General features: G+C 38.5%; 20 protein-coding genes across 31 annotated transcripts; 10 read left to right on the top strand and 10 right to left on the bottom strand.

Annotated features, from left to right (window-relative positions):
* Positions 1 to 38,834: 38,834 nt before the first annotated feature.
* LOC123319387 (zinc finger and SCAN domain-containing protein 20-like) lies at positions 38,835 to 91,858 on the top strand. Of its 5 annotated transcripts, none has more exons than XM_044906313.1 (7): positions 38,835 to 39,034; positions 71,952 to 72,719; positions 74,387 to 74,473; positions 84,700 to 84,998; positions 85,174 to 85,514; positions 86,386 to 90,275; positions 91,340 to 91,858. In XM_044906313.1, exons 2-6 carry the CDS (start codon positions 71,967 to 71,969, stop codon positions 86,826 to 86,828), a joined length of 1,923 nt encoding a protein of 640 aa, XP_044762248.1. In that variant the 5' UTR covers positions 38,835 to 39,034; positions 71,952 to 71,966; the 3' UTR covers positions 86,829 to 90,275; positions 91,340 to 91,858. The 5 variants fall into 5 exon arrangements, with proteins under 5 accessions (XP_044762248.1, XP_044762247.1, XP_044762245.1 ...); XM_044906312.1 differs by having other exon boundaries at positions 71,949 to 72,719; XM_044906310.1 differs by lacking the exon at positions 38,835 to 39,034 and adding an exon at positions 62,736 to 63,251.
* Positions 91,859 to 92,304: 446 nt separating this feature from the next.
* LOC123319315 (opsin, ultraviolet-sensitive-like) lies at positions 92,305 to 96,151 on the bottom strand. 2 transcript variants are annotated; one of them, XM_044906214.1, is made up of 3 exons: positions 96,085 to 96,151; positions 94,630 to 94,760; positions 92,305 to 93,472 (listed from the first exon to the last, which is right to left on the bottom strand). In XM_044906214.1, the coding sequence occupies exons 1-3, from the start codon at positions 96,117 to 96,119 to the stop codon at positions 92,445 to 92,447; spliced, it is 1,194 nt and encodes a 397-aa protein (XP_044762149.1). In that variant the 5' UTR covers positions 96,120 to 96,151; the 3' UTR covers positions 92,305 to 92,444. The 2 variants fall into 2 exon arrangements, with proteins under 2 accessions (XP_044762149.1, XP_044762148.1); XM_044906213.1 differs by lacking the exon at positions 96,085 to 96,151 and adding an exon at positions 95,253 to 96,009.
* Positions 96,152 to 96,262: 111 nt separating this feature from the next.
* On the top strand, positions 96,263 to 96,894 carry LOC123319317 (V-type proton ATPase subunit e-like). The gene is made up of 4 exons (XM_044906217.1): positions 96,263 to 96,420; positions 96,475 to 96,522; positions 96,577 to 96,664; positions 96,755 to 96,894. Exons 1-4 carry the CDS (start codon positions 96,263 to 96,265, stop codon positions 96,773 to 96,775), a joined length of 315 nt encoding a protein of 104 aa, XP_044762152.1. The 3' UTR covers positions 96,776 to 96,894.
* Positions 96,895 to 97,319: 425 nt separating this feature from the next.
* On the top strand, positions 97,320 to 98,718 carry LOC123319316 (trypsin 3A1-like). Of its 2 annotated transcripts, none has more exons than XM_044906216.1 (4): positions 97,320 to 97,460; positions 97,587 to 97,810; positions 97,873 to 98,199; positions 98,486 to 98,718. In XM_044906216.1, the coding sequence occupies exons 1-4, from the start codon at positions 97,421 to 97,423 to the stop codon at positions 98,630 to 98,632; spliced, it is 738 nt and encodes a 245-aa protein (XP_044762151.1). In that variant the 5' UTR covers positions 97,320 to 97,420; the 3' UTR covers positions 98,633 to 98,718. The 2 variants fall into 2 exon arrangements, with proteins under 2 accessions (XP_044762151.1, XP_044762150.1); XM_044906215.1 differs by having other exon boundaries at positions 97,406 to 97,460; positions 97,575 to 97,810.
* A 369-nt stretch (positions 98,719 to 99,087) lies between these two features.
* LOC123319086 (protein obstructor-E-like) lies at positions 99,088 to 102,609 on the bottom strand. Its single transcript, XM_044905935.1, has 5 exons — positions 102,066 to 102,609; positions 100,093 to 100,296; positions 99,812 to 100,018; positions 99,487 to 99,700; positions 99,088 to 99,379 (listed from the first exon to the last, which is right to left on the bottom strand). Exons 1-5 carry the CDS (start codon positions 102,106 to 102,108, stop codon positions 99,328 to 99,330), a joined length of 720 nt encoding a protein of 239 aa, XP_044761870.1. The 5' UTR covers positions 102,109 to 102,609; the 3' UTR covers positions 99,088 to 99,327.
* A 521-nt stretch (positions 102,610 to 103,130) lies between these two features.
* LOC123319085 (protein obstructor-E-like) lies at positions 103,131 to 107,443 on the bottom strand. Its single transcript, XM_044905934.1, has 5 exons — positions 107,287 to 107,443; positions 104,594 to 104,791; positions 104,327 to 104,530; positions 104,054 to 104,267; positions 103,131 to 103,526 (listed from the first exon to the last, which is right to left on the bottom strand). The coding sequence occupies exons 1-5, from the start codon at positions 107,327 to 107,329 to the stop codon at positions 103,463 to 103,465; spliced, it is 723 nt and encodes a 240-aa protein (XP_044761869.1). The 5' UTR covers positions 107,330 to 107,443; the 3' UTR covers positions 103,131 to 103,462.
* A 3,498-nt stretch (positions 107,444 to 110,941) lies between these two features.
* On the bottom strand, positions 110,942 to 113,800 carry LOC123319084 (protein obstructor-E). Its single transcript, XM_044905933.1, has 5 exons — positions 113,642 to 113,800; positions 112,063 to 112,320; positions 111,772 to 111,972; positions 111,320 to 111,515; positions 110,942 to 111,158 (listed from the first exon to the last, which is right to left on the bottom strand). Exons 1-5 carry the CDS (start codon positions 113,682 to 113,684, stop codon positions 110,999 to 111,001), a joined length of 858 nt encoding a protein of 285 aa, XP_044761868.1. The 5' UTR covers positions 113,685 to 113,800; the 3' UTR covers positions 110,942 to 110,998.
* Positions 113,801 to 128,902: 15,102 nt separating this feature from the next.
* On the top strand, positions 128,903 to 172,276 carry LOC123318625 (ras-related and estrogen-regulated growth inhibitor-like protein). Its single transcript, XM_044905298.1, has 5 exons — positions 128,903 to 129,280; positions 143,809 to 143,865; positions 171,280 to 171,356; positions 171,517 to 171,698; positions 171,853 to 172,276. Exons 1-5 carry the CDS (start codon positions 129,214 to 129,216, stop codon positions 172,109 to 172,111), a joined length of 642 nt encoding a protein of 213 aa, XP_044761233.1. The 5' UTR covers positions 128,903 to 129,213; the 3' UTR covers positions 172,112 to 172,276.
* A 6,934-nt stretch (positions 172,277 to 179,210) lies between these two features.
* On the top strand, positions 179,211 to 194,957 carry LOC123318624. 2 transcript variants are annotated; one of them, XM_044905296.1, is made up of 5 exons: positions 179,211 to 179,421; positions 190,018 to 190,377; positions 191,693 to 191,832; positions 192,082 to 192,296; positions 192,401 to 194,957. In XM_044905296.1, exons 2-5 carry the CDS (start codon positions 190,018 to 190,020, stop codon positions 194,407 to 194,409), a joined length of 2,724 nt encoding a protein of 907 aa, XP_044761231.1. In that variant the 5' UTR covers positions 179,211 to 179,421; the 3' UTR covers positions 194,410 to 194,957. The 2 variants fall into 2 exon arrangements, with proteins under 2 accessions (XP_044761231.1, XP_044761232.1); XM_044905297.1 differs by lacking the exon at positions 179,211 to 179,421 and adding an exon at positions 179,531 to 179,670.
* Positions 194,958 to 197,333: 2,376 nt separating this feature from the next.
* Positions 197,334 to 199,925, top strand: LOC123319350 (GTP cyclohydrolase 1-like). The gene is made up of 4 exons (XM_044906266.1): positions 197,334 to 197,489; positions 198,775 to 198,975; positions 199,054 to 199,336; positions 199,408 to 199,925. The coding sequence occupies exons 1-4, from the start codon at positions 197,438 to 197,440 to the stop codon at positions 199,532 to 199,534; spliced, it is 663 nt and encodes a 220-aa protein (XP_044762201.1). The 5' UTR covers positions 197,334 to 197,437; the 3' UTR covers positions 199,535 to 199,925.
* Positions 199,926 to 205,038: 5,113 nt separating this feature from the next.
* Positions 205,039 to 207,213, bottom strand: LOC123318873 (innexin inx2). The gene has a single exon (XM_044905639.1). It carries the CDS (start codon positions 207,048 to 207,050, stop codon positions 205,971 to 205,973), a length of 1,080 nt encoding a protein of 359 aa, XP_044761574.1. The 5' UTR covers positions 207,051 to 207,213; the 3' UTR covers positions 205,039 to 205,970.
* A 5,486-nt stretch (positions 207,214 to 212,699) lies between these two features.
* On the top strand, positions 212,700 to 214,139 carry LOC123318710 (peroxisomal membrane protein 11C). The gene is made up of 5 exons (XM_044905411.1): positions 212,700 to 212,978; positions 213,031 to 213,207; positions 213,267 to 213,448; positions 213,505 to 213,576; positions 213,672 to 214,139. Exons 1-5 carry the CDS (start codon positions 212,913 to 212,915, stop codon positions 213,874 to 213,876), a joined length of 702 nt encoding a protein of 233 aa, XP_044761346.1. The 5' UTR covers positions 212,700 to 212,912; the 3' UTR covers positions 213,877 to 214,139.
* A 2,793-nt stretch (positions 214,140 to 216,932) lies between these two features.
* LOC123318674 (cytoplasmic polyadenylation element-binding protein 1) lies at positions 216,933 to 225,450 on the top strand. Of its 2 annotated transcripts, none has more exons than XM_044905358.1 (11): positions 216,933 to 217,184; positions 220,886 to 220,997; positions 221,448 to 221,563; positions 221,940 to 222,094; positions 222,150 to 222,279; positions 222,336 to 222,521; positions 222,604 to 222,706; positions 222,766 to 223,091; positions 223,310 to 223,475; positions 223,541 to 223,668; positions 223,812 to 225,450. In XM_044905358.1, the coding sequence occupies exons 1-11, from the start codon at positions 217,164 to 217,166 to the stop codon at positions 224,025 to 224,027; spliced, it is 1,659 nt and encodes a 552-aa protein (XP_044761293.1). In that variant the 5' UTR covers positions 216,933 to 217,163; the 3' UTR covers positions 224,028 to 225,450. The 2 variants fall into 2 exon arrangements, with proteins under 2 accessions (XP_044761293.1, XP_044761292.1); XM_044905357.1 differs by lacking the exon at positions 216,933 to 217,184 and adding an exon at positions 220,637 to 220,825.
* Positions 225,451 to 226,296: 846 nt separating this feature from the next.
* Positions 226,297 to 229,807, bottom strand: LOC123319282 (cell division cycle protein 16 homolog). Its single transcript, XM_044906155.1, has 11 exons — positions 229,569 to 229,807; positions 229,362 to 229,511; positions 229,133 to 229,309; positions 228,917 to 229,079; positions 228,345 to 228,866; positions 228,104 to 228,193; positions 227,891 to 228,047; positions 227,690 to 227,842; positions 227,469 to 227,628; positions 227,119 to 227,311; positions 226,297 to 226,692 (listed from the first exon to the last, which is right to left on the bottom strand). The coding sequence occupies exons 1-11, from the start codon at positions 229,638 to 229,640 to the stop codon at positions 226,466 to 226,468; spliced, it is 2,064 nt and encodes a 687-aa protein (XP_044762090.1). The 5' UTR covers positions 229,641 to 229,807; the 3' UTR covers positions 226,297 to 226,465.
* Positions 229,808 to 230,098: 291 nt separating this feature from the next.
* Positions 230,099 to 233,700, bottom strand: LOC123319055 (protein bric-a-brac 1-like). Of its 2 annotated transcripts, none has more exons than XM_044905900.1 (5): positions 233,486 to 233,700; positions 233,043 to 233,421; positions 232,704 to 232,988; positions 232,427 to 232,652; positions 230,099 to 230,553 (listed from the first exon to the last, which is right to left on the bottom strand). In XM_044905900.1, exons 2-5 carry the CDS (start codon positions 233,406 to 233,408, stop codon positions 230,270 to 230,272), a joined length of 1,161 nt encoding a protein of 386 aa, XP_044761835.1. In that variant the 5' UTR covers positions 233,409 to 233,421; positions 233,486 to 233,700; the 3' UTR covers positions 230,099 to 230,269. The 2 variants fall into 2 exon arrangements, with proteins under 2 accessions (XP_044761835.1, XP_044761834.1); XM_044905899.1 differs by lacking the exon at positions 230,099 to 230,553 and adding an exon at positions 230,835 to 231,700 and having other exon boundaries at positions 233,486 to 233,697.
* A 234-nt stretch (positions 233,701 to 233,934) lies between these two features.
* Positions 233,935 to 242,401, top strand: LOC123318737 (activin receptor type-2A). The gene is made up of 10 exons (XM_044905466.1): positions 233,935 to 234,304; positions 234,389 to 234,588; positions 234,647 to 234,803; positions 234,865 to 234,998; positions 235,056 to 235,214; positions 235,274 to 235,496; positions 236,952 to 237,153; positions 237,232 to 237,487; positions 239,101 to 239,281; positions 239,509 to 242,401. The coding sequence occupies exons 1-9, from the start codon at positions 234,250 to 234,252 to the stop codon at positions 239,278 to 239,280; spliced, it is 1,566 nt and encodes a 521-aa protein (XP_044761401.1). The 5' UTR covers positions 233,935 to 234,249; the 3' UTR covers position 239,281; positions 239,509 to 242,401.
* A 71-nt stretch (positions 242,402 to 242,472) lies between these two features.
* Positions 242,473 to 244,589, bottom strand: LOC123318565 (heat shock protein 70 B2-like). The gene has a single exon (XM_044905234.1). The coding sequence runs from the start codon at positions 244,502 to 244,504 to the stop codon at positions 242,567 to 242,569; it is 1,938 nt and encodes a 645-aa protein (XP_044761169.1). The 5' UTR covers positions 244,505 to 244,589; the 3' UTR covers positions 242,473 to 242,566.
* Positions 244,590 to 246,039: 1,450 nt separating this feature from the next.
* LOC123318566 (transmembrane and ubiquitin-like domain-containing protein 1) lies at positions 246,040 to 248,074 on the bottom strand. 3 transcript variants are annotated; one of them, XM_044905236.1, is made up of 6 exons: positions 247,735 to 248,074; positions 247,552 to 247,683; positions 247,279 to 247,470; positions 246,953 to 247,181; positions 246,576 to 246,884; positions 246,040 to 246,340 (listed from the first exon to the last, which is right to left on the bottom strand). In XM_044905236.1, the coding sequence occupies exons 1-6, from the start codon at positions 247,802 to 247,804 to the stop codon at positions 246,193 to 246,195; spliced, it is 1,080 nt and encodes a 359-aa protein (XP_044761171.1). In that variant the 5' UTR covers positions 247,805 to 248,074; the 3' UTR covers positions 246,040 to 246,192. The 3 variants fall into 3 exon arrangements, with proteins under 3 accessions (XP_044761171.1, XP_044761172.1, XP_044761170.1); XM_044905237.1 differs by having other exon boundaries at positions 246,953 to 247,184; positions 247,552 to 247,680; XM_044905235.1 differs by having other exon boundaries at positions 246,953 to 247,184; positions 247,735 to 248,073.
* A 489-nt stretch (positions 248,075 to 248,563) lies between these two features.
* LOC123319381 (gametocyte-specific factor 1 homolog) lies at positions 248,564 to 249,891 on the top strand. Its single transcript, XM_044906301.1, has 5 exons — positions 248,564 to 248,729; positions 248,879 to 249,038; positions 249,138 to 249,272; positions 249,332 to 249,523; positions 249,590 to 249,891. The coding sequence occupies exons 1-5, from the start codon at positions 248,713 to 248,715 to the stop codon at positions 249,749 to 249,751; spliced, it is 666 nt and encodes a 221-aa protein (XP_044762236.1). The 5' UTR covers positions 248,564 to 248,712; the 3' UTR covers positions 249,752 to 249,891.
* A 1,160-nt stretch (positions 249,892 to 251,051) lies between these two features.
* LOC123319011 (cysteine-rich venom protein LIO1-like) lies at positions 251,052 to 253,078 on the bottom strand. The gene is made up of 5 exons (XM_044905811.1): positions 252,381 to 253,078; positions 251,933 to 252,051; positions 251,594 to 251,827; positions 251,402 to 251,508; positions 251,052 to 251,191 (listed from the first exon to the last, which is right to left on the bottom strand). Exons 1-5 carry the CDS (start codon positions 252,505 to 252,507, stop codon positions 251,107 to 251,109), a joined length of 672 nt encoding a protein of 223 aa, XP_044761746.1. The 5' UTR covers positions 252,508 to 253,078; the 3' UTR covers positions 251,052 to 251,106.
* Between the last annotated feature and the right edge of the window lie 5,093 nt (positions 253,079 to 258,171).

The raw sequence follows: 258,171 nt of genomic DNA, 5'->3' as shown, positions 1-258,171 counted from the left end.
TTCTACGTTCAACTCTGAAACAATCATTCTGAACGCGGCGCCATCTATCGCCGGGTAGACGAATGTGCCGCCTAGGTAGCGCGTTACCTAAGTAGATTCCTGTCAAATCGTCGCTCATATACATATATTCTATCGTATAACTTCTGTTAACGACTAATCAGTGTTGCTTCTCTTCAGAAACCTTCACAAACTCGAATTACTTGGTCTCTCCAGAATTGCGATCATCGCATTGAGCGACCATGCTCGCGGTCGTCCAATTCCTTACAATCTCTCATTACCTGCCTATCTGATCGACCGAAATGCAAACTGCGGCTGCAATGGTTATTCCTACAGGGGGGTTGAGAAAGAATCAGCCTGCCGCCACGCTTTGGTAGCTCACGAGTACTATTAGTTGTGTGGGCCATTAGCATAAGGCGTGCAGTACTCTTAGAATGAGGACTTACCCACACCATGACCTATCTCTATCACCTGTGCAGGTCCACATCCAGGGGCTGTTCTGAGTCGAGCGTTGTCTCGAAAGACAAAAAAAAATGGAAAAGAGATCATTTTTGACCGAAAAAAAATCGAGATTTTCGGAATTTATGTTAGGATGGAAGCCTTGGCAGCGCTGACTATAGAACCGGAAATCCTAATTAGATCAGACGAATATAACAGGAGATATCGAAGATTGGAATTTGCAGTTTTTGAAAACTGTCATTTCAACGATGAAAATCTAAATGCAGGGAGATAAGCTTTTGAAATTGCTCGCAATAGATTCAGCGTGTTCGAAAACCTATATTTCCATACCAAAATTTCGAATATCTGGCCCAGTTTAGGAGAAAATAATTTTTTTTTCAACTTTTCATTTTCGAGTTGACTTCGAAGAGCTCTCTGGAGTGCAATTCTCAATTGAATCATCAACTGTTTGGTTTTTTAGAATCTTCAAAACGAATTCTATGCACTCCATGTCCTAAGACAGTAATGGAATATCCTGATTTTCAGACAGAGTAGCAAATAGGTCATTTTAGGGGGGGGCCTAACCCCTTGCTCATTTTTAGCCTGAAAATCGAGATTTTCGAAATCGAGTTTTTGTTCTGGGGTGAAAGCCTTGGCAACGCTGATTATATAACCAAAAATCCCAATTTGATCAGACGAAGATAAAAGGAGATATCGCAGATTGAAAATTGCAATTTTTGAAAAATGCCATTTTCGAGATAAAACTCTAAACGAAGAGAGATAGATTTTCGAAATTGCTCGCAATGAATTAAGAGTGTTCGAAAACCTATATGGTACATACTCTAAAAGAGCTACCTTTCTAGTGATAAACCTCGAGATTTCATCCATGTCGGCGCAACCCTTCGATCTTAAGGAAGTTTAACTGAACCTATCTTTTTGAGAATTTTTCTATAGTCAACTTGCGAGTAGTTTTTCTTCCAGGAAAATTATCGTAAATCTAAATGTGAATCATATTCTGAAAGAGCAACCCTTCTACTAATAAATCTGAGAATTTCTACCATTTCGGCGCAAATCTTCCATTTTCTATGTCACTCAGTTCATTATTACCAATTCCACCCATGAGGAATTTCAAATTGAACCGATTCTCACCTATCAAATCTTCGTTACGGTACTGTCTAGCTCTAGTAGGACATGGCGATATATTGTGTTGAGCCTTAGCATTGCATCTCACGACTGGCTCAACGATGTCATGAGAACATTGAGGTTGGTGTAGAAATATGGCTAGTAATCATCATAACAATCTGAGACCCTATGCACTTCCTTGATTTCGGTTTCCAATACCAATAAATTGCAATTGCACACTACCCATCGATTATGATGTATATGTACGTCGGTTACTAAACTTTACCGATGGTTCTTTAGGAATTTCCGAGAGCAACTAGAATTCTCATGAAGAGAATGAGGACTAAATGATTAACTGATACTAACAGAATTTCAGAACTCATTATAAAACTGAAAAAACAATCGAATAGTGAAAAACAGGACACGAAGTCATCCGAGATGTCCTTTGACTTAACTTACTGTCCTTTAAGCTCTACTAGCGCCACCAATTACGTCACGGAAAACAATCCTTCAATCCTATCAGGATATTTCAATGACGTCATTCGAATTGGCAAATCGCCCCAATTTCTCCATGATCTGGACCGGTTCTTCCAAAACGCGGAAACGCAATAATATCCCTCCATAAACACGTGTATGGGAAGCACAGAAGGACAACCGAATACGAAGAAGTTCGTTGCAAGGGCAGACAAGAATATCGACCGATGCTCCTGGACCTGCCTTACTCTGCTCCACTGTCGAAACAAGCGGAAAGGATGTACGCATAGCCGGAAAGCTGGCTGGTTCCTGAGAAGGCTCCCTCAACAGAGTCGTAGACGCGAGAATTTTCCCAATTCTGAGGGTTAATTTCATCGAATCACCCGGTATTATATAAAAATATATAATCAAAGTAGAAAACTGTGTTACGTTACTGGCAAGTAACTTGTCTGAGGCACCATACAGTGAACTTCGGTAGCGTGGACAAGAGCAAGGTCGGAAGGGGTCACACACAGATAAATTTTTCTAATATTTCTGGAACTGTGGCTTGTCGCCTTTTTCCATCTTAGGTAGTTTTTCGTGATTTATACGTAGATCTTATATCCTCATGTTTATCCACCATTTTTCAAACTCTCTAAATAAGGTCGTATTCTTCTTTCCCGGAGAGAGTGGCCAGTGCTGTATCGATAATGGGCAATCATTGGCGAAATGCAGTGTGAAATCCCATTCTGCATCGTCACTCCTGTGTTCAAAGGCATCTATTGACGCATCAGAGGCGTTACACATGAGTCAGTGGTTTTCAAGTAAGCCGAGGGAAAAAAGGCATCATTAAGCAAGGTATTGAAGCGTGAAGCGGTGTTTCGATATGAATGCGGAAGTGGAAATACGAGGAATTGTTGGAAAAACACCTGTTTTTCGAACAAATTTTCATCTGCTACTTGTGAGACGTGTCATTATGCTTCGTTCAAGACGAAGGGCTTTTCTTGAACTCACCAGAAGATGTGCGACAAAATGCAATTCAAAAATGCACTTTATTCATTGCAAGATTTCAGTTTATCATTTCTACAGGATGAGTCTTTGACTCGTACAGATATTTCAACAGGAGATTCTTGAGGTCGAAATAAAAACTTTTTTTCTATACCATTTTTTCCGAAACGGCACGGTTTGAAAGATACAGGCTGTTGAAAACCCATAAAAAAATGTTATTTTTAGTTCTATATCACAAACGGTTTTATCTAATGAAATGAATTTCGGAATATAGTTTTTCATTTATCTCATGAATCTATTTCGAACACAAGATATCACCCACGTCTTCCAGTGTCCTCATTATGACCAATACGTACCATAAAAATACCAAAAATTCAAAGAACCCAACTCTTGAAACTAAGTTGGATCTTATCTAATGAATATTTGAACGTTTTGCAAAATGATAGTATTCTTCATATTTTCTCGTATAATGGGATGTTTTCGAGTAATTTGATGTTAAAAAATTTAGGAGTATCTGAGGAATTTGAAAAATTGGGTACGTTGGCTGAATACAACTCTGTCTAAAAGATCCACAGATGTGTAGTGTCATAGATTTAGCTTGTTATTTTTAAGGGAATTTTGTTGCTCCAGTGGTGGCATAGCTCAATATGATAATTTAAAATGGCTCTATCTTTTTGTCAGGGCCGAATTGGCAAAAAATGGAAAAAAAATGTTTCTTTTGACCTCAAAAATCTACTGTTGAAATATTAGTACGAGTCAAAGAGTCACCCTGCATAATTTGAAATACAGGAGCAAACAAAATAACAATAACCCTCGGTTATATCAAACTTCTAGGTATATCATTACAATCCATAAATGTTTAGGTTGATTTTTAAAGTTTCTCAGTATCTATTTTTGAAATTTCAGCTTCTCAAAATATAAAACGCCTTTTCAATGCCTATTTCATTGGATCCACGTTCTTGAAAGGGAATTACCGAACAAAAATACTCAAATGAGGAAAGAGAAGCAAAAAACGTAATAAAAAATAGGTGTCCCCTTTGCAATAACGACGTTTTTCCCTATAAACGTCAACATCGCAACAAAGCGAATATTTTAGTCGAATAGATCAAACAAGGAAGACAACCGCGTAGAATATCGACCAATAACGCGATCTAGTCATGAAGGGGATCATTGTCCCTCATCAGTACTGTGTAGCGTTGAATATTCGAATCGCAGTCGACGTTTCGAGAAATTCTCATCACTATGCCCCACCTGTCCAGCAGAGACTGAACCAAACCTCACTTTCTCTGCAGACTCCTAAGCCCATTCATGGCTCCCAGATTTAACCACTACCTTCAGTCAACGTCAAGCGTCAAGCGAACGCAGGAGAGTCAAGAGGTTCGATATTTCCGTCTAATAGGCCACCCACCGTGGGTCACTCTGCAAAAATCAGTTCTCAATGGACGAATAAACCTTGAACAAAGATTATAGAGTTAGGTTAACCTAACTCTATAATCTTGGACACTGAATTCAGTTGGAACTCTAAAAAGATGCTTTTAGAGTACATCTGGAGATCAGTTCAGCAATAGGTGAACGTCTATTCATCATCAGTTATTCATAGATCTACATTTCAGGTGAATCAACCACAAATTTATTAGTATGTAGAGCTATGTACTTGGGAAAACCTTGAGTTAAAGCTAGGGAGAATACTTGAAGAAATACACCCTCCTTGATTTTACCTTAATCATAAATTTGCTTCTCAACCCTCTTTCCAGTAGGTGAAATAAGCGTTTCATCTATCCTGTGATGAGTTATCCAATGACAATCTATATTCCAGGTAGATCAGCAAGAGATTCCTCCCTTGAGCATATTTAAGAGGGTAAAGTGTCATGTAGATCAGTTCATCAATAGAAGGAATCATGGTAGATTCGTTAATTTGAATATGAAGTCTTCCAGTAGATTAACAAGGTGAGAATTCAGACTTCCATTGATGTTACCCTGTATCTATCTATCGCCATTTCCAAAACTCCTTTTCGAGTTGCCCTTCAGGACTAAATCTTCGAGTCTTCAACAGGGTTGAAGGGAAACACTGCCTATTAATTCCGTTTGACGTTCCTGACGGATCGAATCGGATCCCAGAGGAGCCAAGGTGCCTCTAATCCAGACCTGGACCCGTCTAGGCCAGACGACGACATCGTCTCGCTGCAGTCTACATCTCCCACGCGCTCCTCTCAGATCCCATTATAAATGACGCTGCTGGCCTGCTCTCTGTTTTCTGCGTTGGCCGATGCCGAACATCGTCTCCATCTCCCTCCCGCTTCCTCGTTCCGTCTCCTCCACTCGCGCGGCGTTGATGGAAACCCGTAAAGGAGGACTTGATGGCCAGCAAGAGCCGGCGTTTTTCCATCCCTGGCGTGCTTCAGCTCGGGGACGTGTGAAAAATGTCTTGAAAATGCGCTTGAGATATGGCTCGGCGGGGTCTCGCTTGTCTTTCATCCGTTCTTTATGTCTCAATTCGGCCGGGCCGGATGTTTACATGTCCGCTGCAGGTCCGATCGATGCGTCTTCTAGAAGTAATATGGCCGGGATTGGAGTGGATGATTTGACGGGTTTTTTGGGGATCGAGGAAGGATCATCGCTATTTGTTCAGAGGGACAGGGTGGGCTCCATCAAGACATCATCTTCTCACCGTGCCTCCCTTTGGTGTCTCCTTTCTTCTGTCGAAACTGAAAGAACAGCTTTTACATCTGCTATATGCCCCTGAATGTGTGCTGAGTACAAGACTCAAACACCATTCAAAAGTGTTGTAGTTGTCTGAAAGAATGAACATCAATATAAGTGTTCTTCAGAACCAACAGTAACCCCTTTCAGAAGTGCTATACCTTTGCTACGAGTTAAAAACATGAATGAGCACTTTTTAAGAGTGCTATAGTTTCGTGAAAGTGTTGTTAATACCCAAATGTGTCGACAGTGTGCCCTCTTAAAAGTGAGACAGGCATTGAAGACATAAATAAGGCGATTCAAGAGTGTTCTGATGTTGCTTCGAAGAAACACAACGATAAAAGTGTTCTTTGAATGAATCTTTCCATTTAAGAGAGCCTCAAACTTTGCTATGATTCGAAAATATAAACAAGCGTCGTTTGAGTGTATTTACTTGTTCCAAACACTCAACGGCGCTGAAAGTGTGCCCTTTTAAAAGTGGTATAGCTTTCTTAGGAATTGAAGACATAAATAAGCATATTATAAGAGCGTTGTGTGAACTCACTTCAAAGAAACATAATGGTAAAAGTGATAAATCAGATAAATGTGTGCCCTTTAAAAGTATTACAAGCTTTGCTATAAGTTAAATACCTGAATGAGTGCTTTTGAAGTGTGTTGTAGCTTCCTCAAAGAATGAACTACCATTTAAGTGTTCTAAACACTCAATAGTGTCGAAATATATTGCTTTCCTAGAAATTAGTGAACGTTGTGAAGTTTCTTGAAGGAATACACATTGATTTAAGTGTTTCCCAGACTCAACGGTGATGAACATCTGCCCAATTAAAAGTGCTACAGCTGTGCTATGAATAAGAGACAATAATGAGTGCTTTTAAAGAGTGTTTTGGTTTCGTGAGAGAATAAACTGCTTAACGGTGATAAATGCGTTCTGTTCAAAAAGTGTTAGAGCTTCGCTATGAGTGAATAGTTTTAAAAGTGTTGTAGTTTCGTGAAAGGATACCCAACGACAGAGTTTTAATATTTGAAAATGTAACGGTATTGCAATGAGTTGAAAACAGGAAAGAAAGGCTGTTAAGAGTGTTAGGGAGTTATACTAATTCGTGAAAGAATGAACAACGATTTAAGTATCTATTCCAAACAATCGACTGTGATGGAAATGAGCCTTTTTACAGCTTTGATATGAGCTGAAGACATGAATGAGCGGATTTAATGAGTGTTGTACAGTTTCTTGAAATAATAAACAACTATATTTGTGTTCAGAAGACACTACAGTGATGAATCTGTACCCTTTCAAAGTGTCAAAGGTTTTTATGACTCGAAATCATGAATTTTAAAAGTGTTTTATAGTTTCGTGACAAAATGAACAACTATATGACTCTTCTGACAACTCAACGTCGATGAAAGTGTGTCCTTTTGAAACTATTACAGCATTACTGTCTTTTGAATACAGAAAAGAGCGTCTTTTAAGAGTGTTACACTTTCATGAAAGAACGAACGACGACTTAAGTGTTCTAAGCAATCTAAGGTGTGGAAAGTGGCCTTTGTTAAAAGTGTTACAGTTTTGTTAGAAGTGGAAGATATTAACGAGTGGGTTTGAAGAGTGTTGTAGAGTTTCTTGGAAGTATAAACAACTATATTTGTGTTTCCAAGTCTCATTTGTGATGAATCTGTCTCCTTTTAAAAGTGTTACAGGTTTTTATGAGTTGAAGACATGGATGAGCTGATTTTAAAAGTGGTGATGAATGTGTGCCCTTCAAAGGGGTAGTTTTGAGATTGCCGAACAGTGCCAGACACAATGAAGTTTATTGTTTAGATTTTATCGATATTCGAATATGACCAGTAGCTTCAGCAATATCAGAACTAGCCGAAACAGTGTAACAGCCTTGCTACGAGTTGAAGGTAAGAAAAGTGTGTCTCTTCCTATGAATAGTAACAGTTTTGCCATGGGTAGAGGAGAATATGACGATAAAGCCCGTTTGCTCCTGTCTCTAGGCAGTTGCTTCGTGATAATAGGGCTTCGAAAGGTCATCAGGGTACCCTGACTGTTACACAGCTCAGCTTGGCTTGGAATTGTTCATTGCGATGTATATTATATACGCCCTTTTGAGGCACTCATGAAGACAGCTAGGCTTTATGCAATAATTAATGCTTATTTCGTTCACCTTCCAGCTTCCCTACATAGATCCCGAAAGCCTCTTGCGTATGTTGACATTTGCTGATTACGAGAGAAGTCGAACCAAAGGTCGCAACTCTCCATCACCTTCTCAAGACCCGCTGAAGACGAATTGTTCCGTAATCGCTCACTGCACCGGGTGAACCTGAGGGTTAACGTTCTGCACCAGGAATCGAAATCTAGATCTCGCAAGAAAACGTAATGGTTAATAAATATTTCATGCCGGGATTTTTCTTTGTCTGCCAGCAACGTAACGTTCTAATGAAAATGTAAATGGCTTAACAATCACGATCTGGGGTCTTTAGCCTTGAAGTTAGAAATTTTATCGGGTCGATCTGAGATGGACTTCGCTTTATTGTGTGCAGAACTGAAGGAGCTGTTCTGTTTATTCGAGGGTATGAAAAAAGGGCAGTAAAATGGGTTGATTCGGTATACGAAAATAAGGCCGGGGATAAAATGCAATGCGCTTTGTTGCCATTGGCCCACGCCAGTGCGCTCGTCCTACAGTATGCATCTGAATAATGGGGACGCAGAAATCGGCATGCAATCAAACTTTTATTGTCGGAATGCATTCTCGTTTTTTTTACCGTGAAATGGTCGGATCGTAAAAACTCTCCGATGAGTTGTGGCGCTTGCATTCTTATTTATTTGGACGAGAAATTCTTGATGAAACTACCCCGCGAGGCATGCTGTGCTCTATCCTTTCTGCTCAGATAAGTCTTCCCTATAATAACAGGGTGTTTACTGAAGATGCGGAAAAACGAAGAAGATGATTCTTCGTCTGAAAACATTAATATGAAAGAAGAAACATGGGGCCGAATACTCAGGGGGAAAACAAAGGAGGCTATTGCCTAGGTGGCCCATAATTTGGGGAACGTTCGCTAAAAAACTGTTCGTTTCTTATAGGGGTATTATCTAGAAATATACAGGTTGAGTATTTGACTCGTACAAATATTTCAACAGTGGATTCTTGAGGTCAAAAGAAACACTTTTTTACTTTACCATTTTTTCCGATTCGGCTTGGTTCTAAAGATACAGGCTGTTGAAAAACCTTAAAAAAATGTTATTTTTAGTTTATCTCACAAACGGTTTGATCGAATGAAATGAATTTCGGAATATAGTTTTTCATTTATTCGATGAATCTTTTACGAATACAAGATATCACTCACGTCTCTCAGTTTTCTCAATATGACCAATACGTACCATAAATAAACCAAAAATTCAAAGATTCCAAGTCTTGAAACTAAGATGGGCGCTATTTAATGAATATTTGAACGATTTCTGAAATAAAAGTATTCTTCATATTTTCTCGTATTATGTGCCGTTCAAAAAATTGAAAAGTATCTGTGAAATTCGGAAAATTGGATACTTTTTTATTGTATCATTGACTTTCCGAGGTACACTTACATCTTCTGTGAATTTCCACATTGAAAAATTTCTCGAAAAGTCTCTCCAATGGCTACAATTCGTATCCTGATGGAATTGGGAAAAGACAATCTTTAAATGCTGCCATCTCTTCGACCACAGTGGAAACTATTGAAATATTCGTAACTTCTACTTATCTTTCAAATACTCTGGCAACACAAGAAGTTGTGAGAATGGGGTTGAAGGAAAGGGAAGGGGATGGAGAGAGGGAGGAAAAGAAGGAGAGAGGGAAGTTGAGGGATAAAGAAAGAAAGCAAGGAGATAGTAGGTGAGAGAGAATGACGAAAAGGACTGATGAAAGAGAAGGTGAGGAAGGGAAAAAAAAGAGAGAGAAGGGATAGCAGGGGATAGGGTAGGTGGTAAGAATGAAAGAGAAGAGTAGAGAGAAGAGTTGAGATAAGGTGGGGGATAGAAGAGGGTAGACAACATGAGAGAAGATTAGGAAAAGCGTTGTGGGAGGGAAGAAAGGACGTGATATGAAGGAAAATAAAAGCAGAGATGGATGTTAGGAAATGTCAGGTAAGGAAAGGGGAGAGAGAAGTGATATAAGGATAAAGAAGAGAGGAGGAGACATAATATGGGTAGAGTGAAAGCGTTAGCTAGATTAGAAAGAAGGAAAAGAAAGACAGAGTTAGTGTAGTCTTAAATTAAGACAAAATAAGGATGAAACATCACAAGTTCAACTTTCCGAGGTGCAATCACATCTTCTATGCATTTCCACATGAAAAAATTCCTCGAAAAGTCTCGCCACTGGCTACAATTTGTATCCTAGTGAAATCAGGTAAGTATTGGCCACATAAATACAATATTCAAAGATTATCAAACATATTGAGATTCTGGCTTCTTGATTTATTCATATTAGCAACCGTCATCCATCGTCATTATCCCGCGCTGATCCCCAGACAGCAGACGCATCCAGACACCCCCATTTCAGTCTGCACGGATGGAACGACTATCCGCAAAGTGGGGGTTAACGTCCCTTGAAGGCTCGACCGAGCCGACGTCTACCGGGTTAGGGGTTTAAGGACCCGCCAGCGTCGAGACGCATTAGTGAGTGCAGCGTTGGGGGTTGGGGGACCGCGCGGGGCTGGGAAACTAGGGGGGGTGGTGCGTCTTACATCGCCAGCCGCCGCCGACGAGGTCAACGCAGGTCACCGGTAGGCTGGGGGGAATATTTGGGGGTTGATATGGATTTCGGCGCGGAGTTTGGAGGCGAAAAATCGGGGGTTGATTGCGTCGTAGACGGGGGATTTTTTTCGATATCGACTTGATGGTATTGGAGACGGTATACGGGGTATACGGGGTACTTGTACATCGTTTTTTTCGACAGGAGATTACTGGAGCCACAAGAACACTTTTTCTCCTGTCATTCACGCTTTTTGTTTTTTTACTAAATAAAAAAACTGCACTTTAAGTTTAAAAATTTTAAGACCTTGAAACACCCGCTTCGAAGATACTTTTTATGGTCAATTCCCGAATATACAAGTCTCAGATTAGGTTGTTTCGAGCCATAAATTTCTATAGAGTTTTGGATTAAATTCCATAGACTTCCTACCTCCAGCAGTTTTAAATAAAGAGCCCTGGATTGGAGATAGATTATTGGGAGGAAAGGGGAAAGAAAGATATCCTTTTATCTGTTCCACCTCCAGCGAGTCCAGAACACACAAATGAGGGACACGTTTGTAGAGAAGGAGGTGAGGGAAGAAGGGAAAACATAAGGGGAGAGAAGGATAGAGAGAAGTCAAGAGAATGGGATTGAAGGTCAGATAAGGGGATAGAGAGAAGGAGGAAAAGAAGGAGAGAGGGAAATTGAGGGATAAGAGGAAGAAAAGAGTGAAAGCAAGGAGATAGTAAGTAAGAGAGAATGGGCGAGAGAAAAAGAGTGAATATGGTGAGATAATAAGAGAGAATACGAGAAAGGGCCTGATGAGAGAGAAGGTGTTAGTTGGGGAGAGGATAGATGGGGGAGAATGGTAGAGAGAGAAGACTTGAGATAAGGAGGAGAAAGGACATACAACATGATGGGTAGCAGGGGATAGGGTAGGTGGTAAGAATGAAAGAGAAGAGTTGAGAAAAGGTGGGAGAAAGGACAGGGTAGACAACATGAGAGAAGATTAGGAAAAGCGTTGTGGGAGGGAAGAAAGGGGGTGATATAAGGGGAAGTGAAAGCAGCGATGGAAGGTAGGAGATAGCAGGAGAACAAAGGGGAGAGAGAAGGCATATAAGGAGAAAGAAGAGATATGGGTAGAGTGAAAGCGTTAACTAGATTAGAAAGGAGGAAAGAAAAGATAGAGTCAGTGTAGTCTTGAATTTGGACAAGGTAAGGATGAAATATCACAGTTCAAGCATTTATTAGAATCTTTAGGAGGTAATTCATGATTTTTTCATAAAAAGCAGGTATACTGCTAAAACGTGCTCAAGTTTTGAGTCAAATTCTATTCAGTAAGCATCCAAAAGAAGACCCGGACGGAAACCAGTGGATTATTCAGATAGTGAAAGGAGGTAGGGACACAAAGACCAAAGGAGGGACAGAGGAAATGAGGAAAAAGATAACTTCATATTATGTTTCGTACAAAAATTTAATTAGATAGATCTGTATAGATCTGACCCTAAAGGTTTTCATGTACTGGACTTCCAACCTCAACAGCGTCTGAATTATCTTGAATTTTAAGAGGAATCCATCTACTAGGCGAATCTGTCCGCATAGTCAAATCTATCATCAGGGTGGATCTCCAGGCCACACTAGTTCCTTCCTAAGTAGAACCTCCTTTCCTTTCAACCATTCAAGAGAAACTTTGGAGTATCCTCCCGTCTATTCCCGATAAAAAGTTCCTTGGACAGCAACTTCAGATAACCCTTTCCAAGGAACTCCTCCAAATAACACCCAATAGCACCGAGAAAAACTATCAGCCGAATCTTCCCCCCGCTTTCATTATACTCCTCCAGAAGGAAACCCCCCATCCTATCGTTGGTTCGCGTCCATCAAAAAACTTCCCCATTATCCCCCAACTTAATCATCTTGAGCACTTTAACTCAATACCAAGCCTTCCATTATCTCCGGAAACCCATCTCCATCCCAGCCGGCCAGAAAAACATTTGCCTTTTATCGGACCTATCCTTTCTCATGAATTGGTCCCCCCCTCCGCCATCCCCTAATCCAAAGACCAGAGAGTGTCATAAATTCGAGAAAGCAAACATGAGGAGTGGATGGAAAAGACCGAAAAACGACGACCACGACGATGCTGACGCTCTGGTGTCGACTATAACGAGTTAAAAATAAATAGTGGGGACCCCGAAAAGTGGGCCAGCAGCCGACCCACTTAAAACAAGGATATGCGACGTTGTCTGGAGCGGCGGGGGCCGGGCGGCAGAGGGTTGGGGTAGGGGGTGCATCCTGCAGGATCCGCCGAAGGGCGAAGGACGCAGCGCGCATAGGCGTCGCGGGGAGGGGAGTAATGCGTCGCGACGTCGGTTTCGGGAGGTGGGGGAAGGGAGGGGAGTAATTGCATCGATGTCAGGCAGACGAATTCCATCGATTATCCACTTGGTTTAGACGAAGACGGGACGGGGGAAGGGGGATGAAGGGAAAGAGCCGAAAAACGACGCTTTGTTTCCTTGGAGAACTGGTTCGGGAGGACATTCGGATTGGGGAAAATTATTGATCAAGGGAGATGGCCATCTTCCACTTACTTCTACAACGGTCACTTTGAAGCCCCAAAGAGGCTCACGTGATAACATCAATCCACAACACTCAGTAACCTCTGGGAAACCCAGGGTTTCTCAGTCTTCCTCTTGATGAAAAGATTGTGAATAATGTTCACGGTTCCACCAATACATTTCTTGTTTGGTTAGATTAGGTTAGGTTTGGTTAGGTTACGTTTGGTTAGGTTACGTTTGGTTAGGTTACGTTTGGTTAGTTTACGTTTGGTTATGCTACGTTCGGTTAGGTTACGTTTGGTTAGGTTACGTTCGGTTAGGTTACGTTCGGTTAGGTTACGTTCGGTTAGGTTACGTTCGGTTAGGTTACGTTTGGTTAGGTTAGGTTAGTAGGTATTTAGTGTCTAGCCCCACATCCTAAAAACTGACCAGATATGTAGAATTGAAAGGAAGACTGAGTAACTGACGCAAGGACACGAGTTAGAATAGATCAGATTGAAGAGAGGCGATGAGACCATGCAAATCCCTTAAACACCTTAACCTTAAGATTATTTGTGCATCCCTAGAGAAGTCTAACTTCTTGGGTACATCCATCTAGACTCGTCAGTTGCTGACAAGCCCATTCTCATCATATGCTTCCTAAGGCGACAATGTCCTGTAAGGTAGCCTGTCAGGAGGCTTAACTTTATCCAACTGAGATCCAAATATTTCCTGGATCTTGAAAAATCGTTAAAAAACTTTTTGGAATGATCCCGGAAGGTTCCTCCAGAGTGTTCCTCTTTTGGTTTCGCTCTTTTCCAGAAACTGTTTCTTATAGGCGCAGTTTTTTACAGAAAGGCTCTTGGCCAGTAAGTGGCGTTTGTGCTCTCTTCCCAGCTAGTGCATGTGTTCGCCTTCTCGTTTCCTTTGATTCCAAAACTGAAGGCACCTTGTTTCCTTCGGTACTTCCATATCAGCTCTGAGTCGATAACATCTGAGTTCCATGCTTTGATAGCAGCTTGATTATCAGAATGAATCGCTATGTCACATCCTTGATAGTTTCTTTCCAAGTTTATGTCCACACATCTTCCGATTACGTAGTGAAGTCTTTTCCCATTCTCCCCTTTCACATAGTATCGTGTTAAAGTTCTTCTCAATAAGCACCTTTTTAATCATAACATCAGTATGTAGGTTCGCTGATGAGATGTACTTGTTTAGAGAGGACCAAGCTTTCCAAGCCTGTAACTTCCCTAGACATTCTGAGGATGGTTTCATGGGCTACCCTATCCATCACTAGATGTAGAGGAGTGGTATCTCCTGTTCCTCTACCTACTATATCTCGGAAACTTGAATCCATCGTTGATCTTAATTTTGGTCTCCCTTGTTCAAATGACCACGAGCCACCAACGATAGAAAACGAATCGATCATAGAGTCTCTAAGCTGTCTATCAATTGTCATCTGTCACCTATCACACGATGACATAAAGCAGTACCCCTACCATTTTCATCGATCAAAGCCTGCGTAAAAACACCACTCGCTAATAAAATCGACGGCGTCCAAACCTACCATTTCGCCAGCTTGAAAAGTACCGTCAATTACCGGCACCGTAGAAACGATCCTCTTCGATGGCACGTTTTCGGTCTACACCCAGCAGTACCAACCTTTCCACCTCGCACCTCCCCCTGCGCCCCCTGACGGCGCTCACGACCAGGCCAACCATGCGTGAACGCGACTTCTAATGCCGTCACGCGTTTGCGAATCCCGTCACGATCGTCGCGCTGCGCCCGCGTTTCGCACGCGGGGTTCCGCACGGTTCGGACCTTTGCCGGCCCACAATGGTTAAACGTATCGCTCTTTTATGGGCGCCAGTGCCGGCCTAATGCCCCGTCTGAATTATTCTTCCCCATTTCGAGAGAGGTACTTCGTCAAGTGGGTTGTGGAACTGTGGGAGTCGATGTTCCCTGTTAGAAAGGAGTGGTTAGCTCATTTAAAGGTTAGGTTAGTTTATGGTTTGATGAGGGGCTACGTTCCACTGCGTCCTTAAGCTCTATCGTGTCCTCCGTCAGAGCTCTTCCCTCAACTGAGCCATCTACAACACATCCTTCAGCTCCAGAATCCCAATGAACTCCTATATTTGAGTGGGCTTCAAGAAGGCTAAGTCCCTATTCCTTCTACAAGTTTCTCGTCCAAGACATTGGCGTGTTACCTCCTTTTCGGCAAATAATCTACACTCTGATGAACCCATTCTCATCATATACTTCCTACCTAAGGCGACAAAGTTCTGTGGGGAAGCCAGTAACGAGGTGTAACTAGTTGTTACTCTTCTTCTTCATCATCTTTTCGAAAGCCTAAAGCTTGTTTCATTTCCTACGTGACCTCTTGAGATGCTGATGACCAGCTATCTTTCCATCTTTTCGTAGATGGTTTCGTAGATGGTTGTGGTCTTATGGTAGCTGGCTTGCCATGTCCTGCAACTTTGACCAATCTCTCATCGCCCGTTCTGGATACATGACTGGATCCATTAGTCGTTAATTGAACAGGACTCGCGCAGTGGTAAGACGGTTATATTCCACTGCGTCCTTAAGGTCTATCGTGCCCTCCATCAGAGCTCTTCCCTCAACTGAGCCATCTATAACCCACCCTCCAGCTCCAGAATTCCAATGAACTCCTATATTCGAGTGGGCTTCAAGAAGGCTAAGTCCCCATTCCTTCTACAAGTTTCTTGTCCAAGACATTGGCGTGTTTCCTCCTCTTTACCACATAATCTACACTCTGATGAGTCCAATCTCATCATATACTTCCTAAGACGACAATGTCCTGTCGGGAAGCCAGTAACGAGGTGTAACTAGTTGTTACTCTTCTTCTTAATCATCTTTTCGAAAGCCTAAGGCTTGTTTCACCTCCTAGGTGACCTCTTGAGATGCTGATGACCAGCTAACTTTCCATCTCTTAGTAGGACGTCTGGTGGTGGTCTTATGGTAGCTGGCTTGCCATTTCCTGCAACTTTGACCAATCTCTCATCGCCCGTTCTGGATACATGACTGGATCCATTAGTCGATAATTAAACAGGACTCGCGCAGTGGTAAGAGGGTTATATTCCACTGCGTCCTTAAGGTCTATCGTGCCCTCCATCAGAGCTCTTCCCTCAACTGAGCCATCTACAACACATCCTCCAGCTCCAGAATTCCAATGAACTCCTATATTTGAGTGGGCTTCAAAAAGGCTAAGTCCCCATTCCTTCTACAAGTTTCTCGTCCAAGACATTAGCGTGTTTCCTCCTTTTCGCCAAATAATCTACACTCTGATGAGCCCATTCTCAGCATATACTTCCTAAGGCGACAATGTCCTGTGGGGAAGCCAGTAACGAGGTGTAACTAGTTGTTACTCTTCTTCTTCATCATCTTTTCGGAAGCCTGGGGCTTGTTTCACCTCCTACGTAACCTATTGAGATGCTGATGACCAGCTAACTTTCCATCTCTTAGTAGGACGTCTGGTGGTGGTCTTATGGTAGCTGGCTTGCCATTTCCTGCAACTTTGACCAATCTCTCATCGCCCGTTCTGTATACATGACTGGATCCATTAGTCGATAATTAAACAGTACTCGCGCAGTGGTAAGAGGGTTACAGTCCACTGCGTCCTTAAGGTCTATCCAACATCAGAGCTGTTCTCACAACTGAGCCATCTACAACCCACCCTTCAGCTCCAGAATTCCAATGAACTCCAGTATCTGAGCTGAGAGGGCTTCAAGAAAGCTAAGTCTTCATTTCTCTTATAATTTAATCGTCCAAGACGATTCCTTGCAAGGACGTGTAACCAGGAGTTTTTCCTGTGAGAAGGCTCAACTCATTCATACTTAGATTATTATTATTATTTGAACCAGGGTCATTGTGGCTCGGTAAGCCTTCCGGGAACCATGCAGATCTTTTGTTCTCTACCCTACTCATTCATAGGAAACCAAGGAGATCGTCAATGGTGTTGATAAAACCGACAACATCCTTAGGGTTCTTGGCTGTTACCTCGTGAGTATCCGGTTTCCCCATACGAATGGTTTTTAGGGCAGCCAGCTCTGGACACTTGCATACCATATATTCAGCTGTTTCTGCTTCTGATCCACAGAGCCTACAAATCTCATCTGCTGACTTTTCCATACGGTACGATTGACATTTGTACCAACAGTGCCCTGTCAGCAGTCCCACCATCACCTGAAGCTCAGCTCGTTACAGCTTCAGCAGTTTTTTGTTGTAGGTCGGTGAAATCATCACGATCCTTTGACTGAGTAAGTCCAGGAGTGTTTCTCCAGAGGTTTATTCTGTTGTTCAACACTCATTGTTGGATGGCTGCCTCATATTGGTCTTCTCCAAGCCCACAGGAAGGTTCAGGAACAGCAGGTGTCAACCTAGATGCTTCTTTTGCAAGTTCATCGGCTTTTTCATTTCCTTCAACATCACAATGCCCTGGTACCCATAGGAAAGTCACTTCATTGCCTCTGGTCAGTTGCTTTATGGTATTACGACACTCCCATGTCAGCAGAGATCCTTGGTAGTGTGATTCCAACTCAAATAAAAATACTTCTTGGAACTTGCTGTTTCAAAACCCTGAAGGAACTTTTCGGAATATTTCTTCCTGTAAGATTCTTCCAGAGTTTTCTCTTCTGGTTTCTCCCTTCTCCAGAAACTCTTCTTATAGGTGCTTTTCCTATACCACAAAAAAGCTCTGGGTCAGTTAGGGACGTCTGATAAAAAATATATCCATTCTGAGTTTTCATAATGAGCTGTGCCACACCTGGAAAACAACCTTCAGAATAACTAGCTAAACCTATAGCACTACTCATCTGTGGATCTTTTAAACAGAGTTGTATTCAGCCTGAGAACCCAATCTTTAAAATTTCACAGACACTCTTTAATTTTTGAACATCAATTTACCCGAAAACGGCGCATTATACGAGAAATAATGAAGAATACTTTTATTTTACAACACGTTCAAATATTCATTAGATAGCGTCCAACCTGGTTTCAAGAGTTGGCTTCTCCGAATTTTCGGTACTTTTATGGTGACAAATTCGACATATGTCGATAAAATTCAACCTGTAATCTATTTATGTCCACTAATAACATCGAGAGCTGCAAATGACGCATTCTCTAAGCCCATTAGGGACATCATTCATTCCAGCGAAAATCCTTTTTATTTTACACACCGTCTCGGAATCACACGCTATTAAAAACCAGTTATCCCGAATTAATTTTTCAAGTGTTTCAATTTCCCAAATGACCCGAAATATGCTTAAATTCGGTAACTGATGTGACCGTCTAAACGAAACCCTTCAGTCGCATTATCTTGATATCGAAATAATCGAAAAAGTTCCAACTAATGGGTATGGCCAACTATTGTCATTTTTCGTGGGCACGTCGATTCTCGTGAATTTAATATTGATAAAGGATCGTTTCGTTAGTTTTAGGTGGAAAATTCGTCGATGAAATTTAGAGTGCAGTTATGAATTATGGATGTGGCAGTTGCTTGATGAATTTCTTGAATTTTCTTTTGTGTTTGCATGATTGCATATTAACATAATTAACAGGATATAAATTCAGTTAAGAGTGGGTAAAAAGTGTCCTCTGCTATTTGAAGTCACTGTTTTCAAAGCATCGAATATGGTTTCGACCACCATGTACCAACTGACGGTAGATGCACTCCTAGAAATCTGTTAGGGACTTGCGGATAGTAATCTCTTGATTCGCTACGCCTCTAAGTAAGCGTTACATAACAAAAGAAACGATTAATGTCGATCATGTTCTCGAGTAGCTCAGGGCAGGTGAATGGAAGTACTCATACAATAGCCTGAGCTGAAGTACCAGCAGTTTCCATGAGGAAGAATAGTTTGAGGAATTCACGGCAGTATTTTCCATTCTTGAAGGCTTAAGGATTGCAGAGAAAAACTCTGCTATGTAGTTTTTCACTAAGGTCTTTTATATCCATCAGAGTCTTTCAAATATTCCAATTCAACTCTAACTCAAATTTCTCAAAAAAATTGGGATTGAAGCAGTGGCGCTTCCAGGAGTGATTTTGGAGGGGAGGCCATAATTTTATATTTGAAATTCTGTTAGGTGTTTGTTGATATAAATTATAGGTATACGAGGATATATTGAAAAATTCTTAGCCTACTATAAGACCAAACAAAATTTCAATGTCAAAATATTTTATTGCTCAACTTTCTATTCTCCTTTAAATTGGATACATTTATAACAGCGAACCTGCAACGTCTCTAGACCTTTCAAAAAAATTGTTTCTTCTTGCTCTGCAAACCAGACCTCCACAGCTTTTGTGACCTACTTCTTGAAGAAAAATTAACGACCTTTAACTCTTTTTTTTCAGAAGAGGAAAGAGATGATAGTCGGATGAAGCCACATCTGATAAATAAGGGGGGTGTTCTAGTAATTCAAACCCTAAATTACGAATTTTTTGCATAGAAACATGAGATCTGTGTGCAGGTGCGTTGTCCTGCAAAAACAGAACATCTTTGGATAGCTTTCCGCGTCTTTTCTCTTTAATTTTTTCCCGTAGAGTGGTCAGTAATGTCGAATAGTAATCTCCGATTATTGTTCTACCCTTATCCAAAAAATCAATCATGATTACTCCATGGCAATCCCAAAAAATTGAAGCAAGAACTTTTGCAGCAGATTTTGGACACGAAACTTCTCAGTTCTTGGAGAACCGATTGTTGCTTTGTTTCTGGATCGTAGAAACGTACCCTAGTCTCATCCATAGTAACAATTCGGTTTAAAAAAGTCTATATCGTTTTCAAATCGAGCACATATCTAACGCGATACTTCTACCCTTGCACGCTTTTGCTCAACATTCAAACATTTGGGGATCCATTTTGCAGCAATTCTTCTCATGCCCAAATTGACGTGAACTATACGATGAACGCGTTCGTACGAAATATTCAGTGCTTCAGATATCCGTTTTAGCCCATTCTGACGGTCTGATAAAATCATGTCATGAACTACATCGATATTTTTCGGGGACTGACACAGAAACTGGCCTTCCCGATCGGTCATCATCTTCAATGGAAAATTCACCTCTTTTGAAGCTTGCAGTCCAATTTTTCACGCTCGCATACGAAGGACATTGATCACCAAGGGTATTAAGCATATCTTCGTAAATCCGCTTACCTCTTAACCCTTATAAATACAGACTTGATGATGGCTCGATACTCCAATTTTTCGATTTTCACAATTTCGGTGGACATCTTCATTCTTTTAATTTATTGCCTAACTCTGGTTTACTTTTTCGACCTCAAACTTCACACTGACACTTCTAATGAGTTATTGTTCGTTGCTATGGTAACGCAATATTTTTTTATGTTTGGAACTGGTCTAGGCTAACTAGCTATCAATACAACCTCGTATAACTTCGAATAAAGTTATCCACGATGTTTTTCCAGAAAAAAAATTATATTCCACTCCGTGTATTTAGGTACTTTCGAATTACTTTTTTGTTGTTGAAAAACTATGTACGGTAATTTCAATCTGAATAACGTTTGGTGAGAACAAAATCGTTGAATTTCTTGCCCCAAAGTGGGCAATTGCATACACGGTAAGGTACCATCAGCGAAAATACGTTTTTTTCTTATCTCCGGAACTAACGACTGGGATTTCTGACTATCAACGGTTTTTTCGTGCGTTAAAAATGAGATTATGTGTGGATTTTCCCCTCTTAACCATCATGCTTCTTTACGGTATCATCATTGTGATAAAACGGGCCATTTGGAGCGGTCTTAGAAAAACGCTAAATTGATTGCGCACACCGAAAACTTACTCCGCAGACATAATGATGTATAATCAACTTTCCAGACATGAAGATTCTTAATTTGCCCTCCATTTTTCGCCATACTCTCGCAAACGGTTCAGTTCCTGAGAAACTGTACGAATTCTAGTACTTGGGAGGCTTTAATCTTATCTGACTTATGGATTGGTGATGAATATCTTTCGAGGCATGATTTAAAATGTGAAAAAGACCTTAATTGATCTCCTTATGTATTTTGAGAGTAGAGAAAGGAGAATATAAATATTTTTTCGATTCGGAATTTTTCTGAGATCGTGGATTCAAATTTTTTTGCATTGTCAGTGAAATTCCGCTTAATCATTAGCGAATTCATAACATGCAACGAACGCAGGACTGTGCTATCACATATTTCAACATTACACAATTTTTGGACCGAGCAATTAAGATGTGCTTATCCATGCAGGTGTAAAGGAATTCAAAACGGAGATTCTGGTAATTCTTGTCAATTACCTACGTATTCTTAGTGCCTACTGGTATTCCAAACTAGTTGTGCACTTCGATAAGTTTATTCATTGTGGATAATCTAGAGATTCTTGCCTTTTTATCGTGAAGTAACGCAATGGTGAACAGGGAGCCTTTGTTTCTGGAAATTAAGATTGCGGGAGTTTGTGGCTTCGCATAATTCTGATACGATTGTGACGCGGACAATTCCGAAATATCCAAAATATCATCCTCATTCAGGTCCTGAACCAAACGTTTCTTACAAGGATGGTCTTTATGTTGTTTGAGGATTGTAATGATTATTGTGCGTGAAACACAAGACGAATCTGACATTTTCCTACTACTAAAGGTTCGATCCATTGCTACATAACCTATGACAGCCACGTCCCTCGCTTCGTCCCTTTCATGCACCCTCTTTTTGTTTCCGTCTGAACCAGTAGCGTCAAATTTGGCCACCTGTTGCACAGCGTAAGGCAGAACTACTACTACTACTACGTTTTTCGTTGAGTCGTTATCTGAATGCCCATAAAATTTTGCTGATGTCATAATACAAACTAAACTCCATTCACTTTTATTTTAGCAGTCGGTTGGCCATGGAAATTTGACACATTTCACTCTGTATAGTACGAAAATGTGGGGTTATGAAGCTTGTCAAAACATTTTTGGGTTTTAAATCAACGCTGTGTTGCCCGTTCTACGTAAAAGTTTCTGTTATTACGTATTTTATCATAATGTCGAATCTCTTCGGAAAATATGTGACGAACATAATTGACGTTTATACAAACTGATTGAAGGCATACCAAATCCAGTTATTTGCATGGAAAATACAAGAGATCAGTATAATATCATGATATGCACTAGCTTGAGGAGTGTTAATGTTCGTTATCTTCTTTGGCTAAAGTTTGAATAAGTTACAGCAGTTGTAGATTTCAAAAATTTTAACTCCAAGATTAAATACATATGATGCAGTGGTTGGGAATGGGTATCTCCCGAAGGAATTAACAGATAATTACAAGAATGTTGAATTCGTCAACAAAAGTCATCTTGCATCAATATAAGTGAAAGGAATTAAAGGGAGTTTCAAGTGAAGATGAACTTTACCTTTGAACAAAAATTTCACACGAATAAACAATCAACAGGACAACTGGCGCGTATTTGTGGCCGTTCATCTTAATAAATTGATATAATAATAATGATTAGGTATTTATTGGTACCTTAAGACATTTACATTGTATAGGACAAGTCAAATGAAAAATAGAAAAATCGATTTTCGGGAAATTATTCTACGATGACATTCATCGAAAATCCTGTAGTTAACTTTTCGCATTAATTCACTCAAACATAAAATTCTCAAATGCCACCACTTTTTTGGGTCTCCCAATAGAAGGAAATTCTTTGTCATCCTCTTCATTCACAATCTTTCTGATTGTGAAATATTCAGCTGAAATATAAGTCGTCTAGATTCAGATGAAACATAATATAAATTCTCTCACATTGAATATGTTCGCTACCGTCTAACGTATTGTGGATTTTAGAATATCAGGGTATAACTATTTGAATGAGCGGACCTAAATTCTTAATAGCACTTCCTGAAACCTTGTCTCTTTTTTTCAATCACTTTCGGCATTTTCGTAATAAAAATTGATATTAGTTGTGGCAACGGCGTTATTAATTAACGACATTTCATGAGTGCCAACCTTACTCCGTTCTAGTTACAAAAACTTGAGAAAATTATTTCATGGCAACCGACTGCTAAAATAAACGTGAATGGAGTATATGCACCTAGGTTTCACAGGACAGAGAAAAATCTCACCTTTCACGCTGTATCCCTTGATGCTTCCCGGAGATCGATACCGATATTCCAGTCACAATCCGTCGACTAACGAAGAAGATTAGAAGGTTCCTCTGCAGAAAGGTAATTCACATGGCTGTTCGCTTCCGGCACTTTAACAACGCCAACCATTATCATTATTACTGTTATTATGGAATGAGTCGAAGAAGTGGATTTTCCACTGCAATAAAATCCCCGGTGTAACGCATAAATTTCGCAATTTCAATTTGTTATTTGACTTGGAAATTATACGAACGGGAAGAGGCTATTCTATCTGGACGCTCTTCTAATTACCCGGGAAAAAATTTTCGGTTTACGAGGAAACATCTTCAGGAACTGGCGTTTAGTGGACGCTCGGACGATGCGACTCGAAAGGAGAAATTTGGAACTAATCGAGAATTTGTGGGAATTAACGGAACACTAGATATGCCACAGCATTTTTCAGCATTCCAGGTGTTTCTTTTGACTACAAGAATCTACTGTTAAAATATCAGTACGAGTCAAAGACTCACCCTGTATAAGATTAAAAGTAACTTGTGAAAAAAGTTTGAGAGGTGGGTTTTTCTACCCCTTGCAATTATTGGGAACACAACCAAACGTTTCTTTGATTGCCTTCTCCTGCCTGCTCACTTTCATTCCTGTAAATTTTCTGGTTTCTAGGAAAAACTAGCTTTTCAGTTTCAGTCCAGCACTATTTTTTGACAAGGAATCACCCCTTAAATTTCTTTGAAACTATTCATTTAAACTCTGTATATTGCAATCATCTTTATAGTGAACTACATTGGCAAAACATACAGGGTGGCCATTTGAAAACGAAACAGACGAGATTACAGACGAAATAAATTTTTTCGATAGAAATGCTCGGACAGGTCGATTTCTGTTTCGAGGGGGACAACTTAAGATGTAGGTTACGGACGCATAGCGCTTCAACCCTTACTACTACAACCCTCACCCCCAATTTTTGAATAGGGAAGATGGGGTGAGTGATACCTCATTGGAAAGGTATTTTTATACTGATTTCAGCATAGTATTTTCATAGTGTTTTCATGACACTTGTAGTGTTTTTTTGTGAAAAATCGACATTTTGAGCTTCAAAACAACCATGACTGTGGCTTCCTTCCTCCAATCCACTGACATAGAAATCTTTAATCAAGATGTCGAACAAACAAAGCGTATTGGGAAGGAGTTCAATTTTGCTGAAACTCAATCTAAATTATCTTCGATATAATTTGCAGTATTTCCAATAACATGTGTTAACACTTGATCGATAGAAATCTCTAAAAAGTCCAAATACGTACAAATCTCTAATCAGATTACCAGGTAAGAAAATCAAATCATTAATGATGGCACAGAAATATTCCAGTCCCAATTCGTGAAACGATTTCCGACTTAATTATGAAGTGTTTTCTCAGTTGGCTTCAATAATGTTTTCATTTTGTTGATTATTGAATTCATATCTTTTTCAAAAAAATGAGAATCGGACTGGAATATTTCTGTGGCATCATTAATGATTTGATTTTCTTACCTGATTAGAGATATGTACGTATTTGGACTTTTTGGAGATTTCTATCGATCAAGTGTTAACTCATGTTATTGGAAATACTGCAAATTATATCGAAGATAATTTAGATTGAGTTTCAGCAAGATTGAGCTCCTTCCCAATACGCTTTGTTTGTTCGACATCTTGATTAAAGATTTCTATGTCAGTGGATTGGAGGAAGGAAGCCACAGTTATGGTTGTTTTGAAGCTCAAAATGTCGATTTTTCACAAAAAAACACTACAAGTGCCATGAAAACACCACTTCATTTTCAAATACTTAGTTAAGAATATTTCTAGAAATAATGCATAAAATGAAAAAACAATTACTGTGCTGAAATCAGTATAAAAATACCTTTCAAATGAGGTATCACTCACCCCATCTTCCCTATTCAAAAATTGGGGGTGAGGGTTGTAGTAGCAAGGGTTGAAGCGCTATGCGTCCGTAACCTACATCTTAAGTTGTCCCCCCCGAAACAGAAATCGACCTGTCCGAGCATTTCTATCGAAAAAATTTATTTCGTCTGTAATCTCGTCTGTTTCGTTTTCAAATGGCCACCCTGTATATTGCACTATATCAGAATATTTAAAAATTATTGCACTTTTGTGGTGTATTGTAGTGTAGTGTGGTATGGTGTGGTGTGGTGTGGTGTGGTGTCGTGTGGTGTGATATATTGTAGTGCGATATAGTGTACTGTAGGGTGATAAAGTGTAGTGTGATATAAAGTACTATGGTGTGGTGTAGTATAGTGTAGAGTTATATAGTGCAGTGTAATATAGTGTAGTGTGATGTGGCGTAGTGTGATATAGTGTGGTATTATATAGTGTAATATGGTTTAGAGTTATAAAGGGTAGTGTAATACAGAGAAGTGTAGTAAATTGTAATGTAAGGTAGGGCTGTGTAGTGTGGTTTAGTCTAGTGGAGCGTAGTGAAGTGTACTGAATTTGGGCGTGGTGAAGAGTGGTGCTGTGTAATATAGTTAAGTGTACAATGTCAAAGTGGAGTCTCTGCAGTGTGAATTATGTCGTAAAGTGTGGCCTATTGCCATGCCTATTTTTGTTCTGGAGGATTTTTTGCTACCTTTCCATGTTGCTTTACGTACACCGATATTTATCAGTATAAAATCCATTAAAACCGAAGGAAATGCTAAAGCCATCTACCGATCAATATGCCATAAGAAAAAAACAGCTTGGTCTCCTCGCGAAATAATGAATCCCGCCTAGAATTAACATCTAAATCACCATGCGAGTTTCTAATTATAGCAGTATCACCGAAATATGCATAACCTTGCAATTAGGAGAGGAAACAGAAAAAAAGATCAGCGAATGGGCTGGACACGTCCAAAAGTCAGGCTCTTTCGAGGCGACCGGTGATGAAGAAAAAAAATCGAAACAGGTAGGATACGGCGTCAGCTACTAGGCCCGCCGCGTTATATAAGAAAATGCACCAAATGGAGAGTCGGTGGAGTCCAAGATAATGACGACTGAATGGGGGGATAGCAATGCTCGCACAACGTTGACCTTGATTATATAAGAGCGAAGATTCAGCAGGAAGCTATTACCGAAGTTTGTAAAAACCAGTCATGGTCTATGAAGGCTTGCTATTCATGTATTCCAAATTGCGTTTTATTGTCGGGCTAAAGGCTGCCACACAACTGCGGAATTTCGCGAATGAATCGATTGACCATAGAGGAGATCTGTCTTCATTCTGTCAAATAACGTCTAATATTTTCATGCACCTGATATCTACTCAGTGTTACGTATTTGCAGCCAACCTGAAACGTCTCTAGACCTTTCAAAAAAATGTTTCTTCTTGCTCTGCAAACCAGACCTCCACAGCTTTTATTACCTCCATGTTGGAAGAAAATTTACGACCTTTTAAACTTTTTTTCAGTTGAGGAAAGAGATGATAGTCGGATGGAGCCAAATCTGGTGAATAAGGGGGGTGTTCTAGGAGTTCAAACCTTAAATCACGAATTTTTTGCTTGGCAACATGAGATTTGTGTGCAGGGGCGTTGTCCTGCAAAAACAAAACGAACAAAACATCTTTGGATGTTGATCCATCGATAATAGTAGTAAATCTTCGGTTATCATCCTACCCTTATCCAAAAAATCAATCATGATTACTCCATGGCAATCCCAAAAAATTGAAGCAAAAACTTTTCCAGCAGATTTTTGGACACGAAACTTCTTAGGTCTTGGAGAACCAGAGTGTCGCCATTCCATCGATTGTTGCTTTGTTTCTGGATCGTAGAAATGTACCCAAGTCTCATCCAAAGAAACAATTCGGTTTAAGAAGTCTACATCGTTTTCAAATCGAGCACAGATCGAACGCGATGCTTCTACCCTTGAAGGCTTTTGGTCAACATTCAAACATTTGGGGATCCATTTTGCAGCAATTTTTCTTATATCCAAATTGACGTGAACTATATGATGAACGCGTTCGTATGAAATATTCAGTGCTTCAGATATCCGTTTTAGCCCATTTCGACGGTCTGACAAAATCATGTCATGAACTCCATCGATATTTTCGGGGACTAACACAGAAACTGGCCTTCCCGATCTTCAATGGAAAATTCACCTCTTTTGAAGCTTGCAGTACAATTTTTCACGGTCGCATACGAAGCACATTGATCACCAAGGGTATTAAGCATATCTTCGTAAATATGCCCACCTCTTAACCCTCTTAAATACAGGTACTTGATGATGGCTCGATACTCCAATTTTTCGATTTTCACAATCTCGGTGGACATCTTCTTTCTTTCAATTTTTTGACCTCAAACTTCACACTTCTAATCAGTTATTGTACGTTACTTAATAACGCAATATTTTTATTATGCATGAAACTGGTCTAGGCTAACTAGATATCAATACATTCTCGTACAACAGTAGTTATACAAGTCAAGATTCCCCTTAACTACGTTCATTGGCAAGCTATTTCAGGAGCTTCGAATTGAAAATGTTTTTGAGGCAGTTTTCGAAGTGATTTGGTGCCAATAAAGTACTCATTATCGGATAAATACTGGTAGAGAAATAATGGTACTTTAACGATGTCAAATTTGATTGGTTTCTCCCTTCTCCAGAATCTCTTCCCTATAGGTACATTTTCCTATACAGAGAAGGCTCTGGGCCAGTAAGTGACGTTTGTGCTCCTTTTTTGGCAAGTATATTGGCTTCTAAGTGTGACCTGGAACCCATATTGAAGTGTTTATGGTTGAGAGGTTGGAGATTATGGTCTACCATTCATGGAAATTGGCTTCTGAAGATTGCCTCAGCAGTTGATGGCAGTTTTGGACGATGTCAAAGTCAAAGCAAGGACTTCCAACCAGCTTCTTCCCCTTTGGTATAGATACAACTTCTCTGCATACATAGAAGTTCATTTTCAAAGCCCTGATACGGTCTATTGGAATTTCTGCAGGTGCTCTGGGTCGCTCTGATGCATACCGATCTGTCCATCTCGAAATTAGCATTAATTATTTTTTTATCTCCAAACGGAAAACCGGGCAATAAAATACCTTTGTGCAACAGCACCACTCATTAAAAATTTATGGCTAATAATCACTTTGGCCGCTCTGAGCAATCGTAAAACCAGTCGTAGACCTGTAGTTGGTTGCAATTTAGCAACTGATCGAAATGTCCGTAAAAACTTCATAGACGAAAACCTCATCGATCTAGCGTCCCGTGGCCCGTTACCCTGTTCCCTGCCCCCCCTGTTCTAGCCCATCGGCTGTGGCGATGATGGGTGTATTGACCTTGATTTTTTAGAAGGCCATCGGAATGGGTTTAGACGGCAGACGCAAAAAAAATTCGCCAATGTTGCATAACTCCGAAACGCAACGGGGGGAACAACAGTTCGGTCGGTATCGGGGATCCAGTGGCGCGCGTCCAGTCGTTAAAAAATGTACGCACGCCGAATTTATTGGAGTGCCTTTTTCTTATATAATTCTCTGTCTAACCCACTTAAAATGCCCCAATTGGACACACGGTTCCACGCTTTAACTACACAGTTTAATACCATAGGTGAAAAATCCAAGAAGGATCGTCCATCGAAGTTTTATAACTGAACCGAAAGTTTCATTATTATATTATGATGATTTTCATGGTTTTACAGCAACCTGCATAATTTTATATCAATTATATATCGAGTTTCTTGCTTCATATCAAGTTTGACCATTAAACGAAAAGAACGCATCATTCAACACGAGTTTCATCATCATACAGAAATTTTCATCAAAATGCAGCAAGATTAATAGAAGTCTCAATGCATGAATATGATGAAATTGAAGTCTTCTTTAGCAAATTACATAATTGTTCAGTGAATTTAAGGAACGAATACGATCATTTGACTGAAAATTATTTTGATGTTCACATGTAGTGTATCTATGAATTGACATTTCATGGTTTGTGAATAAATTTAGCCATTATGATTATGTAGTAAGTTCCATCAATATCACACAAATCTTCCTGAATATATACTTAGTAGTTCTCATTAATATACAGTAAGTTTCATCATTTTCCCACGAAGTTTCATTGATATAAGTAAGTTTCATTAATGCACAGCAAGTTCCATGCATTCAACAGGAAGTTTCATCACTATACAATGAATCCGGTAATATATAGTGAATTTTATCAATTTTCCACTAAGTTTCATCAATATGAAGTAAGTTGCAGCAAGTTCATCACTATATTCCATTGATCAAGTGAGTTTCATCAATACCACACAAAGTTTCAATAGTATAGAGTGAGGTTCATTGATTTAAAGCAAGATTAGTCAATTTCACTGCAAGTTTCATTAATATACAGTAAGTTTCATCAATTCAGATGGTAGTTTCATAGTGCATCGTAGGTTTTACAAATATCAAAAACAGGTTCAATAGTATACAGTGATATGAACTAAGTCACATCAGTTTACAGTGAATCAAGTCATATATGGTAAATTTCATAAAATATAAAGGAAGTTTCATCAATATGAAGTGAGTTTCAGCAATTTTTTAAGAAGTTCATCAGTACTTTACATTGATGTCAAGTGAGTTTCATCAATACCACACAAAGTTTCAATAGTATACAGTGTGTTTCATTGATTTATATCAAGTTTCGTCAATTTCACTGCAAGTTTCGTTCGTACAGTTATCTTTCATAATTACTCGTCAAGTTTCGGCGTTTTGACGGCTTTTCGGGCACTTCGAATGCCGGCTAGACCTCTGAATGCACACGAACCCTCTGCCGAATCTTACCCTGGCGCGTGTCACTCCGCAATTAGGCGTCTTAAATATTTCACACGAAGTCGCGACGTCGACGGCGGTAGCTGGGGGGCGGCATGCATCCGGAATCGATACGGGTGTCTGGCCGTGGCCGTTGTCCCCTTTTGGAGGTGGTCAACGACGTGACGGGAATGAAGATCCCCCAGGATTTGGGAGGAAGATGGAGGGACCGGTCGGATATCGAAAATGCTCGAGGCCCCTCGCCCAGGTTCATTATTTCGCGGGGAGTTTCATCATGATACGGCAAACTTCATCGTTTATCGGAAGTTTCATCATTTCATAACGGCTTTGATCTACTTATGGAGAGTTTCATGGATGAAATATAAAATTTCATCATTTCAGAATGAAGTTTCATCATTTAACATGAAGATTCATCATTTCAAAATGAAGTTTCATCATTTAACATGAAGTTTCATCATGATTTCATGTAAAATACATGTTTATTCAGCAAAATGTATGAAGTTTCATCGATATCTAGAGAATTCCAGTGGTCTACATCCAGTTTCATTTTTATAAAGAACAAACTGCATTACCATTGTATCTTTGCTTCTGTCTGAACTAGATCATTACACAGCAAGTTATATCAATTCTCAGAAGTTCGTTCAATATACAGTTTTATCGTGAGTGTGAGTTGTTCAATTGAAAATTTCACGAATATCAATGAAAGTTTGTCGATGTACAGTGATTTTGACGAATAAAGAGCAATTTCATCGTTCTCAACGGAGCATCCCCATTATACAGATCATTTCACCGTTTACTGGTGAATTGTTTCATTATGCAGCAAGTTTCATCAACATATACAGCGCGTTTCATCAAGAAACAGAAAGTTTCATCCATTTACAAAGAGTTTCATTAGTTAAAAGTAGAGTTTCATCATAGCTCGTATCATATGCGAATATTTCATATGGATTTTCGTTATTATGCAACTAATTGTAGAGTTTTAAAGAGAATTTCATTAATTTGCAGCAAGTTCTGTTGTTTTTTTGCAGATAATTTTATCATTTACTGGATATCGAAAATGCTCGAGGCCCAGGTTCATCATTTCGTGGGGAGTTTCATCATGATACGGCAAACTTCATCGTTTATCAGCAGTTTTATCATTTCATAACGACTTTGATCAGTTTCATGGACAGAATCTAAAGTTTCATCATTTCAAATGAAGTTTCATCATTTTACATGAAGTTTCATTACGATTCCATATAAAAAGCATGGTTTTTCAGCAAAATTCATAAAGTTTCATCTATCTAGAGAATTTTGGAGCAGAAGTCATTCATAAAGAACAAACTGCATTGCTATAGTATCTTTGTTTCTGCTCTAACTAGATCATCACACGACAAGTTATATCAATACTCAGAAGTTCGTTCAATGTACAGTTTTATCGTGTCAGTGTGAGTTGTATATTCGAAAATTTCACGAATATCGATGAAATTTCGTCGATATACAGTGATTTGAGGAATAAAGAGCAATTTTATCGTTCTCAACGGAGCATCTCCTTTATACAGATTATTTCATCGTTTATTGGTGAATTGTTCCAATATGCAGCAAGTTTCATCAACATATGTAGCTCATTTCATTAAGGAACAGAAAGTTTCATCAATGTACAGTGAGTTTCATTAGTTTAAAGTAGAGTTTCATCATAGCTTGTATCATATGCGAATATTTCACATCGATTTTCGTCATTATGCAACATTGCAGAGTTTTAAAGAGAATTTCATCGATTTTCTGCGAGTTCTGTTGCCTTTTTGAGAATAATTTAATCGTTTATTGGTGAATTGCTGCATTAGGCCGAAAAACTCCAGCATTACATCAATATATGCAGCTAGTTTCATTAAAAAACAGAAAGTTTCATCAATATTGATTGAGTTTCATCAGTTTAGAGTAAGTTTCATCAAAGTATGTACTATATCCCTATGTACATGATGCAACAAATTGTTTCACAGAGAATTTCATCAATTGACACCACAGTTTTGTTGCTTTAACACAGATCAATTGGTGAAGGTCCAATAACAGTTTTTCCTGATTTTAATCTGGCGAATTTGCAAACTGTATATTCCTGCGAATGTCGAACGATTCTAATATCGTAGACATGAGTTGATATGAAGCCTTGCCCATGAAGACATTCTCACACTCATTATACACCGGGCCACGTTCAAGGAGGAAGTCAATTTTCATTCCAGTAGCGGCGGCTCTTGAGGATCGAATCTGATTGCTTGTAATTTTGCATTTTCATTAGATTCGCAGTCTGTCTGGGCCGGTTATTCGACTATTCGGCTAGCCTATGTTTGGGCAATGGCGCATAACAACAAACTACTCATTATGCACGCATTTTGGCTGGCCCGGCTGACCGTCTCAAGGATATTAGTCTAGTCCCCATTCCGCTAGACCTGACAACACGAGCGCAGCGCCGTACTTCGAATAAGCCACTGTTAGACATCCAAAGAGTTCCTCTAAACGAGCTTTAATGGATTAGGTCAGATCAATACCTCAATCATGATCATCAATTCCTTTTGTTTCATTCGATTCAACTGTTGCATAGACAATAGACACCACTTCAAAAGCCTCTTCTACTTATCCCTGCTTGGCACAACAGAGAACCTGATTTGAAAGCTGCCATCCTTACTCTCGATCTTCCCAACGCAGCCAAGTCCGGCTCTGGGTAGGCTTTGTAGGCTGCATGAGTAAAACTGGCGAATCTGACAACACCATCTAAGTTGGCGTCATTTGCTTAGCCTCTGGCTTCTATAACCCGGATGAGGCCCTCTTGTCGTTACCAGGCCTCGCGTTCGTGTCTATGTTTCCGATTTTCGAAAGGACACGAAATTTTCTCATTAAATGACGTTTACTCTTGTCGGTCGGTCTGTTCTGAGAATACAATTATTTGGCATTCCGAAATGATATGTTTCAGTATACGCTACTCACTTATCAATAATAAAAATTGTTCCGCTTTTTCGTATAACGCCCTCTTTAAAGTTTGCATATTCGGTAGATTCAAATATGGAAAACTGTTATTGTCCTGGAAAAATGTTTGGAAGTAAGAAGGACCTTCACCAATTGATCTGTATAAAAGCGACAAATCGTTTTGCGACAAAACTTGCTGCAAATTGATGAAATTCAATTTGCAGCAAGTTTTGTCGCAAAACGATTTGTTGGATAATCATGAAACCTGCTTTGAAATGTTCGGATATTGTAAATACTTTGATGAAACTTACTGTGAACTAATGAAACACAATCTGTATTGATGAAACTTTCTGTTTTTTGATGAAACTAGCTACTTATATTGATGTAATGATGAAGTTTTCTTACATAATGACGCAATTCACCAATAAACGATTAAATTATCTCCAAAAAAGCAACAGAACTTGCTGCAAATTGATGAAATTCTCTTTAAAACTATTTGATTCGTTGCATAATAACGAAAGCCGATGTGAAATATTCGTATATGATACAAACTATCATGAAACTTCACTATAAATTGATGAAACTCACTGTACGTTGATGAAACTTTCTGTTTCGCAATGAAACGAGCTGCATATGTTGATGAAACTTGCTACATATTGAAACAATTCACCAATAAACGATGAAATGATCTGTATAATGGTGATGCTCTGTTGGGAACGATGAAATTGCTCTTTGTTCCTCAAAATCACTGAACATCGACGAAATTTCATTGATATTCGTGGAATTTTCAATTAAACTACTCACACTCTCGATAAAACTGTATAATGAACGAACTTCTGAGTATTGATATAACTTTGCCTGTGATGATCAGTGATGATCTAGTTCGAGGAGAAGCAAATATGGTATGCTAATGCAGTTTGTTTTTTATAAATGACTTGGGCTCTGAAATTCTCTAGAAATTCATGAAACTTTATGCATTCTGCCGAACAATAATGCTTTTCATTTGAAATCGTGATGAAACTTCAAGTAAAATGATGAAACTTCATGTAAAATGATGGAACTTCAGATAAAATGATGAAACTTCATGTGAAATGATGAAACTTTATACACTGTCCGTGAAACTCCCCCCAAGTAGATCAAAGTCGTTATGAAATGATGAAACTTAGTACCCCATATGAAATAAAGAAGAAAAAGGTGAGAAGGAGATGGAGGAGGAGAAGAAGAAGGAGAAAAAGGAGAAGGAGGAGGATTAGATGGTGAAGGAGAAGAAGAAGACGAATGATAAGAAGAAGGAGGGTCAAAAGAGGGATAAGAAGAAAGAGAAGACGAAGAAAAAGAAAAATACTTTTGAAAGGAAGAAGAAAAAAGGAGAGAAAAATGAGAAGAAGAAGGTGGAGACGAAGAAGAAGAAGTAGAAGGAGAAAAAGTAGAACGAGAAGAAGAAGGAGAAGAGGGAGACGAAGGAGAAGTAGGAGAAGAAGGATAAGATGAAGGAGGGTAATAAGAGGGAGAAGAAGGAAGAGAAGAAGGTGAAAACGAAGGGAACGAATTAGAGAAGAAGAAGGAGACGAAGAAAAAAAGAAGAAAAACGTGTTTCTTCAAAAATTATCGTGATGTTTCATTTTTTTCATTCAGCGTTTCTTCAAACCTAGCTCTCCACCCATAGACCAATAGATATAGACGTCATGCAGAGCTGCTGCAGTCTCAGATTGAAAAGCAAAGTTCGAATATATGCATCCGTTGGACGGTGGGTCTTCATACGCATTATCGGCGATTCCTATATCGATATTACGGGGTAATTTCAGGTTGGCAAACCGATGAAGTGTGAATATTGATACCGGTACAGAGAAACACAGAGTGGGTTGAAAACGGAAGCTGTAATTTGCGATGTTATTGAATTCATTACTTCGATGTTACGTTTGAATAACGAATCCTGCGTCATTATATGGTAATCCAGATCAATTTGGAGCGTTATCGAAGAACGTGTTATGCGATTTAGTTTTTTTTTTTCGGTCCTGGCTTCAAACGGTTGATGCCTGTGGGTAGATTCCAGTGTATGTACCTATTGTGGATGCACTGCGACTGCAAAAGTGAGATTTTCGAAAATAACTCACTCAAGATGTCGAAGGATTGGCTTGGTTTTGATACCCAGCATATTTTTAAAATAGAGAGTGTCGAAATTTGATCTTCGAAAAATTCCCAAAGTTAAAACTTCCTCAAGACCGAACAGTTGCTCCGAGCTCGATGACATTTTGAAATTAATAACTAGAAGAGTTGCTCTTTCAGAATATGTATCACATTTCCATCTACGGTTACATCTATTGAGAGATAAACGGCTCGAAAGCTGGCCTCGAATTTTCACGCACGCACCCCATCAGAAATCAACCCATCGGTGGAAAAATAATAATGGACATGCCTCGATGTTGTTGCATTCAGAAAGTCGACGCAATCCGGTATTCCAAATGGATTGCAGCCTTGACTTTGGCATCGCTCGACGAATGCCGCGAAGGTTATGATAAAAATAGCTGTAAATAGGATTCATAAATTGATAAATTCGCGAAACTGACGGTGCATATGAATTCTCGGATTGTCCTCTGGCATTCGGAAGATGTCTCGTATAGAGTTACCAGTGGAGGCACCAATGCTAATCAAGAATGTCAACATCTTCTGATTTGGACCCTCTTCTTTATCGTGTACCATAGTTTTTTCTTGAGATATTGGTCGATAATTTCCACTAGTAAGTCTTCCGAGAGCTTCTTCAAAGCCACTAACATCAAAATTCGGTCACCCATTCTGGTTTTGAACTCGTCCGAAGCTGCTTGCTTACTACAAAGCGAAAATCCTAATATTTCCCACCTACAAAATTTAATCACCATTTTTCAGTAAGGTGGAAGGTGGATTTTTGGTCAGTAGAAGTTGGAGAAGCACTCAGCTATGGTTTACGAAATGTACCTACAAGAAAAAGTTTCAGGAGGAGGAAAAGACCTAGAGAAAGGGAATTACTCTGAAGGAATCTTCCATGAAGTTGCTTTTGGGTATTTTAACACTGCGAGGTCTCATAAGTATCTGAATTTTAGCACTACACTTCCTAACTGGATTTCTTACATGGCATTGTCGTCCCAGGAAGCATCCAATGGGAATGGGTCTAGTAGAAACTTAATGTAGATTCTGTGGGGAGCAGGATGAAACTCCTCTTCACCTACAGAATGCCCCACCATTGCTAGCAAACGCAAAAATGCAATGGACCAAAGAGGGGATCCCCTTGAAGCCATTCCATATACTGAAGTTCATTAGAACTCTGGTTCTAGATGTATAGAGCTATAGACTGATTGATCAAGGTCTAGAACCTAATTCAATAACGAAGAGATGAGCACGATGGTCGAAAATCTGGCCTAATTTTCATCCTCCATTCAACAGAAAATGGACAAACGAATGTCACGTGAATTATATCAGTTATTAATTGAAAAAAACACCGATTACTTATCTGGAACTTCCAGAAGACAAAGTCAACAAAACTATACATTCATTACTAACGATATGGTATGTAGGTATTAAAGTCACTCGTTATGTACTCCTCAAATATACCTTAACTCTAATACCTCTCGATTATGGCCAAGAAATAATATAGTGAATTCCCCAATTTACTTGATGTTAAATGCCATTCGATCTATAGTTTTAGATAAGAAATCCATTTACTCGATACTTGTCGGATGAATAAATGATGTGAGGATTGATTTGGAAGGGCTCAATGACAGGGTAAATAATATATTGTGACATATTGGAATAGTTCGAACTATGAACGATCAATCACCTTTATAATTTCTGCATTTTTTGCTGCATCAAAGTTTGCAAAGACGAGACTCTTTAAAATGACTCTCCAATCATCAATGTGTTTGGAAAGCTTCAAAACAAATTCTGAATCTTTCAAAGCCCTAGTTCTAGGAGCAAATATGGCAGAGTTACTGAGAACTTAGACCTATGAGAGAGACCAATCTAATTGGAAGATGCCAAATAGATCTGTTACTTCTTAGGTATCAATAGTTCACAAAGAGAAGACTCTTTAAAATGACTCTCGAATCATCAATGTTTTTGGAAAGCTTCAAAACAACTTCTGAATCTTTCAAAGCCCTAGTTCTATGAGCAAATATGGCAGAGTTACTGAGAACTTAGACCTATGAGAGAGACCAAACTAATTGGAAGATGCCAAATAGATCTGTCACTTCTTAGGTATCAATAGTTCACAAAGAGAAGACTCTTTAAAATGACTCTCGAATCATCAATGTTTTTGGAAAGCTTCAAAACAACTTCTGAATCTTTCAAAGCCCTAGTTCTAGGAGCAAATATGGCAGAGTTACTGAGAACTTAGACCTATGAGAGAGACCAATCTAATTGGAAGATGCCAAATAGATCTGTTACTTCTTAGGTATCAATAGTTCACAAAGAGAAGACTCTTTAAAATGACTCTTGAATCATCAATGTTTTTGGAAAGCTTCAAAACAACTTCTGAATCTTTCAAAGCCCTAGTTCTAGGAGCAAATATGGCAGAGTTACTGAGAACTTAGACCTATGAGAGAGACCAATCTAATTGGAAGATGCCAAATAGATCTGTTACTTCTTAGGTATCAATAGTTCACAAAGAGAAGACTCTTTAAAATGACTCTCGAATCATCAATGTTTTTGGAAAGCTTCAAAACAACTTCTGAATCTTTCAAAGCCCTAGTTCTATGAGCAAATATGGCAGAGTTTCTGAGAACTTAGACCTATGAGAGAGACCAATCTAATTGGAAGATGCCAAATAGATCTGTTACTTCTTAGGTATCAATAGTTCACAAAGAGAAGACTCTTTAAAATGACTCTCGAATCATCAATGTTTTTGGAAAGCTTCAAAACAACTTCTGAATCTTTCAAAGCCCTAGTTCTATGAGCAAATATGGCAGAGTTACTGAGAACTTAGACCTATGAGAGAGACCAAACTAATTGGAAGATGCCAAATAGATCTGTCACTTCTTAGGTATCAATAGTTCACAAAGAGAAGACTCTTTAAAATGACTCTCGAATCATCAATGTTTTTGGAAAGCTTCAAAACAACTTCTGAATCTTTCAAAGCCCTAGTTCTAGGAGCAAATATGGCAGAGTTACTGAGAACTTAGACCTATGAGAGAGACCAATCTAATTGGAAGATGCCAAATAGATCTGTTACTTCTTAGGTATCAATAGTTCACAAAGAGAAGACTCTTTAAAATGACTCTTGAATCATCAATGTTTTTGGAAAGCTTCAAAACAACTTCTGAATCTTTCAAAGCCCTAGTTCTAGGAGCAAATATGGCAGAGTTACTGAGAACTTAGACCTATGAGAGAGACCAATCTAATTGGAAGATGCCAAATAGATCTGTTACTTCTTAGGTATCAATAGTTCACAAAGAGAAGACTCTTTAAAATGACTCTCGAATCATCAATGTTTTTGGAAAGCTTCAAAACAACTTCTGAATCTTTCAAAGCCCTAGTTCTAGGAGCAAATATGGCAGAGTTTCTGAGAACTTAGACCTATGAGAGAGACCAATCTAATTGGAAGATGCCAAATAGATCTGTTACTTCTTAGGTATCAATAGTTCACAAAGAGAAGACTCTTTAAAATGACTCTCGAATCATCAATGTTTTTGGAAAGCTTCAAAACAACTTCTGAATCTTTCAAAGCCCTAGTTCTAGGAGCAAATATGGCAGAGTTACTGAGAACTTAGACCTATGAGAGAGACCAAACTAATTGGAAGATGCCAAATAGATCTGTCACTTCTTAGGTATTACTAGTTAGTAACTCTGCATGAACTCACCCTTAGGTTAGGTTCATACAGCGTCTCTAAGCACTAATACCTAAAAGAGATTTTTGAAGTGAAGGCAGCCTTGGAAAAACCCTCACCCAGCTCTCGCAGTTTGGTCTCTATTTTTCCAACTGCGGAATACGCCAATGATAGCAATTGCAATTCATGAAACCCACCAGCAAAAGTGCGTTCGAGTGCGCGATAACAACCTCATCTTATCGCACAATTTTTCACCAGTTCAAGTTCAATGTCGACGACGACTATAGGAAATTCAGCCTTGAATATTCCAACGAAATACGTGATATATGTTTGTGATGCAATTTCCACAATTCGTTTTGTTGTGCCAAGCATGTTTATAGACAGATATACCGGTGAATGTAGGTTAGGTGTTTCGTCGAAAGAGACATGTTTGTGGTTGGATAACGTCCGCATCTGTTAATTTGCACTGGAGTCTAGAGGTAGGTGAGCCTTTTTGTTGGCATTGTCACGTGTGTGTAGGGGCTCATGAAAGGGTTATGAGGACCGTCGCAAATTGAGACGTAGTAAAGGCGGGACTAACGTCTTTCGACAGTATTTTCAGCGTTGCTTCTCGATGGCTGATGTAGATGTCACTTTTATGATCTGTCGAACGACAGATTCTGAAATAATCAAATGGGCTGATCCTTGAGATTCCTACTGTTGAATAGGTGTCAAGCAGTATTTGTAAGGATGGTAACACACTAACGTCCAGTTTTATAATCAGATCTTTAGGTTTAAACCTTCCTCTAGTGTCATTTTTAGAAAAACGACTCTAACGTTGACTATCGAAAAATTTCCAAAAAGATGCAATCAATTAAATGGTCGTCAAGACAGAACGGCTGCATCGAGCTCCATGAAATTTTCAGATTTTCAACTAGAAGAGTTGTTGTTTCCGAATATGTATCACATTTCCATCTGCGGTTACTTTTATTGAGAGATAAACGACTCGAAAGCAGACCTTCGAAAAATTTCCAAAAAGATGCAATCAATTAAAAGGTCGTCAAGACCGAATTGCTGCATCGAACTCCATGAAATTTTCAGATTTATTACTAGAAGAGTTGCTATTTCAGAATATGTATCACATTTCCATCTACGGTTACTTTTATTGAGAGAAAAACCACTCGCAAGCTGACCTTCGAAAAATCCTGAAAAAGATGGGTTCAGTTAAAAATTCGTCAAGACCGAACGGTTGCGCTGAGATGGATGAAATTCTGAGATTTTTAACTAGAAGAGTTGCTCTTTCAGAATATGTATCACATTTTCATCTACGGTTACTTTTATTGAGAGAAAAACCACTCGCAAGCTGACCTTCGAAAAATCTTGAAAAAGATGGGTTCACTTAACAATTCGTCAAGACCGAACGGTTGAGCCGAGATGGATGAAATTCTCAGATTTATTACTAGAAGAGTTGCTCTTTCAGAATATGTGTCACATTTCCATTTACGGTTACTTTTATTGAGAGAAAAACCACTCGAAAACTGACTATCGAAAAATCTCCTAAAAGATGGAATCAATGAAATGATCGTCAAGACCGAATGGCTGCATCGAGCTCCAATTTCGAGATTTGTTACTAGAATTACTTTCGTGATATTTATCGAAAAGATGGGGTCAAAAAAAATCGTCAAGACCAAACAGTTTTCACCGAGGTCGACCAATTTTGAAATTAGTACTAGAAGAGTTGCTTTTTTAGAATACAAGGTAGGGATTGAATCATTGTTCAATACTTCCATCATAACATTTCCTAGCACTTCAGTTATGTATGAAGTATAAAAAATAACAACAAATTTATCAATTTCAAGAAGTTTTCATCGTAATCGTATTCTTGATACAAAAACTAACAGAATGTGAGGAAAACTAAAGACACTTATCACAGATCAGAGGAACAGAAATTTTTCAGCATAATCCTAATTCGAATTGCAAAACTTTCACACTTCACAGTGATGTGTCTCTCGTTCTCTATTGCCATTTGAGATTCTCAAGAGGGTTGGCAGCCTCTTGGCTTATGTTCGATCGTGAATTTGGTTGCCTGACTCCGGTTTGTCAGGCGCCGACTTTATGCGGTAGAAAGAACAACTTTGTCGTCTGTCAATCACGACAATTATTATTCGTATCATCGCCGGACGCGCCGAAATATTTCTGGCACAAAACCTAAATAATCTTCTCATGTATCGCCGAAATCATCGCACCATTTGTCATCTCTCTTTATTGAGCGAACCAAAGTGATATTGAGCAACTTTAAGTGAAGTGCCGTGTGTCCTTCATCTATCGTGCCACGGAGCTAAGTGCAGAAGGAGGGTTGGTTCCGTGTTTCCCTTCCCTTAGGAACCCCTTTTATGATACCAGACCAGTGGAGATTCATCTGAGTTTCGACTTAACCCAGTTGGGGTAGGTAAAAGCATTTTCACTTGTTCAGTTGCTCAATATCTATAAATCATCTGAAGTTTATCGCAAACTGATCTGCGATCAATTAGCTTAGAAGGATCGAAAGATTTACCACTCCAAACTAAAATTTACTTTCATATTTAATTAATTTATGTATCCATAGTTCTTTTTTCTTTTTTTTACACTTTGTTAATAACTCGAAACAAGTGTTCTTGCACTTATCGAGTCATATTGTTTATTCTTTGGTTGTGATATTGCTGTTGTGTATATTTATGCGAATAAACTTATTATTATTATTATTATATATTTATGGGCCACCCTGTCATCGACAGCCATTAAAAAATTGACCCAGAACAGTTTGAAATTCTCAATAGATACCGAGTTTCCGGTTCCGGCAGTGAAATCACGAAATGAACCCTTAAAATTCCGTCTTCAGATAGAAGAATGCTCCAACCCCATTCAGGGCCACCTTTTACCGATCGCAGCGCCATTTTTCCGTTTCCGAACCGACCCTGTGCCATTATACAATCATCGTTTTCCAAAAAGATGGGCCAAAACCCTCGGAGAATCTCATAATTGAGTAAATAGAGACCCGGCAAGACATGTTCGTCGGGTCAAACAGTTTTCCGCTGAGAAAATGCACGCACAGGCGTGTCCCCGATCAGTCCCGGCCAATAGCCGTCCGTCGCGGACACCCTTACAGCCCCGTGGGCGGCGCCTCGGCGTCAACGTCAGCCTTGCTACCCTCGCCTTAAGGGATGCATCGCACCATCGATAAGGAAACTGGATACGTTCTATGGCGCCCGGTTTTTTCGCAGTTTTTTGGATTATCCGCTCCGGAAGAGACGCCGGGGGATGGGGGGTTGAAATTAGCCGAAAACAATTGGTCTTATCTGGGGGGATGAGGTTTTATTGGGTAGTCGTCCTTCCAGATATCAGAATTAATTGAAGCGGCGATTTATGGACGGCCTGGAGGTTCGGAAAACAAGATGGCAGTTAATTTGAATGGAAGAAGTTGTTTTGGTTGTTCGCGAATAGATAAACTTCGGAAACTCTGTTTACTTCGTCGGTATCATGTGGAACTCCTTTATATTTTACGGATAATATTCCCGATAAAGACACTTACGTTGTCTATGGTGACATTTTCCAATCTACCCTTAAACAAATGGGATTAGAAACAGCATGAATTGAACAGCAATAAATCATTCAAATTGTGCAAAGAAAAATTTAAACAATGATAGACATGTAGAAAACCTCTAGAATTGACAAAGATCATAGATTGCCGATCCGAGCTTTGAAAGAAAATCTACAATATAAGCTTCCATTTTCCATGAAAGAAAACGTACAGTCTTGAAATGAAACATCACTTCACCTTTGAAACATTTTAGTAAACAAAACACAACGAAACATCATGAAAGCAAAGAAAAAAGAATATTTAACGAAATATAAAAGAATTACAGAATGTTCTGAAAGAATAACCAGACAATTTCCTTTCATTACCTTATACCTATCTAGATTTCTAGATTTTAAAGGGGGTTACAACCCTATAAGAAAAGCGTGCTATTGCAACGTCCGTGTCCTGTTCTTATACGATTCAGAATTCACAATATTTTCCTGGGAAGATCAAAATCAGGAACTCTTTTCTAGGGTTCACTAGTTAATTCTTGGTTGAAAATAGTGCTAGTATTCCATTCAGACTGCCAAAGGTCCTTGTCCAATCGAATTAAGGAAGAAGTTGGAACATAAGGGTAGAAAACGCTGTTATGAAGCGCTGTTAAAAAGCGCGGGTAGAGAAAACTTTCAGAAAGTGCTGTTTGAAAGTGCGGGTAGAAAACGCTGTAAAAAAGCGCAGGTAGAAAGCACTGTTAGAAACACTGTTAGAAAGCGCTGTTAGAAAGCGCGGTTAGAAAACGCTTTTCAAAAAGCGCGAATATAAACCGCTTTTAGAAAGTGATGTTTGTAATCGCGGGTAGAAAACGCTGTTATAAAGCGCTGTTAGAAAGTGCTGTTTGAAAGCGCGGGTAGAAAACGCTGTAAAAAAGCGCAGGTGGAAACACTGTTAGAACGCGCTGTTAGAAAGCACGGGTAGAAAACGCTGTTAAAAAGCGCAGTTAGAAAGCGCTGTAAGAAAGCCCGCGTAGAAAACGCTTTTAGAAAGTGCTGTTTGAAAGCGTGGTTAGAAAACGCTTTTAAAAAAGCGCGAATATAAACCGCTTTTAGAAAGTGATGTTTGTAATCGCGGGTAGAAAACGCTGTTATAAAGCGCTGTTAGAAAGTGCTGTTTGAAAGCGCGGGTAGAAAACGCTGTAAAAAAGCGCAGGTGGAAACACTGTTAGAACGCGCTGTTAGAAAGCACGGGTAGAAAACGCTGTTAAAAAGCGCAGTTAGAAAGCGCTGTAAGAAAGCCCGCGTAGAAAACGCTTTTAGAAAGTGCTGTTAGAAAGCGCGGTTAGAAAACGCTTTTCAAAAAGCGCGAATATAAACCGCTTTTAGAAAGTGATGTTTGTAATCGCGGGTAGAAAACGCTGTTATAAAGATCTGTTAGAAAGTGCTGTTTGAAAGCGCGGGTAGAAAACGCTGTAAAAAAGCGCAGGTGGAAACACTGTTAGAACGCGCTGTTAGAAAGCACGGGTAGAAAACGCTGTTAAAAAGCGCAGTTAGAAAGCGCTGTAAGAAAGCCCGCGTAGAAAACGCTTTTAGAAAGTGCTGTTTGAAAGCGTGGTTAGAAAACGCTTTTAAAAAGCGCAGGTGAAAAAGCGCTATTAGAAACACTGTTAGAAAGACTTGTTAAAAACCGCTGCTGGAAACTGCTGTTAGAAAGCGCTGTTTGAAAGTGCTGTTTGAAATCGCGGGTAGAAAACGCTGTTATAAAGCGCTGTTAGGAAGTGCTGTTTGAAAGCGCGGGTAGAAAACGCTGTAAAAAAGCGCAGGTGGAAACACTGTTAGAACGCGCTGTTAGAAAGCACGGGTAGAAAACGCTGTTAAAAAGCGCAGTTAGAAAGCGCTGTAAGAAAGCCCGCGTAGAAAACGCTTTTAGAAAGTGCTGTTTGAAAGCGTGGTTAGAAAACGCTTTTAAAAAGCGCAGGTGAAAAAGCGCTATTAGAAACACTGTTAGAAAGCGTTGTTAAAAACCGCTGCTGGAAACTGCTGTTAGAAAGCGCTGTTTGAAAGTGCTGTTTGAAATCGCGGGTAGAAAACGCTGTTATAAAGCGCTGTTAGGAAGTGCTGTTTGAAAGCGCGGGTAGAAAACGCTGTAAAAAAGCGCAGGTAGAAACACTGTTAGAAAGCGCTGTTAGAAAGTACGGGTAGAAAACGCTGTTGAAAAGCGCAGGTAGAAAGCGCTGTAAGAAAGCGCGGGTAGAAAACGCTTTTAGAAAGTGCTGTTTGAAAGCGCGGTTAAAAAACGCTGTTAAAAAGCACAGGTAAAAAAGCGCTATTAGAAACACTGTTAGAAAGCGTTGTTAGAAAGCGCTGCTGGAAACTGCTGTTAGAAGGCGCTGTTTGAAAGCGCGGATAGCAAGTAAGCAGTGTGAATCGACAAGCTTCGTTAGGAGAGGACGCATTAAGAAGAACTCGTCAATAGACAAGCAGTTAAATTTGATGCAACAATCGAATCAATCAAACGCTGATTCTCAGATCAAGCTTCATGAAACGAAACCACTTCTCCTTGATCATATTTAATTTTTTTTAGATTCACTATACTACCCACAGATACAAACAACTCAAGTATGACCCTTTTTAGTCACGCAAGGAACATGTTGTCAGCAGGTCACGTTCAGCTGGGATTTTTCCTGAAGTCACAAAAGTGTGCCTTGGGATTACTAACCCAATCAGTTAATTAGTTGAAATTACTGAAATGATATAAGGTAGATATCGACACAATGAATGTTTACTGGAAATATGCGAAAAACAGTGGATAAATGTAGAAAATCCTGTAGAGAATCCAGAAAGGAAATGGAGTATGTCCTCACTAAGATCCAGATACTTCCTAGACATCACAGATGGGGCTAAGTGGGTTTTCCTACATTTTGTCTCTTCTTTCACTTTCATCATCTTCTTCGTTAATTTTTTTGACAAATACTGCAAATGGCATACGTGAAAATTGAACTATTTTCAACGCAAATCACATGACAAGAACTAGTCATTCTTAGTGCTCATCTGCCTACTACTGTAGAAGATCTGCTTTAATATTTTACTTTTACTATTCTGTGAGGAATCATTTCAGGTGTAATAACTCGCTTGAAGTAGCCAAAATTCTAGTAGACGCATGTTTGACTACATCTACAGCGATTAACCTGCGATTTTCAATACAGTTCATCGTAACTGATGGCTATTGACTATTTGTAAAAAAATACACATAATCAATTGCTTTAACGAGTAAAAATTATGATGAAAAATTGTTAGCCCGCTTAAACAGTGTTATTCTTCGACTCATACAAATATTTCAACAGTATATTCTTGCTTGAGGTCCAAAAAACACTTTCTTCCTTTACCATTTTTTCCGAATCTGTGAAGTTTGAAAAATTGGATGCCTTGGCTGAATACAACTCTGTTTAAAATATCCACAAATGTGTAGTGTCACAGATTTTGCTAGTCATTCGGAAGGTAATTTTGTTTTTCCAGAGGTGGTTCATCTCATTATGAAAACTTAAAATGGCTATATTCTTTTTATCAGGTCGACTTGGAAAATAATGGTATAGAAAAAAAGTGTTTCTTGTGACGTCAAGAATCTACTATTGAAATATCCATATGAGTCAAAGGCTCACCTTGTATAATAGCCAAAAATTGACGGATATTTGGCTTCCTTTAAGGTTAATATTATTGTATTATAGCTGTTAAACCAATAATTGTTCAGGGAAGGGATTTGCTAACAATAAATGAATGTATGAAGTGTCTTTTATATAGATTGTGATTTGTTAATTCGAATACAATGACACGTCTGAAGAATATTCATAATTTGAAAACATGCTCCCTCATAAACCTGCACCGAAGAATTGTTAGCTGCCATTTCAGTGCTGATTTATAGCACTAATTTATTTTCTTCTTATCGGAACCAAAAGTATAGGTTTAATTCTTTCCGGCATCAAAAAAATTACGCGATTTTCATAAAACGAATTGATGTATCCGGCACCTAACGGTTGAATGCGCTTGCCAATGGTCTTGATACCGTTAGTATATTCAAAACAATTTTTTACACGGTACTGCTGAAGATGCAAATGTTGAAGAAGGAGGATAATGCTTTAATTTTATGGATGTCCCTAGATTAGCCATCAAATATTGCATTTCTATTAGTTTTTTATGTTGATACCTGTCTAAAGATGAACAAGAGGACGGACAAAATATTCGGCTACCAAAAATTATGTATCCGATTAAAAAAAATCCAACGTTTTTTTAATGTAGTTTCGTTCCTTTGAGAACTGTACCTACCTACTGATGAAATTCAGGAAGAGGTTCTTCTTGTTCTTCTCCATGGATAACAGAGGAAGAGGAAAGGGTGATAATTTGATATAATTCGGCGTACTTATACCTATCATTATACAGTGTGCGAAAAAAGTGAGGAACAAAATTTATAACTGGTTATTGGATGTTTTCAAGCAGAATGCTAGGACAGATCAATTTTAGTATTCAATTAACCACATTATGGCTTGAAAAATTTACTTATGTCGTCATACATTTCTACACAGTGACATCATAATATTTTTTAAATGACCACCCCAATTTTTTCGCTGCTTTAGGTATCAGAAGATATAGAGGAAACCAAACAAACTGAGATGATTGGGAAAATTCTGGTTGAAGTTTTTAACCGTCTTCAAAACTTTGGAAACAGAGCAGACTATTTCAACTGCTTCCTATTTTACCTTAATTTCTGAAGAAATCTTATTTGATTTACAGGGCCTTGGCAATAAAAGCTAGAAATCAACCTCTTCATTCACGAATTTTTTTTGACAAAAATTGATATTTTTCGTTATTTCTTCATTATACATGGTGAGTCTTTGACTCGAACAAATAGTTGAAGAATGGATTCTTGGGGGTTGAAAGAAACACTTTTTTCCTATACAATTTTTCCAGATTCGGCCCTGATAAAAAGATACAGCCATTTTAAGTTTTCGTGATGAGCTATGCCACCCCTAGAGTAACAAAATTCCCTTCAGAATAACTAGGAAAATCTGTGATACTATACTTCTGTGGATCTTTTAAATAGAGTTGTATTCAGCCAAAGTACCCAATTTTCCGAATATTTCAGATTTTCTATTTCGAATTACTCGAAAACGGTGCATTATACAAGAAAATATGATGAAAATTTTCATTTTGCAAAGTTCAAATATTCATTTGTTAGCGTCCAACTTAGTTTCAAGAGTTGGGTTCTTTGAATTTTTGATGTTTTTCTGGTACGTAATGATTGTAATGAGAAAACTGAAAGACGTGGGTGATATCTTGTGTTCGAAAAAAAATCATAGAATGAATGAGAAACTATATTCCAAAGTTCATTTCATTCGATGAAACCGTTTGTGAGATAAAACTAAAAATAACATTTTTCATGGTTTTCCAACAGCCTTTACCTTTTAAACCCAGCCGAATGAGAAAAAATGCTAAAGATAAAAACTGTTTCTTTTGTCCTCAAGAATGTTCTGTTAAAATATTTGTACGAGCCAAAGACTTACATTGTATAGGATAGGGTTCCACACAAAAACATACTCGAATAAATTCTCTACACTATAGAGAAATTCCCATCAAAATCGGACCTCTGGTTCCGGAGTTACGTAAAGACCATCTTCAAATGGAACATTAGTTCAGTTTGAATTGAAAATGTTAAAATTGGTCATCCTCTAAGTTAGATATAGGTCATCAGGGACTATTTTATAGAACTTTTGAAGATCTACAAAATGATTTCCCTCTATCTCTAATAGTTCATTCAAAGTTGGCAGTAAAATTCACAAATGAACAGCTTCATCCACGACTTATTAAGAAAAACTCATAATTTGCTCATCATTTACAAAAGCAATCCAAAACAATATACCTATACTCCATTCAAATTTATTTTAGCAGTCGGTTGGCCATGAAATAATTTTTTCAAGTTTTTGTAACTAGAGCGAAGTTAGGTTGGCACTCATGAAATGTCGTTAATGTCATAACGCCGTTGCCACAACTAATATCAATTTTTATTACGAAAATGCTGAAAGTGAAGGTTATCTATGAAAGTGATTGAAAAAAGAGACAGGGTTTCAGGAAGTGCTATTTAGAATTCAGGTCCGCTCATTCAAATAGTTATACCCTGATATTCTAAAATCCACAATACGTCAGACGGTAGCGAACATATTCAATGTAAAAGAATTTTGTATAATGTTTCATCTGAATCTAAACGACTTATATTTCAACTGAATATTTCCACAATCAGAAAGATTGTGAATGAAGAGGATGACAAAGAATTTTCTTTTATTGGGAGACCCAAAAAAGTGGTGGCATTTGAGAATTTTATGTTTGAGTGAATTAATGCGAAAAGTTTCCTACAGGATTTTCGATAAATGTCATCGGAGAATAAGTTCCCTAAAATGGATTTTTCATTTGACTTGTCCTATACAATGTAAATGTCTTAAGGTACTAATAAATACCTATAATTATTATTATTACATCAATGTATTAAGATGAATAGCCACAAATACGCGCAAGTTACCTGTATTCATGTGAAATTTTTGTTCAAAGGTGAAGTTCATCTTTACTTGAAACTTCCTTCAATTCCTTTTACTCATATTGATGCAAGATGATTTTTGTTGAAGAAAAAGAATTTTTGAAATCTAAAAATGATGTAAGTCAAAGAAGATAACGAACATGAACTCTCCTCAAGCTAGTGCATATTATGATATACTGATCTCTTGTATTTTCCATGCAAACAACTGGATTTGGTATGACTTCAATCAGTTTGTATAAACTTCAATTATGTTCGTCACATATTTTCCGAAGAGATTCGACATTGTGATAAAATACGTAATAACAGAAACTTTCACGTAGAACGGGCAACATTTAAAACCCAAAAATGTTTTGACAAGCTTCACAACCCCACATTTTCTTACTATACAGAGTGAAATGTGTCAAATTTCCATGGCCAACCGACTGCTAAAATAAAAGTGAATGGAGTATAGTTAAAAATTACGTTCAGGTACTTCAAAACCTTCAAAATTCCATAGCAGCCTTGACTACGAAGTTTTTTGAACGCACTTCAGTATCTGATGTTCTGGAATTTGAACCACCCTTCTCGTTAGGGAGATTAGGGGCTTGTCTTCTTCACCCATACCTTTATGCCATTCTGCATGTTCATTGTAATACCATACTTAACCTAACTGACATTCCTACCAAGAATAACAAAGGGTGTCCCGTAAAAATGTGATCTTTCCATACCAACCCAAAACCACCCCGATAAAACCACAGGTCGAGGCGTTAAATAAATTTCAGCCAAATCCCACTTCGGCAATTTACGTGAGCCAATTAATTAACCGATTAATCTGGCAGTATTTACGGAATGCAGTATCCGAATCGCAGGCTGTAAACAGGGCGGCGTATGTGCTCCCCCCCGTACGTCCCCCAACCCCTGCTGCCGAATACGTCAGTCGAAGTGCCAAAGTTGGCTGCGACTGTGTTCTGCGTTAAGGAGAACGTCTGGCCCAGTGCAGCGGCAAGGAAATTAGTGGGTGAAGGTAGCCTAGATCAATACCTAGTCTGACTCTAGGCTAGTCCGACGTGGCACCCTCAAACAGACACTGCGTCACAGACCCCCACGCAGGGTCGGGTCCGAAAGCGTGAGGTATGGATGGTTCGACCCCGATCTGGTCGTATCGGTTTTTTTTTGAGGGCTTGAGGGAATTTAATATGATTTTTTCAATAACATCTTCCAGGTTGGCTGAAATAGGGGTGGTCTAATTTGTTGATTACTGTCCTAAACAGTATGGACCAACCCCTTACAATTGATCACTTTTGTACCAAACAAATGTGATTAGTTTGGGATGGAAAAGGATCAAAATCGATGAACAAAATGAAATACAAATGAAATTGGATTAAAGATAAATCTTAACGAAACAAAAATAATGAGCCAGGAAGATATTATTATAGATAAAACTGTCATAAAGAAGGTAGAAGAATATACCTACAGGCTTCCTTCTTGACAGAAGGCAGAACTCATCAAAATGAGTCGTTTAACCAAAAATTGTCTATATAAACTATCCAAGATGGTTGAGATACAACCCCTAGCATTCAGCAGACTGAGTTTCATCTTTAAACACAGACAGTATCCCTCTACACCTAAAACGCAAAACATACGACAGCTGTATATTACCAGTGGCAACTTATGGTCTAGAAACTATGTCAATAACGAAAAAGTGGCAGTACAAGTGAAAGTAGCTCAAAGAGGACTATGTGGAGAGATGGTCATACAGAGTGACATTTTGGATACCTCGAGAAACAAAAACAAAAAGCGTAGGAAGATTTAGACAGAGACGATTTGGTTGTTGTAGCCGAGAAACAATGGATGATGACAGCAATAGACAGAGAAGCATGGAAGAAACTGGAAGAGGCCTATATGCGACACTGGATGAAAGACGGCTGAAGAAGAAGAAGAAAAGTATAAAGTACGTGTGTTTGTTAGTTTCTTGGTCACCCTGGAAGCAAAGGAAACTAGGAGGCCAACACATTGTCCAGAAAGGGAGCACAAACACCACTTATTGGCCGCATTTCCGTCATAGTGGTGAAAACGCATTCATAATGCAGTGATATACAGAACATTCTTCGACCAAACATTGTAGAGTCTCAAGGATTACAGCAATTGGTTCGAATTTCAGAGAAAAAGAATTAAATGAGGTAAGGAACATCAAGTATATGGCTTCCAGAGCTCTGCTGGCATTGAAGAGGGCGTCAGAATTCCTTTTAAAATCATTCTTCAACTCAATAGTTAATCTTTAACGATCCAACAGCTTCAGAACTATGAAACTCTGGTCCTGGACGTAGACATAGCCTTATAGAGTGAGACGCAACTCCAGAAAAGGTGCTCAGAATCCAATCTTTGAAACTCTGGGAATGGACAGATAGTTAGAGTCTTTAACCTTAACACGAAGACAGGGGAGAATGTGAAAAAAGATGCACTACCGCAAATTTCAAAGGTATTATCATTAAATGGTACGCAGATAGTTCAGAAACCACGACAGAGGCTGGCGTTGGAATATACGGAGCAAGCACCAAGTGTACACTATCGTTAGGCTTCTGCTCGAGTTGTTTTTAAGGCAGAAATAGCATTCGAAAGATGCGTAGGCATAAATCTGGCAAGAAACTAGCAAGGATGTGACACAGTGATACATTCTGATAGTCAAGCTGCTATCAGAGCACTGAACTCCTAAATCATCGGCTCAAAGCTGATGTGGCTTGAAACGTGATGAAAGAAGCAATAGCAACACAGTCCCTTTGTCTGGGGTCGTGGTCACCCTGGAATTCAAGGAAGCAAATCAAAGGGAAACACTCTGAAGGAATCTTCCTGAAATAGATCATTCCAAAAAGTTACTTGGGGATTTTGAAACTACAATATCCAAGAAGTATTTAGATCTGAGTAAGAATAAGTTATGACTCTTCACTGGCTTCCTCACAGGACATTGTTGACTTGGGCAGAATATGATGAGAATGGGCCTATTAGAAGCTGACGAGTGTAGATTCTGTGGGGAAGAGTAACACCTGGTTACAGAATGCCTTGCCATTGCAAGCCTGCGTAAGGAATGTCCTGGATGAAATAATAGAAAGAATGAGGACTTGGCCTCCTTGAAGCCTTTCAGATACTGGACTTGGAGGGCGAGCTGTAGATGACACAGTTGTCAGAACAGCTCTGACTCTTAAGGTCAAAGTGAAATGTAACTCCTTCACCAAACTATAAACCATGTGTCTACCAATCAAAATAGCTTCTACAGGTGGAAAATCCTTCTTCACAATTTTATCAAAATCAAACTCTACAGTTCGTATGACCAGGATGGCGAAGCATTGAGTAATGTATCACACAAATGAATCCGTATTAACCGTATCATAACTATCGATATAGTAATTCGATCCAACTTGCATTTGCGAATACTCATTCATGACATACAATGCATACATCGTGGGTAACTGAACTTGAACAGCTGATATACGAGCAAATCCTATTAACCTGTTTCACGAACGAAACACAAATTTGAATATCACGGATGGCGATGGGAAACTACAACTTATATTGGGATATTCCGTTGTAATTGTGGCCAATATACAAAAGTTTTTCTCTTTTCATCACGGTCTTCTCCGATCCGCGTTGATGGGAAGCCATATCATTCACGAAAAGAAAGACATAGTAGTCTAGCATCAAGAAAAGTGAATTGGTAGCTTAGTCTGCGAACCATCATCTGATTACTTGTAAGAAAACTTTACAGAGTGAGCCATTAAAAACGAAACAACGGCTCTGTTGGTCAGCAGTTTAAAAACGCTCGATTTTTGATCAAATTCGAAACCCCAAGTCCTATATTTTGAGTGAGGAAGGCGGGGGTGATATTTTAAAGGCTCCACATCCCCATTTCTACCCCGTTCGGACCTGTAGCGTCGTCTCATCGCCTGCTTCTGCTTCTGCTCCTTCTTTTTTCAGCTGCGACGATACCATCTACCGCTTGCAATATTCATCATCACGCCAGCGAGCTCGGAACTAATTGGGAGATACACGAAAAAGGGAATTATTCAGGCCCCAACGGATGTATTCCTGATTCATGGCTATAACTGATTACGCGGAGAAGATCGAATTTGCATTCGGATGTTTCGCGATTCGACGATCTAGAAATTGCCGCACTACCTATTGAAAAATTGACTTCTCGTCAGATGTGCAGATGTGCGAAACTCTGTTCGAAATGCTTGGATATCCCCAAGTACGTAGAATCCGCAACCCACTGCACCACACTCGTGGGTACTCGTATGATCCATGACTGAAATGAGCGCTTTAAAAGGCCTACCATGCTTCATCATGAGCTGTGACTCGCTGCGGTCTGAAGGGCTGATGCATCATCAAGTTAAAAGATGGCCTCAAACTGCTTCATGGTTCTTCCTTGCAAAAATAGAGTGGGCATCACATATAAGGTGTAAATACCATTGAATGCTACACAGATGCTATGCTAGAATCTTTTTCCAGGCAGAAATACTTGCAATCAAAAGATGCGTAGACATAAATCTGGAAAGAATCTATCAAGGATTTGACATAGTGATCTATTCTGAAAGCAATGGGGAAACACTCAGAAGAAATCTTCCAGGAATGGATCATTCCAAATGTTTCTTGCTGGATTTTGAGACTTCCAGATTCAAGAAGTATTTGGATCTGAGTTTCATGGACCCTATCCAAGCCGTCTATCGATTGAAGCTTAAGGACGTCCCCAATGAGTTCAGCGCAAAGGGAATACCAAATAAAGACATCGTAGAACAACTCAACAACAAAGACAATCTAACGGAAAGAAGAGCAAAAACAACATCCACTAGTAAAATCAGAACAGAGTCCCGTGTAAGGCAAGGCGTCAGCTTAAGTCCTCTTCTGTTCAACCTCATAATGGATAGGATAATAGATAGAGTTTGGAAAGTGAATCATGGTTACAGACTGGAACAACACCTCCTCAAGACCGTGTTCTTATAAGATGATGCAGCTTCCTCTCAGATACAGAGGCTTACAATGGCTGCTGCAAGCTGAAATACTTAATATGAATAGCAAAGACATATCGATGCAAGCTGGTAATTGATGACAACATAATAGAGCAAGTTTCAGATTTGAGCTACTTGGGAGTCAAAACCGGGTGGGTAGTGTCTGGGAGCAAGTCAATAAGTCAGCCAGGGTAGTGGGTGGCTTGAAATCTAATATGGCGAAAACACTTTATGACCAGTCGATGTGAGGTCAGAATTTCCTGAACTTGCTTACGTAGGATCATGACATATGTTGTTGAAATCAGAGCCGACACATCCAAAACAAAGAGGATGATGCGTACAAACTAGATGAAGGACTTTGAGAGCCACAACAGGTAACACTTCGAGGGACCACAGGAAAAGTGAAGACATTTGAGAGGAGTGTGGATTTTAGATGTTGCGAGATGGTCACTCAGATAGTCAAGAAGATACTGTTTAGTTATAGTGTTACATTTCACTGTGACCTTAAGGTCTGACAGGGCTTCAAGGAGGTCCTTTGTCCTATAATTTTCTCGCCTAAGACATTCCTTGCGCAGGCTTGTATTGGCGAGGCATTCTGTAACCAGGTGAACAGGAGGTTGCTCTCATTCATTACAGAATCTACACCTGTCACTTCCTGGAAGATTCCACCAGAGTATTCCTGTTTTGGTTTCTGCCTTTTCCAGAAAATTTTTCCCATACTACAAGAAGGCTCTGGGCCAGTAAGTGACGTTTGTTGTGGCAAGGTTATTGGCTCTCTTGTTTCATCTGATTCCAGAGTGACCTGGAACCCAGACCAAGCTCTCAGACTCTTAATTCTCTCATTACTTCTACCTTCCCTAGATATTCTGAGGATGGCTTCATGGGCTACCCTTAAGAAGACACTGGAATGAACATGTCTCCAGAACGGGCGATGAGGGGTTGGTCCAAGTTGCAGAAAATGGCAAGGCAGCTACCAGGGGAAAACCGACGAGATGAAAGCATAGATTATGAGGAAGGCTCATTAGAAACTGACGAGTGCAGATTCTGTGGGGAAAAGGAGAAAACTCCTGGTTACACGTCATTGCAAGAATTAAAAAAAAAATAGAAGCAATGGGGACTTTGCCTCCTTGAAGCCCTCTCAGATACTGGAGTTAATTGGAACTCTGGAACTGGAAGACGAGCTGTAGAAGATGCATGTGTGAGAACAGCTCTGATGGGGGACACAATGGACCTTAAGATCGCAGTGGAATATAACCCTTTTACCGTTCAGTTTCTTAATTAGACCTACACCGGTTACTTCTTTGACACTGCTGTAGTGTATCGCTTTCTGTTTTATCGTACTTTACCCTGTTTCGCGAGTCTGACTTTTCCCTTCGCTATCAGTCATGGTGCGTAAGCCCTTGGGGTATTGAAGAGAAAGTCCCGTCAACCCCCCTGTTCGCGTTTCGCGTCATAAGTGTTGAAATCGAAATCTCTTCTTTTCTATCAGTCATGGTGCGTAAGCCCTTGGGGTATTGAAGAGAAAGTCCCGTCAACCCCCCTGTTCGCGTTCCGCGTCATAAGTGTTGAGCTCGAAATCTCGTCTTTTCTATCAGTCATGGTGCGTAAGCCCTTGGGGTAGAGAATAAGATATACCGCTCGTCGTCAGTGAAATTCCGTAGTAATCATCGACTAACATTTTCCGGTCCAATCGACCAGGAAATCAGGAAAGTCGTTCCCGTTGTCGCAGAACAAACAACGAGACCTAATCACTTTCCTGCACGGGCCTTATCTCTCCGTAGGACTCCGAGATCTTATCGGAAGGCTACACCCACGTCGCCGATCCCGGCAATCCGAAATGGGATTAAACATGATCAACGGTTATGTGTCGCAAAACGTCGAACTTTGCCCGGCTCCCCGGTCGGGGACGTACGAAAGAGGAAACGGCTCCGCGGGCACGACATTCCGGCCGTAGCGCGTGCAGCTCGTGCTAGACCATTGTTATCGGACGGGGATCGGGCTCGGTCGTCGTGGGACAACACCGCCGGCCGTGCCCTCTGCAAGCCGCGTGATTTCGACGGTCGGTGTGTGCACGGTGCAACTATTGGAAAAATCGTTGCGGGATCAGGATCGGATTTGCAATGTTAATTTTCGGATTTTTGCGATGACGACGTCGGGATCGGGAAGACGGGGTCGGAGGAGAGTGCTGAGCGAGGTACCTTACCGCGCGCTGGACAGGGCCGGGCTTCGCGGATTTTGACACGCTTGTAATATCTGATTTTCCGCAGGAAATCAAGGTTTATTTCGAGCATTTGGTCATAGATTTGCGAAGGCATTCCATATTTTTCAAATCTATACTGAGAAAACCCAAAGTAAGTGGAGATAAGCCCCAAAAGCCTTATATTTCTGCCTCCCTTTCCAAACCAGTACATGGTCGTGTGGCTCACGGAGGGCACAGGTGATAAATGGTCATATATTTGCTTCAAGATTCGTCCCTTTCGGCATTTATGGTGTGAAAACTCACGGTTAGCCCAGATAAACCCAAATAGCCTTATATTCGTTCTCCTTGTCGAAAGTATAAGGCTTGTGACTATAGCTTATGACGTACACGAGCAATAAATGGATATATATTCAAGAAGTGATGCTCTTCTATCATATTTATGGTCTGAGAACCCACGATACCCTTATATTCGTTCTCCTTTATGGCAGCCCACAATTAGAGTACATAAACCTCTATAGCCTTATATTCTGGTCTTAAAGGAAGCTGTCCCTTGTCGTTTGGATCATGGCATCCACAAATGCACATAGATTGGTCAAGGAATTATTTTCTTTCCACATTTACAGTGTGAAAACCCACGGTTAATCCAGATAAACCAAAAGTAGAAGGCTTCTGACTATAGCTTATGACTTACACGCGCAATAAGTGGTTATAGATTTAAGAAGCGATGCTTTTTTATCATATTTATGGTGTGAGAACCCACGATACCCTTATGTTCGTTCTCCCTTATGGAAGCCCACAATTAGAGTACATAAACCTCTATAGCCTTATATTCTGGTCTTAAAGGAAGCTGTCCCTTGTCGTTTGGATCATGGCATCCACAAATGCACATAGATTGGTCAAGGAATTCTTTTCTTTCCACATTTACAGTGTGAAAACCCACGGTTAATCCAGATAAACCAAAAGTAGAAGGCTTCTGACTATAGCTTATGACTTACACGCGCAATAAGTGGTTATAGATTTAAGAAGCGATGCTTTTTTATCATATTTATGGTGTGAGAACCCACGATACCCTTATATTCGTTCTCCCTTATGGAAGCCCACAATTAGAGTACATAAACCTCTATAGCCTTATATTCTGGTCTTTAAGCAAGCAGTCCCTTGTCGTTTGTATCATGGCATCCGTAAATGCACATAGATTGGTCGAGGAATTCTTCTCTTTCCACATATATAGTGTGAAAACCCGCGATTAATCCAGATAAACCCAAATAGCCTTATATTCGTCCTCCTTGTCGGAAGCAGAAGGCTTGTGACTATAGCTTATGACGTACACGCGCAATAAGTGGTTATAGATTTAAGAAGTGGTGCTTTTTTATCATCTTTGTAGTGTGGGAACCCACGATACCCTTATATTCGTTCTCCTCTACGGAAGCCCACAATTAGAGTACATAAACCTCGATAGTCTTATATTCTGGACTTTAAGCAAGCAGTCTCTTGTCGTTTGCATCATGGCATCCGTAAATGCACATAGATTGGTCGAGGAATTCTTCTCTTTCCACATTTATAGTGTGAAAACCAACGATTAATCCAGATAAACCCAAATAGCCTTATATTCGTCCTCCTTGTCGAAAGTAGAAGGCTTGTGACTAGAGCTTATGACGTACAAGCGCAATAAGTGGTTATAGATTTAAGAAGTAATGCTTTTTTATCATATTTATGGTGTGAGAACCCACTATACCCTTATATTCGTTCTCCTTTACGGAAGCCCACAATAAGAGCACATAAACCTCGATAGTCTTATATTTTGGTCTTTCAGGAAGCAGTCCCTTGTCGTTTGAATCATGGCGTTCACAAATGCACATAGATTGGTCGAAAAATACTTCTCTTTCCACATTTATACTGTGAAAACCCGCGATTAATCCAGATAAACCCAAATAGCCTTATATTCGTCCTCCTTGTCGAAAGCAGAAGGCTTGTGACTATAGCTTATGACGTACAGGCGCAATAAGTGGTTATAGATTTAAGAAGTGGTGCTTTTTTATCATCTTTGTAGTGTGGGAACCCACGATACCCTTATATTCGTTCTCCTTTACGGAAGCCCACAATAAGAGCACATAAACCTCGATAGCCTTATATTCTGGTCTTTAAGCAAGCAGTCCCTTGTCGTTTGAATCATGGCGTCCATAAATGCACATAGATTGGTCAAGGAATTCTACTTTTTCCACATTTATAGTGTAAAAACCTACGATTAATCCAGATAAACCCAAATAGCCTTATATTCGTCCTCCTTGTCGAAAGCAGAAGGCTTGTGACTATAGCTTATAACGTACACGCGCAATAAGTGGTTATAGATTTAAGATGTGATGCTTTTTTATCATATTTATGGTGTGAGAACCAACGATAGCCTTATAATCGTTCTCCTTTACGGAAGCCCACAATTAGAGTACATAAACCTCGATAGCCTTATATCGTGGTCTTTAAGCAAGCAGTCCCTTGTCGTTTGGACCAGGGCGTCCACAAATGCACATAGATTGGTCAAGGAATTCTTCTCTTCTCACATTTATAGTGTGAAAACCCACGATTAATCCAGATAACCCCAAAAGCCTTATAACGTTCCTTTTTGTGGAAGAAGAACGCTGATCGTCATGGCATAACGGTGTGCACGAGCAATAAACCACCGTAAAATTACGAAGGGACTCTTATCATCTGACATTTACGATGTGAGAAACCACGGTTAGCCTATATTCTCCAATAGCCCCATATTCGACCTACTTTCTGGAAGCAGTAAGCTTGTAGTCTGGCTTGCAACGTGCACAAATAAAAAATCGACATAGAATCGCGAAAACCTCTTCATTTTCTCACACAATAGCCTTATATTAGTTTATGGTGATTAGTCCCGTTAAGTGAGTTGATCCCAGATCCAGATAGCCATATATTATATCCTCCTATCAGCTTGTCGTCTGGCTCACGACGTAATAATGGAACATAAATTTGTTGAAAGATTCTTCTCTTCCCACGTTCATTCTTTGAAAACCCAAGATTAGCCTTATATTGGTCCTCCTTTCTGAAAGTAGAAGGCTTAACCCTGGCTCAAAGCGTGCACAGGTAACGAATCGCTATATATTTGTCGAGGGATGCTTCTTTTTACACAGTTACATTGTAGAAACTCATAATTGGGATAAATATCTCGGCGTGCACAAGCTATAGGTGGACATAGATTTGTGAAGGGATTCTTCTCTTTTTGTTTTATGGCTTGAGAACCCAATAGTAGTCCAGATAAACCTCAATAGGCTTATATTCTTTCTACTTTCCAGAAGCAGAAGGTTTTGTCGTCTGGCTAACTAATCCAGATGAGCCACATTAGCCTTGAATTATGTTCGTGAGTTTCCACTTCCATGACTCTTCATATAAAATGATCGCTTGGCAAATCTATGTCCACTTATTACATGTGCACTCTCTAAGCCAAACGACAAGGGACTACATTCGTAGAAGTGGTAGGGCTATGAAGATATTTGGAGTTTCTTTCTGCTTAAGTTGGTTGTTATATGGTGTGTAAGCCCATAGTTGGTATGGAGGAACCCCAAAATCTTCATAGTTCTTCTTCTTTTCCAAAGGCAGTAGCTTCTTGTTTGGCTCATGGCGTGCACAAGTAATAAATCAAGATGGATTTGCGACAGGATTCTGTTCTATGTCTCAAACGAACTATTCAAGAGTAAAATGGATCTCTAGACATCATTTTCTGTTCGAAATTGTGCCGAGATCGTTTTTATTCGACGTATTTCGAATCTCTCGCTTCATCGGCATAAATAAATCCCCGATTTCATGACATGTACGAATAAGACTCCCACGCGTTCCAACCAAAGTACCATACAGTCGACTAAGGTCGAACGAACACGCACAATTTTTCACAATGAGCATTGTCAAGGTCGCCGATATCATCGCGAAACGCGGTGTGTGTCGTCAGCGGCGGCAGATCCTGCGTACCTGACAATGAAGAAATTGAACGGGATTAGGACCCGGTTGCCAACGCAAGGACTTAGATCCGGCTCCGCGAACGTCGCTCTTGTCTGTCTGTTGTTACATAATATATGACGCGGCTTCTATAATTGTTATTTTTCTCGGAAATTAAAATGATAAGGCGCGTAATATTTTTATCGCACGCTCGAGGAAAATATGACGTTAGAAATCGCGTAGTGATCTTTGAATTGTTGCTGGTAGAACTGAGGCGGTTTGCGATACATTGCACACCCGTGCAATGTTTGATAAGTTCATCGGCATCGCTTGCGTGCGAAATAAATTTGAAGCAGAATCGAGTTCGAGCAGATTGGGTTCGTTATTTTGTACTATACTCTGGCAGATATTTCCATCGTTGTCTGCCCCATACAACTTTCAAATGATGAACATTTTCCGTTGCCTGCTAGATGGCGCTAAGCTCTGTTCCTTCTCCGTAGCTACTACTGCTATTAAATAAATGGGCCATCAATTCATTCCATTTTCGTCAAGCTATGAGTTCAGTTGTTCTGACGAGGTCAAATGAGATCGCAACCACGTTCATCATCTACCTTTTCTCGACCAAATGGTATTTCTGTTAATACTTTGTGCGACGGTTTAACCTCTGTTAAATTTGTATTAATTTATTATTAACCTGCCCTAATATTGAATTCGTTATCTATTCTATGAATAATGATAGAGGTTCGATGTTTGGGTCTAAGATGTTCAGCTAGGCGATTAAAACGATAGAACTCTTCAGACAGAAGGATCTAGTTATCTCTCCGAGCGTGATGGTACCTACCGCAATGTAACTCATTTAGACGTTCTCGGAAATACCGAATGACTCGGATTCAACTCGGGAATTATTACTTGGACCGCTTCAACCGTCAACGAAACCCGGTGAAAATAGGTTTATTATAACGTTTGGCTCATTTAGCAGTCACCAAGGCAAACAACGCGAATCCGATCATTGGCGGAGTTTGAAATTGATGTAACGCGCAACATCCAAAGTCTCAGTTGGGCTATGGACATTCTATCGTATAATAGCAGATGATCCATATGATACAGAGTGTTTCCAGAGGCGAGGCTTCTTTGACAGAGTGTAGACGTAATCAAAATAAGTAATTCCACAAAGAATTGCCCATGTGAAATATTCAAGATGGCTGAGCTACAACCCCTGGAATTTCGACAAAATTTTATTGAAATTCAAGTGTAAGGTGACTCCGTCATCGGAAAAGCGAAGCAAAACATAAACATATGGCATCACGAGATGAGTTTTGTCCCATTGCTTTGCGTTAATTCAGATAACAAATGATCTAGGGTCGTATTCACGACCTTTTTTTTTCAACTTTGTCATTTTGAAAGCTTTGTATAGGTGATTTTTGGCGAAACGCTTTATTTTCACCAGTTCTACCTTCTGGTAAAATAAGCCTCACTTTTGAATACCCTAGAAAATTTCTGTAGAGAGTTCTAATCGTTTTTAATTATTTTCGAGAATGAAGAAGTTGCCTCAGGTTTCAATGTTTCTTCCTATTTAGTCTAGAAGTAGCAGAAACAGCTCAAATCAAGCAATTCGGTATACCCTGTAAAATTAAAAATGTTCCAAAGTGCACCAAATGGATTCATTGCTGGAATCCCTTTTCCATTATCTATTCCTTTGTGCTTAGCATCATGGTGAATCTTTTCCCAATGCTCTCTTTGATCCATGGAATACGCATGTTTTAAAAATCTAACCAAGGATTCTGCGCGGAATTGAACGCGTCCTAAAACATGTCCCACGTCACTTCAGACTAATCTGTATGAATTTTTGCACTCTAAATCATAATCCTCTGATTCCCTGATCCTTCTCAGGTGTTTTAATGACGACCTTATTGGCAAACTCATCAATCTCTTTATGTGATGTGTCTCAGCATGCCAGATATTACTGCGCTACTAATAATTCTTGAGACTTGCGCAGTAACGGACTCATTTGGGCGCTAATTCCTGTCTGCACCGACTCAGTTGGGGCAGACTCAACGTTAAATCATGATTGCTCATGTAACTGCTATAAAAATCGGAGAAATGAGTAAGCCTCGAAAGAATAGGGGCAAACAGGCATCAGAAAATTAGGCCCCAACAGATGAAAGCATTAGAAAGAAGAATAAGAAGATATAGGTTAACGTCAGTTCGATGGAAGACACAGTGGCCTCGGCAATAACGAATTTTCGGGCAGATCATACTTATTGAGTGGTTGCTATGGTGACAGCGATAGAAATCAGAGAAATAAATAAGCCTCAAATAAATCGTGGTCAACTGTCATCAGGAAACTTGGCCCCAACAGACATGAGCATTAGGAAGAAGAATAAGAAGATATAGGTTAACGTCAGTTTTATGGAAGGCACAGAGGTGGTTGCTATGTGACAGCGGATTCAGTCACAGAGCCGTTTGAACTTTTCTTGGCGAATTTTCGGGCAGATCTTCCTTATTGAGTGATTGCTGTGATGACAGCGATAGAAATCAGAGAAATAAGTAAGCCTCGAGTAAACAGTTGCAAACTGTCATCGGGAAATTTGGACACAACAGACGTGAGCATTAGAAAGAAGATTAAGAAGATTTAGGTTTACGTCAGTTTGATGGAAGGCACAGAGGTGGTTGCGATGTGACAGCGGATCAAGTCACAGAGCCGATTGAAGTGTTCTTTGCGAATTTTCGGGCATATCTTCCGGCATATTCTTAAAAAACTGTAGCGTACCGATCGGGCTGACGGATAATTAGCACGGAGGCGGTCGGCTCGGAAGTGAAGCGGTTGCAGAAAAGTTACGACATAGTCCAGACGTCCGAAAGCAGGAAAGGCAGCGTCTAATAGAATTGCGTGTGCAACGCGGCGGCGGGGGAAGGGGGGCCGAGCGGGGGCGAACAGCGGCGCGGTGCGGCCAGAGTTTGCGAGTAACACCGTCTCGCGATCATCATCAGACAGTTGGCCGGCAACCACGGTGGCGGCGTCGCTAAACTGAACAAACAAACACACACACACGGAACACACATAATATACACACACACAGATTCGCAATTTCGAGATCAAAACAAGGTAACAGTGCGATACGGAAGGGCCGTCGAAAAATCAGCTTCCGGTCGGTTATATGCACGTTTCGGTATTGGCGCGCACATAGTGGATACTCGGCCGCCGAGTGCTGATCCTATTACGCCGAAATTATATCATCTACGTATGAACCTAGGACAACAGTTTAAAGCTTGCCACCGCACGTCGCCTACCTCGATGTGTTCAGCTGCGTTCGCGGACCCATCTTCTTTTCTATGATTGCGAAGGTCCCGCACGACCATCATCGACTTGTGTTTTGTGTTGGTGTCCTCCACGTTTCTTCGCAGCATCGAGACAGGCCGGAGTTAGCGCTACTACGCACTGTATAATCAATGACAGAAAGGTATTGTTGAATTTTTTTTTCTCATGGTCGCCGGTTTTCTGAGACGTTATATTGACGACGGCTGCTCGATCTGACGACGCTCATCCTCGGCAGGGTTCACCTTGACACGACGGTTTCAAATTCGTCCGCTTCATTGGTTAAAACGCGACTATTTTTAAGTTGATGGTACGTAATAGTGGCATCCTCAAAGTTTTGAATCGAAGACGCATTCTTTCGTTCTTGGATAAACTAGTTTCAAATCGCAATCTGCACTAATGAAACACCAGGGGTTATCAAATAGTCACCCTTCTTGAGGAAATTAAGGTAATTTCCTCACATTTTCGATGACAGCGTAAAATTTGGTCCTTCGTCGATTGTTCGTTGCGAAATACACTTCTACTACCAATTCTTAATTTATCATAATCATTATTCTTTGAACTAAAAAGCCTGCGGAATCTTAAAATCAGAACACTCTGTGTTCTAAAGGTTGAAAGTCAGCTGAACCAAGTCCAAATTTTCGTTTAATGTTCCGAATCACTTCAAACTCTAGTTTAAAATATGAAACAACTACTCATTCGAATGTATCATTATGCTTGTTCGATATTTGCATTATTGAAATCCGCGTTTTAGCTGGCCATAAGAACATATATTATACCATTCAATGACTAAGACGTTGATGAATTTCAAGGTAGACGAAACTTCGAGATTTAATACTGAAATAGTTGTTTTTTCAGAATATGTAACACATTCAGACCTACAATGATTTTTCTGGAAGATATGCGTATCAAAATTTGTCCTTCGAAAAATTCCCAAAAAGATGGGGTCACTAACAGGAATGTCAATACTGAACGGTAGCACCGATCTGGATGAAATTTCGAGATTTAATACTGAAAGAGTTGCTCTTTCAGAATATGTTTCACATTTAGATCTACAATGATTTTTCTGGAAGTTAAGCGTATCAAAATTTGTCCTTCGAAAAATTCCCAAAAAGATGGGGTCACTAACAGGAATGTCAATACCGAACGGTAGCACCCATCTCGATAAAATCTCGAGATTTAATACTAAAAGAGTTGCTCTTTCAGAATATGTATCACACTCAGATCTAAAATGATTTTTCTGGAAGATATGCGTATCAAAGTTTGTCCTTCGAAAAATTCCTAAAAAGATGGGATCACTAACAGGAATGTCAATACCGAACGGTAGCACCCATCTCGATGAAATCTCGAGATTTAATACTAAAAGAGTTGCTCTTTCCGAATATGTATCACACTTAGATCAACAATGATTTTTCTGGAAGATATACGTATCAAAGTATGTCCTTCGAAAAATTCCCAAAAAGATGGGATCAGTTACAGGAATTTCAATACCGAACGTTAGCACCAATCTTGATGAAATCTCGATATTTAATACCAAAAGAGTTGCTCTTTCAGAATATGTATCACACTTAGATCTACAATGATTCTTCTGGAAGATATACGTATCAAAGTATGTCCTTCGAAAAATTCCCAAAAAGATGGGATCAGTTACAGGAATTTCAATACCGAACGTTAGCACCGATCTTGATGAAATCTCGAGATTTAATACTAAAAGAGTTGCTCTTTCAGAATTTGTATCACATTCAAATCTAAGATGACTTTTCTGCGAGATACGCGTGTCTCAAGTGAGCTTTCGAAAAATTCCCAAAAAGGTCAGTTAAAACGTCCTCAAGACCGAACGGTTGTAACGAGATGGATGAAATGTTGAAATTTATCAAGGAAGGTTCTTTCAGAATATGTATTACGTTCAGCAAAATCATCTTGATCTGAAAATCATTTCTAGCCTCAGCATTGAAATTGAAGGGATGAGAAAATCCATCAATTTTTCACGTTTCTTTTTGGATTCCATAGCCGACGCTGAGTTTACTATAAGTGAAAGAGAAACATGACCAACCACAACTTGTAGAGATTTATATGTTTCAAATTCATCTGAAGATGTCTTCTGAGTGGCACATGGAATTAATAAATATACAAATTTATGCGAATTTTATTTTTGGAATTAATTTCTGATGAAAGAACCTTTTAAGGCATATTTTCTCAACGAAATATGACGGGTTGAAGAATTGCAAACTTAGGCATACGCAAGGGCAAAAGTATGACCGTGCCTAGGACTACATTGCCTTGCCACATGACGGACTAGAGGCAAAAGTTAAATTGTGCCTAGGATCGCATATCCACATGACTGACTATACTTTTTATATATAATGTGACTCGGAATCAACTGTGATACATGTTTTTACAAATTTTATTCCAGGTAATTAAAAGTTCCATAATTAAAACACCTTTTCTTGTATTCCTGGAAATAAATAACTGAAAAAATAGCTCGTTTCGATACAAACATTGCTCATTCTGAGTACCTACCACAACAAATCATAATCTCTGTTCGATTGGCGAAAAAACACCATTAGCAAAGAATTGTGAGATGTCTAACATGCGAAGCCTAAAAGGGTACAAACTTTCCAAAACGCAAAATTTCCGTTGGTAAACATCGATTCGTTTTCCAAACAATCGGTATGTTATTAACTCAATTGGAATATTGATAGATGATGCACTGATATACCTCAATTATAATACCGACAGTTGCATTTTCTTGTTGCTAAAATGATGACAATGTTCGTTACATTATTTCGTGTGTTGTGTATATAAATTCGATTGCTTTCAATGACGACAATCGTTGAATGTGTACTGCAGACATTCAGCATACCCAACTTTTTGATAATAACGAAAATATAAAGTGGCGAACATGAATCTATGATGTTTATTGCTAGTAGAGGTATTCTACCATTACGAAAATACCTGAGATAATCCATTGAAATCAAATAAACATCTTTTGAGGTCGAGTTCATCACTCAACCTCCCTGTGACAATGAAATGGTAGATCAGCTAGCTAGATAAGTAGGCACAACCTAATAGATCTACAGGTCAATAGGTTCATATGGGGTTTTCATGGCCTTATACTCAATCAAATCCAAACCTTGCTAAGAATTTGGTAATTTCAAAAGGTTTGCCACTACCCTAGACGATTTCTGTCAAACCTCCTTCCATTTGAAACATTTCCGGTCTATTTATTCTTGATGGAGATGCCTATGCTTCAATAATGGTAAATAAAGCATAAATTTCCCACAGATTTAGACTAGCGAATTTCTTGAATGTTTATGTTCAATTGGACTTGGACTCATAAAATGATATATACAATATACACATGATGATATAAGTTCAATAGGCGATAGCGGTTTGTTTTTGTTTATCGCAGATTGTTTTAAGTTGGAAATGATGAAAGTCAAGTTCTTCCTACCTTATGGTTTATCGATATGTTCTACGTCAATTAACAGATCAATATTTAGTAGTACAGCTCTGATAGGAGGCACAGTAGATCTTAAGGTCTAGAAGTCTAGAAATCTAGCCCATAACTGTGGTTGGTTGTGTAGAGAACCTTCCTCCCGAAATGGCTTGTTCTTATTTGAGGTCATTGAAGGATGTTCCCCGGAACTGTCTTCGAAACTTGCGAGAAACAAAGCGATATACTTAAAAACAGTTGTTGACAAAAAAATTTATATTCGTTTTGCATGATAACATGCAAAACTCCGATTTCTGCTAGGTACAAAACCTACATAGATGATATTCGTTCATCAATATTCCGAAAGCTCGCCTAATTAAAATGAGATGAATGACTGTGAAGACCTTGCTAAAAGTTCAACTAACCGTACAGCTCATTCGCATTGAAAGAGTGGATTAGCTGTTACGTACCATTGTTTAGACGTTTTGTAACCGATTGAATTTGATGAATCTTCTATTTACCTACATAAACAACTTCTGCATGCCGACAGAAATTTCGAGGTTTTTTCATAGCTGGAAATAATCAACCAAAATATACCAGAACGATGATCCATCAACTTAATTGATTAAACTCGGAAAAAAATCTATTTTTCGAATATTCCCAAACTTCCGAAGAGGAACTCAATTCTGCATAGTTTATCTGAATGAGCAAGTTGGGGAGATGCATATTTTGCAGGAAGTACTTCAAAATCGTCTCGCTTCTGACTACTGGGTTATTTGGCCTATGCGGCATTTCAACTACCAAACGTTATATCTACGCGACGCCAGAACTACTGGTTATTGAAACTAACTGATAATATTAAAACTACCAGGTAGAAATCTATGGTTGTCAGTTGACGTCCACTCTACTTGACGAGTGCAGTTACCAGTGCACTAAGCTCACATGGAAATGACAAAATAAACACACTGAATTCCAATTGACAACTCCAATCTGTCTCTTATCTTCAACAACCTACGAATTCCGCATAAATCGAACATTAAATCCGTCAAATCAATTCGCGCAGCGCTCCATACCATCAGTTTTACGACTCTGAAACTTCTACTTCTACAAATGACCCCCGCCATTCAGTAGCCATCGGATTAAATCCGCACAAACGATACACGTTGATCCGAACGGTTCAATTGAATACCACAGCCCGATACAGCACCTTCCAATTGAGCCCGAAGAGCAGCTCCGAAGACGTTAAACCAGTCGGTTTGATTGATTGATGCGCTCTAATGTATGCACTCCTGAGCGCCATACTCAATCAGTTGTCACCAGGGCTGTCACCTGGGGGACTTTGCGATTACATTACGCCATAACCTTGATCCGCGCAAGAAGTTGATTGAAATGAACGCCATTCGTGTTTGGAACACATAAAGTTGTAACACTTCGGGTTTATGATGAAGTGGGATGATCATCGCGAGTTGTCTTGTGGTGTTTTTCTCGGTGTGCGAGAGATGTAACCTGGGACGTTGTTAGAATATAAAATTATATGTTTGAGATGAGATTTCAAGTTGGAATACCACGGGGACTGAGACCTTTTGGTCTGCCTCAAGTAGTTTGGTTAGGTTAGATCAGTTTAGGTTAGGTTTGGCTAGGTTAGATTAGCTGAGGTTTGGTTAGGGTAGTACATTGCCTCTGATGGTTTGGTTAGGTTAGATTAGGTTAAGTTAGGTTAGCGGCGTACACTCCTCTGCGACCTTATGAGCTATATTTTGACCCCATCAGAGCTGTTTTCACAACTGCTCCTTCTACAGCTTGTTCTGCAGCACCAGAGTTCAAAGGAACTTCGGTATCTGAGACGGCTTGAAGGTGGCTCCTATAATTTTCTCGCCCAAGACGCAGGCTTGCAATGGCAAGGCATTCTGTAACCAAGTGAACAGGAGTTTCCTCTCATTCACTACCGAATTTCGTTTCTGGTGAGCTCTTTCTCATCATATGCTTTCTCAAGCGACAAGATCCTGTGAGGAAGACGGTGAAGATAAGTAACATATTTTTGCTGATATCCAAATACTTCTTGGATGTCGCAGTTTCAAAATCCCGAAGGAACTTCTTTGAAATGATCTATTCCTGGAAGATTACTTCAGAAGGTTCATCTTAAGGTTTCTTCCTTCTGCAGAAAATCTTATAGGTGCATTTTTCTATACCACAGAAAAGTTCTGGTCCAGTAAGTGGCATTTAGCTTCCTTTTTGTCGAGTGTGTTGGCCGTCTTATTTCCTTTGATTACAGGGTGACCACGAACCAACGATAGGAACTTGACTATCAGAATGGATAGCGATGTCACATCATTGCTAGTTTCTTTCCAGATTCATCTTTCAAATGCAAGTATTTCTACTTAAAAAACAACTCGAGCAGATGCCTAACGATAGTGTACACTTGGTGCTTGCTTCGTATATTCCAACGCCAGCCTCTGTCGTGGTTTTTGAACCATCTGCGAACCATTTAATGATAGTAACTTTGAAATTTTGGATAGTGCATCCATTTTTCCATTCTTCCCTGTCATCGTGTTGAAGTTGAAGGCTCTAACTATCCGTCCATTTCCAGAGTTTCATAGATTGGATTCTGAGCCCCTTTTCTGGAGTTGGCTCTCACGCTTTAAGCCTATGACTAAGTCCAGGACCAGAGTTTCATAGTTCTGAAACGACTGGATCAACTGATAAGTTGAAGGATGATTTCAAACGAACTCTGACGCCCTCTGCAATGCCAGCAGAGCTTTAGAAGCCATATACTTGATGTTCCTTACCTCATTTACTTCTTTTTCCCTAAAATTCGAACCAATTGCTGTAATCCTTTAGACTCTACCATATTTGGTCGAAAAATGCTTCGTATATCACTTCGTTATAAATGCCTTTCCACCACCATGACGGAAATATAGACAGGTGGTATTCAAAGAGGGCCCGCATGCGTGCAAAACGAATTACACCTCAATCAGTCGGTTTGACCGGTAGAGGTACCGCGAAATGGATAGAGTTGAACGTTAGATATTCGCATAGATGAAGGATTCTAAATGCGCTCAGGAAGAACGGCCAGACATAATGGATGGTACCGTTGGCCTGTCTGGCTTCCTAGTCACGTGGCTCGCAGCGCTTCAGGATAGAGCTGGTACCTGTAAATCACATTCTTGAACGTTGGTCGTTATCCTTCTTGGCCGGTACGGGAGGGAAAGAATCTACGCTATTTTCCGCGTCTTTTCCGATCGTAGGAACGCTCGTGGATTGACGAGTGTATCCGTCAAGAATTCCTTTGGTACTTAGGTCTGCGGTACTTATTTGAATGTGTTTGTGAGGACGCACGAGCCTAGAGAAGCACTCTCTTTCTCGAAAGGCTTTGTCGTTTTTCGAATACTCGCAACTTGGGTTTCTATAAGAGCTGAACTACAAAATTTTCGGGATATGATGTCGATGATGAACTCATTGAAACTCTACGGATTGTTTCTGGTAACATCTCTCTTTGGAGAGCATTCAATGAATGACCAAATGATCGAATCTGGTGTTACAAGCATTCTACAGATACTGCCCTTATTTTCTTCATTTCTAATCCCAAATTCAGTCCGTATCTGACTTCTTTTTCCTGTTATTGAACGAAATGCCGGGCGCTGCTAGATGACTCCATCGGAGTCACTCAGCGTGTTGTATCTCTTGGATAAACGCTTTATAAACATGTAACGATGGACTACCATTATAACCAACATAAATATCGAGATTGATGATTATTATTATCATTCGCTTTTAGAATTGAGGAAGTGTTCAGGATTGTGCCGTTAGTCTATCTCAACGGGAATGATTTGAGTTGTGGGATTGCGATGGGAATTGAAGCGTATCAGTGAAAGTATAGGATGATGCGAAAGAAATCCCTATCCAGTGATTAAAAAAAAAAGGAATTATTCAGGTTTCAAGACTAGAGATTTCATATTGAGGCTGAGGACCAAATTTCCTCACCTTCAGTCAATTAGCAATGGCTATCTTTGTGTGACTTCAATTGGTACATTCATTCAGATTCTAATAGCGTCAAATGACTGGGATAAGGCTTTTCAGAACTGTGACCATTTAAATCTTTAGTTCTAATAGCCTTTTTGTTTAGGCTTCTGGAGTGCTGTCAAATCTGTCCTAAGAAGCCTTGGTTGTCAAATCTAGAGGAATGAGAACTGGTTCGGGTTCTTAGCCTCACCAATTTTGGATACTTTTCACAACTGCGCCATCTACATCACCCTCCAGTTCAAGTGCTCCAGTAAACTCTAGTATCAGAGAGGGCTATCCTATAATTTTCTCGTCTAAGACATTCCTTGCACAGGGTTGCAATAACGAGGCATTCTGTGACCAGTTTTACAGGAGTTTCATCCTTTTCCTCACAGAATCTACACTAGTTAGTTTCTGATAAGTCCTGTCTCACCATATGCAACCGAACGTGAGGAAGCGTAACTTATTTTTGGTCTTGGAGTTCCAAAATCCCGAAAGACGTTTTTGGAATGATCCATTCCCAGGAAATTCCCTTCAGAGAGTTCCTCTTTTGGTTTTTTCCTCTCCAGAATTCCACAGAAAGACTCCGAGCCAATAAGTAGGGTTTGTGCAAGTGTTGTTGGCTTCTTCCATTCTTTTGATTCCATGGTGGCCAGGAACTCAGTATAAAGAGACCTTGTTGTTCCTTCAGCACTCCAATATCAGCTTTGAATCGATGCATAGGAGTTCACGGCTTTTGTAGCAGCTTGACTATCATAATGGAACACTAGGTCATCCTTGATAGTTTCTCTCTAAGTTTATGTCCACGCATCTCAAGTATTTCTACAGGAGAAACACTAGAGCAGTAGGTCTCGGTGCTTGACTGGTATATTCCAGCGCCAGCTCCTGTCGTGTTACCATTTGATGGTATTAACTTTAAAATTTTGTGTAGTGTAGGTATTGCTCATCCCATTCATCCATTTCACACAGCATCGTGTTGAAGTTCCTCTAAATGCTTACCTTTAAAATCATAACATCATTAGCTAGGATCTCTGTTGACATGTACTTGTTCACAGAAGACCTGGCTCTTTGATTTTTGATTGCCTGATTATCTGTACCTCATGGGCCTCATGGGCTATCTATCTCTAGATGTATAGAAGTGAGATCTGTGAGGAATTATTCTAGTGCGAAATTTTACCTTTCAAAGAGCTCGATTTGAAATTTTTCGATAGATACTTCACAAGATATATTTCACTCAGGGCTATCTACCCAAAAAATAATGAATTTCTTGTTATCCAACCTAACCTAACCTAACTTAACCTATTATAAACGTGATTAGATGCCTCTGTGGTTCAGTTTTTGACCACAGCAGACTAATATCTGATCCTAAATATTCATCAACCTCTCATGAATTTTCTGTCTTTCCAGTAGCCGTTCTACGAAGACATGGGAAGTGAGCATTACTGCCTGAGGTGGAACAATCATCAGAGTAACCTTCTAGGAGTATTCAGCCAGCTTCTGCGGGACGAGAGCCTAGTCGACGTTACTTTGGCCTGCTCGGAAGGTCATTCGATCCGCGCCCACAAGGTAGTCCTGTCGGCCTGTTCCTCCTACTTCCAGACCCTCTTCATAGACCACCCCAGCCGGCACCCCATCGTCATCCTCAAGGACGTGCGTTTTTCCGAGCTGCGCACCCTCATCGAGTTCATGTACAAGGGCGAGGTGAACGTGGAGTACTGTCAACTCTCCGCCCTGCTCAAGACGGCCGAGAGCCTCAAGGTGAAGGGCCTGGCCGAGATGACGCGAGACTGCAAGACTGAAAACGAACAAAACGAGCCCACGGAGCTGGTGACGAGGAAGCCCCCGCACCAGCTCCTGATGCCGGTCCAGCCGCCCGTCGCTACGATAGTGAGGCACGAGGAGGAGGCTCAGGAGCAGATCGGGTCGTCGCCGGTGATGTGCAAGGAGTCCCCGGACAGCGAGAAGGAGACAGCGTCCATCTCCAACGAGAACATGAGGAGCGAGAGTCCGATGATGTGCGGGGAGGAGGATGTGCCTAATGACATGACGATACACAACAACACGGCTGTGACGTCGTCGCATCTACCGCCGCCATCTTGCGGTAGGCTGTCGCCTCAGATCAAAACGGAGTCCCTACCTGGGACGTCCCTGCTGCCGCCGGTCCAACAGGTGCCTCTGGTGAGTGAAGACTTGCTTTTTTCTTTGCCTGTTATACCATCTTTCGTTGTCACCGAAATTGTCACAGTTGAACATGTAGGATTATCGGTATAAACTAATTTCGTAAGCACCAAGTGGGAAAGCTGAGAGGCAATAACAACAAGGACTCTTTATTCTGAGATTCTGGTGACTCTTGAATAAAAGAAACCAAGAGGCCACTTACTGGCCCAAAGGCTTTCTGTTGTATAGGGAAATGCACTTCTAAGAAAGAGTGTCTGGAGAAGGAAGATACCAAAGGCCTCTTGAGGAATATCCAAGAAGTATTTGGATCTGAGTTAGAATAAGCTACGCCTCCTTACTGGCTTTCTCACAGCTCGTTGTCTTCTCAGAAAGCATATGTTGAGAATGGGCTTATGAGAAACTGACGAGTGTAGATTCTGTGGGGAGGAGGAGAAAACTCATTTTCATCTGGTGACAGAATGCCTCACGCCAGTGTAAGCCTGAAAATTATAAGAGAAATGAGGACTTCGCTTTCTTGAAGCCCTCTCAGGAGCTCATTGGAACTCTGTAGCTAAAGGGCGAGCTGTAGATGGCGCAGTTGTGAGTACAGCTCTGATGGGGAGGGGTCACATCAGACCTTAAGGTCGCAGTGGAATGTAGCCATCTTACCAAATTATAACTAACGCGAATGTAAACAAATCTATGTCAGTCGTAAGTGGCACTTTCATATCACCACTGAGGGATTAATAATTCTCTCAGAAAATTGATGAGTATACATAAGAATCACTCGAATTTACAAAAACATTAACTCAACCAACACTTCTCTGCCCCCCAGCAGTTCTGTCAGCTGTCAGCTCATTCGAAATGAATATAGGTTAACAGTTTGACGGAAGTGAAGTTGGCATCGGTTTGACCCATAGAGCCAGGACAACTATTTTTAACCTCAATTTTCACACTATGGGAGATAGAACAGACAGAAAAACGCTTGAATTTTATCCACATAGATACATAGATTCCTGATGTCTAATGTTATCGTACAAATACAAATTCAACAAGTCTATTCCTCGGTGCCAAAAAAAAAACGGTTGAAAACTAACGTCTCCTAGGTGGAATAAGCCCGAGATATGAAATATTAATAAACAACTTACTGAATAATGTTGTCGTAGGTTGTAGCTAATATTAAGTCCTCGACCTTGCTTTCATATTTTCCCGAAGTTGAACCGATAAGCACAAGATAGTATATCGCATTTTTTCGATGATAATGGGCGTTAATGTGGATTTTGGATCAACATTTTCGTTATCGCTATTCCACCAATGGGAACGCTGGAAATTTATGGCGTCTCGCTGATTTGGATCCATTGGAGGATGGATGAATTGAAATTTTTACCGAGAATTTGGTGAGAAACATTCTAAGCCCCACCTATGTTAAGAGAAATGATTCAGAATGTAAAAACTTATTCTCTCAGGAATAATCAAAACTCATGATCAAGATACCTCAAGAATCTTGAAAGCTAAGAGTTTACCTGGAAGATGGTACAACAGAAGCTAAGAATATCATCTACATCAAAATTCTATAGCCTATAATGCCGAGTGAAAGCATTTTAGTTATGATAGATTTGGTGTCCTATGCATTTTTCTCAACGGAGCAAGTCTTCAGGTTTTTGGATGACGAAATTAATTTGTTTCAGAGTCTCAAGAAAGAAGTTGACTGGGGTGGAGGATCAGATGAGAAAAATACTAAAGATCCACCGGAGTTTTCTCGATCACAAGATCAGGTAAGAGCAACATCCAATATCGAGTAAATCATCAATGTTATTTCTGCTACACAAAATTCATATATTCGGTATTTATATGTATGTATACGATCGCCATTATACGAAGGTTTAGATGTGTGTCACAAGAATATATTTTTTCATCTGTATAATTCTGACTCCCAAGTCGTAACGCTAAAATACATATAAAAAATCTGAGATTCAAGTCAAAAATCAGAGTTTCATGTCAAAATTCTGGGATACAAGTGAGAATTCTGACTTGTTCCTCAGATTTCTTGCCTGCATCGCAGCATTCTGACTTGTATCTCAGAATCTCTTGACTCCCATGCCAGATTTCTACTTATACCTCAGAATCTCGACTCACAAGCTAGAATTCTGACTTGTACCTAGGATTTTTCACTTGTATCGCAGATTTTCGGTTTGAAACTCGAAATTATGACTTGTATCTCAGAATCTCTTGTCTCACAAGCCAGAATTTTTACTTGTATCTCAGATTTTTCACATGTATCGGAGAATTCCGACTTGTTACTCAAAATTCTGACTTGTCCCTCAGATTTCTTGCCTGCATCGCAGCATTCTGACCTGTATCTCAGAATCTCTTGACTCCCAGGCCAGAATTCTTACTTATACCTCAGAATCTTGACTCACAAGCTAGAATTCTGACTTGTACCTAAGATTTTTCACTTGTATCGCAGATTTTCGGTTTGAAACTCGAAATTATGACTTGTATCTCAGAATCTCTTGTCTCACAAGCCAGAATTTTTACTTGTACCTCAGATTTTTCAGATGTATCGGAGAATTTCGACTTGTAACTCAAAATTCTGACTTTTACCTCAGATTTCTTACTTGCATCGCAGAATTACGACTTCAAATTCAGAATTCTGACTTATATGTCAAATTCACTTGACTCACAAGCCAGAATTCTTACTTGTACCTCAGAATCTCCACTCACAAGCGAGAATTATGACTTGTACCTAAGATTTTCCATTTGTATCGCAGAATTCCGGTTTGAAACTCATAATTATGACTTTTATCTCAGAATATCTTGTCTCAGAAGCCAGAATTTTGTCTTTCATCTCAAATTTTTCACTTGAATCGAAGAATTCCGACTTGTAACTCAGAATTCTGACTTGTACCTCAGATTTATTACTTGCATCGCAGAATTACGACTTTCAATTCGAAATTTTGACTTGTATCTCAGATTCATTTGACTCACAGCCAGAATTCTTACTTTTACCTCAGAATCTCGACTCACAAGCTAGAATTCTGACTTAAACCTAAGATTTTCTACTTGAATCGCTAAATTCCGGTTTGAAACTCAGAATTATGACTTTTATCTTGGAATCTCTTAACTCACAAGCCAGAATTTTGACATATTTCTCAGATTTTCTACTTGTACCGCAGAATTCAGAATTGTAACTCAGAATTCTGACTTGTATCTCAGATTCTCCCGACTCACAAGCCAGAATTCTGACTTGTGTCTCAAAATCTGGACTTGCAAGTCGAAATTATACATTTGGAGAAAAATATTTTTGCGTGGCACTTGAAAGCTGGAAAAGACGTATACAGAGGTCTTTTAACCCTATTCTTTGGAACGTTCCGGAGTAGGAAACTTTGCACAAGTCGTCCGTTCTTTTTCTTTATTGTGCGCATGCAAGAAGTTGACATTCATTTTGGCTAAAATAACGTTTTTATTTGCTGAATGCGGCAGCTTGTGTGCAAATTCAGTTTGGTCTGTGGGTCCGGGAACGAACATGCGCACAAGAGACGTTCCTTCAGCCAAACAAAGCGTCAACTTCTTGCGTGCACCCATACTCCGAAGATCGAGGAACGGCCGAAGCAAGAAGTTGATGTCTGGTTTGGTTGCAGGAACTGGACCCTTGCGTCAAACGCGAAGGATCGCCGAGGCTCTATCCCTGCATGTACTGCGGCCAGTCGTTCCCGCACCAGAGCAAGCTGACCAGGCACATACTGTCGCACAGTCTGGAGACGCTGAAGTACCGGGAGATGCACCAGCAGCACGCGGCCCTCGGTATACCGCCCGAGGCCGGTCCGCCCTACATAGAATCCTCCCCATACGCAAGTCGCGTACCGATGATGGCCCACGAGCCGCCCGATCCCACCGATCAACCGCCGACTCAAATGGACTTGGATGCGGGCGACTCGGCGGCCATGGCCGCGGTCAGCGGCGGTAGCAACTCGGGCGTGGTGTTGTGCAAGTTCTGCGGTAAATCTTTTCCCGACGTCAGTTCACTGATCAGCCATCTGCCGGTGCATACCGGCGACAGACCTTTCAAGTGCGAGTTTTGCGGTAAGGCCTTCAAGTTGCGCCATCACATGAAGGACCATTGCAGGGTGCACACGGGGGAGAGACCGTTCAGGTGTTCGTTGTGCGGGAAGACCTTCTCGCGGTCCACCATACTGAAGGCGCACGAGAAGACTCACTATCCGAAATATGTGAGAAAGTTCCTTTCACCTAGTCCGTTGGATAACGAAGAGGAGAGCCCACACTAGTTCCACTTATATATTTTTTTTGTTACGTATAGATGTGCTTGTTGACTCTGGCGATGTTCGAATGATGGCCTGTCTCTATCTGAACACACCTATCCTGGAAGAGGATGCCTATAACCTCAAGCGTTTTTTTTTTTCCAAACAAATAGAGAATGAACTAAGGCATAAGAAAGCTACTGATGTTAAAAATAGCTCACGTACATAATCACAGATATAAAGCCGATGATGAAGTTACTTTGTTGTGTTTCTTGCACGAGTTACTCGGGTTTCGTCCTACAGGCACTTGGAGCCAGTTGAGTTACTTGGGACTCTTTTTATTGATAGGTTACTCGGTCGATGTTTGAAAGCGATTTTATCGGCAAGTTACTCGAGTCTAATTTTATAAGATGGGTGTTTGAATTGTACCTATGGGCAGGTTACTTGGGACTAATTCTATGGGCAGGTTACTAGAGTCAAGGTTTGAAAGCAAGAAAGTAAGTGCCTGTAAGCACTTCCAGAAACAAGTAAATAACGCTCATCATTCAGCTCACTTGAATGTTTTTTTGAGATATCAACCTATGTTCGAATGGGAAAAGAATTTTCAGTATATTTTAATCCATACTTTCGATTCAGTTTGCCTTTGTTTGCCAACATCGAGTTTTAACACATCTTCCATACAATTAGCATCATATAACGAGTTTATAGGCTTGTTACTTGGGACATTGCCTATGTGTTACTTGGTTTATTCAAACGAAGGTAACTTCAAATCATTTCAAAGACAAAGTTCATATGTGAGTTACTTGGGACTAGGTTTAAAGGCCTTTAAGCAGTTCCATTAACAAGAAACAAGTAAATTATGCTCGTTTTATAGATAGAAAATTATCGCCCAGCCCAAGTAACTGTTTTTTTCTGAGATATCAACCTATGTTCGAGTAGGAAAAGAATTTTCAGTATATTTTAATCGATACTTTCGATTCAGTTAGCCTTTTTTTACCAACATTGAGTTTTAACACATCTTCCATACAATTAGCATCATATAACGAGTTTATAGGCTTGTTACTTGGGACATTGCCTATGTGTTACTGGGTTTACTTAAGGGCAGGTAACTTCAAATCATTTCAAAGACAAGTTCATACGTGAGTTACTGAGGACTAGATTTAAAGGCCTTTAAGCAGTTCCATTAACCAGAAACAAGTAAATTATGCTCGTTTTATAAACAGAAATTCATCATCCAGTTCACTTGAATGATTTTCTTTGAGATATCAAGCTATGTTCCAGAAAAAAAAATATTTTCCATGATATTTCAATAGAATCCTTTGATCTAGTTTGCCTTTTTCCGACAACATCGGGTCTTAACACATCTCCGATAAAATTAGTATCAGAAAGCGAGTTTATAAGCTAGTTACTTGGGACATCGGCTGTGGGTTACTTGGTTCATTCAAATGCAGGTAACTTCGAATAATTTCAAAGCCAAAGTGAGTTACTTGGGACAAGATTTCATGGCGAGTAACTAGACAGGCCTATAGAGACAAGTAACATGCCTATAGAGACAAGTAATAGGCCTATAGAGACAGGGTAAAGTCAAAAAGTAGTCTAGATTCCGAAAATGATGAAAAATTGGATATTCTCCTTTGAGATGGCAGGGTGGTATCGTGTTTCACCATTTTCGGATCACCCTATAAAGTCCAATATAGTCTTAGCTTATGCGTTGGGTTGAGTCGATTGCATCAAAGTTTGAATCATCCTCCTAGTCCGAAATTTAAAAGAGTTATCACCGATCGAGCACTGTTGACTCACCCTGTATAGACGAATTACTCGGATATAACTGAAAATTTTGAAGCAGGTATTTGAACCAGTTACTTGGGACTAGTACTAAAGGCTGGTAAATCAAATCAAAACAGTTTCGAGTAATTTTATGGTCTACAATAACTATGGTTGTTATTGATTGTGATTTTTCATAATCCGACTACTTTGCGTCATGACATAAAACTTACCAGAGGTTTAAGACATCTTCCTGAAAAAACCAAACTTGTTTCAAGTATCTTCAGCGTTTTGAGATCCCAGTTGAGTTTTTCCAAAAATCGCCATGAGTTGAGTGTAGGCTAGGGACGTATTCCTTGTAAACTCTGGAAGAAAACACATCAATGTAGGTCTGCACAAACGAATAAATGAGAACATATCTAGAAAAAATGAATTTCATTCCGCCTAAACTATTTCAAACTTACCAAGAAATTACGAAAACTAACACAATCAGATGCTTTTCTGAAATATTCATCGATAGAAACAGTCCATCATTCGCACATCCGACGTTTTTCTACAATGTTGGGAAAAGGACACCAACAAAGCTCTATGGGTGTGAGTCTGTGGGCGATTGGCAATTTATTCACCTTCAATGCATCGGATCATCGATATTTGTCGTGAGCAATCAGGTATCGATTGGTGTAGTTTGGTGAAGCCATTCCAGTTGGGAAACAGCAACATCGGACATGTATTACTTCTCCGAAAGTAATGGGATATTAGCGTGAGCATATCATCGATAAAATATCCCATTTTATAATTTAACCGACAAGAGAGACATCGTCGATCGATGAAATGACATTGGGAAGAATTGTATTTTGGCCAATTTGATCGAAATTTTCACGTGATTATTCCTGTCTTGATTTGAAACTATGAATTATTTCGACGATTTTGAGAATGGTGAAGTTGAGTCGAGAACTATAGATAAGCAGGGACATTTCTTGACGCCCAGCCGAACAATAAACAGAAGTTCGAATTTCATGCGGAATTTCGACCTTGAGACTGTTAAATAATACATATTTCCCGGTGTATCTATCCAAACTGAAGTTGTCGAAGGGAGTCAACCGTAACTCAACCGTAGTTTTTTTCGCATTCAGACAAACCTGCCATCAAATTTCGACAATTTAGGCATGCATGTCGACGGTTACATCATCAAGGTCAGATCCCAGAACCTATCAGACTGGTTCACGGCTATGCAGGAATGGTAAAATGTGGATATTTTGGTCTCATGCCAAATTTCTGCTCCGATACTAGTGCCATAAAAAAAATCACCTTGTAATTCGATCTCGTAGGAAAAAAATCGAGAATTTTTCATTTATTCCATTGTTTTCTGCACAAATCAGCTGCAGTTCCAACTTATTTTTGATCTCGGAAATTGTTAATGTGGCTAGTTGGAAATGTTCTGGGAGATTGACGTTTTAGTCGATTGCAAATTAACTGCATTCTATTGTGTATTCATGAACAAGGATGAGTCATTTTCTCACACCTTCTATACTCAGAGGTATCCGTTATATCAAGGACTAGACATTGATATTTCTTAATAGACATCATTCTTGTCTAGTTTTTGAATAATTTGGTCGTTCACGGGAAATTCTGCTTCGATAATAATATAAAAAGTGCGTAAATTAGACCTACATGAAGATCTTGCACAAAAGAGTGATATTCATTAAAATTTATTCTACTTGAAGCCAGTTCTTTAATCAATTTTGATGTGTCTTTAATTTCAGAACTTCGTTTAACTTGGTAAAACTAGAAATTTAAAATTTATTACGAAACTGGAAGTTGAAATCGTGTAATTTAGTCGTCGAATAAAAAATTTAATACATCTTACCATTTCTCAATTTCATCCTGATAATTTGCAAATATCCAATTATAATAATCTGAAAGAACCACTGACGTTTCACCAAACTACACTCGCGTACAGAGATACCTGACTGCCACCAATCTTTCGCATCATTCCAATAATTGAAACTTTTTTATATACGTATTGTTTGTTGGGTACCTTCTTCAGTATTAAGTGAGTGCTTGTACTCGAAATCATCCTGACCGAAAGAGAAGAAATAATGTTATAAACTCATATTTGAATATTTTGTACGATAATCAACTCAGCATAGATCCTGCAGCAAAAAATCTGGAATTATAGAAGTGTCACAGGTCCGCATAGAAATATCACAGTGTAAAATTAACATAGAAATAGATTTCCTTGGATTATTTCATTGATGAGAACTTGAATCCTTTATGTTTTAATATGTTCTGTGTATTTGGTGTCAATTTATTATTGTCCCTTTTGTTTTCACTTTAGTTTTCGTTCATGTCAGAGAATTTATAAGTATCTCTGGACAAAAATTCCGTAGAAAATTTGCTGTAGGATTCAAAATAATCGACCACACAATAATTATTGTCAGATTTGTTACTTTGTGGCAGAGCAATATCCTCAAATGTATGTTCCTTTGCTGAAAAATATTGTTTACCATAAAATATATAGCAATAATATATAAAAATAGAATAGATATATTAATATTTATGAAACATATGATATGCGAGTCCCTTCCCTCTGCTAAGAACTTTGCATTCTTACCTACGAGTATATATCAGCACCTAGACGCCTTAGTCTGTAAGTTTAACCTACTTTTGTTTTCTACTTAAGAGATATATTTATCATATTTTTAATAGAGATATATATATGTATACACGCTGTTGTATATAGGACTTTTAGCCGGTAGTTTTTCCAGGTTTTGTTCTATATCTGGTCGTTTCTGGGGTTAGTTCATACAATTGAATTTTCAATAAACAAACTAATTAATTCCCTGAAATAGTGTCCACTTGAAGTTTTGGGAGTACTACTATGTTTATACCGGAAACGTCATTTAAATTTTTCGATTCACTTAGATATTTTTCTTAGTTTTATGTTTTTAATGTTTGTTTCTGAATTTTACTACTTTTTAAATTTGTTTTTATCGTCTTGGTTGAGTTGAACTGACCCAAATCAGAAAAATGCAAGACCATTGTCGGATCAAACGACCGACTCAACATCAATCTGAGTGCCTCTAGTAAATTTAATAATTGTTCATACAATGCACGAAGTTTTTGGTCGTTCACGTCCTCATCAACAAAGAGACAGGAGTTGAACACTACCCTGCGACAGAGAATCTGTCGAACCTCTGGCTTCCAAAAAACGAATGAGGACTTTTTCTCAGAGAAAAAGTCCTAATTCTGCGGAGAACGTGAACGATGTGTACATAAAATTTTTTTTATATAAATGGGCTAGGATTTCATCATAACCTTAACACAAATGTAGCGGAGACAGATAGTCGCATATCGGAAAATGGTGAATTTTGCTAATTTTTTCCCAGCCAGAGTAAGTTGTTGGATGATTTTTCCTTTAAAAGATATTTTGTTATTGGATATTTTAAATGCAGTTCTTAGAGCGTGAAAATTAGGACGTTTGAAAAAATCATTCTGATCTCTCAAATAAAAAAGGTATTTTAAGCTACAGGGTGTTCCTAATCATGAATATTCAAAATTGGTAGATTCAGATCCTTGTCGTTCTATCAACCTAATTGTCTGTGAGAACAAGGGAAGGATCAGAATGATTTTCTCCTAACGAACTGTATATTCGAGAGGATATGACTGAAGAACTACATGAGAAACAGGGAGGTTTCCGAAAAAATGCGATATATTTGTTAGCCAAGTACTGTAGATCCTTTACGTTATCGATTTTAACTAATAAATTAATTGTAGAGAATTACAGATAAAATCTGTGATAGTCTGTGATGAAATGTTTCTGTTTGTGTGCTTGGATTTTTTATTTCTTACTGTGTAATGTTAGTTTAACCCGTTTCAGAGTCAGGTTCATATCTCTAGAGTTTTATTTGGTTGAATCGAGCTGTTCGATTGGAGAGATCCGTTGTTTTTTCAATATTGCGTCATTTTAGTCGGTAGAATCCATTTTGAATGTCTGCAGTTCTGATAATCAGATAGGGAGACACTTGATTTCATGATTTTTTTCGTGGAAATGTTTGGAATTCGCTGATTTCAAATCTGAACATTGATGAACTCAAGAATAATTCAATTTCCTCAAATTTATTGTGAAATTTTTATCTGCCGACTGAAATGAGTCTTTGATTATTGTTTTGATTCTTCGAAACATTCATCAAACAGAATATTATTATCGAAATATCGAACTAGAGATTCTTCAATTTTTTTTAAGTGAAGGGTAGCTCAGGGTCACTCACTTCCATAAACAATAATATCTAAATAAACTAGATTAATTTCGAACCAACAACGGAAAGTTTCTCATTCAAAATAGCCACAAATTCAAACTATAGTTTCAGTATTTCCCAATAATCTCTCAGAATGTTTCTATCTATTTTTGTTTCTTTTCGTGTGTCTTCTTTTTATTTTTTTTTAAATTTTTCATTGTTGTATGAAATAAATTGCGATTCGAATCAAATGACCAACACTGACAGTCAATCATTGTGGCTATATCGAATTACAACTCTTTCCTAACATATACAGCAATACAAATAGAAAATAAACAATAAACCGATTTTTTACATACTAAACTGGACTAATTTTACTGAAGATTTCTATGTTGAGTGCCAATATACTACCAATCTAGTGATAATAAAATCAATTTTCTGATTTTTACATATTTATATACAGGATATTCTTAGCGATTCGTATACTGTAAATTTCAAGAGCGAAAAACTTTTATGGGACGAAAAATGTTGATCTAAAATTTAAAAGCAAGCTTTCCATGGAGTTATCGAACATTTTACGTTGCCATAAAAGCTTCTCAAGTTTTTTTTTCTACTCACAACGTTTTGTAGAGGGAGATCATTAAAAATCACTGAATCGTTGAACTTGAATGTTGCATGGTGCCTGATTATCAAGAATTGTTGGTTTGCTGAACATTTTTCTCAATACTTAACCATCTAGATGATTAGTAAATGAATGTCCTAGATTATTCTATCTGCGTTTTGCACAGAAATCCTGCATATCGACAGTAATTTAAGTGTAAAAATTGTATTGTTAAATGATCCTAAAAATTATCATCAGCAATTCATTTTCTTTTCGACATATTATGTTAATTTAAGGTAACACTTAAAGGCAGTGTAGTGTTCCATTGTTAATAAATTTTTTAAATATTTTTAGTTTGGATTTGTGTTTTCCCATCATCTCTGTCCTGATTATAGTATTTGTAAGATACTGGCCATGAAAGTTAGTGTCCTTAAGTTCTGTCGGCTTATGTTCGCTGAGGTCAACTTATGCTAGGTTAGATTAGGATCGGAAAGGTTAGGTTAGCTTAGGTGTGGTTGGTTTAGGTCAGGTAAGGCTAGGCTAGGTTAGGTTGAAGAGTGGACATGCGTTACCATGCCTGCCTTGAAACTTGCAGAAGTGTGTCTGTTTTCAATCCACCAGTTTTCGAGAATCATTTGGACACAATACCTATAGAGTGAAGAACCACTTTGTACCCCAAGATTTAAATATTGAATTGGTATTTTCTATTTGAGAGTATCCTACTCTGCTATGAGTTGAATACATGAATGAGGGACATTAAAGAGTGCTGTAGTTTCGAGAAAAAATTAATGACGATATGTTATTGCTCTTCAGACTCAATGGTGAAAAAATAAACAACGATCATGGTGTTCTCAAGACTCAACGTGCCTTTTCAAGAGTGTTACAGCATTTTTTTGCGTTGAAAACAGTAAACAGCGCTTTAAGTGTTCAACGTTGCTGATAGTGCTCCTTTTTAAAAGTTTTTTAGCTTTGATATAAGTTGAAGGCATGACTGAACGATATACGTTTCCTTAAATCCCTTCAAAATCTCATTTTATAGTCAAGTATCAATTTTCAGTTCAATATAATCGGTAATCTCCAGAAATTTTTCCTTAGGCGTGTCAAGGATGGCTCACAGTCTGTATCCTTTCATTTTCCAGGAAATTCCCGCAGCCGAAACATGCTTCAACACGTCCTCGATAGACAAGCCGTCCAGCACCCAGAGCAGCAGATCGTCAACGCCTTTCACCATCCCTTTCCCGTCCTTCACCTCGTCCCTACTGGAGATGAGCCTGCTGCACTCCGGCCTGCTCAACGAGGAGCTGTATCGCTGTTCGTCCTGCATGGCAGCGTTTCCGTCCGTCTGGCTGTTGGAACAGCACAACGCCTTGCAGCACATCGGATCGCTCAGTTCCTTCGACAAGCCGTTCATCTGCGAGCAATGCGGCCAGAGTTATAGGTGATTCTAAGACTTCTACATAGGTTTTAACAGTGGGTTTGAGATGAATACAAGGTTTCAATAGCAAAACTAGCCTTGCACAGACCCAATAATCGCTGGCTCATTGGCAAAGACACACATCCTGATTTATTCCTTGGGGAACGCACACAAGCTCACCCACCCTTTCAATTTTCAGGTATCGATCAGCCTACGTCAAGCACAGAGAGCAGAATCACAGAGCCAGGCTGCCAGCAGACAAGCTCTTTTCCTGCGACGTCTGCGGCATGCAGTTCCGTTACCTCAAGTCCTTCAAAAAGCACCGACTCAACCACGCTTTGGAGAAACTGCACGGGAAGACGAGCGAAGCTTCTAAAGTTTCCGTTAAAAGCGAGGCCGAGGACGAAACTGCTCACGAGTCCAAATGTGATAACAGCAGCGAGGTTTCAAGTAGCAACGAAGTGATGTCAAGCCAGGACATGGTGGTTGTGAAGACTGAGGTGGAGGAGGACCGAGAGGATAGAGATAATAATTCGACTAGTAAGTACATGGAGTGAAACCTCCAGCTTGCTCCCTTTCTTAGGTATCAGTTCCAGGGGAGGCTGTATAAACTCCTCACCAGGCTAGTGTGTTGTTGGCTTCTTCTATGCCTTTGATAACTGAGTTTTCTCAGGTTTTCTACTCGAAAGACGTTTGGGCAGTCACCGAGTGAACATGTGGTGTCAGTCCCGAACAATCCTGCGTCAGTTCTTGTTCTATATGGTATTTCTTTTGAGGATATTGAGGGTGGAATACCTTCACCTATCCTCCTTTCTACTGAGCATCGCAGTGAATGTTTTATGGATGCTGGTTTTCTTAATCGTCTCGTCATTGAGGACAGCTCCTGGCTCTAGTGATGTCAATACAGGGTAGCCTTTGAATTATGTCGAGAATTGTCACTATTGTGACTTGCCTTGGCCTGCCATACTATTTCCGCACTAGTGATTAGTAGTCTCACAATAATAATGTACATCTGCTGCAGTATTTTTGGGCTTCATCCCCAAGTTTTACCAGACAGATTCTGAACGTCATCAAGACCTGTGTTAGCAGTGATTTCAATATAGAAGCTTGATTATTTTGAACTATTTAACTTCAGACTTCCACTTCATGATGTGTTTCCTTTTCTGGGTAAATGGCGTGGTCTTGGTCAAGTTCTAGTTAGAACTATGAGCTTCGTAAGCATGTGGAGCAGCTCATCCACTACCAGTTTCGCCAAAAGAGGAGATACAATCTCTTCTTGAGGTTTTTTACGGGGTATTTTGTGTCTCAGCCATTGTTGTGGTCGATAACATCTCTCTTCTTGTCTTAACTTCGATATCAGAGTGAATATTCTAATGGTGTACATTTCCAGAACCTTCTTTTTGTTCCACAGATGAGGGACAGATGTCCGACGCCGAGGTGGAGAAGACAGACTCCGAGCAAGACAACACGGTCGATTCCATAGGCCCGCTGACCCCCTCCTCCACCATCTACAACACGGACCTGGCGAAGAACGACCAAGACTCCCCCATAATGAACTTTCTGAGGGGCGACAACGCGGCGCGACAGCGAGAGAGGAAGTTCGCGTGTCCCTTCTGCGGAAAATGCGTGAGATCCAAGGAAAACCTGAAGCTACATGTGAGGAAACACACAGGGGAAAGGCCCTTCGTGTGCCTGTTCTGCGGCAGGGCCTTCGGCGGTAAGAGCGATCTGACGCGACATCTGAGGATCCACACGGGCGAACGCCCGTACCATTGTGATATGTGCGGTAAGTGTTTCGCCAGGGCCGACTACCTATCGAAACACCTCACCACGCATATAAACACGCCCCGTTAATGTTTTGAATTGTAATTTGAAACCGTTCACGGAGCCTTCACTATTGACAGGCATTGACAGTACTCGCGAACGATCTATGTTTTGATTGAACCACCAAGCGTGGCCACAGACGTCTATAAAAAGCCTGAAACGCAATTTGACAGCGGTTTGTCAACTTGGTTGGCTGAAGTATACCTGATTTTATTCACAGTGAGTACAAAGTAACACTAAATACAGTTAGGAATCTGGGTGCCCAAATTCGTACATGATTTGTTAGTATGGCAGACAGATTAATTCAATTTGTGTGCCATAAGAAACCTTAAGAACTAGGTCTGCCACCGTTGCCAAGTGACAGGGCTTCAAAATTCTGAAAAGTTATGTCGAATCTTCTGTTCGTGTCTGCCACTTCGACCGATGGCTAGAATCATCCTCCAAAATATGAAAATCAGAGAGGCAGACATCCAGACCACTGACTTCTGTTGTCGACAATCTTTTCTTATGACTTAAAAGTGGGCATAGTGAATGTTCAAGTGGCAGACCTGGTTTTTTAATACGGAGACACTTTGAAGGTACACAGAAAAATGGTCTGCCAGCATGGTAGGGCCGCGTTGTCAATTGGCAATGCCCTCCATGTGGGTTGAAGGGTAGTTGAGTGTTTTTAAGTGGCAACCCTAACTAACTCACCAATTAAGTCATCACTGATTAGATAATTTTTTATACAATTACTCACAAAACATCCAAATTCAGAAATGAGAGAGTTTTTCAAAAAAATATGGAAATACGAATATTGTCAACTGTCAAATGTGGAGGCGACATTCACCCAACAGAAAACAATTTGTGATATTTTTTTTAGATTGATTATATTATATATCTTTTATATAATTCTCTATACACACAACTACAAAATAGTTACCGGTGCTATTACATTATATTAGTTATTTATACAGAAACAACGAAATACAGTATAATCTCAACATAACTGGAATACATTTTTCATAAAAGAAATGATTCTTTCTGAATAGAATTATATATTGAATTTAAATAATTGTAAGCTAGATATATTATAATGATATCGTTATATATTTATTGATTCATAGTTCACCAGTTTCGTATCCATTTGATTTTTTTTACCCCATTTCATAGATATAGATTAGAGATACAGAAATTTGAATTGCGTCTACGAGTCTCAAACAACATATATTTATGGAAATATATGGAACGAATTCAACAAATATCGCATTCAATAAATAAATAAGAAAGTGAGACCAATAACTGACCCATGTGGAACACCACCGACTGTCTCTTTGCATCCCATTTTGGATATCATCTATCTAATCTATATCTCACCTTTTTTTTACAAAGGTGACCTCTAGCCAAGACTTCAATTTCTAAATAATGGTTTTTGTTTCAACAGAGTATTAACATTGTTGGTTTTACAGTACGTTTAAGACCTGTTGTTGAATAAATGTCGATGTACCTCTTGTGACAGTTTGCCGTTACATAGAACTGCCTACTAGATATAGCTATTTTTATACAGATAAACGTCCATACATCAGAAAGTTGTTACCATTTTATTATTTCCTGAAAACAATATGAAATTCTCCATTTCATTGGTTCGTCATGCTCAAACATCAGAAAGTATTTCAATTCTGGTACCTTTTTTTCGATATTGTCGTCACTTCAACCCTTTTCAAAACCCTTTGAGACGCCTCTGGCCCAGGTCATTAAAAAAAGCAAAAAACCCAATCAGCGAATGTTTTCGAATGAAGTGGAGAATGGAAATTGTACCCTACATGAATTGATATCCGCAAAATAAAAAAAAAATTCAATTTTCAATTCCAATTTTTCTTCAGTATAGTGAAGGAATGTTTATATTCCTCACTGAACCTAGTGGATATCAATTTTTTTTATCCTGAAATGTTTCTTCACTCTGACCCACACCAACCAGAAAAATAATTTTATTTTGCCACATTTGTAAATGAATTTTAAGCGAAAGGCAAACTTCATAGTGAATAATGCTTGGCACCTTTGCAATTATCATATATTTATGAAATATAAAGTAGATCTGTAAGTTTTAATGTGATTGGCCAGTTTTTATTGAATGAAAGTAATCGTGAATTATTTAACGATATGAATGGGATGATGGCACTCTTGATCTGGTAAAATAATGTCAATTTTCTCAGTTTTTATTGTGAATTGGGAAGTATTAATCGTGAAAATATTGGAACATATGACGAGAATATTCACAAAACGTTTGTATTTTTACTAATCTCTCTCTCTCTCTTCGCTAAATTTCTGGAAATTTGTTGTGAAAATCGATGTTGCCATGTTTTAATTGTTTTTTCGATTGTGAAAGAATTTTTCCTTCTTTTATGTTGTTTTAATATTCAAGATTTCCAATTCATCATAGAAGGATCGGATTTTGAGTCAGAAGAAATTCTTTGTTCATTGTGAATTTTATTTCTCACAAATATTTTTTTCTTCTCTCTTGAAGTGTGTTAATGCATTCTTTTCGATATAACTCGATGTATGTACCAATGAAGATCAATTCTGCCATTACCGTATGAGAATGATAACCTCTACTACATTCCCACTTGACCCTTTAAAAAGCACCCTTCATGATTTAAATCTGAATGTAGTATTCTAACCTTATTATTTCAATGATATTTCTTAGAATATTTATCTACTGCAACCAGAGTAGGTGGATGAAAACAACTGAAAAGTCTCTGGAGTATTTTTGAGAGAATTGAAATTAAAAAAAATGTTAAAAAATTAAATAAAAACACTTTTTTTTAGTCAACTGAAAACATCTGAGATTACACAGTGTTGTGAAAGGAGGATAAGCCTTTCTACTCTCTCGAAAATTCTCGGAGAAGTCCAGATAGGTCCGAAACGTTGATAAGTGATGAAAGAAGTAATAATATATTAGAAAAAGAATAAATTTTCACTATAAACATGGTGCTGCAATTGTAAATGAATATGTGATATAGAAATGTGGTTAGTAGGATTGTATAATTTAATTATTAACCAATTCAAATTTGAAAATATTTTTAAATCTATGTGTGATGTAAGTTTAAATGTATTTTGATGTTGCAGTTATGTACCATCGATAATTCTTGGTCTAAAAAATATATTGAATGTGTGTGAAATTTCGTTCTGATATTTTCTATTCCCATACATTAGATCTGAATCCCATTATCCTTTATTTAAAATAATTTCGCGTATAACTGGCAACAACTTCTTCGATAAAACTCACTTCAATGTGAATCACGTTAATTACTGTGAAGAAGATTCTTGTCAAATAAAGTCAAATAATTTCTTCAAGTATTTTTTTCAACAAGTTTCGGAGTTCTTTCTTCAATTTCGTATAACTAAGTTCTTCCTTAATCGTTTGTTACTTATCAAACATGTATTTTCTTGCAAATATGAACGAAAAAATCAAAAATTCCTAGATAGCAAGATCATTTGGTGAGTTGAACAGATACCTGAATTTTTCATTTTTAGGTTTTAGTAAATTGAAAAAAAATGCATCAATATCATAGATGGGGCAACAAATTTTTGGAAAATTAAAGTGAAACGGAATTACTTGATGCTTACTTAACCAAGACACGTGTTTCGCTATTACAGTAGCCTCTTCAGGTAGGTGAAGGTTAAGTACCTTGTGAAAATCATGTAATTTTAGTCTGATTATATATTTTCATCAAGTACCTATCGATTGCATCAATTCAATATCTGATACATTCGATTGTCTTATCAATTCATTTATTTCTTGAGTTTTTTGACATTTAAAAGTAGTTCTATTATTTTTGTTTTTGTTTTTTGTGTATTTCTACTTTTGAATAATGGAAACATTGCTTTTTGCTCGAATCGGCTATTTCATGGAGGTGTTCTTTGAGAATTTTGATTTGTAATCAACGAACTTACCTTTTATTTCGAGGAAATTCGAAACCTGTACTTCGATTAGGGTTCAAAGGCTTTTTTACATTTTCATTTCCCCAATTTATTCGCAATTCTTCATAACTTGTCTGAGTTACATGCTTTCAATTTTTATTTTGATTTTAGGAGGAACAACTATGTTCATTTCTAGTGAGGTAGTATGATTTTTTTGAGTTGAGAAACCGTGGGTAAAATTTGTTTAATTTTTTTCAGGAGAGAAATGCATCAGAACATGGGGTCTTATGCAACCTTTGAGTTTATCCAAGTATAGTGGAAATACCCAGAGCATTTTATGAAGGATAATGCATCTTTAGGTCCCCAAGTCTTTGAACATATGGATCACTTTCGAATTTTTAAGAGTTCCATAATAATTTTCTAGAAATACAAATACCTAATGATTGAATTTTTTTTCCAGGACGGTTTTTTTATTCGAGAGCAAAAATAAACGGTATTTTCTTCGATTCGCGATATATAAGCAGCTGATCTGAATTATTAAGTGTGCTTGATTGATGTTCTAACCCTCATTTCAAGATTTTTATAGCTATATTGTTATATTCTTCAATTAGTTTCTCAAAAATTCAAAACGTATTTTGCAGAGACCTGGATTCAAGGAAGTTAAAATTTTCTATTGCCACATATGCAACCCTTTAGCTTGTCAGTTCTGCTGGAGGTTGCTCCTAAGCCAAGAATACTGGCATCGTCACCAAGACGATGTTAGAAGAACTTTCATCAACCCCAGGGCTTTCGGAACAACACCAAGGTCCGTCTACACGTGTAGAGCCTGCGACATAGGCTACTCGAAGTACCAGCATCTGATCGACCACGTGAAAAACCACGAAGAAACGCCGCAGGTACCCTTTCGATGTATCGGTTGCAAGAGGACACCAAGAGAACGTAGAGATATGGAGGAAGAAGGTCCTCTAGATCTATCGATGAAATTTTAGGGATTGTTGAATGCTGTTGTTATCTGATCATTGAATGATTCTTGTTTTATTTCTATATTAATCATATCTGATGCAGAATTAGTTGAATTTTTTTGAATGTTTCAAAGCTTTACTACTTATTTCTCAATTTGTTTCAATGAAATTTGTTCTGATAATAAAATGTTCGTTATATTGGAGTTTTTAATATCTGTCTATTGCGTTGAAGTTTCCATTTGAGCTGGACGACGTTTTCATTCTGATCTGAAGGGTGAATATTTCGTATACCTTCCTAAATCTTAACAGATCAGTGGAAGTTACAGATTTAAAACTTTTCAAGCATGAAAATCTTCGTTTCATCAGTACTGAATATGAATTGGTATGAGGATGTATTGATAAATAGTTAGCCTAGACCAGTTCCATGCATAAAAAAAATATTGCGTTACCATAGCAACGAACAATAACTCATTAGAAGTGTCAGTGTGAAGTTTGAGGTCAAAAAAGTAAGCCAGAGTTTTTTTTACCATAAAAACGAACTAATGTTTTGTAGGTACTACAAAATAGCTCCATACTGAAATTAGTCAAAAGGGATGGAAGGTGAAATGAAGTTTAACACAAAGAAAAAAGAAAAACACAAATTCTAAGAAATTCAAGGACCAATATAGTACATAATCTTACTGATTAAGGATAAGTACTCAACAGCACTCCCTTCACGATGTATCTTCAACATCAAACATTCTAAAATTTCGGAATCCAAACCTCCCAGATAGAGGAACTAGAGTCAGTCCCTCTCCTGCGAATTCTGACTTCTCAGGCTCCCCTTCTGACTCATGCTCCTAGCCAATTTCCTTATACTGGAAGTCCTGTTACTGAAGGTGGGTTTAAAAACCCACTTGCTGCAACTGGCCCCCGTATCGTCAATGTCCGATTCGATGTTGTTGAAATCTTGAGCCATTTGCGCGTTGACGTACTGACATGGACCCTGTGTGGAGTCCACCCTTATAAATTCGATCTCTACGTCGTCGTTGGAGTACCTATCGTCTTCGAATGAGGACTGGATGGTCTGCACAGTCATCACCGAACTCTTTTTCTTCCGTTGTGGCCTCACCGGTTTACGCTTCTCCCTCTGTGACCCAAAGATGAGGATCCTCAGCTCCCTTTTGAACTTCGTGTGGGACAGGGCGTAGATGAAGGGGTCTATGCAGCTGGCAGTTTTGCAAAACATGGCTGGGAGCATGGAGCTCATCGGCGTTATCAGGTTCTTGTATCCGAATATCCCCAGAAGGGCCACAGTGGCGTAGGGAGTCCAAGACACCACCCACAGGATTATTATGAAGAATATAATGAAGGCCAAACGGATCTCTTGCCTGTTTTTCTCTTCCTCTTTCATGTGCCTGAACGATTCGTTCTTGAAGGTCCCTAATTTCTTGCCTTTGGTCTTTAAAACGACGGTTTGAACGATGTTTAGGTAGCTGAAGGATATGACGAGCATCGGAAGCAGCCAGGCTGCCACGAAGAAAACGAAGATGAAGATCCTAGCGCTCTTGCTGTCGGTTAAATAGTCGAAACTGCAACTGGTCAGCAGTCCCTCTGGTACGTAAGTGCCAAATTCGGTATCGAAGAGGGGGATGCTAGAGAAGAAGATGGCGTAGGTCCAGGTCACCAGGAGGCTGATCTTGATACGTAGCTTGCTGTATTTCCTGTTGAGGGGGTACTTGATGACGAAGAATCTGTCCAGGGCGATGGATGTCAGCGTCATTATCGAACCACAACCTGACAAACCTCCCAAGAAGCCATAGAGGAGGCAACCTGTGGAAAAATATGGTAAAGTGCTCGTCAAAGATTTAGGATATTGAATTAACTTATTTTCTGTACGAAAAAACCTTCTGAATGAGGTAAAAAAAGAATTTTTTGGAATTTTTAACGCTACACTGTACTGATGAGGGACAACTCTTCGGAATTGCTGTTTCTGGTTTGATATGTACATACAGAGTGTTTTAAAGGTGAGGCTTTTCTCTGACTGAAGGTAGAACTCATCAAAATGAGTCGTTTAACCAAAAATTGCCTTTATAAAATAACCAAGATGGCTGAAATACAACCCCTAGAAGTTGGGACAAAATTTCATTGAATTTCAACTACAGGACTGTGGTAGGTGACTCCGGCATCGCAGAAACGAAACAAAACATAAACGTATGACTGGACTATGAATGGTTCAGTACCAAGTTCATCGGTTTAGATGCCTCAGGTCACTTTCGAGAGAATCATAATTGTTGTATCGTGCAATTTAGGGTGAAAAAAAAATTTGAGTGTAAACGAGGGAGTTTCTTGAAAGTGCTTATGTTAGTTATGTTGAAAAAGTGCTATGATGTTATCCCATTTTTACGACGATTGTTGGAATGTTCGAGCAAGAAGATTGTGATGCCCATTGTGAACAAATACGTGAATAATTTAGACGAATTTTATTGGTGAGATTTTGAAGTATTATTCTATTTTTTACACTTGTGTCCTTAGTCTCTTCTGTCAGTTGGTATCGAAATGAGCCATTTCATAAAATCGTGTAAGTAACTTAAAAATAATGAAAACAATTCGGCAATCCTAAGTTTCCATTTTCATTACCACGTAAATATCGAACGATGAGCCAATATCCTAAACGAAACCACATGGTCGAATCAGGAGTTAAGTTTTTTCCCACTGCTTTGCGAAAATTCAGCTAACCAACGGTCTAGGGTCGTATTAGGATCTATTTCAGTCATCATTTTCAATTTTTTTTCAACTTTATCATTTTGAAAGTTTTATATAGGTGATTTTTGGTAAAACGCTTCATTTTGACCAGTTCTAACTTCTGTTGAAAAAAAAGCCTCACCTTCAAATGCAGCCTGTATGTAGAGCACGTAAATAGGGACTTAAGCCTTGATTTTGGCTACTCAGCAATCTTCATATAGTTTGAAAAAATTAAAAATACGAACCTTTCTCCCCCATTGCAGGTCCTTCGTGGAAGGTATTGAACAAAAAAACTGGAATTTCGACCATCATAAGTCCATCGCTTATTGCCAAGTTCAATATGAGTATATTCCCTGAAGTTCTTAAGATCTTACACCTGTAGAAATAAACAGCGTGAGGTTATAGAGTCTGGTAGACGAAGATTTGACGGAAAAAACCTAGCCACAGACTCAAATCAATAAAATCTCTGGATTTGAATTGGTTCACTTGATGTAAAGATATAAAGATATTTTCACACTGCTCAACAATTGGTAGAGATCACGTAAAAATTTCTCTTGATTGGTGGATTCTTTTGAGTTATCAGTTCTCAACTGGGATATTTGAACACAGTGACTTCCAATTTTCTATTCATTTGATCTTATTCTTTTATTCAAATCTAAAAATTTTCAATAAAAAATTTTCTACTAATATTTTTCATTGTTTTGTGAATAAAACAAGAATATCAACCAAACATACTCTGATAACTGATCAAAAAAAACATCTTGAATTGTTCGGCAGTGTATTTTTCTTCAATAGAACGTCAAAACTAAATTCTACACTTTTTTCTCTCACTGAATTCAAAGGAGTACAGATCTTCTCAAATACTCACCTCATGAACATGAAAATCACCATCAGATTCCCGAACAATCCAACAACCAAAAACACCACATAAACCACGCCGATAACTAAATAACTCACGTGACTTGCCGGTTCGAATTGCAGCCAATAAGGATTAATCTTACTGATGTAATCCTCCACGAAAAACCCCGTTTTCTTCCACCTACCCACGGGATAAAGCTTCTTAAACGTTTCGATAGGATCGGTAACAGTTCCATTGTCTGAGACATCACTAGAATTGCCCTTCTTTTCGACAACGTACATCGCCAAACTGAATTTAACAAACATCGAAATCAATGGGAGGAAATTTAAGGTAAACATCATTTGTGAGTTACGCCCTCGCAAAAACAAGTTAACTTAGTTCAAGTTTTGCCAAGTTTCTGTGCAAGGGAGTTGAGGGTGCAAGAGAAAGGAGATAGCATGGCTTATGTAAGGCCTCCTAATGTATTAGAATGGCTCAATGAAGAGATGTCATTAGCTGGAATTGGTAATTTTCTATACCGAATCACGACAAGGTTGTTGAATGATGACATGTAACTTCCCCAAGTTTTATACTAAGAGATTGGGATTTAGGTAATATGGTAATCGAAGCAAGGCATCTTTGAGGAATGATTGAAAACACTTCGAGTCTTTACTTTAAGCGGATTCATATCTAATAACACCAAATGTATTTTTCCTCAGTTGGATTTGAGTGTTGACAGAAAAATGTTCATATAGCATCGACTAAAGAACACAGAAATGTAAAGTAATGACGATTATGGTCCAAAAGTCCAGTCTTGTCGAGAAATTTTGTCTGTTCCCAATTCAGAATTGTTCATATTCACCTATTTTCGTATGAAACTATGCCTGTGATGTTCATTTCCACTCGAAATATTCGTAATGAGATGCTTATCAAGCAATAAACTTGTGTATACTGTAGATATACAGAAAAATAATTAACCTCTGTGTCAAGATTCCCTCTATTATGAATTCTCTGTTCAAAAAATCTGTGTATCTCCTCTTATGACACTCTATGCCATTAATCATTCTCAATTCGAGTTTGCTTGTTTGGTCAGAGTTAAAATGGGTTTCAGTTTGATTTCTTTCGCAATCAGCACTGCTTTTTGGGGAGCTATAGGAATTATTGGACCTTTTTGTGTCCCGAGAAGTAGGAACAGATCGTGAGTCTAATTTAATACATGTCATAGAGTGACTTGAAGTTGGATTTTTTTCAGGATAATAAGACTTTGCTTGATACTGACAGCAATATGTTGCTGGTTATTGTGAGTAGAAGATAATATTTTAGTGATTTTTTTCTTCTTATAGTTATCTTTCAGCTGGCTCTGCTCCTATGTGGTGCAAATGAACCCTCTTCTGGGCCCCAAAATGTATAAAGAAAAATTCTTGATTATGGCTAAGAATTGGGTAAGTATAAATTCTATCCATTTCTCCTAAAACTAAAAGTTGGAAAAAGAACGGAGTTAAAAAAGTATTATGAACTATTTTTTTTTCCAGGGCAGTTATTCTGGGGTTTAGTTTCATCTGTTGAATGAAATATTTGAGATAAGAAATAAGATTGAATCTCGGATGATTAAATACCAATACATACATTTTGGAATGGTTGTAATTTATGCAATAAAATTTTGTTGTTCTGATCATTGATTCAATGATAAGTAAGCGTTTAATAAAACAGTAGTTTTGACGGGAATTCTATCCCTTATGAATAATATCCAGGCATTTGATCTTGGAACATAGATAGGAATGGAAAATAAACATTTGTTGTTGTCCAGAGACTGGAGTAAGATAGTTGCTCAGTGTCGCCAATCACAATTGAGATCATTCAATCTGACATCATTGTCACGTCAATTTTCAAACAGGTAGGAGCTATATGAATTTATTTATTTTACGCCACTGCCTTAGTGTCGCGCTGGACAGAGAAGCATCGAATGTTTGTACCACAACAAGTACATTCATAGCACGTCAATGTCCATTCCATGTATTTATGTTCTTAGCATTTGATGTGCAGTGAAATTTATGTTCAAAATTAACTCTCTGCGTGCAACATATTCGTGTCTATAAACGTCTTAATTTCTGTCACGAAAAATTTTAACTATTGTTTGTTTATTTCTTTGAATTTCGATAAAAAGGGGAGATGGACTTGGTGTCTCAGTCACTTCGAAAATGTCCTTGTTTGCGCTTCTGTTCCTTCGACTCGTTGTTGGTAAGATTCTCAATTTTATTCGTCAAGGCACAGATCCACTCAGAGGTCTGGGGAACCATAGAATAACACATTCTTCAATCATGAATTGTGTTGATAATCTACAGATCTAAGTAGGACTTTTTGCAGGAATCTTTGGGGGTAAACAAGGAAGAATTGTGGGTGGTTATGAAGCACGAATAAAAGATTTTCCATACATGGTTTCGGTACAAGTGTTCGGTAGACATCAATGCGGTGGTGCTCTCATCAAACCAAACTACGTGGTCACAGCAGCGCATTGTTACATCCCAGGATTACGGTATGTTGTGAAAGCTGGTGTGGATGATCTACAAACTGAAGGTGTGGAGAGCAAAGTAAGCTGAATTGACCGTTACAAATCCTACCACAAATAATAAAATTTCCACCTCTCCTGTAGGTACTAGAAGTAACAACACATCCCCAATACAACAACGTGTTGCTCGATTACGATGTTGCTGTAATGAAGCTTGAAACGCCCTTAAAATGTATCCCGGGAAAAATACAGATGGTCAGGTTGCCGGACTACTCTGACGATGTACCCTTGACTTGGGGAAAGGTGATTGGATGGGGAGAGACGTACAACGTCAAAGAGAAGGAGAACAAACTGAGAGCCCTCAATCTTGAAGTTTACAGGCAGGAGGTTTGCGAAGACGTGGAAATGTTCCAGATGATGGACTCCATGTTTTGTGCAGGGCATTTCACTGGCGTCAAGGATTCTTGTAACGTGAGTACCAGCAGCCGAGTATACATATACAGGGTGTCCCACATAGGGTGGGTGGCCTATTAGACGTTTACCGAGAAAAATCCTATGATCCGTCCTCTGTAAACGTCTAATATGCCGCCTCCCGTGGGTGGGACACCCTGTGTATATGGAATCACACATGTTAAATATGTATCGTTGAAAAATTAGCCATAGAAATTTAGAGGGTTGACATTATGTGGTTGGAAGTAGCGCGCTATCAACACCACCACATTATACATGCTGCTCAGATTTCAAATCAATTTTACAGGGTGATTCTGGCGGACCATTCGTGATAGGTGGGACTTTGTATGGGGTGGTGTCTCATGGATCGAAAAAATGCGCTATAGGATTCCCTGGGGTGTACACCAAAATTCCTTTCGTCGTAAACTGGATCAAAGAAGTGGCTAACTGTTGAACTCTTGAAAGCGAGTGATGTTCAATTCTGTATCCGTATACTTTGGTAGCTGTATATTGAGACAGAAATGCATGACAAGATTTATACTTCAATAGTTTTTCTTACAATTCCCTACCATTTCACTATCCTTTTGACCAAGCAATCGCGCTAAAGTGTAACTGAGGTTATGTGTTCTATTCGAACGTATCAAGGCAGTTCACTTTCGAAGTTTCTTTAGTGGTTTTGTTAAATTTTTTACTCTTTATATGTGTTGATTTCTTTTAAAGGATTTTTTCAAGGTTTATTGAGCCATTTGTATAGAATATCCACAGTATTTTTCGAGAGGAACATTTTTTTTATTTTCCATTCACGTTGTCTTTGATTTCGAAAATTTGGAAAGGCAAGGGGATCACCATGAACAACAAAATAAAATGGGACGCATCTTGGATTTCTTAATGTCGAAGAAAACACTTATGTCTCGAAAAAATATCATTTTATTCTTTCCAAAAACGTTTTCTGTAGATTTCTCATTTGTTCGAAGTAATCATGCAACGACAAAACTGACTAAACGACTGAAATGTTGATACAAATCAACAAAAATAGATCAAATTAATAAATATTTCCTACAAAATACAATCGAAACAGTTTGAATTATTTCCCAAACTTTTTGGAAGCTCCCAGGCTCAGTTTTCTTCAATATATTGTGACTTCAAGTTTCACTGACTTCTTCCCTGTGGTTTTTTCTCATCCTTAGCGTAATAATCTTCACTGAAATAGAGATGAAGATCAAGATCGAAAAATACAAAGAGACGTTAATGCATATTTCAAATTTACGTATCGTTTCGAGAAGAAAAATCGATCAAATGAAGACTTACCACCCAGGGACATTTTTGGGATCTTCGCATTTGAAAGTATCTTCACTGTAAACTTTTCCATAAGGACAGGCACCTCTTTGTGGTCTCACTCCATTCCTACAGATGTAGAATTTCTGACAGTCGTCCGGATGCGCGTATGTTGGATGGGGCATCAGTCTCCCATCTGGACCCAATGCCTCTTCCTCTGGGCAAGAGAAACCATCCTCCAAAGAATCTATAATATGGAAAGAAGGTTAATTTGATCGTTTGGAAAGAGAGTGAGAAGGGAAACAGAAAGGCCAAACTGGTTACGGTTCAAAATCTTTTATTGTCAATTATGGGGTACCTCTTTTGATGATGCCGCAGTCCTTCCTGTTGCTCTCTTTGGGCCACGAGCAAGTACTTTCCACGTCGTCGTATATGAGCCCAGGTGGACAGGACACTTCTATCGGTGTTCCATCCACGCAGTTGAAAAACTTATCGCAAGCCTCGGGGTCCGTGTGCCGGTAGTACCCATTGGCTCTAGGGCAACCCTTGCTTGGTTTCGCCTCCTCTATAGAAACGTAAGTTCGTCAGAACACACCCTGGAAAGGATGAGAGAACGTAGCCAAATAATTTGGTACTCACGTAAAACATCTCTGTCTCCACAATCGACGTTCGAAGGTATGTCACATTTGCCCTTGTTGGGATTGGTGTCATCGAAAACTAGACCGTCAGGACAGAGCTTCTCCTCATAGCTGCCTCTCGAACAAACGTAGTACAGATCGCACTGTTCGGGATCTGGGAAAAACCCGGTTCTGGCAGGGCATTTGAACTGTGCCAGGCAGCCCACTGTGAAAAACGTCGTATGTCAAGTATTACTCGAAGAATTACGAGGATGTATTTATATCCAGTTAGACCAGACCAGTTCCATGCATAGAAGAAATATTGCGTTACCATAGCAACGAACAATAACTCATTAGAAGTGTCAGTGTGAAGTTTGGGGTCAAAAAAGTAAATCAGAGTTAAGCAATAACTTAAAAGAAAGAAGATGTCCACCGAAATTGTGAAAATCGAGCCATCATCAGGTACCTGTATTCAAAAAGGTTAAGAGTTAAGCAGATTTACGAAGACATGCTCAATACCCTTGGTGATCGATGTCCTTCGTATGCGACCGTGAAAAATTGGACTGCAAGCTTTAAAACAGATAAATTTTCCATTGAAGATGATGACCGATCGGGAAGGCCAGTTTCTGTGTCAGTCCCAGAAAATATCGATGCAGTTCATGACATGATTTTATCAGACCGTCGAATTGGGCTAAAACGGATATCTGAAGCACTGAGTATTCAATTTGGACATGAGAAAATTTGATGAAAGATGGATCCCCAAATGTTTGAATGTTGACCAAAAGCGTGCAAAGGTAGAAGCATCGCGTTCGATCTGTGCTCGATTTGAAAACGATGTAGACTTCTTAAACCGAATTGTTACTACGGATGAGACTTGGGTACATTTCTACGATCCAGAAACAAAGCAACAATCGATGGAATGGCGACACTCTGGTTCTCCAAGACCTAAGAAGTTTCGTGTCCAAAAATCTGCTGGAAAAGTTCTTGCTTCAGGTTTTTGGGATTGCCATGGAGTAATCATGATTGATTTTTTGGATAAGGGTAGAACAACAACGGGAGATTACTATTCGACATTATTGACCAATCTACGGGAAAAAATTAAAGAGAAAAGACGCGGAAAGCTATCTAAAGGTGTTTTGTTTTTGCAGGACAACGCCCCTGCACACAAATCTCATGTTGCCATGCAAAAAATTCGTGATTTAGGGTTTGAATTACTAGAACACCCCCCTTATTCACCAGATTTGACTCCATCCGACTATCATCTCTTTCCTCAACAGAAAAAATGTTTGAAGGGTCGTAAATTTTCTTCCAACGAAGAGGTAATAAAAGCTGTGGAGGTCTGGTTTGCAGAGCAAGAAGAAACATCGTTTTTGAAAGTTCTAGGGACGTTGCAGGTTAGCTTTAATAAATGTATCCATTTAAGAGGAGAATATTGTTGAGTAATAAAATATTTTGACATTGAAATTTTGTTTGGATTCTATAGTAGGCTAAGAATTTTTCAATATATCCTCGCATGATGATTTAATCAACCCTTCATGCATAAAGTGATCGTAATCACTTGTGAATAATGACAAGGCTCTGCCAAGGTATTGACCTAAAAATCCACCCAACATACAGAAACCCTGTGTAAGGCTCTCATTGTTCATAAGTTATCAAGGAACTGACATTTTAACACCTTGATCAACGAGAAAATCTTGAGAAAAATGACCTTCCGTATTATTAACTTAAAGAATGAGATGCTTTCATACGTCAGTGCACTAACGAAAAATCCAATATTGGAGAATACAGGTAATAGTTGAAACAAGAAATTTTAAAGAAGAAGGTGATAGCAACACATTATATACCCGCAAAATGATTAATTATTTGTGAGGTCCTCTACAATGCCAAATTCTTCGCCAAAAAACGAAATACCTTCACATTACGCACAAAAAAAGGATTAAATGAAAAAATAGTTCAGTTAGAAGATAAAATGAAAGGAAAACTCCTGATATTCACCTGACAGAAGACACAACACCACGAAAAACTCGCTGGCAAACATCTCGAAGAGTACTTTGTCAGTATTATCGTCACTCACGAATGCGTTACCTCAATTTTCGATTCGATATCATTCCGATTGAGCGTTAAGAAAGTGGTTCAATATGTATATGAACGTTACAGAGCGCAAAACAGGTTCTTTCACCTTTTTCTCGGTATCAGGAAATCGGGGAGAGCTATTGTGGGGGACTAGGTTAAAATGGGCGAGTCTCTCGACGCATTTATGGATACCGAAATATAAGAAGGTTAATCGCCCTGATATATTGTCGTTTCATTGACTGTCCAGCGGTGTTCACTCGTCGATGGAGTGCTTCAAGCTTGTCTCGGCCTTTCTACAATATTGGTTTCATTGTTTCGTTCGATTTTCGACAGAATAGCAAGAGAGAATTGAACAAGGAATGACTGTGGTCAGGAAAAATCTCCAAGTGTCTCCACTTATGAAATATCTCCAGAGTGAGTGAGGTTTGGTTCAGTCTTTGCGAGACAGATGGCGCATCGCGATGAGAATTGAAAATATACCTCAAAACGACCCCCTGGTTTCGCTTAAGGCCCCATCCTCCTCACTTGTTCATGACTATCTTGATGGGACGACTATTATACGGAATTTTTTATTCTTGTTGTTGATAACTTATTTGTTATATGTAACGAATGGAGATGTGAAATTGGAAACATTCAGACTACAAAAAAACAGAGCTGTTCGATCATGCTAGGGGAAATTTTGGGAGAAAATGGCTTTTTGCAAGAACAAACAAAGTCAAAGGAAAATCCTAGACCTCATGGTACTTTTAGAGGTTGGATTTGCGACCAAATCGTGTTTTCTTCATACATTTTGGTGATTCATGCAGTTTCCTGTATCAGGCGTACTGAAATTTGAATGAAATCGCATTGGTTTTGAGGATTCTTGGTGATATGGTTGCTTTTGGTTGGTTTTACCTTCTGTCAAAGAGAAGAAAGATGAAAATCTTATGTCAGTCTCAAAAACCCAAGGAATCGGGATACTTGAATCGAAGAAAATAAAATAACGACCTTAAAAAAGTATATTTATTTCAGAATATCGACATTCGAATGTACAAAACCTAATATCAGTTCACAAAAGATATGCCTCTGGAAAAAAAAACAAAATGTGCTTCAACAATGTGCTCTTAAAACGTAATCCGTAAGACTCACTATGAAATCAGGTGGCGTTTTTTTCTTGTTGGATAAAAGGGAATTTCAATGGTGAATCGATTTTTTAGAATTTACTTTTATAGTTCGCTATTGGTGGGGCACCAACCCTCTCATGTAGCGACACGTCAGTTCGAAATGTCTCTCACAGATTCACTATGTATTTAAAGGAAAAATTAGAGAGGAACTTGGTCTTATTTGCGAGACTTCTTGGGTTTGGATAGAGATACTGGTGGGTCATCTTTGTACCAGTCTTCGCTGTAAAAAAAAGGAGAATTCGATGAGTATTTGTTACATAGTATTACGAGTACAGGATGGCCCACATAAAACAGTCAAACAGGCATTGTTTTCTGCTATACGATGATTTTTTATCGTCATTCAATTCTTGAAGACCAAACGGTTGCAGTGAGGTGGATGAAATCTCGAGATTCATTACAGGAAGAGCTATTCTTTCAGAATATGTATCATTCTCAGCGCACTCTTTTAGAATATGTATGCCTTAATTCTTTCATCACCTGCACGTTTCCTGGATATACATGGGATTGCATCATGGCCTAATCTTTCTATCACAAGAGCGGTGAGATCTGGGAGGATCTGCAGTTCCCTAGATGGGCACATCCTCATAGCTCTAGTGATAACAACACAGGCTAACCTTGGTGAGGATTTCTCTGGTCTGACTTGCCTTGGCATACCAGACTATTGCCCCATAAGTGAGCACCCTGACTGGACTGTTTTTTGTGAGCGATCCATTGGAATAGAATTTACGAGAAGAAGTATATGCTTACCATCCGGGTACATTTTCTGGTGCGTCGCACCTCTGGCTTTCCTCGTTGTAGACCTCCCCAACCTGGCATCCCAAGTCTCTAGGTTCTTGACCGTTCAGGCACACGTAGAATCTTTGGCAGTCGGTTGGATGGGCGTATTTTGGATGCACTGTACGTTGACCGTTGGCGTCTACTTGAGATTCCTTGGGACACTCGAAACCATCCTTCAGTTTATCTGGAATTAACAGAGTACCACATAATCTAGTTCTTGCGATGGTTTTTTGGAAAACTCACTTCCTCTTTCTGTACAGCCGGTTCTTCCTGCTCCAGCGGGCCACACGCAGGTACCACTGAATTCGTCAAAGTGTAGACCAGCAGTGCATGGCAGTTCGGTGAATTCCCCATCTATGCAATTGTAGAACTTGTCGCAGACGGTCGGGTCAGGGTGGGCAAAGAAACCGTTTTTCCTAGGGCAATTGGAATTCCCTTGTGGTGGTTCTGGAAAAAAATTCGAAGGAATTATAGCTTGTTGTGAGGGAAAAAGAAAATTTGGTTACTTACGTAGTTCAGTTCTGTCACCACAGTCTACATTGAAGGGCTGGTCGCATTTGTTGATCTTGCGGATCGTTGGGTCAAAAACCAAACCATCCGGACAGTATTTTTCCCTAGCTACTCCGTCTTCACATTCGTAGTATTTGTCACACTGTCTGGCGTCTTCGTATTGGCCATCTTTTGGTGGACATTTGAACTGTTGGGCATCTGAAAAAAAAAGGATTTTTATGATTTCTACACGTCGGACTTCTTGGTTGATCGTCCAAGGTTTCTATGCCATGATAACAGTCCAATTCGAGAGTCACTTCTTCCACAAAAACGGAGTTTATCACAAAAATAGGTGAAATCTACGTAATAACCCAAACAAATTGGTTCCATAACTTCCAATTAACACTTTCAGCAATTTATTGTTATAAAATCATAACCGTAAGTGACACAATGAAAAAATTCGAAAATTTTGTACGCTATTCCGGATTATTACCAATTATATAATGTCAAACTCATGAATTTGTAGGAGGTGTTTGTCGCCAAATGGAGAAAGTAGTATCTCGTAATTCCTTTCCTTCTGCACGTTTTTGGGTCGAATTCTAATCATGGGAAGTATTAAAATTAGCAGTCGAATTGGATATTGAGAAATAGATTCGTCTTGTGTTGTGTAGGTAGTTGAATCAAATTTCAACCTTGAACTTGACAACCATATCCTTCAAACTAACATTTCAGGTCACTCTAGAGCAGGAAAAGAAATTTTTTCAACTCAAAATCGATTCATCCGAAGAATAACTGAGAATAAACTGCTCTTCAGAAGTTGAATATGTTGATTTTTTCTGAAGATGCATATTTTCCAACCTCAGAAACTTTACCCATACATATTTCAAAAGGAAATTAGGTTTTCCCAAAATTAATTCAATATCCTTAAGGATATTTCGAGCAGATTACATTCTCGTAGCTAAAGGACATCGAGAACTCAAAAATCTATTCAGTTTAACGCGTTAATCGATATTTAGTTATTCAAATCGTTCGGTAATTCTTCGTCACGATTTTCCGAACACCGGTGTGTATCTCAGAATGGTACAGGAGTGGCTATATTCCTATCCTTTACTGTGGTACGTTCAAATATTTATTATGCAAGAGACAATTGGAATTTACAAGTAGACGTCGACTGGTACAAGAAAAAATCGTGTTGTAGTGGGTACATTTCGACATCAGTTGAATCATGGGAAGGAATTAATGGAATTTTAGATTTTAGACCGATAAAGTACCTATTTTTGTTACTGTGAATACAGCATCCTTTTGAAATCTTATAATTCTATACTGAAAAACTATACATATACGTTTTCTGCAAAGAAATATGAGTTTTCTGAAGAAAATTCAATGAACATTTGACGAGCAGTTTACTCCTCCCAGGTTATTGTTATAGTTATACAGGTTGAGTCTTTGACTCGTATGAAAATATGTTAAAAGCTGATCATTGAGGTCAAGAGAAACACTTTTTTCTTATACCATTTTTTCCTGATAAAAAGATATAGCCATTTCAAGTTTCCATAAGAGCTGTGATACCCCTGAAAAAACAGAATTAACCTCAGAATAATTAGCTAAATCTGCGACACTACACATCTGTGGATCCAAGTCAAAATGAAGCATGTGCCACCCGGTGTAGCCATTTTACCTTTTCATCCGAACCAAAGATCGCCTGCGGCCAGAAATGAAAATGTCGGCCACGTAAGTGAAAGGTGAAGTTTTGTAACAACAGCCATTTGAGAAACCAGTTTCGTCACATTTAATATATCGATTCACACATAATCATGAGTAGACAATCATCGCAAGCTGGTAGATATCATCAACGACGATATTAAAACGATCGTGGTACCATTTTATTACCCACCTAGAAATTATGGCTAACAAAATGTTAATTGATTTTCTATCGGGAACTGTTATTGATATCGATTCATGCAGACCAGAATGGGCGTGTGATTTTTTTAGATTAAATGATGCGAACTTAACCTTGTTGGACTTTCTTTTTTCGTGGACAACTGCTTGATCGTGAAGGTGAAATGTTGATCGGGATTTTTGCTTCTTCATCGAGGATTTGACTAAGGCAACTAAGAAACCAATACAACCAAACTCCTGTGAAGAGATGACAGACAGAAACATAATTTCAAGCGTATTACTCTTGATCATCTGATGTTGAAATCCCAATCGAAAAATGCTCCATTCTGGAATAGAAGTTTGCTAGAAATGTCTCGAAAGATTTCGGACCCACAGAATAGAATTTTCAGCATAGAAAATTCTACCTTATTTCTTCTCTTCATTCGTAACTTTGAGAATTATATGAAGATGGACCTTTCTTCCTGGTCTGCATACTCAAGGCTGCCAAGCTTTTCAAAAGCATGGAAAATTTAGACCTTATATAGATAAGGTCTAAATTCATAAAGATCATAGGATCTGATATAATTTTCGTTATTCTCCTTTTCATGAGATCTTCGAACTAAGTTTTACACTCAAAATACAAGGAAAACTCTAGAGAAATATTTCGAAGGTTGAACGAAACCAAATAGAAACAAAATACCAAGTGAGATCATATTGTCTGAAGGAGAAAAATCTCTGAATCGAAGGACCAATATCGAGTACCTCCTGGAGATGCTTTTCAAAGAGAAATAATTCTTCTCGCTCATCTTTTGACGTGAGAAACTTCGTGTACTTACATGCCAATGTGGCCAGGGCCAACACACACACAAAAATCTTCATTTTGTCCCTTCAATCACAACAGTTACACCGGTAAGACCACTTGCGACTAACTGGAGTTCCTTTTGGTCTCTTGATATTTAAGAACTCTTAGGTTGTCGGTCAATAATCACTTCGATGTCTTGGAAGAGGTAGAAAGTGATAGCGGGTCGTTTGGTTGACTGCTTTTTGTCCCCACCAACGATTATTAATCTCGAAGAAAGGTTACTTAAGCCATAAGATATTACGCTTGGGGATTTTGTGTGAATGCTAGATTGATTTTCGGTTCAATTATTGCGGATTTTATTGATCGGGCGTATTTTTGGGTGGTTAATGTTGGGAACGAAACATGAATGGATGGAGAATTGGAAGATATGATGGAGTTAATGTCTGGAAAAGTTTAGAGGGTATTTCATATGGCCATGCTCCATTTGACGTGAGATATGGAGTTTATTCACGAGTTACCACTTCCGCGAATAGAAAGAAACCTCAAACTACAGAAATAAGGAGACTTCCAGCTATAAAACCCATCTCCCTAAATCATATCATAGAGTGGAAGTTTGCAGTTGAATATTTGGGAATAACCCTAGTCTTGATGGCTGGTTAAACTTGATGTAACCCTAATATAGGTACTACGATAGATGTACGTCATGACTGTGGGACTAGTTATCACTTATAGGGCAATAGTCATGTCAAGACAAGTCAGAACAGTATGAGGGAAACCCCGGATAGAACTCTGAAAAATTTCCAAAAAGATGGAATCACTTAAATGATCGCCAAGACCGAAGGGCTGCATCGAGCTCCATAAAATTTTCAGATTTTCAACTAGAAGAGTGGCTCTTTCACAATATGTATCACATTTCCATCTACGGTTACCTTTATTGAGAGAAAAACCACTCGAAATCTGACTATCGAAAAATTTCCAAGAAGAATCAAGGAAAAACTCGTCAAGACCAAACGGCTGATTCGAGCTCCATGAAATTTTCATATTCATTACTAGAATAGTTACTCTTTCAGAATATGTATCACATTTAGATCTACGATGATTTTCCTGGAAGATACGCAACTCAAAAGTTGACCTAGAGATTAATCATAAGAAGTGGTGCTCTTCTAGAACATATATCACTTTCAGCTTCACGATAATTTTGCTTTGGACGATTATTGGATACTTGCCAAGATGAGCTTGTTATAATCAATTCGAGATTATTCTTAAATCAAATACATATCGATCATTTATTACCCGCAGTTGATAAACTATCAGAAAGACTGTTAAATTCAGCTTACTTCGGCGTTTAAAAAACAGGATTCCGACATATTCAACGACCTTTCCAAAGTCCTCGTGAAAAAACCAAGTTTCGTATCTCCGCAGAACTGCATTGGTTGATATTATGTCGTCTTTCAAGGTCACATCGCGTTGGTGCAGACCAAGTCTTAATGCCAACAATAGAAAGTAGTATTCGAGCTAGGATTATGGCTTATGGTAATGAGTCGAGTGAAGATGAGCTTTGGTATTCCTGGTAATTTCAATGAAATGTTATACTCTGTGTGGTTCTGATAGATCAATGAAATCCAGGTAGAGTTCCAGAGTTCTAATGAACCTCTACAAGTTTATCTTTCGAAGCTTGGTCTAGCATTGGCAGGGTTGTTCGGCACAGCATCCACACTCTTCAATTTCTGGTAGATCTACCCTCTTCTGGTGCTCATTTTGCACTCCTTCAGATAATAAATACCATGATTACTGTTTCTCTGAATCATTCTATGCGATCGATGAAGTCCGCTCAATTTTAAATGACCAAGTAGGCGAGGTTAGATGTTTCCGTTGAACGAGCAAAATTAACCAACCCATTTCCTCGTGAGTCAGTTGCCACTCCAATCGAATTCCAAAAATGGAGTAAGGTCGATGTTTGTCTCGACATTGTCGGTAAAAATGCTTCCGCAGTGCATGCAAGTATTACTGCCAGTCGTGCAGTCGATTCTCTTGTACTTCTGGTTGTAATTTCTCAAAGTTTTAACATCTCTTTGAAAGCTTAGAGAGCCTCATCGCATAGCAGCTTTTACCCTCTCAACCTATACCATTTTGCTTGTACTCGAGCATTGATGATGATCATTACGAAACTGGTCAATTAAAACGACTCGTTGTTTCAACGCAAAGGTTGAAATATTTCGTTCTGGGTTTTTGAGTATTTGTTTTTCGATGAACTAGAGAATTTTTGCTGTGAAAAGTTACCAAAATCTCTACATCGACGAAACCGTGAATGAATATCCAAAAATGATGTGATGTAACTGGCAGAACGAGATGAATTCACTATTCAATAAGTTCACTTTCTCTTGTAGGTGGAGAGTGCGATATGTGAAAGTCAGTACTCCTTCTGGACGCTCGTGTGCGAGGTTACTGAAAAATTTTATCGCCCCAAAATTGACGGTTAGAAATTTGTCGAAATTTGGTCCGATGGAATTGGGGTATCGTCAGGAAGTTTGATTGTCAGACGATCCGAACAGAGAAAGTTACGGTTCTATTCATTATATGGAAAGGTTTCTCTGAGATTGATTGCGGATGTTGCAAACTAGATCCGGTGAATATTTTCGTAGCTTCCGAATTTCTAAGAGGAAATGAAACGCGTATCGAACAGGTAGCGAGATTCAGATTTTTCCCAGAGTTGAAAAAATTTCTCCAAAAATTTTTAATGAGGTGCAAAACTGTTATAACCCTACTCTTTCTCTCTCAAATTACCACAAACGGTGAGACGAGAGACTATACAAGACAAGAGACGAAAAGACATGATGAGACAAGAATTGAAAAGACACCTTTGAGACAAGAGAAGGAAAGACATGATGAGAGAAGAGAAGAAAAGACACGATGAGAGAAGAGAAGAAAAGACACGATGATGCAAGAGACGACTAGACAAGAGAAGGAAAGATACGATGAGTTAATAGATGACCAGACAAGAGAAGAAAAGACACGATGAGACAAGAGACGATGACACAAGAGTTGAAAAGAAACCTTTGAGGCAAGGGAAGGAAAGACACGATGAGAGAAGAGAAGAAAAGACACGATGAGGCAAGAGACGACCAGACAAGAGAAGGAAAGACACGATGAGACAAGAGATGACAAGACACGATGAGACAAGACAAGAAAAGACACGACGAGACAAGGAACGAAAAGACACGTTAAGACACTCTACTTTTAGCAAGAAATTACAAGAGATCTCATTTGTTCGAAATGAATCAAGCTAACACATATTTATTTTTCAATGGTATAATACGAATGGGGAAGAAAGTTCTTGAGAAACAACTTTTAGGTGTGTCTTTTTGTAATGGTTTCGAAGGCAGCTTTTATTCAAGAATTCAAGGGTGTATGGTTTTGGTACTTACCTGAAAATGCTATTGCAGGGGAGAAACACGTATACTATCGTATAATGTCTCAAAACACCATGATCATGCAATTTATTTCATGGCCATATTGAAAAAAGGTTTAACAGTTTGAAATTCTCTCTTTCCAAGATATCGTCAAGTGTTATCGTTAGAAATTGCTTGTTCTTTCGTTTTTCGTCTTTTGTTTTAACTGGTATTTTCACTAAATGAGAAGTTTTAATTATTAATATGACCATATCCAACATTCCCATCAAAACAACTGTCAAAAATAAAATTCTTTATTGACTTATCGACAATCTAATTCAATAAATTAAAACTACATTATTCTACATCCTCCTCTTGTTCCACAACGCGCAACTGTTGTTTCGGGGCTTTCGAAGGCTTCCTCCTGCTGACCTTGACCGGACGTGGCTTGGGCGTCGGGGGATTTTCCAGGGCTGCCAATTCCTCGTCAGTCAACCTACCCTTGTACCAGTCAGTACTGAAACGATAAGATTGGTGACGTTTCTGCTGCTGTCATAGTGACAGCTGTCATTTTTTGACAAGTGACAACTGACATTGATAGAAATCGAACAATTGGGCATTCTATCTCGAGGTTATCGATATACTGGGACAATTTCTTAAAAAAAGATTGAAGATTACCATTCTGGGACCTTCCTGGCCCACTCGCACTTCTTGGACGCGTCGTCGAAGGCCTGGCCCAGCTTGCATCCGCTCCTTCTGGGTGTGTTTCCGTTTATGCAAACGTAAAAGAATTGGCAATCGTCAGGGTCGGCGTAACGGGGATGGGTCAGACCCTCTGTCTCGTTCACCTTGGGGCAGTCGAAGTTGAACACCTCTATCAGAAGAAAAAGCGGGGTTAATAAACGTAGCAAATTCCGGAAAGAACTAGGTGACAAATTGTGAATTTCCTTGGGTGAGTAACGAACGGGTCTTACTCAAGGTATGATCTAGGATCAGCAGTTAGTAGGTGTATATATACAGGGTGTCCCCTACGTGAAACTGTATCATTCTTCGAATCGAACTGGATCCAAACGAATGGCAAACTAATAGTGTTTTATTTGATGAATGATTCTGACTGCAGTGTTGCTTACCTGCTGAAGAACATCCCTTCTTCTTGGCCTCATCCGGCCAAGAACATATCCCAGCCTTCTCGTTGTAGACCAACCCGTTGGGACAGGTTATCATGTTGAACTGACCGTCCACGCAGTAGTAGAATTTATCACAGATATGTGGCTCCTCATGGCCGAAATAACCGTGCTTCCTGGGGCAGTGCAACGATGGTTGGGGTTGTTCTGAAAAATTGAGATCATATTCATAACACTGTGACACGAAAAGGCCTCGATTCTAGGCCCAAACGAAGAGCTCATCCTCTGGTAACTCACGGAGTTTTGGTCTCGAACTGCAATCGATGTTGAAGGGCAGATCGCACTTCTCGTACTCCTTGCTGTAGTCGTTGAACACCATACCGTCCGGGCACAGTTTCTCCGTTATCTGACCGTCGTTGCATTCGTAGTACTTGTCGCATTGCTCCGCGTCAGCGAAGAATCCGAACGGCTCGGGACACTGGTCCGACGTGTCCGCATCATCGGCATCCTGGTTCTTGGGAGGTGTCTGTTGTCGTTTGGCGTCGGTAAGATACACTGAAAATGTCAAGAAGTTAACGAGGTCCCGATTCTTTTACTCGAAAGGGGTTTATTGCCGATGACAGCTTTCGTTTGACAGCTGTCAAAGTGACAAATGACAGCACTACCCTAGAGAAACTAGGCTCGTAGCAGGTCTAGCCCACAAGTGTCTTTTTCATTTCCCTAAAGCCATTTTTGATGCTTCTCATTGTCTCAGGTCAGTTGCTCCATGGTATTACAGCAATTCCATGTGAGTAGTGAACCCTGGTTTGTATTTTCTTCTTGAAGATAGAAAATATTTCATTTGAGACTAGGAAAACCTTAACTTGATTCATGAAAGACTTTTCTATCCACAACGTGTAACTATTTGGTGAGAATTTTGGTCAGCAAGGTAGAAGTGTGAAACTGTAGCAGTTGTTTTGGTCTTGGATTGCAGCAAGGTGCATACACGGACATAGATGCTGTATGTAAAATAGTTCCCAGTGTAAGGCAGTACTTCATTCACCCACAGAAAAGTAATTGCTATTAAAAATATACCGAGAAAGTCATTGAATATTGAAAACTAATTTCGTCACAACATTGATTAAAACATTCGAGTTTGCTGCCTATTTCATTCAGTTCTATTTCGGTAGTATTGATTTTCAGTTCGAAAATTGAATTTTAGGTATTGATCTCTTCAGAGAAATAGCAATGCTGGATGGGTGCGCTGTTTTGCTGTAGGATTAAGACTGCATTTCTCTCTCCACTTGGAACATGGATGAATAATTTGTATTCAGCTATGTAGTAATCACCGATTGTCATCATACTGATCTGATATGCTGAACGCAACTCTATGTAACGGTACCATATGTAACAAATTGTGAAAGTAATTCCGAGAGAAATAAAAGAGGCAAACAACTGCAATTGTTGTCCCTATGAACTTTCAATGGGATTGTCTGCGAAGGTTATCTTTTCAGAAGGATCAACTCAGTTAAAGTCATATCTTTACTTTTCGCATTGTCCCTATAGAAAAATGAACCATATGAGTTTGTATTATTCTAGTTGTGTTCTCCTAGTTAACGCACAGTAAAACAAAGAAGTTGTGTCATTCTCTCAAAATAAATCACTCGAAAGATGCCTCCCAGACCATCGCAGCTTTTAAAGACAACAATTAATAAAATTAGAGATTAAACAGAGAAATACAAAACGTCTTTTGCACGAGTCTTGACAACATAAACAAGTTCGAATTTGCGACAAAGGAAATTGACAAAATTGGGTCATAAACACCTTTGTGTGAATAGGGAGGATTCCAAATACCAAAAAAAAAAAAAAAACCCTTCAGACCAAACAAGGAACTCACCAGACACAAGCAGAAGAAGAACGAAATGAGTGAACCGCGCCATGTCCGTCTAACTCACAACTGGAAGGCGAGTCTTTGAAGACTTTACGTTCTCCCAAAGACCTGACCTTGCTTGCAAACTGCTCGAGCACCAACTGAGGAACCGTATATTGTGAGCAACTTTTTTGTCGTCAAAATGAAAGTCAAACAATGAAGATAAAAACTTTCGATGGTACAAGAAATACGATAGTGGACGTTTTGGACTTTCGAAAATGGGCTATTTGACGATAAACGGTATCTGTCGACGTTGATGGGCAATTGGTAACGAAGATAGATCAACGATATGAGTGGTTAATGATGGAACAACACGTTTGATTGAACCAGTTTCAGTTTCAATCGTTGGTAACTTTGTAATTCGGAGAATGCAAGAATTGACCAACTCTGAATCGAATTAATTCTTACGTAGAATTGATGGAATATAGCATATTCTGTCAGCAACATTCGAAAAACAATTTTTTACCGGCTCAAAGTACTTAGAATCTATATTGCTTGCTCTATAGACAACCCTGGTTATCACTGGGTAAGGCTGATGCGAATAAAATGACAATATAACGGAATATTCCACAATCAGGGTCGACTTATGGACGAAAACGAGGATAAGGCACTTCGTTCCAACTTTTTCCTCAACCCCGTAACCCTACTCCATCTATCTATATATACTTATATATAGGCAAAGGTACAACTCCATAAGAGAGCCATCTTCAATTCCAAGTAACAACCATATGTGTAGAAGAGCTGCTACAGATGGCGCCATAAAGATTGATCTTTCCATGTTCAACAGTCAGCGCGATCTATGGGTGAAACGCCTAAGAACTCAGAGGGGACGGTCTCATTGGCAGATGGCGTCATGTGATCATCGTTGGCTGATTGCATTGGTTCCTTTCTTGCGGCTTAGTTCTCAGGAACTCCACATGAACTCACCATACAATACAAACAGCCGGCATTTATAGAAAACGTTGTCTATGAAGTAAATTCTTGGGAAAGCATTCCACGAATAGATGGTGCTCGTCGAAGCTGACTCTATACAACTGTACAAGAGTACAAGAGTACTCTATACAACTGTATAGAGTCACTGTACTGAGAGCCTTTCATGGCTCTACAAAGCATTAATCCTGAGCAGCAACTATTCTTTAGACCATGCTCTAACAGGTAAATTTTCTAATTAGAGGCTGTAGATATTATAATCAAAGTCAAGCAATTCATTTCAAATGAAGAGTATGTATTTCTAATGATGAAAATATATATCTTCATGATTGGATAATTTTCCAATAAATGAATAATGAATAAGAAGTCTCAATCATTTATTTATGCTTGTTCTGTCTCTTTTTTCATGTACAATAACAAAATTGTTATCCTTATACGAAATTAATATATTGTTTTAGGATTATTTCTTGCCTCCGTCCATATTTTTTCACCCTCTATACTTACATCTATATTTTCTACTTTTCTGACTGTTCAGATAGCTGTTAGATGTAATCATTGTCCAGTAACTGGGCCCAGAGCCTGTTTGGATAGCAATTCTGACCTTCGTTTCCTTGCGCCCTCTGGGAAACAACAGAAAAAACCCACACACACCTTTCTCATGTACACCACCTCAAATGAGTCCACTACTTTTTTTTTCTCCGGTTGAAATAACCGTGATTTCTCAAAGTATATCGTGCATATCTCGTGTAACAAGCCTCATGAAAACGATATTTTCCCGGCCGCAAGGAGATAACGAAACCAAAGTGTAAAATAAATTAGACGATACACCTGCGATGAAAGGCACAGGACAATTTACGCCTTGCAATTCGGAAAAAATCCTTATTAATGTGCTGGTAAAGGGAATATCATGTTCCCGACTGGTGTAAGTATGTAGAATGATATCGGTTTACGTTTTATGCCCAGATCCTGGGTGAATATTTATTAGACCGCCGTACTAATTCTTGCGGTCACACTGTAGAGTGTGAAGAGTTGCAAAATTATGTCGTGAAAGATGGTGTGGGTGACATATCTCTATTCTAAGGTGGAAATTCAAGTAGATACAAGATGGAAAATATAAAATTCAACAATATTACAATTTGTTTCTGATTGATTTTGCAAGATGATTCATACTGCACAAAAATGTAAGTGAATATCTTTCCCTGACATCTATAATCTATGCATTTAATTCTTGGATGATTAAAATAGAAAAAACTACGTCTGTGGATGGAAATTGTCGTGGCCATATCACTACACATCAAATAGAGTGTAAATAAATGGAGTGTGAAATTCACTGTGGACACAGGATAGTCATAAGGAACTAACTTCTCCATAGAGCCATTCATTAATGGAAATGATCAACCAACAGTAACTTCTCGATGTACAGATGTCAGTATTTGCTTCTGTGCTGTGAAGAACTTCTTGTTAATTCTTTTACAGGGTTGGGAAGAAATAGTATGGAAGCATTTCTTCGAGATATACCACTTTTGGTTTTACCTGAATATCCTCAACTTTTTTGATTTAGATGGGACATCTAGTACGAATGTTCCAACAGTAGATTCTTTGCCTGAATACGACTCTTTTTGAAAGATCCACAGATGGTGTAGTGTCACATATTTCCACAAATTCTGAGCAAAAATTTCCAGATACTTCGTACGTTGCTGTTATCTACAATCCAAACATCTGAGTTCTATCGAAGGAATTCTAAAAACCCTTCTCACACCACTTCGCCAATAATATTCCGTTCAGTAATTAGCAGTTTAACGTATTTCATTATCAGATCTCATCTTCAATCTGCTAATCGATTTTTTATTCCGGTTAATTACAGTCGGAGGAATTATATCTTGGCCTATTTTCGCGTATTCGCCACACCAAAGGTGTTGGAACAAGGCTTGCCAATATGGTAAGATCGGTTCGGAGAGATACTCGAGTATATCTGTAGGTTCGTTCGTGAGCGATCTTGATGTTATTGTTATTGGTAATAACTGGTTAGGCCAAATGGGTTCTTCTTAGGCTAATGGGATAAATAATTGCATATAGCATGTTTCTAATCATGCGTATTTCGACATACTTACGTTCTGAAGGGTACTCTTTTATCTATGAATCCTGAGATTCAGATCCCGATTCTGCATGTGCAATATCCTCAATTACTGTGAAATGACTTGTTCGTAGAATTACTTTTTGGCAGCAGCACCAACTCTGCTCTTTTTGGTGCCCCTAACTTTCTTCATTCTGTTCTTCCTTTCTTAACGTTGTTTGTTGTTTTTTCTCGTAGGTACAAACCACGTCTTGCTAATCTGTGCTTAGGTTCAAACTTTTCTGAGGAAACTAATATACACACGAAGATGTATTGATATTTCGTTAGCCAAGACCAGTTCCATGCATACAAAAATATTGCGTTACCATAGCAACGAACGATAACTCATTAGAAGTGTCAGTGTGAAGTTTGAGGTCAAAAAAGTAAACCAGAGTTACGCAATAAATTAAAAAAAAGAAGATGTCCACGGAAATTGAGAAAATCGAAAAATTGGAGTATTGTACCTGTATTTAAAAGGGTTAAGGGGTAAGCAGATTCACGAAGATATGGTTAATACCCTTGGTGATCAATGTCCTTCGTATGCGACCATGAAAAATTGGACTGCAAGCTTCAAAAGAGGTAAATTTTCCATTGAAGATGATGACCGATCGGGAAGGCCAGTTTCTGTGTCAGTTCCCGAAAATATCGATGCAGTTCATGACATGATTTTATCAGACCGTCGAAATGGGCTAAGACGGACATCTGAAGCACTGAATATTTCATACAAACGCGTTCCTCATATAGTTCACGTCAATTTGGACATGAGAGAAATTGCTGCAAAATGAATTCCCCAATGTTTGAATGTTGACCAAAAGCGTGCAAGGGTAGAAGCATTGCGTTCGATCTGTGCTCGATTTGAAAACGATGTAGACTTCTTAAACCGAATTGTTACTATGGATGAGGTTTGGGTACATTTCTACGATCCAGAAACGAAGCAACGATCGATGGAATGGCGACAAAAAATTCGTGAATTAGGGTTTGAATTACTAAAACACCCCCCTTTTTCACCAGATTCGGCTCTATCCGACTATCATCTCTTTCCTCAACAGAAAAAAGTTTAGAAGGTCGTAAATTTTCCTCCAACGAGGAGGTAATGAAAGCTGTGGAGGTCTGGTTTGCAGAGCAAGAAAAAATATTTTTTTTGAAAGGTCTAGAGACGTTGCAGGTTCGCTGTAACAAATGTATCTAGTTAAGAGGAGAATATGTTGAATAATAAACTATTTTGACATTAAAATTTTGTTTGGTTTAGTAGGCTAAGAATTTTTCAATATATCCTCAATATATATTTCAGCACCAGCCCTTGTCTTGGTTTCTGAACCTTCTGTCATTTGATAGTTTCTCGAATGCCCCCCCGGATTTTCCCGACTCGTTTGACAACTAGAATCAAGACTATCACCCATCATACATTAGGGACAGTAATCAGTCTCCAAAAGTTGCAGGTTTACAGGTTATAAGAGGAGGCGCCTCCAGTAAAATACCTCACAATAAGGTAAGAAATCGAAGATGACAGGGTCTCCTCTGTGTCTCTCCAGGAGCTTTCGCACCGACAGTCAAACTTACTTCCAATAGGGGAAGGACATGAAGATTTAATCTAAGGTTCAAATTCAACATTACTGGGTGGCGGTTTAAGTTTATTTTGCGAGATTATCATTGAGTCTGTGGCACATTTCTGATAAATTCTCTTTCTATGTCACTAGGTTTGAATTGCTGACGTAATTTTTCGATGTTTGCGGAACCTTTTGACTTGATGGAATTCAATCTGAACCGAGTGACCTTTCGACGAACTTTTCCACATCAATTCGGGTCACCATGCCCGAATCCCATTAGAACGCATCCGTAACAAATGACAGCTGGTCCGAGGCAACGTTAATTGATCCTCGTCATTAAGATACAAAGAAAAATACACTCGACTCTCTAAGCGTCCACCGAAAACCAATAAAAGAGATAATTTCCCCAAGTCCTCATCTCGTCACGTCCTTCTACACCAAATCCAATAATTCAGCGGCGTACCAATTATCGCGGAGTTCTTGCATAACTCCCGTTCCTCACCAATAACCATTTTTCTTATCACGGTGCCTCTAATCGGAAAGGCAAAGCGGCCAAGCCATAAACTTGATTTATGGGAACCATCTCGGCCCATTCATTGCCACGCACGATGCCCATGGTGGATCGTAAAATCTCCGAGTCGCGCGGCCTGCGTTCACCTGCTAGGCGCAATCGTAAAAATTTGCACTTTCGCGGAGCGGTGATAGAAAAAAAATTTAGGCCCTTGACCTCCGCGCCGTGTCGAATGCGAGTGATGCGTTTTGGTCGCTGCCGGTGTCCTTGGTTGCCCGGAGATGAGTCTTGGGGTGTTGCTGGCTGCCTCCTCGGTGATATACTTTAATGATTTCTCGGACTTTTCTCGTCGGGAAAAAGTCGATTTACTTTGTTGGGTTCTTTTGTGAGCCCCTCTGAACGATGGGACGATAATTATGCATCGTAATTGAATAGTCTCGTTGTTGCTTCAGCAGTATGAGAGAGTTTCGAAGAAAAAGCTGCGTACCCTTTCTTTTTTGCCAAGCGTGGAGAATTACACAATGGTCGTTGATGTTCTTCACCCAGGACAGCCCTGGGTTAAGAAAACCGATGTTAGGGAGGTGTACAAAGTCGCAGCTGATGTAATTTTCGTTTTTGGATTCGGTGGTGGTAAATCCACTGAATTTGCATTGATGCACGAGGATATATTGAAAAATTCTTAGCCTACTATAGAACCAAACAAAATTTCAATGTCAAAATATTTTATTACTCAACATATTCTCCTCTTAATTGGATACATTTATTAGAGCGAACCTGCAACGTCTCTAGACCTTTCAAAAACAATGTTTCTTCTTGCTCTGCAAACCAGACCTCCACAGCTTTTATTACCTCCTCGTTGTTACCTTTTTTTCAGTTGAGGAAAGAGATGATAGTCAGATGGAGCCAAATCTGGTGAATAAGGGGGGTGTTTTAGTAATTCAAACCCTAAATCACGAATTTTTTACATGGCAACATGAGATTCGTGTTCAAGAGCGTTGTCCTGCAAAAACAAAACACCTTTGGATAGCTTCCCGCGTCTTTTCTCTTTAATTTATTCCCGTAGAGTGGTCAGTAATGTCGACTATTGATCTCCGGTTATTGTTCTACCCTTATCCACAAAATCAATCATGATTACTCCATGGCAATCCCAAAAAACTGAAACAAGAACTTTTGCAGCAGATTTTTGGACATTCCTTCGGTCTTGGAGAACCAGAGTGTCGCCATTCCATCGATCGTTGCTTCGTTTCTGGATCGTAGAAACGTACCCAAGCCTCATCCATAGTAATAATTCGGTTTAAGAAGTCTATATCGTTTTCAAATCGAGCACAGATCGAACGCGATGCTTCTACCCTTGCACGCTTTTGGTCAACATTCAAACATTTGAGGATCCATTTTGCAGCAATTTTTCTCATGTCCAAATTGACGTCAACTATATGATGAACGCGTTCGTATGAAATATTCAGTGCTTCAGATATCCGTTTTAGCCCAATTCGACGGTCTGATAAAATCATGTCATGAACTGCATCGATATTTTCGGGGACTGACACAGAAACTGGCCTTTCCGATCGGTCATCATCTTCAATGGAAAATTTACCTCTTTTGAAGCTTACAGTCCAATTTTTCACGGTCGCATACGAAGGACATTGATCACCAAGGGTATTAAGCATATCTTCGTAAATCTGCTCACCTCTTAACCCTTTTAAATTCAGGTACTTGATGATGGCTCGATACTCCAATTTTTCGATTTTCACAATTTCGGAGGACACCCAGTTTCTGGAAAAGGAAGAAAGCAAAACAGTTTCCTTAGGAAGCCCAGGATGAGAATAGGCTTATCAGAGTGTAGATTCTCTGGGGAATAATTGGAAACTCCTGTTCACTTGGTTACAGAAAGCCTCACCATTGGAAGCCTGCGCAAGGAAAGTCTTGGACGGAAACATTATAGGAGGAATGAGTACCTCTTGAATCCCTCTCAGATACTGGAATTCATTGAAACTCTGGAGCTAGAAGGCAAGATGTAGAGGGCGCAGTTTTGAGAAGAGCTGTGTAGGGAGGCACAAGAGACTTTGACCCTTACTAAACTATAAATTGAAACTGAGAGGTGACTTCTTCCTTTGAGACTACTCTAAAGATTAGGTCTTTAAACCACGTTCACATATCTTGCCACAACCACCGCCATTTTGTTCATAGTCCTTCGAAACTTGTCATTCGACTGTGACGCACCACGTATCATGTTTTCCATGCCACTTTTGGCGTTGACACTCTCTGATGAGGGGCACAGTAACCTTAAGGTAGCAGCGAAATAAACTAAACTATGGCTACATCTTCCGAGTTGTAATATTCGATGCAAATCGTCCATCAGAAGATGGTTATCCGGTTACATCCTAGCATATTCATATTATTAATGAATAAATAAGATTCATTACCATTCGACACTCCCGTAATTACCGACGAGCAAGAATACGAAATTTTTTCCACATACCGCGAATGCCCTCTGTCGGCGGCGCCTGCAAGTCGCGCCGACTACATCCGTCCAAGAAAATAACAAACCGGGTCTTTGTTTACGCGATCCGTCTTCGCCGGAACGCAGGCCGATTTTTTCGCTAAGGGGTACGGGTCCGGACGTCGAGACGGTCTAACGTCTCGGATGGTTACTTCCAATTTCTGGCAGGCTAGGAGGTTGGGGAGATATTTGGACGATCGTATAGACGAGAGAAGTGGTTGGTTGTAGTATCGCTGTTAGACGACGATGGTACCGAGCGTTGTTGTAATGAAGCCCTAGGAACGTCTGCGCTAGCGGTATGCATCGTGCAAATAGCTCATTACGACGATGGGACTGAGGAAGCTTGGCAGACGCGTCAGGCTCCTAGGAGGATCTCGTTTAAGTTGACTCCTTTCGGTTCGATCAGTATTCCGTACAAATCAGATTGTAACACTCGGTAATGGCCACATATTTGACCATTTCGTGCCCCCCTATAACTGTCAAGAAAGTACCATTCAACAAGAGATTGATTACTCGTCAAAAGTTGAGGAATTTGGGGGTAGTTTTTGTTTTTCCTTCAGAAAAACCGAATTTCCTCTTGGAATAATGTACATGAGGAGTTTCCTCGGGCTGTGGTGGAGACAGGTAGGTGAGGAAGGGCTCTATGTGTTCCTTAGGGTCTGCAGTTATCATTAGGCACCATGATTTGCATCGGGATGCAACTAACCGTTCTGTGATCGCCATTTCGAAATTTCTGTCCGAAATCGAAACTTGGGCTCTCCATCTTTAGGAAACAGGTAGTAAACGATGATGATTAGGACGTGGACAACCCAGAAAGGAAAGAACACCTGAAAATGTGCAGATGTGCGATCTACGCAAGGCATACCGTAGCTTTGGGAATGTCAGACCGATCACTGAGGAGGATTCTAGATGAGAATGTGGACTGCAGTTACAAAGTCCGACTTTCATTAGCAGTTTTGAGAAAGATATTCCTAGAACTACTGGTCTCACTGAGAGGTGACGTGTCAGAGAAGCCTGGTCCTCTCTAAACAAATAATCTCATCAGCAAACCTACTTAGTGATGTTATGATAAAGAATGTGAGCATTGAGAAGAAATTTAACACGATGCTGTGTGAATGGAAGAATGAGAAAAGTAATACACCACCCAAAATTTTAAAGTTAATACCATTAAATGGTGCACAGATGGTTCAAAACCACGATAGTAGAAGGCCCTGGCATAAACAGGACAAGCACCAAGTGTAAACTATCCTTAGGCTCCTGCTCGAGTATTTTCACACAGAAATACTCGCAATCGAAAGATGCGTAGACATAAACCTGGAAAGAAACCATCAAGGATGACGTAATGATCCATTCTGATAGTAAAGCAGCACTCAAAGCACTGAACTGAACTACGTCAACGACTCAAAGCTGACATGGGAGTACCTAAGGGAACTTAATAAGAATAACAGGGTCTCTTTAGTCTTGGTTCCAGGTAACTCTGGAATCAAAGGAAACGAGGAAGCCAATACATCGCCAGAAAGGAAGCTCAAACGCCACTTACTGGTCCAGAGAGGTTCCTGGAGATGTAGGAAACCAAGAGAGAATCTTCCAGGTATGAATTCCAGAAAGTTCCTTCGGAATTTTGAAACTGCACAAGAAGTGTTTGGATCTCGCCTCTCATTGGCTTCTTCACAGGACCTTGTCGCCTTAAGAAGCATTCGATGAGAATGGCCTATCAGAAAACGACGAGTGTAGATTCTGTGGGGAATAGGAGGCTACTCCTATTCACCTGGCTACAGAATACTTCGCCAAGCTTGCGTAAGGAATGTCTTGGACGAGGAAATTATAGGAGCAATGTGGACTTAGCTTCCTTCTCAGATACTGGAGTTTATTAGGAGCTGGAGGGCCAGTTGTAGATGGCGCAGTTTTGAGAACAGCTCTAATGGGAGGCATAATAGACCTGGAGGTCGCAGTGGAATGAGGCATCTGGGACTTCTTCCTTTGAGGCTACCCCAAAGATTAAGTCTTCAAACAAAGCCCACATATCTTGCCACAACCACCGCCATTTTGTTCGTAGTCCCTGGAAACGTATCATTCGGCTCTGAGGCACGTATTCTGTTTTTTTGTTTTTTGTCGTTCGGCGTTGCCAAGTCAGCAGGGTATTTCTGGATGATCGCGCAGGAACGGAGTCCTTTAAACGTGGCCAGCGCATAGACACATCGCCGGCTGGCACCTCGGAGTCCGGCATACGATTAGGCCCCGGCTTACTCCGGGTGGTTGCGGGATTTTAGCAGATAAGGTCGCATGTCGAGCCGGAGAGAATTATACGACCAGATCCTGCCGATTTCGGAACGTATCCGAGAATTAGCGTCGCGGTACCGAGCCATTATTTTCGTGCCTATATTTGGCGACGGGGTTCAATTATCGACTTATTGAAGAGGAGCAGAGATATCGGAAGACAGGCCGATGGTAGCGAGAATTTTCGTTGTCTCTCGAAGATCGGGTCGCTGACTTGGCCCTCTCTGGCGTGAAACACCAGATACATCCGTCAATTTCCCAGTACTGAAGGTCGGATCCGTTGCTACATGACCTAAGACGGCCAAGTCCCTCGCTTCGTCCCTTTCATGAACCCTGTTTTCGTTTCAGAGTGAACCGGTAGCGTCAAATTTGGCAACCAGTTACAAAACGTAAGCATAGGATATATTTTTTCCAAGATGTCGTTAGTTAAATAAAGCCACTGTTATTCGCGCATAGTCGTTATTTCTAAAGAATAATTTTATCATTTTCACCCTTTATATGGGTGATGAAAACTCACCTTTTGAAACACCCTACGTAGTCATTTTGTCGTCAAAAATCCAGTCTTCCTATGGCATATGATAACATTTTTAGTGTCACTCAGTGTAAGCCCTAAAAAAATAGAAATAAATCGATACCAATTATAATATGGAAGACGAAAAATTCCAGAAGGTTACGTGTTCAATCGAACGCATGAACCCGCTGTGAACCAAACGATAAATCATCAATAGGTCATCAGTCAGGCGTAAAAATCAAACATCGGGTAACATCTCCATCCTTTGTATCTCCTTTCCATACCGTTCCCGGTAATGCAACTTGGTCGCGTACGTCGAGGGAATTCGTATACAGAAATAAAAACAACAATACACGGAGAAAGTTCTTCTTCAAAGCCGTGTTTTAACCTCTTTCGCGTCCAATAAAAGTTATTATCCTATTAATCTCTTTATGTGGTAACATTGTAGGTAAGACGTTATAAAATATAGATTACCCATATTTGGCCGTCCATACGTCTTATACACGTATCATTTCGTGATTTTATATCACCTTTTGGACTCTAAATTTCCTTCGTTTCAATTTGGTGGCGTTTATGGGCCATAAGACGGTTGGATGTACCATTAGATTTATCTTCTATTTGCATATTGATCATTGACTTGCCGGATGTCAACCAGAGGGCATCTTTGTATCGATTTTTCGACGAAAGAACTGGTTTTCAGCTAAGGTTAGTCTCCATATTCAATAGAGTATTTTCCAAATTTCGTTTTATCCATTCACTACTACTGGTACCCAAAGAAAATTATTAAATTTGTTTCACGATCTCATTTGGGAAGATATCCATTTGTTCACTTTCATATCGGTTATCTCACACTCCTTTTATGGACTCTACTACTACTAATTATGATTTAATTTCCATGTTGATCATTCTTGTTACTTAGATGATGCTGAATCATCAGTTTTTTTCGAAGTTACTGGGTCATTATAGTCCATAGAGGGCCTTGCCTCAATTTGTTCTAGTTAGAAATGGCTTAGGTCATCTCATGCTTGATGATGACGTTCAGATTGAAAAGATGAAGGAGCCTGTGAGTTCACAGGTTTTTCCAGGAAAATGGTAGGAAAATGACAAACCCTCTGGTGATTGTTCTAAAGCTGAACACTGAGAGATCTGAAAATGTCTTGAGATTTTTCAGCATTTTTCAGAATACTGAAGTCAGTAAATCAGAGACAGCATGGCAATGCTAATCCTAAGTTTTTACGAGAAAATTCTGATGACAAAACTCTCTTTGGTTTACAATTTGGATGCCCGTTTTCACCAACGATACCTAAATTTTAAGGGATACCTAAACCAATTTAAGTGACCCTTAGCTAAAGAAGCAATCCATTCTGATCTAACTTCTGCTTGGTGAAGATTCTGCCAAGAATTTTGTTTGTACTTCATCATCGAATAAATTCGAGACATTACTCCAAGAAATCCACTTCCACCATCTATTTTTAGATAGCTCACATAATCCAGTGTTATGTAGTAGTAAATGTGTAGAGTGAAGTACTATTATGTATTCTATAAAAGCTCACTTGAATTTCTGTTATCATAATTTACCGGATTTCAAAACCAGATACTTAACAGCGTAGTTTTTCTCGAAATAAATATTTTTAACGTCAAACTACGATGACAGGTCAAGGTCACTAGCTCAGATTCTCATCTTTTCGAAATAGAATAGAATAGAATAGAATAGAATACATCTTTATTTCTAAATACTACAAATAGTAGAAAGAAATAGTGTCAAATAACAAAATAAATCAAATATTAAATTCTTCCATATTATATGGTTCTAATTCCACCAATAATTTATACAGTGCCTTCTTGAAATTTTTCAATTCAGATTCTCTCCTGATGTGATTGGGTAATCTATTGAATATCTTCAGACAAGAATAGTGGCAATTTTTCTCTGTTACAGTGAGGTGATGTTTGGGATATATTGTTGAAATGTGTTACGAAATACATTCCTTTTTAATTATTACAGAGAATCAATGTATATGGAGCACAGGACATTGAAATATTTCAATATATAAAAAGGAATTTGTTTGAAAGACATAAAAAACCATGACGTCTGTCACTTCGTAGCCAAATTTCGTAGCTACGAACACTTAGCCATCCCCTTGCTAAGTATTCCTTAACAAAGTATACCTTTGTTCTATAAAAACGATTTTATATTAAACACAGAGTTAGGTTAGGTTAGGAACTCCCTTAAGCTAAGGAATACTTAGGTAGGGGCTTGTTTAGGGATCGCTCGACAAGAGACTTGCCCTGCATAATGACCCACGTGATTTATCAGCGTGGGATTTCCCCTCAGACATATCATACAATGTATGTCCTCCCTTCGCTCGTGAAAAAAAAAAAATCACAGCCAAGCATGTTCGTCTACGAAACTCCCATGGACGCTCAGAGCATGCGAGATTACACCACGACTCGACTGTCGTTTCGTGGATGCGCCTAGACGACACAGTAAAAAAAAAACCGAAGAGGAATTGAGCCCAAATAGGGAAAGGAACTGGAACAATAAGATGACAGGATATAGCGTGCCCAATAAAGCCGTATAGTGGCTTCTGCTCGGGCGATTTAACGAGGCGTAACTCAAGATGGTACGTGAACGAATTTGAAGGGTTTCAGGAGGCCTTCTCAGCGATGACCAAAATCGTAGAGTCATCCGTGCGCGCCATATACGGGGTGTCCAAGGAGGGATATTTACGTTTCGATGATTATATCGGGTAAGGAATTTATTATTGTTCTCTTCGGAGGCTGGATTCCATTCGCTGGGAGATGTTCGGATGTTGTTTGACATTTATTTTCCCAATTTTTCCGGACATCTGAATCCTGTCAAGTTTTGGAACTAGCATTAGGGTCTGGACTAACGTTTCGAAGGTTCAAGCTGAGTTCCATACCAATCGTACGCCTATAACTCTGAAACCATCGGACGTATTCTTTGATATAAGATTTCAAACAAATCATGTATTCTCAGTGAGAAAAATAAGCGTAATAGATTGAATATAGGTCAGGGGATCTTGGGGGGTAATGCTAGAAGTGGAATCGACTGGTGATGGTGAGATTTGTGTGGCAGTGAAGGATCTAGTCGATCTAAGTCTACTCCGGTGTTAACCTCATCAACATATTTCTGAGAGAAATAAATCAATTATTCTGACTGTTCTTAGGAAAATTGAACTACCTGTGGCATCTCGAAACGTAGACGATACCCTACTATTTTGCAAGTGCTCAGAAGTGTTATCTTCTCACTGAGAGAGTTGGAAAGAACGAAGGTTTCTACTGTCTTTGTTCCACTTGCTGGCAATGACAAGGCAGTCTGGCACCAGGTGATCTAGCCTATCATCCTTTCGCCCACAGAATTTCCACCTGTCTGTTTCTGCTAGACCTATCTTCATCAAGTGTTTTCTGAGGCATCAACGCCTTATGAAAATCCAGGAAGGAGGTGCAGCATATAAGGATACTGTTAGATCTAACAGTGTTGAGGTTCCCAAGGGACTTTTATGAGTTTTCCAGTCCAGAAAGATGCCTCCAGAGTAATACTTCATCGGTTGTTTTCTTCCTCTGAAACTCTTTCATGTAGGTGCATTTTCCTATGCCACAAAAAGGTTCTGGGACATCTGTTTTGTCTGTGAAGTGGATTAAGGAGGGTAAAGAAACCACAAAACAGAATGACACTTAATGTTAAGTTTAGAAGCGTAATTGACATAAATTGGCTAGCTTCTTTTCTTAACGGGAGTCAAGTCTAATCTCGGTTTATATCCTTGATGAACCTGGCCCTTAATAGTATTTCTCTCGAGGATTTGAGGATTGTTCTTCCTTTCCCAATCTTCCTTTCTACCTAGCGGCATCTCGTAACGTAGACGATACCCTACTATTTTGCAAGTTATCAGAAGTGTTATTTTCTCACTGAGAGAGTTGGAAAGAACGAAGGTTTCTACTGTCTTTGCTCCACTTGCTGGCAATGACAAGGCAGTCTGGCACCAGTTGATCTAGCCTATCATCCTTTTCCCCACAGTATTTGCACCTGTCTGTTTCTGCTAGACCTACCTTCATCAAGTGTTTTCTGAGCCGTCAACGCCTTATGAAAATCCAGGAAGGAGGTGCAGCATATAAGGATACTGTTAGATCTAACAGTTTTGAGGTTCCCAAGGGACTTTTATGAGTTTTCCAGTCCAGAAAGATGCCTCCAGAGTAATACTTCATGGGTTGTTTCCTTCATCTGAAACTCTTTCATGTAGGTGCATTTTCCTATGCCACAAAAAGGTTCTGGGACATCTGTTTTGTCTGTGAAGTGGATTAAGGAGGGTAAAGAAACCACAAAACAGAGTGACACTTAATGTTAAGTTTAGAAGCGTAATTGACATAAATTGGCTAGCTTCTTTTCTTAACGGGAGTCAAGTCTAATCTTGGTTTATATCCTTGATGAACCTGGCCCTTAATAGTATTTCTCTTGAGGATTGGAGGATTGTTCCTCCTGTCCAAATCTTCCTTTCTACCTAGCGAATCTCCTCTAAGAAATTCGGCCACAAATAACCCTCATCAACATTACAATCACGGAACGGCGGTCCCTTGTGGTCCTTCGAGCCGGATTACAATCGAAGCTAGGCCCGTAAATCGCAGCTCCACATCGCCGAATCAGCTGACCGTCCCAGTTAGCGTCATTACAATCGCGTCGTCCTGGAAATTTCGTACCGACCGATAAATCAAGTCGTACCAATTAGCGTCGGATCTTCCTGCTACCGCCTTGCCGCGGAAGGAGTACCCACCTCGGCACCGGGTCCATGTCCACCTTTAGTAACCTTCCTATCCTCGGCCGGTCGCCTCGGCAGAGAGTACCGCAGCATTCGCATCCGATATACCTCGTCAGCCAGTCGCCGACCGCCAGGCACGCGAAAGTGATTGCAGTACTTCGTCTCTCGTTCCTTCGGACACGCAGAAACGTGCCGATTTCCGGAAAAAACACGCCCGTTTTCGGCCCGACCGAGACGGCGGTCCCTTGTGGTCCTTCGAGCCGGATGCGCGCGACAAAGGTCCGCGGGTAATTGTTGTCGCGATCCGGCTGTCGTCGTCGTCGACACAGATATGTTGACCGGTGATTTAAAGGCGAGAGGTTCAAGAAATCCGAAGGAATGACTACATCCACGGGGCCGAAGATCAGAGTGGTTGTTTTGGGCAGTGGCAAGGTTGGAAAATCCGGTGAGTTGCTTTTGCCGTTCGAAGAGACGTCTTTTTGTCGCTTATGTTTGTAAACAAATCGGTTCCGGTGATTTAACAAGTAGGCTGTGGAGTTTTGAAGGTGGATATTCTGTGAATCTTTACTTTGATCACTTCGTACCCTCGAAATGAAAATGTGATCATATGAAAGGGCACTCCAACGTCCTTCAGGCCTACACTGGGTTGTATCTCGAAAATCATAGAATATTTCTTCTATAATTCCGAAACTGTTAAATAGATTCCGATGATTTTTCGCGAGCTTATTGTCTCAGAGACACTCCAACGAATCCAAAAGAGAAAATCAAGAAAATGGGATTGTTTACTAGATTCATTAAGTGGATTGTAAGAGATTACACTGTTTATAAAATAAGCTGAAATATTTCATATCGAAGGGCATCAAGCACTGCAAAACTTGATGCTTTCCTCGAAGAAAAAGAAAAAAAAATGGTAACTTCTACAAGTTACCAAAAACTATTATATAAAATAAAAAAAAACAAAAGCAGAAAAATATTACATAATAAAATAAATTCTATATGTCAGATCGAGTGTCAGATTGACCTAAAATTCACAACTCAATTCAAAAAAGATTTAGAAACTGTATGTATAACACTATAACCATTCAGAAATGTATGTGGAATATTTGAAAGAACTGGTAACCATTGAATAGGTGAAGATATAATGGTTCCAGTAATAATTCTCATAGAAAGATTTATCTGTGTATCAATTTTTTCCACATGGGCACTATTAACCCAAACGGGGCAACAATATTCAGCAGCAGAAAAACCCAAAGCTAGGGCGAAGTGTAGCTGCATGAGTACCCCTTGAACTACCAGCTAATTTGTGCAGGATATGATTCCTAGTTTTTAACTTCAGACGCAAATTTTCCAAATGGGCTTTGAAATTCAGCGAGGACTCCAGCTTAACTTCTAGATATTCTGGATTGAAGTTATGTGAAATAACGTAAACTACGCTCAATTTTCGATGATTATTTAAAGGGCAATACGAAACCTCGGTTTTATTTGGGTTAGGACGCAAACGCCACTCGAAAAAGTCATTCCTCGAAATTTCTAAATCTATTGACAGATTATTCTCGATACATCTAAAATCAGAATGAAGAAATTCGAGGACAATCATCAGTGGATATAAATTTCTCAGAAGAAGTAGTTGGGATATTACACAGATACAAATTGAAAAGAAGAGGTGCCAAAACTGATCCTTGTGGAAGACCGTTATTCAAGGTTTTCAAGTTACTACTATTATATTTATCATCAACAGAAACACTAAACCTTCTATCTAGCATGTTTTCTAGTAAGAAACCATCTTTCCACACTTTTTTTTCTTCAAGAACTTATAATACCTGAAATGATTGACTGATATCAATGATATTTAGGACGAATAAGGTGTTAATAAATACGATGAATCTAAAAGATCGTTCCTCAGCGCTTGTTTCGATGATAAGATATAAGAAACATCAATTTTTTTCTTGAATCTTCCTATATGGCATGTATCCTCTTGTAGGATTTTTGTTTAACGTATCAACAGTCAACAGTTTTCATAATTTCTTGATGAAAATGCTCCCGAAATTATTTCCATACTGAAGCTGCAAAAATTGATACTTATAGTTTCGTTGCTTAGTCCACAGTTGAAGTCACCAGATATTTCATCCAAATAATGACTTATCGTCGAATATAACATATTTGTAAATTGTAAACTGCAATCCTAGATACTCATTTATTCAGGAACGTTTAAGGAGGTAGTTTTTCTTCTTATTCTAGGGTTAAAAGATTTATGATTGATCTTTGATCTTTATTTCTGTTTTTTTTTGTCTGAATCACTATTTATTTTCCATTGTTCAATTCTTTTTTATGTTTAGTTTCGCATACTTTTGATTTTTTTTTGTATTTTGAGCTTATATAGGCTTTGCCTCAGCTCTAAACATTATTGTTATAATAATAATAACAATAATAATTCTTGAAGAACTATCGAGAACAACAGTAAATAAATACAAGAATCAACATTTAGCCGTCCAATGAAAACCAAAGTGGGAAAATTTTAATGAAACTAAAGTGACCACGTTGTCACACTCCACGAGATGGTCGATAACAGAAAGACATCGTCCCAGAGTGCAAGAAACAATACCATCTCCTCGAAAATAACTCCACCTCCCGGATCCTGTTCCGTCCATAACCGTGGACGCATTGTGGATGTCACCCAAATTCTTCTCAGTGAAATTAATGCACGTATATCTTTCGCAATGCCATAATTAATTGCAAACGTGAAAATGTTTCACTTACAAACATAAACCTTCCATCTGAACATTCGGCAATCGACGCTTATTTATCTGACGATGAGAGGATTCGAAAGTGGATTTTTTCTGTTGCGGGAGCAAATTTTGAAAGCATTAAGTTATACGTGGCTTGTAAGCCATCCATCAGATAGAGTGAAATTGTATTGATGACGTCTGCATGTGGTGTGGAAATTCTATTCGATTATTTCGAAGTGAATACTTATTATGATCCACTTCCTCCTCTCTTCAACAGAAAAGTCAGAGGTACTCTGGGTTTTGTATCCCAGAAACTATTAAAATTCGAAAAAATGTTCAAGACCTCGTTTAGACGCCAAGTACTGGTAACAACCTTGAAAAAATAATCATGAAGGTGGCTTAAAATCAAAGGTGCGAATAAACTTTTCTACGAAGATGTATTGATATCTAGTTAGCCTAAACCAGTTAGCAACGAACAATAACTCATTAGAAGTTTCATTGTGTGAAGTTTGAGGTCAAAAAAGTAAACTAGAGCTACGTAATAAATCAAAAGATAGAAGATGTCCACCGAAATTGTGAAAATCGAAAAATTGGAGTATCGAGCCATCATCAAGTACCTGTATTTAAAAGGGTTAAGAGGTACGCAGATTTACGAAGATATGCTTAATACCCTTGGTGGTCAATGTCCTTCGTATGCGACCGTGAAAAATTGGACTGCAAGCTTCAAAAGAGGTACCGTAAAATGGGGTTACTTTGAACGGTTTTTTGTTTTGAATCTATATATCTCCAGTAAGGCAGTGAATGAAAAATTCCAAAAAAATATATGTTACGGGCGTCAGTTCGTCCTTTCTAATGACAAAAAAATGAGATCTCAAAACGATCAATAACATTTTTTTTTTTAATTAATTTGTGGCTGTTCAAAGTAACCCCGCAGTCGGGGTTACTTTGAAAGCATATAATGAAACCATGCAATTTCAATGTAACTCCACAGATAAGGTTTCTTTGAACACTTCAAAACTAGAAACTTCTTGTTTTCGAAAGAAAAAAAAATTTATTCAACAGAAATACACAATTTACATAAAACGAGGACGCTTCACGCAAAGACTTCTGTTTTGATTTTATTTCACTTAGAGCTTTCTCTAAGGTGTAAAGTTGGCTTATTTTCTTGCTCCAATTGTTCTTTTATAAGAGCGGACCATTTTCAGCAAGATAATAATAGAGCTGGGGCTTCATTGATCACGTGCTAGGGCTTCATTGAACACGGTTCAAAGTAACCCCGAAAACGATGTCTAACCTCATTGTTGTAATAAAAAATTCATACAAAAAAAGTAAGTTGAAATATTTCAAATTGTTTCAATATAGCTCTGCTATGAAAATGTATTGTTGTAGCAAATATATTTTGTGAACATTTAGTGTGAATACTTACGGCTGCAGCAACAGAAGTTTGCACACCTTTTCGAACGTTACTTTTTTAGATTAGAAATGAAATGCCGAGATTGCCTACTTCATAGAAATAAGTTTCATACCAGTGTTGACATACCATTCTTAAATGTGTGACGAATTGAGTGGTGAAAACTAGATGTCGCTAAACCTAATGATTATTTCAATATGAGTCAATATAACGAAATTTATTTTTTGTTCAAAGTAGCCACGTGGTTCAAAGTAACCCCGTTTTACGGTAAATTTTCCATTGAAGATGATGACCGATCGGGAAGGCCAGTTTCTGTGTCAGTCCCCGAAAATATCCATGCAGTTCATAACATGATTTTATCAGACCGTCGAATTGGGCTAAGACGGATATCTGAAGCACTGAATATTTCATACGAAAGCGTTCGTAATATAGTTCACGTCAATTTGGACATGAGAAAAATTGCTACAAAATGGATCCCCAAATGTTTGAATGTTGACCAAAAGCGTGCAAGGGTAGAAGCATCGCTTTCGATCTGTGCTCGATTTGAAAACGATGTAGACTTCTTAAAACGAATCGTTACTATGGATGAGACTTGGGTACATTTCTACGATCCAGAAACAAAGCAGCAATGGATGGAATGGTGACACTCTGGTTTTCCAAGACCTAAGAAGTTTCGTGTCCAAAAATCTGCTGGAAAAGTTCTTGCTTCAGTTTTTTGGGATTGCCATGGAGTAATCATGATTGATTTTTTGGATAAGGGTAGAACAATAACCGGAGATTACTATTCGTCATTACTGACTACTCTACTGGAAAAAATTTAAGAGAAAAGACGCGGAAAGCCATCCAAAGGTGTTTTGTTTTTGCAGGACAACGCCCCTGCACACAAATTTCATGTTGCCTTGCGAAAAATTCGTGATTTAGGGTTTGAATTACTAGAACACCCCTCCTTATTCACCAGATTTGACTCCATCCTACTATCACCTCTTTCCCCAACTGAAAAAAAGTTTGAAAGGTCGTAAATTTTTTTCCAACGAGGAGGTTATAAAAGCTGGGGAGGTCTGGTTTGCAGAGCATTGTTTTTGAAAGGTCTAGAGACGTTGCAGGTTCGCTGTAATAACTGTATCCAATTAAGAGGAGAATATGTTGAGTAATAAAATATTTTGACATTGAAATTTTGTTTGTACTAGTACTAGTTACTTTGTACCAGTGAAACTGTATAAGATTGAGCTCGCGTTATGTCAAAAGCTATAACGGGCGAAATTAATGACAAAACAGAAGAATCCTCAGTCTTAAGTGCGCAAATTCTACTTAAATTGTCGCGTCTCCACACTCGTGGACACGGAAATGACAATAAATACCAATTGTACACGATCATTAATTAAGTTAATATGGCCGCCATGTTATCCAACCATGATTTAGTGTACCTCATAATGTTATGTAGTTTATTGCTCTCTGAATGCGTACTCTGCTCGAATAAAATAAACTGTTTACCACCTACTCTCCCCATAGACTGTAGATCGCGAAAAATGATGGGAAATTAATGGTCATCTATGTGAATTATACGATCTTTGTGGTATGACTTTTACGTCACCGTTAAAGGTGACCACTCGTACCGTTGAACAATGGATGGAAACGCAGTGTGATTTCGGAATGCTCATCCTTTATCGTTAGCGTGTGTTCAATCAGCTCTTTGTCACCTAGTCACCTAGGTGACTAGGTTATTTCTTCTCGTACCCATTTAGCCTATAATTTTTATGTAAAAAATGAATGTACCTATTTCCTCTGATGGCTCAAACGTTGCCAAACACAGAAGAGTGAAAACAAAATGCCTCTCAGGATAACAAGCTGAATCTATGACTAAAGAGGATATACTTAATCTTTTCTGAGACGCTACACATCAGTAATGTGGCGAATCGCTTGAATTAAAGAAGAAGAAGAAGAATCATGTACACATTTGGATTGAATCGTTGAGATATAACAGCCTGTATCTTTCCAATCGAGCAGATTTGGAGAAAATGGTAGAGGAAACAGTGTTTTCTTTGACTTCAGGATCATTTTGTTGATGTAGATGTACAAGTCAAAGACTCACCCTGAATTTTTCGCGTCACTTCTGATGGCGCAGAGCCAACAACTCTCTACGACCGATCTAAAAACAAGATCGTATTTCCTCACACACACACTTCGTGGGTGTTCCCATCAGCGAATTTTTGATATCGCCACGAGTGCTTAGAAAGCTATATAGATTTGAATAATCCCTTGATGCCGATATCATAATAAATTAATCAAACTATATATGCCCCTTCACTACACAAGATCCGCGACTTTCCTCGTTTGACCAATTAAGGAATATCTGCGATATCGGGATTTTATATCGGTCGAGATAGTGGTCTGATTGAAATTTAACAATAATTATAGGGTATCTTGGAGTTTTGGCCCCGGCCCGATAGACTCGTCGAAAACGATCATTGTTATCTGATATATTGGAATACGTTTTTTTAGACGTTAAACGGGGATTAATTTATTGACTGTTGAAGCGAGGAACGTTAACAGTTAAGGAGATAGCATCTGTTTATCGGGACTACGAACATTGGTTCGATGTTGAACTAGGTAAAGACTACTTGACGTTTGCAACAACTGCGTGCATTATACTATACTCCATTCGCATTTATTTTAGCAGTCGGTTGGCCTTGAAATAATTTTCTCAAGTTTTTGTTACTAGAACGGAGTAAGGTTGGCACTCATGGAATGTCGTTAATGTCATAACGCCGTTGCCACAACTGATATCAATTTTTATTACGAAAATGCCGAAAGTGATTGAAAAAAGAGACAGGGTTTCAGGAAGTGCTATTTAGAATTCAGGTCCGCTCATTCAAATAGTTATACCCTGATATTCTAAAATCTACAATACGTCAGACAGTAGCAAACATATTCAATGTAAGAATTTATATAATGTTTCATCTAAAAGACTTATATTTCAGCTGAATATTTCCACAATCAGAAAGATTGTGAATGAAGAGGATGACAAAGAATTTCCTTCTATTGGGAGACCCAAAAAAGTGGTGGCATTTGAGAATTTTATGTTTGAGTGAATTAATGCGAAAAGTTTACTACAGGATTTTCGATTAATGTCATCGTAGAATAAGTTCCCTAAAATTGATTTTTCTATTTTTCATTTGACTTGTCCCATACATTGTAAATGTCTTGAGGTACCAATTAAATACCTTATTATTATTATTATACCAATGTATTGAGATGAACGGCCACAAATACGCGCCAGTTGTCCTTTTAATTGTTCATTCATGTGAAATTTTTGTTCAAAGGCGAAGTTCATCTTGACTTGAAACTTCCTTTAATTCCTTTTACTTATATATCGATGCAAGATGATTTTTATTAATTCCTTCGGGAGGTACTAATTCCCAACCACTGAATCATATGCATTCCATCTTCGGATTAATATTTTTGAAATCTACAACTGATGTAACGTATTCAAACTTTAGCCAAAGAAGATAACGTACATTAACTCTTCTCAAGCTAGTGCATATTATGATATTACACTGAACTCTTGTATATTCCATGCAAATAACTGGATCTGGTATGCCTTCAATCAGTTCGTATAAACTTCAATTTCATTCGTCACATATTTTCCGAAGAGATTCGACATTGCGATAAAATACGTAATAACAGAAACTTTTACTTGGAACGGACAACATAGCGCTGATTCAAAACCCAAAAATGTTTTGACAAGCGTCATAACCCCACATTTTCGTACTATACAGAGTGAAATATGTCCAATTTCCATGGCCAACCGAGTGCTTAAATAAAAGTGAATGGAGTATAGTATCTAACTTGGAGAGCTCGATTAGTATTTTGAATTTCGCTTTTTTCGATGTTGATCCCTATTCGAAATCAAGGGGTTGTGCTCACCACCGGAAAAGTTGTTCCCTCTCGAATCAGAAATGGACTGATTCGAGAGATTTTCCACATTTTCATTTCAAAGTGAGCCAATCGAGGTGTTAATTCTTCGTTGGACCACCCTGTTCGTCATCAAAGCTCCATCATTCGAATTAATGGACCAAAAGTCCGAACCTCACTCGAAATCGATTGAAAATTTAACTAAACGATCTATAATTCCACTCAATGGTATTTCAACCACGCGTCTCCATTTTTATTACCAATGATAATCACCTTCGATCCGTTCGTAACGCGTTAAAAACCAATAGAAGAACGTGGTCACGTACCGAAAATTCCCGAGACCGATCACATCAATTTGCAGATCATAGATATCAGAGTACGAATACCTATAATCTGATCGGGTACGAAATTGGGCGTGAAAATTTTTAGAAAGCTAATTCGCAGATCGCAAAAAATACTTCCGTGAAAATCGAATTAAACGAATTGATTGATTCCTAATTTCGAATCGACCATTCGAATGAATTATGGTTTTGACAGATCGAGACGTGGTTACGGCGTTGATACGCGATAAATCATCGGACGTATCGAACTACAGGATACGTTTTTTATTTCGTAACATTCGGTGATCGATCTTTCTCCGATTTCAATCCTTCGTATGATAATTAGCAGCCTTAGAAAAAAATGAGGACTTATGGAACGGTTCTGCCATCTCGAGTAAAACTCAAATTAAGGAAAAAGATGCGTTTTGAGGACGCCCGTCCCAGCACTTCAAACATCCATGCTCCTAATTTCCCGAATGACCCGTTGCTCAGAAATTCCTTCAGATAATTTTGTTGCTTCCCATTTGAAAATCTCCTCGCAAAAACAAACTGAACGCGTCTGTTACTTCTGATATGTTATTCGCTGACTCCGAGGAACCTTTACCCAAATTATTCATCCACTGCAAAGTCTAGACCGTGAATTTTTCCATCGCTTGAAAACAATGCGTCTCAGACCCCTAATTTGCGTCCTTCCAATCAAACGGCAGACTGATAATTGCTCTGCAGAACTGCGGATTCGTGCCTGTCCGTCAGTCGGGAAGGGTCTCTAGGATGCGATCAAATTCGAATTAATTTCAGAAATTATAACGCATAATGAAGGTTCCCGTACCGAAAACGGAATAGGCGTCAGTGATTATATAGGATCTGGTGCGAAAAGGGCGGTTTTTGACGATCGATTCGGATGTTTTTTGTGGAATAATAACTGCTGACCGCCGGGCCAGAATTCTACTCGTGTCGAATTTCAAGTGGATGCATTTGGAATGATAGGGCAGTATGTGAAGATTCATTGATCAATCAGAGTCAGATGAAGAGAGAATTAACGTAGAAGATCACTCGAATATAGGGAAGAATAATGAATGCTAGAAAGGTAAGAAACATGCCGAAGTTACATCATACTCAACACCTTACAAGCCCAATAGAAATAACAGAGCTGTCATGACATCTTGGGGGAGCAACTGTTGATCTTTCCAACCGTATGTCTCAGGATATCGAGTATATTCATCTCTCTTCATTAAAGCTGCAACAGGAACACTCAGGAATCGTCGGAACTTTGCAGAAAGCGTGAAACTGATTGGAAAATCTTTGCATGGAAGGCGCCAGAACCAGGGTATCTTCCAGAAAAATCATCGTAGATCAGAATGCTATACATATTCTAAAGGAGCACCTCGTCCAGTAATGATTCTCGAAAGTTCATCGACCTCAGTGCAACCGTTTGGTTTTGTAATTTCTTTAACTGATCCCATATTTTTGGGACTCTTTCGATGGTCAACTTTCGACATGCGCATCTCCCAGAAAAAATCATCGTAGATCTATGTGTGATGCATATTCTGAAAGAGCAATTCTTCTAGTAATAAATCTCGAAATTTCATGGACCTCGGTGCAATCGTTTGGTCTTGACGAATTTTTAAGTGACTCCATCTTTTTGGGCAATTTTTCGAAGGTCAAATTTCGACACGCGTGTCTCCCAGAAAAAATCATTGTAAATTTGAATGTGACACATATTCTGAAAGAGCAACTCTTCTAGTAATCAATCTGAGAATTTCATCTATTTCAGCAGAACCGTTCGGTTTTGTAATTCCTTTAACTGATCCCATATTTTTGGGACTTTTTCGGAGGTCAACTTTCGACACGCGCATCTCCAAGAAAAAATCATCGTAGATCTATGTGTGATGCATATTTTAAAAGAGCAATTCTCCTAGTAATAAATCTCGAAATTTCATTGACCTCGGTGCAATTGTTTGGTCTTGACGAATTATTAAGTAACTCCATCTTTTTGGGAATTTTTCGAAGGTCAACTTTCAACACGCGTGTCTCCCAGAAAAATAATTGTAAATTTGAATGTGATACATATTCTGAAAGAGCAACTCTTCTAGTAATCAATCTGAGAATTTCATCTATTTCGGCAGAACCGTTCGTTTTTGTAATTCCTTCAACTGATCCCATCTTGTTGGGAATTTTTTCAACTTTCAACAAGCGTATCTCCCAGAAAAAATCATCGTAGATCTATGTGTGGTACATATTCTAAAACAGCAATTCTTCCACTAATAAATCACGAAATTTCATCGAGTTGGATGCAGTGGCGGTTCCAGTGGGGGCGTAAATTTATATTTGAAAACCGGGAGAGTGCTCCTTCAGAGCATAACCTTTTGATATCTTGGATTTCCGGGTTAAAGAAATGTTCCTTTAGAAGGAACTAAAGTCATAATTATAATGTTTACAATGTAATCAAACAAATTTAGTGATAAATTCTATTCAATACAGGGTGTTCTGTTAAATAAAAGCTAACCAATACGTTTAAGAAATATGAGATTCCTTAGGTTATTTGACACCAAGGGAGTTGAAGTATTCTTAAAGATAACACTCGGCTTCAAACAATCTACGATGGGTGTCCCATACTCAAAATTTCAGTATTCTAATGCGAATAGGAGGCTTTGGGATGTCTCTAAACATCACGAGCCAATCCTTCTCGAAAACTTCCCATCCCCAGAGGCAGCCATTTGTACCAATCAAATTATCTCTTTACAACGATCATTTTTCCACTTAGCGAACGGTTTTCCTCCAGCTATTCCCGCACTGCGAATTATTTCTCCGATCGATTATCGTAACAACACAATAACAATGATCAGAAAGTATATCTCACTGGTCGTAGAACGTCCATTTTTCGTCCCACTGTAACAAATCAGATTAGATGCCCCGGTATAATAATTGTGTCAAGATTTCCTTTCGAAATCGTCTTTAAGTTGTCGGACAATTGAATCGATTATAATAACATTCAGACAATTATCGAACGGCACCGTGGAAAATGAGCTCTGCAAGCACACTCGACTCAAGTGGCGGCGGCACTCGTTTTGATTCAAGTGGTCGAGATTTACGAATGTGAATAGGTTGTTTTGAAGATGTGTAATTATTCTCTTATGGGTGGATTATAACAAACGGTCGATTGATTCGAGTTGGGCCTTTTTATGGGAACAATTTTATTAGACCCATCTCCGTTGTCGACTAAATGTTGGCACCGGAGATTGTAGACTAGAAAGATAGGAAATCTAGTCCTAAAAACCGACACATTTTGTCCTGTGTTTGCCACATTTGACAATGAGATGGCGCTGAAACCTATGTATTCAATAACAGTTTTCTGTTTTGCAATTGAAGGTCGCGGTATTCGAATTCTATTTCTTGTATTGAATTTCAGTATTGACTTTGTTGAGATCAGAAATCAGGATGTTAGTTCTTGATCAATTTTATCTTTCTGCAAATGGCCCTCAATTTACTATTTCAAGCAGTCTGGGCGGTCTTGGCCTCACATTTGAAACACAGTTGGCGTTAACATCACATTAGTCGCTTCGTTTCCCATCTTTCTACTCTGTAATCGTACAACATTTGGAGTTGTATCTCTAATCAGCTTCCAAAAGCGTTTCAGCTGCACACTTCTTTCAAGTGGAGCAAAAAACTAAAACCTCCAGCGAATGCTGTTTAATTAACACATAATCTAACATATTCAACACTGAAATCATCAGGAACAGGTGCCACTTTGAGACATAAATAACAGTCAAAGCCATTTTCTCAACGGACACAAGAATTTTGTACTCCCAATAGGATATAAATGAATCAGTTTAACAGTTCTTAGTGTAGCTAAGAAGCACCATGGAATATCCACGTTTAAAACACTATAACCTACTTGATAAATCGTCTACATCATCAAATACCCATCATTCTCTCTGTGACTATTCCCAAAATATTTTCAAAGCGTTTCTCTCCCAAATGAATCGACTTGAACGAAAGTTCACGTCCGCCATACACCACAGACTCGCTCGGGTGGTCCGAAATAAAGGAAATAACGAACACCACAATTCCCATCAAACATTTACTGTTCGAAACATTAAATGCCCACATACGCGGGCGAGACCTTGACATATTGAATGATTTTCAGACGTAATTCTAGGATGCAGACACGAAGAGAACAATTAATCAAACCACAATTTCACTGGTACTCCTAATAGTACCATTTAGAACTTACGGATTTGAATTAGCGTGAGTTATGGGCTTTAACATTGAAACACAGCCGGGTCGGAGTACTTAATACTTATGATCATGAAACTATTCGTTATTCCATAATAGAATATTTGTTGCCACTTTTATTGTCCACCATCAATCACGCAGCTTGATAGACGTGGATTGCAGCTGTAACTTTCAACTTCACAGTTGAGCGGTTGGTGGTTTTGACCGAGCGTACGAGATTTGGAAATACGTATAATGTGAGTATACGTAGTAGTCTAGTAGTAAGTAGATTCTTGAGGGCCAAAGAAACACTTTTTTCCTATTCCATTTGTTTCGATCCGGCCCTGATAAAAAGATATGGCCATTTTAATTTTTCATAATGAGCTGTGCCACCCCTGGAATAACAAAATTTTCATGGCCAACCGAGTGCCAAAAGTAAATGGAGTACACCTCCTTTCAATATCGATACTTCTTGTTCGAGAAAGAAAAAGATAATTGGAAAACAAATATCGTCGAACAAATACATACCATCTGAAACTTTACAAAGTAAAGCATAATCTCGATGGCACTCAGACTCTTTCCGAGTACCAACCAGTGTAGGCAGATCCACGAAGGAAAAAAAACCACATACTTGAATTCCAATCCGCATCTAACCATCGCTGGACATCGGAATAATTAACTTCTAATGTGATCGAGATGGAGCTTAATTTCGTTTTATTCGTTCAGTTTTAATTGAGTTGCTTTAGTTGGTCTCACATTACCATCGAACATTCACAGGTGGGAGTCAAATTGAATAGATATATATATTGCTCGATAAATGTTCCTTAATTAAATACGACTAGTTTTGTTCGATTTTGAGCATATTGAACTCGTCCGTATCGATTTGAATAGTCGCTTTCGGTTGTAAAAGTGTAGTAGTGGCTTGATGTATGAGAAGGAAGGTCATGCTGCATACGATTCTCAGACTTGAGCATCAATACTTAAGATACAGGGTGTTTTCAAAGCTGAGAAGTGATCTCAGAAGTCTCCTGACTACAATTCTCAGACTTAAGCATCAAGACTTACGATACAGGGTGTTTTCAAAGCTTAGAAGTGATCTCAAAAGTCTCCTGAGTACCATTCTCAGACTTAAGCACCAATACTTAAGATACAGGCTGTTTTCAAAGCTGAGAAGTGATCTCAAAAGTCTTCTGAGTACAATTCTCAGACTTAAGCATCAATACTTTAGATACAGGCTGTTTTCAAAGCTGAGAAGTGATCTCAAAAGTCTCCTGAGTACCATTCTCAGACTTAAGCACCAATACTTAAGATACAGGGTGTTTTCAAAGCTGAGAAGTGATCTCAAAAGTCTCCTGAGTACCATTCTCAGACTTAAGCACCAATACTTAAGATACAGGGTGTTTTCAAAGCTGAGAAGTGATCTCAAAAGTCTCCTGAGTACCATTCTCAGACTTAAGCACCAATACTTAAGATACAGGGTGTTTTCAAAGCTGAGAAGTGATCTCAAAAGTCTCCTGAGTACAATTCTCAGACTTAAGCATCAGAACTTACGATACATGGTGTTTTCAAAGCTGAGAAGTGATCTCAAAAGTCTCCTGAGTACAATTCTCAGACTTAAGCATCAGAACTTACGATACATGGTGTTTTCAAAGCTGAGAAGTGATCTCAAAAGTCTCCTGAGTACAATTCTCAGACTTAAGCATCAATACTTAAGATACAGGGTGTTTTCAAAGCTGAGAAGTGATCTCAAAAGTCTCCTGAGTACAATTCTCAGACTTAAGCATCAATACTTAAGATACAGGGTGTTTTCAAAGCTGAGAAGTGATCTCAAAAGTCTCCTGAGTACAATTCTCAGACTTAAGCATCAGAACTTACGATACATGGTGTTTTCAAAGCTGAGAAGTGATCTGAAAAGTCTCCTGAGTACAATTCTCAGACTTAAGCATCAAGACTTACGATACAGGGTCTTTTCAAATCTGAGAAGTGATCTCAAAAGTCTCCGGAGTACAATTCTCAAACTTAAGCATGAAGATTTACGATACAGGGTGTTTTCAAAGCTGGGTGCGATCTCAAGAGTCTTAAATCGTCTTGACGTGCGAAATTCGTGACAATTTTTTCGCCATGTCCAAATTTAAGCCGAGCTAACGGTAGCCGGGGATACATATACAAGTTAATTAAGCGGTTTAATTATGTATTCCAGCCGTGCTTCCAACACCCGTGTGTGACATATAAACTCGTAATCAAGCGTTCGGACCGATTTGGTGTGTTTTTATTGACCATTGATCAATACCCATCGGAAATAGTCGACATTAAGCCTGCTCCAGTCCAAACTCGATGAGAGCTAGTTCGTCAAAGGAACATTAATTCTTATTTAATCTTTCTGTTTCAGCTGTAACAGTCCGTTACCTCACCAAACGATACATCGGAGAGTACAGTTCTTCCATGGGTAAGTCATCCGCAGCTCAACTGCGATCATTCAAGATTTTGATCATGGGGTTAGGGCAAGGGCAAGGTTTAGATCTAGCACCAATTCTTCACTATTAGTATTAACTATCGACAAGATTAGGTACCTGAAGATCAAAAGCTCACTTTTTTGTGAGAACAGGATGAGTCTTTGACTCATAAAAATATAACTAGCAAAGACCCAGTTGCAATGCCCATTAAAATTTAATGCTCCATCAAAATTCAAAACTGTAAATTTTTATGGCAATAATGGAGGATTAAAATTTTAATGGAGCATTCAATCTTAATGGGCGTTCCTGCAACTGGATGTAAATCTGTGACACTACACACCTGTGGATCTTTCAAACAGAGTTGCATTCTGTCAAAGTACCCAATTTCTCGAATTTCACAGATATTTTTTATTTTTGATCATCAAATTACTCGAAAAAAGAGAGAATGACCCGGGTCGATAGTGCTAAATGAATTTTTTTTTTTCAGACACAACATTTTTTCGTTGGTGGAGCGCGCGCGCGACATTCTTCTCAAAATTTTTTTATTTTCCCAACAATATCAACCCAGGTCATTTATTTTACTAATTCAAGGTCGTAGATCACGAATATGCAATTAGATTTTTCCTAGGATCAGTACTTTGGAAAAAAAAATCAATTTTAGTGGGAAATTTAGAGAAAAATTTGTCAACTTTGAGGAGCTGTAGCAGCCAGAAGAGCGGTACTGTACATAAGCTGATTTTTATTGGTTCTTTTCGAACAGAACTGTTCGATCGAGTGAAACTCAATCATCCAATCATCTCAATCTCGTCCTGAACAGGCCAGCATTCTGCAGAAAACGCAAGTGGACGATGAATCAGGAAAAGGAACGTCATGCGTCAGCGCGACGCGGAACAATGGCATAACGAAGGAATTCCAAGCTCGCGCTAGCTCCAATATGGGACAAAAACTCGCCTCACCATCATCCATATCCAACTTCCTCAAAACTACTTCTGAAAATAAGCCCGAGGTTTAAATTGCATTCTGTGCATACTTACGTGTCGACCTATGCGCATAAAGATATTCTTCAGATCTTCGAATTAGCATAAATTACCGTCGATGCTGATGGACGACAATATGTGGCGTATTTTATATGGGATAGTGACGCATCTTACAATTATTCCCCAAGGAGTATTATCCGTTTATTAGTACCTATATATTCCTGCAAAGATTAGAACGATAAGGGATAGTCGAGACAAAGTGCAGAGAGAGACGCTTCCGATATTATCAACACTATTAATGTTTTTGACCCTAGGCTCTATTCTATTTTTAGCACGTCGATTTTTATTATCGGAGGACACTGTATCAGCTATGCCGTATCTCGTAAAGAGAATGCAAGTATGCGAAGGAGTTCTAAATGTGGTTGGATCTGTCCATTTCCAGATCTACTCCAAGTTGGGGGTCGCCAAGTTCTTCGAATTACCAAGATCTTGTCTTGATTTCAGAATCGGAGCCAAATGGCTCAGCTTACTGAAGGGTCAATGCCATTTATGGTAAAATAAGACTACCACTATGTGATGATCAAGAGTAGGTATAAAGAGAAGTTGCAATTCAGTCATATTGGAATGGTGATGACGTAGAAGGGGGCTAAGTCAAGATTAACTGACAGAACTAAGTCCGTTAGCAGTGGCTTATCGTCAGAAAACGAATAAATATCGGGGAACCACCAGCTCTTTAAATTTCTTGAGTCAAGACAAGATTTAATAGATCGAGAAAACGTCAAGACAAGAATTCTTGCCTTGTCGACCCTTAAACTTCAAGTATTGTCTGGAATATCCAGTGCAATTTCTGAGCAGTGTATTAACGAGCCCATCATCCCTGTTCCGATGGAGGCCTCGGTATAACTGTTGAACGTAATAACGGCCGTGTTTCAACTCGTATAATTCAAGTCTTCGAAAAGGCCCATTACTAGGTCCATACGTCATTTTTGGCCGAACAACTTGACACGTTCGAATTATCCTGTTGGCGAACGTCCAACCATTTTAGCAGCTCCGTTCGTTCCGTTTAATCACACGCGGTATAAATCAAATTTCGGGAATTTATCGGAGGCGTAGGACCCCGTTACTTCTGCAATTTCGATCGGGAATGCCTTTCCGCGTCTTTTTTTCGATATACCCATCGCTTATGAGGATGATTTGTCGCTTGTGTAGTACTGGGATTCTACACGAAGATGGCAGACGAGTACGAGTCAAAGATTCACCTTGTATATGTACTATGGACAAGAAACGATTGAAACTGGACGAAGCTGTAGCTTTTTTATGGAGTATTTGGCTTCCACAGCTTTTATTACCTCCTCGTTGGTAGAAAATTTACGACCTTTTAAACTGTTTTCAGTTGAGGAAAGAGATGATAGTGGAATGGAGCCAAATCTGGTGAATAAGGGGGTTGTTCTAGTAATTTAAACCCTAAATCACGAATTTTTCGCATGGCAACATGAGATTTGTGCGCAGGGGCGTTGTCCTGCAAAAACAAAACACCTTTGGATAGCTTTCCGCGTCTTTTCTCTTTAATTTTTTCTCGAAGAGTGGTCAGTAATGTCGAATAGTATTCTCCGGTTATTGTTCTACCCTTATCCAAAAAATCAATCATAATTACTCCATGGCAATCTTGAAAAACTGAAGCAAGAACTTTTCCAGCAGATTTTCGGACACGAAACTTCTTAGGTCTTGGAGAACCAGAGTGTCGCCATTCCATCGATTGTTGCTTTGTTTCTGGATCGTAGAAATGTACCCAAGTCTCATCCATAGTAACAATTCGGTTTAAGAAGTCTACATCGTTTTCAAATCGAGCACAGATCGAACGCTATGCTTCTACCCTTTCACACTTCTGGTCAACATTCAAACATTTGGGGATCCATTTTGCAGCAATTTTCCTCATGTCCAAATTGACGTGAACTACATGATGAACGCGTTCGTATGAATCATTCATTGCTTCAGATATCCGTTTTAGCCCAATTCGACGGTCTGATAAAATCATGTCATGAACAGCATCGATATTTTCGGAGACTGACACAGAAACTGGCCTTCCCGATCGGTCATCATCTTCAATGGAAAATTTACCGCTTTTGAAGCTTGCAGTCCAATTCTTCACGGTCGCATACGAAGGACATTGATCACCAAGGGTATTAAGCATATCTTCGTAAATCTGCTTACCTCTTAACCCTTTTAAATACAGGTACTTGATGATGGCTCGATACTCCAATTTTTCGATTCTCACAATTTCGGTGAACATCTTCTTCCTTTTGACTTATTGCGTAACTCTGGTTTACTTTTTCGACCTCAAACTTCACACTGACACTTTTAATGAGTTATTGTTCGTTGCTATGGTAACGCAATATTCTTTATGCGTGGAACTGGTCTAGGCTAACTAGATATCAATACATCCTCGTATTCCTGATTCGATATTTGCGAATTATTCGGTTATAATGAACGTTATGAGCATCACTCATCCTGCAGATCATTTAACCGCAAACTCCCACAGTTGTTCCTGGAAACGTCGCCGTTTTCCCAACATGGAAACCGAAGATATTCAGCACGGGAGTCCAAAAAGAGGCATCTCATTCATACGTGTGTACTGTTATAGGTATTGCAAATCCGCATATGTCACGAGGAGCGGCGTATGGAGATATTTCCACGGATATTTCAGTGCCACATACCAGATCCCCAATAAACTCTATCCGATCCCGCTGCATACATGCAGCCTCGACTCATTACCATAAAAGGTACTGCATATTATTCCATGCCGTACCATCCTCTCGGTACAGTCCACCCCGTAACATGCGCATAATACGGCAGATTAGGCCGAGTCTTCGAACCAGGTCAGACTGACAGACATTTGACGACGCCACAGGCTGGATATTTCTGATCTACTTCCTCCACCGGAAAAAATACAGCGTATTCAAAGCGGTGCCAACGGTATATCTCCTAGCCCGTCGATGAATAAGAACAAACACGTCGTTAATGGTGGCGTTCGGAACGTCTGCTGTAGTAATTTGCCCATTAGTGAATAATTACTCGGTCTTAGGATTGTAATCCGATGTTTGATCTGCTCGGACGCTGCGACTCTCGCAAATTGAAACCTGATAATGACATATGACTGTTCGGCTCATCGATCACATTGGGAAAAAATCACTGGTGATACTGCGGCTCTCATAGTCTTGTTTCCTGATGTGTAGATTTGATTTGAGTGAGGTGTAGTTGTAGTTTGGTAAGAAGGTAACATTGCACTGCGACCTCCAGAGTTTCAATAAACCCCAGTACCTGAGAGAGCTTCAAGGGTCCTCATTCCTCCTATAATTTTCGTTTATCCATATGGCTCGGCAGTTTGAGATGAAAAACAGAAGAAGAAACCGTGTAATAGCCATAATATAATCTGAAAGCCTCACTTCCTACACGAGCCAATAAAAAACTCGCATAATGGCGCGAAATATATTGAACATCAATCAAACTTCCTCGTATAGGGTCAACTGGTGCCTTCCTTATACGGACGTCCAAGTGAAGGATTCCATCAAACCCACTCAAACGGTGGGACGGTTCATTCAATCACCCGACAATTGTACGGATCTATTGAAATGCGTGTTTAACAATTTACATAAATAATTCCAGGTTCGAATCCGAACGGACAGTTATACTATACCCATAAACATCGGCTGTTTTATTGAATAGTCCTGCTGAATATCAAATGGAGAATTCACGATTCCACCGGTCCAAAACGCTCGTATCTGCGACGGAAGTACACTCTCGGACTAATGCCCAACTCAAGTTGTTACTTATTAGAAATTTATTTACTGCTTCGCCCAGTTTATGATTATGTTGGTTTGAATAAACATAAGTCGACTCAATTAAATGCGGACGCGGTTCGAATGTTATGGTTATGATTTTCTGCGAAGAGCCTCGTTTTTCCTGCATAAACGTACCTAAACTGTTTGAAGCAGACTAGATGGATCTAGGAGTAAATTCATCAAGCTCATAGATCAACGTGGTCAGTAGATTGTAGATTTCAAGATGGGGACAGTTGAAGAAATGTCAAGACCGAACGGTCACACCGATCTCGATGAAATCTCGAGATCTAATACTGAAAGAGTTGCTCTTTCGGAATATGTATAACATTTAGATCTACAATATTTTTTCGTGAAGATACGAGTATCAAAATTTGTTCTTCGAAAAATTCCTAAGAAGATGGGGTCAAATACAGAAATTTCAAGGCCGAATGTTCGCACGGATCTCTAATAAATTCTCGAGATATTATATTAGAAGAGTTGCTCTTTCATAATAATTATCACGTTAAGATCTACAATGATTTTTCTGGAAGATATGCGTATCAAAATTTGTCCTTCGAAAAATTCCCAAAAAGATGGGGTCAATTACAGGAATGTGAATACCGAACGGTCACACCGATCTCGATGATATCTCGAGATTTAATACTGGAAGAGTTGCTCTTTCAGAATATGTATCATATTTAGATCTACAATGATTTTTCTGGAAGATAAGCGTATCAAAATTTGTCCTTCGAAAAATTGCCAAAAAGATGGGGTCAGTTACAGGAATGTCAATACTGAACGATAGCAAGGATCTCGATGAAATCTCGAGATCTAATACTGAAAGAGTTCCCATTTCAGAATATGTATAACATTTAGATCTACAATGATTTTTCTGGAAGATACGCGCATCAAAATTTGTTCTTTTAAAAATTCCCAAAAAGGTGGGGTCAGTTACACAGATTTCAAGACCGAATAGTCGCACTGATCTCGATGATATCTCGAGATTTAATATTAAAGAGAGTTGCTCTTTCAGAATATGTATCACACTTAGATCTAGTATGACTTTTTTGGAAGATACGCGTATAAAAATTTGTCCTTCGAAAAATTGCCAAAAAGATGGGGTCACAGGTTACAGGAATGTCAATACCGAACGGTGACACCGATCTCTATGAAATTTCGAGATTTAATACTTAAAGAGTTGCTCTTTCAGAATATGTATCACGCTCAGATCTACAACGATTTTTCTGGAAGATATGCGTATCAGAAGTAGTCCTTCGAAAAATCTCAAAAAGATCGGGTCAGTTGAAGGAATTACAAAACCGAACGGTAGCACCGAGCTGGATGATATCTCGGGAGTTATTACTAGAAGAATTGATCTTTCAGAATATGTATCACATTTAGATCTACGATGATTTTTCTGGAAATTGTCCTCGTTAATACCGAGCGGTTGCACCGAGCTCCATCAAATATCGAAATTTATGACTTTTTTGGACAAAATCCTAACCAGGACAGTACGATCGATCGACTCTCAACCACAACGAACAATCTACAATCACCATTCATGTCCGAACAATGTATCACCCGTTCATAATGCGCTTCTCTAATGTTACACTTAATTATTAGTCGCTCCAGGCTCCAGACATTAATGTAGACAAATTATAGTTTATTTATCAGCTGCTTAATATGAGCATTAGCTTGTATGATGTCCGCGAAGATCATATCTTAAACAAATGTATGTGTACTCTTGTCGTAGTCAATAAATACAACTGACTGGTACAGGTAGTAAACATCGTTCCGTCGAAGGGAAAGTCTTTCTTAAGGTTCAATTTTCCACGAGCGTAATGAGGGTCCTGTCTAGCGATACCGGATACGTGCGATAAATTTCAAAGTCGAATAGGCTGACTTGCCGCTTTTCGAACATGAAGGAATAGACAGGCAATTACGGGTATTGTCTATCGACGGCAGAGAGAGTACGATAATTTCGCGATGTTGTTGAGACTAAGGTCGATTAGCGATCGATTCTGTGGTTTGATGCGTGCGACCATACGATTGTCCTCGATAACTTCACGAATTCCATCTTTAAGGTCGATTGCGGAGCGTTGGCATAGACCTCATCTTCCACGTAGCTTTAAAGAAAGAGTCTGAAGGTGTTAAATCACAAGATCTCGGTGGCCAATTGAGAAATAACACGGTCCGGAAAGTTTCTTGGAAAATTGCGATGGTTTCATTGCTTGTGTGGCACTTAGCGTCGTCTTGTTGAAAATAAACGTCGTCCACTTCAATGTCTTCCAATTCTGGCCATGAAACATCATTAATCAAGCCAATCATCGAAGATACGACGTTGCTGATGATTGACCGGCTCGAGTTATTGTGTCAACTGAACTTTAAGAGCCTTAAGACCTCAAGATATCTTTTTGAAAGTCTCGACCTCTTTGGAAAAATAAGAAATCTTTGGGTGCCAAGTGACTGTGAGGCGGATAACCCATCAATTCGATTTTCCTCGTGTCCAAATTCTTCTTCTTCTCGTGATATGCATGAGCTCGAGTTGCCCTGATGCAAAATCACCTTGGGTTCACTTGATACCGTTTCTTGAAGATTCCCAGGAAGGCAATCTCGATTACTGGTCGAAATTTATGATCAATAACCATTTTCGATACGTACTTCACACCTGTGTGTTAAACCCTCTCGGCTACCGTATTGTAATTGGTCCTTCGCGACATAACAGCATCTCTTCAGTACGGCCGACAAATTAAGTGCTCGGAGCTACACCCAAAAGTGCTGTAAATGAATCCATTCATTTTTGGAGAAATTCATTACCGACGCCATAAATATTCGGGTTGCTATAATCTGGACAAATTCAACGGGATTTTGTGGGGAAATATTTTTCTTTGGGTTCTCTGTTGACTCAGGTGTGTTTCACGACTTTATTGTGATCCGAAAGGTTATGACCAACATTTATGTCTTATTATATGTATGTTTCTTCATTTGAGAACATCGAGTCGGATGTTTCTGAGTAATTCTCAGACAAGTTCAGTAGCGAAAGCAAATCGTTGCCGTACAGGAAGTGTTTCTCATAGCTAACATTTTTCTTATTGAGGCGTCTTTCGTAGATATTATTCAAAATGTTTTGAAATTTCATTGCAGTATGATTTCAAACAAAACATTTCTCTGCTTCAATAATATTCTTGGTGAAATGAGACTTGGTACACTCATTAAATCTCACCAAAAAGCATTATTCGGAGTATTTCAACTCAGAATTTTGTTCATTTATAAAAAAGATATATACTTTCCTTTTAATTCGATCATCGACTCCGCCTTCAGATCTAGAGACCAGAATGTGTAATTTCTGTACTACCAGAGACATAAGCTTTGCAAGCGTAACAGTAAAGTCCTTCTTCCCCAAGTGAATCGACACATGGCATCCAAACCCATTGCAATATTCGAAATGAACTTGTGTATAACCATCAAGTAACGGTATAATCCGTCTCATAAATATTTTCGATTGGAGATATACCAGATAAACTCGGATATCTGAGAAGCCAAGATCATCAAGATATGTCATTCGCTCAGGTCCCTTTGATCAATCTTCGGCGTAAAAAAATCAATTTACGCTGAGCAACTCGCGATATAAAATCCGCTGCTGATACACTTGTTGAGATACGTATCTAGGAATTTCCTAATACAATTATTCAATTGATATTGAAGATTCTTCCGGTACACTGGGCATTGGCTATACCCGACAAAGAGATCCGAATTTCGAGCAGTTCCCGAACATCCCACGTTGGGCATAGGCCCGCGAGCAAAATCCGCTTTATACCACTGACATTTCGGTCTTGGAAAACCCCGTTTACCGTCTCATACGACGCAATAAATCCCTCAACGGGAGAATAAGAAACGGAATGGAAATGTAAGCTGTCCTCTTAACAACACCTCACATAACACCTCGAGAAAAGATCAACAATAACTCATCCTTGCACAATCCGATCCTGTCGGTCTTCACAATGCAAACGTACCGGCCTAAGGTCAAAAGCTACAATGCACAATAAGTAAGTTACTTTCTAACGAAATAAATCAAAAGCTTCGCCGGTTCTCTTTCGGTCCCGGCAAAAACAACACGAGCTCTAACCGCACTCAGTCGATATAGCTGAATATAGAAAGAGGACGAACGATGATCTTTAGGATGATCCCGAATCGGAGTCCTGTTTTTGGAGCAACGTTTTATCTTCAATCGTTTTGGAACTCTCAGGGATACAGGATACAGGAATTTATTTGTCCCATTTCGATCTACGATGATTTTTCTGTGAGATAAGCGTATCGAGAGTTGTCCCTCGAAAAAATCCCTAAAAAGATGGGTTCAGTTGATGAAATTACAAAACCGAACAGTAGCACCTATCTCGATGAAATCTCGAGATTTATTACTAGAAGAGTTGCTCTTCCAGTAGGTGTATCACATTTAGATCTACGATGATTTTTCTGGAAGATACACGTATCGAAATTTGACCTTCGAAAATTACTTAAAAAAATGGGGTCAGTTGAAGACATGTCAAGACCGAACGATCACATCGATCTAGATAGAATTTTGGGATTTAGTTAATACCAAGAGAGTTGATTTTTCAGAATATGTATCAAATTTAGATCTACCATGATTTTTCTGAAAGATACGCGTGTCGAAAGTTACGCTTCGAAAAAATCCCAAAAAAGATGGGGTCAGTTGAAGGAATTACAAAACCGAACGGTTGCACCGATGTCGATGAAATCTCGAGATTTAATACTTGAAGAGTTGCTCTACGAAATGATTTTATTTTCCCCTTCAAATAAGAATAAGTTTCAAAGTATTTCAGTCTTGTCAACTACGATTATTTAGCAGCATTTAAGCAACAATTTCCATCGAGTCTCTACCGCAACAAATCGAAGCTATCTCCCCAGACCATTATACAATTTGTTGCTAATGAATATTTCGCAATTGTCGATCGCTCACGGCTGAAGCCAAGTACTGCCCGCCAATAACCCCAAGACACGCATTGTTTTGATTTATCTACGACATCGAGTTAGTTAACTCATTGTTATGAGCCTAATAGAGAAATTGTTTCGATATAGGAAGTTTCGAACACAAATCAGGATTTTTTCAATATGATCTATGCTCGTTCTATTCGGCCAGACACTTCCTTCCTCCATCCCACGTTTATTGGCAATGATAAAAGTCGAATACGCTCACCTTTTTCGCGCATGAAAGTGATTCTGCGAATGATGTTGATTGCGGATTGCTAATGAGAGCTATATATCATCTCCTGCAGGAATTTCACTTTGAGACGCGCGTTTTGTGACGATGAGTTATGGTATTCGGAAAACTGGGTAATTGCCCGTCGAATAAAAGTCATATAACGAGTGATTCGCAATGATCGTGATACTAGACAGTAGATTTTCTACGTCAGTTGGAGATGGTCCTTAGAAACCATCCTTCCACTTAATTCACTCCTCACTAAGCAGCAAATTAAGTGTAAATTTGCTAAAGTTCGACATTTCTTTGATTTTTTCTGTCAAAATTTGGCAATCTTACTGAACATTTCACCCCCATAAGAAAAAAAAGTTTGCTAAAACACTCATCAATAACCAAATCATCCTCTGTATACAGGAATGTATGAATGGATTTCACCAGAGAATTCGTAAGAGTTCTGCAGCAGTGCAATCGATAAAATTTTGAGGCAATCATAAAATTTTTACTAAGACAAAAAGAAACAACTACTCTAATGATTGAAAAAAATTAAAAAATATTTAGAATTCGAACCATATGAAGTTGAAAGACTCCTTATGGGTTGCTTTCACTCGCATCGTTTTATATCATCAGCAATATAAACAGAAAAACAATCATGAATTAAACGCATCATAAACTTTTAATCTAGTAATTCAATACTTAAAAACAAATTCGATGAGGTACCACATACTAAATTCATACAGTCGCGAAGTGGGTAACCCGGCTCTTTAATTTCCATCTCGAACTCTTAACTGCTGATGACTTACACGACCAAAACAAACATGATATCGACAATTTCGGTCGTAACTTGGTTTTATGATGATGAGTATTAAGATTGGTGGAACCCTGACCTCAACTGCGTAATTTGGAACGTCGCTTTTAATTGGAAGACATAAAAAGCTTGTAATTAAACATTAATCAGAGTTGAATGTGAGTTTTGTCGCTTGATCCATCGTTGAAGTTTTCGACACTTTCTGAGTTTCAATCTAACTATTAATGGCTGAAAGGTTGACCGAAGTAGTAGCCAGCGATAGGTTATACTTTGATTGACATGTTCTGAAATGGATGCCGATTGAAATATGTCAAATTATCATTTTTGAAATATCAAAAATGTTAATGGTAGAGGATTAAAGAACGAAAGATACAACGCTAGAAAACTGAGAAAAGAAGAATATAAAGAAGAGAAAAAAAAAGAAGATAAAATCAAACAATGAAGGGAGAAATGGGTATAAAAGTCAATTTAGACTAGAGAAAGCAGAATAAGAAGGGTAAAAAACGATCATTCGACAACATTGCAAATCTGAAGCCTCCTTCGTCGAGTCTGTGCTGTTAATCCGATTTATATAAATCACGTTTACCAGTATTTCATGCTTTTCTCGTTGTCCTGGAGGTTTGGAGAAAATTACTCATAATCTTGTACTGATACCCCACTGATGCAGGCTTATAATAAGACAAACTTTGTTAAGTCTCTTCGGCGACTTATTTCTGGCAATGTGGAGGAGAGAATGAAGCATAAAGCTCGATCAAGTCTTTCGGATTTTAAGCACTGCACACAACGGCCCCAGAAGTTACTTACCATCTGGGAGAGAAGAAGAAGAAGAAGGGCAACCGATGATCTTCCTAGCCTTCTCGTCTCCGATAAAATAGCCGTATTACGCATTAATGCGCTGTATAACCAACGAACAAGCATAACAACCGTAATGAAGCGCATTTATCCAGCATATTACGTAAAAACACGGCATAAAAACATCGAATTGAGATTTACGTACATAACCAAACTAATCTACATCATAATGTGCCCCAACCACTGCTACCTCCACGGTTAAATCGAGCCACATTACACTATATACTTTCTAATAATAAATCAAAAATACTGGCGACTCCCTGGCCGGCAAAAAAGAGGCAGAGAAACGTCCGACTGCCATCATTAAACGGCACTTAAGTGACCAGGCTGTATATAATGATAATAATCGAGTGCTTTTATATTTGCGATATGGCTGGTGACCGCTGAATACTAATAGGGAATTTCATAATGAAATAATTCCGACTAATTGTCCAGGCCACCTACAGGGCGTATTTACAAATATATGGATACTGGATTTGAGAGTATCGAGAGAAGGCAGGGACGGTTTCAAGTTATGCCTAGGAAACGGTTTGAACGAGCCATCAAGCGGTAATTTGTAACAGTTAAACGGTTTTGATCCTTCCTGCGTCATAACTTATGATATCCCAAGGACATCGCAATCAGGTTTTCCCTGGGATATCCCACTGGGCTATGTATAGGTTAGGTAAAGTTAGTTTCCCCATAACTGACAATCAAAAATGCTACAGTGACTCTATCAAACACAGTGGCGACAATTGGAAATTTAGCAAGAATATGGCGGCTTAGAAGCACATATTTCAATGCTATGATCTCTAATTCGGAATGCGGATTGGCTTACGTCACGTCACGTGACCAAATCCGCCATATTCTTGCTAAAACGATGAAAAACGAGACCACAATTGTCGCCACTGTGTTTGATAGAGTCACTGTAAAAAATGCCAAGGTGGTGCGCCATCTTACTGGAAAATGATGATGAGGTATCGCCATAACCCCTAGTCAAAATCAAGTCTCTCAACCCTTCGTAGAAGGTTAATGAGAAACTCCTCAATTATACATCAATTTTACTAAATTTGAAACAAGAATGGACCTCCTTAAGCATTTTCTCATGAAATAGTAAAAACTCACTTAAAATTTACGAATTTTCTTTCTGCTCCATTCACTATGTATAATTTGCCCGATTCCCTAATTGCATTTGACTGTTGAATGGTGTATACTCCATTCACATTTATTTTAGCAGTCTAAAATAAAAATGAATGAAGTATAGTACTATCAAATAGATAAATTGATCAATGACGTATTTACCCAATCATTAACCTTTTCTAACGCGAGTCCGTCATATCCACGAGGTAAAAAACGAGGATAATGAGACACGTGATATCGGAGGAATTCCTCGGGCCATTTCTTGTAGAAACTCCACTAACAGCCCGTCGACGTCGCATATCTCGCAAAAATTCATCGATATTCGCGTACCGTTTATCGAATGGTGACTCGTAAAAACAAACTAGATCATTGCGATCATTTAACGGCCGTGAATTCAGACCGGAGTCTTTCACAAAATGTAGATCTCTGGTGCAGAGTGCTGTTTCGTATATTGTCAACAATCCACCCTTTCTCTCGACGATGCACGATTTGATGGTGCGTTTATACAGGGTGAGTCTGTGACTCGTACAAAAATTCCAACAGTAGATCCTTGAAGTCGAAAAAAAAACTTTTTTTCTTAGCATTTTTTCAGAATCGGCGCGGTTTGGAAGGGTTGAAAAACATTAAAAAATGTTATTTTCAGATTTATCTCACAAACGGTTTTATCGAATGGAATGAATTTAGGAATATAGGTTTTCATTTATTTGATTAATCTTTTTCGAACACAAGGTATCATCCACGTCTTCCAGTGTCCTCATTTTGACCATTACGTACCATAAAAATACCAAAGATTCGAAGAAGTATTCCTTATACTTTCTCGTATAATGCGCCGTTTTCGAGTAATGTTCAAAAATTGAAAAGTAACTGTGAAATTCGAAAAATTAGGTGCTTTGGCTGAATGCAACTCTGTTCAAAATATCCACAGATGTGTAGTGTCGCAGATTTAGCTAGTTATTCTGGAGGTTATTTGGTTTTCCAGGGATGGCACAGCTCATTGTGAATACTTGAAACGGCCATCTTCTTATCAGGGCTGAATCGGACAAAATGCTAAAAGATAAAAGTGCTTCTTTTGGCCTCAACAATCTACTGTTGAAATATTTGTACGACTCAAAGGCTCACCTTCTATATCCCTAGATTTTATTTTGATCCAGCTTCTTCTCGACGTGTTATTGGCCCCAGGCCAATAATAATGCATAATTATGGCCACATTTTTTTTCCATAAATGCCGTGACGTAAACGAACAGTATTGAGACATCCAACACCTGCTTAGGAAGCTTTATCGAATCGGCCACACCTCTTGTCAAATTTGCAATGCAAAAATTGGCGATAAGCTTCCGAAATTTTTCGCAAATTGTCGCGAACACCTTTTCCACCTATCAATTAACGAACCGCGCTGTTTAAAAAACTAACGGCGACAATGAATACGGTCCGCCTGATCACAATCTAGACACCGTCAATTATCGAGCTCGTATTTGAGCCCGATCGGTGAAATTTGCCAAGTGGGACCATAGTCATGATTGGTGTTTTGACAGGTTCCGAATTATAGGTATTAGACGATCGGTTTCGAAAGATGTGAGTGTCCTAGGAAGCCGATAACCCAGGAAAATGTACAGGGTGTGTCTTCAACTCGTATGGTTCCCTTTTCTGTAAAAAAAAAATGTACCGTGACTTCGTTAAGGACAATAAGAAGATCGATTTTTTTCTTTTGACCAACCCCGTACACGTCGGCGCCTATTCGACCTCTGGCAACAATTTATTAGTCGAGATCAAGAATATGGATACGGATTGGATTATGTGCTGCTGCGGGGCCGCCATTACTCGGTCTATCCTACGAATTATGCTTTCAGTAAATCAATTAGGCCGTGAAGTATCGCTCTAGCGCTAGCGTCTAATTGAGAAAAAAGTGTGAAATATGATTTTGATCAAGAGCACGTTGAGGTTCTCCGATGGTGAGCGCCGATAAGACGTCGGAGATGCTGGATAAAACCGAACGGGATTAAATTAGAGTGCAGTTTGCTGAGTCTTAAATGGGCGATTTTGAAACGGTGATAAAATGAGCCAAGTGGTTTCTGATGGAAGGTCCGACTTATATCTGGAAGTCAAGATGGATAGAAATTTGTTTACCTGCAGCATTTACTAGCTATGTTCACGACAATTACAGGAAATAATTTAATCATTTCAGGCATTTGCAGGTTGTGAATGGCTGCAACAGCCAATAGTGTCAATAGACGATAGTCGATACAGCGGAGAGAATCAATGGGGGATAGATGAAATAGTAGAGAGTCGCACATACTATAAACTTAAAATAGACGATGATAGCAGCAAACGGCAGTCGCAAATCAGGAAACTATTAATAGACGTTAGTCGCAACAGATGATAAACGCTATAGTCATAACAGACGATAGTCTCAATAAACCATAGTCGTAACATACTATAATCGCAACAGACGAGAGTCTAAATAGACGACAGGCGCAACATACTATAGTCGCAACATGCTATAGTCTCAACAGACGATAGTCGCAACATACGATAGTCGCAACATACCATAGTCGCAACATACGAGAGTCTCAATAGACGATAGGCGCAACATACCATAGTCACAACACACGAGAGTCTCAATAGACGATATTCGCAACATACTATAGTCGCTACAGACGATAGTCGCAACATACCAAAGTCGCAACATACTATAGTCTCAACAGACGATAGTCGATACAGCGGAGAGTATCAATGAATGATAGATGAAATAGTAGAGAGTCGCACATACTTTAAACACAAAATAGACGATGATAGCAGCAAACGGTACTCGCAACCCAGGAAACTATCAATAAACGTTAGTCGCAACCGATGATAAACGCTATAGAGGATAGTCTCAACGGACGAGAGCCTCAACAGATGACAGTCGCAACATACTATAGTCGCAACAGACGATAGTCTCAATATACTATAGTCGCAACATACTATAATCGCAACAGACGAGAGTCTCAATAGACGATAGACGCAACATACCATAGTTGCAACATACGAGAGTCTCAATAGACGATAGGCGCAACATACCATAGTCACAACACACGAGAGTCTCAATAGACGATAGGCGCAACATACTATAATCTCAACAGACGATAGTCGATACAACAGAGAGTATCAATGAAGGATAGATGAAATATTAGAGAGTCGCACATATTATAAACACAAAATAGACGGTGATAGCAGAAAATGTTAGTCGCAACCCAGGAAACTATCAATAGAAGTTAGTCACAACAGATGATAAACGCTATAGAGGATAGTCTCAACGAACCAGAGCCTCAACAGATGACAGTCGCAACATACTATAGTCGCAACAGACGATAGTCTCAATATACCATAGTCGGAACATACTATAATCGCAACAGACAAGAGTCTCAATAGACGATAACATACCATAGTCACAACACACGAGAGTTTCAATAGACGATAGGCGCAACATACTATAGTCTCAACAGACGATAGTCGATACAGCAGAGAGTATCAATGAAGGATAGATGAAATATTAGAGAGTCTACATATTATAAACACAAAATAGACGATGATAGCAGCAAACGGTAGTCGCAACCCAGGAAACTATAAATGGAAGTTAGTAACAACAGATGATAAACGCTATAGAGGATAGTCTCAATGGACGAGAGCCTCAACAGATGACAGTCGCAACATATTATAATCGCAACAGACGAGAGTCTCAATAGACGATAGGCGCAACATACTATAGTCGCAACATACTATAGTCGCAACATACTATAGTCGCAACAGACTATAGTCGCAACATACTATAGTCTCAACAGACGATATTCGCAACATACCATAGTCGCAACAGACGATAGTCGCAACATACTATAGTCTCAACAGACGATAGCCGCAACATACCATAGTCGCAACATACTATAATCTCAACAGACGATAGCCGCAACATACCATAGTCACAACAGACGATAGTCGAAACAGACGATAGTAGGCGATACGAAATCTCATGAAGAAGGCTACCAAAAATTCGAATTCACAGATCCGAACATCATCCACCCTGGCAATATCCGAAGTTTCCCACCATCATCGCCTCCGGCATCGCGGAATTCAAAGTCCCGCACTTCGTAATCCGTTCGTTTTCATAACAATCCATATATGCGGGTGTTTATACAGATGTCTCGCAGCAATTTTTCATCGTTTCCTATCCGCTATAAATCACGCCGCCCGTGTCCCAACCTTCCTCAAGATCTGATTCGGTCCGTCACACTCGGCAACGAGTATCTCCGGCGGAGGACCAGTCCCTCTTGACCGCCAGAGGCCTGACAGACGATGGAGGCGCCGGTACGGGTAAACTGATACACTGTCGATACATAAATCGGCGAAAAAATCCGCCACTTCCTCAATTGATTACCTCGGACGGTCAGGTCTGTATTCAGTTGAATTTGGGGAAATTTGGCGATTTGAGAGTACGTTCCTGAAGCAAATGAGAAGATTTTGTGCATTGGGAGTTTATATTATTCAAATGGAGAGTTACAGATGCGCCATCTATCGACAGGTAGACGAAGGCACACCATCGGTAGATTCCTGTCAACCTATGAACTCTTCTGCCACACAAACAGTTCCAAACTATCAGAAGAATCCTCGGTTTGCATGATGTACAAGCCGCGACTTCTTCCCTATCCACTTGACAGGGATCTGGCAACGACATGCGAAACCTAGGTAGCACATCAGTCTACCCAGCGATAGATGGCGCATCCATCTGTATACCTCCTGATGAAACCTATCCTTTATAATTATATGGACTCCAAATGAACAGACTCCACTCATTTGTTACGGTAATGTGTCCATCTGCCAAAAAACATCTCAAGATTTCCCTGAATCATATCGAAGAAACCTCCCACAGGTCAGTCCGTATTTTACGATGAACCTATAACACTACCTCTCAGAAATACAGCGCGATCCGTCCCTGCGAGACATGTCGTCCGAGTTGTAAATGAACTCGAACATTCATCTGCATTTTTCAATTCCCGATGGGTTATAACTCGATTGGTGAACTAATTGGGTGAACTTCTAGCTACTGTTTCGTTCGACACTCCAACTCGAACGTGTGATATACGGTGTGGGTCTTGAACTTGCACGTTGGGCTGAATTGTAGGTCACTGAAATGTTACGAAAATAACGCTTCGCTTCCTTGAATCTCCTGAATTGATGGATACTTTCAATTAGAATCAGATTCTGGTCAGATATATTCAACAAACCATCTAAATATTATACTTAGTGGCATTGAAATAGGAGCATCTTGTGATAGAAATATTGAATGGAAAAGCTGTTGCTTATGTCGCATCTTTGTTAAGGTTCTCCTATTATTTAGAACTTTTGATTTCACAATGGATCGTTTGGAATAGCAATCAACGTCTTCAATTGAATTGAATGGACAGAGAGCCAGAATAGATCGTTTCCTCAGCGTTTAGTTGCCACAGCAAATAATCGTAATGAACGATAATCGATAGTCGTAATAGACGATATTCGCAATAGACGATAGTCGCAAAATACGATGCTCACTAAGGACGATAGTCGCCAAAAACGATAGTCGATCCATCAGATAATAGATTCAGCACATCGTCGCAATAGAGATCAGTCATAACAACGTATAAGCGCAGTGGATAATCGCCTCCGATAATAGTTCCAACGATAGTTGCAAAAGCCGATAGTCCCTACAGACGATAATAGCAACTAACGGTAGTCGCCACCCAGGAAAGTATCAATAGACGATAGTCGTAACAGACCATAGTCGTAACAGAACATATTCTTAACAGACGATAGTCGTAACAGACGATGGTCGCAACAGACGATAGTCGTAACAGACGATAGTCGTAACAGACGATAGTCGTAACAGACCATAGTCGTAACAGACCATAGTCGTAACAGAACATATTCTTAACAGACGATAGTCGCAACAGACGATAGTCGTAACAGACGATAGTCGTAACAGACGATAGTCGTAACAGACGATAGTCGTACAGACGATAGTCGTAACAGACGATAGTCGCAACAGACCATAGTCGTAATAGACGATAGTCCAAATCGATGATAGTCACGATAGACGATAGTACCAATGGTTGAAACAGAAGATAGCCGATAGTCGCAACCTGGTATAGTTTCAATGAACGATAGTCGTAACAGTTGATTGTCGCCATTGTAATAGATCCCTTTATAACCGAATATCCGAAAACAAGACCTGCAAATCGCGATATCGACGATCCCGACGAAATCCTACAAAATTTACGAGCCTTCGCGCGCGTAGCCGTTTATACAGCCAGCGCGTATTTACGCCTCTAACGTTCGTCCGTCCAGATCGACCGGACGATAACGACAAATTTCACAACCCATAAATCTGACGCCTCAAGGCCGACCGTAAAGTTTCAGGGGGCTTTTACACACTTGAAATCGAGTGTGAATGAGAGAATTCAATAGAGAGATCCTTATCGGGATCGATGAAAGAAATCCGATATTCACGACTCAATTTCGTCGACAACTCCACAGGTTTTCCAGGTACAATAAGATAAATTTTGCGTTCAACGATGCGTTGAATGACTGTCCTATAGTAACGCGACAAATAAAGAAAATGTCTGACCGGTAAACAATATACCACACGTGGGGCGCCTAAATTTTATCTCCATCGATTTCAATGCGATTTCAAGATAGTCGAGACGAAATAATTTTCCTTATTTCAAGGTTTTGTGTGGCCCACGAACGTCCCTTATGAGCTGAGATCGTGTGACAGTTTGTAGAGGTCGTAGAAGATCTCTCAGTGGTCCTAAAACCCGAAATTCCAGAAGAATCGAAGAGGGCAAGAAGGCAACGCAAGCGTCCAACATTCATGAAGACGTTTCAAGCTGGATAAACACGCCATGCGTCCAACCTAACCTACAATTTTTTCGTTTCTCGCGAGAACGGAAATCGATTTAACCATGACTTCGCCATTGTTGACACGGCAGGAAGGAAGGCCCCACAAGCTAGAAAATACATCCAGGTGGTATTATAGACGGTTGTACCGTTAGTCGGATGAAATGTGGTGCATGCATCGTTGTGCGAATACAGAGATAAACTATGATGGCTTAGGACAGGAAATATAATGGGTAAAAGTCCACCGCGCCGAGACGTGGATCGTGGTTTTTAGGTTGAATATGGTCGTTTGGTTATCGAATTTGCATGTGCTGGATTGGAGAACTCAGGCCTGGGGCAGGGTGATGAGAATTCGTGAAGAGGTCCTTTGTTTTCTTATAAAAAAATTTGTGACAGATGACAACTTAGAGGAATTTTTGTCTCACGCCTTCCTAGGTCAAATATTAAGTGAATGTTTTCTTTTATTCTTATCCAAAATCAAGCATCTCACTGATGATATAGCAAACATAACATAACCACCAATCCATCTTCCTCTGTTATTTTCTCGAAGCTTATCGAACAATTCCTTACAAGTTTTCAACATCGGCGTTCGCGAGATTGCCGCTTGTTATTCGAACGATCTAATGAAATCATCCAGATTGTTATTCTCCTTTGTGGATTCACTAAATCTGTCACGTCGGCAGTTCCTACTCAAATGAAATCGTGCCTCTCAACCAATTAAAACGAATGGAAGATAAATATATCACAAAGAACAATAACTTTCACTTATACATCACGGGCATAGCACGCGTTAGGCTGTTCGTTCATGAGCTGAAAAAGAAACTGGGCAGATGAAAGAATTTCTAAGACGTTCATAAGCTTTCAACACAATGTCGTCCTTTCAATGAATCATATATGGAGAGAGCTGATGATCAAAGCCCATGTTGATGTCTATAGGAATGTTAAATTATTAGTCTAAGTGGACCAAGGCAAAAAGCAAGACAATTTTCAAAAATACACCTTCAAGAATCACAGCCTCATCTTGCATTATGGCTATTCTTCTTCCAAGTTAGTTACTCCAAGATTAGACCAGGAGAAACCAACAAAACTCTTATCGTTTTCCCATCTAAACGGGAAAATTATGGGACCAGAAACTCAGATATGTCAGTAGATAACCAAACCCAGCCTCGTTCATAATAAAATGATCTATTTTATCTCGGGAATGAATCTAATCTGTTTCACTTGCAGCTCAGAGCGCTTCCTAGTACTTGCATCGAAAAAATTCTCTCTGTTTCACGACTTTGAATAATATATATCTGCCCACATTTACATTTTCCATATCGATAATAATGATCTTGTTCGGTGCGCACGGTAGAAAGTGAGATGAGATGGCGCACTGCCAGCCAGGTATTTTTCGAGGAACATGCTGAGTAAAAACTTATTCTATGATGAATGATGTAGGTAGGTAGCATGTGGTAACATGAGCAGAGCCAAAGAAGAAGAAGCTCTAAATACTCGAAGAAGTAATTCCTCGAAATTTCTAAATCTGTAGATAGATTATTCTCTTCACATATAAAATCTGAATGACGGAATGCGTATATAAATTTCTCAGAAGTAGTAGGGATATCACACAGATATAAATTTAAAAGAAGAGGTGCCAAAACTGATCCTTGTGGAATACCGCTATTCAAAGTTTTGGAATTACGACAAAACACGAAACCTTCTATCTGACAGCATGTTTACTAGTAGGATAAGCAGATGCAACAACGGTCGAAGGAGTCCTCTTGAAACTATGCAAAAATACCTTCCCGCGCTAATTTATCGCAGAGTTATGTTTGTCATTACGTCATAATTCAATTCCCCCAATGCGATTCGAATTATAGGTTATTAATGTAGATCCTGTGGTGCGCCTAAGCACCGTCATTAACCAGGTTATTGATGGTAGTGATTTGTAGCTGTTGCATCAAAGAATATTACCAATTATTCCCACTTAATTTCGCCGTTTCGAATGGTCGTTCGCGTTTTATCACACGACCGTTGTAGAGAAGAAGTCGATGCAAGTACGAGGAGATTGACGGCGATAAGGGGGATCGCACAATTTATTCCCTCCTGATCGTATCCACAATAGGATCGCTCAGGGCCCTTATTCTCAATCATAACTTCCTCTGGGTATCTTTGTGGTCTTTCGAATCTACTTTCATGCCGTCGAGGGGGATAATCTCACGGCTGTGAGCTTCATTTATATCTTTCGGGCCACTGGCTCGATCGAGACTTCGTCCAGGTAACTGTATTCGTTTTGTCCGCGGAAGATATCGCGTATTCATCGAGGGAAATCTATCAATCGGAGGTGGAGACGAAGGGGCTTTGTCTGGATGATGTTGGAGCAGTATTCGAGAGTGTTGGATGAAGGTGTTACATCTTTCGAAGTGAGAAATTAGTCCTGGAACCGCCACTGCAAAGAGCTGGATTAGTTACTCTTTCAGAATATGTATCACATTCAGATATAAGATGATTCTTCCGGAAGATACGCGTCATCAAAACTTGTCCTTCGAAAATTGCCAAAACATATGGGATCAGATACAGAAATTTCAAGACCGAACGGTAGCACCGATCTCAATGAAATCTCGAGATTTATTACTGGAAGAGTTGCTCTTTCAGAATATGTATCACGTTTTGATCTAGGATAATTTTCCTGGAAGATACGCGACTCGAAAGTTGACCTATGAAAAATTCCCCAAATGATGGAGTCAGTTGAAATTTCCTCAAGATCGAACGGTTCTGTCGAAATGAATGAAATTCTCAGATTTATCGCTGAAGGAGTTGCTCTTCCAGAATACTTATCACATTTAGATCTACAATGTTTTTTCCGGAAGATTCACGTATCAAATTTTTTCCTTCGAAAAATCCCAAAAAAGATGGGGTCAGAAACAGAAATTTCAAGACCGAACCGTCGCACAGATCTCGATGAAATCTCGAGATTTGTTACTTGAAGAGTTGCTCTTTCAGAATATAGATCACATTTATATCTGCGCTAATTTTCCTGGAAGATAGGCGACTCGAAAGTTGACCTATGAAGAATTCCCCAAAAGATGGGGTGTCACTTAATACTTCCTCAAGATCGAACGGTTGTATCGAAATGGATGAAACTCTCAGATTTATCACTGAAGGAGTTGCTCTTTCAGAACATTCATCACATTTAAATCTACAATGATTTTTTCGGAAGATTCACGTATTCAATTTTTTTCTTCGAAAATTCCCAAAAAAGATGGGGTCAGAAACAGAAATTTCAAGACCGAACCATTGCACCGATCTCGATGAAATCTCGAGATTTGTTACTTGAAGAGTTGCTCTTTCAGAATATGCATCACGTTCAGTTTTACGATAATTTTCCTAGAAGATACGCGACTCGAAAGTTGACCTTTGAAAATTTCCCGAAAAGACGGGGTGTCACTTGAAACTTCCTCAAGATCAAACGGTTGTGTCGAAATGGATGAAACTCTCAGATTTAACGCTAAAAGAGTTGCTCTTTCATAATATTCATCACATTTAGATCTGCAATGATTTTTCCGGAAGATACGCGTATCAAAACTTTTCCTTCGAAAATTTCCCATAAAGTTTGGATCAGATACAGAAATTTCAAGACCGAACGGTCGCACCGATCTCGATGAAATTCTCAGATTTATTACTAGAGGAGTTGCTCTTTCAGAATATGTACTAATTTTGGATGTATAATCATTTTTCTGGAAGATAGAAATATTAAGACGGTCACACCGACCATGGCTGCCGTGAAAACGCCAATTTCAAGCTGTGGTCTCAGCTAATTGCGCACCAGCTGATAAGGGCATAAATAAGATTGTGAGACGATCTTATCAAAACCTATCCCAAGCCTTGGCACGAAATCCAAAATGTTCTTCTAATCCAGCGTTCCATAAGACTCACGACGTCGCGTAGGCCTCGGCCGTATAGCAAAACTGATCGCACATAATTGCTAATACACATTGATACAACAGGTACAAATTACGATCATCAATAACCGCCATAATGATGGCCCTCCTCTCGGTATTCGCATTAATGACCAATATTAAGATAAGAACCTCCGCGTCCAAGAAATTTCAATTATTAACGCGAAACAGAGATTTGTTAAAAAATGGGTGAAATTTCTCTCGGGTGCCGGGGACTGCGCGGTGAGCATTAATAACGTGTTATCGGGATTTGATCTGGTGGGCAGCCATTACTCTCCGGCTTACGACGAAAAATCCGATGGGTCTTGATGAATCGTTGGCTGGTTTATTACGTCTGGGAAAGTGGCACATTCGAAGGTACTTTATGCCGATGTGGCGTTTCTAATACCCCACCGAGGCGAGCCCAATTCAGCGGCACGGTTCAGCGGTGTTATGGATCAGGCTAAACGTTGCAAATTATTCATTATGATTTATCGGGCTTAAGGGTCTTCGCACGAGAGGCAAACGCACGCTATGCCGGCTGTTTCGATAAGATTCACAAGGCGTTAGCCGCCGTGAAGGATCAGAAGATGGAGGACTTTCTCATTCGTAGTTTGCAATGATGTATTATTGAAATAGGGCCCAAAGAAACCCTTGAAAAGTCCGTGAAAATTTGCAATCTAGATCTAAACGTGATACATATTCTGAAGGAGGAACTCTTCTAGTAATAAATCTGAGAATCTCATCTATTTAGGTGCAACCGTTCGGTCCTGACGAATTTTTAATTGAACCCATCTTTTTCAGGATTTTTCGAAGATCAGCTTTCGAGTCGTTTATCTCTCATTAAAAGTAATCGTAGAAGGAAATGTGATATATATTCTGAAAGAGCAAGTCTTCTAGTAATATATTTCGAAATTTTATCGAGCTCGGTGCGACTGTTCGGTCTTGTAATTTCTTTAACTGAACCCATCTTTTTCAGAATTTTTGGAAGATCAGCTTTCGAGTCGTTTATCTCTCAATAAAAGTAACCGTAGATGGAAATGTGATACATATTCTGAAAGAGCAACTCTTCTAGTAATAAATCTGAGAACTCCATCCATTTCGGCACAACAAGTTTTCGAAAAATACCATTTCAACGACCAACGCTGGACCACCCTGCAAATCCTCCATTCTTCGACGTTTTTCCACTACCGTCACCCATAATAAAACATCGCTTTGTGCCGTCGGATTGATAACAAAAACAGTGCGTTCCCATTGTCCGCGGATCCGGAGCCGAAAAGAGACGTGGGCACGATTTTTCCGGGCAGCGCGCGCGCGGCAGTGGCTAATTGGCATTTGCATACAAACAAGACTTCGCGTTCGCCTTCGTATCGGAAATTATGACCGCTTCCAGCCTGAAATACGGCCGTGGCGTAATCGAATGAGCGGTTTTTGCACACCATGCTTTCTCTACTTGTATTTTTCACTCGGAGGGTACCTGCCTTTAGTCGGCCCACACGAATTAAATCTGGCAGTTGCGCGGACAAAAATAAACATATCGATTATTTATGGTTTGTTGTTTTTTTCTTCTTGTTCTGGTCAGCTTGTTATGCGTGTTGGTCGTTGAATTTTTCCCGTGATTTCTTGTTGGTGCGAACGCTTTCAGGTCCACAATGGTCCTTAAGTTTGCACGAGTATTTTATCCGTAGTATAATCAGTTGAAAGTTTTATAAAACTCCTTCCTATTGATTGATCAGGCACCAATTGGCTCTGAGCAAAACGATTGCCAACAATCGATACCTATTTACCCCCAGTTGACTTCGACTTGTCACCACGTAATTTCTGCAGAAACCTACGGGCTATCATGTGCGATATTTCCGATGCTTTCACTTTCCTCCGTTCCATCGAATTATCGTTTTCCAATTTCCTATAATTCTTGTCCCGAAGGGTGTACTCGATCAATTCAAGCATCGAATCTTCCGATTACCACGGTCGTTTCTTGTGGCAAAGGTCGGCTGAATGGCGACGGTTCATTGTTATGCATCCGAAGCGGGCATCTTGGTTCAGCGAGTTAATGGCGCGTTTTAGAGCCCGCTGTCATTCATTGTTCTTGATTGGATCATGGCAGAACGGATCGCGATGGCTGAGGACTGCATAAAGTGAGGATGCGTTATATGGTGCAACATTACTCAAGAACAGCGTTCTGCAATGCGCTAGAAACATGCGCATTTCCGGTGCAGAACGCAATAGTGCGTTTAACACGCAGTAAAATACTGCAGAACGCGCTACAGATCGAGGAGAAGCTTTGGAAAAAGCAGCAATGCGCTGCATAACGCGGCTATGTTGTGCAAAATTCAGCAGTATGCTAGAAAAAGGCGCATACCCTCTGCAGAACGCAGTAATGAGTTTAAAACCTAGTAATACGCTGCATAACGCGGTTGATCACTACAGCTTACGGCAATGCTCTGGATAAGATGACAACGCGCTTCAAAAATGGCGTATATTCGATGCATAACGCAATAATGCTTTGTAAATCATAACAATGTGCTACAGAACGCGTAGTAAAGCGTTTTGAAACGCAGTTATGCGTTATAGAAAACGTATAAGCGCTGCAAATCGCTAAAATGCTTCGGATAACGTATGAATTCATTGCAGAAGGCGGTCATCTTGTGAGGAATTCAAAAATCTGCTAGAAAAATGCGTTTTTCAACGCATTATGCAATAATGCGTGGAAAAACGCAGTTATGCGCTACATAACGCAACAAAACTTTGAATACCTTGGTAACGCGCGCAGCTTTATCTCAAAAAATTTGGCAATCGACTATAAAAAGGCGTATTCTCAATGCACAATGCGTTTATGCGTTGTAAAACGCAGATACGCGTTATATTACGTGGAAAATCGCTGCAATTGTTTGAATAATAAGTGAATGCGTTGCAGAACATAATCATCTTATGGGGAATTCGGCATATTGCTAGTCAAATGCGTTTTTTCAATGCAAAATGCAATAATGCGTGGAAAAACGCAGAAATGAGCTACAGAACGTGGCAAAACTTTGAATACAGTGGTAACGCGCTGCAAAACGCAGCTTTATCTCAAAGTATATACTATAAAAAGGCCTATTCTCAATGCAGAACACGGTTATGCGTTGCAGAACCATGAAATGCGTTTTATAACGCGGATAAGCGCTGCAATGCTTTGGATAACGTATGAATACGTTGCAGAATGCGGTCATTTCGTTCAGAATTCGGCAATATGCTAGAAAAATGCGTTTTTCCAACGCCAAATACAGTAATTCGTTGAAAAACTGTGAGCTAGCGACAGATCCTGTTCGTTTCCTCATAAAATGACGTCCTAAAACAAACGTCGATTTCAACACATCCGAAAATGACGACGAGTCGAGCTGTTGAAAGATTTATCGCTTTCGCTTGATCGTTACGAAGCTCAATGAATTTCCGAATGAAAGGGAGCGGCTTGAGTCCAGACAAATAACAGATATACTGACCTACTTCATAATTTGAGATCCGAAACCACACTACGAGCCAATGATCACTATAATTCCAAGGAGTATGGAGTATCCATTACCTTACGCCAATTACAATTTTACGAGCGGTCTACCGAACTACCACTTTACGTTTTACTTTATGAGATGCGGAAAAATAAATCCTGCACGTTAGATCGTAACATTCCAACTGATATACCCTCAAAAAAAAATATAAAAGTTTTATTGTCATCGTTACAGTATTCGTTATGCAGTTCAAGAATACTTCAACACCTTTTAGTTCTAAATTATATTATTTATTATACTTTTTTTCCAGATTATTTCTACAGACATCACGTTGAATTCGATACTGTCAGAACGGAAATAGAAATCCTGGACACGTCAAATTGTGAGGTAAAAATATTTGTTGTTTTTTGCTACCAAATCTGGTTTAACCTATATAAAGCCCTTCGAATTTGAAGCCTGCAGAATGCATATGAATATATCCACTCGATCCTTGTTTGCAAAGATCAAGCTTACATGCCTCAACTTATATATACTTTGTCCGTTTCAGAAGAAAGGATGCCTTTACGAGCACATCAGATGGGGGGAAGCTTTTGCCATAGTTTACGCAGTGAACGACAGACACAGTTTTCACGAAGCTCAAGAAATTCTTAATCAATTAACTAAGCTAAAGTTGCCATCGTACTACACTAGCTTATTGCTAGGGAACAAGAAGGACTTGGAACATTGCAGGTAATGAAAGTTTGTCGAACTTCTAGGGGTTGTATCTCAGCCATCTTGAACATATTATAAAGCCAATTTTTAGTGAAATGACTCATTTTGATGACTTTTCCCGTACTACCTCCTAAATTTAGGGGATTTACTCACCAGATTTTCTTATTTCCAGAGAAGTATGCGTGGATGATGGCCACGAGCTGTCACTGAAATACAGCTGTCAGTTCTACGAGGTTAGCGCTGCAGAAAACTTCGCAGGGGTGTCCTTAGCCTTCCAGTCGCTGTTGAGGGAAGCCAGGTCCGTACAGCTACTGAAATCGTTACCTATTAGGAGAAAACTGGGTGTGAACAGTGTATCGAAAGTTTTAGGAAATATATTCGGCAAAAACTCGAAGGGCGATCGAAAGAAGAGACCTTCCCTGAGTATATGAGTGCAATTATACAGTGAGAGTGATAAAATTGTTCGATAACGTAACGAGATAGACTGAAATTATTTTAATTTATTAGACGAGTTAGTTTTCATGATTGTGGAAATTCAATATGAAGTTGGATTGTGAAGAATTTGCCTGGATAAAAATAAAACTGCTAGTTTGTTCCTTTCCCCTTTCTTTTCTGAGTTCCTCCAACATTTGAACCAATTAATCGAAAAAAAAAAAAGTAATTTTGTCATATCAATATAGTTATATAGCAATATCTCTATGTTGAAAGCCTGTGTCGGTGATTCTGACCATACAGTTTGGTAGAACAGTGGATAAAGTCTCAGTAATCACTAGTGAATAATGAATATTCGATAAACAATCCGTGAATAATGTCTCATTAATCACAATTGATTTATGAATGCCATAATGCTCATGGAATCGAATAGATTTTGATCTGAGATGATTTTTTCCTACTTTTAACAGCTCTGAACGAAATTATAATGGAAAAAATTCGAACTATTCCTCTACCCTGCAGTGGAATAAGATTTGTCGTAGTTATACTACTGGTAATGCAAGCAGCAGTGAAACACAAAATGATCAAATCTGAAAATCATCTTCTTATCTGCTTCATAAATTATGATGCCATCTATAAAGGCCATATGAGTTTGATCAAAATGGAGTACTGTATCATGATTAGTTTGGTACAGGCAGCGCTCTCTATGATTTGTCTTCTTCACTTTCGCCATTAGAGTATGCATGCTTCGAACAACTTCACAGATCCTCATCAACGAAATCGTAGTAAGCTTTTACTGAATTATTTTTCTACTTATTTCATGAGTCAAGGAGACATTGTAAAGCGGCCATCTTGTAAGCACCTCCTACATAAAAATCTTCGAAAAGACGTTGAAGTATTCTATACTTGGTGATCTAGTAAAACTACTATAGGGGGCAAATCCATAACTCATTCTTCAATTCGACGTGTTGTATCTTATATTTATTAAAATTTAGACTAGATGGCGACACCAGTGCGGCAACAGGTTATGGGTCAAGTTAAATGCTTGTCGTGCGATTTACAGAACAGATCATAGATGGTGGTAATATCTCGACGAGTAAGGTGACTTAAGTAAGGTTACGATACGTTTTACATTACTTAGAAGTTGCCTACACAGAACACACCTGACTTACTTTATGGTTGCCTATCCTCTTGCGTACCAAGCATACATATGGTTAGGTACTTACACGACAATGTCATTGAATTCGTTTTCATTGATATTGTGCGACATTCCTGAATATCTCAGCTCATTCATCACCATCTATTCTGTTTTCGCCAATACAAATATGGTCCTTTCGAAGTTTAGGCCCACCAATTTTTATTATAACCAAAATCCGTATTTATTATCAGCGTTAATTTTTTCTCGTAGGTACTACATTGCAACTCTGTTTTCAAAATTCCTTAAATTTTTTTTGTTTTTTTATCGTTGACCGAGGACTGTGACTCAAAGTTGATACTGGTTGGTACATACCACAGATACACGTCAATGTGATGCAGTGTGCTTTGTTGCAAACTAAAATAGCAATATGATAGTCGTTGCAATTTTCAAGGCTAGTTGTTATCGAGCGGGTACATAAATCAATTGTTCCAGTCTATTTTAATCCCTTGAGTATCTAGGCATATACTCGAGTAGCGATAATCTTGGAATATTGGTACTAGCCTTAGCCTCAGATTTATAATAAGGCATCCACCCATTAGAATCCTCTGAGCAGGAATTTATAATCTCGTTTATTAATCTAATAGTATTATGTTTTCCTGCCATAACCGATAACCACGAGCATCTGTTGTTTCCTATTATTAGAAGTCACATTTTACGATTATTTCAAATGATACCGAGTGGCAAAACAAAAAATAAACAATGAAGAACTCAAGGGACTAACGATTTTCACAAATTTCAACAAAGGTAGGTACTTAAAATAAGGTTCGCGCCCTATATGTTATTATAATGGGAGTTTCTTCCACTCCAAATTTCTTCCACAAAGTTTTCTCAAAATCAAAATTTCATACAACCATGTTTCTTCTGGGCAAAGTTTTTCAAAGCCAAATTCTTCTTTATGAAGTTGCTCCTAAGTCACAATTCTTCTCGGACAAGTTTCTTTTCGGCCAAATTATTTGTAGATCAATATTCTCTGAGACCAGATTAGGTTTAGTGTTTTTAGGCGAATTTAATTCATTTTTTCCTGGTTTTCATCGCTTTATTATGAGAACTCATATGCTGCAGTTTCCAATGAGCCAACATTCTTCTGAATCAAGATTCTACTAGAGTGGGTTTCCTCTGAGACAGTTTCCTTAAGAGCCAAGTTTCTTCTGAGCCAAGTTTCATACATTTCAAGTTTCTTCTAATCCAAAATGTTTTCCAACCAAGTTTTTCACAGGTCGAGTTTTTCACAACCCAGGTTTTTCTCTACCAAGTATAATCTGTGCCAAAATGCTCCTCACTGAACTTATGAGTCACAATTCCTCTAGGCCAAGTTTTTTAGGAAACGAATTTCTTGTATAGGTCAAGATTCTCTGAGCCAAGATTCTCTAACCAAGGTTCTTCTCTGCCAAGTATGTCCTGAGCAAAAATCATACTGACTGAAGTTACTTCTGAGCCACAATTCTTCCCGTCAAAGTTTGTTAGGAGGCAAATTTCTTTAAGGTCAAAATTCTCTGAGCCAAGATTCGCTAATCAAGGTTCTTCTTCACCAAGTATGTTCTGAGCCAAAATGATCCTGACTGAAGTTACTTCTAAGCTACAATTCTTCCTGGCAAAGTTTATAAGGAGGCAAATTTCTTTTAGGTCATGATTCTTTGAGCCAAGATTCTCTAACCAAGGTTCTTCTCTACCAAGTATGTTCTGAGCCAAAATTATCCTGACTGAAGTTACTTCTGAGCCACAATTCTTCCCGTCAAAGTTTGTTAGGAGGCAAATTTCTTTGAGGTCAAAATTCTCTGAGCCAAGATTCGCTAATCAAGGTTCTTCTTCACCAAGTATGTTCTGAGCCAAAATGATCCTGACTGAAGTTACTTCTGAGCCACAATTCTTCCTGGCAAAATTTATAAGGAGGCAAATTTCTTGTAGGTCATGATTCTTTGAGCCAAGATTCTCTAACCAAGGTTCTTCTCTACCAAGTATGTTCTGAGCCAAAATTATTCTGACTGAAGTTGCTTCTGAGCCACAATTCTTCCTGGCAAAGTTTATTAGAAGGCAAATTTCTTGTAGGTCAAGATTCTCTGAGCCAAGAGTTTCTAACCAACGTGCTTCTCTATCAAGTATGTTCTGCGCCAAAATTCTCCTTAGTCAAGTTACTTCTGAGCCAAATTTCTTGTAGGTCGAGAACAGGCGTTCTATCAAATCGTCCATACGTACTTATTCAGAGAAGATGCAGAAAAGTACCCTTAGGCAGTTTCCAATGAGCGCATTGTTCGAGAGAATAAAAGAAGTCATATTCCTTCCGAAGAAAAGCCATAACACTAAATCAACTCGTACTGCTCAATGCGCCTATTATATCATTATAGGCCATTATATCGAAAAATACATGAAATTCTCGAAAAGAATACGCAATTTCAAACCAGTTACCACCTCTATAAATACCCCCTGCACAATCGTTCGTATTCTTCAACGAGCATAAAGAATTAAGTACGCATACGTCGGCATTCTTCCCGTTCTATTCTCGAAAAGAACGACAATCGGGAGGCAGGTCTGCCATTTCATTAAACGCTAAACCAATTTCGCAAGGTCCTTCATCTCATCTGCCCGGTATGGTGTGCATGTGGGATATCTGGTGGGATCACCTACACAGATACCCATGAACAACCTGCGAGATTTCCCCCCCAGCATCTGCAGGGCCGTTTCCAGAGAAAAGGTACTGGACCACATGGTCTATGGCGACATGCATCTTTCTTCCATGATCTGAATCTAGCAGCGTCAGAATTTCGATTTCCGTCAAGCAACTGAGCAGTTAAGACAGCTTCATTAAGGGTTTTTTCTTGGCTGAGGCTTTGCTGGCTCGAAAAAGCGTAGCTAACTTCTCGAGAGTTTCTTCTTCTTCCCAACAGAACCAGAAGGTTTCTTTTAGAATCAAATTTCGAGGATTAAAACGCGCCGAACTAACTCAACGTTGATACAACATTTTTTACATCTTAGTGAAAGAACGTTGAAGGGACACTACGAGGATGTATTGATATCTAGTTAGCCTAGACCAGTTCCATGCGTAAACAAAATATTGCGTTACAACGAACAATTCCTGGTTGGCAGGAAGAATTTGCATGGCGATATGTCCACCTTTTGCACAATTCTATAAAAATGTATGAAACTTGTTTTAATGCAATAAAGAGTTCAATAATAATAATAACAATAAGTGTCAGTGTGAAGTTTAAGGTCAAAAAAGTAAACCAGAGTTACGCAATAAATTAAAAGAAAGAAGATGTCCACCGAAATTGTGAAAATAGAAAAATAGAGTATCGAGCCATCATCAAGTATTTAAGGGTTAAGAGGTAAGCAGATTTACGAAGATATGCTTAATACCCTTGGTGATCAATGTCCTTCGTATGCGACCGTGAAAAATTGGACTGAAAGCTTCAAAAGAGGTAAATTTTCCATTGAAGATGATGACCGATCGGGAAGGCCAGTTTCTGTGTCAGTCTCCGAAAATATCGATGCAGTTCCTGATATGATTTTATCAGACCGTCGAATTGGGCTAAAACGGATATCTGAAGCACTGAATATTTCATACGAACGCGTTCATCATGTAGTTAGCGTCAATTTGGACATGAGAAAAATTGCTGCAAAATGGATCCCCAAATGTTTGAATGTTGACCAAAAGCGTACAAGGGTACAAGCATCGCGTTCGATCTGTGCTCGATTTGAAAACGATGTAGACTTCTTAAACCGAATTGCTACTATGGATGAGACTTGGGTACATTTCTACGATCCAGATACAAAGCAACAATCGATGGAATGGCGACACACTGGTTCTCCAAGACCTAAGAAGTTTCGTGTCCAAAAATCTGCAGGAAAAGTTTTTTGGGATTGCCATGAAGTAATCATGATTGATTTTTCGAATGAGGGTAGAACAATAACCGGAGATTAGAAAAAATTGAAGAGAAAAGACGCGGAAAGCTATCCAAAAGTGTTCTGTTTTTGCAGGACAACGCCTCTGCACACAAATCTCATGTTGCCATGCAAAAATTTCGTGATTTGGGCTTTGAATTACTAGAACACCCCCCTTATTCACCAGATTTGGCTCAATCCGACTATCATCTCTTTCCTCAACTTCTTCCAACGAAGAGATAATAAAAGCTGTGGAGGTCTGGTTTGTAGAGCAAGAAGAAACTTTTTTTTTGAAAGGTCTAGAGACGTTGCAGTTTCGCTGTAATAAATGTATCCAATTAAGAGGAGAATAGGTTGAGTAATAAAATATTTTGACATTGAAATTTTGTTTGGTTCTATACTACATAGGATAAGAATTTTTCAATATATCCTTTCAAATTTGACTTTGATATAATGTTTCGTGCAATTGTTGTAGAGCCAAGAAATATTGTATGTGAATATACGTTGGAAAAGAAGCTAGATTGGCGTCTACAGTAAACACCCGTTGATTATAGGTGAAATCAACGTATGGTTGAGTTCAGGTTCATAAAAACACGATACAAAATTAAACCAGTAACCTCCAAATAACATTTCCCACTACATTTAAACGTATAATGTACGTATTTTCGTTTATAAGCAACCAATGGCTCTCATTGCCTCTGTTAATACTAGAACATTGCAACGCTATGTCAACCCTGTGCAAAGAATGTTTTTGGAAAGGGAAAATTAAAGGAGGAATGAGGACTTATTAGCCTTCTCGAATCCCTCTCAGATACTGGAGGAATTCATTGGAACTCTGGAATTGGATGACGAATTGTAGAAGGCTTAGTTGTGAGAACAGCTCAGAAATAGACCTTATATTAGGGTCGTATTAAGAGTAACCCCCTTATCAAGTTATAAACCTATCCCTCAGACATACAAACAATTTTTCGTTTTCATTAATACTGAGTGTTCTGTGGCCCATGTCACTTAGGCCCGTTTGCACGAATCCCCCTTAAAATGAGTACTTAACTAAGTGTCGTTTAAAGTTAATGGACGCTTAATTTTATTCCCAGTTGCACGACTGTGGCTTAACAGAATCTTAAGTAAGGGGCCCTTAAGTTTTTATATCTAGTGATATTTCAGTTTTTTATTTCGGTGCAACTTCATTCTAGTCCAAAAAAGCCTTTTCATTGGTTGGCCGGTTGCCGATGATCGTTGTCATTTCATTAACCTAACTTTATTGTCCTGTCAGTCGGTGTCAAAGATATTATTATAATGTTATCAAAGAGTAACAACTTTTTGTTATTGAATTAGCATTAATATTTATAATGATAATGATTGTCAAATAAAAGGTACTTAAGTTTATATAAGTACAACACTTTCTTTGTAAGGTCTTGTGTGAATTTGTTTCACTTATATTGAAGAGGAACGTGAAGAAAATGTCCTTATTGCCCTTGTTAGTACGAATGCGGTGAATGATTGCCAAGCAAGTGTTGGTAATTTACGAAGGACACTCAATTTCTCAACAGAAGAAAAGAGTTTGTTGCTAACTATAGTATGATTTGTGACATCAAATTGAAAATTAAAAAGCACTGATGGCATAACAATGAAGGCAAAAGAAAAGGCTTGATATTCAGAAATGAATTCATTCAATTTTCAAAATCCATCAAAAATGGGAAGTTCTGCAGCCAGTTCAACAAATTATTTTAGGTTAGAATCCCGCCCTTTAAATACCTAAGTGGTCATTACAGGAGCGCTTAAATTTAAGGCTTTAGCCATTTAAATGTCACTTAACAGTCGGTGCAACGTAATTTAAGTTAAGGGTTCGTTTTAAGGGACACTTAGCACTAAGTGCGTTTGGTGCAAACGGGTCTTAGTACCCCCCGTCGAATTAAGCAACCTCCAAATCGCAGATTTCCCCCTCATAGAACACGAGTCCGACCCTGTCGCTAGTGACGTAGCCGCGAGTCTCGCATAACGCTGGAATCTGGAATTGCCGAGTGATTTCAACGATCGGCCGAGAGACAAACTCCGGGCTACGAAACGTTAGAACGCGTCAGGCCGAAAGAGCGAATATACAGCAGGACGCTCAGTATAGTAGACGGGTTTAGTGTCGCCAGTGTTGTGGTGCCTAGTGTCAGAGTGTGCGACTCGCTCTTTGTGTGCATGAGGTCGCAGGAGACGAATTTTTGGCCTGCCTAGGAGGGATACAGAGTGAGTCGAATTTTTTTGGCGGTTCACGTATTTTCTGAGGACAGAGGTCGGTGGGAATGCAAATAGAGGAGTGTTCCTTGAAGTTGGCACCTTAATGACGGCTAGGAGAGTATCAGAGTGTCGGTGTAGCTCATCGCTATGTGTAGAGACAGTTCCTTGTGATCTCATGAAGATGATAATTTCATAGTTGATGGTTTGCGAATCGGTGAAGCGTTCAGTTGTTGTTTTTAGGATTCTTTGTTGTTCGAGGTAAAACGTTAGAGATGTTTTTGTGTTCATGAATATAGTAGCATTCTAGGTTTGGAAGAAATGTCTCTCCAAAATATCTGAGTTAGTGTCAATTCACGAAAATTAACCGAAGGCATTCATTTCTTGAAGAAACTTAGACTATATTTCTCCCACTCATCCCTGTATACACGAAATGACTCTGCGAAGCTCCCAAGATAAAAAAACGATAAAAATGTATGCAGGGTGTGAAGGAATAGCTGCCTACAGTATTTCTTCCAGTGTATTACCCTCTATACAACTCTACATTTGGTAAACTATCTCAATTTTATCTTCAACACTCTGTGGATATGTCGAAAACTGGTCCTACGTTTTCTGTTCACGTAAATTATCTTACCATGGAGGTCAAAATCTATAGAATACCAAAAATTCAGGATATTTAACCTTTCGGAAGCTCGAAATTTGGCTTCAGCAAAGTAGCAATTTATTGGGAGTGATAAACCATCAGAGTGAGTCATATTCCACTTGGTCTACTGTTGAAAATTGTCGATTTAACGCAATGGTTTCGTGAGTAACTGGTAAGGTCATGGATATAATAAAAAGTAATCCATTATCCGAAAGCCAGCTACCGCTTTGAGCCAGCTTGAATGTCATTTCAACTCACCTTTACGAATAGCGTACAGAAAAAATTAATTAAGGTCTCATTTTCAGTTAATTCTCAAGCTGTTATCGAAAAAACCCAATTTAAGACTTTCAAATCAGTAGAAAGAAAATCAGAAGTTTCTCTGCTGCGCTTGTATTGAAAAATTGATATACTAAATGACATACAGTATTAATGAATTCATTTTTGTATACATGTGTCTCAGAGAAGCTGTTCACAACCGATGAATTACCACAACAATAATTTTTACATAATACTCTACCAAAGACCCAGTGATTATGCACCCGTTGGGTCCCAGTGGGCTTTGTTTTGCAACCGTTTATGGGATGATTGCACGTTGGTGAACATGTAAGTGCATTCACATCACACGTCAGGTCAAGAGGTTACACTTTCGATAGGAAAGACAAGCCAGAATGGAATTTCAGCTTGTTTTTTCGAGAGTATTTACGAGTTGACGAAGAATTTGCTTACCAACAGAACCATCCATGAGGTCGTGGATGATGTCAGTTCAACTGTTTGGTCACCCAGCCTATTGCTTGCACCCATACAGCATACGAGGTTGAATTTGACTAAAGTCTGAATACTGCAATCGTGTGCGATCATAAGAACTATAGGTATGCTACAGTTTCTTCTGAGTCAATATTCTTCTGAGTCAAGATTCTTCTAGGCCAGGTTTCCTTCAGAGCCAGATTTCTTCTGAGCCATGTCTTTTTGTGCCAGGTTCTTTCTGAGCCAAGTTTCATTCATTTAAAGTTTCTTCTAAGCCAATATTCTTCTAGTCCAGGTTTCCTTCAGAGCCAGATTTCTTCTGAGCCATGTCTTTTTGCGCCAGATTTCTTCTGAGCCAATTTTCATACATTTAAAGTTTCTTCTAAGCCAAAATTCTTTCCCACCAAGTTTTTCACAAGTCGAGTCTTTCAAAACCAAGGTTTTTCTCTACTAAATATGTTCTGAGCCAAAATTCTCCTCACTGAAGTTACTTATGAGCCACAATTCTTCTCTGCCAAGTTTTTCAGGAGGAAAATTTCTTGTAGGTCAAGATTCTCTGAGCCAAGATTCTCTTACCAAGGTTCTCCACTATCAGGTATATTCTGAGCCAAAATTCTCCTTACTGAAGTTACTGCTTAGCCACAATTCTTCTCGGCCAAGTTTTTCAAAAGGCTAATTTCTTGTAGGTCAAGATTCTATGAGCCAATATTCTCTAACCACGGTTCTTTACCATCAAGTATGTTCTGAGCCAAAATTATCCTTACTGAAGTTATTCATGTGCCACAATTCTTCTCGGCCAAGTTTCTTAGGAGGCAAATTTCTTGTAGGTCGAGATTCTCTGAGCCAAGATTCTTTAACCAAAGTTCTTCACTATCAAGTATGTTCTGAGCCAAAATTCTCCTCAATGAAGCTACTTCTGAGCCAAATTTCTTGTAGGTCGAGATTTTTTGATGGTTTCTCTGAAAGTATTTACGAGTTGCTCACCAACAGAACCATTCATGAGGTCGTGGATGGTGCCAGTTCAACTGTTTGGTCACCCAGCCTTTAGCTCACACCCATACAGGGTGTCCAGACTTGAAACCGTCATATACAAATACACAAAACAGGGTGATGCGCCTCGAAACAGTCTGTACATTCAATCTCCATTTCCTACAATCACCATCCATAGAGAACGTCTTCCTCATTATGTTTTCCATATTGTTTGATGTTCTCTCGAGTTGCCTTCCTAGAATATGGGTCATTACATAGGTATAACCTGTCATTTTTTACGAACAACTCCGAGGCATTCGCGATTAGCAATGTAAATTCCACGGAATACCAAGTCCGATAATTATTTCTGTTTATTTTAATGGTGTATTTATTAGTCACGGCGTTTTCAGAATGCAGAGAGCTTCCTGAAGTTAAATGCGAAGTAAAGAGGATTGTAATCATATTCGTGCTCCTTTCGCCAATGAGTTACAGAGCAATCATACTTGTAATTCGCGTTTTTGTCATCGTTGATAATGACAATTTTATCATTGCAAATGAGACATCCTGTCTATTGAGGTTATCGCCAATAGTTCGACAGCACAGCATGTCTCATTTTAAATGAAGAAATTGTCATATCAACGATGATGAAAACGCGAATTGCATTTTTTTTTTATATACAATATATTTGACATTTAGATTTTTTTAGTAAGGGACCAATATTCGGGGATGTTTTTTTTATGAAATGGCGCCTATTTTGACCACCTTTGATCTCTGTTTCACTGTCGCATAATATTGCAGTTTTAATACAATATCATCATACAATTCGTCTTGGATTTTCGATATAATCCTTAAGAAACATCCGTACTTTCACTTAGCTCGGCTCAACTCAACGATGAACTACCGAGGTCAATGTAGTGCGTTTTCCAATTGTTTACCAATTAAGAAATGAAGGAACATCAGTATACAGATCGCGTACAAAATCTACAGTCTATGTCTGTTTGGTATTCCATGAAGAATCTTTCATCTAAGTTTCATCGAATGGTAAATCACATAAGTATAAGAAGTATATAAGAACTGACGATTCAAAGTCGCGTAGTTTTTTTGAGGGCTTCAACATTTTGATACAGGGTATAAATCGATAGTTAATTTAAGGGATACTTTCTTGTCGAAAAATAGTGTGGGTCTTTCCCCTATTTTTGAGCCTCTTTTCAAATACAGCTCTCTAAAGTTAGCACCTAAGTTTTCTTCAGAAAACATACAGAAATTGAGCATCGAAAAACCAGTAGTTTAAGGTTTCTTCAATAGCTCAACCAATAAGAAATGACCTGGGGATATATCCATACCTGAACTTATCTGAACCATTCGAAAAACTGGACAGTTATGCTTGTGTACATATTTACCTTTCTCAATCTCAACCCACGATCTACCTGGATATACATTCAAGTTTTTTATGCAAGTTTCGCAATTCACATGTTGTCCGAATATACGGCTAGCTTATTATTCAAACTTTTAAACCTCTCGTGTGTCTCGTATTGGCGACATAACACCGCTGTCAATGTCCTTCGCATTTGAAAAATACACCTATTTAAATCCTTTCACATCGGAGGCCGGTTTATCGGACAATATCGCTATTGATTTTGTTGGAAGACTGTACAGGAACGTATTGGTTACACGCGAAATGAATTATGACCGTCGAAATGATCAATGCTGGAAGAAACATCAAAAAATCATCTTCCTTCGTTTCAGTTTCAAAAAGCCACTGAATATATGCACCTATGGTTAGCCTAGACCAGTTCCATGCTTAGAACATAGATATATCTATGTTCTAAGGTTCCACGCATAAAAAAAATATTGCGTTACCATAGCAACGAACAATAACTCATTAGAAGTGTCAGTGTGAAGTTTGAGGTCAAAAAAGTAAACCAGAGTTACGCAATAAATTAAAAGAAAGAAGATGTCCACCGAAATTGTGTGAATCGAAAAATTGGAGTATCGAGCCATCATCAAGTACCTGTATTTAAAAGGGTTAAGAGGTAAGCAGATTTACGAAGATATATGCTTAATGCCATTGGTGATCAATGTCCTTCGTATGCGATAGTAAAAAATTGGACTGCAAGCTTCAAAAGAGGTAAATTTTCCATTGAAGATGATGACGGATTGGTAAGGCCAGTTTCTGTGTCAGTTCCCGAAAATATCGATGCAGTTCATGACATAATTTTATCAGACCGTCGAATGAGCTAAAACGGATATCTGAAGCACTGAATATTTCATACGAACGCGTTCATCATATAGTTCACGTCAATGTGGACATGAGAAAAATTGCTGCAAAATGGATCCCCAAATGTTTGAATGTTGACCAAAAGCGTGCAAGGGTAGAAGCATCGCGTTCGATCTGTGCTCGATTTAAAAACGATGTAGACTTCTTAAACCGAATTGTTTCTATGGATGAGACTTGGATACATTTCTACGATCCAGAAACAAAGCAACAATCGATGGAATGGCAACACTCTGGTTCTTCAAGACCTAAGAAGTTTCGTGTCCAAAAGTTCTTGCTTCAGTTTTTTAGGATTGCCATGGAGTATTCATAATTGATTTTTTGGATAAGGGTAGCATGATAACCGGAGATTACTATTCGACATTACTGACCACTCTTCGGGAAAAGAATTAAAGGGAAAAGACGCGGAAAGCTATCCAAAGGTGTTTTGTTTTTGCAAGACAACGCCTCTGCACACAAATACCATGTTGCCATGCAGAAAATTCGTGATTTAGTGTTTGAATTACTAGAACACCCCCCTTATTCACCAGATTTGTCTCCATTCGACTATCATCTCTTTCCTCAACTGAAAAAAAGTTTAAATGGTCGTAAATTTTCCTCAAAGAAGGAATAACTTCTCAATTTTCTGCCCAACGTGAAACTCCCTATATACATGAAAATTTCGTCACAGATAGCATCTGTTAATTTGCATCGTTTGCAACAACTCTTGAGCAACACCACGATCGATACAGAAACAGTCAGCCTTGAGAAGCAGTTCTTCAAGGTATGAACCAAATCGCTTTCAGAATTACGAGTGCTGATCCAAATTCAACGAGCGTTCAACAAAATTCGTCGTCGAGTTGAAAATGAGTTGACAGAAACTCTACGAAACTCTACAGGTAGGTTTTCCGATAAAAAATGGAAGTATGGAACGTTTCTATTCTAGAAATGATAACGAAGTTGATCATTACATGAAAATACAGTTTCTCGAGGAGTTCAAAATGCGATACCGATCGATACAAACTAATTTGCATACCTGTTCACATTCGATTTGCCATGTATGGTATGCGGAGACTCTAGCTTATGTGATACAGAGCGAAATACTTGATACAGCGATTCTTCGAAGGAAAATCACAAGGATTTGGGGAAATTTTTGGCTGATTCCGAGACTTTATCCGATGGAATTTCCTGTGGCACTAACAGAAGTGGCTGTAGTCTGATTTTTAGGGCACTCAAACTGGATTTCGAGAATTATTAACTGCATTTCTCTTCAAGCAACATGTTGGCAAATGTCAAGGTTGTAATGGAAACTTTTAAAAACTTCAAAGAGGTAAACTTTATAGGAAATTTGTTAATGCAAATGAATTTTCAATTCTTGTATATATAGTTGATAGTTTCGTAAGGGAATTATATTTGACTGAAACTTCAAGATCTATTTTGCACCCCATAAGAGTTTCAATGAACTCCAGTATCTGAGAGAGCTTCAAAGAGGCTAAGTCCTAGGTCCTTCTACAATTTTCTCATCAAATAAATTCCTTGCTCAGGCTTGCAATGACGAGGCATTCTGTAATCATGTAACTGGAGTTTCCTCCAGTGCTCCACAAAATCTACTCTCGTCAGCTTCTGATGAGCCAATACTCATCATATGCTTCCTAAGGCTACCATGTCCTCTGAGGAAGCCAGTGAGGAGGCGTAAGACTTCTTGGATCTTGCAGTCTTGAAGTTTTTGGAATGTTCCATTCCTGGAAGAAGTGTTTCTCTTTTGGTTCCTTCTTTCTGCAGAAACTCTTTCTTATAGATGCGTTTTCCTGTACCACAGAAAGGCTCTGGACCAGTAAGTGACGTTTGAGCTCCCTTTCTGGCTAGTAGGTTGGCTTCTAGTTTCCTTTGATTCCAGATTGACCTGGAACCCAGACTGAAGACTGTCTATTTCTTTGAGTTTCTTTCAGCACTCCAATATCAGCTTTGAGTCTTCTTGGACTTATCGTCCAGGAAAAACAAAACTCCAACCAACAACGTAGGAGTGATGAATCAAGATCGTATTTCAACCAACTGTTAATTTCGCTTTCAATGACTGACCTTCATTGGCGACTGTCATAAAAGGAATGATGCTTGATTGGCTTCAGTATCGTAACTTTTTCCATTGTTGTTTTGATCGACACCTTCTATAACGGTTCTCATTTCGGTACAAACGTATTTGTGTCATTTTCGAAAGGAGCAGAAATGACATGAAGCTCGAAGAAGGAACACCATGTTTTAAATATAGAACTAACAACGCAGTTATGTAGTGAAGATATCTAGAAGATCTAGAATCTGCCTTCACCAATTTTGACCTCTCCTGCAGCAAATACAGATTTGGCCAAGGGACCATTGCCTCCAAATTATGCCTTATGATTACGAAACGATAACATACTACACCACAATCAGATCTGCAGAAGTGTTACGGTGCAAAGATCCGATGACGAATCCCACCATTCTGTACTTTCTAAAGTTATGTAAGCCGCCTTGGCTGGTATGAATTTGTACATGGTAGATGAGGTATTCAATCCATTGTATGCAGCTGGAACTTTCACGGTACTTACCTATATTACACGGCCTGGGCATTTTCGCAGTTACACCGCGTTGAAAATGAAGAAATAAAAGGTGTAGGTTGGTGTAGAGATCGAGTTGTTCTAGTTTCTGACTTGGTTTTGATTGAAGGAAGATAATTCGATAGAATTCCATGAAAAATCGGTTTTATATTCAGGCAGTTTCCTCAAAAGCAGCATGTCAATATGTAAATCGAGGATTAGGATCGGAAAATGTACAGGGTGTCCGCCAGAAGAAGACCTTATATCTTATATGCGATTCTAGAGAAGCTACTGAAAAAATTTTTTAATAAAATTTGTTCTACATAAATAAGTCTTCAATAATTCGCTAATACAATACGACTAACACAATTGTGTATAGAGTGGCAATATAAAGTCAAAATCAGTGTTGTCACATTTCGAAAAAACATTTTATTTTCGTTTTCCTTCAAATGGGGCAACCCATATAAAATAGCATCTTTGAAAGGCTCTTCTAATCCCGACTGTGACCATATACAGGGTGAGTCTTTGACTCGTACAAATATTTTAACAGTACATTCTTTAGGTCAAAAGAAACACATTTTTTCCATACCATTTTTTCTGAATCGGCTCGGTTTAAAAGATACAGGCTGTCGAAAAACCATAAAAAAATGTTATTTTTAGTTCTATCTCACAAACGGTTTTATCGAATTAAATGAATTTCGTAACATAGTTTTTCATTAATTTGATTCATCTTTTTCGAACACAAGATATCACCCGCGTCTTCCAGTGTCCTCATTATGACCATTACGTACCATAAAATACCAAAAATTCAAAGAATCCAACTCTTGAAACTAAGTTGGACGCTGTCTTATGAATATTTGGACATTTTATAAAATAAAAGTATTCTTCATATTTTCTCGTATAATGCGCCGTTTTCGAGTAATTTGATGTTCAAAAATTAAAAGTATCTGTCAAATTGGTTACTTTGGCTGAATGCAACTCTGTTTAAAAGAAACTCTGTTGGCTAAATGCAACTATTGTCTATGATACTACACAGCTGTGTAGTGTCATAGATTTAGCTTGTTATTCTGAAGGTAATTTCTTTCTCCAGGGGTGGCATAGCTCATTATGAGAACGAAAAATGGCTGTATCTTTTTATCAGGGCCGAATCGGAAAAAATGGTATAGGAAAAAAGTGTTTCTTTCGACCTTAGGAATTTACTGTTAAAATATGTGTACGAGTCAAAGACTCGCCTTGTATAAAGTTGATGTCATCACTTTGGGAAGATATTTCAAGGATAGACATACGTCAACTCGATGGATTTATCATTGGAAATGTTGATTGCATTTCCTAGTTATCTTGAATGCACGTAAACGAGTCGTATCGCATAAATGCAGATAAAACGACAAAGGAAACAATTTCTCGTAGGAATAGCACGCGAAACATAACCCGAGGCGTCTTGGGAAGTTTTTAATGCTCCCACTTGCGCGCAATTGCATTCCTCAGCAAAGGTTGCTCCAGATCATCAAACATAGCGGTCTGCGGCTGAGGGTTCACAGTTATTCCAACTGCAGCTGAGCGGCAGTTGCATTCTATGTCGAATCGCTCTTTTTTTCGAATTAGGGACGTAATTGCATCTTTCTCCTATGCAGAAAAGGATGGTGCGTTCTTGTAGATCGTAGAAACTGGCGTTCCTTCGACAAGGCAGAAGATTTCTCTAGGATATCAAGGATGGAAGGAGTTCTCGAGCTGGACAGATGACACTGCAGCTTTCAAGTTGAAGTTGAGATGTTTGTTATTGCCTGAATGAATACATTTAACGTTTACTTGGTAAAACTCAGAAAATCAAGTTTTTTTGTCACAAATAATCTCTTCAGACGTGAATTGTTCGAAATGTTAGTAATATTTCTCGCGAATCTTTATGAATCATTACATGGGCTTGGACGTACATTCGTATAGATGAACAACTATTGAATATTTAACGTTGATATTTATATTCCCAAGAAATTAACAGTCTTGCCACGGGTATCGTGGACACGTATGAATCACAGGATGTCATGCGTTTGTTCAACAATGTAATTATTTGAACTGAAATCACTGTCAAACAGAGTTTACTTAGTCCTCTGATAAAACGAGAAAAAAATCAGTGGGGAACGTGAAGTGAATTTTGATCAAGGAATGACGTAAGAGGTGGGTGGATTCAAAGTATGACAGTTAGGGAAAACAATGCACGAGCTAAGAGAAAAAATAATTTTTTGGCCAAGAAAAGAAACCATTTTTGGAGCAAGTGAAACCTAACCTAATTTCATACGAGTCTTTGACTCGTACAAATATTGTAACAGTAGATTCTTAGGGTCAAAAGAAACACTTTTTCCTATAACATTTTTTCCGATACGGCCCTGATAAAAAGCCATTTTAAGATTTCATAATTAGCTGTGCCAATCCTAGAAAAATGACCTTCACCTTCAGAATAACTAGCTAAATCTGTGACTACACATCTGTGGATCTTTTGAACAGAGTTGCATTCAGCCAAAGTAACCAATTTTTCAGATTTGACAGATACTTATAATTTTTTAACATCAAATTACTCGAAAACGGCGCATTATACGAGAAAATATAGGGAATACTTTTATTTTACAAAACGTTCAAATATTCATTAGACAGCCTCCAACTTAGTTCCAAGTGTTGAGTTCTTTGAATTTTAGGTATTTTCATGGTACGTAATGGTCATATTGAGAAACCTGGAAGACGTGGGTGATATCTTGTGTTCGAAAAGGATTCATCCAATAAATGACAAACTATATTCCAAAATTCATTTCATTCGATAAAACCGTCTGTGAGATAGGACTAAAATAACATTTTTTATGGTTTTTCAACAGCCTGTATCTCTTAAACCGAGCCGAATCGAAAAAATGGTAGGGGAAAAAAGTGTTTCTTTTGATCTCAAGAACCTACTGTTTGAATATTTGTACGAGATCAAAAAAAGATACATACCATCCATATTTGGAATAAAGAAGTACAAATTTTCTCTCCATCCATCCACAATGGATGAAAAAAGTTGAATATAGTGTCGTATTCCCAGTAAAAAAGTGGCTTCAGAAAGTTTCTATGGTTTTCAGATATTTTTAAGAATAGAGAAGTCATGACACATTTTCGAAAACAACAATAAAGATCAAAATTTGTTTATATCTTCAAGAAAAATGCAGATATCTAGAAACAGTTTCCACTAAAGGACTTTTCACGAAAATCTAGCTCAGGTTTTCACCTATCAAGTCTGGAAGTACCATCAGAAACAGCCGAAATCAAGCAATTTGGGATACCCTGTACAGGGTGTTTAAGAACGCCTCTGCTTGATCCAACGAAAATATCTGTCCACGGTATATTTCACCCATTCTTTCTGCCAAACCTTCCGGTTTCTTCACAGATCTGATCAAATCTCTCCCTTCCAGATGCTGCCACTCCTGATTGTGGCTCTAGCCACAATTATATCGAGTGGTCACTCCAACCCCCAATCGAACTATGCCGACCAAGCCAACAATGTGGAGTACGTGGGCGGTCTGCCCGAGCAAGCCACCCTAGACGGTAAAGTAACGAAGCTGGACGACCTCAGTCCTGTAATCTTCCTCAACAGGACCAAGGCTGCCCTCAACTGCGCCTCTGGATCCATGCAGGTCGAGCTAAAGTTCAACGAGCCATACTACGGCGTGGCTTACGCCCATCCGGACAGGAATTCACCCTGCCAGATACACGGGAAGGGGAACTACAGCTACAAGATGGAGTTGCCTCTGAAAGGATGTGGTACGAAGCAGGTAAGAGACCCCAGAGAAAATAGTATGTTACTAGTAGGCCAGGGAATCATTCATCCCTGTCTGTGATCGATGTTAACCTCACTTTCGTCAAACTGACGTTGATCTGTATTTGTCGAGCGACAGTTGATAAAACTCGCCTAGGAAAAACTTCTACATTTGTGTGCTTCTAGCTTCTATTCAAATCTGTGAATTGCGTAGGCAAACTCTAGTCTTAATGATGGAAATTAGGTCTAGATATTGCACGATGTTGTGTGTTCCATTCAAATATGCAATTTGCGTTATCTTTTACATCTCTACGAGGCAGACTCCACTCTCAATGATGAAAATTTCGTCTAGATTTTACACGATAAGATTAAATCTTTCATTCCCGATAACATTAATTTCATCCACTCATCCTGAAATGTTCTAATCCTAGTTTACTCATTTATTGCGTTCTTACTATTCGTCTAATCGAAGGATTCATTCATTTAATAGCAAATATTTCATTGTCTAGAGTCAGATGATGTAGTAAAATAGATAGATACAGACAAAGAAATGTTTGATTCAACGGGTAGCTTTCTGAGTACCTTCTGGTACAAAATCGATACATCCAAAGTGGAATTTCCAAGAACGCTTCAGTTAACTCCCTAATTTTTTTCACGGAGATAAGATCTACCGCTCGAAAATTTTTGGATAGATCTACGACGCCCATCTTCACGTATTCTGATAAGGCGATCGACATTTATTTATATCTGTGATAACATTTTTCGTAATGTTTTGCAACAGAACTAAATTCAGTCATAAAAATTCCTACATCTTGAACATTGATATTTGATGAAAATCTACGATTGAACTAAATTACATGATTTTCACTAACATGGGTTACTTAACCATGAAACTTTCGCTCCTTTATCCCTATCTGAGTATTTTTCACTAGTACTTCCCTCTCCCTTTTGCTGATACTTTCCGAGATGTTAACTGTTCTCCACAAGAAATTGCCAAAAACATAGATTCGCTGAAATAGGCATAGAAAAGACATTTCATATTATACGGAGCTGAAATTTTGAAAATAGGTCACTGAAATCCTGAGGATAAGCATCATGTAGAAAAAACTCGGTCTGTGATATACAGGGTGTTCCAAAATTCTTCGTCTTTTCACTCGGTACAAAAAGGCAAAAAGTATAGTTTTCCAAATGGAACATCCCACTTTTTATCTGATATCTTTAGAGAAAATCAAACTACACAAAAAATTGTTGAATTGGAGTTAAATTCGAACCTTTGTTCTGAAGAAGGAATGGTGAATAAAGATGGAAATAAATTTTTTGGTTACTTTCAGGGGCCACAAAGAGTTTTCACGAACAATATCAACGTCCGATTCCACCCTTCTCTGGAAATTGATGGAGATGAAATAATCACGATAGTTTGTAGATATCCACCACCAGTAGCTCCTCTACCACCTGTACTGCCAGAATTCATGTAAGTTATTTCAATTTTGAAGCTAGAAATAAGGTTCACGTTCATTTGTAAATTAACTCCTCCCTATATGAGAGAGTAAACATTTGGTGGACAAAAATCATCAACTTTCGAATAGGTCACAACATTTCTGAACCTCCTTAACTTTCGTTAAGTATGTATGTTCATGATAGAACAATAAGGTACTCATACAAATGTTCCAAGTAGCAAATCCAACTTTTCAAAGTGATCTGATAATTTTTTTTTCTCCAGAAAAAATGACAATGTACCCCAGCCTGTGATAGCTCCACCGCTCAACAGTTTCCAGATCATGTTGATAATTTGTGGGATACTCTTCCTGTCCCTACTTCTTCTGGGACTTGGATGTACCAACTACTGCCTCAGGAGGAGGGTGATACCTCTTTCAAGGCCGTTTTCGAGCATTGGGACCAACTCTGAGATCACCAAACTTTCGAGCGGCAGTCTCGGTGAGTAAACCTCGGAAACGACGAATATTATAGCTGAAACTTCTTGATGGTGTCCACAGAAACAGCTCCAATCACTCAAATCCTTAAACTGAGATCTTTTCCAGGTAATCTTTCAATATACGACCCTGTGAAGATCCCAAGGGCTCACGCACCGGTACTAGCGATAGCCAGCAGCTCGGGCAGTGATGGACCACTGATCAGCGACACGCTCCCATCCGACTACCCATCAGAATCACACTCCGAGATAGAGGAACTGGACGCCAGATCACTTCCAGTATCATCGGCTGGCAGCTTCGAGAACAGAGCCTACGTACACGACAACAGCAGCGTCTACAGCGACAGCGCCCTACAAACCACCACAGCATCCCTACCAAGAGCCGCGGCCTACAAGGAACAACCCAGATTCGACGTTCAGATGAAGATCAACAGAGCCCCACCGTCCCCGGCCAGCCTGGCTATCTCAGACACCGACAGCTCCGTTTCCCGCGCCGAGAGAAACCTATCCACCATCTTGGAGAGGGAGGAATCCTCCAGACCGGAATCCACCCAATTCACCTACATCCCCGAGCTTCACCACCCACCCAGACACATCCAACCGGCTCCTACCTTCAACAAGATACTAAAACGGCAACAGGAGCTCCAGGAATTGGCCTCTTTGAACTCGGAAATCACCGACACCCATTCCATCACCGAAATGGTCGATTCCTCCCATCGTATGAAAGGCCCCGCGCCTCCCATGATGCCCAGGGAGCAACACGTGGTCACCATGGATCGTACCGAGGTGTTCGAACCTCTACCACAACGCAAACCAGAGATTACCTCGCATACGGTCGACGACGTCTACCTCAGAACCATCACGGAGAAGAAGACCATCGAGGATATCGAACGACACAAGAGATTGGTCACGGAGTACCATACCAGACCAGCAGAGGCGCCGAAATGGGACGTAACCATCAGGAATTATCCTTTGGAGATGCCGGAACCACCAGAATGGGAGAACTTCTCGGATATATCCTCAGCCTCCGGTTTAACCTTGACCAACTTACCCGAGAGATACGTAGAAATACCACCAAGAAGTACCATAGACGACAACAAATTACCGCTGAATTCCCCTGAGTTGGTTGGAAGTCTCCAACAGCCCCACAGTCCACAGAGTTACCTCTCAACCTTCAACCTCCCAGTTGAAAACCCTCAAGTACCCAACTGGAACGTTTTACTGAGAGTCCTCCAACCCAACGAACAAGAGATGACGACCACGGAAACCACCGAAAGTTTCAGCTCTCAACTGACCATGGCTGACAAGATAAAATGGCGTCAGATCATCACAACCGAGTCCACCCTGCGAACGCTCTTAACCGAAGCAGTGGTTCGTGAAGATTACGAGAGGATCAGAAGAGACGCGAGGTACGAAACCCTGTTCGAACCTCCAAAATGGGACGTGATCATAAAAATACTGGCGCCTAACGACAAACAGAAGAATAGGTTCAAGAAGAGGGGAGAATGGGACAACAGGAGTAGAAGGGGCAGTTTACCAACACTGTACGAGTACGACTCAGATGGAGAGAGCTCGGTCAGGACGCTGACCAGGGAACCGATGGAGTACCCTCTGGTCAGATCCAGGAGGACTTCCAGGTCCAGTTTTAAGAGCGAGGCGGATCTCAGATCGATGTCAGAAATGACTGTGGACTTCGGAAGGCCAGATTTCGCAGACAGCCAATCGGAATCGTCACACTACTTCTCAGTGCACCGGTACGATGATGATGAAACCGATAGTTATTATAGGCCAGGTACTGGGCATCCTTCCCTGGCTAGATCATTGAGTCAGCCCAGTCTGGCTAGATCAGCTAGCGAGTTCACCGAACACTGGGGGGCTCCCTCTAGATACGACACTGCCAGCGAATATACGTCTCCAGAGGTAACACCTAAAGCCGTAAGGAGTACCAAGATGGTACAGGTGCATCCCATGGGTGCAGAGCAGAGCTCAATGTGGCAGTCCAGCTCCAGCCAAATGAGGACCCTACCAGGTGGCGGTACAGCCCAAATCATGACCAGTGAAATGAGTCAGTCATCTTCCAGGGTCATGTCCAGACAACGACAGAACTGGCACCAATAGATCGGTGCTCTATAGGCTCAAAATCGGTGGACACCCAAAACTACGTTTATGTTTAACCAGAAAGACTCATGTTCCTACATTTATCGAACGATAAAAACGATTTTGACCTTGAAAAACGAAACTACGCTCCATGAAGCGTAGGTACTTAATTAGTTTAATATTAGTAACTAGAATGCTGTGATAACAAAAGTGCGATTCAGTAACGGTCGAGGTTTTCTAATACTCAAAGGGTTGTTACCCAATTTTTCACTTAACCACGCTGTACGTGTGGATAACTGCAAATTTGGGTTCTCGTTTAACACTTAATTTAAGTTTCAATCTCTTTTATATCCGCTCGGCTTTTTGTCAGCTTCAACTTTTATTTTGTATTCAATTTTCTCAACGCTTCTGGTGGAGGTGAAACATTACTTTTTACGTTCTCTTATTATTTTTCATTTCGTTCATGTTAAACTCTGTGGTTTATACTGGAAAACTGACTCAAATTGTTGTGTAAGATTTATCGAATATTTTGTAAAATTTAATAAAATTATTCATTGTAACATTGCTTACGTTGTGTTTTATTCATTACTTCTATCGAACTATGTTTTACATCTCTGTAAATAATATAGAAAGACGTAAATAGGTAGTTCTCAAACTTGTTCAACGGAATTCAAGGACAGTCCCCATTTTGACCGAAAGTCCTCATATTGTTTTCGCAAATGGAGCCAATCTTCGAAATACAAAACTTCTCCACGTCAAACTTTTTTATTCAATTGGAACATGTTTCAAATGATCACTAGATTTTATCAAAATTGGTATTCACTCGCTCAAAACTTGTCATGTTATACATATACATAAACAATTACAAAAAATAGAGGAATTGCTGAATGAAAAGTATCAATAACCTATCGATTTTGTTATCTTGAAACTAAGATTACAAAATTGAATGGATCTGGATATTTTTTGTTCGAATGGAAATCTTTAGAGGTCAAACCTGGGCTGCTGGGATTCCCATTTTCAGAATGTGAAATAAATTGTAGAATGGAACAATGGAAACTATAATATACGTACTATATTGTTTACGATAAATTCAAGATAAGATGTGCTATTTCTTTATATTGGGAAAAATGATATTTGCATATAGGTGTTGAGAAAATGTTGAGCAAAAATCTTTTCAGTCTAGCCAGGATTGTCTGAAGTGAAGAACAATTACAATGAAAAAATATAGAGCGTAGTTTTCCGTAATTCTTTATTGGAACATAACTTCAATGCAAAACATCTAGGAGTTAAGCTGGATTCCTCGCTGAATTTGAAAGCGCATTTGAAAAATTCGATTCTGAAATTTAAAAATAGGAAAAATATCCTGCTTAAACTAGCTGGTACTTCATGGGGTGCTGATGCAACTACTCTTCAACGTCAGCCCTAGCTTTGGTTTCTTCAGCTGCTGAATATTGTTGCGTTTGGGTTAATAGCACCCATGTGAAAAAAAATTTGATGCACAGCTAAATCTTTCTATGAGAATTATTACTGAAACTATTAGATCTTCACCTATTCAATGGTTACCAGTTCTTTCAAACATTTTACCGCCCCATATTGGTCTATGGACTATAGACTATAGACACTATAGACAGAGTGCAGTTATAGATTCCTGAAATAAATTTCACTCCTTTCCGACTCATTTCTAATTCTGTCCAACTCTGGTCCAACTCTTTCCCTAATTCGAATGAAAGGAACAAGGCCATTTGGAAATCAGGATGAAAGACTAGCACTATTTTCAACCAAGAATTAGTTAGTGATCCCTCGAATAGAGTTCCTGGTTTTGATCTTCCCAGGAAAATATGTTGAATTCTGAATCGTATAAGAACAAGTCACGGACTTTGCAGAAGTATGCTTTTCCGATGGAATTCAGTTAAAAGCCCTAGTTGTAAATGCGGGGAACCAGAAGAAACCATAAATCATCTGGTTAATCATTGTCCCTTTTTTAAATTTCAGTAAGGTTTTAGAGCTATTGATGTAGTTTTCGATCTTTTTTGAATTGGGTTGTGAATTTTAGGTCAATCTGATATTTAGAACTTAATTTATTATCTCTATTTTTTCTGCTTTTGATTATCTTTTATTTCAGATGAAATTTTCTGGTGACTTGAAGAAGACTCACTGGATTTTATTTTTCTTCGTGGAAAGGATCAATTTTTGCTGTGTCAGATGCCCTTCAATGTGAAATATTTCAGCTTATTTTGTAAACAGTTTCACCTCTTACAATCCACTACACTCACACGGTGAGAGATGATTTTCTACTGGGGTTTATGTAAACTATATTGTCTGATGATTCGAATAAATGAAAACGTTTGTCTCCAACCTTTCACTTTTTTTTTCATAGCCCTTGTCAATCGGAATCTTATACATCCCCCAAAAGCACCACTAAACAAATAATAGTCAGATGAACTTATGTGCTAATGTCAATTCTTGCATTTTCATAGTATTTTAGTAAACACCATTCGTCGAATCCAAATTACCCATTCATTGAGTAATCCATAAATCGGAAATTATGAATGAAATCCACATGCAACAATTTTATGCATACGAACAAGGTTTCAATTACTCAAAAAAACCATCGTTAATTAACCTCCATACCAGCTTTAAAATAACACGAATATCTTCATAATCTACAACTACTGGCGGTAATCAAACAGTCGTGTCTATTATTAATGATTTTATTAACCACCGACAAAACCTTGACCTTGTATCGCACCCAACCAATTAAAAAAAATCATTCGAATCCGTAGGTAATTCACTTTTTCCGACAATTTTTTTTTCTTATCTTCTACGTGTGACTAATGAACTTGTGCAAATTTCTTGGAGTGTTCTCCAAACGGTGACTTTGAAAACGACACGTCTATGTTTTATCTGGCGTGTCCGATCTTTATCATTCATCAGTAGATTGATTCAGTCAAGGATTTTCGGATAAATAGGGGAAACCTACCGAGCGTTCTCAGTTTTTCCTGCGTTAGTAGAGGTGATAAGTCGTGTTTTTGACGTTCAGTGTGCCACAATGCCTCCAGTAGCTGCCACAGTTTGCAACACGCTTTCCTCCCCTGAAAATGGTGCGTTAATAGTGTTTTCTATCATTGATAGCTGATTTTAATCGATTCTTTGTGAGTCAGCAGGTGCATTCCATGTCTCCAATACCATTTCCTCATCGTGTACGGTAATGAACTCGTTGAATATAACATAACTGAGGCGATTCATCGATTCTGTCTGTCAAATACTCCGAAAATTGTCAGCATGTTCATTTCCCACTAGTAGTATCATCAACCATGATACAAAATGTGTTTTCTTTCTTTTGACAACGTTTTAGGAGGTGATTTTCCCCAACAGTTTTTCTGACCTGTAGATGCAAGAAAAAAACGTACTAAACGTTGACGATTTAATAAATATTTCACAGATAAAAACTTCTTCTTGCTTTTTTGTAAATCGATCTTTGTAGGAGCGTCCAATAGCTTTCCTTGATCTTTTGTTGTTGCAGTGAAAGTTTATTCCCATCGTTGAAATCTTTTTCAACCTACCATTCGATATGAATTTTCTCAGGTTGTCTGGGAGTGCTACAAAGAATGTTAATTTTGAGAGCTGAGAAACGTTTTCTTTCTTGTAGAATGTCAGATAAGTTCCCTTTCTCTATTTCTGCATCATAATCGATAAGATAATCTTTACTCCAGACCTGAACATCACGATGCAAGCACTCAACGGTTTAGGAGTTATTGGGATTCTTATGAAAAAAATGCTGACCTCCCATTTTCACATTTTTTTTTATAAGAATCCCAATAACTCATAAAGTTTTCACCCAAGGTATGGCACATCATTGGAATGGCCATCAAATCAGCTATCTGACGATGTGTACGTCGTGTATATCGAAGATATACTGGGTGTGCCATTTGAAATGAGAAAGTAGTAGGCAGTTTTCGGTATAACTGGAAGTTTCAGAGATCTAAAAATATTTTTAGGAGAAAGTTCATTGTCGAAAACCCCTACATGTATATTTTACCACAGAATTATGATTAGTTTTCTATAAAAGTCTAATAACCTATTACGGTGAATCACCCTGGACTCCTATTAGAATATCTTGATTCCAGAATCATTAAAAAAGGAGAAGTTCCTACTACTTTCTATTGAAAATTGCGAATTTATTTTGAGAAAAGGCACAAAATACAATTTTATGCTTTGAGGGTAGGACAATTTCGGATTTCTACAATATGAATTTCAAAACGTCGTAGTTGCAAGCAGCACAGGGTAATTCAAAGCCAACAGTGATCTCACAGTCATTTATAAGAACCCTGTATATGATGAGAGACAATCTTCTGAGGATTTTCAAACGACAATTTCAATTTTCAGGTAAAGAGGTATGTGCCGTCAAAAAAGTACAACAGGACACACCCAAGAGTGAAGACGTATTGCCTGAAATGACAAGATGTTACAAAACTCTCCTCAAATCACTTGGGGAAGATCCAGAGAGAGAAGGACTCTTGAAAACACCAGAAAGAGCCAGCAAAGCGTTGATGTTCTTCACGAAAGGATACACAGAAAGTGTACAAGGTGAGACAACATGACACATTTTCGGAAAAATAATCAATGTTCATTTTTGTCTTATTATCTCATTCTATGGCTTTCCAGAGATACTGAACGAGGCTATATTCACTGAAGACCACGACGAGATGGTGCTGGTGAAAGACATCGAGATGTTTTCTATGTGCGAACACCACATGGTGCCATTCTATGGCAAGGTATCCATAGCCTACCTGCCCCAAGGCAAAATTTTGGGCTTGAGCAAACTGGCAAGGATAGTAGAGATTTTCTCCAGGCGTTTACAAGTCCAGGAAAGGATGACCAAACAGATCGCACAGGCAGTTTACGACGCCGTTAATCCAGCTGGAGTGGCAGTTTTCATTGAGGGAGTGTAAGTTATTTTTCACACAATAGTGGTCTCTGTGATTCTTTCAGATTGCTTATATCATCCTCTTGTTTCAGTCACATGTGCATGGTCATGAGGGGAGTGCAGAAAATAAACAGCAAGACGGTAACAGCAACAACTTTGGGAGCCTTCAAAGAAGACAACAAACTGAGAAAAGAATTCTTCCACTTGGTGCAAAATTAAAGTGTTCAGGCTGACAAGCTCGACTGTGATAGTGATAGAACAAATAGTCTCAATTGGTTATCGATTAGAACCATCGAAAATTGAAACAGTGTATCCCTTGTAAAAACTCATGAAGCTTACGTCCAGTTTCATAATCAAATTTGAGTCACTTTGAGCTTAAAGCTTCCTTTACTGTCATTTTTAGTAGGGTTAATGGAAGCTTTAAAATTAGAGGGACTTCAGGTTTGATTACAGGCCGTTCATTTTTTATTATCGCATAGAATGGTTGTGTAATCAGAAAAAATGTATGTATGTGTGTATATATGTAAAAAGGCACTTTTAATATAAACAGTTTGAGATCTCCCATATTTGATAACATTCTTGATGAATAGAAAGATTATATCCAACAAAGAAATACTGTTGACTTTTTCACCATTGAATATCCCTCATCCTTCGTGTTTCGTTATCACAGTAGCATCTTCAGGTAGGTGAAGTCAAAAGTTGACTTTAATTCAAGACTGTGATGTATAATGCTCCCAAAAATAGTGACTGCAAAGTAAAATTTAATTCTTCATGTGAAATATTCAAAACGGTAAAAAATATTAAAGACTTATGATTTTCAGTAGCAAATTATCGAAGTTGACAGACCATATAGTGGCCAGTGGCCATGTTGTTTTGACGACGTCTGTCAAATCGGTTGTTAACTACACTAAATGATGCAGAATCAAAGTGGATGAGTACAAGATCTTGAGTTGAATGTTGAAACTTTATAATGAAACTCAGTACCAGTTAATTATTGCAAATATTGAATTCTTCTGAAGATTGTCAACATGGCGACTAAGGCTATCAGCTGTAAACATTCCAACAGATACTTTTCCTTGTGCGGTTTTATGAGGTTTACAATCGGTAAATTCCCGAAACTATCGAATTGCCACTACAGTATTCTATCGATTGTGTTCATAATTCCCATATAGATGACGCTGTGGTGAAGAAATATTCGTCGATATCTAATCAATAAAGTTGCGATAAATATTGCCTCCAAATCGGTATTCTCAGTGGTTTTGTTGGGTGGAAAACAACAAACAATACCCAGTATCTACACACGCTGATACTAAAAAGGTGCAGATCAAAAATCTGTCTAGTGAGTTAGATTGAAAGAAATGTGATGGCCCAAAACTCGCGCCCTGAAGAACTCCTTTCCCCCAAAGCAATTTCCACCGAATCAAATCAGTTGTATCAATAAAATGAGAGCAAAAAATACTGCTTTTTCCTTCCATCCCGAAAAGCGAGAATTTTCTACAAAATGATTTCAATCAATCGTATACATACACATTTTGTCTGAAATAACGGTTGATATTTGTTCCTAGAAGAAAACATCGTGTGTTACAAGATGGTTGAACGAACTATTGAAGAAGGCCATGACCATCAATTTGCCTCATTGAAATATTTATGCCGACAGTATAATACTTGCATGTGTCACAAAATACAACGATGCCAGCCTTACTTAAATTACGTTAGATCTAACCATTCGCCAAGTTTATCAGCAAGTTCATTGGTCACATGAGGAAATGATAATTTTATAAATATTCATCAGCTTTCTACAGTTTGTATACAAAAGAGTGGACTAGAAGAGTTTTCAATTATTGTCGAACTGAAATGAGACTTTCAATCGAGCATAATTTTCCCACCCTTGGTATAACAATGAAGACATTATCAAATAAGTTTAATAACAGTATGTGGGTGTCAAACTAATCTGGTGCTTATCGCAAATATTGAATTTTGTTACGGATTACATCACTTGAATCGAATAACATGCCAATACAGAGTGATGTTTTCGTAACCCAACTTGAAAAATTTATGATCTGCTCGAAAAAAATGTGGTCAGTTAAAAATTCGTCAAGATCTAACGGTTGCACTGAGGTCTATGAAATTTCGAGATTTATCACTAGAAAAGTTTTTCTTGGAGAATATTTATCATATTGAGATCTACGATGATTTTTCATTGGTCATAAACCACCCCAGGTAGAAGAATTGGCTGATTTAAACCCATGCTGGTGGATCTGAGTTTTCTCGAGACTTGTTTGGCATCAGCGCCTTATTGTAGATCATCTCCTGCTGGAAAATTGTTTTAGATGCACGTGGGTTGTTAGTCAGTTAAAATCATGATGAAACTCAACAACCTCTCGTTTTATCTCACACAGTAAAGGTCAACTTCTTGCACTTATAAGGAAATCATGTGTACTGAGAGGTACACAAATATCTGTAGATCACTTCTATTATTCTTTTACGTTTATCCATTATCCATTAGTCTGTTAGTGGTTAAAGAACAATTAGAGTTATTTCCAATGTATTTTCGTTATTTTGAAGCACGCTAAGACAGGTTTTTTTGTTGCCGTTGGAAGTCATAATTTTTCACAGTTTGCAATACCTCCTAAGTATCGTATATTAACGTTCATCATTTTATACGGTTTTATGAGCAATTACCAAGCCTAAGTTTGTTTGAAATATCGTTTGAGGCGCTAATAAAAGTTATTTACAAAAGACGCTTTGCTCTATCGCATAACTCTCGAAAGCTTTTCAGCGAGAGGCTGGAAGTTGGCGCGAGATAAGAAAATATTTTCGAATAACCATGTATGAATCAATTGACCCAGTTTCTGACGATTGTTAACGTGGGACTATATTTGACGATGTGGATTATTTTAATTGGGTGAAGAATTCTATTGTTTCCCACAATGAACACTGTTATATTTCTGTCGTTAAATTGTATTTCATCTGAATGTGCAGATTTTGATAGCAATTAATTTATAGCAAACACCAAAGAGCTCTTGATAGTTTTTCTTGAAAGAACACATCCATAACAGATGTTTCAGATAACTAAACAAAAGCTAAGAATAAAGATAAATTTATACGCAAGCCCTTTATCAATTGTTGATCAATGTATTTTGGAGTCAAGCACAAAGGACTGATTGGTGTTTTCGAAGTGTTATCGAAAGCATGCCTTTTTCATTAATAAGAAATGATCTGTCATTCTACTGACGTCGTTATGTTTGGAGCCAGAACACAATAGGCAATTATAAGTCATTTCCTCAAAAGACAAGAAATAGTGAAATAGAACATCTGGTCATCGACCAGAATAGAAGCCGAACAAAGAAGTTTCGAGCTTTCTAATAAAAGACGTACATATGAGGATGAAAATCTGATGGAAACAGGCCAAGTCAGTCATGTTCAATATTTGTCGTATGCATTATTCGAAGATAAAACACAGAGAGCTCGCATGGTGTACCTTTCTGATAAGATAAATTGGAACAATTGCTCTTTATAAAGACAATTGCCCATTTTAGTTCTCCATACGTCCAAATATCGTTGAAAATTTGATGGAAAGCCACAATCGACAAAGAAAACATTGTTTCTCCTAATTTGAAAGTCTAAAATAGCTGGCTGGAATATTGCTTCACTACGAAGAACAAAACTTTTAATTTCGCAGAAATTACACCATTTTTATGGTCAATTTTAAGAATTTCGTTGCATTGTTCAAGCGTTATTATTATTATTATTCATTCAATAGCCTTGTTTTTGTCCTTGGTTCCTTGTTGAAATGTGAACAATTGACACATGAGGCTAAATAGCTGAGGTGCAGTGTCTGTTACATTACAAACTCTGCCTGATGAACTCAATACCTGATACAATTGTTCATCGGGTTGTGAACAATGTCTTTGTAACGTAACCAACCATTGGAAACATTTCCAACTGATTGATTCCATCCTGTCATAATTCATTCAATATCCACACAGTGGATCGATATTCTTCGATCGGATCAAAAATTTTACTCATTTTCCACATATTGCAAAACAGATCATGTTCTCCGATAATAAGATGATTTATCTTAATTGCTCTGGATAAAGTCATAAATTTTCAGGATTAATGCTGATAAGAGATCAATAGATTGAAAATCGTTACATAAACCACGAAATGAACACATAATAAAATTTTAAAACGAGTCTAAACGTCTTATCTTCCTCCAGGTAAAAACCAAAAACATCGAAATACACTCATGATTTTTTTCTATAATAGACTGATACATATATTGCAATCCAATTTTTTAAAATCCAAGTGTTACAAGTGTAAAATGACTCAAATCAATCTCTAAACATCAATGTACCTGTAAAATATAGCTTTCTATCAAATATGAACTAATCTATAGCCTATCTTGTACCTGTTATCTGAAGTGACTACACTGATTATATCAATGAAATTTCCAGTATCATTTCTCTTCGATAAAAAAGATCGTATCACTGCGAAATTCATATATTACTCATGGGCCAAAATTGGGGAAAACAAAGTTATACATTGTCATTACAACATTAAATAACAATACTCTAACCTGGAATAAACTCAGTAAACAAATTTAAAAAAAAGGTATATAAAGTCACACACATGTACCCAATTTCAAATTATTATAACTGGTCGTCACAAAAATATTTCTGGGTTTCCTAATTATCCCAATTTGTTCATTTATATACCCGCAACTCGACTGCACCCAAATTTAGCTCCAGGGTCGGTTTGAATAGGGGAGGATTTACTACTTTGGTCTATTCTCGTCTGGCTTCATGTACATAGCAGAGACTCTGGTAAACAGCGTTATGGTGTCAGACTTCTAAGAATTGAATAACGATTGGCGGATAATACCTTAAGTTGACTCATAAATTCTTCGGTAAACCTGTTTTGGGAGGCGAACTTTAAAATTTAACGGTCGAAAAAATTCAAATAAGCGAAAGTGTTCGAAAACCTTCCTATCTCGGAATTTCGAACGGTAATTTCTTGAAAATCTAACAAGAATTTCGAGTAAAAGCCACGTTTTTCCTCAAGGGAAACAGAAAAATCCATCTTTAACTCAACTGGTCTCCATAAAAACTAAATACGTAGAGAAAATGAGGATTTTCGATAAAAAATTTCAGGATAGATAGATTACATTACTAAATTTGAGCGATTTCCCTCAACCTAGATGTTTCTCGAAATCATCTGCAAAGCGGACTAGTAGATTCTTGGTTTACTGACGCCATTTTGGCTCAGTTAACATAAAAAAAAATCATAACAAACCGAAAAAAGAGGTATTCAACACTTTTGCCTTTTCGAAACATGTAGATTGCAGATTTAACAGAATGGGGAAAGTCGTATCCCAAACGGTCACCCATTCAGGTGCAGAACACGTCCAACGCTGCTTAGCTCGTCAAAAAAATTCATTTACTATTATTGGCAAAACTACAGTTTCGTTCAAATTTAAATCTAGTCCTTGGTTCTGGAATGAAGTTGAGAAGGTTGCTGAATGATTTGAGCTTCATCTGGCGAATATTTCTCGATTTGGAAAAAAATACGCGTACGAAATTCCACAGGGCAGACGCCGAGGTCAAGCTATGAGGATTCTAAGCACGCCTATGCTAAAATGCCGTCAAAATGGGCCAGTTATTATTTCATTGGCATTCATTAACGATGCAAATTGAGCGTGAATGTTACAACAAAAACAATCGTCAGAATAACCTTACTTTAATTCGAAAAATTACTCATAATCTTCCATGACAAAAGGCACTTAGAATAATACAGTGTAAAAATAAAAACTTGGAACACAGCAGCATTCAATTCACCTAAATAATTAAAATGGAATTATCGTATCGGATACTAATCGCTAAAATCACAAAATTTCACACTCTGTCGACTGTCTCCGGTGGTTATCATTGAAGAAATACCAAGCTGCACTCTCAAATACGAAAAGAATTGTTATTTAACGATTGGTAAATCATACTAATTAGGAATTGATATCAATTCTTGAATTTCTTCAGTGAAATCACCTCAGACGTCTGTGAATTCTCGGAATTCCAGCGGTGAATCGCTAGATTTCTAAAAATTCGAAACGATACAATTTCACAGTATAAATATAAGGAATACAATAAAATTGAGGAAATTCTCCGAAACAATCATAGAGAGCAAGATTTGTTCAACACTCTATTGTTAATCATGTTAATTAGTGCATTATCAACGACATGTTCGAAATGAGAATAAAAATTTTCTAAAAAAAAAAAACTTCTACATTATATACACAGTAAATATCCTTTGATATAATTATTTCGATAGGTTTGATTACCAAAAAGATTTATTAAAACCACGGAATATAATACAGTCTTTTTTTTACTGCCATCACAGAACTTACGCATGCTTAATATCATAAAATTGGTCCCTTAATTTGTGCTATGGAATGTTGTTCTATGTAAAACCTGTCGGAATTTAATGATAAAACGTATAACTATAGAAATGTGGCACTAGGTTGATTGTTTCAAGGCAGTTTCAGCTTGAATCGGAGGCCCTACGATATCTCTTTTAAAAAAATTGTTCGTAAATCACTTGTTTATAGGTTATATCGACTCAAACTCGATAAAACTAGGAAACGGCCCCCTTATGGTGCAATCTAAACTGTTTCCTTCCCTTCCATCTTCTTGTAGATGTCGGATATGACTTCCTTGAAGATCAAGGCGTCGATGTTCTTACCCAGCTGATACAGGATGAACCAATCCCCGATCTCGCAATTGTCGGAAATGATCTCGATCTGTTTCTGTGGCGCGATGCGACACTTAGCCCTCAGCAGATAAAGACGGAATCTGGGCGCCATGATGACGCACAGACGATAAACCAGAGAAATACCGGACAAGATGCTGAGTATCACGAACCAGAACCACAAGAAAACGTAGATTTTCTCGTTGACGATGTTGACGGGCAGTACGCAGAGACCGTCGAACTTCTGGACGGATCCGGAGGGACCGTATTTGTGGAATGTGCACTTGGTGACCTTGGGGAACACTCTGGCCATCGGGTCTTCTCTTTGTTCGGGGTCCATCTCGGTGAAACTCAAGACGTCGGTGCCGTAGGTGCTGAATTCGCCGCCCAAGAAGTAATCCATGAAGAAGATCTGTCCTACCACGTTCACGAAGTTCAGCACCTCGCATATGAAGAATCTGAACGCGTAGAAATTTTGCATGTGGAGATTGGTCAGGAAATAATCGACCAGGATGCCCTTACGTTCGTTTTTGCATTTTGTTTCGACGATTGGTGCGTTGAGGTCAAGGACCAGCATCTTGATTCTGCCCCCTTCCCACGTCTTCCACAGGTATCTGGGCACGTAGAACAACATGGCTTGGAAGAAGAGGGCGAAACAGACCCACTGGTAGTATTTGTGGTATTTAACCTCGTCTTTACCGTCCACATGGCTTGCAACACCTGGTTGTACTATGTCTATCCCTACGCGTCCTGTTAGCCTGTTTGGTACCGTGTAAGTGGCTGAGATCCAACAGTAGGTGTCCATGACATCTGGGGGGATCTCGTCGACGATGCAGTCGATGGGGTCGCCTATGTATTGCCGACTTGTCACGAGCAAAGAGAACGCCACCAGTATGACCACAGATGCTTTGTAATGGAGTCTGAACACATTGTTGTCGATGCACACGGCATCGATCTTCAACAGCCCCTTGACAGAGCCGAAAACGTCGAACATGGTGGTTCGTTTCACTCACTGGCACGTTCTTTAGACTGGTTATCACACAAAGTTCAACACTAATCACAGGAAATACATTACTTTGTTGTAGCTGCGTTGGCACTCTCTCGCAACAGTCGAGTCGCTTCCAATGCACAATCTACCGGACTGAGAGGGGAGAATAGGCCCGAGCCCGATAGCGAATAGGTTGAAAAGGGCATCCCTACTCCTATTTAGCATAGGCGTAGACCGGCGTCGGGCCAAAACGAGTAAAATTGGGTTGATTTGGGTTTCATCGAGTTTACTCCATTTTTTCCCAATTTTTGACGAATAATAGCTGTTTCTCCTATGGTTTATGATGAAACAAGGTACCTTCAGCGTTGAAAAGCAGAAAAAACATCGCTGGTTACGTTATATCACCCTGCAGCGAAATTAATTGATTGAATAAACAAAATCGACTCTTTATCGAAATTCACGCGGTATTAGCATGTACAGGGTGGTCCTACAACAAAAACTCGCAATCAGCATACCGTTCCTCAGCAGATCAAGTGTGTCTGATGGCGAACACGTGATCATTGTTGAAGGGTGGTGCGGAGGTCTCCGAAATTTGACAATTATGGATTAAAGAAGCAGGATTCTGTCGGGACGTTTCGACAATATACAGGGTGAATAATTGCAAATCAATTTAAAGTGTGATTCCTTATCGAAAAAAGTGTGGGTCTTTCAAACGAAACAAGGGCTCTGTAGGTTGGCAGAACTGATTAATATAAAAACCCTCGAATGAGACGGTTTTTGATTCCAAAAGTGCAACTTCTAAGATCAAATTCAGAACCGTATCGCTTCAACCCTCAGAATTACAACCCCAACCCCTATATTTTGAATGGGGACGAAGGGGTTAGTTATACCCCATTTGAAAGGTCTTCCTGTTCTGAATTCAGTATACGTATTTTTTGTCATTCAATCCATTCGTTCTCGAGATATTCAAATTTTAATTTCGTACAGAAATCGTGGTTTCGTTAAAAATGCTGTCTAAATCGATCGAATTTTCACCGATTCCACAGAGTGGAAACCGCTTCACGATATCTTCATTTATCTTGCAGATATAACCAAATTTTGGTATTGATTTCGAAAATGTGCCATATCTTCTTCATTTTCGAAAAATCTTAAAACGATAAAAACTTCCTATAGGTATTTTTTAACCGGGAATACGACAAGAATAGATTGAATTAGGAAAAAATCAATATACTGAAATCAAAATAGAAAGTGTAGATGAAACAATTAAAAAAGGCGGTAAATGAAGAATATTTATATCATTTTCGACTGTTCCTGCAATGAATTATTCTCAATTGGAGTACTTTCTTCAATCCAACGGCATTTTCACCATCAATCCTTTCTTCAAGTAAAATACTGGCATAGATTCACCCTCTGACGAGCCGCCACTGTCGAACCGAAGTTCAAAACCTGCTCCGTAACTTCTGCCGCTCGAAACTCTCCGTGTTTCGTACGTAACGCGGGTTGCCATTGAACGACTCGTATTCCCCCACAAGAAAAAAAAAACCTTCCCAGAAATCAACTGTACACCATGAATTCTCTTGCCGCACCATCACCGTCGGCATACCTGGGATACGGCCGCACTGTGCATACCCAATAACTCTCTCTTCGGGTGCTACAACCTCACACTAGACATTCCTGTCTCTATTGTGTGGCGTGGGATTTTGCAAGAAATCCTTGGGGTTCGTCATTTTCAAAATACGAACACAAAAAGACAAGTGTAAAAACAGGAATCTCTACGGACTTGTAAAACACACAAATGGGATAGGAATAAATGTTAAATATGAAAAATAGGGTGTCCATATTCCAGGAACACAAATACATGGAAAAAACGTCCCATTTCTCAAAAAACCCTACTAATATTCACCGTTGAGAAACGGCAAAATATCGTTAGGAACACGTTTCATCCTAATTTTAAAGTAACGTTACCTTCTCACGTTTTAAACACGTAGCAACGATTCAGAAATTCTACGGAAATATAACGTTGAAACTTTGTTTCGAAAAAAAACACCCAAAACAATTTTGGATCTAATTGAGCCATTTGTCCTTTAAACAATGGTATATTTGGTAATTCTACCTGGTAGAGAAGGGTCTAAATGATTTATTTTAGAGACAGGTTCGACAATGAGCTACGTGCCAAACTAGAATTTCTTGGGACTCAACAAGTTGAAGGGTATAATGGGTAGTAGAGGTAGGAAGCTGTAAGTGACAGAGAGACAGACGTTAGATGAGTCGTGTAGATAATTTAGCGTGTTCGAAAACCTATATTTTCATACCAAAATTTCAAATATCTGGCCCTGTTTGGGAGAAAATAATTTTTTTTGTTTTTCCTCTTTTCATTTTCGTGTTGACTTCGAAGAACTCTCTGGAGTGCAATTCTCTATTGAAACATCAACTGTTTGGTTTTCTAGAATCTTCAAAACAAATTCTATGCACTCCATATCCGAGGACAGTAATAGAACATCCTGATTTTTAGACAGAGTGGCAAATAGGTCATTTTAGAGGGGTCTAACCCCTTGCTCATTTTTTACCAAAAAAATCGAGATTTTCGAAATCGAGTTTTTGTGCTAGGGTGAAAGCCTAGGCAACGCTGATCATATAACCGGAAATCCCAATTGGATCAGTCGAATATAACAGGAGATATCGCAGATTGAAAATTGCAATTTTTGAAAAATGCCATTTCCAAGATGAAAAACTAAACGAAGGGAGAGAGGCTTTCGAAATTGCTCGCAATGGATTCAGCGTGTTCGAAAACCTATATTTCCATAGCAAAATTTCAAATATCTGGCCCTGTTTAGGAGAAAATAATTTTTTTTGTTTTTTCACTTTTCATTTTCGAGTTGACTTCGAAGAGCTCTCTGGAGTGCAATTCTCTATTGAATCATCAACTGTTTGGTTTTCTAGAATCTCCAAAACAAATTCTATGCACTCCATATCCGAGGATAGTAATAGAACATCCTGATTTTTAGACAGAGTAGCAAATAGGTGATTTTAGGGGGGTCTAACCCCTTGCTCATTTTTGACCAAAAAAATCGAGATTTTCGAAATCGAGTTTTTGTGCTAGGGTGGAAGCCTAGGCAACGCTGATTATATAACCGGAAATCCCAATTGGATCAGACGAATATACCAGGAGATATCGCAGATTGAAACTTCCAATTTTCGAAAAAATGCCATTTCCAAGATGATAATCTAAACGAAAGGAGATATGCTCTCGAAATTGCTATCAATAGATTCATCGTGTTCTAAAACCTATATTTCCATACCAAAATTTCAAATATCGGGCCCAGTTTAGGAGAAAATAATTTTTTTTGTTTTTTCACTTTTCATTTTCGAGTTGACTTCGAAGAGCTCTATGGAGTGCAATTCTCTATTGAATCATCAACTGTTTGGTTTTCTAGAATCTCCAAAACAAATTCTATGCACTCCATATCCGAGGACAGTAATAGAACATCCTGATTTTTAGACAGAGTAGCAAATAGGTCGTTTTAGGGGGGTCTATCCTCTTGCTCATTTTTGACCAAAAAAATCGAGATTTTCGAAATCGAGTTTTTGTGCTAGGGTGAAAGCCTAGGCAACGCTGATCATATAACCGGAAATCCCAATTGGATCAGTCGAATATAACAGGAGATATCGCAGATTGAAAATTGCAATTTTCGAAAAAATGCCATTTTCAAGATGAAAATCTGAACGAAAGGAGATAAGCTCTCGAAATTGCTCTCAATAGATTCATCGTGTTCTAAAACCTATATTTCCATACCAAAATTTCAAATATCTGGCCTTGTTTACGAGAAAATAATTTTTTTTGTTTTTCCACTTTTCATTTTCGAGTTGACTTCGAAGAGCTCTCTGGAGTGCAATTCTCTATTGAATCATCGACTGTTTGGTTTTCTAGAATCTTCAAAACAAATTCTATGCACTCCATATCCGAGGACAGTAATAGAACATCCTGATTTTTAGACAGAGTAGCAAATAGGTGATTTTAGGGGGGTCTAACCCCTTGCTCATTTTTGACCAAAAAAATCGAGATTTTCGAAATCGAGTTTTTGTGCTAGGGTGAAAGCCTAGGCAACGCTGATCATATAACCGGAAATCCCAATTGGATCAGACGAATATACCAGGAGATATCGCAGATTGAAAATTGCAATTTTCGAAAAACGCCATTTCCAAGATGAAAATCTAAACGAAGGGAGACAGGCTTCTGAAATTGCTCTCAATAGATTCAGCGTATTCGAAAACCTATATTTCCATACCAAAATTTCAAATATCTGGCCCTGTTTAGGAGAAAATATTTTTTTTGTTTTTTCACTTTTCATTTTCGAGTTGACTTCGAAGGGCTCTCTGGAGTGCAATTCATGTCACTTCAAAACCAGTGAAATTAGTACCACATCTTCTTGCTCACGAAATTGTCGATTTAAACTTGATTATAATCATTTATGGATAATATTCATAATTTCCGATTCTCGCTGACCAGATCCGTCTCAGGTCTGCCCTGCTCAGACATTCTCCAGTGATGATTAATGCGATTAATCAAGAAAGCGTTGATTCATGCTGTCTCAAATCTCACAGTTACCAAGGCGACCCCCACAGGTAGTTGAAGGCGTCAAAGGATCCGAGAGATGGTCCGATCCAAAAACCGGCTCATTTGAATAATTTCACAAGAAAGATTGAACGGCATATTGGAAGAACCAGTCTGCCCATTTGAAATATGTTCAAAATCACATCGAATTTCCTTTAAAAATGAACAAAAAGCTTCCACGACGAACGCCACTGCGTTCACAATACCCGATAAATAAGATAAACAACTTACGATAACTCCTTTTCAACCTGATCCAGAAAAACTAGAATTCCCTATTTAGACCAATAGAAAGCAACCTAAATTAGCGTACTTGAATCCTCGTCATCTCCAATTTAGGCTTCAATGGGAGTAATAATTACCAGAGCTAGATAATGGAATTGTGCTCTTGTTGAACCAGGATTAGTCATTTTTTGATATAGGTGCACGAGAATGAATTATTTGACTTGTCTGGAGATAATATCCAGTTGTATGAACAACACAAACTTGTCGGGAATTCAATCTGACATCTAAAAGAGAATAGAGAGTTTTGTAGTTCAAAAATATACAATATAAATCCTCCACTATTAGAAAATACCAAACAAAGAAATTCTCAGTTTCTAAATTGCTGCGAATGTTATTATTCAATAACAAACAAAATATTTGTTACTGATAATAATTCCATATAACAGCATTACTCTTTATCAGTATATGTTTGGCATTCTTGTTTTCGACTAGCAGGTCTTTGTGTAACATGATAACTTTCTGAATCATATTTTATTTGAATAGGTAGAGAATATGATCCCCATTCAAAAATTGCTTATTTCATTATCCTCATTTTAAATATGGTGTTTTAATTCAGAAAGTCTCCCAAGTGAATTATAATGCTACTTAAAAAGATAAGAAAAATGAAAAAGATTATACTCTGTTATCTTTTTGTCCTTAAAGTGTAAAAAAATTGGAATAGAGAGATCTTTTTCGAATATTTCCGCTAGCAGTGCCATCTAGGAGTAACACCATAAAGCCCACTTATCGTCAAATGAAAGTTTCCTGTCCTATGATTCGCAGCTGATTATGACAGCACAAGTTAACCTCGAACTTTGAAAGTTGAAATTATTCACGATAATTTTTAAACATTATCCAGTTCATAAAACATGAAGAACAATGGGTAACACTTATCAGTTTTCGTTGCATTGAGGGCTACAGATAACCAGCAATAGGTTGACTATGTGAATTTGGCAGCTAGTTGTTGATTACCTTAACCACTTTGAGCTGAAAAGATGATTTCTTCGAAAACCATGGATGAAATTTGTTCGGTGCTGGACACGTACAAGGGCAGAGATAAGGTGGGGTAGCTGTGGAATTTTGAATATTTGTACTGGAATTTTTTTTTCTCAGGTTATAAGAACCCTGTGTTATACAGCCCGATTAGTGGCAGGACTTACTAGTGACAAAGATTTGGAAAGTAAACTGATGGCTGTGAGCAAACATCTGTCTGCTACAAGAACAACTCTCAGACTTATGGATGACATACCGTTATTGAAGAGTTCCCTTCAATATGGTCTTGGAAAAGAGGTTGGTATAAGGGTTTCTTCATCCCGTTGACTTGTTATTCGAGGTTGATGTTCTTTTAGGAAAATAATGCTGTTATGGCTACACTGGGAGTGACCACCAATACGATTGATATGTCATACTTGGTTATCGAAAAATTAGGGTGGCTCGCTGAGTACGGACTAGTGAGTGGTGTGGATCGAACTAAATGCGGTACCCTCACTTCGGCATGTTGGTTGGCCTCTGTTTATTTGACTTTAATAAGGTGAGAATGGATTAACAAGGTATTGGACCTATTCACGTGGATAATTTGCATTTCAGAACGATAAGAAGTTTATATCAGACAAGAAGAATGATTGAAGATTTGAAAAGTCAAAATGAGCCACAAACTAAGTAAGTGGTAACAATTTTTTGTCGATATTTCTTTCTGCAGATCCATTCATTCATTCAGTGTTACTTCAAATATGAAAAAATTAACTTTTTTTCAGTGTATTTCTTCAGAAACTGCAGGCCAAGGAGAAATTCCAAATGATCACTTGCGTGAGACTCTCCCTGGATATTGTGCACGCAGTGAGCACATTACCGAAGGGATTTCTTTGGTCGTCTAGTTTGAAGACGTGGCAAGTAGGTTTGGTCGGTACTTTATCTTCGGTTCTTGGATTGTATCAGATTTTCGCGAAAAAGAATTTGTAATTTTTCCATCTTATTATTTTAAAACATTCCGGATATCTGATAGTGTGTTTGTCTCTCTGATTTTCCGCAGAAGGTTGGATTTGTCAACTTTAATTGTTAATTTTTGAAAATACCATGATAAGACTAAAATTCATGATGCCTACGGTATTATATTTCTATATATGTATACAGAAATGGGGATTTTTCTTATTTATTGTTAACTTTAGTCTCTGTTTATATGTTCGCTCAACATAAAATGAAAAGGAAGGTGAATTAGGTGAAGGAGGTTGTGTAATTCGATTTTCTCAATATTTACTCACCTTCCAATTATACTTAGAAGTACAAAAATTATATTGTAATTATAAAGGCTGGATGGTTTTCGTAGAGGTGTAATTTTTATGAATCTTGTAAATATATACATATTTTTACTATTTTTTGCAGTTTTTCATTCAGTTCCTAAACCAAAAAAAAATTTAAAAAAAAAGAAAATACGTTAAAAATTGTGAGATACTCTAGTTAGAAAAGGAGAAGCTCAATAATTACTATTGAAAAATGTTTTTTAGATCAAATTTTTAGTTGGAAAAAGAGAAAGAATATGTGAATAAGGAAGATTTCTTTTCATACAAATAATATGTCAGTTTATTCTCTGAAATTATTTGATATTTTCAAAATTATATGAAAACATTTATTTTCATGCCCAAAACTTTTTAAACAGATCGAAAAATGCTAATTCCGCATTGAAAATCTAAATGAAAGGAGATAAGCTTTCAATTTTAGTCACAATCGATTCAGGGCGTTGATAAACCTCTATTTTCATATAGCAAACTTTTAGATCTCCTGAGCTTTATTCGAGAAAATTGAATTTTTTAGTTTTTAATTTTCGAGGTCACTTTCTAAGGCTCTCTAGAGTGCAATTGACGTTTGAAGAGTCAACTGTTTGGTTCATTAGATACTCCCTATCCTCTTCATTCCTTAGGACAGAATAGAATTATTAAAAAAGGGAGAAGACAGGATGTTTTGGAAGGGCTTAACCACCTCAAAAAATTCGGATTCGGGTTAGTTTTTGACTCGTGTACAAATATTTTAACAGTAGTTTCCTGAGGTAGAAAAAAACACTTTTTTCCCCATAACATTTTTTCCGATTCGGCCCTGATAAAAGATATAGTTTCCATAATGAGCTGTGCCACCCCTGGAAAAACAGAATTACCTTCAGAATAACTAGCTAATCTGTGACACTACACACCTGTGGATCTTTTGAACAGAGTTGTATTCAGCCAAAGTACCCAATTTTTCAAATTTCACAGATATTTTTCATTTTGAACATCAAATTACTCGAAAACAGCGCATTATACGCAGTGGCGTACCGACATAGTTCGGGGCCTGGGGCGGCTTTTGATGAGGGGGCCCTATAGAATATATTTAAAGATGAAACTTTTCCTCAACATTTTTTGAAGGTTAGTTTTAATGCATCGTGATGAACACCCCACATAGTAACACTAATAAGTCTTTTCACTGTCACTCAAACAGTTTCGATAACAAATATAAATTAGGTACTATCAAGCACAATGAAGGTAGCAGACAACAGACATAAATAGGTATGTTTATAATGATTTTTAATTTTAAAATTACATAATATATTCTACTCTGAAATTACATAGTTATATGTTGTACAGTAACGAGTGAAAACAAGACATACAAATTTCAATGAATAGTAAAAACAAAGAACATATTAAAATGTTTTTTTGCGAGACTTGACTTCTGAAAATTGTTGGATTAATTCGTCAAAATTGACATGTTTTGCAACGTACATTTGTATAATGTGGAGGTCTTTGCCGTCATGGGGCCTGATAAGTTATTTAAATTTTTTTTTAAAATATGTTTGGTTTTTTTTTGCCCATCATTTGGGGGCCTATGCAGGTGCGGGGCCTGGGGCGGACCGCCCCACCGCCCCCCCCTACGGTACGCTACTGATTATACGAGATAAGAAATACTTTTATTTTACAAAACGTTCAAATATTCATTAGATAGCGACGAACTTAATTCAATAGTTGGGTTCTTTGAATTTTTGGCACTTTTATGGTACGTAGTGGTCATAATGAGAAAACTGGAAGACGTGGGTGATATCTTGTGTTCTAAAAAGATTCATCAAATAAATGAAAAACTAGATTCCGAAATTCATTTCATTCGATAAAACCGTTTGTGAGATAACTGAAAATAACATATTCTTATGGTTTTTCAACAGCCTGTATCTTTCAAACCGAACCGATTAGGAAAAAATGGTAGAGGAAAAAAGTGTTCTTTTTGACCTCAAGAATCTACTTTTAAAATATTAGTATGAGTCAAAGACTCACACAGTATATTTCCATTTCGAGAACCTTTTTCATTATTTTGAGCACCACAATTCGTATTTGTTTCAAAGGAAGTGAGATATTTCACCTCTACTTTCACTCTTCACATCTCAAAGCAATGAATTTTCAAGCCATTAATCAACTAATCAAAATCAACTAGAAATCTTCCTTTACCTATTGATAATAATTTGTTAATATGTGTCTATTAATTAATAATTTATATTCTTCCAAACAAACAACAAATCTGAGTTTAATATGTAACTAATAGTCCACATGGAATTTATTTCAGACCACGTTAATTAATTTTTCTAGGCCCTAGACCAAAACCTTGACTATAATCAACATTTTCTAAAATTACCGAACTCAAATCATGGCTCACCCTCAGCCGTCTATAAAGACGGCTTTAAAAGGCTGTGGCTCACCATTTTCGGAACCCCCCTATATAAATTCACCAGATGAAAGAGGTAGAAAAACGGCAACGCTGCTCAAATTCCCTAAGCGTCCAACACTTTCATCATTTACCGATTGCGAAAAAAAAAACGGAGCTAAACGGCAATAAATCAACCCCATAGTCCTCAAAGGACGCCGACAAAGGCACCGCGCCGGGGGTAACCCTAGAACCACGCAGTCTATCGGACCGCACGTGTACGACGTCCGGCGACCAATAGGAAGCGTCCGCATCCTTCCACTACCGGTAAAATTCAAATTTTCCAGTTATCCCAATATCCGACTGCTCGCGAAGCGCATTGAAAGATCCCCGTCTAGATTACTCTTTGTTTCTTCTCGCGTTTTCCCCATCTAGGAACGTCCAGTCGTTTTTTCGACAATTTTCGTCGGTTTTTTCACATTTTTCCGCGGTTCCGAGTTATGAAACTTTTCGAAATCGTCTTCAGGTGGCCTTTCGTTAGTGTGATAGGATTTCCGTGAATTTTGGTGTTTGTGTTTATCGAATTTGACGAAATGCCTTCTCTTCAAAACAAGGTGAGTATTTTTTTCGAAATTGGTCATGCATGCCTTCCCTAAAAAACTACGTTTTTTTCTATATTCTTGAGGTGTTATTCCCGGTTTTACCTCATTTCCAATTCCAATATCATGTAGAAATTGAAAATTCATATTCATTTTTCCATTTTATTAGGTCAGTTTCAAAATCATCCAAAATCTATTTTTTTGTTCATTGATTTCAGAAAATCAATATAAATATTCATCACCATCGTCTTTCATTTTAAATTTATTGTTCTCAAATTATTTTAATTTATAAGCATGTACATTTTATCTGAAAAATATTGAAACTGCGATATATTTTCTCGATTTTTGCTTTTGTATTTAACAATTTACGACGCTAAAGTCCAAATGGTATTCAATCGTATAATTCTTCCCCTGATTTCATTTTAAAATAAGATAAACCTGCAAAAAACGCACTGGTTCAAGACACTTGTTAGTAAAGGAGCTATTTGGACCTGTTTTCTTATCAGCTAGTATTTTTTTTTCCAGTTGAGTTCTTTGTTATCTTATTCGCGTGTATGTATCCTACGATTTTGTTTACTGGCATTGTTGTTTCACTGTCTGAAATTTATTTGCACGTGTCTAGAAAGGGCTGAAGAAAATTCAATCACAATTACGTACAAAAATTGCTGCCTCTACTTCGATTTACGCTGCATGCTGTATATAGCATTTTGTTACAAGAAAAAAACATATATTTACAACAAAAAACTTTCTTTGATACACTGAATTTATTCCAAGTTAGAGACTGGCACTGTATACAGGCTGGTTCGTAAACATTGCTAACAAATTTGGGAAATTATGAAGGTCCTTTAGCCTGAGTCCGGAACCGCCTCGTTTTCAAGATACAGGGCGTTATATTCCGAATAAATTCGAATTCCTCGATGTTTACGAAACGGTTCCCCAGCTAGGATGTAAGATTCAAATCGTCGAAAGGAATTTGTTATTTATTTGGAAAACATGTAACTCGGACTCCAAAATATCCTCAATTTCTTCGCAATGTTTGTGAAACTGTCCCAAGAAGAATGATTATTATCGAAGCCAGATTTTTTATTGGATTTTTTTTCCTTCTAGCAAAATTCACTTCTTTTTCCTACTAAACGTACCTACCGCTCTACCACTAATAGGAATTCATTTCTTCATGTTTACGGTCAGCGATTTTGTGATTAATGAATTACAGAATTTCTCGTTCTAATTTTCTCCACAGAACAGGAGATTCAAATGAGTAAATCACATTCTCGTTGCGAAATATTTTACTGGAATGTGCTAGTAACTTTTTTCGTTATTTGGTGGTAGCCGATCTATGAATTTGAGGAATTGCGAAATCTGTCGTAGGAAACGGCGCAGGAGGAATAGATCTGTTTTTTATACATTGTTACAGTAGAAATTATTCCCAATAAACATAATTCGAATCGATACTATATCATGCTTTGTGGTGTTCATCAATTCTCTGTTATATTCTCTCGTTTTTGGTAATTATTATCAAATTATTGTTGGGGTATTGTTTCAATCGATATCTCGTGAAAACTGACTATTTGATTAGGATAAATTTGTAATAGTTTAACCAAAGTAGCTCACCTTTTTTCTTTCTAATCCTAACTTGTCCTAACTTGAATATTAATATTCACACTCACATCAAATCACTTCATCACAAATGACATTCTCATGATCTGTGATCCAATAATGGTTTTTTATCGATATTATTTTTTTCTGTAGACGTCATTCCCAAATTATCTCGTAATTTTAACTTGAATATTCATGTAATCTTTCTGGGTTTTCTTGGTACATTCAAGTGATAATAAAATTCATGAAATGGAATTGCTGCAAATCCTACAAATAGCTACATTTTCCGAAATATATTCAAACTTTTCACCCTCATTTGTTGCTTACTCCAGAATATAGAAAAAAATTCATGACCTCGACGGGAATCGAACCAGCATCAAATTGGGTGTACTGGGTATACATTCTTCTGAACTCTCATTATTTGGTACCCTTCGATATTTTAAGTCGCCAATTACCTCTTAAAAATAAAGTGAGAGTATTTAAGTAGGAAATGTAATCTGTCCTTCATGTATAACTCTGCAACATCTTTGTTTACTTTCAAATAGATTAAATAAGAATCCAATAAACGCTGAGCAGCGAACGTTCACTGGATCATTTCGCGGTCAGACCCAGCTAACTAGATTCCCCCGATAAAATCCCTATTAACCAGAGTAAGACCGTAAACTAGCAGAACATACTGGAGGACTATATACATTACCGTTACACCTTATAAACACGAACCATTTTAACAAACTTTCATTGTTACATATTTAATTTTTATGTAATTGCCGGTTTCCTCGCGATAATTAAAAGAAACTAGGATCGAATAATACCGATCCGTTTCAACATCCCTCTCGGTTGTGCAACTCTTTTCTATCCGAAGGAATCGATTTTGTACAGTTGGATTACATATTTTCAGCTTGTTATTAAGGCCAAATCGAATCGGGTCGGTCGATTGAGAAAACGTGGGTGAATTCGCAACAATCGAAACTATTGGTAGAGTATGGCGTTTGACGAAATTTACTCGAGTGGCGTTTTGAAATTGGCGCGAAAGAATTTTAACTGTAGTTTGGTTGGCAGCTCGTTTGAAATTTTTAGTGTTTTTACGGTTTTCAGGTTGACAGTGTCGGAGTATAGAAAGTATGATAAGTAGTCTATGCTCCTTTCAACTATGTTTCGATCTTATCTCTATGGTTTTCAGTTACGGAACGCATTTCTGTGTTTTTCAACCATAAATTATGGATATATCTTAACACCCTTCTGTTATATGATTTTTCTGTTTGATTTTGATACTGTAACACCAAAATTACCCTGAATCTCGATTGCCTATGCATTAACAAGCTCAAAAAATCTCAGGATGCGCACTGTTTTCGAAGTATAGCGGTTTTCTCGTTGATATCACGGTTCAGATGACCACGCTCAGTTATGGTCACTGGGTAGATGTTGCACATACATATATGTATGTGTTTATTCTTTCAGTTCTCCCCTTATAATCAGTTAGTGGTTACCGTTCACTACCAAAACATGAACTCCAATTAACGGTTCTTAAAAACAATTCTTGAAAACGAAACTCTCCATACGGTAATATTTTTTATTATGTTGATCGGTTCAAATAAATTCTACGCTGAAAACGAAGAATTTCACATTGATAGGCCCAATTTGTCCGTTCCAAATATTCTAACCTTGGAACTGATTGACAAAGAAAATTCAACAGATCCACAGATTTTCCAACTTTTCATTCGGCGAAATAAGAGGATCATAGAGGAATTCTTACGATATTCAACATAGATATAATTTCAAGAAATGCATCGCTAATATCGTATATCTCGTTCAGTGCGCTTCTTGTTGCCAAAGTATTAAATTACTTCGATATTCGGCTGCAAATGGTACATATGCCACTCGTATCCTACAAAGAGCATACAAGAAATCAAATTTATTATCACCCACGCTCCGTCTACAGAACGCATCGAAGTATTCCGGAAGCAACATATAATTCGGGAAAATTATGAATGCGAGAACTGATTCAGCCTAAGAAGACTAAAGAATATAATTATTCGTTCTGTATACTTATGGAAAATATGGTATTTGTTCATTAATCAAATGATATTTTTTGCATCTAATTGATTTTTGTTATTTTTCAGGCTTTCAGTAGCTGTGGCAATTCACCCATTTCTGCGAGTGATATTCTTCAGAGACACTCCATAAATTCTCTTCTAGATCAGCACGATATCTTGTCTTCCCCTGATACAGAAGGTAATATCATGTCTCCCAGTTTTAAATTTGACCTATCAACTATGTTAGAAAATTATGCCGATAAAACAGGAAATTGAAAAAAAAATTATTTCATCCTTTTCAAGATTATTGTCCCTTTTGATTATTGCAAACCGATAAATTCTACGCATTCGGAAATTTATCAGATCGCTCAGTTATCGCAATATGGAATCAAAGACGCATATCGTCAGATAAACACCAGATGTTGTTAAAAAACTTTTGCTTCATCAACACGGCTCATTTCAAATCCAGTTTTTCGTTTTCGATCAGAATATCAAGGTGGCATTGTCCTGTTTGTCATGTCATTGTAGAGAGTAAAGTGAACGCGTCCAATACGCTGAGTAATTTTGACTTAATATTTTAACAATTCAACTCGGAATTCGTAGTTCGTCCTTTTAAAGAGTTTAATTTTTAACTGATCCATTATGGCAGGTGAGACTATGTCGATCTCCGACCTACTGGGATTGAATTCTCCCCGTGGCTTGCTGAATTTTGGAAATTCGCCGAGCGGACTTTGCACGCCATCGCCCGTGAACTCTAACTTCCAGGTAAATATTATAGGTTTTACAATTGTTCGACAACAGTTTCGAGAATGCAAGTACCAGATACCGAGAACTTGTTCGTTTCGACCGGCTTTTCGGACTGAATTTGAAAATTTTCAATCAGATTCCGGGATGTCAGTGCTGCCAACCGATCCTCAGTGAATTTTCGTTTTCTGATATTTATGGTGGCTATTCTTCGTTATTCTATCTCGTTTTTGCGCGGTTGTCTTTTTCAAATTTGAATTTGACGCTTTTGGTAGAATTATCTTATTATTTTTGGCTTCTTCCTCTGGCAGACGTGAAATTCAGTCCGAAAAGCGACTTGGTGATGATTTTTTACTTTCATGTTATCTTGTCATAACTTGGGGAAATTGTATTTTAGTTCAACTTCGACGATGTGAAGCTGCAATCGACTCCAGTAAATTACGCTTCCATTGCATCGTCTGGCAAACCATACGCAGGAAAATTGAATTTGAGGAATACCAATAATAACAATAATTATTTCACAGCACGTGCTTTACGAAGCACATCTTTGAGGTAACATCGTCTAATATGCTCAACCGCCCCGTTCTTATTTTCAAACGAATTTCAGCGATTCTTGTGGAAGTAGCAGTCCAATAGTTGGCGATCAGTCCTTGTTGAGTAATAATAGTCGTTCAGATTCCCCAGAATCAGATAGCAGCGCTGTATCGAGCCCAGATGGAAGTCTTTCAGATATATTGGTATGTTTATCGATATTTTTTAACGGGCTTTGTTTGAAAGTGATTTTTTTTTCCAGAACTCCTTGACGTTGAATGATTCTTTGGCTAGAAGTATTTTCAATGGCAACAATAATAATAATAGTGCTTCAAACGACCTGGATATATCGAGTCTTCAGAATTTACAAGCCATTCAAGCTTTGAAGTATTTGCAGCAACCACCATCCCTTCTGGGATCCATATTACCTACCGCCTGTTCGCATAAGGTATTTACTATGACTATTGGATATTTTTTTCTGGATTTGAACATGAATTAATAAAAAATTTGATGTGCCTTTATTGTTTCAGCAATTACTTGATAAGTGGAATGACAATCAATCATCATTGATAAATTTACTACCCGATACTATCCATCTGGATCGAGCAGCTCGTTTCCACAGATCTGCAGCATGTAAGTAGACATTCTTCTCTTTATTTTCTTGAATATTTCGATGGTTAAACCTTCCACAGCCCTATACGATGCCACCTGTACCTGGAGCGGAGTGCTACCACCGCGTACCACCAAACCGTCCGGCTACTCCAGCAAGGTCTTTCTGGGCGGAGTGCCTTGGGATATATCTGAACAGTTGCTTATTCAGACTTTTAAGCAGTTTGGTCCCATCCGGGTTGAATGGCCGGGGAAGGAGAAGCAGGCCAGCCAGCCGAAAGGCTACGTCTACATCATCTTCGAGTCTGAGAAGAACGTCAGGGCCCTCTTGCAGGCTTGTACCAATGACCATGCCAACAGTGGCAATTGGTACTTCAAGATAAGTTCAAAACGGATGAAGGCCAAGGAGGTGAGCACAGATCGATCATTTCTATCGTGACAGTTGTCATATGTCACTTTGACATATGTCAACTGTCACAATTGACATTTGGCAGGTGTCAAATGTCACTTTGACATATGTCAACTGTCATAATTGACATTTGACATGTGTCATAATTTTGAGTAATGAATATCATATCTTCGAATGAAATTGATGATGCATTACATGGAGAATCTTTCCGATGGTAGGTTCAGGTGATCCCCTGGATTTTGAACGACTCAAATTACACCAAGTCCACGTCGCAGAAACTGGATCCCTCAAAGACAGTTTTCGTCGGCGCCCTTCATGGCATGTTGAACGCGGAGGGTTTGGCGAAGATAATGAACGATCTGTTCGATGGAGTAGTTTACGCAGGTATGAAGATCTCGTTGAGATTTTTTCCGAGATCCGTCGATCCTACTCTCGATTCTCTTTTTCAGGAATAGATACTGACAAATATAAGTATCCTATTGGATCTGGACGAATTACTTTTAACAATAATCGGTCTTACATGAAGGCCGTAGCTGCCGCTTTTATCGAGATAAAGACTGCCAAATTTACCAAAAAGGTGAGTGTCAGCACTGTCAAAATTGACAGTGCTGTCAGCTGTCAAAAGTGACAGTGCTGTCAACTGTCAAAATTGACAGTGCTGTCAAAACTGACGTTTTAAGTTAGTTTGTGCGCAATCATCATCGCATTGTTCTTCCTCAGGTACAAGTCGACCCTTACCTGGAAGACTCGCTCTGCTCCTTCTGCGGAGTACAACAGGGTCCCTACTTCTGCCGAGACGTGCTCTGTTTCCGGTATTTCTGCCGAACCTGCTGGCAATGGCAGCACAACAACGCCGAACTGCGCCATCACAAACCGCTGACGCGCAATTCCAAGAACAGCACTGTGCTCGGCTTGAGCGGCGGCTCTGTTAACTAAGAGCAAGTATTTACAGAAATACGTTGATCGTAAAAAAAAATGATGTATTTTGTTGTTGTTGACGCCAAGACTCGTTTCACTCGCAAAAGTTGCAAGGCGCGCTCTCGATTTTTTTTTATGTTACCCTTACATAAGCGTACAAGTCTGTTTGTTGTTTCGATTTGATACAGAAAAAAATTTAATAAATAATATTATATTGGTCCGGTTTCGCACCGGAAAGATATGAACCAAAAAAAAAATAGTTTGTTATAAATTTTGATTGTTATATATTTCTATTCTTTTCTCTTCTGGTGAAATTTTGGGTGAATGGAAACTTTTTGGGGAGTTTGTAACGGTCGATCGTTCGAATTAAGGTTGATTTTGTTTAATCAAATTCTTGGGAAATGGAATTTAATCTTAACGAGCGATTCGACGCTAGATTTTCTTTCAAATTTTTTTTTGTGTATTTTTGTACATTTTTTTTTCTCACGAGTAATTCGAATCTGCCTTCTGAAGAGTATTTCAACGGTTAGCTGAACCATGGGTATAATGTTTGAAAAGATTGTCATTGAATTGAATCCTCGATACTTTTCAGGAGGCAATCGCTGGTCTTCTCAGAAAAGTTGTAATTTCATTCATCGAAATTTTCTCAGTATATTTCTAATTGATGGTCTTTGACAAATTTGTGATTATATCTGCTATGATGAACGAAAAGTTGCACAAAATGATATTTCTTCACAGTTATTGATGTTTTTCAATATTCTCGCGATAATTTCTATTTATAAACCATATAAATTGTCGGTATAAATTTCCTTGTACCGTTAGGGTTTCAGAACTCTACCGGATTACTTCAATTTTTTTTTGACTTCTCACAGCCTATTATAAATCTAAATATTCTAAATTTTTTTATGATTAATACTTAACTACCAAAGTTGATCCAGAGGTAAATTAACGTTCGAGAATTTTATGGTTACTATTTTGAGAATTGTTTTCAAAAACTCTGCAGCAATTCCTGCTCGAATTTGGACACAGTTTCTGGAACGTTTTACTGCTTCAATATTTCGATTGCTTGTTTTTTTTTAGTCCTATAAGTTAATTTATATTAAAATTTGGATAAGTGTAGAAATATTTAACAAATAATAATCATTAATATATTAGTTTTTAAGTGTTGATATTTAAACTTTTTAAAACTTAAATGTTCTAAATTAACTTTGAAAATTGGGCGGTTGGGGGTTTTGAAATTTTATGTATTTTAGTGTTAATGTGCAATTTTTCATATGGTAAATTACCGATATTCGAAGATAACAAAGGCTACGATCTGGATGCGATTTATGGTGTTTATATTTCTTCAGAGTTTTGGCGTTCCACGTTGTTATTTCAAAAAAAATAATGTTGGTTTTTTAAACTTAAAATTCAGATGAAATTAAAAATATACTGCATAATACCCAGTCTCTTTTAATTCCAGCTCAAGGTGGTGGTGGTTCCCTAGACAATAAATGTTGTTGCATGTTTTTAATCAAAGTACCTATTTGTTCCTGATCGTTATGTATTTTTTTTTTTAAGAGTGACATTTTCGTTTGTGAATGTTGTAGTTTTTAAACTTTTTGCGCAGACTTTTACTCCAAGTTGATCAGATAAAAACCCCCGTTTCGGAAACGTTGCTATTTAATTAACTGAAAATAAATTTATATATTTATCTTAGTTGCATTGTTGAAAATTTATTATTTGGTCTAAAAGTCTTGCCAAATAATTTTACAGGAGGTTAGCCGAAATGTGTTGTGGCGCTGCTAATATTCGAAATTTTAGTTTTAAATTTTAACACCCCCTCGGAGGGGTAATTTTTAAATCGAATTTTACTGTTTGTGATATTGACAGTGTTGTGATGAAAATTTAGATTTTTTTTTTTAAAGAATTCCGACTGGTCTCCTCGTTGCGTCTCTAAATTGTATCTTTATGTTTTTACGTTTTGTTTTTGTGGAATTTTGACCTCGAGGAGCCCCCCAAGACTCAACCGCATCCCTGTGATTTAAAATCTATGATGGAATTCGTGACTAGTAGGCTAACCTTCTTTTAATACCAAAAGAGAGATTTATTTTTTTATGTTTTCTTTTATGTTCCATCCATGTATGAGTTTGTATGTGCTCCTAGTCATTCATGGTTGTGGTGATACTTTTATTATTCCAGAGATTTTTGTTGTTTTATGATAACGAAATATATAGAGCTTTTGAGAACAAGTTGGTTTTTTTTTTCAATACTTTTAACGGGATTTAAAATGATGAAATGAGTGGAATTGATAAAACATTTTTTATTCGTTTTAATTTCAACAGCTTTCGAAAGAGTCGAAAAAAATTATATACTCTTTTAAAATCGCAATTCTTTCAATCTTCCACCACGCAGGGACAAACGCTGACCTCGCTTCCCGTCGTTTCAGTTCTTTCTTTTTATCTTGTGATCTAACCTCAATCTCTGGTCACTTCCATATCTACCTCGATACTCATACTTGAGGGTTCCGGAGGGATGTCCCCGAAACTCATGCTCATATTGTTTTGGGAGTCTTCGGTCGGTCTGAAAGAGTTTCCTAAACTCATCGATAAGTCCTTGTTTGTATTCGTTTGGTCCATTTCGCTGAAAGAGGCCAGTCTACTGCTCTCCCTCGGGATGAATTTCGGGATTTCCATGGGCGCACCTAGAGAACAAGTATCAAAATGTGCAACAGATTTGCTCTCCTAGGCAAAAAATGAAAAAAAATTTTTTTGTATTTGATATGTTTAAAAAGCTGAATTTTTATGTGATACTGTTGATGATATAGATTTTAAAACACTGAAAAAAGCTTCAGAAGAAATATTTTCGATTCATTTATTCGATAATTTCGTAATTATGATCTAGAATATCGAAAGTGTTCGAGTCAAAAATATTTTTTTTTTTATCCAAAAATTTTTCAATATTTAACATTCACTCAATACTCTCGGTGATATAGATTGTAAATTAATGAAAAAACTAAAAAAAAATGATTCAAAAAACAAATTTTTCGATAAATAAAAAAATTTTTTTTTTTCATTGTTGACTGGCAGAATATCGAAAGTTGGTCAAGACATTCTTATATGTGACTTACCATCATAAGGTGGTCTTTCATCTGCTAATTCCTCAATCAAACAATTCAACATCGTTGAACTGAAGGTATCGCCTCTGTCCAAACCTAAAGCCTTGTGGAACCAATCTACGGCTTCTTCGGTGTTTCCGACCAGCGCGTGAACAAAGCCAATGGCTGAATATATCGAGGCATTTCTTGGCGACATCAAAAGTGCCTGTGAAAAAAATCAGTGACCCTTGTCTTTATTTGCAATAAAAATATAAAGAGCGAAGAATTTTGACAGTTGACATGTTATGTTGGAATTTTATATCAAAAAATTCCAAGGCCAACTTGTCACCCTGCATAAGGAGTCGTTTATCAAAGATACCAACCTTATGATGGTATTCCAAGGCTTCGTTGTATTTCTTCAATTTTCTACACGTATGACCCAGGTTACTCAACAAAGGTACCCATCTTGCGGGCAACGGACCTTTGTGAATATTGGCAATTTTCTGCAACGCTTCCTTGAAATTACTCTCGGCTTTTTTGAACCTGGAGGAAATAGTACATTTGAACTACTGCTACTCGTTAAATGAAAATATACCAAACTCACTCGTGGTTTTGATAATTAATGACGCCCTTTTCGTGCAAAATGAAGGGATCGTCGGGGGCGATGCACTGAGACTGCTGGAAGAACTTTTCTGCCAGCCTGACGTTATTTGTCAGCCCGCATTCGAGTCCTATGTAAAGCAACGGCAAGTGACACCTGAAAATCTCGAGTTATTCGATTTTTTTTAAGGTTGGGAAATTTTACCCTTTCATCAGTTGGGAAGCCTTGAAATAGGCGGCCATGGCTTGATCGTGCTCGTTTTCCAACGCAAAAGAATGACCGTAAGCCAACCAGGCAGGTCCGAAAAGCTTGTCCAAACACGTGGCTTTCATTAGGTACCTCCTTGCGCAGTCGCTTTTACCTGACAAAACAATTAGTTCAGATTTTTTCATATTTCCAATTGGGAAAATTAGTTACCTGTTATATAATAATAGCAGCCGACGGCATACCAAGAAATGGCCAAATTGGGGTATAAATCCACTAGGTTATGTGCTAATAGAAATATTCCTGGCAAAATAAATTACTCAGATTACTGATACTGTTCTTAACGCCAATTTAAATTAATATCAACTTGAAAAAAAAAAAAAACGGTACTAATACAAATCAAAAAATTTCAACTACCAGTTTCAAAATTCTGATAAATCACCAAAACACTCACTGTTGCTGTCCTTCAACTCTACATGGCACGAAATATGGATTGGCAAGCATGCTATATGCCAAGGATCTTCGTTTAAAATATGATCGGTCAATTTGGCACACTCGGAAAATTCACAATTATAATAGTATCTCTCGGCCTGGGTCGTAATAATCTCTAAGTTCTCCTTCAATTTTTCCAAACAGGCGTTATCGACCTCGTTAGGCGTTTCAGTCTCCATGGCTCTCGCGTTTTTATCGTTTCTCTTAGCCTCTTCCTCGTTTCTGGGTACGGGTAGATTTGGAGTGCTGACAGAGGGCGTCGATAGGAAATTTGGGGTTAAATTAGATATGACGCAGGGTGTTATGTTGAGTTGGATGTTATCCAAGAGCATGTGATCTGCACGGGCAATTTTAATGGTACTTTTAGGGACCACCGATGTTTCATGATACTTCTTGAGTTTGCTCTCGTATAGAAACCTCAAAATTTCAGCCTCCTCAGAAGAACATTGCTCACTTATCGGTAGAGAATTCAATAGTTCCTTTTCTACAAGAAAAAATCTATAGAAATTCATGATTATAGACAATCAAAAATACCTTCAGTAGCTGTAAGCATTTGATTCCTGGTCAAGGCATCAAACGCCTCAAAACAATAGACATCCTGATGTAAAGCTTGTTTATAACATTCCACTGACAGGACTCTATTCTCTAAACATTCCATGATCCTCCCTTTCAAAAAACATATTGCAGAGAATACTTGCTGGAATTTCACATAAATAACACCTCATTTCGTAAAAAATTCATGCCACTCACGTTTTTTGGTTTATCATCGAAAAGGAGGGCGTCGAAATTACATTGGGAAGCGGCGGAATTATGTGAAAAATGGGGATTTATTTGATAATCTAAATTGCTGATTATGTTCAAGGCTTCATTCAGATCGTTCGCTTCAAACAGACATTTAACTGTTAAATAATTGCACAATATATAGGTCTAAAACAACGTTTTATTAATTACGAAGGCAGATGAGGAATTATCCTCCTACTTTATCTAATTTCCTGGACTTCAATAGATGAACTGCTCTGTGGTATTGTTTCAAGTGATACATACATTTTGCTAACCAATAGATATCCCGAGGGTTTTCTGTTAAAGTTACTACTTTATCTGCCCAAAATAAGGCAGTATCGGGCATATGCTGGAATTTATTCGGTTAATAATAAATACATTCAGTCAGAATTTTGGTGAGAATTACCAAATCCAAATAATGCTGTACCAATTTTCGATATTTATCAACATTTATATTTAAGGCATTAGTAGTCTTCATGATACAGATTCAATGTTCCCTTGAAGTGAAAATGCTGAATTTATTGCAGGCTTAGCAGGGACATCCTTATTTCAATAAAATAATATTTTTTCATAATAAAATCATTTAACTTTGTTTGAAGCTTACTCTTTTGAATTTTTAACGTTCTAACCTCAGTTTCTGCGAAATCATAGAACGAATTTTACTTATCTTACCTATCAGGAAAAGTGGAAAGTTTATTCATCCTTCATCTACATTAGGTTTAAGATTTTAGTCGACAATTTGAGTTTTTATTGATACTATTCCATTTATATTAAAATTTTTATATTATATTATTAAAAGTGTTTGTTCTTCACTGTACCTTCATGCAATGTTGCCAAATCTTTTTTCGGGATGAGTTAGCGAAGAATTTTTGAATGAGGGGTTGTGGGCGTTGACGGTTTCACAAGAAATAACAAAAAATAGTGAAAGAAAATAAATAGAAAACAAAATTTTTATTCTATAAACAAAATAAATATAATAAAGTGAACATCCAACGTTCAAATAAATAGTCATGAATATATAAAAAAGTAACAAACTCAACGAGAATGGATAAACTAAATAAAAATCAAACTTCTAAACGTATACAGTCGTGAGGTAGATAAAACAAATCAGGAATCTTTTTTACTTAAATTCAATGCTGTCATCGGTGGTACTGGAGGTACTTGGAGTCTCTTGATCACGTCATTCAGAGGCGGGTGGTTGTGCGCGGTGTGCGTTACAAGGAGCGGGCCTTCCATCGTTACAACGCATCCATCGCAACTGTAACTTTTTTTCTTCACGCATATCCACATGTACTTGTTGTCTTTCGCTTTTCCCAACGTGTACATGTGACCATTGTATATGAGCACTAAGTGGCCCTTTCCGCTTCTTAAAAAAAATAATCTTCCTCCACCTATAAGATTTCAGAGATACGAATAAGAATTTTTTCCAGTCGCCTTCGGATAAGAAATTTTATCACCCAAAAAGATAAACTAGTCAAACTGATCTCAGCCTACTCAACTCTCAATATATGCTTTTAAAATTCATATTTTCTTCAAGCTGAGCAACTATTTAAAGGCAGTTTTATGCCTTCAAATTATGGTGATTTTGAATGAAAAATCTCTTTAAAACAAAGTATAGATTGCTACAAGCCAACTTCACGGTATAACACAATTGAGGAATAACAGAAAAAACCATAGTAAAACTTTTTTATTTCAGTTCTCGATTACTCAATTAAAACTCAATATAATTCAATTATATAAGTCCAGGGTGTATTCGTATTACTGAATACAATAATAGCAGTAAGAAACATAAAATATATTACATAAATTCTAAACCGAAATTATAGGTAAAAAAAATCGATCATGGTTTTCATATCACTAACAATCAGTTCTTAAAAATATTTAATACAAATTCAAGATCACTTTTTCCAGTTTTGGGATAATTCAGTATCCATTGCTTCATCAACGAAAGAAAAACTTAATACTTTGCATTCTTCACCAAAATCATTACGAAATAAATAAAAAGGGAGAAAATAAAAGATATTTTCCTACATTTCAAAGTATCAATAATTAACGGACCAAACATCCATTGGAACTTTGTAAAAATAATTTTGATTACAATTGGAAATTTTATACCTCTTCAAGATTGCAACACGAATAAAGTAAAAAAAAAAAAACGATTCAAGATCTTTCTCAGATTTGTTCGGCGTTCTCAACAAAAATCAACAGTCCAACATTAAAGCCTAAGTCTTGTTCAACGTATGAACGGTTCAGTTCATAGGGAAGTCTGCCACAATACTTCTTGTAGATTTTCAATAGGAACTTCGGTATCTTCTTCGGGATTAAAAACATCCGGTATAACGGCGTGGGTGTGCATATAAGGCCATTTCACAATATTGCCGTTCATGGTCCAACACACCGCTTGACATTTGTCGGGCGTTCGACTATTCTTACAATACCAGAAGGCTTTGCCTTTGTACGTGCTCTTTTTGTAGAACACATGGCCGTCTACGATCAATCGGGGGTTTCCTCTTCTACCCAGGATGCACTGAATGGTGCCTAGAGATTAAACCAGGTCACATATTTTCTCACATCGGATTAGATGTTTTTACATACCAACATCTACATCTAACTACTTTTTCCCCTATACAAACTCACTTTGACTATTTCATTTTTTCAAGTTCATACTAAATATTTTCCTCTTGAGCTACTAATATCCAGTCATCACTGAAAACTTGAACCGAAAATTGTTTTCGATCATCTAAAATGGTATGGGCCATCATTTGACAAGAGATTCGAATTTTTTACATTTTTAACATCAAAATCCCTTATTTCTGACCTCAAATCAGTAAATATTTCATGCAAACATCCAGGGGTATTTTAAGAAAAAATATATCTCAAAATTTCATAACACCGAAATGAATGAAATAACATGCAGATTTGAATTCAAGCGATTGGCGGGTTCGTGTGACGTCACGCTGACGTTCGATTTTGATTGACGGAAATTTATGTCAGACGTCAACAAATGGAGCACAGAAATAATTGTTAAAAACATTGAGGTTAGGTTAAGATACAAACAAATAAATAATTGTATTTTTTAGAGTATTCTTTGGTTGACCTCTGTTGGACCTTGAATTCGATGAAAAATAAACACTGCCTCAATCGAAGAATCATTTTTTGTCCCATTTCGAAAGAAAAAAGTCACATCGAAAAACAAAGTGAAAAAATCATATGAAGTACGGGATGAAAAATTTGAGCACAGAAATAATCTACCAAATTTCTTACCTGGGCTAGAGGTATCAGGAGGTTTGACATTATCTGGTGTCCAGCCAGGGGGCATCGATTCCATCGAACGATCCCCCGTTTCCAGCGACTGAGCCATCAACGCATTCATGTCAAAAGCTTCCTCGTCAAACGATTGTTGGGTGCTATCATCGTCATCAGGATGATCCAAAGGCTCCATCTTTGGTTTGATCAGGGGTTCCTTGTAATCCATGTAATGTGGAGAATTCTAAAAAAAGATATAAAACTAACGAATCCTCGAATTGACAGAAATATTCACCTGAGATTGGGAATGTTGTAGACTTGGTTGTTGTGGTTGTTGTTGTATACTAGGAATTGGCTTTGAGGCCAAAGGGGCGGTTTTTGGTATTGATTGTTCCTCCAAATGCATTTTTTTAGCCGGAGGCGTCGACGAAGAAGGCAAAGGTGATTTAACAGCTCTTGGAATTGGACTACTGGAGGGTCTATGCAGTTGTTGAATAGGCCTCATAACTTTCTTCACAGGTTTCATTGGTTTTTTCATCATATTTCTTTGGTCCGAGAAGCTGTTCATACCATTTGTATCCTGTAAAAAATATTCAGGAACATCTAAGACGTTCAAAGATAAAATTTCACTTACGAGATTAGGAGACCCATTATCTGTGAGACCTTTGACTCTGAGCGTCTCAGCTACTCTCATAAAGGTGGGAATCTCTTCCTGACTAACACTAACTTGACCCTGGTACATAAACTGAAGTAAACTACATAAAGCAGTGTAATTTACATCTTGAAGAATGACAATAGGATGTTTACAAGGATTTATTCGAAACAGCTCTTTAAAATAAGGACTGCAAACTGACAATACAGTTTTGTGAGCTTTAATGTATTTTCCTTCAGCTGCTAGAGTTACATCAACTAAATCCTCTTCCTTATAGAGAGCATGAAATCCTGAGCTCAAGTTATTGTGGAAGTTATTCCAACACAGTGAGAATTGTTCACCTTCCATATCTAAAGACTACCTACAAATCGAATTGATTTTATCATCTCTAGTACTAACACTTGAAAGGATTCTCATGAACTTGCCTAATATTTTTTCTGTAGGCAAAGGAACACATGAATTAGAGGTAATATGTAATTTTTTGTGATCAAACTTGATGGATTTTTGATAAGTTACTTGATTTTATATACTGATAACGGTGTAGAATTGAAGATCTTAGAATTCTCAACATTTAACTTCCATATTTACTCTTTGCAACAAAAACTGAAAAGCCGCAAAAAAATATTTGTGGCTCGTAGTGCTGGTTGCATAATCTTCTGTAGCCTTGAATTTTTAAAAATTTCATTTTCCAGTGATTTCAATCAAAATAGATCCGAATAATATTACGTAAAACTAAGAATCATTCATTGGTACATATTAAAAAAAAAATTATTTCATACAAAATAAGTTTTATGCAACTGGTTAAATCAAATTGACGAAGTATCTGATATGTAGAAAAACTTGTCTTTCATTGAACTGTCAAATCAGTCGGAAATTTGTCAAAGAAATGACATGTTTTACAGCAAAGTTATTTATTTATTCGTGTTTATTATAACAAGCATTGTTTCTTTTCATCCCAGATTTAGCTTAGATTCAAAATGAATCTGGGTGATGTAAGAATGTAGTTTTAATCGGAATACAGTGTGTACAATTTGTTGGCTATCTACGCCTTGACGAAAGAACTTCCTTGTATTTCTTGACCTAGGATAAATATTTCATTATACTCTCAAAACAAATCAACAGGCACTTGAAACTGAAGTTCTATTGAACTGAACTTTTAGGATTTGAATGTAACATTGAGCTTCCTAGAATGATGAGAATCCTCTTAATTATTTTTGTAACATGCTCTTGGATAATGTACCAAGGTTGGTGTCTGATTCGTTTTACATCATAAGAAACAAATAAAACATTGAATGTACTACTGCATATTGAATTTTCTCACTTTTCAGGTACTTACGCAGTTGTGGCAAGCAATCCGATGCAGCCAAGAACGAAATGTGAGTTTTATAACCAATCCATGTGTGAAAATCCAAACGACCCCAACTGCAAATATGTGGAGGAATGTGAGCCTCAAGAAGATGGAAAAAGGAGCCACTGCTTCGTCTTGTGGAGTGAAAACGAGAAAGGTGTTATAAATGTCTCTTTGAAGGTAATTGAAACAACTGGAATGTTCAGTAGAAACATGTTGAAATATTATTTTTGTGTAGGGATGCTTCCTTGATAACGAAGATTGTTACGACAAATCTGACTGTGTGGCCAAAGGGCCAAAACTCGAAAAACATATTTTCTGCTGTTGCGAAGGAAACATGTGCAACCAGAATTTTAAATGGCTGTTGAGTCCCACTGAATCTCCCCCTATGAGTTGTAAGTATGACGGGATTTAGTGATACTAAGTCAGTTTTACTATTTCATCTTACTCTTTCAGCACCGATGCCTGCAATACCGCCTGATTCGTTGACTATACTTGAAGTTGCAGTCATTATAGCGGTTTTCTTCATGCTCTTTTTCATTTTGATCGTCAGTTATGTTTGGTATAGGAAAACCAAAGTTTTCAATGAGGTGAGGAAGTTTTTTGGAAGTTGAGAATTATCACGATAACCGGTAAATTTTTTTTAGTTACCCACGTCAGATCCTAGCCCGTTGCCACCCCCTTCGCCTTACTTGGATTTACGACCGATCCAGTTGGTCGAGATCAAAGCTAAAGGAAGATTTGGGGTCGTTTGGAAGGCTCAATTCAAAACTGAAGAGATCGCGGTTAAGGTTTTTCCCGTTCAGGTATGAATCAATGAAGATGTTTAATTATTACTCGTTATTTTCACTTTTCTTATGTGTAGGATAAGCAATCTTGGGTCACGGAGCAGGAGATCTTCAAACTGCCCAACATGAACCATCCGAACATATTGCACTACATAGGTGTGGAGAAGCACGGCGACAACCTTCATTCAGAATTTTGGCTGTTGACCGCATACCACGAGAGGGGATCCCTGTGCGATTTCCTGAAGGCGCACACTTTGACGTGGCCGCAGCTGTCCAAGATCGCGAGCACGATGGCGAGAGGTGAGTTGTGACGATCATGAAACATCACCCTGTATCAATTATGGTCGAAAAAAACTCTGAAAATTCGTCGAAACATCGAAAAAAGTCGCGTATTATCGATATCTCCGTTCTTGTACCTCGGTTGGCAACGTTGGACTCCGTTGCCATGGTGATAGGGTGAAGAAGGCGTGGCTTAGAAAGAGGGCGGTCACTCTATTGGCTCGCGCTACTCATGGCAATTGCCGACGTTGTCATATTTTCAACGATTTTCCCTCTAATACCTTGGCGGCTGTAATGGTGTTAAATTGGTACCCGTGCCTGTGGATGAAACTTGTCAGCCATATTGAAACCGCCATCTAACAACGATTTATGGTGAAAATACCATAATCTGAGTCCCCTAAAGGAGTTTTCGTCTTCTGCCTTTGCATTTCTACAATTAATTAAGAAGTTCAAGATGGCGGCTTCAATATGGCGGACTAGTTTCTTCCATAGGCATATTTATAAATTTATAAGTCAGCCGGGTGAATAACGATGACGGTAATTTTGACGTTAGCGTTTCATGCAAACAATTCCGTCTTCATTGATATGTCTATGGTCGAAACTCGTCCGCCATGTTGAAGCCGCCATCTTGAACTTTTGATTCAGACACTCAAAAATCCCTTCGAGTCACAGATTATGGTATTTTCGTCATAAATCGAGAATATCGTTATTTTCAAGATGGTGAAACTCGTCCTCCATATTGAACTTGCGATTTATGACGAAAATGCCATAATCTCTGACTGAAAGGGATTTTAGGGTGACCAAATCAGGAGTTCAAAATGTCGGCTTCAATATGGCGGACGAATTTCGTCCAAAGGCATATTAATAAAGTCAGCCGGCGTAATAACGATCGCGTTAATTTCGACTACAGCTTTTAATACAAATAATTTTGTCTTCATTGATATGTCTATGGTCGGAATTCGTCCGCCATATTTGGACCGCCATCTTGAACTTTCGATTCCTGACGAGATTATCGTTATTTTCAAGATGGTGAAACTTGTCTGCCATATTGAACTTGCGATTTATGACGAAAATGCCAGAATCTCCGACTCTCCAAAGGATTTTGGGTGTTTAAATCAAGAGTTCAAGATGGCGGCTTCAATATGGCCGACGAGTTTCTTCCATAGATATATATAGACCTCAATATTGGAGCTGCCATCTTGAACTTCTGATTTATAACGAAACAGAGAGAGGTTTTTGGTTGTCTCATTTTATATTTTCGTCATAAATCAGTAGTTCAAGGTGGCGGCTTGCCGTGTGCATGAATACCGGAAGGAATATTGCAATGAGTTTGTTGTCATAGATAGTGGAATGCACGTCAAATGTCATAAATTCAAGATGGCGACTGAGTTTTGGTATTTGGGCATTCTTGGGCTTGGAGATCATTGAAAATGATCGTTTTTCGCGACGTAAAACCCTGAAATCTCCCTCCCTTAGGTTTGATGCACCTGCACGAGGCCATTCCCGGTAAAACGCCCGGCGAACCGATGAAACCTACGGTGGCGCACCGCGATTTCAAGAGCAAGAACGTCCTGCTGAAGAGCGACCTGACGGCCTGCATCGCAGACTTCGGCCTGGCCATCATCTTCGAGGCGGGCAAGGCCTGCGGGGATACGCACGGACAGGTCGGCACGAGAAGGTAAGCCCGCACTAGCTGTCAATAACTGTCACCGAAAATTTGGTTATGAAAATACGTCGATTATCCGAATTTCGACAGGTACATGGCGCCGGAGGTCCTAGAGGGCGCTATCAACTTCAACCCGGACGCGTTCTTGAGGATCGACATGTACGCGTGCGGCCTGGTGCTGTGGGAGCTGGTGTCCCGGTGCACGGCGCAGGAAGGTCCGATACCCGAGTATCGGCTTCCTTTCGAGGAGGAGGTGGGACAGCATCCCACGCTGGAAGACATGCAGGAGTCTGTCGTGCAGAAGAAGATCCGACCCACGATCCAGGACCACTGGAGGCATCATCCGGTAAGTCAGCAGCAATTTGAGGTTAAGGCGAGTCGAGCGAGTTGTCGCCTTGTCAAACCGCGTGACAGGTTATTAAGACCCGTTTACACCAAACATACTCAATGTTAAGTGTCCCTTAAAATGAACTCTTTAACATAAATTACGTTGCACCAACTGTTAAGTGTCATTTAAATGGCCTAGGCCTGTGTGCACCAATACCCCTTGAAACGAGTACTTAACTAAGTGTTGTTTAAAGTTAATGGACGCTCAATTTTATTCCCAGTTGCACGACTTTGGCTTAACAGAATCTTAAGTAAGGGGCCCTCAAGTTTTTATATCTAGTGATATTTCTGTTTTTTATTTTGGCGCAACTTCATCCTAGTCCAATAAAGCCATTTCATTGGTTGGCCGGTTGTCATTTCATTAGCCTAACTTCATTGCCCTGTCATTCAGTGTCAAGGATATTATTTTGATATTATCAAAGAGTAACAACTTTTTGTTGTTGAATTAGCATTAATATTGATAATAATTGTCAAATAAAAGGTAAGTTTATATAAGTACAACACTTCCTTTGTAAGGTCTTGTGTGAATTTGTTTCACTAATATTGAAGAGGAACGTGAAGAAAATGTCCTTATTGCCTTTGTTAGTACAAATACGTTGAATGATTGCCAAGCAAGTGGTGGTAATTTACGAAGGACACTCAACTTCTCCTCAGAAGAAATGAGTTTTTGCTAACTATGGTATGACTTGTGACACCAAATGGAAAATTGAAAAAGACTGATGGCATTACAATAAAGGCAAAAGAAAAGGCTTGGTATTCAGTAATGAATTCATTCAATTTTCAAAATCCATCAAAAATGGGAAGTTCTGCAGCCAGTTCAACAAATTATTTTAGGTTAGAATCCCGGCCTTAAATACCTAAGTGGTCATTACAGGAGCGCTTAAATTTAAGGCTAGCTTTAGCCATTTAAATGTCACTTAACAGTTGGTGCAACGTAATTTAAGTTAAGGGTTCATTTTAAGGGACACTTAACACTAAGTGCGTTTGATGTTGAGAAGTTGAGTGTAGATTACCACCACCCACTCGGCAATCATTCGTACTAACAAGGCCAATAAGGACATTTTCTTCACGTTCCTTTTCAACATTAGTAAAACAAATTAACACAAGACCTTACAAAGAAAGTGTTGTACTTATATAAACTCAGGTACCTTTTATTTGACAATCATTATCATTATCAATATTAATGCTAATTCAACAACAAAAAGTTGTTACTCTTTGATAATATTATAATAATATCCTTGACACTGACTGACAGGACAAGAAAGTTAGGTTAATGAAATGACAACGATCATCGGCAATCGGCCAACCAATGAAATGGCTTTATTGGACTAGGATGAAGTTGCACCAAAATAAAAAACTAAAATATCACTAGATATAAAAACTTAAGGGCCCCTTACTTAAGATCGTCGTGCAACTGGGAATAAAATGAAGCGTCCATTAACTTTAGTTAGGCTTAGTTAAGAAATCTTTTTAAGGAGTTAATACTTATTTATTATCATCAGTGTCTGTTGTTAGTTTCTGTGTTTAAATGATTTCTTTTCCATAATTTTTCGATACGATTCTCTCTCTAAGGGCTTGGTTGGCATGTGCGACACGATGGAAGAGTGTTGGGATCACGACGCAGAGGCCAGACTGTCAGCGTCTTGCGTGATGGAAAGAGCGATACAACTGAGCAAATTTCAGCCGAATTCGATCAGCTGGAGGATAGAGAACGACAAAAACATGACGCAGTTGAAAGAGATCAGCATGTGAGGTTAGTGTTTCGTCAATTTTCATCAATCACACAAAGTGTTATGTTTGTTATTGCCTGCAAAGTTCTTTGAATATCTTCCTTCTCGTTTTAAAGATACTTATTTGGTTCTATACTTTATCCTAACCTCTTTTATTGTTCATTATACTGGTTATACTTGGAACTGTTGATGAAAATCGAAAAATCTTCGTTTCGATTGGTTTAAAATTGCCTACGTTTGTTTTTTGCAGAGAACCTACACAGAATTTCTCCTGTACCTGCACTACTACTACCGTAATAATAAGTATCTGGCTCTTTTGCTGGCCGACGCTGTGTATCGTTAGTAACCACACCTGCCTATTTGTACAATGAGATTATTTTGTTACAGTGATATGTTTACGATGTTGTATACAAACATACAAGCCATTCAAAAGTGGATGCAGGTTTGCCATATCTGTCGATTGTAGGATACCGAACCTCGATTTTTTTCGAAGTTTCGTCTTCGAATTTTAAAAGTTTTTAATCTTCGTTCGTTCTTTCATGTCTTTTTAGCAATTTTATTGATTTTATTCGAATTTTTTACAACTTTAATTTTTAAATTCATGATTCGGAATGTTTGTCAATAATTCTTTACAACTTCAAATTTTTTCTATTCATTATTCGGAATTTAGATTGTCAATGATTATTTACAACTTTCAATTTTTTCGATTTATGATTCGGAATTAAGTTTGTAAATAATTTTTTACAAATTTTAATTTGTTCGATTCGTGGTTCGGAATTGTGTTCGTCAATCATTTTTTACAACTCTCGATTTTTTAATTCCGTGATTCCGAATCAAGTTTGTCAATTATTTTTTACAACTTACAAGAGTTCAAACAAACGACCGGCTCTTTCGATGGTACAAATTACGCACATTGTTGTATATGTATATAGATTTTATAGGTGAATCAGTTCCTAGTTTTAATTCGATTTTAAATTGGTCCGGCTCATTATAAACGTGGTTTCAAGCAGGCAACAAGTGTCGGTATCCTATCTCGCCAGATATTCCATCGCCCGTCCATTTCTCCTACTACAGTGCCAAGAAATATTTATTACAATAGGTTGTACTATATTGTTATTATTTCAACGTTCATTCTGAGGATATCGACTGCATTTCTAACCTTTATCTTTCAGTTGGGCACGCCCTCTGTGGGGATTTCTTCGGAGTACGCGTTTAAAAAAAATATAAATCTACAAATGGGGCGTCTCCCTATACAGGGTGTCCTTTTGTGCAAGTTGAATCGGTGATTATAGAGAAACGACGCAGATTATTGAAAATAATCGTTAATTTGCTGGATTAATACTGGGCGTTTCACGTTAAGCTTCCATTAGAGAAGCTAGAGAAACGAATGAGGTTTTTTTTCTGAAAATCATATGTTCATAAGAAGATATTATCCGCGAAATTTTGCTTATGGTTCATTTGCACTACCCCATATCCAAACCTTGAGGTTTCGAAGACATCAATTCATTGGTCTCGAATTTTACAAAAACCTTTAAGTTTGGGTGTTGGGAAGTTCTAATGAAACTTGAGTAAAATTTTCTGGGGCACCTAAAAACGTAATAAAATATAAGGTGTTCCATTCGAAATGACAAAGTTTGTCTCAATCAAAAAATTTCCGTGAAGAAATCGCATTCGGTTATCGCTTTACGTGGAACACCCTGTATACTTCCGGTACCTTTTGTAGTTATCGATGGAAATTTAACATATCAGAGAATGATTTAAATAACAATGGAGAAAGTAAATCCGGCTTATTGAAATAATAATAATAATAATTCCGGTCAATGTTTGTCGACGAATGCATAAAAACGAAAATTGACAAAAATTCGGACGCCATATTTTATTTTTCGGGGAATTTGTCGTCGAAAACGAGAGTTTTTCTTGGCGGGATGTGCATAAAGTACTAAGGACGAAGAACTGTCTAACATAATCGAGGTGAGACAATAGACAGTTTTTCGCAGAGGTGCATATTGCATTTTTTAGTCGATCTCACGGAAGTAAGAACACGCGTGTTTGCTGGCCTCCGCTATGTCGCCGTAATTCCCTCATTTATGGGAAATAGTGACGACAGCGGACGAAAAGTCTCAGCGGATGAAAATTTTTTGAGTTCGACCAATAGGCTTTTTTTGCATAGGAAGACGAAGTTGACGTTGAATAAAGTAACCAGATGAGCTTTAAGGCGGAAAAGTGTGATATTTAGGTTAGAGTGCAATTTATAGAAAGTTTGGAATAATAGATTTATCGGATTAACTTTTTATATGGGTGTTTTATGGGTGGAGAGTTAGGAGTAAAAATTCGGCGTGCCCGATTGAAACCCAGAAATGTCATATGAAATTTGTTCTTCGGAATGAACGAGATGTTGACGTAATGAAACATTAAGCAAGTGAAAACTGAAATATCAAGGTAGCTTTACTAGTAGTATTCTTATACGATGTGACCTCTTGAACGGTCCCTGTTTGAATATTGTCATCCTTTTTCGTGACATTTTCGGTCAAATACATTTTATCATGTGAATATATATTTATCCATTTATCGGAAGCAATACATATATAGATGTATTGAGTTTTTTAAGAATATTGAAATAGGTAACTTGTTATTTATTAGTAACTATTTTTTTAAATAATGTTGAGAATGGAAACTAACTATTAATGATTTTAGCGTTTGCAATATAACGATGTAGGTATTTCTAGAACGAATGGATTTTCAGTTGTGGAATTGGAAATATACACGTTGGTTCTTAGGCTCAAACTGAAAAATTATGAACTTTTCGTTCAGCTCATTTTGGTGAATATCACATTATTATGTTTTATCTTGTCTCAAATTTCGAACAGCCACTACGTTTTTCTTGACAATAACTCGGCTAGACTAGTGTTTTTCCCTTCGTTTTGTTGACAATTAAGCCGATCAACAAGAGAACCAATTGAATCTCGAATGGCGAATGACTGAATGTATTGTTAACCAATGTCAATGTAATATTTGGATTCCTTCACTGTAAATTCCTGCACTGTTACGAAATTTCATATCAATTGGTTAATAATAGCATTAGATTTGGTTTAGAATCTGTATCTGGACATACATGTACTTTTCCTAATAAATAATTGAGTATTTTTCGAGTTTTCATCGTTCCTTTTAGGGTTAATTTTGTTTTAAACTTGGTTGGTGGAGTAAAAGACGTATAAAAGGTAAAAAAATTTATTTATAAAATAAATAAATAAGTTAACAAGATAAATCAGTCTTTTCTAGTGTGATTAAAATTCTAACAATTATGTACATTAATCAACTTCCTCGATGGTAGGGCCTGTATTGCCGCCAAACCCTCTTGCTTGCTGCCCACAGCTTCCAGGCATTCCACCGTTGAACCCATTGGCTCCAGTTGCTCCTCCACTGTAAAGTTTGGACATGATGGGACTACAGATTGATGTCAATTGTTTCTGTTTGTCTTCGTACTCCTCTTTTTCCGCCAAAGTGTTGGAATCCAACCATTGGAGACAATTCTGGCATTCTCTGTCAACTGTAGCTTTATCTTCGCTGCTCAGTTTGTCTCCGCAGTCGGCTACGGCTTGTTTCAGTTGGAAGATATAGCCCTCTAGTTGGTTTCTGGCGGAAACTCTCTGTCTTTGTTTCTCGTCTTCTTCCTTGTATTTTTCCGCGTCCGCGACCATCTTATCTATGTCTTTCTGGGATAGACGACCTTTGTCGTTCTTGATCGTGATGTTTCTGGAATTTCCAGAGCTGGTATCTTTGGCGGAAACGTTGAGGATTCCGTTTGCGTCCAGATCGAAGGTGACCTCAATTTTTGGTACTCCACGAGGCGCCGGAGGTAACCCGGTTAGGTCGAACGTTCCCAGCAAGTTGTTGTCTTTGGTCATGGCTCTTTCACCCTCGAACACCTGGATGGTGACAGCCGGTTGGTTGTCGGCGTAAGTCGTGAAGGTCTGGGTTTGTTTGCAGGGGATCCTGGCGTTTCTCTCGATGATTTTGGTCATTACACCCCCAGCCGTTTCGATTCCGAGGGATAGAGGGGTTACATCGACCAAAAGCACGTCTTGGATCTTGGAATCGTTTTCACCACTTAGGACAGCGGCTTGGACTGCCGCTCCGTAAGCGACTGCTTCGTCTGGGTTGATGGATAGGTTTAAGGGTTTGCCGCTGAAGAAGTTCTGGAGTAGCTGTTGGATTTTGGGAATTCTGGTGGAACCTCCGACTAGGACTACGTCGTGGATGGATCCTTTGTCCATTTTGGCGTCGGTCAAAGCTTTCTCGACTGGTTGAAGGGTTCCCCTGAACAGATCTGAGCATAGCTCTTCGAATCTAGCTCTGGAGATTTTCGTGTAGAAATCGATTCCATCGTATAAAGCGTCGATTTCAATGGTGGCTTCTGTGCTGGATGATAAGGTACGTTTGGCCCTTTCTGCTGCAGTTCTTAGACGTCGGAGGCTTCTAGGGTTGGTTCTCAGATCTTTCTTGTATTTCCTCCTGAATTCTTCCGCCAGGTGATTCACTAATCTGTTGTCGAAGTCTTCACCACCTAGATGTGTATCACCGGCCGTGGCTCTAACCTCGAACAAGGATCCTTCGTCTATGGTTAGGATGGAGACGTCGAAGGTACCACCACCCAGGTCGAAGATTAGAACGTTCCTCTCCCCCTTGAGGTTTTTGTCTAGGCCGTAAGCCAGAGCGGCTGCTGTGGGTTCGTTTATGATCCTCATCACGTTCAACCCAGCTATAGCACCGGCGTCTTTCGTGGCTTGCCTTTGGGAATCGTTGAAATAGGCTGGTACAGTGATTACAGCGTCTTTAACACTTTCCCCAAGGTACGCCTCTGCCGTTTCCTTCATTTTCGTCAAGACCATCGAGCTGATCTCTTCGGGGGCGAATGTTTTTTTCTCCCCCTTGTACTCCACCTGGATTTTGGGCTTGCCGTTATCGTTGACCACCTTGAAGGGCCAATGTTTGATGTCTTGCTGAATCTTCGGATCGTCGAACTTCCTCCCTATCAGTCTTTTGGCGTCGAAGACCGTGTTGCTGGGGTTCATGGCTACCTGGTTCTTGGCCGCGTCTCCGAGGAGTCTTTCGGTGTCCGTGAAGGCGACGTAACTTGGCGTCGTTCTGTTTCCTTGGTCGTTGGCGATTATTTCCACTTTGCCGTGCTGCCAGACGCCAACGCAGGAGTACGTTGTTCCCAGGTCGATTCCAATTGCTTTCACCATTTTTTTTTACTTTAATACACCACTTTTTCACAATGTAAAAAGGTTTTCTCAAGTTGAGTCACTTGCTGTGTTCGCTTCGATTGCTTGCTTTCGAATACTTTGAATCTAGCGCGCCGCGCTCGGCTTATATACCTGCCGAAGTATCGATCTCGAGAAGTCTCGAGTTTGCCCGATTGTTCTGGAACACTCGCGCGTTTCGTCCGACAGGGGTGTACTCAGAATACTCTTCCCCAAGTTCTTTACTCATTGGACAATTCGTTATTCCTTGTTTTTTCCAGTAATTCTGAAGAATACGGATTTTAATGCATTGCTCGAACATCAGACAAAAACTTATTCGAATATACTGGGTGAGTCCTTGACTCGTACAAATATTTCAACAGTAGATTCCTTTGGCCAATAGAAACAATTTTTTCCGTTACTATTTTTCCCGAATCGGCTCGGTTTAAAAGATACAGGCTGTTGGAAAACCATAAAAAATGTTATTTTTAGTTCTATCTCACAAACGGTTTTATCGAATGAAATTAATTTCAGAATATAGTTTGTCATTTATTTGATGGATCTTTTTCGAACACTAGATATCACCCACGTCTACCAGTTTTCTCATTATGACCATAACGTACCATAAAAATACCAAAAATTCAAAGAACCCAACTCTTGAAACTAAGTTGGACGCTAACTAATGAATATTTGAACGTTTTGTAAAATAAAAGTATTCTTCATATTTTCTCGTATAATGCGCAGTTTTCGAGTAATTTGATGTTCAAAAACAAAAAAGTATCTGTGAAATTAGAAAAATTGGGTACTTTGGGCTGAATACAACTCTGTTTAAAAGGTCCACAGATGTCTAGAGCCGTTTTCGAGTATTTTGATGTTCAAAAGTAAAGAATATCTATGAAATTCGAAAAATTTGGCTACTTTCACCGAATGTAACTTTGTTTAAAAGATCCACAAATGTGTAGTGTCCCAGATTTAGCTTATTATTCTGGAGGTAATTATGTTTTTCCAGCTCATTATGAAAACTTGAAATGGCTCTATATTTTTCTGTAAAATTAAGATATCTCTATCGATTTACTGCGAAATATCATCAATTTCTTGTTTCAACATTATGTCGAGCAGATTTATAATATTCCTGAATCCAACCCTGGCAGTAGTTCCAGAATTCTCCGGTCTGCTCTAGATTCTTCTGGCGTGAATAGAAAGAGGGAAAGATAGGCCTTGTTTGAACTTTTTCAAATGTGATCATTTTAATATGTGATTTTTATCGAAAATACACCCTTGAATTGGTTATTTAATTCAAAGGGAAAAAAAGTAGTTTATTTGAACGTCGTTTGATCATTTTAATAAGCGATATTACTCGAAAATAAAATAAAAACTAATTAAAAAAATCGAATTTCTCGTATACGATCTTTGTTGTTAATATTTGTACTGTTTTACGGGAATCTGATTTTTTATTGTTGCTGTTTAAGGTAAACAGTTACTTTAAAAATTTAATGGGGTGAATTGGGAATAACAGGATCGAAAAAATAAAGCCAATATAATGAAAAAATCTTTAATAAATTTCTCAAATTGTGAAAACAACAGCAAATAAAGAAAAATATATCTTCTCTTTTGAACCTAAAAAAACAATAATTAAATTATAATTCAATACACAAGCCTTAAGGATATCAACAAAATAAAAATCATTCGTATCATTGCGTTCTAGCATTTTCTGTACGTTGATTGTTCAGTTCCTCATTTTCTGGAAAGTGTATTCCGAACATTATTATCGTGAATATTCCCGTCATCAGGATCAGTCCTATGGTCGCTGTTACCGTGTAAAGTTGAGAATAGGCGTAGCTGAAACGGAAAAATTCCAACCTTCAAGATTCCAGATCACGCATTTCACTCAGTTGGATTTGTTTAAAAGCAATACTCAATACACAAGCAAAAATCAGTATATGAAAAAAATCTCTCAAGCATAAAACAAGACTTAACCTCATTTTTTGACATTGACAGCACTTGACATAACCTAATCTCATTCAAATGTCAAAAGTCACTCTCTAAGCCGTATGTTACTAAGCCAAAATCTTACCGTAAGTACCAAGCAGCCCCCAAAAACCAACATAGTATCGCTAAGAGATAATTTTCCAAATGCCACTCATTCGGCTGGTTGTGGTTGTTAGAATGGGAGTCTGTGCCGTGAGGGCTTGAATTGCTGTCCCTAGATCCGGAGCCTTCTCCCGGAGAGGGAGAATTAGCTTTTGGCAGAAAGACGCAGTGAACCACGCAGTTGTCAAACAGGCCGTAAGATTGTAAAGTATCCCCGTCTCTCTGCATTATCTGACCATTAAATATGAGTTTGACCACCTTGTTCGCCGCAAATTCTACTTGGAAATGCCGCCTGCAATACAGGCAAGCCAGTTTGTTCGGAACTACAGCGATTTAACGAGGATTGACCCAACTACTCACTTCTTAAAGTCTCCTATGTTTTCTTTCAGGTTAGCATCTACATGACGAAGCTCATCAGTTACATATTTCAATTTCACACGGATCTTGTTCTCATTTTCTTCCACTTCTCTACTACTACCTGCTTTAATCTCAGGCTCTAAACATTCTCCGGCAGCTTCTCTACTATCATTACTTCGGTTTGTATCTACTGTAGAATCACCATCGATAGAAGATGGATTATTTGATTCATCTCCTTATAGGTAAAGTCCAAAAACAAAGGAATAGATTAACATAGTCGGAATTTCCAGGGAAAACCATATGGGATCACCATTAAGTGAAACTCATACCTATGTTAACATTTAAATTTACTCTCTTCCTCAAACCATCGCTAACTGAAGAATTTGGAGCATCCATAGTCTCTACTATCCTGGTTTCTTCCCCAGCTGAATTTCTTCTACTATCTGTACTAGTACTAGTAGGCTTATCCTCCTCTGTTGCAGTACTAGTTTGATTTGTTTCCAAATTCTCTTCGGTTGTACCTAAAACATTGCGAAATTCTTCCCTTAATCAACAGTTTCACGAATAAAATCAAAAGGACTTGATAATCACCGAGTGATTACCTTCAACAATTGTAGACGATTCAGTATGGGTTATCAATCTTCTGACAGCTCTTAGTCTGCGCCTTTCTAATAAGAAAACTGTCCTGAATGTTCCGTCGTTTGTGGTGTTTGTAGTACACCATGCTAGAACTACTATAATTCACAAGTTTTTTTTTATTGAACAGCGACGTCTTATGGACTTACCAACTAAGAGGAAAAATAAACCTACGAAAAACTGTACAACTTCATCGCCTATTCCTTCAATCAATGTCATTTTAAACAGTGATAACTTGTTATTTATTGTACTACGCTTATTAGAAAAATATTGTAATCGCGGATATCTGTTGATTGAATGACCTTAACATAATTAATTGCCAAACTATTTGACAATGTGATTTATCCTGAAGTATGCCTCATGACTCGGGCATCATTATCTTTGGAAATAATTGCAACACTATTGAAATCTTCTGAAAAAGTGTACCAAATAATTTTCAATTTTCTTCAAGAAGTTTTCCTTTGATCCTTCAACCTTCAAAATATTTTCCACAGAAAATAATTTCCGGTTGACTCTTTTTCTCAAAAATGTTGGTCACTGGAGTGAAAAAGCCTCAGAATCGATAGATATCCTTTCAATCTACATCCTGAAAATCAGAAATTTTCCATATTCTCGTGATTTTGTAGAATAATAGAGTCATATGATATTTTCGTCCAAGAAAATCAATCACTTTAATGCAAGGTTAGTGATTTGGCCGCTAGGAGGCGTTTAGAGTTTTGAGTTCGCCTCAAGTCGGGAAATTCGGTTTGAAATATGTAGAAAGTGAAGAAAGCAGTAGAAAATACTCATTTTGCTCCAGAATGAGATAATGAAATAATGAATTTTCTAGCCTCATGAACCAAAGATTTAAAAATCTTTGTCTTAAACCACAGAGCTTATTATAATAATTTAAATTTTATGATTTAACCGCGTAAAAAAATCATTACGAAAAAAGGTTAGCACATAGTTTTTTACCCGTTTTTTATGACAACCACATTGTATTCCCCCGATAAGGAGACCGTCTTTGCTTCAGATATTAGCAGAAATTCTCAGTTGACTATTGGACATTCGTTCAGTATACTTGTGCTTCGTCCTTATTAAGTGTTTTTAACTTTTTAGTCCTCGATCCTATCTGCAAATCCATCAAAATGCAAGCTTTCGAAGAGTAAGTTGATTTCTGAAAATGAAGATTTAGTTGAATTTTTGCCATTCAGCATAATTAGAAATTCGTGATGCGTTTTGCGCATCATATCTTTCTTCAAGTAAATTGTACAATTCGTCCTTTTGCTAATACCAACCTCTTCATTATTTCAGTCCAGAAACACCAATGATATGTCCTTATGACAAAAACCACACCATATACGCTGCAAGATTCGCTTTTCACCTCACAAGATGCCGCAAGAATCATCCAGGTGCACCCATAGCCATATGTGATTATAATCATGAACATAGAATTCCTAAGCCGGAGCTTCAGGTCAGTTATTTTGATGGAATATAATCGTATGGTTCATCTACCCCTCAAGGAAATATGCAATCAATTGTGAACTTATTGGTGGAATTTGTTTATTTTTAGTATCACCTGCAATCCTGTCCAGATCGCTTAATAACTGAGGCGAGAAAGAAAGATGTAGTGGAGAACGATAGTGTGATGCATTTTCCCATCAAAAACTTAGTGGCTCCGGTAGACGAGAAATGGGATGACGAGGAAGTAAGTGTTGTTGATTATTAACTATGGAAACTGCATCTATAAAATTCAATTCTTTTCAGTTGAATCATCCCGGATACAACTATGAAGAGCATAGTGAAAAGTCCAATGTCCTACGTATTATGTGCGTAGAAAAACCGTCTGTCAGGAAGCAATTCAGGAAAGACGAACAGAGAAGGATGAATGTTTTGAGGGCTCCAAATGCTAGCAATGCTACTGTTACTAGAGAAAACGAGCCCTCATCTAGTAGCAGAGTAAGTTTGATGAAATATTTAGGTTATAACATTCTCCGAATTGTAACCACGAATTATTTCGTTTAGACTCCTGCAGAAAGTTCCTCTTTCCACCTGGATGAAGACAAACCCGAGCTATCGTTGGCGGATAGGATCAACAAAGACAGAGACGTTTATGTGCCCACGAATCCCGAGGATGAAGCTTTTGAATTTCCTAAAAAAACTTCTAGGAAGAATAAGAAGAAATGAATATTATCAAACCAAAAACAACACTCGGTTGCTTGACTGGAGGTTGCTATAACTTCTTTTTTTTAATGTTCTGTTTGTACTATATTTGTATGTGGAATATCTAAATTCTGTTGAAATATACGACTTTTAAATAATGTAAATTTCGATTCATTTTAAGAAACATGGTTTGTTTGTATTGAATGAGATATTTTATACAATAGTTGTTTTTTATGATCTTGATTAAAAAATGAAAAATAAAACACAAAGTGCTGTTTTTGCAAAGTCCTAATAAAAAATTATTCATTTAGCTATATTGACCTGGGTCATTTTACTGACCAATTCGTGGTCGTAGATCACGAATGTGCAATTAAATTTTTCCTAGGATGAGTATTTTGGGAAATAAATCACTTTTAGTGGAAAATTTCGAGGAAATTGGTCAACTTTGAGGAGCTTGTAACAGCTACAAAAAAGGCACCAGTCATGTGCTGATTTTTTTGGTGATAGATTGGTTCTTTGCGAATAGAAAAAACACATTTCATTCATCTACCACACACAGTTTAGTTTTTTTGAATTTTTCCGCGAAGGTCCAAAATTTCCGATTTTCTATCGACCATAATAACTTGAAAAATAAATTTTAAAAAAAATATTTGTCTGCATATTCGTGTTCTAAGTCCTTGAATTAGTGTACAGTATAAATTTCGTTTTGATCGGAGACCAAAAATATTTTTCAAAAAATCGCAATTTTTCCATGCATATGTATGGAAAATTTGAAAAATTTTCGATCTCTTCGATTTCCACCAAAAGTTGTGTATTTACTAAATCGAGGGCGTAGATTACGAATATGCAAACAGAATTTTGCTGAAAAGAGTAGTTTTCAAGTTATGGTGGATGGAAAGTCGGAAATTTTGGATCTTCGCCGAAAAAAATCATAAAATCCAAACTGTTCGCGGTAGATGAATGAAATGTGATTTTCTCTATTCGCAAAGAACTAATCTGTCACCAAAAAAAACAGCTTATGTTTAGTGCGTCTTTGCTGGCTGCTACAGCTTCTCAAAGTTGACCAATTTTTTTTCCAATTTTTCCACTTAAAGTAATTTTTTTTCCAAAGTACTGATCCTAGCAAGAATCTAATTGCATATTCGTAATCTATATGGAAAATGGGCTAACCTACGAACGCCACCTGGCCAATAAATCCTAAGATGAAAAATTTTTGAAGAATTTATTTCATCAAAATTTTTCCATCATCAAAATTATTGCTTTTCGTTTTGAAAGTGGAAAAATTTGAAGAATCGATGGCTGTGGTGAAAATATGAGGATCCACGAATTTTCAATAATTTATTCAATAAATACATGACAAAAATAACACAGTGGAAACATTAATTACATAGTTCATAACATGGTGTGCTCGGCAATCCTGATTCATTTTTATATGGGTAAGTAACGTCGCCTGATAAGGTGATTCTGGAAAAAATTGATCGTTTATGAGTTATTTAATAATGTATACTACGATACCAAAGAGATCTTTTGACCTCAAGAATCTACTGTTAAAACATTTGTAGATTTGTACGAGTTGAAGTCAAAGAAGTTTATAATTTTGTATATTTGTCAGTATTCAATTTTTTAATGATTTCTTACTGTTTTTCGTCTGAAAATTTGTTGTATAATCCTTACCCTGGTGCGTAGTTGCAGACGTAAAACCTGTAGTAGATAAAATGGCCGCATTTCAAGGGGAAAGCAACGTAGCCACAACCTATTCTTGAAGTTTTGGCCCACACCATCTGCAACACAAAATTTTCCTTGAAAAACCATATTTGGAACAAAAATCTTCTCTCCCATCTCAATTAATGATTACAAGTTGTTTACCTGTACATAATGCCTATTCTCAGGAACAATTTCGCCTCCAAATAAATACATGTCATGCTGGGACCACCAATTTTCAATAGCTTCAGTCCAATTCGGTTTATCTTCGTAGGAGCCGGCCATGGTCATGAACAGATTTTCCCCTATGGCCATTTCGTCCTGTTGACTCTTGCTGTATCCGAAATGACACTTGTCAGCGACCCTCTGCGCCAAAACCGCCAGATGTGAGTCGTATTTCTGGAATTAGATCTGTGCAATCAACTTTGAATTTCGAATGGATTTAGACGTTTTTCACGAGTAATGATTGGGGAATTGTTCAACGGGTTTCGGGAATGAACTCACCAGCTTCATAAGATCCACGCCTCTCGGCTGATTTGGTACATAGTTCTCAGCAATTTGCTGACGGTATTCGTTGTGTTTGTCCACAATGAGAACCCGATCTTTTGTAGATACTCCGTAATCTGGATCAAAATCAATAAGCATATTATTTACTGATTCTTTCTCGTTTAACTTATGTAGATTACTTTATTTGTGGTTTTTTACCCTCAAGTTTAAAATTAATTTTACCACTCTGGGTGATTCTGTGACTCGTACAAATATTTTCTTTCTCGTAAAAAATGGTATAAGAAAAAAAGGTTTCTTCGGACCTCAAGAATCTTCTGTTGAAATACCTGTACGAGTCAAAGACCCAGCATTCATGATTCGAGAGCAATTCTCATTATGTGAACACCGAAAGGATAAAAATTAAGAAATGCTGAATGAAATTTAAACAGATTTGGAAGAATCTCACCGTAAACTCCAAAAATGCATCTCGTCTGGTCCGAAGCACAGCTCTCCGGCCTGTTGATGGTATCCTCCTGAGGAAAACTGTACAACTCATATATATAGACGATAAAAAAAATCACAACAAATCTCATCTTGTCCAAAACCACGCGAGTATTAGCGAACTTTGGGCAAAGTTGGGTATATTTATAAATGAGAGACGGAGTTATCCATAGGTGACTGTTATTGGTATCGGAAACAATGTATAAAAGAAATAATATTTAATGAATCAGTTTTCCTAGATAAGTTTCCAACAACAAAGGTGTCTCGAACAAACACACAATTATTCTTGTTCGTATTTTTCCCAGAACAATGGGGAAACGGAAAAATGCGTAAATGTAGTGTATGCCATCTGGTTTTGCAGCAGGAATGGATATTTGTAAAGAATGGGAAAGAGGAAGTCATGTTTTACATATATTTGGCACAGTTCGACTGTGAGGTCTCTATTATACTTTGTAGCCTGTTGAGGATTGGTACAAACAGTACACAAACTTTATTATCCTAACAACTCCAAACCAAAATTGAAAAAAAAAGGTTTTCTTAGGCTAGGCTTGTGAGGTATGTCATCCAGAGTGTTTACTAGCGTTGCATTTCAGGAAAGGTGATTCCTTCTCTCTGAAAACATTAATATTTCTTGAAGAAACATCCCCTAAACCTTCTCTATCATCTGTGCATTACATAATGGGGTCTCTTCTCTTTAATTTTCGTTATGTTGGCACCTCCATCCATCTGTCATCAGTGTGTCATTATGGCGGTCAAAATGGCGCTCATTTTTCGAAACAACTTTTCTCTTTTTCTTAATCACAATAGAATGATTTCACAACTATTTCCAATGGCAAGATATGCTCGAATATCCCATTTTACACAAATTTGTCAGTTGCATGTCAAATTTACATGTTGTAGTACCGTGTATATCTGTCAACTGTATAAGAGGGATGACAGTCGAACAATATTGCCAACCAACTTATTCCAACTCGAAAATCATTGAAGCATATTGAAATTGAGGTCCATTTTAATTATCTTCCTTGAAAAAATCTCCACTACATGTCTCGTATCAGAATATTTTAACTTGAGGAGTATTCTCACGTTTTGAAATTTCTCCTTGCTGCTCAATTTTCCTGATTCTTATCGATATTTTCCCTACAGGTCATTTGTCATTTCGCAAGTGATAGATCAGGATCCTTCGACAGGAATTGATGAATATTCATGAATTTCACGGAACTGAGTCTTTATAAGTTGTCGAACATACCTGGTCGTATTTAATTTATTACATTCACGTCATTCAATTCCACAAATAGTTCGAAAGCCAATGGGAAATGCAGTGAAAACTATGTAACATAAAATTTTCATTCACTTCTTCCAAAATGAATCTTTGCAGGCAATTTTGTCTTTAGAAAATTTCGAAAAAATATCGAAAAGATTCTGCAGAGGCACTTTGATTCAATTTGAGGTTTTTCCGGTTGAAATTTCACCCTGTATTTTAGATTTATCCAGAGGAAAGATAGAGCAAAGAACGCTGGTGTTGAATCACTAATTTGAATGTCTTCCTTATCGATTAAGAAGTTCGATTGGAATGTGTATAGGTAGAACAAAAGTCGACGAACTAAAAACATTCAAAACCTTATCTTATCCGATAACTTCTGGGGATTTTTCTAATTTATTACAGAAGTATTGATTGGGGATTTAATATTCTATGATCTGTTAGAATTTCCATATGGGAAGTGATACATAACATTAAATGCATTCGAGTTCTAGATAACCCATATTTTTCCGGTAGTTGTCTCCAGATTCTAGCGAAATTTTTTGAATAATTAATGGGTCGTTAAACTGTCGGCTATCAACAGCATGGAAAAATTCCCTAAAATCTGAAATAGTCATTGGGTATTTCATTAAAATTTGAATTTTCCAAGAATTCTGAAGATTCTTGATATTTTTGACAACAAAATTTGGTTTTCAATTCTTCAGTTTTGATCTCGTATTACTTATTAACTGCGGATATTTCTCCTATTTGTTCAACCTTCAAAGGTATATTTACTGCAGTTTTATCTCATTCCTGACCATAATTTCCTCTGATTAGAGAAGGAGGAAACAGTTGCAAATTTAACATATCGCTCTTAGCGATATGTAAGGTTCTTTCCCTTTAGGCTGATTCCTGATTCTTTATAATGTTGGCAGCCTCTTGTTTTCAAAAGCCATATCTGAAAGATTTGGTGGGCAATCTCATAAGCCTTGAAATGTAATTGAAAGTGCGACTAAATATATTTTACAAATACATATACCCCAATCATGCCAGAAAGGGAAATTCAATTAAAAATTCCCTAAATTTCAGATTTTTCTGTCGACTTGGCAACGTTGCGTTTTTTTTCAAAAAAGGAGACACGTTTTTTCTCCATAAACGAAATAGGATCTATTCTCCTTTCCACGACTAACTCACAAAAAATTTCTCAATCAAAAAGACTAAAGTTCAGGAAAAACTTGGAAAACTCGAAAACAGCTGTACAGATTCTGACCAAAATCGCCAGACCTCGTCACGGGCCAGATTTGCGTCTACGTGCGAAGTTTCAAATCGATAGCTCCAAAACTGCGAACTGTAACGCGTCCACAACTTTTTTTTCGAAAAATGGGCATAACTCCAAAACGGTTTATCCGATTCGCACTGAAACTGATGGGTTCTTCAACGTCTGGATCGGCATACTCCCACCTGATTTGAAGTCGATTGTGATCTGTGCTTAGACGGATTCCGTTACATATTAATTTGAAGAAAAAATTACCAGAGCTTTTTAACTGCGTAACAGAGATAACAATGAAGTATTGGGAATAACAGGTACGTTTTTAAGCGTTGAAATAATAGATAGGTATATAATTTCTTGCCTTGTTTTGATTTCACGTCTCATAACCCACGTATAAACAATACACATGATCTGAAGCATGTCTTCGGCGTCTGCTGGTATCTTGATAGTTGTCTGGTTGGCCTCAAGATCTAAATTCGCCTAATGATCTCGGTATTCCCCAAGAAAACATGATTGATGGTGGAATAACGGACTGAGTGGCTGGTCTAGAGGTCTTGGTACTGTGAAAGTATAACTCTGTATGTATACGTATACAAATTTAGGTTTGTATTGATTTGTGTGTTAGATACACACATAGCTGTACAGTTGAATGGTTTGGGTACCCAATAATTTTCATTGAAAAGGTATTTTTTTAAGTATATGGTGAATTAATACAGAGTTAACAACCTCATGGGCAGAGGGCGTATACGACATCTGCCAATTGGTCCCTTTCTTACTAAGTCTGCATAAGAGAATTGTTGTGGGATGACACTGGATTCTGTTACCAAAATTTCATTGATTTATCCAAGAAAAAGCTCTCTACCAGTGGCTGACATTGTTAGTTTTTTGGGCACTACAGCCTGTTCTGTCATTCGGAACGATAAACAGAAAGCGAATTTTAATTCCAATGATGCAGGAGGATGTATCACATCGAAGAATCGAATTTAAACCAGTTTGACAATAACATAAGCTTGTGATCTTTCGATATCAGTCGGAGATTCCTCGTTTGATCGAAAAAAGCCCACCGACTAATCACCGAATTCTTTCGAGAATAAATAATCGAAAATTCAGACGTCTAATATCGAAAACCCGTTGTCGCTTTAGGCGGGCACGATAGGATAAACAGGAAACGAAGAAAAAAGTCCCATACGCGAACGTTGTTCCGGTTTTATCAGACCTACAGTCTGGATTCTCGGTAATTTTGAAAACAAACAACTTTATACCGATACGTTCGGGATTTCTGAATAGCTGGCGCGAACTACAACGACAACTTTTTCCTATCTCGTCTTATTTGAATTTCAAATTCGAGACAACAAGCTATGTCTAAAAAAAGACTGTTAATTATTATCCATGTGGTAGGTTAAGGCGCGGATATTTCAAAGGTTTTCGTAGAATCGGGTTTACGTCTGTATACAGGTTGAGTCTTTGACTCGTACGAATGTTTTAACAGTAGGTTCTTTAGGTCAAAAGAAACACTATTTTCCTATGCCATTTTTTCCGATTCGGTTCTGATAAAAAGATATGGCCATTTGAAGTTATCGTAATGAGCTATGCCACCCCTAGAGCAACAAAATTCCCTTCAGAATATCAAAGTTAATGGTGAATCTATGGCACTACACGTCTGTGGTTCTTTTGAACAGAGTGTGTTCAGCAAAAGTACCCAATTTTCCGAATATCACAGATATTTTTGAACATCAAATTACTGGAAAACAGTGCATTATACGAGAAAAAATGATGGATACTTTTATTTTAAAAAACGTTCAAATATTCATTAAATAGCGTCCAACTTAGTTGCAATAGTTGGGTTCTTTGAATTTTTGGTATTTTTATGGTACGTAATGATAATAATGAGAAAACTGGAAGACGTGGGTGATATCTTGTGTTCGAAAAAGATTCATCAAATAAATGAAAAACTATATTCAGAAATTCATTTCATTCGATAAAACCGTTTGTGAGATAGAACTAAAAATAACATTTTTTTATGGTTTTTCAACAGCCTGTATCTTTTAAACCGAGCCGATTCGGAAAAAATGGTAAGGGAAAAAAGTGTTTCTTTTGACCTCAAGAATCTACTGTTGAAATATTTGTACTAGTGAAAAACTCACCCTGTAGATATAGATTTTTTTTTATAATGAAATACCAAGTGTAGGTACACTACAGTAAGTCTCCTGCTCGAGTGTTTTTCAGGCAGAAATGCACGAAAAATTATGTGATCTTTGCAATTATACAGAATATTTAGACACGTGTCAATTCTGGGAAATCTTTTCATAGATCTCCTCCAAATAATATTGATTTTTCCGATGGAAATTCTTCGAAACCTGCATGTCTAATTGACACAAACTCTTGTTGACTTAAAGTGTGTTTTCCCATGTTTTTGCCCTTCAACAGTAACCAAAGGAATTCTGTGTACCACTCAATGTAAGCAATGAATAAAGTCAAGGTTTCACCTACAACCAGGTGCGGCCGAATTTCCGAAAAATTTCAACACGACTTCTTCAGAAAAACCTGTCACGAGATCGTAATTATTCACCGATTTTGTTTTTTTGGCAGCCTACAGGAAGAATTTCCGCAAACCAGTTTCCGCAGAAGGAAGTCCAGCACTCGTAAAACGATTCTGCTTCGCGGTTCCTGAACTCTTTTCAAGCTACATAACGCAGAGAATTATCTCGATCCATTTACTCCTTTTGGTTCTCTTGACACATAAGGATCAGACGCTTACAGGACTTGTTCTGTTAACAGTGGATGTGGGGGATTCTGTAAGGGATAATTTTGGCGTGTTTTAGTTGGGACACACTGTATACATATACCTGATTCCAAACTTCCAACAGTGGCATCAAACAATGTAGCACTTTCCCCTATTGAAAGTGTTCATTTTAATTCCAATTTGCAACTAACGACATTGCGATATTTATTGCTCTGTTACTTTCTTCTAAGTTATGTTGACGTCCGAAATGAATATTTGAAATTTCTGTTTCTAATTTAGTCCAGCGGCGTCCTTGTGAAGTATTGCGTAGGGTTCTCCTGGACCTGGACTGATTTTCATTCTAATTTGGAAACTCTCTGAAGGTTTTAGAGGAAACAAGATTAGAATGAGATGGGGGAGGTTTTTCAGCATGTTTTTCTGTTGGGATAAAAGGTTAGGGTTGAAGGTTACAGTTTACCTTTTTTTCCAACCAAAGAACTGCTGAAAAGAACAAAGTTCAATGGGAA

Source organism: Coccinella septempunctata, chromosome 8 (assembly GCF_907165205.1).
Source record: "Coccinella septempunctata chromosome 8, icCocSept1.1, whole genome shotgun sequence".
NCBI lineage: Eukaryota > Metazoa > Arthropoda > Insecta > Coleoptera > Coccinellidae > Coccinella > Coccinella septempunctata.
The sequence above is the reverse complement of the archived record's forward strand: the minus strand, read 5'-3'. Positions and strand labels throughout refer to the sequence as shown.

Excerpts from the sequence above, each read along its gene's own strand:
- LOC123319387 (XM_044906313.1), top strand. The coding sequence starts at position 71,967 with ATGGGAAGTGAGCATTACTGCCTGAGGTGGAACAATCATCAGAGTAAC. Across the intron at positions 84,999-85,173 it reads CAATGCGGCCAGAGTTATAG|GTATCGATCAGCCTACGTCA; the intron begins GTGATTCTAAGA and ends TTCAATTTTCAG. Across the intron at positions 85,515-86,385 it reads TAGAGATAATAATTCGACTA|ATGAGGGACAGATGTCCGAC; the intron begins GTAAGTACATGG and ends TTTGTTCCACAG.
- LOC123319315 (XM_044906213.1), bottom strand. The coding sequence starts at position 95,584 with ATGATGTTTACCTTAAATTTCCTCCCATTGATTTCGATGTTTGTTAAA. Across the intron at positions 94,761-95,252 it reads GTGATTTTCATGTTCATGAG|GTGTAAGATCTTAAGAACTT; the intron begins GTGAGTATTTGA and ends TTATTTCTACAG. Across the intron at positions 93,473-94,629 it reads ACCTGCAATGGGGGAGAAAG|GTTGCCTCCTCTATGGCTTC; the intron begins GTTCGTATTTTT and ends ATTTTTCCACAG.
- LOC123319317 (XM_044906217.1), top strand. The coding sequence starts at position 96,263 with ATGACACTCTATGCCATTAATCATTCTCAATTCGAGTTTGCTTGTTTG. Across the intron at positions 96,421-96,474 it reads CCGAGAAGTAGGAACAGATC|GATAATAAGACTTTGCTTGA; the intron begins GTGAGTCTAATT and ends GATTTTTTTCAG. Across the intron at positions 96,665-96,754 it reads TGATTATGGCTAAGAATTGG|GGCAGTTATTCTGGGGTTTA; the intron begins GTAAGTATAAAT and ends TTTTTTTTCCAG.
- LOC123319316 (XM_044906215.1), top strand. The coding sequence starts at position 97,421 with ATGTCCTTGTTTGCGCTTCTGTTCCTTCGACTCGTTGTTG. Across the intron at positions 97,461-97,574 it reads GTTCCTTCGACTCGTTGTTG|GACTTTTTGCAGGAATCTTT; the intron begins GTAAGATTCTCA and ends AGATCTAAGTAG. Across the intron at positions 97,811-97,872 it reads CTGAAGGTGTGGAGAGCAAA|GTACTAGAAGTAACAACACA; the intron begins GTAAGCTGAATT and ends CCTCTCCTGTAG.
- LOC123319086 (XM_044905935.1), bottom strand. The coding sequence starts at position 102,108 with ATGTTTGCCAGCGAGTTTTTCGTGGTGTTGTGTCTTCTGTCAG. Across the intron at positions 99,701-99,811 it reads CTGCGGCATCATCAAAAGAG|ATTCTTTGGAGGATGGTTTC; the intron begins GTACCCCATAAT and ends TCCATATTATAG. Across the intron at positions 99,380-99,486 it reads CCCAAAAATGTCCCTGGGTG|TGAAGATTATTACGCTAAGG; the intron begins GTAAGTCTTCAT and ends TCTCTATTTCAG.
- LOC123319085 (XM_044905934.1), bottom strand. The coding sequence starts at position 107,329 with ATGAAGATTTTTGTGTGTGTGTTGGCCCTGGCCACATTGGCAT. Across the intron at positions 104,531-104,593 it reads TGGTGACAGAACTGAACTAC|AACCACCACAAGGGAATTCC; the intron begins GTAAGTAACCAA and ends ATTTTTTTCCAG. Across the intron at positions 104,268-104,326 it reads CGGCTGTACAGAAAGAGGAA|ATAAACTGAAGGATGGTTTC; the intron begins GTGAGTTTTCCA and ends TGTTAATTCCAG.
- LOC123319084 (XM_044905933.1), bottom strand. The coding sequence starts at position 113,684 with ATGGCGCGGTTCACTCATTTCGTTCTTCTTCTGCTTGTGTCTG. Across the intron at positions 111,516-111,771 it reads GAAGGGATGTTCTTCAGCAG|AGGTGTTCAACTTCGACTGC; the intron begins GTAAGCAACACT and ends TTCTTCTGATAG. Across the intron at positions 111,159-111,319 it reads GCCAGGAAGGTCCCAGAATG|TACTGACTGGTACAAGGGTA; the intron begins GTAATCTTCAAT and ends TTATCGTTTCAG.
- LOC123318625 (XM_044905298.1), top strand. The coding sequence starts at position 129,214 with ATGACTACATCCACGGGGCCGAAGATCAGAGTGGTTGTTTTGGGCAGT. Across the intron at positions 143,866-171,279 it reads AGAGTACAGTTCTTCCATGG|ATTATTTCTACAGACATCAC; the intron begins GTAAGTCATCCG and ends CTTTTTTTCCAG. Across the intron at positions 171,699-171,852 it reads AAGGACTTGGAACATTGCAG|AGAAGTATGCGTGGATGATG; the intron begins GTAATGAAAGTT and ends TCTTATTTCCAG.
- LOC123318624 (XM_044905296.1), top strand. The coding sequence starts at position 190,018 with ATGCTGCCACTCCTGATTGTGGCTCTAGCCACAATTATATCGAGTGGT. Across the intron at positions 191,833-192,081 it reads CCTGTACTGCCAGAATTCAT|AAAAAATGACAATGTACCCC; the intron begins GTAAGTTATTTC and ends TTTTTTCTCCAG. Across the intron at positions 192,297-192,400 it reads ACTTTCGAGCGGCAGTCTCG|GTAATCTTTCAATATACGAC; the intron begins GTGAGTAAACCT and ends GATCTTTTCCAG.
- LOC123319350 (XM_044906266.1), top strand. The coding sequence starts at position 197,438 with ATGCCTCCAGTAGCTGCCACAGTTTGCAACACGCTTTCCTCCCCTGAA. Across the intron at positions 197,490-198,774 it reads GCTTTCCTCCCCTGAAAATG|GTAAAGAGGTATGTGCCGTC; the intron begins GTGCGTTAATAG and ends TTCAATTTTCAG. Across the intron at positions 199,337-199,407 it reads GCAGTTTTCATTGAGGGAGT|TCACATGTGCATGGTCATGA; the intron begins GTAAGTTATTTT and ends CTCTTGTTTCAG.
- LOC123318873 (XM_044905639.1), bottom strand. The coding sequence starts at position 207,050 with ATGTTCGACGTTTTCGGCTCTGTCAAGGGGCTGTTGAAGATCGATGCC.
- LOC123318710 (XM_044905411.1), top strand. The coding sequence starts at position 212,913 with ATGATTTCTTCGAAAACCATGGATGAAATTTGTTCGGTGCTGGACACG. Across the intron at positions 213,208-213,266 it reads AATATGGTCTTGGAAAAGAG|GAAAATAATGCTGTTATGGC; the intron begins GTTGGTATAAGG and ends ATGTTCTTTTAG. Across the intron at positions 213,577-213,671 it reads CAAAATGAGCCACAAACTAA|TGTATTTCTTCAGAAACTGC; the intron begins GTAAGTGGTAAC and ends ACTTTTTTTCAG.
- LOC123318674 (XM_044905357.1), top strand. The coding sequence starts at position 220,754 with ATGCGAGAACTGATTCAGCCTAAGAAGACTAAAGAATATAATTATTCG. Across the intron at positions 220,826-220,885 it reads GTATACTTATGGAAAATATG|GCTTTCAGTAGCTGTGGCAA; the intron begins GTATTTGTTCAT and ends GTTATTTTTCAG. Across the intron at positions 222,522-222,603 it reads CTACCGCCTGTTCGCATAAG|CAATTACTTGATAAGTGGAA; the intron begins GTATTTACTATG and ends TTATTGTTTCAG.
- LOC123319282 (XM_044906155.1), bottom strand. The coding sequence starts at position 229,640 with ATGAAGACTACTAATGCCTTAAATATAAATGTTGATAAATATCGAAAA. Across the intron at positions 229,080-229,132 it reads TCGATGATAAACCAAAAAAC|CAAGTATTCTCTGCAATATG; the intron begins GTGAGTGGCATG and ends GTGAAATTCCAG. Across the intron at positions 228,194-228,344 it reads AGAGTTGAAGGACAGCAACA|GAATATTTCTATTAGCACAT; the intron begins GTGAGTGTTTTG and ends TTATTTTGCCAG.
- LOC123319055 (XM_044905900.1), bottom strand. The coding sequence starts at position 233,408 with ATGGAAGGTGAACAATTCTCACTGTGTTGGAATAACTTCCACAATAAC. Across the intron at positions 232,989-233,042 it reads ATAATGGGTCTCCTAATCTC|GATACAAATGGTATGAACAG; the intron begins GTAAGTGAAATT and ends TATTTTTTACAG. Across the intron at positions 230,554-232,426 it reads TCCTGATACCTCTAGCCCAG|GTGGAGGAAGATTATTTTTT; the intron begins GTAAGAAATTTG and ends GAAATCTTATAG.
- LOC123318737 (XM_044905466.1), top strand. The coding sequence starts at position 234,250 with ATGATGAGAATCCTCTTAATTATTTTTGTAACATGCTCTTGGATAATG. Across the intron at positions 234,305-234,388 it reads CTCTTGGATAATGTACCAAG|GTACTTACGCAGTTGTGGCA; the intron begins GTTGGTGTCTGA and ends CTCACTTTTCAG. Across the intron at positions 234,589-234,646 it reads TTATAAATGTCTCTTTGAAG|GGATGCTTCCTTGATAACGA; the intron begins GTAATTGAAACA and ends ATTTTTGTGTAG.
- LOC123318565 (XM_044905234.1), bottom strand. The coding sequence starts at position 244,504 with ATGGTGAAAGCAATTGGAATCGACCTGGGAACAACGTACTCCTGCGTT.
- LOC123318566 (XM_044905235.1), bottom strand. The coding sequence starts at position 247,804 with ATGACATTGATTGAAGGAATAGGCGATGAAGTTGTACAGTTTTTCGTA. Across the intron at positions 247,185-247,278 it reads AAATTTAAATGTTAACATAG|GAGATGAATCAAATAATCCA; the intron begins GTATGAGTTTCA and ends TTTACCTATAAG. Across the intron at positions 246,341-246,575 it reads GGGGCTGCTTGGTACTTACG|CTACGCCTATTCTCAACTTT; the intron begins GTAAGATTTTGG and ends TTTCCGTTTCAG.
- LOC123319381 (XM_044906301.1), top strand. Across the intron at positions 249,039-249,137 it reads TTCCTAAGCCGGAGCTTCAG|TATCACCTGCAATCCTGTCC; the intron begins GTCAGTTATTTT and ends GTTTATTTTTAG. Across the intron at positions 249,273-249,331 it reads AGAAATGGGATGACGAGGAA|TTGAATCATCCCGGATACAA; the intron begins GTAAGTGTTGTT and ends AATTCTTTTCAG.
- LOC123319011 (XM_044905811.1), bottom strand. The coding sequence starts at position 252,507 with ATGAGATTTGTTGTGATTTTTTTTATCGTCTATATATATGAGTTGTAC. Across the intron at positions 252,052-252,380 it reads ATGCATTTTTGGAGTTTACG|ATTACGGAGTATCTACAAAA; the intron begins GTGAGATTCTTC and ends ATTTTGATCCAG. Across the intron at positions 251,828-251,932 it reads GCGTGGATCTTATGAAGCTG|AAATACGACTCACATCTGGC; the intron begins GTGAGTTCATTC and ends ATCTAATTCCAG.